General features: G+C 45.7%; 4 protein-coding genes, 2 long non-coding RNA genes and 2 pseudogenes across 11 annotated transcripts; 5 read left to right on the plus strand and 3 right to left on the minus strand.

Annotated features, from left to right (window-relative positions):
- Positions 1-20,689: 20,689 nt before the first annotated feature.
- Smim10l3 (small integral membrane protein 10 like 3) lies at positions 20,690-156,599 on the plus strand. 2 transcript variants are annotated; one of them, XM_076923614.1, is made up of 2 exons: positions 20,690-21,091; positions 32,787-33,699. In XM_076923614.1, exons 1-2 carry the CDS (start codon positions 20,906-20,908, stop codon positions 32,805-32,807), a joined length of 207 nt encoding a protein of 68 aa, XP_076779729.1. In that variant the 5' UTR covers positions 20,690-20,905; the 3' UTR covers positions 32,808-33,699. The 2 variants fall into 2 exon arrangements, with proteins under 2 accessions (XP_076779729.1, XP_076779728.1); XM_076923613.1 differs by lacking the exon at positions 32,787-33,699 and adding an exon at positions 156,517-156,599 and having other exon boundaries at positions 20,792-21,091.
- On the plus strand, positions 32,865-33,699 carry Fam220a (family with sequence similarity 220 member A). Its single transcript, XM_076923612.1, is given in 2 exon segments — positions 32,865-33,569; positions 33,572-33,699. Coding segments are annotated over 2 exon segments (789 nt in total). The 3' UTR covers positions 33,656-33,699.
- Positions 59,678-60,141, minus strand: LOC143437500 (large ribosomal subunit protein uL29 pseudogene; annotated as a pseudogene).
- On the plus strand, positions 91,471-184,896 carry Cyth3 (cytohesin 3). The gene is made up of 13 exons (XM_076923611.1): positions 91,471-91,682; positions 156,517-156,599; positions 158,448-158,512; positions 158,977-159,043; positions 166,136-166,254; positions 172,021-172,101; positions 175,792-175,904; positions 176,108-176,256; positions 177,305-177,416; positions 181,615-181,691; positions 181,768-181,839; positions 181,942-182,096; positions 182,438-184,896. Exons 1-13 carry the CDS (start codon positions 91,649-91,651, stop codon positions 182,508-182,510), a joined length of 1,200 nt encoding a protein of 399 aa, XP_076779726.1. The 5' UTR covers positions 91,471-91,648; the 3' UTR covers positions 182,511-184,896.
- Positions 184,897-184,953: 57 nt separating this feature from the next.
- Usp42 (ubiquitin specific peptidase 42) lies at positions 184,954-224,305 on the minus strand. 5 transcript variants are annotated; one of them, XM_076923607.1, is made up of 23 exons: positions 224,148-224,305; positions 222,875-223,033; positions 221,467-221,625; positions 214,843-214,980; positions 213,199-213,329; positions 211,683-211,839; positions 203,322-203,568; positions 202,016-202,216; positions 199,216-199,326; positions 198,377-198,479; positions 197,581-197,648; positions 196,735-196,805; positions 196,228-196,310; positions 195,337-195,448; positions 194,774-194,914; positions 194,516-194,616; positions 192,888-193,041; positions 191,714-192,445; positions 191,515-191,609; positions 189,082-190,551; positions 187,973-188,274; positions 186,597-186,634; positions 184,954-185,984 (listed from the first exon to the last, which is right to left on the minus strand). In XM_076923607.1, exons 7-22 carry the CDS (start codon positions 203,557-203,559, stop codon positions 186,627-186,629), a joined length of 3,990 nt encoding a protein of 1,329 aa, XP_076779722.1. In that variant the 5' UTR covers positions 203,560-203,568; positions 211,683-211,839; positions 213,199-213,329; positions 214,843-214,980; positions 221,467-221,625; positions 222,875-223,033; positions 224,148-224,305; the 3' UTR covers positions 184,954-185,984; positions 186,597-186,626. The 5 variants fall into 5 exon arrangements, with proteins under 5 accessions (XP_076779722.1, XP_076779721.1, XP_076779723.1 ...); XM_076923606.1 differs by lacking the exons at positions 211,683-211,839; positions 213,199-213,329; positions 214,843-214,980; ... (1 more) ...; positions 222,875-223,033; positions 224,148-224,305 and adding an exon at positions 207,557-207,705; XM_076923608.1 differs by lacking the exons at positions 211,683-211,839; positions 213,199-213,329; positions 214,843-214,980; ... (1 more) ...; positions 222,875-223,033; positions 224,148-224,305 and adding an exon at positions 206,334-206,354.
- Positions 224,306-227,068: 2,763 nt separating this feature from the next.
- On the plus strand, positions 227,069-237,899 carry LOC143438085 (uncharacterized). Its single transcript, XR_013107155.1, has 2 exons — positions 227,069-227,280; positions 232,477-237,899. It is a non-coding gene; the product is annotated as an uncharacterized LOC143438085 (long non-coding RNA).
- Positions 237,900-249,212: 11,313 nt separating this feature from the next.
- Positions 249,213-250,751, plus strand: LOC143437484 (fructose-bisphosphate aldolase A pseudogene; annotated as a pseudogene).
- Positions 250,752-254,235: 3,484 nt separating this feature from the next.
- On the minus strand, positions 254,236-262,548 carry LOC143437485 (uncharacterized). The gene is made up of 4 exons (XR_013106934.1): positions 261,824-262,548; positions 261,482-261,578; positions 259,907-260,103; positions 254,236-254,451 (listed from the first exon to the last, which is right to left on the minus strand). It is a non-coding gene; the product is annotated as an uncharacterized LOC143437485 (long non-coding RNA).
- Between the last annotated feature and the right edge of the window lie 6,565 nt (positions 262,549-269,113).

Here is a 269,113-nt window from a genome sequence, read left to right on the forward strand (position 1 = left end):
CAGCTCTGGACTGAAGGTAGCAGAAGTATCCGAAGTTTGTCCTCTGGCTATGTAGAGTCCAAGGTTAACCTGAACTACCATGAGACTTTCTCAATGGGGGGTGGGGGGAAACGGCACTAAATAAACAAAGCTATAAGGAGGAAATAAACATACATACCATTAAAATAATAAACGTAAGGATAAAGGACAGAAAGAATTCTTTTAAAGGTTGCTGATATGATAGGGTAAGGGAGTGGTCATACTTGTGTGCACGCGCGCGTGCATGCATGGGTATAGAAGACCAAGGTTGACATTGGGTGTATGCTTCATTTGCTGTCCACCTTATATATATTGAAGCAAGATCTCTCACTGAACACAAAATTGGTCAATCCCAGTTAGTCTAGCCAGGCAGCTTGCCCTGGAGATCCCATCTTCATCTCCTGGAATTCCGGGTGAGTCACCACAGCCTCCTGGTATACACATAGGTTCTGGATTGGAGCTTTGGTCCTCACATACCCTGTTCCTCACACTTGCCTGGCAAGCTCCTTCCTCATGGAGCTTAAGAGTCCAAACTGCTCTTGCAGTAGATGGAATTTGGTTCCCGGCGCCCAAATCACATGGCTTACAGCCGCCTGCAATTTCAGCTCCAGAGCGATCCAACACCTTTGGCCTCCTTAGACACCTGCATTCATTCACGTGTGTGCACGTGAGCACAGACACAAAATTTAAAATATTTTTTTAAAGAAAAGAAACCAGATCAGGAGTTCCCACCATCCTAATATCCTAACAGAAAAAAAACAAAAAACAAAAAACAAAACAGAAACAAAACAAACAAGGAAAGCATCTGTGGAACTATTCCTAGAGAATGTCCCAGACCTGTGCCCACAGGGAAGACCTGCCCCACTGCACTGCACTCACTTGTAAAACTTTAGAACCGCATGAGCAGATAAGACCCTTCTGGCTTCCAATGAAAAACCAGTCTTAAAGAAACAGGAAATTAGATGGCTTTGGGTTTCTGAGCAGTTTTATTTGAGGGACATGAAGATGCCTTCAGGAAAATGGCAGCAAGATGGCTCCATAAGTAAAGAAGCTTGCTGTCCAGTGAAGGTGCTTGCTGTCCAGTGAAGGAAGTTTGGTGGCCTGAGTGCCCTCCTTGCAACCCAGGTAAAGGTGGATGGAGAGAACTGACTGCACAAAGCTGTCCTCTGACCTTTGTACACACACAAACTGGGCCTGTGAGATGGCTCAGTAGACAAAGACATTTGCTGCCAAGCCTGAGGTACTGAGTTCAATCCCTAGGACCCATATAATAGAAAGACAGAATTGACACTCTTTTATATTTTTTTTAAAAAGATTTATTTATTCTATGTATATGAGTACACTGTAGCTGTCTTCACACACACCAGAAGAGGGCATCGGATCTCATTACAGGTGGTTGTGAGCCATATATCATGTTTAAGGAAACTTCTGGATCACATGCTCTTCTAGGAGAAGGAAATAAAGTTAAAAAAAAAAAAAAAAGAGTTATGAAAGACAGAAAGAAACCTGAGCTCCCACAGAGCGGAAGGGAGCCCACAGGACGACGGGAACTGTGCCACAACCCACATCCGGTCTGTGCCCATGGCCACTTACTTCAAATGAACAAACCAGTATTTTTTTTTTTTAACCACTAGGTTCTGCTGACAAGCTGTGACAATGATGACATTAAGAGGGAGACAGGAAGGAATGGTCTTCTCTGTACTGTCCCCTACCCCAGTGTTAGAGACTACAAATCTGGAAAGGCTGGTGAGATGGCTTGTCACGGGAAGGAGTACTTACTGCCGAGCCGGGCAGCCTGCGTTTGATCCCCAGGAGCCGTGTAGTGAAGGAAGAGAACGTATTCCTTTCTATTGTCCTCTAACTTCTGAGTGCCTGCTGCGTGCGCTGCTGCAGGTGTGCAAGTACACACACACACAAATATAACTTTTAAAAATTAGCCCTGTGTGGTGGCACACGCCTTTAGTCCCAGGACAATAGAGGCAGAGGCAGGTGGATCTCTGCGAATTAGAAACCAGCCTGGTCTACATGTAGAGTTCTAAGCCAACCAGGGCTACATAGTGAAACCCTTGCTGAAAAGGAGAAAAAAAAATGAGCTTTTTGGTTTTTGTTTATTTCTTGCGTTTAGACAGGGTTTCCACTGGCTGTTCTGGAGCTCAGACACATACGCTTCTTGTTTCTTGGTTTGGTTTGAGGATCTCACTGTGTAGCCTTGGGTAGTCTAGAACTTCGCCATATAGACCAGGCCTGGCATTGAACTCAGAGATCCGCTGGTTCTGCCTCCTGAGTGCTTCGATCATAGGTGTGTGTCACCACAACTAGCACGTTGCATTAGGTTTTGGTTTTTTTTGTTTTTTTTTTTTAAGAATAAAGATGATATTGTGTATTTTAAAAAAATAAGGGTTTATACAATGGGAAAGATGTCTTGTAGATTAAAAGTCATTAATCTTCTTACAGGGGACAGGAGTAAGAGTCCCCACACTCACTGCCGGTGGCTCACAACTACCTGCAACTGCAGGGGATTCAATGCCCTCTTCTGTACTCCATGGGTACCAGCAAGCACACGGGCATACACATAAAAAATGAAAAAAAATATTGTTTTTTAAATGAGAATTTGTAATAATTAATGGTGTGCCTGTCATTAACGTTAACAGTGATTTAACAGTTCTCACAAAACTCAATTTCAACTCAGGTCCCTCTGGGAGAGGTGTGTCTCTCTTATTTATTTATTTAGTGCAAAGTGCACATACATGTTCTGTGGTGTGTCCATGGAGCTTAAAGAACTTCCTGGAGTTATGGAGGTTTTAAATTTTTGGTTTGTTTTTGGTTTTGAGACAGTGCATAGCTCTGGCTGTCCTGGAACTCACTCTGTAGACCAGACTGGCCTCGAACTCAGAGGTCTTCTTCTGCTTCCTGAGTGCTGAATCAAAGGTGTACGTTATGACACCTGGCTTCTGCAGTTAGCTCTTACCCTCCACCTCGCTAAGGCACAGTGTTCTGCAGCTTCTCCATCCTGTGCCTATTCACCTGTGTCCACCTCCGATTTTGCTGTAGTTGATAATTGTAGATCTTTGCTACAGCATCTGGCTTTGTATTTGGGCTGTGGCAACCAATCTCTGGTTGCCAGGCTTGGGATACAAGCACTATATGTATCTCTCAGGCCCACAACTTTAATTTTAAAAATACCTATTTATTATGTATGTATGTATGTATGTATGCACATAACATGCATGTAGGAGACCACAGAGGTCAGAAGAGGGCAGAGCTAGAGAGATGGCTCAGCAGTTAAGAGCATTTGTTGTTCTTGCAGAGAACCTGGATTTGATTCCCAGATCTCACATGATCACTCACAACCACCCACAATTCCAGTTCCGGGGATTGATGCTTTCTTCTAACCTCCACATTACTGGGCGCACAGGTAGTGCAGGTACATAGCATATAGGAAAAGAAGCCATCAGAATACCTGGGAACTGGAATTATGGGTGGCTGGGTGGTTGTGAGCCAACCCCAGTCCTCTGCAAGAGCAGTAAGCACTCTTAACCACTCTTTTTGCTGCTGTAACAAGATACAACACTCTGGATTGTGCACTTTTTGGTTTCTTGTTTCTTCCTAGCACTTAGAAACACACACACACACACACACACACACACACACACACACACACAAATACATCGTGCACATAGTACAGCTAGCATAGTACTATTACCAAACAGTAGGGGCTAGAGAGATGGCTCAGGAAGAAAAGGGCTTAGCAGGGCAGAGGTGATGCACTCCTTTAATCCCAGCACTCAGGAGGCAGAGGCAGACAGAGCTCTGAGTTCGAGGCCAGCCTGGTCTACACAGTGAGTTCCAGGTCAGCCAGGGCTGCACATAGAAACCTTTCTGAAAGCCCAACACTCCCCTCCCCCTGCACAAAAGGAAGAAAGAAAGTAAAGAGCTTACCCAATGTCAACTCTGGTCTCTATATACATACAAACGTGTGCCCACACACATGCATACAGATACATCATATCATTGGAACTGGCTCACTCCTGTTTTTTTTTTTACAGATTGATTTTAAATTTTATGTATGTGTATACAGCAAGTACAGGTGACCTCAGAGAACAGAAAGTTCATTGGGTCCCTGGATTACCTGAGGTCAGTTCCCCCTCCCCCACCCCAGAACGTATATGTTCTGGAAACCTAACCTGGGTCCTTTACAAAAACAGTAGCCTTAATCACGTAGACATCCCCCCAGCTGCCCCCATATTTGTGGGAGTGGGGAGAGTCCCTCTATGTGGACTAGGCTGGCCTGGAGCTCACAATGATCCTCCTGCCTCTGCCTCTCCAGCCCTGGGATTAAAGGTGAGTACTACCTTGCCCAGTTCATTCCTCTCCCATCTTGATGGCCCTACTGAACCTGTCACTGAATTGAGAGCACAAGGTTCAGGCTCCTCATCTTGCATAGATGATCAAAAAGCCTTGGTGACTCAGGAATGTTCCAGAGATCACTGACATCAGCAGGAGCCAGGCTGGTGACAGCAGGGGATCCGACTTCAGGATTCCACCCCACTGTGCTGGGCCTCCCATATACAATGACAAGGACTCAGTAATTTTATTATGTTTTATTTTAAGGATTTATTTTTAATTATATGTATATGTGTGTTCTGCCTGCATATCTGTACGTGGGCAATGTATGTGCCTGGTGTATGTGTACTTGATGCCTACAGAGCCAGAAGGCTTTGGATTCCATGGAACTGGAGCTACACCCCGTTGTTTGCTACTACAGAAGTTCTGGGAACCGAACCTGTGTTCTCTGCAGAGAAGGAAGTGCTCCTAACCACTGAGCCACCTCTCCACCCCTAGTCTAAATCATTTTTAAAAGGACAAGATGGAGGGTTTCAAGTGGAGGTGTCTCACTGTAGATTTTTTTTCCCACTTTACTGTGCATTCAAAACTAATTTTTAACATGGTTGTACTGGCTCACATCTTTAATTGCAGCATTTGGGAGACAGAGGCCAGTAGATCTCTGTGCGTTCAAGGCCAGCCTGGTCTACATATCAAGTTCAAGACCACCCAAAGCTACATAGTGAGACTCTGTCTTAATAAACCAAAAATGTATATGTGTGTTCACAGACACACAAGTGTCATAATGCATATGTGTGTCTCTATCACTGAATTATTCCCTAGCTTCTCGCTAGGGAATAGTAAGCCCCTCTCACAGGTGCTCTACCACTGAGCCACACCCAGCCCCTCACTGGGGGATTCTAGGCAGGGGCTCTACCACTGAGCCATAGCCCATCCCCTCACTGGGGGATTCTAGGCAGGGGCTCTACCACTGAGCCATACCCCAGCCCCTCACTGGGGATTCTAGGCAGGGGCTCTACCACTGAGCCACACCCCAGCCCCTCACTGGGGGATTCTAGGCAAGGGCTCTACCACTGAGCCATACCCCAGCTCCTCACTGGGGGAGTCTAGGCAGGGGCTCTACCACTGAGCCACACCCCAGCCCCTCACTGGGGGATTCTAGACAGGGGCTCTACCACTGAGCCACACTCCAGCCCCTCACTGGGGGATTCTAGGCAGGTGCTCTACCACTGAGCCATAGCCCCAGCCCCTCACGAGTGTGTGTGTGGGGGGGGGGCTGGCATCTAGGCAGGTATTCTATTGTAGAGCCATCTCTTCAGCTTCTATAATTCAGTTCTTCAAATTTAGTTGCCATGTCACAAAAGTTCAGTCCTGATTAGTATAATGGCACATACCTTTTATTACAAAACTTGGGAGACAGAAGCAAATGGCTATTTGTGAGTTCAAGACCAGCTTGGTCTACATAGTGAGTTCCAGGACAGACAGGGGTACACTAGAAAGACTCTGTGTCAAGAAAAAATTGGGAAAGGGTTTCTCCCCTCCACCTCTCTTTCTCTGGATTTTTGAGACAGGATTTCTCTATGTAGCCCAGACTGTCCTGGAACTTGCTCTGCAGACCAGGCTGGTCTCAAACTCAGAGATCCATCTGCCTCCGCTTCCCAAGTGCTGGGATTAAAGATGTGCGCCACCACTGCCCATCAGGAAAGGTTTTCCTAAACAAAAATTTTAATCATATTTTGTGTGTATGTGTACATGTATGTGCACACATACATACATAAATAAATGTTAATGAAAATTTAAAAATAATGAAGACTCAAAAGCTAGACCTGGGACCTGAAGGATCTTATTGTGGTGGAGTTACCATCACAAATCTGGCCCTCTGCCTGAGGTTCCTGTGCCACTCCAGAGGAAATGGTGAGCTGTGTAAAGAGGAAGGAGAAGCTTGGTTGTCTGGTCCCCGGCTCACCCACTAGGGAAGAGAGGAACCAGGTGACCTGCACAATGGGGCAGAGGAAGTCCTATGGAAGAGCAGGAAGTTGTGGCTGGGCAGGAAAAAAACAAACACAAAACAAAAGGTATTAAGACTGGGAGATAGTTCAGCTGGTAAGGTGCTTACCGTACCGTACCAATGCCTGAGTTCAATCCCCAGCACCTGTAATCCCTGTGGTGGTGAGTCAGAGACAGGAGGATCCCTGGGGTGTGTTGGTCAGCCAGTCTAGTTAAGTCACCTAGGTGCAGGTAGACTGAGAGATCTTGTTTTAAAATATAAAGTGGGAGCTGGGTAGTGACATGCCTTTAATCCCAGCAAGGCAGAGGCAGGCAGAACTCTGTGAGTTTGAAACCAGTCTACAGCGTGAGTTCCAGGACAATCAAAGCTACAAAGAGAAACCCTGTCTTGAAAAAAAAATTTTTAAATGAGGAAGAAGAGGAGGAGGAAGAGGAGAAAGAAACCAGACATCAACCATCAACCTGTGGCCTTCAAGAACATTGCACAAACACACACATACACACACCACACATACACACACACAGCCACATTCATGTGTAAACCTATATACATGCATGAATACATACACATATTCACATGTAGTACATATACATGCATGTATTACACACACAAAAATGAAAAACAATATATAGATTTTAATTAAATAATTGGGAACAATGCAAATTGTAACTTTTTAAAGGAAATTATGTAATTCTGTATAGTCTTATGTCACATTTTTATTTACATATCTTTTTTCTTCTGGTCTTGACAAGATCTCAGGCCATGCAGACCAGCCGTAGACTCACGCTGTAGCTGAACTTGACCTAGATTTCTTGATCTTCCTGCCTCCACCTCTCAAGTGTAAGAATTGCAGGTATGTCCAGATTTATTAAAAATATTTATTGTTATTTTTGTTTTTATCTTGTTCTGGTTTTGAGACAGTGTCACGTACCCAAGATAGGCTTCAGAGTTATCTAGATAGCCAAGAACGGCTCTGAAGTCTTGATCCTCTTGCTTCTACCTGCCAAGTGCTGGTGGTAGAAGGCAGGACAAACGCCTGTCCATTGTTCTCTGACCTCCACATAGCCACATCTAACAAAGAAACTAAACTGAATGATCTCCACAGCAGTGGGCAGTTGTTACAAGTGTGTGTGTTTGTGCTCTGCCCCCTCCAAGAGCTCCACAATGATGGAGACCTACACTGAGCCACCTGGGTGGACAGTAGGTAGTCAGGGAAGTAGTTAGTCCCACTGTTCCCGTGGTGACACCCGCAGTTATACCCAGGAATACAAGAAGGGGTGGGACAGGAACCATCTGCTAGCCGAGTGGCGCTGCTATGTACTCTGTGATGGGAACTGGCAAGGGTTCTTCTCTGGGTACCACCCCTAATCTTGGGAAAAGAAAGACCAATGCACAAGTCCCTGGCCACCTATTGGGTAGGAAGTCGTAAACTTGAGTGCCACAGAGGATCATGTGGGCTGGGTGGTAGTGCTGTTCAGTTGCTGAAATGTAGAGGTTAATGTCTGAAACAAAAGATGGAGTGAGCATGAGGACATGGTGGGACTGGTGTCATCCAAGAGGGGGACGTTAGGAGCTAAGGGCCTTTGGCTAACGCTGGCTAACTTCTTCTATTGCTCTATACCTGGATGTTGGGAGAGTGGCATGTATACTTTGTATTTTGATTGTACCCACTGAATGACGGTGATGAATATTGTGGTAAAGCCTACCAGTGACTCTCCTCTCCTATCTCCCAAGTGCCTTGGATCCTTAATTCAGAGATAAAAATCTACCATTCCATATAAAAGTTAGAATCCCCTTCAGAATATGCTTTATGTATCCTACAAGACCAATAGGGGCAGCCATAAGCTGCTGGCCAATGTTGACAATAATCTCTAGTTCTAGAGAAAGCAAGCAAAGGGCGGGTGTGACAGAGACTGAATAGGTGTTGTAGGGATAGTATCTGTTGCTGACAGTCTGTTGGGGAGCAATCTCCAGAGCCCACCACCAGTGGTCTGGGGGAATGGTTGAGTGTAAGTTTCTTTAACCTCAAGTCTCTCGAGATATGTGGAGTCTGCTACTAACATGAGCAAGCAGAGGAGAAAAGAAAAGTAAAGCATAACCCAGAGGGCTTAGACTTGACCCAGATGTAGGAGGCTTTAACCAGAGGAAAGCTGATTGATCTTAGTGCCTTCTGAAGTCTAAAGGAGCAAGGTCCTGTTAGGGTTGAGATGTAAAAAGAAGGATTATTTTTGAGGCTTAGATTTTTCAAAACCTACATTAATAAGGATTCTTAGATGCTACAACCTCCCTTCTAGCCCACCACCCACCAGAGGTAGTGGAAAACAAAGGTTAATGGGAAACAGGGTTTGTGGACCTGTTTAGAAATAGTTCTTTGGGGCTATTCCAATCTTCACTGTTAGCAGTCCAGTCCTCTAGCAAAACACTGTTCATGAGTCAGCAATGGCAGTTCGATCCACAAGAAACCAAGAGGTTCAACCAACAGGCCTGAGTCTGCGCAAATGGTAAGAAGCTACTGGAGTGTCATGAGAAGTTCTTTGACAAATTACTCTCTATGAAGTCATGACAAGCAAAGATCAGCTATGCAAGGGGAACCAATGCCAGAGCCTCCTCTCTCTGTCTGTGGGGTCCTATTTATATTCTTCCTAAACATCATGCATCTTCTCATGTGTCTGCTTCAGCAAAACATCCTTTCACCTGTCTGCCCCAGCAAAACATCATATGCTATAACTGAGTTTCCAAAGAAGCCAGAAGTTTCTACTTTGCAATGTTGTAAAGGGCCTAAGATGGGAAAGGTGAATCTGGCAAGGAAAACCACTCAGCTTAATGGCAGTTGTGATGATAGTCATGACAACTCGAAAGGGGCCATCCATTTAGGAGAAAGAGGAGGGGGATTGTGACCAGGAGGAGAAAGAAGGACCAAGTCTCTGATGTTAATTGAGGAGAAAACTCGGTCAGAATGCAGTTGAGGCAAGTGGTAACTGGTGAAATTCCAAAGGAGGGATGAAGGTGGTGTAACGAGAGGATGAGAAGGTGGTCTTTGCTGGGCCAGGGGGCCAGGGGGAGGAGGCTAGTTGCAGGAAGAGCCAAAGGCAAAGAGTTTTATCTAATCTACATGGAGTTTTCAAGAGAGCTTGATGAAAATGTTTTTGAGAGTGATTGGTTCATTCAACCTTGCATGAGGACCAGGGATGGTAGGTGATAAGATAATGCCACAGGGTCATGAGCACTTTGATTAATTTTTGAGAGATTTGAGACTTAAACTCAGCACCGTTATCTGACTGAAGGGAGGTTGGAACTCTGAGACGGGGATGATCTCTGGGAAATCAGAGACTATCTGTGATGGAGAACAGTATATAGACTCTTGTGGTGGGGAAAGTCTCTACCCATCCCGAGAATCTGCCTACCAGAACCAAACGGTATTTAAAAACATCCACGGATGAGCATGTGGGTGAGGTGGACCTGCCAATCCCTCCCAGGGTGGGATTCTTTAGCTTGATGAATGGGGAAAAGAAGATCCCTAAGCTTGCCAAGTGTTATAAGAAGCAGTGACTGCCTTTAGAAAAGATAGATCCCAGAGGTGGGATGAAATTAGGTTTTAATGAAATGAGACAAAGCCTGCCTATTAGGGTGAAAGAGCTGGTTGGTGCACATGGATAGAAGCCGTCCAGTGTCTGGAAATGATAGTTCAGACGTGGGTGGTAATGTGGGGATACCTGATGGGCTGTGAAAGGAATCCAGGACTCTGGGAGCCACAGCTCCAGCTGCCTCATCCACTCATTGGCTCAGTTATTTTCCTTGAAGATAATGGAACTGCCTGCTTGGTGGGATTGGCAGTGGATAATTCCCATGGTTGTGGGACATTGAAAGGCCCTTAGCATGGCTGCAATTTAGTCTGAGCTGGCTATGGACATTCCCCTTGTTGTGAGTAGTCCACACTCCCTCCAGATGGCTGCATGTGACAGGAGAATATGGAAGGTATATTTAGAATCTGGATAAAGATTTAGGAATTGTGCCTTTGTTAATTGAAAGGCATAGGTAAGAGACTGGGGCTGGAGAGATGGCAGCCAGTGCTCTTCCAGAGGTCCTGAGTTCAATTTCCAACAACTTCGTGGTGGCTCACAACCATCTGTAATAGGATATGATGTCCTCTTCTGATAAGCAGGTATACATGCAGATAGAGTAGTCATGCATGAAATAAATACATAAATCTTAAAGGGAGAGAGAGACATTAGTTCAGCCTGTTGGTTTGTGACTCACGCTGGGATTCGTGTAATACATGAATCACCCACCTGGGTATCCGAAACACGTTTGGACTCTCTCGTGCAGGAAGGAGCGTGTACCAGGTGTGGGTAACCTGAGGCAGTGCTCCCTCTTGTATGTGTGAGAGATAAGGTGTCGTTCTGGGGTTTTAATGCACAAGTGAGATGGGGAGTGTCATGGGACTGGTTGGAATGTTAGAGGTGGGCATAGCTGAATGAGCGTGGCATCCTATATCAATGCTGCCTGAAGAGAGGTCTCAGGAGGGGAGAGTGTTTGGAGACCCTTGTGCGTTAGGACATGGGATGTGTGTTGAGAAGAGAAGACATCGGAAGGTGACCTGAAGGAAAGGCTAGAGCACACAGGCAAGGCGCCTCATTCTTGAATAGTATGATATAACTTGTTTAGCAAGTATGCAGTGGGAGCAAAGGAAGGTCTTATCCCTCCTTCGCTGTGACATTGAGAGAGAAAGGAGGAGTCAAATCTGGAAGGTGTAGGGTCAGGGCCGAGAGGAGGGACTGCTGAAGCTTACAGAAGGGCTTGGTAACAGGTGCAAAGAGGAACTCATGTAAAGGTCTAAGTGCTCCCTCATATAGGGGTGAGCAAGAACAGAGAAAGAGGGGAGCCAAGAGCATAAGAACCCAGGTATCCCCAGGGAGGATAGAATTTCATCCTTGGTGGTGAGGGAGTGTAAGAAACTGAATTTAAGCATTTTCTATCTAGGGTAATGGTTGGAATAAGAGCCAATCCCAGATAAGTAACCTGAGGGATGGATGGCTGGGCCTCAGATGGTGAGACCCTGAGGGATGGACAGCTGGGCCTCAGATGGTGAGACCCTATATCCCCAGCCAGACAGAAAGTTTAGTAGAGTAGACGTGTCAGCCTAGTTAATATGTTGGGACAGACCACAGAGGAGAAGATCATCTATGTATTGTATAAGCTTGGATTTGGAGGAGATGAAGACAGTAAGTCAGAGGCCAGAACCTGGCTGAATAGATGTGGGCTGTCCCAGAACCCTTGGGGTAGGGCAGTCTAGGCAAGTTGGGTAAAAAGTGGGTGTCCGGGTCAGTCCAAGTAAAGGCAAAGATATTGGGTTAAGAGGGATGGAAAAGGAGACATCCTGGAGATCCAGGACAGAGAAATGAGAGGTATCTGAGGGGACAGTGGAGACGAGAGTGTAGGGGTGGGGTATTATGGGGTGGAGAGGAACCACTGCAGAGTTAATAAGTTGGAGATCCTGAACCAAGTGGTAAAACCTACCACTTGAGCTTTTAAACTGTGTGTATGGGGTGTTAAAGGGAGAAGACATGGGACAGGGAAAGCCTTTCTCTAAGAGGTCAGAGATAAGAAGCTTTTATCCCCTGAGACATTGGAGAGATGGTGGGTGTTGAGCCTGGGTGATGTAATTGGTTGGGTTTTGTAATTGGGTGACAGGAGGGGAATGTTTGGCTACAGAAGTTTCAAGTGTCCCATACTCAGGGATCCACATGGGAGGCTGGAAAAGGGAAAAGCATGTCACATTGTGTGTTATGGAGGAGAAGGAAGGAGCAGCCGGTGAGCCCAGGGTGAAGAAGATCGGGGAAGCAAAAGAAATACATGGTTAATGAAAAGGGCCAGCCATAACTGCAAACACCATGGCTGGGGGTAAGTACCATTGCATAAATACCGCTGCTGCTTTTGCTATTGCTGGTTTGCTGATTGGACATATTCCGATGACTGCCCCAAGGAACCCAATGCCAAGACTACCAGAGGGGGGCCCGGATGCTCAAGAAAGTGTTTATACCGACTAAAGGGGGGAATTTACAGAGTTACTGCTGGAGATCAGGATTACTGCCGCAGGATTGTTGAGCTGGAAGCTGAGTGTTGTGAGTGGGCTGGAGATGACGGATGGGGTCCTGGTGTGGCTCAGACCCAAATGGGGAGCACAGGGACCAACCAGGAGGGCCTATCCAAACCAGGGCCCCAGTTAAAGGATGTTTCCGGAGTAAAGGGTATCTTGGCAATTGGGCACCAAGGAATAATGTAAAAGTCACACCACACAACGAACCTCACACAAGCTGTTTATTGGGGGAAGGGACAGAATGGCGGCTGCCTCTGAGCAGGACTAGAGACAGCAGAGGGTTGAGAGGAAGGGAGGGCTTATTGAACCTTATTGGGTTCAGATTGTCTGTGACTGCTAACTAGGATTTGTCTCATGCTCCAAGAGAGGCATGATTTTTGCCAGCTTATACCTACCACTCTTTCAACACTTATTCTGCCCTAATCCCTTCCAACCTCCAACACTCGGTAGGAGAGAAGGTTAGAGGGGAAAGGGGTATGGCTCTCTCTTGACTACTTCCTGCTAATTAGAGGCATGCAGTTCCTTGGAGCAGCTAGCTCAGTATCTCCAAGCTGCAAACAAGCAATCCAGCAATAGCAAAAGCAGCAAACACGCCTTTAATCCCAGCACTTGGGAGGCAGAGGCAGGTGGATTTCTGAGTTCGAGGCCAGCCTGGTCTACAGAGCGAGTTCCAGGACAGCCAGGGCTACACAGAGAAACCCTGTCTCGAAACCCCCCCCCCCCCAAAAAAAAAAGCAAGCAGCAAACACAACGGCAGGAACCAGCGACAGGGGTAGCAGCCACTGCCACAGTCCCTTAGGGCTCTTCTCAGGAGTCCCCAGAATGCTAAACACAAACTATCTGTAGCTGGCAAAAATCACGCCCCTCCTGGAGCATGAGACAAATCACAGTTAGTGGCTGTGGACAACCTGAAACAGCTCCACTTGATTATGTTTTAACATAATCAAGACAGTTTTTTTTTTTTTAAAGAAATCAAAATCCTCGTTATACAGAAGTATTGTTTGGCCATTAACACTGAGTCACAGGAGTGGGGATTTCCAAGTCTCAGGAGCCCCAGGTCAAGCCAGGGTCAGGGTGTTCTTTCCTTGGCCCTGGTCTCCTGCTTGGTGTCAAGTCAGGGACAGGATATTCTTTTTCTTCACCGTTTTCCCCTTCATGTACCGCATGTGAGCATGAGTACTTAGTGTCAGAAGAGGGCATCTGAGCACGTCAAGCTGGAGTTACCTGGTTGTGAGTCACCTGATGGGGTGATGAGAACCAAATCTTGGTCCTCTTCAGGGACTCAATAAGTCCTTTTAACTGCTGAGTCATTTCTCCAACCTCACTCGGTTTTCTTGTTGAGACAGGGTCTACGTAAGTATGCAATCCAGACAAGACGTATACTCCTGGACTCAAGTCATCTTGCCACCTTAGCCTCCCAAGTAACTTGTCCTACAACTTGTCCACACCCAGATTCTCTTTCTTTCTAAAGTACCATTAAATAAAATAGCATACTCTCAATTTTGCAGATTTCTTCATTGTAACTACTTTATTGGTTTAGCTCAGCATTGTGTGATTTTTTCCCCCCTCCTGGGAAGATGTGAACAGCTATCTATTCATCTCAGATGATCACAGACAACAGACCAAAGGAATGATCTTCCTTGTTCACTCTAGCTTAGTCAATCAGTGAGTTTATTGAGTTATTTACAGGAATGTAGGTGACTTACAATAACATGGGTGACTCAAAGGCTGCTATGTCATCTTAAAGTTTACCCTGACATGGGTGGTGACTCAGGAGAGTTGCATCCCTGAAGCTCACTGAACAATTATTGGGGAGCCTAGCCAATTGGGGAGCCTTCTCTACCCAGCAATTATTGGCTCCTTATGTAACCTTGGAGAGAAGCCTTGTGAATCCTATGACTTTCTACCTTTCTGAGTCTTGTTAAGTTGTATAAATTCCCTGAGCCTTCCCTGAGATTCTCTCCTCCAGGAAGGGATGTTTTAATTCAGATGAAGTAACAGCACTAAAGTTAGCCTGGAATTCCAGGCAATCCTCCTGCCTCAGCCTTCCCGAATTCTGTGATTAGAGGTGTGAACCACCACATCCAGCTTTAGAAAAAGTAGTTGACCCACTTTTTTGGATCACATGGGCCCATTCTCTCCTCCTGCATTGTTCTCTTTAGGCTGACTAAATGTGCATGTAAAAGAATGCTTTCATAGTACAGGAGCATGGCTCAGCAGTTAAGAATGCTTGCCACTCTTACAGAGGACCTTGGTTCAGTTCCCAGCACCCACTTGGTGACTTACAACTGTTTGTAACTACAGTTCCAGGGGGTCTATGTGAAGGCTTAAGAAACTCCATCTTATGCCAGGTACCCGTCTTGGTACAAGCTAGCTCTTTGTCTCTGATTCCAGTCCCTGGAAGATAAGTTCCCAGCAACCCTAACTCAGTGACCCTCCCCACTCCACCCCGCCCAAAATGTATAGCTGTGACTACATACTTGTTATGATATGACTAACTGCTTTTTTTTGGGCTTTATGTAGCTTGCTTATACAGATAACTAAAGGGTTGTTTTTTTTTTTTTTTTTTTGAGGGAGTCACTTAACTTGGCAGAACAGACCAGTTTTTGCTTGATATTGCAGATATTGAAGGTTTTCTTGTGATTTTCCCCTTTAAAAATCTTTCACCCCACTTCAGTGGTAGCGCACGCCTTTAGTCCCAGCACTTGGGAGGCAGAGGCAGGCAGATTTCTGAGTTCAAGGTCAGCCTGGTCTACAGAGTGAGTTCCAGGATAGCCAGGGCTACACAAAGAAACCCTGTCTCAAAAAAAAAAAAAAAAAAAAAAAAAAAAAAAAAAAAAAAAAAAAAAAAAAAAAAAAAAACTTTCACCCCACTTCTCAAGGAAATCTCAAATTTGGCTCAGATTGTTCATCCTGCTAACAGCTAATCAAAAAAATCTTTAATTATAATTAGATTGAGTCTACAGTATTTTCCCAGGTTCCGAAACTGCATAACATTGGATAATCTTTTCTAGACTCCTCAAGGACCAGGCATGAGTGTCATATATATACACATGGGGCAGACCACTCATACACATAAATACTACCTTTTAAATTAAGATTAAAATCTTTCTATACATGAGACTAAGGATTTGACTCAGTGGGTAAAAATGCTTGTCATGTTAGCACAAGGACCTGAGGCTGGATCCCAAGCACCCAAGTAAAAAGCTGGCCAAGACCTTAATTTAAGGCAAGGGATATGGAGCCAGAGACAGGCAGTGTGTTTGTGGCTACCATGGTTATCCAGTGAGTTTCAGACCAGCCAAAACTACAGAGTGGGACCCTGTTTAAAAAAGAAAAAGCCAGATATGGTCGCAGACATTTGTAACCCCAGCATTAGTTCGACAGAACATGGAAAGATTCCTGAAGCCCATTGGTCAGAGAGCCCAGCCAATTGTGAGCTTCAGGCTCAGTGAGCAACCTGTCTCAAAAACCAAGGTGGCAAGCCGCTGAGGAAGCTATCAGACAGCAGCCTCTGGCCTCCCTGACAGACACACATGTCCCTCCCTCCTCAGCACACACATATAACACGCACACACCACAAGGAGATAAAAGACAGTTTTATACAGGTATGAAACATAAGGAAAATAAGCAAATAGGGTTTTGTTTTGTTTTCCGCAGAATTTGAGATAGAATGCACTGCCCACTAGGCTGTCAAGGAAAACGACGCTAGTTTTAGTTCATTAGTGTGTTGTGTGTATGTGTGTGTCCCAGGAAGAGTAGTCTCATACACAACTAATCATTAACCATTATTATTTATACACTGAGTTCCCAAATCCGATGTACTTACAAAGGACTCAAGGGGTCTGGGTATAAACAACATTATTACTGTGTTCTGGGTGCCTTTTGTGTGCTTGGGACTTGGTTCAGTGATACAAACCTGCGCTCATTCATTTCCCACAAATCCCTGGAGGAGGGACAGGGCGGGGTGGGTTGGGCATCCACAGACTCTTTTTCTGGAAACAGGTCATGATAACATGAAGGAAGTGCTGAGAATGGAACCTGGGTTCTCTGGGCCGGCTCCCTTCCGAGGCGCTGCGCCTAGAGCTTTAAGGAACATAAGCGAAAATACGTGGGGGAAGGATTCTTTTTGATCAGTTTTTAATGACGCTTCCCTCCTAGCCCCTTCTTTGTGTGTGTCTCTCTCTCCCCGCCCCCTCCCCCCCCCACCCCCCCAGAGCAAGCTGGTGAGCTAGACTAGCAGTACCAGTGAGCCCGGGTATCACTGAAGATGATGCTTCAACGAATTGAAAGATTCGCTCCGCCCCCGCTCGTTTCGTGCCCTGCTCGCTCCAAGCCCTCCGGTACACAGTACACTGTAGCTGTCTTCAGACACCCATATGAGGGCATCAGATCTCATGACGAATGGTTGTGAGCCACCTTGTAGGTGCTGGGATTTGAACTCATGACTTCCTGAAGAGCAGTTGGTGCTCTTAACCGCTGAGCCATCTCACCAGCCCCCAGTAAGGGGGGAGGGGTGGCTCTTGATATCAACCTTCTGCTGCTAACACTGGCCTGAAAACCTGAGAACTGCCCACCCATCCACCCACAGATACACACAAAAGAAAACAATGTAAAAAAAAGATCCTCTCAAACAAATCAAGAAACAAAAATTTCCTCCTCTATTCCAGAATTATTAAAACTCTGTATATTTTACCTCAGGGGCTTTAATTGGCACCATAATTATGTTGTCTTTTGAGGCACGGCCTCACTGCCTCACTGTGTAGCTATGGGCATTCTGGAACCTGCTATGTGAACCAGGCTGCTCTTGAACTCACAGAGATGTGCTGGCCTCTGCTTCCTGAGTGCTGGGATTGAGGGCGTGTGCTACCCTGCCTGGAAGTGAGAGGCCAAAGCTTTTAAGTTCAGACTCCATTTTAGAGAACCTGACCTAAGTTTGAATTTGGGTAAACTAACAGGTTGGTACCTAGCACTAGTTTCCAAGTTGCCTCCCAACAAAACTCAGTCTCTAGACTAATCCCCAACAAGACCAGGATCTCCAGGTTATTCCTCCAACAAACCTGCACCCCCCAGGTTACAAGTCCACCCCTTGCCTAACAACCACCAATGCAGAGGGGAGCAGAAGTTAAGTTTATGATATGACTCCCAGCACCAGCCAATTATGTTAAAGGCCACAGTAGCTTTCTATTAGATGCTTGCATACTGCTTGCTGCTTGCTATACTCCCTGCTTAATGCTTCCTATAAAGCCTTGCCCTGATAGACATTCTGAGTCCCCTCCCCCCACCACCAAAATCATCCTGCATGAAGGTGGTTCATTGTAGGAGTCGAATCGAATTGTAGTAGCTCGAATCGAATAAAGACCCTGCTGTGAGTTACATCAGATTGGCTCCCGTCTGTTTTGAGGGACCACTAACATTTCCCTGGCACTACGGAAGTACTACATTTATAAAAGTATATATGGTTGAGGGCTGGAGAGATGGGCCAGAGCACTGGCTGCTCTTCCGAGCTGGAAATCTGGGTTGGATTCCCAGCACCCACTTGGAAGCTCAAGCGTCTGTAACTCCAGTTCCAGGGGATCTGATGCTCTCTTCTGGCCTCTACAGGTACCTGGCGCACATATGGTGCACAGACATACATACAAGTAAAATGCAGACAAAACATTTATATACATAAAGCCAATAATAAAAATGTAAAGTATATGTAATTGAACATTAAACAAGAATGACTGGCAGTGCAGGGAATTCGCATAAGAACACTGGGCATTAGCCCACAAATGCCATTCTTCTTTGAAAATTATGGTAAGGCAGGCAGATTTCTGAGTTCGAGGCCAGCCTGGTCTACAGAGTGAATTCCAGGACAGCCAGGGCTACACAGAGAAACCCTGTCTCGAAAAACAATATATATATATATATATATATATATATATATATATATATATATATATGGTAAATATATATAATAAAAAATTCACCACTGTAACAATTTAAAAATATTTTGTTGCATTTTTGTTTCTCTGTGTCTATATGCATGCATGTACATGTGGGTGCCCACGGAGGCCAGAAGTGGGCATCACATTCCATGGAGCTGGAGTTTTAGGTGTTTGTGAGCTGGTCTCTGGTTATCTGATAGAGCACTATACCACTGAGCCATCTCTAAAGCTCCCACTGTAGCCGTTAAAAACATTTCAAGTCACATTTTATTTAGTGCGTGTATTTGTGTCACATTTATTAGTGCGTACTATGTATATATGCATTAGCACAGCAGGCTGGCGGAGGTGGGAGGATGTCTAAGTTTGATTTCTACTACTGTGATAAATACCATTACCAAAAGCAACATGGGGAGGAAAGTTTATTTGCTTTATACAGCCAGAAAGCAGTCTATCACTAAGGGAAGCCGAGGCAGGCACACAGGCAGAGCCGAAACTGGAGGCAGGAACTGAATTTGAATCACTGGCTTGCTCTCCGTGGTTTACTCACCTTCACTTCTTTCTTTCAGAGACAGGGTTTCTCTGTGTAGCCCTGGCTGTCCTGGAACTCAGTCTGTAGACTAGGTTTACCTTGAACTAACAGAGATCCGCTTGCCTCAGCATATGCCTCTTCCTCTTCCTCTTCCTCCTCCCCTCCTCTAGTCCTCCCCCTCCCCTCCCCCTCCTCTCCTCCTCCTCCACCAGGTTTACCTTGTTTTCTTACACCTGTGTGTAGGAGAGTGGGGTTGCTGTGTTGCGTCCCGGCGCCCTCTAATGGTGAGTCTGAGAATGACAACAGGGAAAGTGGCGTGACTGCTCTAGCCTGTCGCTATATAGGAAGCTGCTACCGGGTTGATATCACCCTTAATGGCTGGACCCTCTCACATCCATCACTAAACAAGAAAAAGCCCTACAGAATTGTCTACAGATCAACCTGATGGAGACAGTTTTTTCAAGTGAGGTTCCCTCTTCCCGGATAACTCTAGCTGCCGTTCTCAAACTTCCTAATGCTGCGAGCCTCTTCATACTGTTCTTCATGTGATGACCACCAACCATAAATTTATTTCATCACTACAACTGTAACTTTGCTACTTTTCTGAATCGTAAGGTAAATATCTGATATACAGATGGTCTCAGACTAACCACTGTGAAAGGGTCGTTTGACCTCCAAAGAGGTCCGGACCCACTGGTTGAGAATCGCTAGTCTAGCTTGTGTCAAGTTAACAAAAAATAAACAAGCAGCGTAGAGGACAACATCCTGGAGTCAGTTGTGGTCTTCCACCATGAGGGTCCCAAGAATTGAACTCGGGTCCTCAGGAGTAATGGGAAGTGCCTTTTACCTGCTTCGTCATTTTACAGTCTACACTGTAACCTTTTTTTTGTTGTTGTTGTTGTTTTTGTTTTTTGTTTTTCGAGACAGGGTTTCTCTGTGTAGCCCTGGCTGTCCTGGAACTCACTCTGTAGACCAGGCTGGCCTCGAACTCAGAAATCTGCCTGCCTCTGCCTCCCAAGTGCTGGGATTAAAGGCGTGTGCCACCACCGCCCGGCTCACTGTAACCATTTTTTAAAAAGATTTATTTACTTATTTTATGTATATGAGTACACCATTGCTTTCTTCAGACACACCAGAAGCGGGCATCAGATCCCATTACAAATGGTTGTGAGCCACCATGTGGTTGCTGGAAATTGAACTCAGGACCTCTGGAAGAGCAGTCAATGCTCTTAACGGCTGAGCCATCTCTCCAGCCCCCACTGTAACCATTTTTAAGACTATGTGGTATAAAGTACATATGGCCATAACCATGCATCATCTCTTTTGTTTTTTTTTTTTTTTAAGATTTATTTTTATATGGATGTGGATGTGCGTGCAAGTGAGTGCAGATGCCCACAAAGGTCAGAAGGTATCGAATCTCCTGGAGCCAGATACCGGTAATTTTAAGCCACCAGATGTGGGTACGGGAAACTGAACTCAGGGTCATCTGGTGGAGCAGCCAGCCTTGAGTTCATGTTTTTCCTGCCTCAGCCTCTTAAAGTGCTGGAATAGTAACAGGCTAGCACCACCATGGCACTTTCCCTTTGTTGCTATCCTCAACTTTACCATTAGACGGCGCCAGACGCAACGCAGCCAACCCTATTCTCCAACGCACGCGCACTTCTCTTGCCAGGAAAGCCGCCTGAGGGGCGGGGCGGGAGGCGGAGTCTGCTGCCTGCGCAGGCGCGGGACGGCTTTGTGACGTCAGGCCGCGCGGCCGGGCCGGGGAATCTAGGTGGTAGCTCGCGGAGGCGCCTCCGGAGAGTGACGCGCAGACTCCGCTCCCCCGCGGCCCGCCCTCCTGCCGGCCTCGCCGCGGTCTCCCTCGCTCCCTGAGATCGCTGAGCGCTGAGCAGCGGCCCGGGGGAGGAGGCCCTGGGCGACGGGGCGCGGAGAGGGAGGGCGGGCGGGCGGGCAGTGGGAGCGCCGCGGATCTCTATATGGCGACGGCTCTGTCGGGTCTGGCTGTCCGGCTGTCGCGCTCGGCCGCCGCTCGCTCCTATGGGGTCTTCTGCAAGGGGCTGACCCGCACGCTGCTCATCTTCTTTGACTTGGCTTGGCGGCTGCGCATCAACTTTCCCTACCTCTACATCGTTGCTTCCATGATGCTCAACGTGCGCCTGCAGGTAAGTGAGCCGCGCCCTCGGCATCCCTGCCCACCTGGCTCGGCGGGTGCAGGTGCTTGGGGGCTCATGCTTATCAGCCTGAGGCCGAGTGTGTAGCAGACATCGCGTTTTCTCCCCCTGTATCCCCACTCTGCATAGAGGATGCTTCAGAGGGGAGGTCCCACATCTGGGAGTGGAGGGTCCAAGGAAAGATGACAGGAAGGTCCCTTAGGACGCTTTGTCCTTAGAAATGACAAATTGTTGGCGATCCTGTAGCTGCGAGTTCCTTTGTGAATTCTGGTTCCCCAAACTTTGTGACGGTGACGGTTTATTATATTATCCTTGTGTCTTAGGTTGAAAGTTAATGGTGTCTTGACCAATGTTTCCGCTTTATTCTGGCCAGGGGTTAGAAATGGCAATGGGGATAAAGATGAGAGAAAGAGGGAAAACAGATTCAGAGGCCTGAAACAATTTAGACGTGGACTAACAGCATGCCCGCATCAGCATTCTGGAGGCCGCATTTGCTGGAAATGACTGACGTTTCTCCATCTCTTGAATTACAAAATGCTTTTTTTCTAGTGGAGAGGTCTTACTGATCTGAGTGTTCTGTCTCAAAATGTAAGAAAGGCTGGATAGTAAACTTCCTTGGATTCTGTTTACACACCTTGGAGTGGCACAGGCTGTGTTGGAAGAAAGGACTCGGCTCCACCCCTGGGAAGCATGTAATCTGACAGTAATTTTTTTTTTTTTTTTTTTTTGTAGTTCTGGAAATGAACCTGGTGGGTGCTTTGCATTTGCTATTGTCAGGGAATCTCGCCAGCCCCAGACTTACTGTGCATATGTCGTTCCCTGGCATTCGGAGGAGCCAGTGGTACCTAGTTTTTCTGCAGTTGGGTCAAGTCAGAGCGCAATGGACTTGGTGTGTGTAAATGGTCCCTGACACAGGTGGTTACAGACCACGTGAAATCTGAGGTGAAGCATGTTGACCAAAAAAAACAAAAACAAAAAAAACAATTTTAAGGTCCAAATCAGAATATCTTTACTTTGGGGGTAGGTGTTATGCGTGTACCACCCTGGTTGTGAGGTGCTGCTGGCATCAACCCGGGACTTCCAGAATGCTAGGCAAGCATGAACAGGGCTTGTGGCATCTTAAGTGATACAGGGCCATGGGGGCAGAAACGGCAAACCTTTACAGCAGGTGCCACAAATGAGTAAACTGCTGGGTGTGGGAACTGAGATAAACCAGAAAGCCTGTGTTCTGCCAATTACCAACCTGTAGAAACATAGCTCCAGTGTTTCTGCCAGATCTGGTAACCTCCTCAGAGAGAAATCAGACATCCTGATTTTTAAATATCAGGTTAGTTCAGAGTTTTCAAAAAGAAAAAAAAAAATCTTTGGGGTTAAAACAAAAGTGTCTGCAGTCTATGTTTGACTCAGTCAGTCCCACTTTGGAATCCGGTGGCCCTAGTTATGATTCGTACTTGGAAAATTACATGAAAGACTACGAGAGCGTACTTACTACAAAGTGTTATGTCTCGAATTGCTGTATTTTGTGACATTAAAAACAAGCAAACAGACAAAAAAAAAAAAACAGGCTAGGGATGTAGCTCAGATGGTGGAATGTTTGTCTAGTATGCACAGAGTCCTGGGTTTAGTCTCCAGTATTGCAGAAACTAGGTGTGGTGATGGTGTGATGATCCATGTTTGTAATCCTAGCATTTGGAGGGTGGAGGGAAGAGAATCAGGCCCGGAGTCACCTTTGGCTATGTCTCGGGACCCTAGCTAAATAGACAAAACCCAGAAAATGCCCTCATGTAGTGATTTCTGTGTGTCCTTCTCCAGTCCAGGCTACTCTGATTGCTAGGCTGGAATTTTGTGGATTCTCTATCTGTTTTCCACTGGTCAATTAGAGGCGTTGCGTGTGTGTGTGTGTGTGATGTGTATGTATATATATTATGTGTATGCATGGATCTATGTGTGATTATCTGCAGGAGGAGGAGGAAGAGGATGAGGAGGAAGAAGAGAAGGAGGCAGCTAGAAGAGGTCATTGGACCCTCTGGAGCTGGAGTTGCAGGCAGTTGTGAGCTGCTTGAGTCCAGGTCTCTGCAACAACAGCAAGCACCCTTAACAGCTGAGCCATCTCTCTGGCTCCCTAGAGAAGTCTGAACATATATGCCATGTCCTGGCATCCTTAGACATGACCACAGCAGGGCCATATCTATCCTCACGTGTGGATATGACTTCCACCCACCCCTCACCCAGCTTGCACTTCAATGGCTGAGTAGGCTTTGTCAGGGACTCCTCCTCTGTACTAGGTTTGCGGTCTTTCCCTTCCTGCTCCTGGGAATGGTGAGTGTCTTCCTTGGCAGGGACTGTCTCACAGTTTAGTTCTTTCAGAGGGAACGTTGGTAATCCAGTACCGGCTTTCTTCACTGCAGGAGTGCGGAAGGCTTGTTGTTTTATAAGCAATAAACGGGCAGATTTCATTCCCGGTGTTTTCCTAATTGCACATCTGTTTGTAGGACAGTGAGATCATCTCTGGGAAGGTGATTCAAATCCATATTTCATAACGGGGAGTGTGCACTGTGTTGAAGGAAGGCAAATACATTTGGGAAGAGGGAAACAGATCTGTAAGAGCAGTGTGAGCATTGAGTGCAGGCCCGTCGATAGCGAGGGTAGCTGGGTGGGCTCCGGATCAAATCATGATTCAGGTGTAGCCAGTTTTAGAGAATTTGGGGAACCAGACATGGGCTCTCTTAATTCAGGATCAAGTGGGCCCAGGTAGAGGCCCTGCAAATAAGATAGTCTCACCAAGTGCTTTGGGAAAGTTTGCTTTTGTTTGGAGACAAGGTCTCACTATGCAACCCTGGCTAGCTTGGAACTCTGTAAAATTCCTTATGTAGTCTAGGCTGACCTTAAATTCAAAGAGACCTGCTTGCCTTTTTCTCATGCTGGAATTAAAGACACGAACCACTGTCTAGCCAGAGAAGGATTTTCTAAGACCTCTGTCTGTAAGGGTTTTAGGCTTGGTCTTGGACCTGGTCAAATGCAGCCTATTCATCCTGGGAGAGGGAGAGAGGGGTTTGGGGTTACAGTGCTGTACTTGAGATCTTTGTATCTGGTGCTTTACGTTCCCCTGAAGGCTTTAGGACTTTTCTTCATTTGTGAACAACCTCTGACTGAACTTGAACATTTAGTTGTTGTGATTCTGGGCAAAGGGAAGTGGAATAAGTAGCCTGACTAAAGGGGACAGTCCAGTGGCTCACAGCCTTTTTCCCTCCAGTATGTTGTTCCCTTCCTCTGTTACAGGGGAACTTGACTGAGTTGAAAGGTTTGGGCCCTGTGGGGCTTTATTGCCCGTGTGTTTAAATCTCTTGTTTATAGGGCACTGGGGTTCCCCTTACGCCGTTGGCAGTGCTGGGCATGGAATTGAAGGCCCTGTGCACACTAAAGATTAAGTCTACCTCAGAGCTACATCCCTAACCCAGCAGTGAGGCATTTTAACGATACTAACGAGTTCCTAATCCAAAAGATGATTGAACAAGAGAATAGATGCAGAAGGGATTTGTAGACTCAGAAGGGTTGTGATTTTAAAGTACTGAGACTGGAGAGTTGGCTTAGCAGTTAAGAGCACTTGCTGTTCTTGCAGAGGATCTGGGTTCCTTTCCCAACACCCACAAGATAGCTCACAACCATATGTAACTTCAGTGCAGCTCTCCAGGCCCCAGGCGGGCTGGTGGTGCACAGCCTGCAAAAAAGCCTGCTCAGAAACCAAAACAAATGTTTAACAAAACATCTTATTTTTAATTTTTGTGTATGAATGTATTGTCTGCATACATGTGCACCACACTTGTCTCTGGTACCTGTGGAGGCCGGAAGAGGACATCAGAACCCTTGGAACTGGAGTTACACATGCTTGTGAACTGCCATGTGGGTGCTGGGAATCGAACCCTGGTCCTCTAGAAGAGCAGCCAGTGCTCATACCTGCTGAGTCATCTCCCCAGCCCACAAATAAACACATCTTTAAAAATAAACAAAGCTGTCTGTGGCCATCGAGATGGTTAAAGGTGCTTGCCACCAACTTTGGCAACCTGAGTTGGAGCCCCAAGACCCACACAGTCAAAGGAAAGAACTGAACCTCTCTTGAGGATTGTGACTACTGGAGTGACCACATACATAAACCCCATACACAGATAAACACATGTAGCGAAAATGTTTCTAAAAGTATTGTTTGCAGACAACTCATGGGTGTGTACACACACACACACACACACACACACCCCTACCCCTCCAGCTACTTAGGCTGAGACAGGAGGATCACTTTTTGGGGTATGTGAGTGTGTGTGTGTGTGCACACGCGCGCGTGCCCGCACGCACAAGTGCATTCATGCAGGTGTGTGAGTGTGTGTGTGTAGGCCAGACAAAAAGTCAACCTTGGGTGTCTGTTCTCAGGTGCAAGCTTCTTGATTCCCCCCCTCCCCCCTTTGGAGACAGAGTCTCTCATTGGTTTTAGGCTCATTAATCTGTCTTGAAAAAAACCAAAACAAACCAACATACATAACCAGTATCATGAATACCTTCTGGACAAGTCCCACCTACAACCTTTACTTATATGGCCCATGAGAAACATGGAACAAGTGTTTTAGCCCCAGGTCACACAAAGAGAAGGCCTGTAAAAAAACAGAAAAAAGATACCACAAAGACTGATGGTGATCACCAGACCAAGAGACCTTGTTTCACCTGCAGCTGCTTTCTCCCTGCTGACCTGTTTTCAGCAAGGCGTTGAACCTGTCTTTGCCTTCTATGCTCTTTAACTGTCTCTCCTTTCCCTCCTCTTCCTCCTCCTCCTTTCCCCATCTCCCCCGTCCCCCACCCTCTCTAATGTTTTGAGACCAGATTTCTCCCCTGGCTGTCCAGGAACTGGCTCTGTAGACCAGGCTGGCCTTGAACTCTCGATCTGCCTGCCTCTGCCCCAGATTAAAAGCATGCACCAGCACCCACCCAGCTGGGGACTGAACCCACTCTTCCACTGAGCTACCTTCCTGGCTCCAGTTTCCACTTTCTCTTATACCTTTGTGTGTGAGCACATGTGTGTGCCATGTGCACATGGGATGTCATAATGTATGTGTGGCGGTCCTGGGGCTCAAACTCTAGTGATGGACATGGCAGCAATCGCATTTCCCCACTGAGCTGTCTCACAGGCCACAGCGGCTCTTTCCTCTCTGATCCTGTTTAAGTCTGTAGCTTTTGGGTTTTGGGTCTCGTCACTACTTGGACATCTTTTCCTCTGTTGTTCTTAGTAAGTTTTTGCTTTACCAGGCATTGTGCTACAGGTCTGGAATCCCAGCATGTAGAGATGCAAGGGAGGAAGAATTTATAAGGAAGCTTATCCTGCAAGCCAGGTGCAGTGGTATGAGCTTCTGACTCTAGCACTTAGGGGCTGGAGGCTGGGGAACTCGGAGTCATCCTCAGCTAGAATGAGTTTGAGGCCAGTCTGGGTCACCTGAAACCCCATCTCAAAAGACAAAAGTATCGTACCAGCTAAATGTAGAATTCAGGGGCATTAATACCTTTCCATATTGGGCAGTTGTCACCACCAATTCTCAGAACTTCTCCGTCACATGGAAATCGTTTTTGCTTTCTAAGGGGCGGGAGGAGTGCAGAATGTGGACAGGATGAGCTGTCACCAGGACCCACACCTGGGGCAAGCCTGGAACAGGAAGAAGCTAGAGGCTGGGACAGTGAGCCAGGAAGAAAATTGTAGATTTGTGCAAAGCACATTGGAACTGCCCCTTTTGGTTTACTTGGTATTTTGGTTCTGTGTGTAGATTAGAGGCTAGCTTGTGTGATTCGGTTCTCTCTGTAATGTTGGTCTTGGGGACCAGACATGGATGGGTGCCTTCATTCCCTTGGGGACCAGACTTGGTAGATGGTGCCTTCATTCCCTTGCTGAGCACCCTGCTGGGCCCAGCACCTACACTCTCTCTCTTTTTTAATGTGTTTGTGTGTTTATGCAAGTGCATCTGGAAGCCAGAAGAGGTGTCTGCTCCCCTGGACCTGGAGTTACAGGTGTTAGAGACCTACCCAGTGTGAGTGCTGGGAACGAAACTTGGGTCCTTTCCAGGAGCAGCATACACTCTTAACCCCCGAGCCATCTCTCCAGCCTCTTTCCTGTATTCTGGACTGACTGAGGTTGTTTTGAGACAGTCTCACCAGGCTGACCTAGAACTCATTTTGTAGCTTAGGCTACTGGAACTCCGAGTCCTTTCTGCCTCGTCTTTCTGAATGCTGGGATTATAGGTTTGTACCACCATGACAGGCTCCCTTGACTTGTTTCTGAAAGAGTTCTAGAAATAATTGTGTGTGGTTCGGGCAGATGTTACAGTGTATGAATCTGGGGCTGTGGACTAGGTGAGAGCGAACACTAGATATTGTTCTTTGACCTTGACACGTGTGTCATCATGTGTCCATCACACACATAACGACTGTTTTAAAGCATGTGAGCTTACTCTAGTTATCATACATACATAAGGCGAGAGGTACAAGTGAGCTTGAACGTGCTGCTTTTCCTTCTGGGACTGCCCCATGTGTCCTGGGCTCTGGGCTCCAGCCCCGGCATGTCTGTACCTGGGGAGAGAAGAACCAGTTTCTTCACCTGATAGCTTTGTAAGATGCAATAAATTTGAGTAAACGCAAACTCATTCTGCATGCAAAAAGAATGAACATAGAGACTCTAAAGCTACAGGTCAGTGGTCAGGTGTTAGCTGAGCATGGATGAGGTCCTAGGTCCATCTCTAACATGTTGACAGGGAGAGAGACCACCAGAGAGTGAAAGAAAGCATTCACTGGTAAATTAATTTGGTAAAGGATTAATACCCTGAATACAGAAAGATTTCTTACAATTAAGAATAAATAAATAAAATAAAAAGCCAAGCAGCCCAATCCCGTCACTGGCAAAGCTCTGGAGTAGAGATTTGTCTGAGAAGGTAAGCAGATGCCAGTGTGTCCTTAGAAGATCCTGGACCGTAGGAGAAAGCAGACCACTCAGGAGCAGTGGAGGCCATGTCCACTTGTTGGGATGGCTGTTGTCAGAGTGAGGGTGGGAGGGGGGGTTGCAGAAGCAGATATTGCTCTTGAGTGTCCTCAGTCTTTTGTGCTGCTGGGTGGGAGTCTGGTGGTTCTTTACAGTTCAACATGGACTTAACGCACAGTCTAGTAAGTCTACCTGAGAGGTTTGAAAACAGTTTGAAGTCCAGTGCTCCAGTCTTAATAAATAGTGGCCCAAAGACAGCAGCACCAAGTCTGTGGGCAGGTGAGTGATGGACGTGGGCACCAGGAGTGTGGCCTGGCTGGAAGAGACTTGGTCTAGCATGCCCTGAGCCCTAGGTTTCATCCCCAGGACATCATAGAACCAAGGCAAGGGGTCCTAGGCCTGTAGTCCCAGTAAACAAGAGGTGGCAGCAGGAAGATCAGGGGTTCAAGGTCATCTTCAGCTAGATAGCCATTTGAGGTCAGCCTGACTATTTGAGACCCTGTCTCAATAGATGATAGATAGATAGATAGATAGATAGATAGATAGATAGATAGATAGGGAAGGATGGATGGAAGGAAGGAAGGAAGGAAGGAAGGAAGGAAGGAAGGAAGGAATAGGAATGAATGAATAAGTGTTAAAAGGTCTGGAAAGCCCTGCAGACCTTTCCCCACCTCTCCTAGTGTAAGCATGCTGCTTGGACAGCCCCAGTTTCTTCCACCAATGTGCTTTTCCACTGCTGGATCCCACTTTGAATCTATTAATAGCTGCCATTTCTCCAGATAATCTCCAGTTGGCTGCTGGACCTTTGGGTTGTTGTCACTGTCTCACTGAGTAATGTCATTATGGGCATTTGTGTGCACATTGTGTGTGGGGGGGGTTTCATGCATGCGCACGAGTGTGGATGCTTGTACTCAAGTGCACATTGAGCTGTCGTCTCACTGAACTGGAAGCCTGCCATTTCAGCTGACCAGCTGCTGCTGGGAATTTTGTCTCCATCCTGCAGATGCTGGGGTTACAGGTGCTGGTGTGGTCACACCTATTTTTTTTGGAGTGTATGTCTGTTTTAAGTATGGTGGATTTAAATTCAGGCTCTCATGCTAGCACAAGAAGTGCTGTTACCCACCCAGCCATCTTCCAGCCTGACTGTGTTCACTGAGACGGGGTTTTTCAACTCCCACTCCCCCCCGACCCCCGACTTCATATCCACACTGTCCTAGAACTTCATGTATCTCCACAGAACTTGGACCCATAATAGTCCTCTTGCCTCCCGCCTTGAGGCACCAGCTACCCATACCTAGCTGCCTTAAGGCTATACAAGACCCTGCTTTAACTCTCCTCTCAAAAGAAATATGGAGGGGCATATGCACAGAGTTTTTAAAAAACTTCTGTAAGAGTAAGCAGTTTTTTAGCGTCTCGTATTTTAGATTTGCCTGTTGGTCATGCTTATGTTCATTTACTTCTGAGGGAAGGGTGTTTGAGACAGTTCATTGTGTAGTCCAGGCTGGCCTGTTTGAGACAGGAGCTCATTGTGTAGTCCAGGCTGGCCTGTCTGAGACAGTTCATTGTGTAGTCCAGGCTGGCCTGTCTGAGACAGGAGCTCATTGTGTAGTCCAGGCTGGCCTGTTTGAGACAGGAGCTCATTGTGTAGTCCAGGCTGGCCTGTCTGAGACAGTTCATTGTGTAGTTCAGGCTGGCCTGTTTGAGACAGGAGCTCATTGTGTAGTCCAGGCTGGCCTGTCTGAGACAGTTCATTGTGTAGTTCAGGCTGGCCTGTTTGAGACAGGAGCTCATTGTGTAGTCCAGGCTGGCCTGTTTGAGACAGGAGCTCATTGTGTAGTCCAGGCTGGCCTGTCTGAGACAGTTCATTGTGTAGTCCAGGCTGGCCTGTTTGGGACAGGAGCTCATTGTGTAGTCCAGGCTGGCCTGTCTAAGACAGTTCATTGTGTAGTCCAGGCTGGCCTGTTTAGGACAGGAGCTCATTGGATAGTCCAGGCTGGCCTTGAACTAGATTTTTTTTTTCTCTTCATCCTCTCAAGGGCTGGGATTCCAAGTCTGTACTACCATGCACACCCTGAAAATTGTTTGTTTTTAAAGATTTATCTCTATTCTTTGTGTAGGTGTGAGTGCCCAACCTATGTCTGCATCCCACAGTGCATGTCTGGTGCCCGCAGAGGCCAGAAGAGAGTGTCAGGTTCCCTAGAGCTGGAGTTACAGGTGCTTGTAATCAGCTGGGTGCTGTTGCTCCAACACCCGTCCTCTGCGAGAGCAGCCAGTGCTCTTAACTGGTCAATCCCCTGTCCACACCCCTGACCTTTTTTTTTTTTTTTTTGAGTCAAAGTTTAATAATCTTTTTTTTTAATGTTTGGTGTTTGCTGTCACTAGAAAGTCCTTCCCAACCCAAGGGCATGAAGGATTCACATATATTCTGGTGCCTACTTGGTATGTTTTTGAGTCTTACCATGTAGTCCATGCCGGTCTCAAACTGGAGAGCCTCTTTGCCTTGGCCTCCATACCTGGATCACAGTCGCGTAGCACCTCGCTTGGCTCAGTTCAGCCTGGGGTGTGTGTGTGTGGGTGTGTGTGTGTGCACGTGTGCGTATGTGTGTGTGCGTGCGAGTGTGTGTGTGTGTATGTGTGCACGCGCGTGTGTGTTGCTGCTGCTGCTGTTGAAATCCATCAGAAGCTTAACCAGGTGTGACGGTGCACACCAGCACTTGGGAAGCAGAGGCAGGCAGATTTCATTGAGTGCAAGGGTAGCCTTGTCTACAGAGTGAATTCTAGGTTGCCAGGGCAACATGGTGAGACCCTGGTCTCAAAAACAAAACAACCAAGTCAGCTAAGAGCTATTTGCATACCCGGGTACTTGCTCTCCCATCAGGCTGCTCTCCTGCGGCCCTAAGGTGGGCTACACACTGACTGGCTGAGCATGGCCATGAACTCAGGATCCCCCTTCCTCTGTTCTCTCCTGAGAGCACAGCCGTGCACGGCCACGCTAGGTGCACTTTAACTTTTGGAGGCAGTGCATGTGGAGGCCAAGGACAGCCTCCAGGGTCTCTCCTTAGGTGCTGCCCTCTTGGTTCTCTTTCACTGGCCTGAACTGCTCATAGGCTAGGCCGACTGGCCAGCAAGGCTCACAGATCTGCTTGTCTCTACCTAGTCCTGGTGCTGGGAATAAAAGCCACCATGTCCCCATGAATTATGAAACTGGAATCAAGGTCTTTCTAGCCCTTATTTTCCTCTTAATTTGAAATTTTTATTTGTGGGTATGTGTGCCCATAGAGGCCAGAAGAAGGTGTTGAATCCCTTGGTGCTTTTTGTGGGTGCTGGAAATTGAACTCGCTGCCCATGGAGATGCACTTGTCTGTTGAGGTTCCTTTTCTGCCCTTTTCCTTACCAAACATCCCAGCAGCCTTTCGTTTATCCTGAGATATTGCCAACACTGATATAAAGCTGCCGCCGCCGCTGGAGAGCATGCTCAGTGCTTTCTCTCACGGAGAACACAGCACGCACGACACAAGGAAGTGTGAACTTTCTTGAGGATGACCAGGAGCTGGGTGTAGCTTCTCTTTATTAAATGTGTTTTTGAGCAGATCTGTAACCAGGAGACAAGGCGTGGCCATAGAGCATAGCTGGCTGTGCCAGGTCAGGTGTGATGCAGAGATGCTTGCTTGCCTGGTCAGAAGGAGCTCGGTGCTGTGTTCCCTGTGGTCATGAGTCAGCTTCCTTCAGAAGGGTGGTGTTGGCGCCTCTCCTCATCCTCCCTAGTAATTTACCTCCAGCCCAAGTTTCTAGTCAGGGCCCACTTACCCATGCTGCTCCCCTGCAGGAGGGTTGTCTAGAGTATGCTCCAGCCGCCACTGAGGCCCACTGCCCTACTCACTGTGCCTCCTCCCTGTCCCCTAGGGCAGCCTTGCTAATTTGCTTTGGAAAGTATTGGGAACAGGATATTTTTAGGTTACAAAGCAGTGGTAGTCTGGACTGTCAGGTGCCTGAGGCCATTAATAGCCTGGGTTGGGGAAGGTGAGGAGACGGGCATCCAGCAGGGCAGCAGCTGCCTAACTGGGTCAGGCCTATTGTCATCCAGCAGGTTGGCCGCCTCACACAGGGAAGGGTTGGTGTGGAAGATGCCGCTCCCGATTGCCCTGGGGATCTTGGACATAGCTGGGAGCCTTTCTCCCACTCTTCGGTTATGTTTTGAGCTCTTAGCATCTTCAGCAGGGGTGGGGGAGTGGGTGTGTAGGAACTGACTCCCAGTACTTGGAAATCAACTCATCTCTCGCTCACATTCTGCTGGACAGGGTAGTTTGCCCTAAGTTAACAGTGTTGATTCTTTTGTAGACCTGATGTGGGGTTGGGGGCTTTATAAGGGGACTGATAATTTGTGTCTTTATGCATACTTTACTCATATATTTACCTGATTAAGTCAGGGTCTAAATGTAGCACAGGCTGACTCAGACTCACTATGTAACCATAGATGGCCTTGAACTTGTGCTGTAAGCCCGTGCTTGTCTGGAATTCAGGGCGCCCTATGACAGTGGACAGTGCTTCTCACTCTCTGACTCCCATTCAGCTCTGTGGCCCCACTCCGCAAGGACCTAGTGTTTGGTTATATTTTTGTGTGTGTGTGTGTGAATGTTTTAATAACCCTCTGTCACAGAATTTTCATTTGATTATCTTTTCCAGGTTCATATTGAGATCCACTGAAGGCCATCCTTGACTGATAGGCATCACCCTGACTCACTGCATCAGAGGGCACAAAGCATGAGGGCTGGGAGAGGGACCCTGGGTGTTTGCCTGGCCAGGGTAAAGCAGTCACAAGGAGGTGACCTGGACAAACTAGCATGTGGCCTTAAGAAAAGAAGTCAGAAGGGGAACCCCAGCCCATCAGCTGTGCCTTCTTGGACAGACCAGCCTATGGCAGATACCTATGGAAAGTCATGGGCCACAGCGGCAGCATCCTCAGAAATGAAGCGTGCTCAGAGCAAGGCCAGCCTCGTACTTCACAGAGGCTTCACAGTGCTTCACTATCTGAAGGGGTCAATGGGGAGAAGTTCAGCTCCTGCAGCCTCCGTAGGAAGGGCTGTGGTTCTGTCCTCTGCTCCTTCAGAAGAACATCTATCTGGGGTGTCCCGTGGCATCGGGGATACACTAGGAAGTGACTGGCTGGGAAGAGAGCCCAGAGCCACAGACAGCCGTGGACAGTACCTCAAAGGAGAGTCCTGGGTGTCAGGATGGCCACGCCATCCAAAACTGAGGGAAATGGGATTTCTAAGCGATGAACCCCTGAGTGCTGTCCCCAAGGGGCTAGGCACCAAGTCAGAACTGTCTTACCAATACACTGAGCTGTGCCAGCTGCCATATGCTTACACCCATTATGAAGTTTTCCCAGAAGACAAGACGAGATGTGTGTCCCTTGACCATTTAAATCCCGTGTTTTCAGAGGAAACAGTAGAAGATGAGAAAACTCTCTCAAGTACTTCAGATGGTCTGCAGATAGTCGTGGGGTCACTGGCTCTGCAATCATCCAGATTAGCAAGTCTCTGATGGCATAGTCAAGGTACAAGCAGAACAATAAAAATAGCAGATTAATTTTAAAGGTTGTCTGACAGTTTCTTTTGCATTAAGTCTGGCGTATGCTGCAGCCGTTCAATTCCTGCTGATTCCTGTGACCAGACACACCTTGCTGGTTGATGCAGAGACATGTTTTTGAGCATGCTTTCAGTCGTTTCGGAAGGATGCTCAGAACTGGGAAACCTCCTCCCCAGGGGAAATGATCTACCCAGTATAAGATGGGACAGGAACTATTTAGCACAGAGTTCTGTATCATGGAGACCCATTCTCAAGGGCTAGCATCCAGATGCCGCCTGCCTCAGCTCACCTCTGGCCATCTAATGGAAGTGGAGGTCTGTAGGCTGTGCCCTCCACTTCTTGTAAGCCTTGCTTTGGTCACGAAGAGTCTTACATTTCTGCATTGTACAGACTCTGTGACCTGCGACCTGATGTCCCTTCTCACATGCCCCTCTCCTTCTGCCTGAGTTGCAGTTTTTAATGGAGGCACTTTGGAGACGTTGCAATATTAAATTTAGGATAACTTTAAATTACAGGAGAGTTTAAGACTTTTCTGCCGACAGAACATAGATCGCAAATGAAGTATTTTCCTTTACCCCGATCCAGGACTTATAATCTCTTTTTTCCCCCCTGAAGTAACTCTCTCTTTGTGGTTTGTTGATAACTTTAATAAAGGTCATTTAAAGAGCGGACATTTTAAAGCCTCCTACCCAAGACAGAGTTAAAAACAGCCACGGGGGATGGGGGGAACCTGACTGTAGATGTCATTTATATTGTGTCCTAAATTACTATGCCACGGGCTATTTTAGGGTTTTGGGAAAATAATAAAATCTGTTCTTTAGCATAATAAATATGTTTTATTTTGTCTGTGTGTGCTTACATTCTTCTCATCTTTTTGTTAATGTCGTCATCCTAAGGTTTCAGCATCTTTAGTACTGAGTGAGAAAGGCTGCTGCTGAAGACTTAAGAACCAGCTTGAAGAAAAAAAAAAACTAACACATGGATTTGAAGTCTTCGTCCCCCTTCTCCTCCTCCTCCTCCTCCTCCTCCTCCTCCTCCTCCTCCTCCTCCTCCTCCTCCTCCTCCTCCTCTTCCTCCTTTTCCTCCTCCTCCTCCTCCTCCTCCTCCTCTTCCTCCTCCTCTTCCTCCTTTTCCTCCTCCTTCCTTCTTGAGCTCTTGTCCCCTTTTCTCTCTCCAGGTTCTGGAATAGTGCACTATGGCTGGTTATTGTAGCATACACCCAGCACTCGGGAGACCTGAGACGTGAATTTCAGGCTAGCCTCTGCTTCTGATTCATGAGTTCAAACACAGCCTGGTTTATGAATTGAGTGCTAGGCCAACTTGGATTACAAAGCAAGTCTGTCCCAGGAAACAAACTAAGGGGCTAGAGACACGGGAGCCTGTTCTCTGTGCAAGCTTAACCTGAGCTTGAGTCCTGGAACCCACTTAGGACAGCCCAGTGTAGCTGCAGTTGTTTACAATCCCAGCATAGGGGAGTGGGCTCTGTGTGTGTGTGTGTGTGTCTGTCTGTGTCTGTGTCTGTGCGTCTGTGTGTCTGTGTGTCTGTTTGTGTATGGTAGAGTCCCTGGAGCTTGTTGGCCAGTCGATCTAGCCTTAATGGTAAACTCCAGGCCAATGACAGAGCCTGTCAGAAAAGAGGTGAATGGCTGTGGAAGAGAGTGACATCCAAGGCTGACATGTCCTACACACATCTGTGCATAAGCATTCCCATGTGCATCTCTGGGTGCGCAGAGGCCCTGTCAAGCAATCATCTCTGGTTGTATACGGCAGCACACACTTGTGATCCCAGCACTTGGAAGGCAGAGACACAGAATCGTTTAGAGATTAGGGCTAGCCTGGGCTATATAGTGAGACTATCTCAAAATACCAAGAAATCTGGGCATGGTGGCTCACACCTGTAATCCCAGCATTCAGAAGCAGTACAAAACAAAAACAGACAGGTGACTTCAAAGAAGGCCTTTAATATAAATATTTGAGACAAATAGTACAGAAATACGGTGCTTCAGAACTGGCTGACTGGTGAACACCTGTAATCCTAGCACTTTTGAAGCAGAAGGTTTCATTTATGAGTTTGTTTCATTTATGAGGCCAACCTGAGCTATGTGACAAGGCTATCCTTTTTGTCCCTCAGGTGAGGTTTCCATGGAACATATAGCTTTGCCTGGCCTTAGACTTGGCTGTATGCAGCTGTGGATGACCTTCAGCTTACCCCTTACCTCCTGAGGGCTGGGACTGCGGCATGCACCGTCACACCTAGTTTATGTGATGCTGGGGATGAGTCACAAGGCGGCCCGCATGCATGCTAGGTTTCAGTGCAGCTCCCCACCCCCTACAGTTGCTGCTGTGAAGGACTGAACGATTAAGTTTAGCAACTATGCCAAGTAGAAAACGTTGGGCTTGCTATTCACACCTGGAAGCGTGATTTTCTTTCTTTAAAACAATTAGGGCGAATGATGAGGTCTTGAAGCCCTCGTGGTGGCTCACAGCTATGAGGAGTAAGTTAAACGCGCGTGTGAATTGGACTGGTAGGAGTGCTCAGTGGGCGAAGACACTCGCCAGCGAGCTTGACAGCCCGAGTTCACACGGTGGAAGGTGAGAACCAGTTCCTGCCAGTTGTCCTCCGACCTCCATGCACAAATAGTATGTGAATAAGTAATACAATGGATGTAGAGAGAATCTCGCAGTGCAATTCTGTTTTGTTGGGTCAGAGCAATCAGCCTATAAATTGGAGTATCCAGGGTTTCACACTTAAGTTGTATAATAACATGGCTTGTGCCAGTATATAAAACCAAATCACATTTATATGCAAGTATTTTAAAGATTTGTGTTATAGATTATAATATTTTATATATAATACTACATAGATGCATAATGTGTATGTATGAGTGCTCTGTCTCCATGCATACCACAAGAGGGCATCAGATCCCATTACAGATGGTTGTGAGCCACCATGTGGTTGCTGGGAATTGAACTCGGGACCTCTGGAAGAGCAGCCAGTGCTCTTAACCTCTGAGACATCTCTTCAACCCCACAAGTATTTAACATTTTTGTTGTTGTTAGACATTTACTTTGTGGATGTGTGTGGATGTGTTACAGTGCTAATGTGGAGATCACTCTGTGTTTGTGTGTGTGTGTGTGTGTGTGTGTGTGTGTGTGTGTGTGTTATCAAAACTCAAGAGGTCTTTAGTTTGTACTTCAGGTTTAACCTTTCATTAAAGAGCTGTATATTTGTGTAGTAAAAATTTGAGGAAGGAAGCCAGGCATGTGAGAGACAGGCAGGTGGATCTCTGAATTTGAGGCCAGTCTGGTCTGTATAGTTGAAGGCTAGCCAAGACCACGTAGTAACCGTGTCTCTAAATAAATAACGTTTTCATAAAAGTTTTTTCATTGCAGGTTGTGTGTGTGTGTGTGTATGTGTGCGTGTGTATGTACACACACATGTACATCCATTGCACAGAGTAGAACCCATCCTGTATGAACTCAGGCTTGGTGGCAAGCACCTGTTACTTGCTGAGTCATCACCAGTACACGTTATTTTCAAAGTTGTTTGTTTAGGAAAGATAAAGTTCATAGGCCAGAGAACTTTGTGAACTCTATAGTCTTGCTTTATGAAGCCCATAAAGACACCATGTTTTTGAGGCTGGGTCTCATACAGTACAGACTGGGTTCCAACTCCTTATGTCTCCAATAATGGTGCCTACAAAGGCCAGACAGGCATGAGACTCCTTGGGTCTGGAGTTACAGAGAGTTGTAAGCCTCCAGGTAGGTGCTGCGGACTGAACTCAGGTCCTCTGGAAGAGCAGCCAGTGCTCCTAACCACTGAGGCAGCTCCCTAAGACCTTAAAAGCAACAACAACAACAAAACCCCTCTGCTGGCTTGGAACTCACTATGTAGATGAGGTTGGCACATACTTCTCTCTCCCAAGGCCTGGGGTTGAAAGTGTGTGCCAGCACATTGAGCAGGCATAGTTGTTTTTAAAAATTGTTTTGGGGTCTTTGGGTAGCACGCAGGAGCCATTGCATTCAAGACACAGCAACTCACACGTTGTTTTGGAGGACAGGTGTTTGTCTTAGTGGTTTTGTTCTTCAGCGTCTCACAAAGATTTCGATGGAAAAGTCTAACACGAAGGGGAAATGCAGGAAGTCACAGTGCTTGTGATACCCGTGAAAGGCAGTGTGGATCAAGGAAGGTCCTTCATTTGGAGCTAGGAAGACAAACTTCCTGTGTCTCTGCATGTAAGGACTAGACCTGCCAGAAGAGGGAGCCACATGTCCACCCAGGCAAGTGAGCTGCTTTCCAAAGCCTTTCCTTTTTGTGGTGGTTAGTTTATTGAGGTCTCTTTGTCTCTGTTTCTGTCTTCTTCCCTTCCTCCCTCTTGTCTCCCCCCTCTTCTATTAAACACATTTTATTCATTCAAAATATATATAATGAAATTCTCTCTCTCTCTCTCTCTCTCTCTCTCTCTCTCTCTCTCTCTCACACACACACACACACACACACACTCTTTTTCTATACAAACTCGATATGTAGCTCTGACTGACCTGTACATTGAACCCACTGTATAGCCCAGGCTGGCCTAGAACTCTTGGCTACCCCGCTTCCCCCACCTGGGTGCTGGGATTACAAGCATACATCTTCATGTATGGCTTTTAAAAAAAAATTTTTTTTAAGAGTATTTTGAAGCTGTGTGATGGTGGTCCATGCCTTTAATCCCAGCACTTGAAAGGCGGAGGCAGGTGGATATCTATTAGTTCAAGGCCAGCCTGGTCTACATCGTGAGTTCCAGGGATCAGATGCAGGTCTTTAGGCTTGCAAGACAGTGTTTTTATCTGCTGAACCATCTCACCAGCCCCATGTCCAGGTTTTAATTGACATTTGATCAGTTTTCCATTTGTATTTTTTATACTTCAGGTTACAATCCATAAGGCTACATGGCCCGTGCTGTGCATCAAATTGTGTGTGCATGTATCCATTGCTGAAGGTTGAACCCAGGGCCCTGTGGATACTAGGCAGCCAGCCTCCTGGGACACATCTGCAGCCCCGGTGTACATAGATACTTGAGAAGGGAGATCATTAAGCACTAGATTTCTTTTTTTTTTTTTTTTTTTTTTTTTTTTTCTTTCTTTCTTTCTTTCTTTTTTTTTTTTTTTTTTTTTTTTTTGGTTTTTGAGACAGAGTTTTTCTATGTAGCCCTGCCTGTCCAGGAACTCACTCTGTAGACTAGGCTGGCCTTGAACTCAGAAATCCACCTGCCTCTGCCTCCCAAGTGCTGGGATTAAAGGCGTGCGCCACCACTGCCCGGCTAAGCACTAGATTTTTATATAGTTTTGATTATTTATTCAAATATAAGGAAGTGGATTACATATAGAACAATTTGCTATAAGTTAAAAACCTATTTTGTGTAAGAAATGAGACAATGAAATAGATTCATAATTCTCATAGATTATTCTGAATTGACTCTGCCATCTTGACTTACTGTATGACCTCTTTTGAGAAATACTTTTATTTTTGTGTGTGTGTGTGTGTGCATGTGAGCTGTGCAGATGCCACCGAGGCCAGAGGTGTCAGATCTGCTGCAGCTGGAGTTGGAGTCATTGTAAGCCACTTGATAAAAGCATTGGGACCACACTGCAGTCAATCCTCTGGAACTGCCACTATCACTCTCAACCACTGAGCCATCGCTATGGCCCTTAATGAAATATTCCTAAGCTCTGGGAATATGGCTCAGAGGGTAAACTGGTTTGCCACCAAGGCTGACAAACTAGGTTTGATCCTCAGAACCCCCATGGTGGAGAGAGAAGACTGTCTCCCCAAAGTTGTTCTCTTCCATATCCACATGGATGCTGGGGCACAGGTATGTGTGCACCCCAAAATAATAAACAGTTAAATAAGTGTAAAAGGTTGTGGCCTGCTATTTTCTTTTAATTCCAATGAATTGCCGTGATTCCTTGTGCATTTTGGTAGATCTGTCAAGAAGAAATGTTTAATGATAAATTGGGATAATCAAGTACATATAAATAGCTTGCAAGCTATTTAGTATCTTAGAGATGTTTTGAGCACCACTTAGGATTTGTTCAAATAAAGCAGTTTGCTGGGATAAACTCCAGGCTTTCTCTTTGTTAAATATTTCTGTTTTAGCCTGTTACAGAACAATTCCCAGGGTAGCTATTTCCTGTCCTATGCTTGGGTCTCGCATGCGATATTCAAAACTCTCCTGATATGTTCTGCAAGATCACAAAACTTGGAAGGAATTTATTCTAGAAATTGGTGTCTTTGCACTACACTGTTCATAGCTCTACGAAGAAGTTTACATTTTAATCACATTTAACGTGTGGATGTACGTGTGTGCATTCGTGCACACACTTGCATGCTGGCAAGGGAACACAGGTATAATATAGAATTAGAAAGCAAATTCCCAGGCTGTGGGTTGTGGTGCATATACCAGTATCAGGAGGTATAGACAGGTGGATCTCTTATGAGTTCAAGGCCAGCCTGGTCTACAGAGTGAGATCCAGGACAGCCAGGGCTACACAGTCAGACTAGGTATCAATAACAAAATAAAACAACAAAAAAAGCCAGGCACACTTCTTTAATGCCAGTACTTGAGAGGCAGAGGTAAATAGATCTCTGTGTGTTCGAGGCCAGCGTGGTCTACAGAGTAAGTTCCAGGACAGCCAGGAAGAAACCCTGTCTCAAAACAAAAACAAAAACAAACAAACAAACAAACAAAAAAAACAACAAGCAAACCAAACTCAAACAACAGCAAAGCAGGGTTGAAGTAGCTTCTCTTTTACCATATGGGTCCTGAGACTTGAACTTAGATCCTTAGTCTTAGTTAAAATTACCTTAACCCTCTGAGCTCCCCTCCCCCCATCCCAGTTTCTTTTCAGACAGGGTCTTGTGTAGCCCAAGCTGTCCCAGAACTGTGCTCCTCCTGCCTCAGCCTCCTGAGCACGGATTACAGGTGTATGCCGCCACATTCTTCATAAGGTAATTAACAATTATTTTCTCAGGGTCTCAGGTGACATAGGCTGACCTTGAACTCACTACGTGGCCGAGAATGACCTTAAACTTCTGTTCTTCTGTCCCCTGAGTGCTGGGGTTACAGCTGTGGAACTGCATGCTGTGTTTATGTTGTACTTGGGACAGGACCCAGGACTTTTGACAAATTAAGCAAGCACTCCAGCAACTGAGCCACACAGCACCCTTTGTGTATGATTTTCCTTGGGTCAAAGATGAAAAGGGTTGATTAACCCAGTCCTGGGTCCCTAGGACATACTGCGAGTAACATTCTCTCTGCCTTGATTTTATATTAGTTTGTGTATCTCAAAATATATAGTCTTAAATCCTAAGCAAATTTCTTGTGCAATGTCAGATGTTTCCAAAGCCTCTTTTTATCATATAGCTTTTGAAACATTTCCTTTTTCCCCTTTCCCTTTTTCCTTCTTTCTCATTTTATTATCTTAAAACGTGTGTGTGTGTGTGTGTGTGTTGGCTCTGTGCATGCGAGTGTAGGTGCTTGTGGTGGCCAGAAGAGGGCATTGGATCCCTGGAGCAGGAGTCACAGACAGTTGTGAGCCACCCAACATGGGTGCTGGGAACCAAACCTTCCCAGCCTCGTGGACTTCTTTAATGCCTACATTCCATCCTGTTCATGCTAGGCTAGGACTCTACTGCTGAGCCACGCCCACAGTGAATCACTGGGATATTCTGTGATATTCCAGGCCTGTGCTCCCAGCATCTGAAACACTGTTCTTCATTCTTCTGCAGCCCAAACGCACAACTTGCAGTGGCAGAGCTAGCTACCCTCAATGCACTCCAGATGAAATCCATATTCAGGTTTAAAACTTGACCTTGGCATTGGTTCTAGGACTGCTCATCAAATTTAGGATGATTCATGAGAACATCCTGTCCTGTCCCCCACAAGAGCCACTGGAGACTCAAAATATGAGAGCCGATGCCCAAGTCAGGGAGGCAGGCTGTCCCCCTGGAACCTCCAGGACGGCAAGGCTTCTCAAGGCACCCTTGGGCATCTTCCAGCTCCAGGCGGGGCTTGGCCTTCCTCTTTGCCTCCATCCAATATTACTTCTTTTCCCATAAATAGGATTTGGAGCATTCCCCATGTGACATAATGCATCTAATAGTCAGAGGCAGGAAGTGAGCGTTTTCCGCCCGGCCTGTGAGGTTCCCTGGAGATGGAATTGGGCAGGGATGGGCTTTCCTTTTCAGTCCCACTCTGCTGAAGAATATTAGGGCTGGGTTAGAAGGTGACTTTTTTCTTTTCCTTCTCTATCATTGTTTTTTTTTTCTACTGTGTGTGATATGTGAATGTGTATTTCTGTGTATGTTTGTGTGTGTGAATGTTTGTATATCTATATGTGTATGTGTGTTTATGTGTATATGCGTGTCTGTGTTTGGCATGTATGATGTATATATATGTGTGTGATGTATACGTGTGTATGTATGTTTATGTATGTGTGTATGTGTTTGTGTGTATATGTTTGTGTCTGTGTATTTGTGTATGTATGTTTGTGTATATGTATATTTTTGTGTTTGTATGTATATATTTGTGTGTGGTATATATATATATGTATGTGTGTGTATGATGTATATGTATGTGTGTATATGATGTATATGTATGTTTATGTATGTGTGTGTATATATGTTTGTGTGGGTATGATGTATATGTGTGTATAATGTACATGTATGTGTGTGATGTACACGTGTGTATATGTATATTTATATGTATATATTTTGTGTGTGTTTGTGTGTGTATGATGAGTATGTGTGTATCCTGTGTATGTGTATATTGGAGGACAAAGCACATTCTCTTTCTTAATCACTCTCCATTTTTGTTTTCTTTGTTTTGGCTTTCAAGACAGGGTTCCTCTGTGTAGCCCTGGCTGTCCTGGAACTTGCTCTGTGGACCAGGCTAGCCTTCAACTCAGAGATCCATCTACCTCTGCCTCCCAAAGGTGGCCACCACTGCTGAGCCTCTCTCTGCTTATTCAAGGCAGGTTTGTCACTGAACCTGGAGCTTACTGATTCTGATAGGCTGGCTGACCAGCAAGTCCCAGGTATCCTCCTGTCTCTGCCTCCCCAGAGCCAGGGTTGCAGGTGTGCAAGGTCATGCCCAGCTTTGATGTGAGTGCTTAGGATTCTAGCTTAAGTCCTCGTGCGTGCATAGCAAGGACTTATGGGATCATCTCCCAGCTCCTAGAAGGGCTTTTAAAAGATCAGTCTAAAAGCACAGTATATTCTTTTCTTTTTAAAGATTTACTTTCATAAAAAAAATTTAAAAAAAAAAGATTTACTTTCAAGTGTGTGTGTGTGTGTGTGTGTGTGTGTAATTAGGGTTCTAAAGGAACAGAACTAATGGAATGGTTGTACATGTGGATGTGTGTCTACTTTTTGTAAAGGGGATATTTTTAGAGTGGCTTTCAGGCTGAGATCTGAGTAGTCCCTCAAATGGCTGTCTCCTGATGGAAAGACCAAGAATCCAGTCGTTGTTCAGTTCATAAGACTGATATCTCAGCAGCTCTAATCTGTTGCTGGAGTCCCAGTGGATTCCTAGAGAACTCCTGGTCTTCAATCTATGCTGGAATCCCATAGAAGTCCATTCTAGTACCAGTGAAGGAGTGCCTCAGCAGCAGAGTAGATGAACTTGCCCACAAGAGTGAGGACAAGCAGGCAAAATGCAAAAGCTTCATTCTTACATGTTCTTTTCTGTGGAGATGCCACCAGAAGGTGAAGCCTCAAATGGTGCAATCAATAAAACCCCTATAGACATGCCCAGGTGCTTGGGCATTAGTTGATCACAGACATAGTCGACTGAGATTTATTCAGTGTGTGTCTGTGCATGGCTACATGCAGCTGAGTGCAGGTGCTCGTAGAAGCAAGGGGTTTTAAATCCTCTGGAACTGGAGTTACAGGCGGTTGTGAGCTGCCCAGTGTGGGTGCAGGAACTGAACTTGGGTCCTTGGCAAGAGCAGTATTCTCTCTTACCGGCTGAGCCATCTCTCCAGCCCCAGTCCAATCTCATTGTTCTGAGAGCTTATGTAGCTCCGGCAGGCCTCAGACTCTACACAGCCAAGACTGGCATTGTTCCCACTACTTGCAGCTTCCAAGTGCCGGAATCCTAGGATTATGCTCTCATGCTGTCCCTGGAACCAAATCTGCTCTCCTAAAGCATGTCAGGTTAGGGTAGGTCAGGATGCTGTCCACATCCAGCACAAAGATACACACTGGTCATCACAGTACTGGAGAGGACTGATGAAGCGGGAGATGTGAGTTCGAGGTCAGCTTGGGACACATAGTAGGACCCTACCCCCTACCCCCACAAAAAGGAAGAAGATGTTAACATTACTAGATTTGGATGCTTCAGGGTGTGTCCACTTTATAAACAAACTCAGCACAAATATTAGCAATGGTGCTTCCCATCTGCTTGGACCCTGTCCTGGGTTCTGCAAGGTTCCCATAAACAATGAGGTCACCCATCATTAGGAACACATTAATTTCCCTGTGATCAGAGCAGAAGTGGCACATGGTGGCTTACTTCTATAATCCCAAAATTTGGGAGTCTCAAGGAGTAAAAGCCAGCCTTGACTACACGGTGAGTTAGGAGTCAGCCTAGGTTATAGAGTGAGACCCATGTCTCAATCAAAAACAAAAAACTTCGAACAAGATTAGAGCCGGCAACAGCCTTTGGCTGGCTTGCCTCCTGTGTGAATGGGAATTGTACAGCCAAAGTGGAACAGACAGCTCAGGTCTTGGACTAGCCTACGGTAGTCGTCTTGGTTTTCTAGGGAATGTTTTGTTTTTGTGCCAGGCTCTAAAGATAAACAGATGAAGGAGACCGGAGACCATCTCCTGTCTCTGCACGCTCGGAAGGAAATCGGTTGTTAACATACAGCTGCGTGGAAAGCCTGAGACTGTTCTCCAGGCTGGGAGGCGTCCAGATGTTGCAAGAGGCTTACACACACTTGCTAACTCTGTGTCCGGCTTTTTGGGTGGAGGCTTCTATCACACCAGCCCCAACTACTCCACACGGGTTTTATTTGGTTTTGGTGCACAGTGTCTTAGCCCTTTTTTCTTTCTTTTTTTCTAAAGGTTTGTTTGTAATGTGTATGCATGCATGTATATATGTGTGTGTGTGTGTGTGTGTGTGTGTGTGTATGTATGTATGTATGTATGTATGTATGTATGTGTGTCATGTGTGTGTCTGAACTTCTTGGAGGTCAGAAAGGGTGTTAGATCTAGTAGCACTGGAGATATGACAGTCATGCCTGACAACAGGCAATGGGAACCCAACCTGAGTCCTCGGAAAAAGCCCGTGCTCTCAGCTGCTGATTTCCTTCTAGCCTGTTTCTTCTCTTTAATTTATTTTATATGTATGGATGTTTTGCGTTCATATATGTCTATGTACTGTATGCATGCATGGTATCCTTGGAGACTACAAAGGGCCACTGAATCCCCAATGTAACTGGATTAACAGGTAGGTTTGAGCCACCATGTGGTCGCTGGGAAATAAACATGGCCCTCTGGAAGAGCGGACAGTGCTCTTAACTGCTGAGCCATCTCTCTAGCTGTAGTTTCTTTTCTTGATGCTATAATAAAATACTCTGACAAAGGAAAGTTAGAAAAAGGGTTTTATTTTAGGTCCTGATTTGAGGTATAGTCTGTTATGGTGGGAAAGCAATAAGCAGCTGGCCACTTTAACATTCTTAGAAGAAGACTCAGTACATGTGTAGGAGACTCAGCCTGCTTTCTCCAGCTTATGCAGGATCCCCTGCCTAGGAAATGGTTTGGCCCACAATTAAGCTGGTTCTTCCCACACTTATCATTATCATTATATCTATCTATCTATCTATCTATCTATCTATCTATCTATCTATCTATCTATCTGTTTTTTTCAAGAGAAGGTTTTCCTGTGTAGCCCTGGTTGTCCTGGAACTCACTCTGTAGACCAGGTTGGTCTGGAATTCAGAGACCTACCTACCTGCCTCTGCCTCCCTAGTGCTGGGACTAAAGATATGCACTACCACTGCCCGGCATTAATTAGCGTTATTAAGCTCATCCCCCACCAGCATGCCCAGAGGTCCATCTTCCAGTGATGCTGGATTCTGTCAAGTTGATGTCAACCACAGCCACATTCAGTGTTCCCTCGATGTGGGATCTGGCACAAGTGCAGATTTATAACCTATGCTCTTTTTAAACATTAGGAGTGTATAGTCCAGATGTGGTGGCTCACTCCTTTGATCCCAGCACTCCAGAGGCAGAAACAGGCAGATCTCTGTGTGAGTTTAAGGCTAGCCTGGTCTACAATGTGAGTCTGGGACAGTCAGGGCTACACGGAGAAACCCTGTCTCAAAAACAAACAAAAAAGTTGTAAGCATGTGTGAGTGAGTGTGTGTGTGTGTGTTGTGTGTGTGCACGCATGTGTGCAGGTGCTCTTATGCCTTAGTCCATGTGTGGAGATCAGAGGATACCCTTGGGGATCAATCTTCATTGTCCATTGTCCACCTTGTCCACAGGGTCTCTTTGATTCACTGCCTGTGGTCCCATCACTCTGAAGCTCAGACAGGGAAACTGCTGTGAACTCAAGGCCAGCCTGGGCAGAAGTGCTTGGGATCTCTGTGTCAACACACACACAGGGGACTGGAGAGATGGCTCTCTGGCTAAGAGGATGAAGCTCTATCAGGAGAACTGGAATTACATTTCCAGCACCCACATCAGGTGGCTCACACTGCCTGTAAACTCCAATTCCTTCTTGTCCTCCAAGGCACCTATACATACACACACATACAGTCACGCAGATACACGCACACAGAATGAACAAAGGTCTGGGGTGTGGCTCAGTGGTAGAATGAATACCTAGCATAGGTGAGTATGGAAACACACACCTCACACCCCCCCACACATGCCTCACACCTCACACACACCTCACACACACACATGCCTCACACCTCACACACACCTCACACACACACATGCCTCACACCCCCACACGCATGCCTCACACCTCACTCACACACACACACACACTTCACACACACACACGCCTCACACCCCCCACGCCTCATACCTCACACACACACCTTACAACTCACATACACATATCTCACACACACACACACCTCACACATACATATAATGTGGAAAAATCATTGAGACTAATGAGAGTCTAGTTTTATTTTATTAACTTCCTCTTCCTTCTCTCTCCCTCTTTCTCTTTCTCTTTCTGAGATACTCTCACTGTGGCTGTCCTGGAGCTCTATATAGATCAGGCTGGCCAGAAATTCACAGAGATCTGCCTGTGCCTGCTTCCTGAGTGCTGGAATTAAAAATGTACAAGACCACCAGCGTTTTGGCAAGGCCAGGAACCCCACACAGCCACATCAAACCCTATATCCGTTCCAAGGGCTGGAAGTCGGAGTGTGCCAGAGGCCAAAGGGCCAATAAGGCTATAAAAACTAACCCTGGACCTTACTGTTAATAAAAAAGCTTTCGATATTGAAAAAAAAAAGTACACCACCAGAATAGTTCTTTCGTCTCCCCAGCACCTACCCACAGGCTCTCATGTAGCCCATGTTTGCCTAAAACTTACTATGTGGATGAGGATGAGCAGATCCATTTCATGTGGTATTGGGATTCGAACCCAGGACTTCATGCATACTTGGCAAACACCCTGGGACCTGAACCACACACTTGACCCTCATGCCACTTTCATGCATAGGTACCATTTTACTTGGGTCATGTTTCCCACCACCTCCTATTACCGTTACCCTTCCTGAGCCCTCCCACCCTGTTCAACTGGTCCCCCTCCTTTTCTCTAACCCCCTTAGAAGCCATTTTCTCTTTGATGCTTCAAGTGATGCATTATAAATTCTGTTTTTCCAGGCAGTGGTGGAGCATGCCTTTAATCCCAGCATTTAGGAAGCAGAGGCAGGCGGATTTCTGAGTTCGAGGCCAGCCTGGTCTACAAAGTGAGTTCCAGGACAGCCAGGGCTACACAGAGAAACCCTGTCTCGAAAAACCAAAATAAATAAATAAATAAATAAATACTGTTTTTTTGTTTTTTTTGTTTGTTTTATGTGTTCGGGTGTGGGAGGCACATGTGGAAATCACAGGACAATTGCTGGGTCAGTTCTCTTCAGGTGTGTGAGTCTGGGGCATCCGACTCAGGTCTTCAGGCTTGGTGGAAAGCACTTTTAACCAGCTGAGCCGTCTTGTTGGACCTCATTATAAATTCTAATATAAGCAATGCTCCACTTACTTATGATGACAAATGGAGAAACTATCCATTCATTGTTTTAGCTACTAAGTGGGGGTTTTCTACCAAATCAAACAGCGGATTACTGGGAAGATTTAGGGTGAAAAATGAAAGCTTGTTTGCTTCCTGTGCTCACCTTGATTCTTGCACTCATAGCACAGCTCAGGGCCTAGGGGATGCTGCCGCCTATACTGGACTAGGTCTTCCCACATCAATTAACTTAAGACAGTCCTTCACAGACATGGCCACAGATCAACCCAAGGTATACAATCCCTCCTTAAGATTCTTGTCTCAGCTGGGTGGAGACATTCAGAAGGCAGAGGCAGGTGGGTTTCTGTGAGTTCCAGGACAGCCAGGACTAGACAGTGAAACCTTGTTTTGAACAAAACTGAAACAAACAAAGACTCATCCCAGGTGTTTCTAGGTTGTGTTAGAGTGACAAAGGTGACCATGGCAATACCCCATGGATCTATAGATTCTATATGTCTACAGGTTGGGGTCTCCTATCTTTCAGTGTTTAGTTCCTCACAGGAAATGACACCTGAAGGGTCTGTTGTATGATCCAGGGACCTCTCACTAGACCCAGTGTAAAAGCATGTGCCACTTCCCACTGCTGCTATTCTGGAGACCAACTGTCCAATACATAAAGGTTATTAGCCTTTAGAGACTAATAACATCCAAATGACCACATGTGAGAATGTGTCACACAGACTCAAGACTGTCAACTCCTACGTTGTTACTGCAGGGATCCCTGGGGGCAAGATCACAAAGTAGCCAGACATTTACCCCTGGGGTCAGTCTCAGCTGACCACTCAGCAGCAGCTACTTCAGTGGTCTGACTGTGGTTTCCTCATTTGCAAAGTCCAGGCTGTACCAGGTACGGTGGCACATGTCTGTAATGATGTATGTCTCTAGGCAGGAGGATCACACATTTGAAGCCACTCTAGGCTGCGTAAGGAGACTTGTCTTAGATAGGGTTTCTACTGCTGTGATAAAACACAATGACCAAAAGCATTATGGGAAGGGAAGGGTTTACTTCAGCCAATAGTTGCACATCACAGTCCACCACTAAAGGAAGTCAGGGCAGGGACTCACACAGGGCAGTAACCAGGAGGCAAGAGCTGATGGAGAGGCCATGAAGGGATGTTACTTACTGGCTTTCTCAGCCTGTTTTCTTATAGAACCCAGGACCACCAACCCAGGACCACCAGCCCAGGGGTTATGCCACCACAATGAGCAAGACTCTCCCATATCAGTCATCAATCAAGAAAATGTACCACAGGCTTGCCCACAGGCCAGTCTAGTGTGGACATTTTCTCAATTGAGGTTCCCTCTTCTAAAATGACTCTAGCTTGTGTCAAGCTGACATAAAATTAGCCAGCACAGAGACCCTTATACTGGGAGTGTGGCTCAGTGGTAGAGCCCCTGCCTAGAATCCCCCAGTGAGAGGCTGGGGTGTGGCTCAGGCTCAGAGACTCTGCCTAGCATATGCAAAGGCCTGTGTTCCATTCACTGTAACACACACACACACACACACACACACACACACACACACCACATACATGCACCTACACACTCATACCTGCGTGCATGTGCACATACACAGATATTGTGTTATCATTCTCCCAGAGTCAATGCTAAGATTAAGTGAGAAGACCAAGGTCAAATCCACATAATAGACACATGCTGATTTGGTCTCTTCCCCTTCCGTAATCTTGAGGGTCAGGAAGACATCCTCAAGTTTGTAAAAACGTGGAGCCATCCAGGGAGGGGAGATCTGAACTGCCAAACTCACCCTTGCCCTTTCAGCATGAATGGGGAACAAGAGATGAGTCACATCTGCGACCAGCTCAATCGAAACAGCATTCAGCATCTGGCCCCTAGGGACGTGCAGATTGCATGTACTAGACTGGCAATCACCCGAGTCATGGGAAGCTTGGAGGAAGATGTAAAGAAATTGGAGCCCTGGGACGATGTTGGTGGGAATGTAGGGGTTGTTACTGCATGGGGAAACAGAGAGTTCCACACAAGACTCTGTGATCTGGAGTTACAGAACACTGTGAGCTGCCCAGTGTGGGTGCTGGGAGCCTAACCTGAGTCCTTTGGCAGGAAGTGCTCTCAACTGCAGAGCCGTCCCGTCGGCTCCTTGATCTTGGAGCTTTCTGCCCCCCAGAGCGGTGAGAAACAAACGGCTGTGTTCTGTGATCTTGTTCTATGTGCATGTGGATGTTTTGCCTGTAGGTATGCCTGTGCATCCGTGTGCATGCCTGGTACCTGTGGAGGCCAGAAGAGGCCATCAGATCACCTGGAATAGGAGTTACAATGGTTGGGAGCCGCCATGTAGGGTCTGGGACTCAAACTCAGTTCTTTTGTAAAAGTGGCCAGTGCTCTTGACTGCTGAGGCATCTCCCCAGCCCCAAATGCTTGTTAGTTAGTTAAGCCACCTACTCTGGCTAGAGGATGTCATTCTGTGGTAGAGAGCTTGGCCAACATGTGTGAGACCTGGGGTTGGGTCTTCAGAACCTGCAAAGGAAGAAGTGTATAAAGAAATGGCGGGGAGCTAGGGTAGGTCAGTCAAGCACTTGCCGCACAAGCCTGGGGACCTAAGCTTGAGCCCTAGAACCTGTATGCAAAAGCCAGGTGTGGTGGTGCACTAGAGAGGCAGACAGGAGGATCCCTGGGGCTAAGTGGCCAGCCAGCCTAGCCATCTTGACCACAAACAATGTAGATACAGCCCTGGGAACAACACCTGAGGCCAAGCTCTGGCCTGCATATGCAGATGTGTGTGAGTAAGACAGACAGACAGACAGACAGACAGTCAGACACACACACACACACACACACACACACACACACACACACTGAGGGAAGTGGGATTCAGGTTATGGATCAGTGGGTTGCCCAGCAGGATGAGTCCCCAAATTTGATACCTAGTAAGAATGAGGAATTCATACGTGCTACCACTCCCATGAATTTTGGAAGCATGTCAAGAGGCTAGACACAAAGGTCACTGATTGCATAATTGTGCTCATATGAAATGTCAGACAAAGTGACTACACAGACAGCAAATGGGACAGTGGTTGCCAGGGACTGGGGCAAGGTTCAGAGGACTATGGGGAAGATGAGTAAGATGTTCAGGGGATTTTTTTTGGGGGGGGGTGATGAAAGTATCCTAAAATCGAGGGTAGTGACAGTAATGATGTTTGCACAACTCTATGTGCATATGAAAAGGCATTGAGTTGTGTGGTTTTTGTTACTGAGAAGGGATCTTTTGTAGCCCAGGCTGGCCTGACATTTGCTATGTAGCTGAAGCTTGACTTGAACTCTTGATCTTCCCACCTCTACCTCCTAAGGGTTGGGGTCAGAGGCATGTACTGCCAGACCCTGACAGTACTATATCCACTGAGCCACACCCCAGCCCCTCCCTTGGGGATTCTAGGCAGGGGCTCTACCACTGAGCCATACCCCAGCCCCTCAATGGGGGATTCTAGGCAGGGGCTCTACCACTGAGCCACACCCCAGCCCCTCACTGGGGGATTCTAGGCAGGGGCTCTACCTCTGAGCCACACCCCAGCCCCTCACTGGGGGATTCTAGGCAGGGGCTCTACCACTGAGCCACACCCCAGCCCCTCACTGGGGGATTCTAGGCAGGGGCTCTACCACTGAGCCACACCCCAGCCCCTCACTGGGGGATTCTAGGCAGGGGCTCTACCACTGAGCCACACCCTAGCCCCTCACTGGGGGATTCTAGGCAGGGGCTCTACCACTGAGCCACACCCCAGCCCCTCACTGGGGGATTCTAGGCAGGCAGTGTACTTCTGAGCCACATCACCCAGCCTGTATTTCCTTTTGAGTGGCATGTTATAACTGAACATACTTTTAAGGGGCAGGGTAACATTTTGCTTCATATATACAATATATCAACATCAGCTTTAGTCTTTGTACTAGATCAAAGTAAGCTAAGAGCTGGTCAGTCTTTGGGCCTCAAGATTCCTCAACTCCAGAAGGGTCTGTTGGTCTCATTGTGCCTGGCCTATGCTTTGCTGTTTCTTAAGGGCTTATTTTTAGCCACTGGGACCCATTTTGAGGTAAGCCATTGGCTACTTACACAACTTTTTTTTTTTTTTTTTTTTTTTTTTTTTGGACTGATCACGCTTATTCCACCAGAGTAGAAGTTCTAAGGCAGAAACATTTCCTTTTTAAGGCGGTGATTCTCTAGCAGTTCAAAGACTAATCCAAAAGATTAGCAAAAATAGCCAGTTGCTAAATAGCTCCAACGTGGGAAATGCAGGCGATAGATTCACTGCTCTGAGCGGAGCAGAGACAGAAAAGTGAGCATGGCTGTGAGCCGCCGTGAGGATTGAGTTCCCCTGCTAGAACGCAATTTTCTGTTTTTAAGCAGAAAGTTAACCTTTTCAATGATAAACAGAACCCACCTGAGCCCAAACTGCCTGCCATTCCACACCCTTTTCCCAAGTCTGATTTAAGAGGTAGAGCCTCTGTGCTCTGGATAGAGTTGGCACAAGCTTTTGATCTGAGTGCTTGGGAGGCAGGAGCAGGAAGACGGCTGAGTTCACGGCCAGCACAGTGAGTTCCAGGACAGCCAGGGCTACACAGAGAACCCCTCTTTCGATAAACCAAAGGAAGTGGGGAGAGGCAGCAATGCTTGGTGTGGTACTGCAGGCCTGTAGCTGTAGCACCAAGGAGGCTGAGGGAGGAAGTTCTGGGCTTAGAGAGCGGTACAAGAAACATAGTAAACTCAAGGTAATCCTGTGCTCTGATTGAGACTCTGTCTCAAGCAAAAAGAAAAAAATGGAAGGTGTTTATAGGCATAATTCTGTGGTAGAGCATCTGCCTAGAATCCCCCAGTGAGGGGCTGGGGAGTGGCTCAGTGGTAGAGCCCCTGCCTAGAATCCCCCAGTGAGGGGCTGGGGTGTGGCTCAGTGGTAGAGCCCCTGCCTAGAATCCCCCAGTGAGGGGCAGGGGTGTGGCTCAGTGGTAGAGCATCTGCCTAGAATCCCCCAGTGAGGGGCTGGGGTGTGGCTCAGTGGTAGAGCCCCTGTCTAGAATCCCCCAGTGAGGGGCAGGGGTGTGGCTCAGTGGTAGAGCATCTGCCTACTCTCCCCTAGTGACATAGTTCAGTGATAGTACTTAGCTTAAAATGCCCCATTGAGTGTTCTAGGATTTAACTAGCATACACAAAGCATGGAGTTTCATCTTCAGAACTGAAAGAGATAAATAGCAAATTAACTAGCCTTCTGACTTCTTTGGGTTAACCTTATACAGAAGTTGGTTTAGGTCAAGGGATGGGTTTCATTTCTGTGTGCCTATAAAGCATGCATCCTGATTCCCCACGGTTTTAATCCCAGTTTCCATAGACTCTGAGTCTGGCTTTCTTTCCAAAAGCCATAAGTGAACATTGTTTCCCTTTGAAAATGTGTAAAATTGATTTTAAAAGATGCCAATGGGTTTCTTCTTAGATTTATTTTATTCTAAACCGTTTATGTACATTAGTGTCCAGGGGTATGTGAGTGTGTCATTGTAGGTGCAGAAGAGAGAGTCTGAGTCCCTGGAACTAGGGTTAAGGGTAGCGTTAAGGATTCTGAGCTGCCATGTAGGTGCTGGGAACCAAACCCAGATCTTCTGCCAGAGCAGTGCATGCTCTTAACCCCTAGGCCATCTCTCCAAATCCTGAAGTTGTTAAAGATTTTATTTATTTTCATGTTATGTGGATGGGTGTTCTGTCTAATTCCACATCTGTGTGCCACCCACGTGTCTGTGCTGGAAGAGGACATCTAATCCCTTGGAGCTAGCATCAAGGATCCTTGTGAGCCACCATGTGGATGAGGAACCAAACCCAGGTTCTCTGGCAGAGCAGCCAATGCTTTTTTTAAATCACTGAGTCATCGCTCCGGCTCCTTGATGGCAGGTTTATTAATTTTTTTAAAAAAAAATTTATTTTATTTATTGTGTGTGTGAACAAAGTACACACATGTCCTGATATGCGTGTGTATCATGGCCAGAGGTCAGAGGGCAACTCTGAAGAGTTGGTTCTCTCCTACTTTGTTGAGGCAGAGTTTAGCAGGTTGACCTGGGGACAGCGTACTGTAGGGTGGCTAGCCTTCATGATCCGATTGATTCTTCTGTCTTTGCCTCCCATCTTGCTGTGGGAATGCTGGGATTATAGATGCAGAACATCATACCTATCTATCATCTATCTATCTATCTATCTATCTATCTATCTATCATCTATCTATCTACCTACCTATCTATTATCTATCTATCTATCTATCTATCTATTATCTATCATCTATCTATCTATCTATCATCTATCTATCATCTACCTACCTATCTATCATCTCTCTATCTCTCTCTATCTATCTATCTATCATCTATCAACCTATCATCTATCTATCTATCTATCTATCTATCTATCTATCAATTATCTGTATCTTTATCGACTGCTGAATCAATTGATCAGTCTCCGGTAGTGACTTCAGCCTCTGCTCCTGGCTCAGTACTGTTGGAAGTGGTTTTCACAATCCCCAAAGAACTGTGTAAATCTGAGTCGCTTGTAGATTCTCATCCAGAAGCAAGCCCGGTGAAACTTTCACCACTGGGTGTTTCCTGTAGTGAGTAGGGATGAACACTGTGATCCTTTCGCAGTGGGATTCTTCTCCTTTCTGGCTCAGTATGTACCCCCCACGCCCACCCCCCCATGACATCACAGTGCCGCCAGAGAGTGTAAGTTGAATTCGGTGCATTGCCATAGTGGGTCCCATCTGCATTGTTTCATCTTTCTGATCTTTAAAAACCACAAAGCCAAGGCTTCCTCTAAGACTTGTTACTCGGCAGAAACCAACAGCTGCGGTGAGGACAGGAACACACTGAAAGGTCTGAGCTTTTTACTTTCTGAGCCGCCTCCCTGCTTCCACAGTAGGACTTGATGGAGACCTAGTTTCACTTGGAAAAGATGACGGCATTCTAGAGGTGGTCAGATAGCGCTACTCACTGCTGCTTATACTTGTGAAATACGAACGCCGGTGGACTGTTCACCGAAAAATGACTAAGGTGGACCTGGGATGTGTACCTAAAATCCCAACATTAGGGAAGTAGAGGCAGAAGGGCCAGGAGTTCAAGGTTAGCCCCAGCTACATAAGAAGTCAGACTCCATCCTGGGCTACATTAAACCCAATCTTAGAAACACGCACGTGCGCGCGCACACACACACACACACACACACACACACACACACACACACACACACACAGACACAGAGCTGTTGAGATGATTTAGCTAGTAAAAAACACTGGCCACCAAGTCTGCTGACCTGAGTTTAGTGCTGGGGACCCACAGAGAACTTAACTCCTGCAGGTTATCCTCTGGTCTCCACATGTGCTCTGGGACACATGTGCATGGGAAATAATTTTGTTTTTGTTTTTCTTTGGTTTTGTTTTTTTTTTTTTTTTGAGACAGTGTTTCTCTGTATAGCCTTGGCCGTCCTGGAACTCACTCTATAGACCAGGCTGGCCTTGAATTCCGAGATCTGCTTACCTCTGTCTCCTGAGTGCTGGAACTAAATGTGCCCACCACCACTGCCCGGCGGGAAATAATTGTAAATGTAATAAAAAGGGGCGACTGGAAGATGTTTGGTTGGTGAAAAGCCTGCTGTGCTAGCATGAAGATCAAAGTGTGGGTCCACGGCATCCATTCATGTAAAAGCCTGACCTGTTCGTGGGCCTTTTATCCCACTGTAGGGAGGTGGGGTCTGGAGGGTCCTTGGGAGAGCTCTAGATTCTATGAGAAATTTTGTCTCAAGAAATAAGGTGGAAAGGGGGCTGAAGAGATGGCTTGTTGGTTAAGAGCACTGGCTGCTCTTGGAAAGCACTGGGCTTCAGTTCCCCAACATCAACATGGAGTCTCCCTACCATGCAGTCCCAGGGGATCCGATGTCTTCTGACTTCTGTGGACACCAGATATGCATGGTGGTGCGCATACATATATACAGGAAAGTACCCATAAACATAAAATAAGAACAATTATAAATAAAAAGTTAACATTAAACGCCACACACACACACACACACAGTAGGTCCAGGATATGGTAGTATAAGCCTTTAATTCAAGCACTCAGTAAGCAGAGGCTGACAGGCCAGCCTGGTCTACACAGTGTCAGAAAACAGTAAAGGAAGACATAAATGCCCACGGTCTCCACCTGTGTGATGTGCTCACATGCGTGAATACCCCGCACAGGAACCCAAGCGTATGCAGGCTCACATCAGGAGAGTGACTCATGATGAGTAGTTATGAGAATCTGAAGTATGCAAAATATGCTGGGCTACAAATACTGTAAGGACTGGAATGAAAAGTCAATGGGATTGTTTAATAATCTCTGAGAGCCCTAGGAGGTCTACTTCCCTCCCAGACAGCTCGTCCAACCCTGCCCTTTTCCGGGAATGGACAATTAAGGCTGGAAGCATCGGGCAACTCCGCTGTGGGCTGGGAGGAGGTCGCTGACTTTCCTCCATCATAACTGGGAGATTTGCTGTGAGATTGAACACTGTTAAAATAACCTCATGTGCCGGGCAGTGGTGGTGGGCACATTTAGTCCCAGCACTTGGGAGACAGAGGCAGGCGGATCTCAGAGTTCAGGGCCAGCCTGGTCTACAGAGTGAGTTCCAGGACAGCCAGGGCTGCACAGAGAAACCCTGTCTTGAAATACCAAACAAATAAAGAAACAAACAAAAAACTTTATGAGTTGGGAGTATGGCTCAGTGGAAGAGTGCTCACTTTAACTGTTGTCCAACACTGAAATTAAAAAGTGGTACTCATAGCCAGGCCTGCTTTTACAGACTGGTAATTCTGGCAGCCAGGAGGCCCAGGCGAGAGATTACAAATCCAAGGCTTTTCCTGAGCCACAGAGGGAGTTCACAGCCGCTGGAGTTACCTTGGTGAGACATTAAATAAACATGAATAAATAAGTAACTAAAAGTAAATAAATAGTTGCAAAATAAAAGGCGAAAGGGGCTGGGGCTGGCTCCTCTGTAGAGCAGTATCTAGCATGCTTGAAGCTGTGGGTTTCATTTCCAGCATCTCGGTGGTTTCAGTGGTTAAGAGCACTGGCTGCTCCTCCAGAGCACCCAGCATCTACATGGCAGCTCACAACTACCTGTAACTCCAGTTCGAGAGGATTTGATGCCTTTTCCTGATCTTCATGGGTACCTGACATGCCAGGGGTACACATACATACATGTAGGCAAACATTACATAACTGGAATACCTTTATCTTTTTTGAAAACATTATATCTACTTATTATATGTGTGTATATGTGTGCGTGTTTAAGCACACATGTGTGGAGGTCAGAGGACAATTTGAGGGAGCTGGTTCTTGCCTTCCATCATGTGGGTCCTAGGACTTGAACTTAGGTCTTAAGTCTTCAGGTGTTCTCACAGGCCCACCCCTGCATCTCATTTTGTTTGCTTGCTTGCTTGTTTTGGGGGGACAGAGTTTCACCCTTTATTCTTGGCTGGCTTGGAACTCACTATGTAGACCACGCTGGTCTCAAACTCATGGGCAACCAATCCTCTTATCTCTCACTCCTGAGGGCTAGGATTATAGGTAGATGGACCACCCTTACATCCCCTTGCATTTTGTGACATTTTTTTCATGTGACAGAAACGTAGTGAAGAAAACATAAGGGCAGGCTGGATAGCTCAGTGGGTAAAGTGCTTGGCCTGGGAATCAGAGGACCTGATTTCCATCCCTGGAGCTCACATGAATGAGGAAGGAGATGGCTGACCCCACAGGGTCATCCTCTGAACTCCAATGTGCACAACACAAGGCAGATGTGCTCGTGGAATGTAACATACATCATACAGATGACTGTGCGCACAGAAACACACATGCTAAGTCAAATTTGAAGGGAAAAAAAAAAAAAAAAACAAACCCCATAAACCCCTGGAAAATAATTCAATTTTCTGGAGACCTTGTTTCAAAACAAAATAAAAGACAGGGGACATCTGTATATACCACCATTTCACAGAGTAGGCTTAATCTGTGAGCTCTTTGGGATGTCAGAAAGTCACAGACTGCTGAGGTTCACCCAGCTTTGCTGGTCAGATGACGGGAGTGGGGGTGGGGAGGTGGGAGGTGGGAGGTGGGAGGTGGGAGGTGGGAGGTGGGAGGTGGGAGGTGGCTGGGATTTGGCTGTCTGTGCTTTCCTTAAGTATTTCCAGTTATTATAATGACTGAGCTTTGAGCCACTGGTACAGTTTATACAATAAGAGTTAGAGAATGCGCCAAATAAAACAAACATCTTGCAGGGTTTGAAAGACAATTCTAGGGAGGTCCCCAAAGTGACAATGACCTTATGTAATTTTCTGATGTTAAAGAGAACACAATGTATTCCAAACACGGGCCACAAACATAAATCCTACAAGAATAAAAGTCCCTCAAAATACAGTAATTCAACAAACCCAGATCTAGGAAATTGCCCAAATCCCTTTTGATTCAAATTCTCCATTTTCAAAACAAATTGTGCTAGTGTGGTATTGCATGCCTCTTTTCCCAGGACAAAGGTAGGTAGTAGATCTCTGTGAGTCTAAAGTCAGCCTGGTCTACACATCAAATTCCAGACCAACCAGTGATACACAGAGAGACCCTGTCTTAAAAGCCCCCAAACCAAACCAAACAAAAACCCCACTAAAAAAAAAAAAAAAAAAAAAGAATTACTGGGTGCATGAATGTATGTGTACCCTGGCCACACACTTGGAAATCAGAGGACGACCCTGACACTTCTTCCCCTTCTACCTTTGTGTGGGTTCCAGGAGTTGAACTCTGGGCTGGAAGGCTTGTCAGCAAGCACCCTTTGTGGTTGAGCCCTTATCTCCTTTTATTTTTTTATTAAAAAAAATAAGTTTTATTTTTGGTTACCATATGAAGAAACTTTTATTTTTACTTTGTTTAAAGTACTTATTTGGGTGTATGTCTGTGCACCACGTGCATGCAGGAACCCATGGAGATGAGAAGAGGCATCATACCCCCTGGAACTGGAGTCACAGGTGTTTGTAAGATGTCATGAGGGTGCTGGAGACCAAGCCTGGCCTTTCTGCGGGAGCAGTGCTGCTCTGAGCCACAGACCCATAATTCTAGTCCCGCCCTATCTATCTATCTATCTATCTATCTATCTATCTATCTATCTATCTATCTGAGATACCTTCTCTCTGTGTAGCCCTGGCTGTCCTACAGCTTGCTGTGTAGACCAGGCTGGCCTTGAACTCACCCGCCTCCCCAGTGCTGGGATCAAAGGCGTGCACCACCATCAACTGGGGACCATGTGCTCATAAGCCTGAGACTATGGAGACATCTCTTGTTGAAACCATCACATCCCTTTCCCCCCACTTCACCCTCTCCCTCATCCTTGTACGTTTTCTCCCCTCTGTCTTCTCCCCGCCCCTTTTCTCCTCCTCTTCTTTACCTTAAAACTATATATATATATATATATTATTATTATTATTATTATTATTATTATTATTATTATAGGAGGTTTTTGTTTTTTTGTTTGTTTGGTTTTTTTGCCAGTCAGTTGGTTTTTTTGTTTTTTTTTTTTTTTTTGATTTTTTCGAGACAGGGTTTCTCTGTATAGCCTCCGCCTGCCTCTGCCTCCCAAGTGCTGGGATTAAAGGCGTGTGCCACCACCGCCCGGCTTGCCAGTCAGTCTTGCACTTTATTGTCATATGCCTTGCCTGCATACTTGTGCAGTGGGTACAGCCGTTCCTTCTGCTGCTGCTTCTTGGTCTTCAGCTTCTCTTCGTGCTTGGTGAGCCGGCGGCGCATGGGTCCAGGGGCTTGTACATCTTGCCCTTGTAGAATTTCCTGAGGTTTTCTTTTTGAGTCTGGTTAATGACAGTGAGGACACAGGCGATAGACGTACGACTCGTATCCTGGAGAGCTTGGCCCCGGGGACAGCGAAGCTGGGAGAGTTCCACCTTCAGATCATCCAGTTGTTTCAACAGCTCCTCCTTCTTCTTGCGGCGCAGGTCCGAGCCTTAATCTTGGTCATTGCTTGCTCACGGCTGAGGCCGCCTGGTTCAGGAGAAAGCTTATTTTAGGTTTTTGAGGCAGGGTTTCTCTGTGTAATCCTGACTGATACGGTACTTGCTCTGTAGAGCCCACATGACTACGCACTTTCTTTACCCATTCTTTTGTTGATATACATCTGCTACTTTTGCTACTTAGCTATTTTACTTATTATTACTGAGTGTGCATATGAAGTGTACGTCTATGAGTGTGGACACATGGGTGCCACGCCGTGTGTATGGAGGTCAGCAGACAGCTTTTGGGAGTGTGTGTACGGACATTTGCCACAGCACACATGTGGGGGGTCAGAGGAGAATGTTTCCAGAGTCCTTTCTCTTCTTTCACTGTGTGGGTTCTGAGGATCAAACTTAGGTTATCAGGTTTAGTGGCTAGCATCTGTACCCACCTATCATCCTATAAGCTGGTGTTTAGCCTTTTAACATGTGCCTCATTATTTGGCTATACATAGAAGACTTTAGAGGCACAGTGACCCAGCTCGCCATTCATCTTGCATAAGCAGGCATGCTCCCATTGTAGTTCCGGCTCTGGTTAGATCTGGCCTCAAATCCTCCTGAAGTGCAGGGTTGTTTGTTATCTTAGACGCTCCCAAGTTTAACAGAGCCTTTAGCTGAGAAATTAGTCACGTGAGCTAAATGCCCTATTCAGTTTTTATAAAGTTTCCTTAACACCGGTGACCCCTTCCCCAGCTCTCCTCCAGGAGGCTCTTGTTCCTGGTTTGACTCAACATCAAAGGAAAATAACTCTCGGGTTTCGAGCTCCCGTGGACCCTGGGAACAGAGCGCCGGGATCTTTCCTTTGCTACTTTGTAGAGAAAACGATCTGATGTTCTGCACAAAGCCGCCTGACTGCCCTTGTGACTCAGATTAAGAATCAAAGTCCTCACAATTGCTCCAGGCCCTTGGGTATCAGCGCTCCCTACCCCTGTCTCCCCGACTTGGATGGATTCCAGCTGCAGCAGAAGCCTGGTGTGGACCCATCTCATCCGGGTTTCTCTCTGAGACCTGCTGGCTGAGAGCTGTGCTGCGGGCTCCCTTTTCGGGCTGTTCATTCTCTGGAGCCTGTGGCTTCAGTTGGTAAAGTGCTTGCTAGGCAAGCTTGGGGCGAGTTCAGATCCTCAGCATCCATTTAAAAGATGGGCATGATTTAAAAGATGCCCTATGCCTGTAATCCCGGGGATGGGTGGGGCGGAGGCAGGATCCTTGGGGCTTGCTGCTCAGCCAGTCTACCTGAATTGGTGAGCTTCAGGATCAGTCTGGTGAGAGACTGTTTCAAGAGATAAAGTGAAGAGATTAAAAAAGATACCCAGCGTTGACCTCTAGTCTACGCGTGCGTGCACACACACACTTACACACACATACACTCACACACAGACATTCACACAGACACACTCACACATATACACATAGGAGCACACACACAAGCATGCACACACATATATGTATACAGGAGAGCACACATGCATACACTGATATCTGCAACATTGTAAAGAATATGTTGTAATTTAAGAATGGTAGTTGTGCCGGGCAGTGGTGGCGCATGCCCTTGATCCCAGCCAGCACTTGGGAGACAGAGGCAGGTGGATTTCTGAGTTCGAGGCCAGCCTGGTTTACAGAGTGAGTTCCAGGACAGCCAGGGCTACACACAGAAACCCTGTCTTGAAAAACAAACAAACAAACGAACGAACGAACCCTAGTTTTAATGGCTAGAAAGGAGGGGCTGGAGCGATGGCTCAGCAGTTTCGAGCGCTCGCTGCTTTTCCAGAGGACCTGGGTTCAGAACTGAGCACCAGTGCTTTCACTGCCTGTAATTCCATCTCCTGGGGGGTCCACCACCCTCTTCTGGCTTCCCCAGGTCTGCTCACTCGTGACGGAACACACATAGACACACACATGCGGTTTGGGGGGAATCATTTTAGAAATTAAAATGATCACATTGCTCGCTTGCATGCTCTCCCCCACCCCCAGCCAAAGTCCTCTTTAAAAAAAAAAAAAAAAGGTAAAATATATATGTTGTAAAAAGTGCCATCTAGGGACTGGGGATGGAGGCCAGAGACAGTGTTGTCCTCATGTGCAAGGCACTAGAGCTGACACCATAGGGTGGGGGGAGCCTGCCATTGAAGCCGTTTCCAAGTGACTAGTCCCCTGGCACAAACATATTCATTCTGTTGTGCATCCGTTGCTCTGTCATCCATAGAAAGCTCTTCATCTTTTGAAACAGAATTTCACTAAACACTGACTCCTACCTCCTATACCCTTCCCCTAGTTCAATTCTAGGGTCTGTCTGTCTGTCTGTCTTGGGGTGTGTGTGTGTGTGTGTGTGTGTGTGTGTGAGAGAGAGAGAGAGAGAGAGAGAGAGAGAGAGAGAGAGAGAGAGAGAACCTGACCTTGAACTTCCAAACCTTCTACCTCCGACACCTCCCAAGTGCCTGGATCACAGGCATACATCACCACACAAGGCATCTATTTCTTGTCTTCTGCCAGCCCCACTTAAATCTAGTAAAGCACCATGAGATAATTTACCATTCGTGATGTTTGGTTCTTCCAGAATTGTTGAGCAATGGTTGCTACCGTCTGCTTCCTGGACGTTTTCATCACCCCCAAAAGAGCCTGTATCCCATAAGCAGATACATACACCCTGCTCATTCTCCTCCAGCCCCCTGCTCTCTGTCCCTGTGGGCTCTCCAGTTCCAGTCATCTCCTCTAAATGGAATCATGTAACATGTAGTCCCTGTGTCTGGCTTCTTTCTCTTGGGGTGATATGTTCAGATAATAGGACTATTTGACCATGTTTGATGTTCTGCGATGACAACCTGCATTCTTGCCTGCTTCCTTCCCTCCAACCTCGCTTCTGACATTGCCTCAGTCCACACTGACCCAACCCTTTCTCCCAAGTACTCTCTCACTGCAGCCTAGGATCCCATTCTCTAGCCCACTGACAGTAAAGGCCTGGTATTCTCCGCCCCTCAGTGGTGTGCTGTGTTTCCTTCCTCTACCCTGAGTCAACCATTCTGGCTACCTGGGCATGTCTGGATGAGTTTCTAGTATTAGGGAGTACCTCATTGCCACCCCCCACCACCACCACCACAAAGCTTTCTTTTTTTCTCTATTCATCCTACACCTCTAATATCTATGTGGGGATGTGGCTCAGGTGGGACAGTGCTTGCCTAGCTTGCATGAGGCTCTGGGTTCTATCCCTAGCATACACCACACACCTAGTGTGTGCCTGTAATCTCAGCACTCAGGAGGTGGAAGCTGGGGGACTTAGCCACATAGTGAGTTCAAAGCCAGTCTCAAAAGACTTTTGGGACTCTGTCTCAAAAGAAAAAAAAAACTGTTTAGATCACATTAATAACATAGGAAAAATAGACAAATAACATAGGAACACGTATGGTTCTACAAGGGGGTTGCTGTATTTCATCTGACCCTACTCCCTCCCAACCCTCCCTGGAAAAAATAGAATCAAGAGTCTGGTCATGCTCAGGGCATTTGATATATTTGGAAACAGAAAGTAGATTCTTTATTGGGAAACATGTGAAGACGGAATCCACCCATCTTTGAAATGTCGTCTGTAAACTCTTTTCGGCCCTGAGAATTTCAGATGGCAAGTTCTAAGAATGGGGTCGGTGGATGCTACTCAAGGACAGAGTACATACATGCCCGTAATGCTCAAGACTCTGGGCTCCCCTCCCCCAACCTTCACCCCCAACCCCATTAAGAATATACACTAAGGGCCAGTGAGATGGTTTAGCCAGTAAAGGTGCTTGCTGGCAAGCCTGATAACCTGAGTTCGATTCCTGGGCCTCTCACAGTGGAAAGAGATGACAGACTCTCACAGGTTGTCCTCTGTCTGACATCCACATGTGTGCTTTGGCACAATCCCTCTCACATTGAGGGTGGCAAAATTAAAAAAAAAAAAAGTTGTTTTTAAAAGAATGAATAACTAACCAAGGTTTGGTGGGGTGACCACAGCTGGAAGGTAGAAGGGACAGGATGAAGATTTAGCTATTTAGTGAATTCTGGGACAGCAGACTCACTAAGTCTCTCTCTCTCTCTCTCTCTCTCTCTCTCTCTCTCTCTCTCACACACACACACACACACACACACACACACACACACACACACACACACACACACACTTCCTCCCCCTCAAAAGAGAATGTATACTAAATTGTATCACTTGTCATTTAAACTATTTTGCAAGTTCATGGGCATATTGAGAAAGGGAATACGACCTCCAGCTTCAAAGTCTCTGAGCTGTTCATAGATCCATAAACAACTCAGAACCAGACAGTGGCCCTGGTAGCCGGCCAAGGGTAGAGAAACCAGATAAGCAGACCCGGGTGCTCCTGTTGGTGTTTGATGAATTTCTGCCCCAAGAGGCTCATCAACAAAAATCCATCAGGGTAAGCCATGAATCAGGGGAAAAAAATTCCTTTTAAACAGAGTCCTATGCAGCCCAGACTGATACCTAATTTGATATGTAGCTGATAATGACCTTCAACTTCTGATCCTCCTGCCTCCACCTCCAGGGTTCTGGGATTTCAGGTGTTCAGCACCGTTCAGTTTTGTTCAGATGGAAGCCAGCGCTTTGTGTGTGCTAAGGAAATACACTACCAAACAAGCTATACCCCCGGGCTCAATAGCAGCAAAGTGTGTGTGTGTGTGTGTGTGTGTGTGTGTGTGTGTGTGTGTGTGTGATGAAAGCCAGAGCCTCACACATGTTAATCATGTGTTCTACCAATGAGATACACAAACAGCCCTTGTTTGTCTGTGACTGCTGGGTGGGTGTGGCCTGTAATTCCAGCCTCCTACGGTAGAGATAGGAGATCCTCACAGCAAACTAGTTAGCAAAACTAGCTGTGTATCAGCAAGCTCTGGGTTTGACTGAGAGGCCCTGTTTTGTCTACTAAGGTGGAAAACCTTATCAACTTCAGAGCTTGCGCTCACCCACCCACACACATTCATTTTAGGAAATGTAACAAACTTTCAACATCCATCACATTAAATCAAATGTGCCAACAACGAAACCTTTTTAGGTTGTAAAACTGGAAACTTTTTTCTTTTTACATTTTTACATTTTTGAAACAGTCTCTTGTAGCCCAGACTGGCCTGACACTGTGTAGTCGGGGATGACCTTGCACTTTTGATCTTCCGGCCTTCCCATCGTGAGTGCTAAGAATATAGGCTTGCACTATTGTGTGCATCACCGTGGACAGAACTTGGGATCATGTGCATTTAGGTCAAACACTCTTCCAACTGAGCTTGTCCCTAGCCCACCGGGTTTTTTTTTGTTTGTTTGTTTGTTTGTTTGTTTGACTTGTTTGAGACTGGGCCTTATTGCATGGGCCAGGCTGGCCTTGAGCCACAGATATTCACCTGTTGTCTCTGCCTCCCAAGGGCTTGAATTTAAAGGCCATTCTGTTTAGTCCCTTGGCACCTTTAAAAATGCCCTGTACTGTTTTTGTTGTTTTTAACTTTTTTCTCTTTCATTTGTATTTGGATGTGATATACATGTGTGGCGGTTTGAATAGGGATAGCTCCAATAGACTTATGTGTGTGAGTGCTCCACCCATAGGGAAAGACACGTTTAGGAGGTGTGGCCTTGTGTGTGGGAGGTCAGGGCTTTGAGATCTCTTATGCTCAAGCTATGTGCCCAGTGTGGTACACAGTCTCCTTCTGCTGCCTGTGGACCAAGATCCAGAGCTCTCAGCCCCTCCAGCACCATGTCTGCCTGCATACCGTCATGTTTCCTGCCATGATGATAAGGGACTAAGCCTCTAAATCTGAAAGCCAGCCCCAATTAAATGTTTTCCTTTATAAGAGTTGCCGTGGCGTGGTGTCTCGTCACAGCAATAGAACCCTAAGCCAGACGTTGGTGGGGCATTGCTGTGATAAACTGGACCATGTTTTTCTTTGGAGGAATGTGGACTTTGGGACTGTGGATTACAAATGCAGTTGACTGCTTTAAGTGGGGCTCAGTGGGCCATCCTAGTTGGAACACTGAAGACAGTGGTGTCAAATTGATTTGAAGTGTGGTGGCCCAGCTCAAGAGGTTTCACAAGAGACAAAAGTGTTAGTATGTGTGCGAGACTGTTCTTGTGATATTTTGGTAAAAAATGTGGCTGCTTTTTGCCCTTATCCAAAAAATTTGCCAGAGGCTAGACTGAAGAATTTGGGATTAATTGCATTGGCAGAGGAAATCTCAATCCAGCCTGGTGTGGATTGTATCATGTGATTTATTAGTGGCCACGCTTATAAAGATCCATGATAAAAAGGAGCACATGGGGCGAGGAAAGTCACAAAATGTACACTTTGAGGAGAAAAGGGGCACCAGGAAGAATGGAACTGAAGCCAGTGTTCAAGAAGACCGATTTTAAAATGGAATAAAGGGCGTAGTGACCTCAGGGCAAGATCCCACCCAGCTAGGCTTCCAACTGTGAAAAGGAATTAAAAAAAAAAAAAAAAAAGCTTAGGTTCAGCCGTGGTGGTACATGCCTTTAATACCTGCACTCAGGAGACAGAGGCATGCAGATCCCTGAGGTCAAGATCAGTCTGGTCTACGGAGCAAGTTCCAGGACAGCCAGTCTTAGACATTGAAGGAAACCATTTAAAGCAGAAAGCTGGTGAAGATGTTATTGACCAAGGAGGGCATGTTTTAGCCCCAGGAAGCAGCAGAACTTGGCAGATTTAGCCATGTGATTCTGGCTTTAGAATCAAGGATAGAAGAAAGGGGTTGTGGAGTTCCTTTCCATGACTAAGGAGAGCCACCAAGGGTGGCAGGGGTGTCTGTGCATGGAGGCCCAGAGAGGCCACTGTGTGAAGCTGTGAAGGTGAAGCCTGGGTTGCTTTGGAGACTCTAAGAGGTTAGAGATACCAGGGCCATGGGGTACCTGCCAAGGAGAGCAGCTGAGAGGGAGTGGAACCAGTTTAAGAAGAGTGTGTTGGCAGTCAACAGTGCTGAGAAGAGCTGGGGACATGGAGATGCAGAGCTTGGAGTTTGTCTGGCTGGTTTTGCTCTTTCTTTGGTCCAGTATTTCCTCACGTTCATGTCCCTCCTCCATTTTGGAATGGTAATGTATATCCTGTGCCATTGTATGTTGGAAGTATGTGATGGTATTGAATGAATCTCAGAAGAGACTTTGCATTTTGGACTTTTAGATATTGTTGAGACTGTGACACACCATGAGGACTTTTGAAATTGGACTAAATACATTTATGTTATGGCTACAAGAGTATAGGGGCCAGAGAATGGAATGTGGAGGTTTGAACAGGCTTAGTTCCCCACAGACTCATATGTTTGAATGCTTGACCCATGGGGAGTGGCACTCTTAGGGGGTGTGGCCTTGTTGGAGTAGGTATGGGCTTGTTGGAGGAAGTGTGTCACTGTGGGGGCAGGGCTTTGACGTCTCCTATGCTCAAGCTATGTGCCCAGTGTGGCACACAGTCTCCTTCTGTTGTCTGCAGATCAAGATGTAGAAACCTCAACTCATTGAGCAGGATGTCTGCTTGCATACCGTCATGTTCCCTGCCATGATAATAATGGACTGGACCTCTGAAACTGTAAGCCAGCCCCAGTTAAATGCTTTTCTTTATAAGGGTTGCCATGGTCATGGTATCTCTTCAGAGCAATAAAAACCATAACTAAGAGAATATGTTTGTTTGTATGTATGTGCATGTATGTACATATGTGTACATGTATGTATATGTGAATGTGTGTATACATGCATGTAGAGCCTCAAGGTTGATGTTAGATGTCTTCCTCAGTCATTTCAGTCATTCTTTACCTTAGTCATTGAAGCAGAGTCTCTTAATTGAACCTGGAGCTCATCCTATATGGCTAATCTCAAAAGCCAGCTTGTTCTTGAGGCTCCCCTGTCTCTGCCTCTTGAGCACTAGAATGACTATGCCCGCCTGGTATCTTTTGTTGTGATACAACACCCTGACAAAAAGCAACTTAGGAGACAAAGAACCTTATTGCAGCTGACAGTTCCAGGTTACAGTCCTTCATTCTGGGAAAGTCAAGGTTGGAATTTCAAACAGCTAGACGCATCACACCCACAGTCAAGAGTGGAGACAAGTGACTGCAGTCCTGCTTGCTTGTGCTCAGCTCTGTTTCTCCACTCTCATACAGTTTAGGACTCCCTCTGCCTAGGGAATGATGCCACCTAGAGTGGGCTGATTCTTCCCATGTCAATTAACTTCAGACCGTTCCCCACAGACATATCCACAGTCAAACCTGAGATACACAGCCCTTCACTGAGACTCTTCCCAGAAGATTCTAGGTTGTGCTGAGTTGACAAAGCTAGCTATCAAATGTGGGTTCTGGAGATTCCAGACTTTTAAAATGCTCACCATCTCCCAGATCTAACCAATAACTTTTGCCTTGAAATAGTTACTCAGCTCTCTCCTGTGGTAGAGTTCATGTCTCTTTAACCAAACTGGACATTCCTACGTTGAAGGGTGCTTCCTTTTGTTATTTGCTTGCCTTCCAGGTTTTGTCCAATTTCATCCAGATTGCAGTCATATTTCTTGGTCTTTTTAATGTGAGCATTAAAATATCAAGCCCAGAGCCTTTGTTCCGGGGTCCTGGATTTTTTGTGCATACTGAGACATATTTTGGGACTCTTGACAAAGAAGAATGCTTGCTTTCAATATTTTTTAGTATCTTGAAGCTTCCATGGTCATGTTCAAGTTCTAAAAATGTCATGCATTCTGATGAGGCGTTTTATTTACAGAGTATTTTGCCTTAATTAAGCCCATCTGAAGAGACATGCAGAGTCTAAAGGAATGTGCTCTCTCCTTTACAAGTCAATTATATTTATAACATTCATAAACTAAATCACTAGCAAAAGCATGGTTTTAGCTGCAGTGTTTCTGTGTCTTTTAAGTTCACGGGGATGGAAGAGAGTAGGGCCATGCTTAGCCAAAACATGGTAAGTTGAGACACTGGAAACACACAGGCAAACTATTTCAGTATTTTTTTAAAAAAACAGTGCTGGGTTTTTATTTTATTCCCTTAAAACTTTTTTTTATGTGTATGGGTGTTTTATCTGCACGTATGTCTGTGCACCATACATATGTCTGGTGCCCATGGAGACTAGAAAAAGGGTGTTGGATTCCCTGGAAGTAGAGTTATAGGTGGTTGTGAGCCATCATGTGGGTGCTGGGAATCAAACTCAAGTTCTCTGCAAGAGCAGCCAGTGTTCTTAACCTCTGAACATTCTTCCCAGCCTCTTGGTTTTTATGTTTATCTACTTATATGTATATAGGTGTGTGTGTGTGTGTGTGTGTGTGTGTGTGTGTGTCATGGCACTCACATGGAGGTCAGAGGTCGACTCGTGAGAGTCGGTTCTGTCCTTCCACCCTGTAGTTCCCAGAGACTGAATTCGGGTTCTAAGGTTTGGCAGCAAGTTCCTTTGCCACCTGGAACATATTACTAACCCTTTTATTTTTGTGTAAAATTTTGATTTTTTTTTTTTTTGGTGCATACAAGTGTATGTATATGGTATGTGTAAACGTATTTGTGTCTGTGCGCACCACATATTTATGTAAGAGGCCAGAGGAAGATAGTGAGTGGCCTGCTTTATTATTTCCTTGAGACAGGATGTCTCACTGAACCTAGAGCTAAGGCTGGTAGCCAGCAAACCCCACAGATCCTAATGTCCTGCATCCAGCTGCAGTGACAGGTGCCATGCCTGGCTTTTTACATGGGTCCTGGGGACTTGAACTTAGGTCTTCAGGTTTGTCCAGTAGCCACTCTATCCTACAGGGTTGTCTTCCCACCCTGATAGTAGGATTTTATTTGTTTCATTTTAAAAGACTGATTTATTTTTATTTTATGTATAAGGGTGTTGTGCCTACATGTATGTCTGCATACCACATGTGTTCCTGGTGCCCATGGAGGGCAGAGAAAGGGGTTGGGGCCCCTGGAACTGGAATTACATGGAAACTGCCATGGGGGTGCTGGGAATTGACCCCTGGTTAAGAGCAGCAAGTGCTGTTGGCCACCGAGCCGTCTCTCTCTAGCTCCTTACTTACTTAGTGTTTTGGAGAATCTTTTGTCATATTTAAAAAGAAGGCTTATGGAGGCTGTATCTGTGAGCACTGGCATGGCTTTTCATTTATTTTAATTTCTTTATTTAGATTTTTGGAGACAGAGCTTTAATATGTAGCCAAGGTTGGTTTCAAACTTTCAAAGATCTTTGTACTTTTAAAAATATATTTATTATTATTACTCTGTGTGGTATGTGTTTGAGTGTGTGTGTGTGTGTGTGTGTGTGTGTGTGTATGTGTGTAGGTACAGTGTGAGAATGGGGGTCAGAGGACAACTTTTGGGAGTCAGTTCTCTCCTACTATGTGGATTCTGGGGATCCAACTCAGGTCGTCAGACTTGGCCTGAGCTTCCCACTTGCTGGGATTACAGGCTATTGTTTGCTTCTTAAACTATCTGTCTGTCTATCTATCTATCTATCTATCTATCTATCTATCTATCTATCTATCTATTTTTGAGACAAGCTTTCTCTCTGTAGCCTTGGCTGTCCTAGACCTACCCCTGTAGACCAGGCTGGGCTTGAATTTAGAGATCCACCTGCTTCTACATCTACTGGGATTAAAGACCTGTGTTACCACTACCCAGCTATTTTTTTCTTTTATTAAGACCACATTAGGTTTGGTCAGATGGCTCAGTGGGTAAAAGAGCTTGCTGCCAAACATAATGACCTGAATTTAATCCCACGAATCCATGTAAAGGTGAGAGTGGGAGTGGGAGTGGAGAACCAGCTTCACAAGGTTGTCTTTGACCTTTGCAGGATCATGTTCACATACACAAATACCCAAAATAAGCGTATAAAAGGAAATAAAATAACAACTTTCTCTATTTTAAAAAAATACAACTAACTCATTTTGCAATGCAGAGATCCAGGTAGCTGAACTGTAATTGTATTTTTGAGAGATTTAAAAATTCATGGGTATTTCTGTAATTTTTTTTTTTAATTAAATTGTGAGAGGTGGAGTTTACTGGGTTGAGAGGGCACAAACATTTGTAAGGCTTTTAATTTTGTTTATATTTATTTATTTATTTATTTATTTACTTTTTGTCTCTGTGTGTATGTGCATACAGGTGTGCATAAACAATAGCATATGTGTAAACATCAGAGGACACCTCCTTGTTGTTGTTGTTTTGAAACAGGGTTTCTCTGCATACCTCTGGTTGTCCTGGAACTTGCTCTATAGACCAGGCTGACCTTGAACTCAGAGATCCACCTGCCTCTGCCTACTGAGTTCTGAGATTAAAGGCCTTTGCCACCTCTATCCAGCATCACAGGATAACTTTGGAGACTCAGTTCTCACCTTCTGGTAAGTGGGTCCTCAGGCTTGGTGGCTGATGTTATTTTGCCAGCCCCTCTCAGGTTTCCAAAAGACAGTGTCACCCAGGGATGGTGGCCCGAGCCTGGAATCCCAGCATTTGGGAGGCAAGAGAATCAGAATTCAAGGTCATTCTTCACTTTATATCAAGTCTGAGGCCAGACTGTTTCAAAACTCAATAATAACCACAGCACACACAGATAATGTCCATTGGCCCCTTCTCCAGGGTCTGTTCGCTTCACGCTGCACTGTTGCCTCACCTCGGGTGACTGACCCATTTGTTTCTGGCCCATTTCGTCAGTGCCAAACTTACACAGTGGCACATCTCCAGCTAAAAGCTAGATGAACCTTTGCTGCCTCATAGTCAAGCTTTAGCTGTGCACATGGCCAGCCTGTGTCGAGATCTCAAAGCTCCCAGAAGACTTAAAGTTTTGCCTCTTGCAAATTTCTTGTTCCCCTTTCTCCTTCCCTCTTCCTTTGTTTCTCCTCCTTTTAAATCTCCTGAGTATGTGTGCGTGTGTGTATGTGTCTGGATCTGCATGTGTGTGTGTGTGCTTGCATGTGTTTCTGTGTGTGTATGCTTGTGGGTGTGTATGGGTGTGGGGGTGTGTACACGAGTACAGGTGCTCCAAGAAGCAAGAGAGGGATCCTTTGGAGGTGGTATTAAGGTCATGGCAGGCCACCTGTCATAGCTGTTGGGAAGAGGACCTTGGTCCTCTCAAAGAGCAGCAAGGGCGCTTACAACTGGGTCATCTCTCCAGCCCCCCACTTTTTTATTTTCTCTTTTACATTTGTTTTGTGTGTGTCTGTGTGTTATATGGTGAGTGTGTGTATGTTGTATAGTGAGTGTGTGTGTGTTGTATGGCGAGTGTGTGTTATATGGTGAGTGTGTGTCTGTTATATGGTGAGTGTGTGTGTGTGATATGGTGAGTGTGTTGTATGGTGGGTGTACGTGTGTTGTATGGTGAGTGTGTGTGTATTACATGGTGAGTATGTGTGTTATATGGTGAGTGTGTGTTTTATGGTGAGTGTGTGTGTTATACGGTGAGTGCATTTGTGTGTGTGTGTTTGTGTGTGTGTTATATGATGAGTGTGTTTGTGTGAGTGTATATGTGTGTGATATGGTGAGTGTGTGTGTGATATGGTGAGTGTGTTGTATGGTGGGTGTACGTGTGTTGTATGGTGCGTGTGTATTATATGGTGAGTGTGTGTGTTATATGGTGAGTGTGTGTGTGTTGTATGGTGAGTGTGTTTGTGTGAGTGTGTTTGTGTGTGTGTGTGTTATATGATGAGTGTGTTTGTGTGAGTGTATGTGTGTGTTATATGGTGAGTGTGTTGGCATATATGTGCCGTGTCCCATGTGTGGGAGTCCCAGGACAACCTGAAGGAGTTAGTTCTCTTCATCCTCCATGTGGGCCCCAGGGATTGAACTCAGTTTGTCAGGCTTGACACCAAGTGCTTCCCCATTGAGCTACCTTGCCTTGCTGGAGCCGCACCTTATTTCTTTTTTGGTGGTGTGTGTGGGGGTATTCGGTTTACACTTCCCTTGCACTGTTCATCACTGAAGGAAACCACCTTATTTCTTAAGATGGGATTTCTAACTGAACCTGGAGCTCCCTGGTTCATCTAGCCTGTCTCTCTCCCTGTATCTGTGTCCCCAGTGATGGGATTACAAATGTGTGCCACCATCCCTGGCTTTTGCAGGGGTGCTGGAGATCCGAGTTTAGCAACAGGTACTTTACCCATCAAACTATTCCCGCAGCCCCTCACCACCACAACCTCTAAAGGTTGGGATATCGTCTGTGACACACACTATGAAATGGAAATTTAAGAGCAGCTTTCTGACTTTGCAATGGCTTTGAACTCTGAAATCTTGAATATTCAGAGTCATAAGAGAAAGAAGTGACTTTGGAAGAAGCATCGTTCAGCCATGGCTTCCCTGGACTCCACCCCACATGAATGCCTCCTGAGCTAGGATGCTCAAAACACTGAGTGGTGTACAATTTCCCTTACAGCCAATCCTTCCTTTCTCTCTCTCTCTCTCTCTCTCTCTCTCTCTCTCTCTCTCTCTCTCTCTCTCTCTCTCTCTCTCTCTCTCTGATACAGGGTTTCTTTGTGTAGCTCTGGTTGTCCTGAAACTAGCTCTGTAAAATAGGCTGCCCTTGAACTCAGAGAGATCCATGTGCCTCTGCTTCCTCTCTCCATTTCTTCATTTTTTTTTCCCCCGGGGGAAAGCAGACAGTACTGGGGATTTAACCCAAGGCTGTGGGCATGCTAGACAGATACCCTACCACTGAGCTATATACTATCACCCATCATTAGAGGATTCTAGGCAAAGATTCTACTTTTGAGCCATGTCTCAACCTCTCACTGGGATTCTAGGCAGGGCTCTACCACTCAGCTGCATCCCCAGCCCTCTCCATTCCTGCATGGTGGTGTCTAATATGCAATGGTGGGTGGCTACAGTTCCTGGTCCAACAGGCACAGCTTCTTCATTCTCTTTGTCTTGGGTTTCATCAGAGTCATTTTGTTTTCCAGCCTCCAGGACAGACAGGCAAAGTCAACATCTATAATTAAATGTGTCACTTATTAAATTTCACACCTAAATGAGTAGTTCTTGCTGAGATGTGAGGAGAGCAGTATGCCTCAGAATCAATAAACATGCAGCCTTGCCCCGTGGGGTGGAAATGCAGTCTCCTCCAGGGGCTGAACTCAGATCACATTCCCCAAGTGGGACTTCTCAGTTGTGTTCTAATAGGACACTCTTTCCTCTTAAGGAAGAATATTTGGGATTTAAATGGGTAAGTGTAAGTCAGGTTTTAGTTTTCAATCGTGACTAGGGAGGGGTTGCTAAGTAACCTCCTGCCTTCACCCTCCAAGTGCTGGGGTAATAGTTGTGTATACCTGGCTTGCCTCCCTCCTTTTCTTCCTCTCTTTACTCCCCTCTCCCCCTCGACAGGGTCTCATTGTAGTCTAGACTGCCTTGAGCTTGCTATGTAGCCCACGTTGCCATGTAAGGAATGGTCCTCCTGCCTGAGCCTCCTGAGCGGTAAGACTACAAGTGTGCTTTAGCACAGCAAGTTCTGATGTGGATGGTGCTGGGGATTTAACCCAGGGCTGAGGTTCATGCTTTACCATATCACAGGCCCTCTTTTTCTATTACTTTCTTCCGTGTTAAACTTGTGGGGGCGTGACTCAGTGGTAGAGCCCCTGCCTAGAATCCCCCAGTGAGGGGCTGGGGTGTGGCTCAGTGGTTGAGCACCTGCCTAGAATCCCCCAGTGAGGGGCTGGGGTGTGGCTCAGTGGTAGAGCATCTGCCTAGACTCCCCCAGTGAGGGGCTGGGGTGTGGTTCAGTGGTAGAGCCCCTGCCTAGAATCCCCCATTGAGGGGCTGGGGTGTGGCTCAGTGGTAGAGCATCTGCCTAGAATCCCCCCCCCCCTCCGTGAGAAGCTTGGGGGCGTGGCTCAATGACAGCGAGTGTTCTAGAATTTACAAAGCTCTGGGTTCAGCTCCTAGTTCTACCGTAAATAAACAATCTGTCACATGTGTGATATTCTGAAAAGTGGAAGCTTAGTTTATTTCGTGTACCTCTCCCCCTCCCCCGCCTTGCTTAGCTCTGGGATTTTCCAAGGGGAGGTTTATGCTATTGTGGTCTCAGGATCAACATCTAATCTGCTTTGCATCAGGCAGGTGACTTGTTGGCCAGCGCGACTCAGTTTCTGGTTGAAGGAGTTTGGGAAGGCTTTAGGGAAACAATGTTTCCCCTACTTTTCCCCAGATTTTGGTTATTAGCAATTGGGTTTTTTTTTCCTTTTTAAAAACTATATATTTTTTATTTTATGCATATATGTGTGTACATATGTGTATGTATGTGTGTTTCATGGGTGTAAGTGCCCATGGGGGGTCATGAGAAGGCATCAGATTCCCTGGTTGTGAGCGGCCTAGGAGCTGGAGCCAGGTTCGTTGCAAGAATGATAAGTGCTCTTAGTCACTGAACCATCCATCCCTCCAGCCTGCCTGACCCTAACTTTTCCCTTTAATTCTTAGTATGTTGGCTACTTTGAGGGTCAGACCAAAGCACATTTCATCTTTATTAACGTGTGTGTGTGTGTGTGTGTGTGTGTGTGTGTGTGTGTGTGTGTAAGAGGACAGAGGACAATTTCCAGGACTCAGTTTTCTTACATATGGGTGATTGGACTAAAGTCATCAGGCTTGGCAGCAAGATCCTTTACTCACTGAGCTCACGTGCTAGTCAACACCCTCTCCCCCACCCCTTCCCCCCACCCCTTCCCCCCTCCTTCCTTCCCCCTCCCCTCCCCCTCCCCTCTCCACTCCCCCCAGCAGAGTGTTTTATTTGACACAGAGCCTCATTATATAGCCCTGGCTGGCCCGAAACTAGCTATCCAGTTTGGCATAGAGATCCCCATGCCTATCCCGTGAATGCTAGAATTAAAGGTGTGTGCCACTGCTATCTCACTTCATTCACCTTTTGAAAAAAAAAAAAAATTCTTTGTGAGTTTCATATACATATTTTGTGTGCACCCTCTCTTAATTTCTCTCCTTAACTCTACAATAATAATGCATTATACAGACAAATCATCTTTCTACCTATTCCCCAGCTAGTGGGGTTCTCCATGCTATTAATACGATTGGGCATGGTGTCACAGGCCCTTAATCCTAGCACTTGGGAGGCAAAGGCAGGCGGATCTCTGAGTATGCGGTCAGCCTGGTCTACCGAGCAAACTGTAGGTCAGCTAGGACTTCACAGAGAAACCAACCCCTGTCTCAAAAAAAACCGCAAGAAAAACATAATGTTGGTGAGTGCTTGTTGTGGGAGAGCCCAGCCCACTGTGGGTGTGGCTACCACTAAAGTTGAGTTAGCCATGGGAGGCCAGTAAGCTCCACCCTCCACAGCCTCTGCTTCCTGCCTCCAGTTCCTGCTCCGGGCTCTTGCCCTGGCTGCCTTCTGATGAACTATGATGTGGAAATGAAAACTAAAATCGGCCCTTCTCTCACTTTACTTTTTGATTTTTTCCATTAATTAATTTATTTATTCATTTTAAATCCTGGTCACTGCCCCTCCCACCCTTTCCCCCTTTCATTCTAATCTTGGAGACCCGCTAGGCTAAGGCTCCTTCTGAGAAACCAGGCAAATTACAAGAAGGTTGTGTGTAGCTCTCGCTTCTCTTGTAGTTCTATCATAAATAATTAACCTGAAGTCACGCCCAGAAAACTAATGGACCGGGTGCTGTCAACTGTGTTGCTTGGGAGTTTTTTCTTTTCTTTTCTTTCTTTCTTTCTTTTTTTTTTTTTCTGTCTGTTTTCCTTAGGGGTCTCTACCTCATTCACAAAATCCAGGAAGTGGATATGGTGCTTTCCATTAGCGGGGTCGAGTTGTCTGCACTGAACACTTAGACTGGAAACCACAACACAGTCACTTTTCCTCTTGTGTGCTTTTACTTGAGATTAATCAGACCCCGGACCACATTTTTCTCCTGTGGATATCTCATAAGCCCCCTAAGGAAAGGGCCTGGCTGACTTCTGCTGCATGGTTGGTTTTCTGTACCTCGGGCCAAGGCTTTGAACATGTACACGTGTTACCATTTCATTGTACCTCCATCTCTTCTTTTACTTTTGGTGTGCATGCATGCCGCAGGACGCCTGTGGAGGTCAGAGGACAACCTTGGCTGCTGGTTTGTGCCGTTCACCTTGTTTGAGGAGGGGTCTCTTTGTCGTCCACCTCTTTATATCCAGACTAGCTGGCTCGTGGGCTTCTGGAGATTTCTATGTCTGTGACTCTTGATAGGCGTAGGTTACTGCCTCTGGCTTTAGGGTGGGATTTGAACTCAGATTTTTGCACTCTTATGGCAATCGAGTCTTTATCTGCTGAGCCATCTCCTCAACTCCATGCCTCCTTCTCGAGACCAAGTAGCCCAGGCTGACCTTTTACGGGATATGTAGTTAAGCATAACTTGAATTTCCTATCATTCTTCCCGAGTGCTGGGATTGCTGACATGTAGGCTACCATATTGGGTTTTATTTTGGGGAGGGGTATGTTGCTGAGCCTAAGTTGACAAGCAAACTATTAAGTGCTCTGCCACTGAGATATAGCCCACTGCCCCTTTTCCTTTTGATACAGAAGCTTGCTGCACCACCCAGGCCCTCCTTTGAATTTGCTATGTATTTTGGTCTTGCCTTGAGATCTTCCTACCTTAGTCCCCTTAAATGTTGGCAATTAGAGATGCCATGCTTTCACCTGGCTAAAATCTTACCTTTTACATTACATCCCATTCCCAATTATTTTTTAACAAAGAAAACCTCATACATACCCACTCCAAAGTAATTTCCTCCCTCTACCGCCCCAGTTCCTGGCAGCCTGATTCACTCCCTGTCTCTACGGATTTTCTTATCCCAGCTATTTCCTATAAATGGAATCACACAATCTGTGGTCTTTGTGTCTGGCACTGTCACTTGGCATGTTTTTGGAGTTTATCCATTCAGCATCATGTATCAAGCCTGCCTTTCTTTTGATTTCGGCAGCCATGTGCATGCATATTCACGTGTGTGCATGTACATGCGTGTCCCTGTGGGTGTGGAGGCTACAAGTTGACGTCAAGCATCTCCTAGGTCACCCTCCACCTAACTTATCCACTTTCTCTCACTTGAACACGGAGCTTTGATTAGGCTAATCCAGCTAGCCAGCTATCTCCAGAGATCCCTGATCTACCCATCCTGCATGCTAAAATTACAGGTGAGCTGCCACACCTACCTGGCATTTATATGGTTGATGGAGGAATCTGAATTCTGGTCCTTTTGGTTGTTTAGAAAGCGTTTTTACCTGCCGAGCCTTGGCTTGAGCCCCAGGTCTTCCTTTCTACAGTTAACATTCCACTGCATGGTTAGATTGCCTTGTTCATGCATGTGCACATCCGTGGACAGATGTCTGGGTAGTTTTCTCCTCTTGCAGCTTACGAACACTGCTGCTTTGAGCGTATTGTGCAGCAAGCATTTGCCTGCATGGCTCTCGCTACGTTGACCGACTGCTCTTTGTTCTCAGTTAGTTTTAGCTGAGAGGCTCGCTCCTGGCTATAGAAAAGATGTAATGGCACACATGCGTAAATATGGCAGCTCCGGATGCCCAGGTAAGAAGATCACACATTCAAAACGATGCTGGGAGCAGATAGGGGGTTCAAGGCAATCTCGGGCTTCATGCTAAGTACCGACCTCCCAAAACAGGGGCATGGCTAAGGTGCTACAGTGCTTGCGGGGTAAAAGAAAGCTTGTGGGCAGGTGGTGGTCATGGTGGTAGCTGCCGTGACAGCATACACCTTTAATACCAGCACTCAGGAACCAGAGGCCAGTCTGGTCTACAGAGCTAATTCCAGGACAGCCAAAGCTACAAAAGAAAAACTGTGTCAAAAAAAAAGAGAAGAAAGGAAAGAAAGGAAGGAAGGAAGGAAGGAAGGAGAAGAAGAAGAAGAAGAAGAAGAGGAGGAGGAGGAGGAGGAGGAGGAGGAGGAGGAGGAGGAGGAGGAGGAGAGAGAGAGAAAGAGAGAGAGAGAGAGAGAGAGAGAGAGAGAGAGAGAGAGAGAGATATCAGGGCATTTGCACAGGCTTATAATCTGGGTACTGGGAAGGTAGAGACAAGTAGATTCTTGGCGTTTGCTGGCCAGCCAGCCTAGTCTACTTAGTCAGTTCTAGGCCAGTGAAAGAAACTGTCAAGAAAGATAGTGCCTGGTAGAGAAATATCCCACATGAACATGCATTCATGCACATGTGAGTGCACACACACACACACACACACACACACACACACACACACCAAAAGAACAAAACAAAGGGCTGGTACCTGTCCTTCCTTACTGTTGTGACCTCCCTGAGGTAGTGTGACAAGCAGCCCTTCTTGGCAAACCTGATGGGTAACATGTCTCAGAGGGTTACAGCCCTCAGTGGCCACCCATTAATTAGTAAGCTGCCTTGTCATACGTCCTGGGAAGGGTGCCCTAGGATGTGGTTTACACTAATGATATTAGTTTTCCAGAAGTGCGCAGAAGGAATGCCAGATTCTGTAGGACAGGTGTAACAAGAATCCACCATCCTGAGTCACCTCTCAGAAGAGTCGTAATTTCAAGTCTCTGGTCAGTCTATCTCACCTGAGTTTGTGTGCTGACACAGTGTGGCAGGCGTGGAGATATGGAACTGGGAGGGGCCAAATATGACTGAAATTTTATTCCGGGTTGGCTTTTCACAGGGTCTTGGGATTTTGTTGTTGCGACTTTTCCTGAGGAGATGGACATGGACTCTCCACATCTAGTCTAGCCCGCCAGTGAGTTTATTTGGGTTCCTTACAGGAGTATGGGACAGGGGTTTCTTATAGCAACATGGATGTCTCAAAGGAGGCCGTGTCATTGAGAGGCCTGTCAAAAAGCATGGAAAATGCAGAAGCTGAGTCCCCAGAGATCTCCGTATGACTTGCAGGCAGCTTTGGTAATAGAAGGGCCTCTTCTCTCCCGAGCTACTTTGATGTGAGTGTGTGTTGGGTGAACATGCAGACAGGAAGGGAGGATGCCAACCTTGGGTGTAGTTGCTCAGGAGACAAGCACTTTGTAGTATTATTTATTTATTTTTATTTCCTTTGAGACAGGGTCTCTCCATGTAGTCCAGGCTATCCTGGAACGTACCATGCCAGCAGTTCTCAACCTGTGGGCCTCGCCCCCTGTGGAGGTCAAAGGACCCTTTCACAGGGGTCACATGTCCGATATTTACATTATACTCCATAATAGTGACAAAATTACAGTTATGAAGTAGCAATAAGAATAATGTTATGATTGGAGGTCACCATAACACAAGGAACTGTATTAAAGGGTCACAGCATCAGGAAGGGTGAGAACCCCCGCTTATTGAGTGTAGACTATCTGCCTGTGCCTCCCGAATGCTGGGATTGAAGGGTGTGCCACCACATCTATTTACTTTTTAATTAAGAGATTTATATTTTATTTTATTTATTTTGTGTGTATGCTTGTCTTTGTGTATATGTTTATGTGTGTCTCTGTGTATATATGCTTGTGTGTGTCTGTGTGTATGTTTGTGTATGTGTCTGTATGTATATATTTGTGTGTGTGTATGTATGTGTGTATATATATATATGTATATATATATACACACATACACACACACACACACACACACACACACACACATACACACACACATATATGTTTTATGTGTGTCTTAAAAGTTTCAGGAGCTTCCTGAGACTTAGGTGTTTGTTTCCTGTGTTTTATAAGTATCATTTGCATCCTTAGTCTCTGTCCACCTTCTAGGAGAAAGATGGAAACAGCCACAGAACATGAACAGACACTAACCAGGTGTGGTGGTGCATGCCTTTACTCCCCAGTGCTTGGAGTGCAGAAGCAGGCAGATCTCTGTGAGTTCTAGGCCAGCTTGGTCTACAGAATCAATTCCAGGACAGCCAGGACTATAGAGGGAAGCCCTGTCTCAAGAAACAAAAGAAGAAAAGGAAAAGAAAGACATGACAAAAGATAAGGAAAAAGCTGGGCCTGGTGGCATAGGCCTGGAATCCTAACTCCCTAGAGGCTGAAGTAGGAGGATCACAAATTCAAGTTCTGGGATACAGAGTGAAGTCAGGACCTGTTTAGGCAGTTCTGAGACTCTGTCTCAGAATAAGTTAATAAAAGGGGGAGGGGGTAGGGTGTGGCTCAGTGGCAGAGCCCTTGCCTAGAATCCCCCAGTGAGGGGCTGGGGTGTGGCTCAGTGGTAGAGCCCCTGCCTAGAATCCCCCAGTGAGGGGCAGGGGCGTGGCTCAGTGGTAGAGCCCCTGCCTAGAATCCCCCAGTGAGGGGCTGGGGTGTGGCTCAGTGGTAGAGCCCCTGCCTAGAATCCCCCAGTGAGAGGCTGGGGTGTGGCTCATTGGTAGAGCCCCTGCCTAGAATCCCCCAGTGAGGGGCTGGGGTGTGGCTCAGTGGTAGAGCCCCTGCCTAGAATCCCCCAGTGAGGGGCAGGGGCGTGGCTCAGTGGTAGAGCCCCTGCCTAGAATCCCCCAGTGAGGGGCTGGGGTGTGGTTCAGTGGTAGAGCCCCTGCCTAGAATCCCCCAGTGAGAGGCTGGGGTGTGGCTCATTGGTAGAGCCCCTGCCTAGAATCCCCCAGTGAGGGGCTGGGGTGTGGCTCAGTGGTAGAGCATCTGCCTAGAATCCCCCAGTGAGGGGCTGGGGTGTGGCTCAGTGGTAGAGCCTTTCATTGAAGGCCTAGGAGCAGGGCTCCTGTATAGAGTGTTTGTCTAGCATGCCCACACCCTAGGCTCCATCTCCAGCACTGGGAGTTAGAGAGGGAAGAATGAGGGGGAAAGAAAAAGCAAAAGCTATTCACCGAGACTGAACTAGATTCTAGAGGAACAGGGCCAGTAGAAGCAATATGTTTGCTGGCTCCTCTCCTGTCATCTTGTGTGGTCCTAGACAAGTTACTGTCTGGAAGTCTCACTTCCCAGGCTCTAACAGGGACAGTATCTGCCTTGTTTGGTGGATATGGGAGGATCCTGGGAGGGTTCCAGGGAAAGTGTGAACTGAGCTTAGTCTACAGAAGGTCCTGAAAAGTAAGGGAGCTGCAGTGATGTTGACGTTGGTGGTGTTGATGGACTTGCTGGGTATGGGCAGAATCGAGCCTCTAGTCGCTCATTTTGTATGCTAAAGCTCAGAGAGAAGAGAGACAGGTGGTAATGGCACCTAGAATCTAAGCATCTAAGAGGCAGACAGATGGCAAGTTCAAGACCAGGCTAGGCTACATTGGAAGACAAAAACAAAAAAGCCAAGGGAGGGGTTGAAGCAATGACTCATAAGCCTTATCCTTTGTCCCCAAATTAAGAAGCCAGGCATGAGCCGGGTGGTGGTGACACATGCTTTTAATCCCAGCACTCCGGAGGCAGAGGCAGGTGGATCTCTGTGAGTTGGAGGCCAGCCTGTTCTACAGAGTGAGTTCCAGGACAGCCAGGGCTACACAGTGAAGCCCTGTCTCAAAAAAAAAAGAAAAAGAAAAAGAAAAAAGAAAAATCGAGGCATGACTGTGTGTGTGTGTGTGTACATGTGTACCTGTAACCTCAGAGATATTGAGGAGGAGACAAGAACATAGGCTGGTTACCAGCCTAGCTTCAGGGTTAGCGAAACACCTATAAGGCCAATAAGACAGGCTATACTAAAGCAGGACATCCAGCATCCTCCCCTGGCCTCTGTGAGCACGAATGGCTGCACATCTCCACACACGTGTGTGCACACATCATACAAACATATCACACACCACATACCAAGACACAGAAACAATGGAAGCTTTTTTTTTTTTTTTTCTTTTTAAACAGCAAAGAGGAAGCAGAGTGTGGTGCCTGCCCTGTACCTTTAATCCTCGCAGAGGCGGAAGGTCCAGATCAGCTTGGTCTATAGAACAAGCTCCAGGATACAGCCCTTGCTACACAGAGAAACCCTGCCTTGAAAACCAAAACAAACCCAACCAACCAACCAACCAACCAACCAACCAACCAACCAATCAAAAGAAACAACCAACAAAACAACAACAAACAAATAAAAGGAAGGAGGGGAGGGGAGGGGAGGGTCGAAGGGGGCTTGACAGACATTTAGAGGAATGGAAAGTCTTTTTAGAAATTCCTACATCCTCTCACCCTCCCTCACCTGCTCCTGCAGGCTCCCTGAGACTCCTCTTTGCCTCCTTTGAACTTGGCCTTGTGGAGGAGATGTGAAAGTCCATGGCACTGCATTGACCTGGCATCTCCACTAGACAGTGATTTTATTTGCTTGTTATTCAACTCCTCCCTCAACGTAGAAAAATGCTGCCCCACTGAGGGAGTGCCCCTCTTTCTTTTTGTAGAAGACAGTTCTTCTGCTGTAGATCAAATCGGGGACTCATTTTCCCAGAGAAGCAGCTACAGTGACAGAGCTGACAGAGTCTCCACATAAAACTTTGCTTTCTCCCTGGGATGCTGTTTGGAAGATTCCCTTCAGCTGGGCATGGAGGCATATCCTGTCATGCCAGCACCCAGGAGGCTGAGGCAGGAGGATTTTGGGTTTGAGGTCAGCCTGGGGTATATAGTGAGAACAGCATTACAAGGTTAGAAAATAGCAGGCAATTGAGGGGCACACCTTTAATCCCAGCATTTGGGAGGCAGAGGCAGTCAGATCTCTGGAAGTTCTAGGACATCCAGAGCTATTTAGTGAGACCCTGTCTAAAAAAAGCGGATAGTGGTGTATGTGGGGGAATAGAAATAGAGGCTAGGCTTGTAGCTTCATCGGAAGAATGGTTAGCTCTGTTCCCGGAAGTTGAGTCAGGAAGACCAGAAGTTTAGAGTGTTAATCCTCAGCTATAGTGAGTTCAAAGCCAGCCTGGACTACATGAGATGCTGTCAAAAAAACAAAAGATAAAAAATACAGCGACTGCGTCAAAGGATATTAGTTCCCTATGACTCTAATCACAAATGAGGACAAATTAGGTGGATTAATAATGACTAAAAGGCAGCTGGAGAGAGATTACAGGTATATACAACCATGCGAAGGTCTCCATAAGTGATTTTTTCATAAATTATATGTTAGGAAACTCTAGGTCTTAGAATTATTCTGTCAACGTGGGGACATCTTCTCATTAGGAATAGTTGCAGGTGGAAGTTGAGTTTTTCCATCTGACCTCTGATGCCATATGGGGTTGTGGGGGTACTTTCCTGTGTCTGAGTGTGGGTGGGCTTTCTGGATACCCCTAGGCCTTGGCAGGTGAGGGGAAGTCCTGGTTTTCCCCTCGATCTTCCCTAACGTCACCTCAATGGGCAGGGAGGGGAACCTCACTTACTTTGCAGCTGGAATCAACCCCATTTCATTGGCCTTTCGAGGGAAGGAGGCATGGATTTGCCACATATTCTGGAAGCCCTGGGAGGGTGGGGGGCAGGGGACAGGCTCCCTACTCAGTCTTTTGTTTCTATGGTGGGAGCACAGTGGTTGGGGCTGAGCTGTATCGGCTAAACATGCTGTGTCCTGTCCGGCTACGCCTTTCCTGGTCTTGGCTCAAGAGAGCAGCGTTTTTTTTTTGTTTTGTTTTGTTTTTTTTGTTTTTTTTTTTTTAAATGTTGGCATTTTCCCCCATGCCCCACTCCAACCCCTAGATGCCAGTTAGTTTTTCTGAGCATTTGAAAGTCTGGCTTCACCAGCCTCCACTCTAGGCAGAAAGAAAAGGAGGGTGTTCCTTGGGTCTGTATGTCCGGGGTCCGTCTGGACTTCTGTCTACAGTTTCCATCTTGTTATGTTTGTTTCACATACAATGTTTGCCCGAGCATCACTTGTATTTGTGAGAGGATTAGAGATCATGTTTGCTGCATCTGGAATCAGAAATTTGTATAAATTACTTTTTTATTTTTTGTGGTACTGTAGAATAGAACCCAGGTCCTGACATGCTAGGCAAATATTCTATCAGTGGTGGCGCACGCTGTTAATTCCAGCGCTTGGGAGGCAGAGGCAGGCGGATTTCTGAGTTCGAGGCCAGCCTGGTCTACAGAGTGAGTTCCAGGACAGCCAGGGCTACACAGAGAAACCCTGTCTCGAAAAAACAAAAAAAAAAAAAAAAGAAGAATACTAATAAAAAATAAAAAAAAAGGAAAAAAAAAAGAAAAAAAAAGAAAGAAACTAAGGCACAGAGAAGTGAAATACTTTGCACAAGATTCCACAGCCAGGACACAGTGTCCTGTCCCTCTGATTGGAAAGTACAGGTTATCCAGGTACCAATGGTGGTGCTATGTGATGTTCCACAGCCACAACCCAGAGGCACACTGCGTGTGACATAGACAGATCTCATGATTGGCTTCTCCTCCTAGAGGCCAAATTATGGATTCTCCCTTGCTTGAGTATAGTTAAGCCCTCTTGAGTCACAGTCCTTACAGTGCCATTAGGCATTCCATCCTTTGCTGGCGAGGAGCACACTTTCTGTGTGGATGACCTTAATCACAGACAGATGCTCTATGTCTTTATATCTGCTGTTTCACCCTTCACTTTTTAAATCCCCTGACTGATTATACACTCTGAACTCCAGGACAGTATCTGATGATAGCTTTAAGCTGTGTACCACAGACTGTGACCTAACTTCTTGTGTGTGAAAATTAGTTTGTTTTTTTTTAAAGTAGGCCAAGAGCAAACTGTAAAAACAAAGAACTAGGTAATAACAATATTATCCAGGTTAGCATACTGGTGCCGATTTAGTGGGCGGAGGAAGCAGGAGAATCATGATTTGAAGGACTGCATAAGTTACTGTTGGGTGAGTATTCCCAGGAAGACATTAAAAAAAAAAAAAGCAACACAAAATATTATTCACTTCCCAATAAGGCAATGATGACAGAAAGGATTCTACCCAAAGTCTAGCCTAGTATGAACCAGTGAATTTATTGAGGATACTTACAGGAATTTCAGTGACTCAAAGGCAGCTGTGTTAGCAAAAACCCACTTTACCATGATCTATGAATCAGGAAAAACTGTCCCTGGAGCTCCTAGGGGAGTGTTCTTTCCCAGAATTTTTCACTGCTTACAAAACCTGGTTGGAGGAGGGTATCTTGGGAACACTGTTAAGTTTCAGGAACTTCCTGGAACTTGCAGGTTTTATTTCTTGAATGTTTCAGTTCAGAGGCAATAGCAACAGCAGACATTCTGTCTCAAAAAAGCTGGATTTGGGGTCTGGCCTAGAGAGATGACTTAGCAGTTAGGTCGTTTTCTGCGCAGTCATGATAACTTGAGTTTAGATGTCCCCAAAATCCACATAAATAAATTTCTGATGGGTGTGGTTGCCCACCTGTAATTGCAGTCATAAAGGATCAAGATAGGGGTGGTGTGGTATAGCTAGCTGCCTCTAGAGATCTTTTTTTCAAAAACAAACAAAAACAAGCAAAATAAGAAAGCACAGCATTTTAGTACCGTAGAAGACAATGTAAGTTATAAAAACAAGAATGGGTTAATGAAATAATTGCTTAAAAAAAAAAAAAAAAAAAAAAAAAAAAAAAGGCTGCCTAACATGCCTTGCTTTCAAGGACAAACAACTGGGAATAGCAGTTCATCCAGTTTCCAAGTTTCCTTCCAAGTTTACCATGAAAAAGAAATCTGGCCACCTTTGTTCCTGAAAAATAAAAAAAAATAAATAAAAAACAAGGAATCAATTTAAAGCCAATGAGGCTGCCCCCGGTAATGTGAGGCCAGGGAACTGATGTCAACGCTGGATTCCAGGGGGAGATGAAGCCAAGGTGGATGGCACTGAACACTGAAAGACAGAGCTTGAAGGACAGAGTGTCTGGGCCTTTGAAAATTTAATGAAGGCTGTGACTTGCCACATGAAATCCTCCTGTTTGCTTGGGCAGCGTGGAGCCTGGAACTTGCTAATCTGTTCAAGATCCTCTCTATTCCTAGGTGAAATTAGATTTTTTTTTTTTTTGAAACCATTACTTTTCCTTTCGTGACTGTGAGCCCACAGGGAGCTAGCTGGCTTCCTCTCTGTGCATTCCCCAGACTGGACCAGACCCCTGGCCACATGTAACCTATTAGTCCGGTCTCGGTCTGCTGGTTGTCACCACTGTGTCTGCGTTCTTTGACCGTTATCAAAGGAGCTGGGAATTGTTCTGTCCGGGATCTGGCATCAGCCAGAGCTCAGCAGTGTGGGCGGTCTTTTTCCTGATTATGCAAAGAGAAAAGGGCCAAAAGAAGAGGGCATCTGAGAGTAATAGTGCATGTCTGTTAATTCCTGCATCCAGAAGGTTGGAAGGAGGCCACCGAGGCCAGCCCAGGTTACACGGGAGATGTTGTTAGGACAGGAGGGGAGAAAGAAAAAATGAGAGAGGGAAGGAGGGAGGGAGAGAGGGAGACAGAGACAGAGGCAGAGACAGAGGCAGAGGCAGAGGCAGAGGAGCTAGACACTGATTAATCCCAGAAGGCAGTAGTAGTAGAGTTCAAGGTCATCCTCGGCTGTGTAGCAAGTTCAGGGCCACCCTGGGCCACTTGAAAGAAAGAAAAGGAGATAGGAGAGAGGGAGGAAGGAACGAAGGCAGGAAGAGAAAATTTTGGTTTAGGCGGGACTTGGCTGTCCTACCCTTAGTTCTGGAAGAGGCTTCTTTCTGCTTTCACAGATGTCCTTGGGCAAGTGATGAACATCTTAAAAAAAAAAAAAATCCCAACCTCGAAGGAATGCGCACAGTCTTGATTTCTTCAACTATTTCCTCCACGGTTACGAGACTGATTAATAGGTTTCAACATGTTTGCAGAGTATCTTCCACGTCTTACGATCTGTCCCTCCAGCAATTAACTGGTGTTTTCTCCCCTTTTTACATGGCCACGCCCTGCAGGAGGTTGTAGAGACAGATTACCATCTCTGCAAGGCTGAAAAGCCAGTAAGGCACGAACCAGCAAACTATAGATAGGAGAGAGAGCAAAATTATAATTCAGAGAGTGTGTACTTAACATCTGCCCTGGGCTCCCTTGAACCACAGTAGGGTGGGGGTGACCGGGATGGTAGATATTTATATAACTGCTTCCTTGATGATTTTCCTGCATCTAGTCCATCGATGGACCAGGAAGACAAAAGCTGCATCTTTTTCATCTTTGTATTCCGAGTACCTAGTCTGAAATTTAAGAGGTGCCTAAGGACCTGTAAGGTAGTTAGGTGGGTAACGATGCCTACTGTCAAAGTTCTATCCCCTGGACAAGGGCTTGAGTCTGATTCCCCAGGACCCACATGGTGGAAAGAGAGAATCAACTCTTGAAAGTGATCCCCTGCCTCCCAAACACAAGTCATGTGAGTGCCCCCACACAGACGCACTGAGGAAATGTAAAAAACTAAAGTGGTACTTATATCCATTTTCTGACCCAGCAATTAAACAATGTAATAATTGTGTCTAATACAATTATCTTGAAGCATGTCTTATTATATTTTTTTAAAAGAGTCTTTTTACTTAAAATTTTACTTAGAAAAATCTCAGTACCCCAGCTGGCTCCGTATTGAAGGCACCTGCTACCAAGCTTGACAACCTGAGTTGAATCCCAGAACGCACAAGGTGGAAGGACAGAGACAGTTCCTGTAACTGTCCCCTGACCTTCATGCCAGGGCCTCGACATGTATGCACTGCCCCTACAAATAAATAAATATAATAAAAAATTTAACATTTGAGAAAACCACTCAAAACCAGCTATAATCAAGTGTCTTAGTGGCTAATGAGAACATTAAATGTTTCAATATGAAGGCACAATAGATATCTTTGTCAGATTCATGAAATGTCAGAAAACATTACTTTTGGAAAATCCATTTTTTTCTTGATATTAGTACTTGTGAAATTTGAAGTTCTTCTGATTTCTTTAATAAACAGCAGAAATGACACCCACAGCCTTTATTATTCTCCCAATGTTCTTTTGTTTTTATTTGTTTGTTTTTTGGGACAGGGTTTCTCTGTGTGCCCTTGACTCTCCTAGAACTCACTCTTTAGGTCAGGCTGGCCTCGAATTCAGAGATCCAACTGTCTCTGCCTCCTGAGTGCTGGAATTAAAGGCATGCATGCCACCACCACCTGGCACACTGAGCCATCTTTTCTCTCAACATTCCTTCAGGCTTTGTCAAAATGGGGGCTCAGGCTAACCCATGGGGATAATACACACTGCTTACAAATAACTCATGTATCCATTATGCTAATGGGATTGGATCAGATGATCAGAAGCAGTTTTTTAGATTTGGACTCTGAGATGTACCAATAGACCACAATCTAAGAAAGAGAAGCATTAGGAATTAATATTAATATATCACATTAAATATTACATTATAATTACATTAAATATATATTTCATTATTACTCTGTGTTCATATATATGTGTGTGCGTGGGTGTGGAGAAGTCAGAGGACCATTCTCTCTTTTTACCATGTGGGGCGGGGCCTGGGAATTGAATTTATGTGGTCAGGCTTGGCGGCAAGCACCTCTGTTCTCTGAGCCATCTCACCAGCCCAGGGATTAATATTGAAGAGAATTTATAATTGATGAATCTGAGTTCAAAGCTCCACCCCAGGACATTATCATCTTCAAAGAGTGCTATCTTTTTTTTTTTTCCTCAGAAGCTGTTATCTTGAGATAACAGAACAGACAGGATCAGGAAGCCACAGTTTTGCTCATCAGGACTGGAACCTACATCTCTTGCCTCTCAGATCACTTCTCTATGAATTTATCATAAGCAGCTAAACCTCTCATCAACTCACAGAAGCATTTCTTACAGTCTAGGAAGCAACAGAATATCCGGGGTTATAATTCTTGAGGTTATCAGGAAATTGGACTCTTTGAAATCATCCTTTAACCTTGAGCAAAAAGGTGAAGGCTGTCTGCTTTGATAGATGGACGACAGAGGAAATATCCTTTGATTCAATGGGCAATTTGTAAATATAAAACAGTTGCTGGAAAATTTTATTACAGATGAACCATCTCCTCCCTTTTAATGTTTGCTTTTCTTTAATGCAATTTAATTCAAGCAGAGAGGCTTGGGAGTGCACACATTCACATGCAACACTAAGGAGAGGTTACTGGAAACGAGACATACGGACTGAGAAAAGCAAGCCATAGATTTGGAACAGGGGCGAGCTGAGGCCGTCTGCCCAGCTCTGGGCTGTGCCCACGGGAAATTGAATTCAGAGCTCCTACTGCATCATAAATCCAGGGCAGCTGGCAGCAATCCAAGAGAGACTAAAGCTCAACTCCAAGGGCATCTGACGCCAGACTGGCCAACCTCTATAATAACGCTTTTTGAGAGCTAGGCCCCAGCTGTGCTGGACTGGGATTAAGGCTCAACGTCATGACTACATTCATTTATAAACCTAATACTTTGTTAATTTTTAAAATGCATCCAATCCGCAGGAAAAATGAGACTCCATTATTATTATACACCCAAAGGATAAAAGGCTGGAATTACCCTAGCATCCTGAGGGTGAAGAAGGGAGGAGGTGCAGACGGGGAGAGGCTTCTCAGTGCGCTCGGTTTCAGATGATGAAGAAGATGATGATGATTAATTTCTGACAGGGACTCACTAGGTTGCTCTGGCTAACCTGGAACTCACTATGCAGACCAAGACCCACTAAGAATTCATAGAGATTTGCTTGCTGTGATCAAAGGTATTCACCATCACACCCAGTTTTTATTATTTTTAAAAATAAACACTTTAAACAAAGATTTATTTAGCTGGGCATGGTGGCTCATCCTTCTAATTCCAGCATTCGGGAGTCAGAGGCAGGAAGATCTCTGAGTTCAAGGCCAGCCTGGTCTACAGAGTTACATGACATCGAGGGCTATGCAGAGAAACCCTGTCTCAAAACAGTTTATTTTTATTTTATTTTGTGTGTATCGGTGCTTTGCCCGCATGTATATGTGCATCACAAGCACGCCTGGTGTCTACGGAGGCAAGAAGAGTGTACCAGATAACCCTCATATGAGTGCAGGTGCCCTTGGAGGCCTGAAGTATTGTATCCTTTTTTGGAGCCGGAGTTACAAGGGTTCTGTAGGTGCTGAGAACCAAACTCTGGTCCTCTTCAAGTGCAGCGAGTGCTCTTAACAACAGAACTATCTCCCCACATAATCATTACTGTGTATATGTCATGTGTGGACGCCTACCCATGCCGCGGTCACAGTAAAACTTTATAGTCAGTTCTTTCCTTCTGCCTTTAAGTGGGGGCCAGTTGAGCCCAATCATCAGCCTTCCCTTCCAGATCTTTTCCCACTCTGCACTTGCGAGTCGCAACCCTTAGCAATCTGGTTTTGTAGAGCGGGCCGTTCTCGTGGTCCTGATAGACGCGGCTCCCTCTCCAGGATGCTCTAGAGGGGCAGACACGAGGTTCGAGGGAAGGGTGCTGCGCTGCAGGATCCAAGTCTCTGGGCTAAGAAGCTACTGCAGCTACTACTGCAAGACCGGGCGGAGTCTGGAGGGCGGGACGGCTCGGCGTCTAGGCCCCGCCCATACCGAAAGAGGGGGCGTGGTTTGTGTCACGTGACGGCGCCGGAGCAGTGAGGCTCCGCCCGGTTCTCCGTGGAGGCCCGGCCGCGACCCGGGCCGCGCACGCTGAGGAGCTCTCCGGTTCTCCCCGCGACCACTTCTCCTAGTCCCGGCTTTCAGCCCAGTCACTCCCGCCGGCTCTGGGCTCGCCGGCTGGCGGGGAGTGGCCTCAAGATGGACGAAGGCGGTGGCGGTGAGGGCGGCAGCGGTGAGTGATGGAGGTGTGGCCGGTTCTCTAGGCGGCCCTGAGGCCGGGGGTCGCGCTGTTGAGAGCCCAGGCTTGAGACGTGGGGCCGGGTGTCGGCTGGGGTGGAGGCGACCGTGGGGAGGTGCGTGGGGTAAGGCCGGGACGCGGGCTTCGCAGCGCTAGTGAGAGGACATGTCGGAAACCGCGGGGTCGTCGCCCAGCGCGGTCGCGGGTCGCGGGTTCGAGGCCGGGGTCTCCGCAGCTCAGCTCCAGGTCGTCTTTCCGAGATGGGGGCACACTGCGGGGCGACCTTCCCAGCGTCTCGTTGCCAAGGGCGTCCACGCCCTCCCTAGCCCAGCTGTTTTGGACGGGCCCGTCTCTTTTTCAGCTCTCCTCAGGTGTCTGGAGCTTGGGAGCTCGTGGATGGGGAGGGGAAAGTTTTCACTGTGGACGCCTGGGGCCCAGAGGGTGGGATGGATCGGTCGTGGGAGAGGAGGAAGGTTGGAAGTCAAGACCACGTCTCTGGTTTTTAGATCCGAAACACTCGTTGGGAATGGCTTAAAGGACATGAGGGGCAGGCAGCTCCAGTCCAGGTCTGAGTATGCCTTTTTATCAAATAGTAAAAAAAGAAGGGGTGGGATGTAAAAATAAAGAGGGGGCCAGTAATTCAATGATAGAATCATTGTCTAGCATGCCCAGGGCCGTGAGTTTGATCCCCAACACCACCAAATAGAAAATATAATTAAGAAATTAAAGGGGTTAGGTGGGATCCCTTTAAAGCCGAGGGTGTGAAGCGGGAGCCACAGCCAGCAAGGCTGTAAGACTCCAGGACAGGTGCAGACACCCTTCCAGAGGTGGGCTGTCAGCTCTCAGTATTGCTCAGACTGTATTTGCCTGACTGAGTTCCACCCTGCTGCAAATGTGCCGGTTGCAAATTACTCAACGGAATACAAATTCCCGATGTGTCATTTCATGAATCTGGTTTCCCAAAACATCAAGAGTCACCGTTTGTGGAGTGGGTCTTTGATTGAAGAAAGCAAAGGGTTAATAATGTACCCATCATTTTTACCCAAACAGCCCAAGTTGAAGCTGTCTGGACTTTGAGGAATGATCTTCCTTTTTGCTGACAGAATGATCAGAAGCCCATGTAATAAGGGAGTGTTTAGGGGGAAAAAAGTCTTAATTACAGGCTGCTGGAGCAGCTGCCTGTAAGAATCAGCAGTATTGAAGACTTCCTCGTGAAGTGGTTAATCAAGGTGCCTTCTAGAATTCCAGAGCTTCTCAGATTTTTTTTCTTCCTTGTGAAAGAGGCAAAGTGGCTAGGCTGTAGGAAGTTGGCACTCCTCGTGGCATTTGCCAAGTTCAGTTCTCATAGTAAAAGCCAGGGGTAGCACAGTGGCACCGAGTGGGTGTTTTGTTTATGAAAAGAAAGAGCCCAGTTGCAAATCCTCCTACATACCAGCTGCCGGTCTGGAGGCACTGGGTCCCTGTGGATGCCTTGCCTTTTGCCTATATCTCAGTTTGACATAGTAGTTTAGAGAAGACAAGACAGTGGCAATTTGACATTGGAATCCAGGAAGCTAGCTGAGCTAGCGATTGCTCTGCAGAGTGCTGCAGGGTCTATTGAGTCAACATGTGAAAGATTTGACGGTAAAAGCAGATACAGTGGAGAAAACTTAGAAGCCAGTGTGTTTCAACAGTTCATAAAATTTGAGAAGTATAATAAAGGTCAATATTAAAGTATCAAAAAAACTTAAAGCTATCTCTGGACTATTAGTATCTCTGGGTATATTAATATACCAGAGAGACACTCTTAAAATTAAAAAAGATGTTAAATTCAATGATACTGCATTCCATGGTCAAAAGTTAAAAAATGAGAAACAGGAACGGCCGTCAGGTAAGATTACTTCAGGGAGACATTATGAATAAGTAATCAAGACAATCTGACAGCTGGAGTTCACTCTTCGGGAGCCCTGTGGTGGAGGGAGAGAAGTGCGCTCACAAGCTGTCTTCTGACCTCCTTAGGCAAGCAGCAACAAGCTTGCACACACACACACACACACAATTTTAAAAAGTAACCAGGAACAAGCAGTCATTTTATACATTCTGGTCTAAACAATGTAAATACTGCTATCCTTATGGATTTTTCTCTTATAATTCCCAGGTTTACTGGAATAAGAACACATGCTTTCAAATTTGAAAAAAAAAAAAAAAACCCTCAGCTTATAAAAGATATGGATATTTTAAACATACAGTGTGATTTAATTCACCTTCCTGGAACATTTGACAACAAAGAGATTTATTGATTTTTCTCCTGGAATGCCAGACAGTGTGCTATGTGATAGAAAACAGCTTTTTAACTTTTATTGATTCAGCTTATCAAAAAAAAAAAAAAATCTTTCCTCCCCACGTTGTGGAAAGATACTTATGGCTGCTTTTGGCAGTCTTAGAGAATTTAACTTCTAACCCAGTGAAAAATCTCTTACAATTTTGAAATGTGAGTTATTGTATACTTATTGTGTGACCTTGATGGCTTCTGTGTGACTCTTGATCTGTGGAGACTTGAAGTTAATATATAGTTTCTTGTAGTAAGCCCATCTCCATTTTCAAAACAACTGCTTTGCTTTTTGCTAGTTTGATAAAACTATTTCAGTTGCCAGGCAGTTACAAAGCATTGCCTTATTTGGCATATCATTAGAGTATAGGAGAGCCTGTAATCTACATCTGGGACTCCTGCTTCAGCTTTCTTAGAAGATTAAAAAAAAAAAGCTAAATTTATTCAAATAGTGGTTACAGCAAAGGCCAAAGGTGATTTAAAAGATTTTCTTTATTGTTAGTGTGTTGGTCAGGCAAGAAGGACTTCAGAAATTGTAGTTTTTATAACTGAACTTTTGTCCAGGCTTTAATTATTTGTTCTTTGCAGTGTGTGATAAGGAAAGGATGGTGCATGAATGGCTGGAAGGCGGTTACAAGGAGGAGCGAGTGGGGGCTCCAGATTACAGGAACACATTGTTCCCTGTAATGTGTGCAGAGTATAGTTAAGGTGTTTTTCCTTCCTTCGGTGCTTGGTACCTTTCAGATTTTCTGGAACAGTTCTTGAACTAGGCCTCTACTTAGAATCGAACTGGCTAGTTTGGCTCTGTGCCATCACCAGATCTGTGTTTTTGAATGTACCACTGGGACAGATGAGGTGATGTCACTGACTTGTACCCACTGCATCTCCCATCTGTGCGGATGCAAGTACAGTTTGTGCTCAGGTGCTCTGAAGTTCAGGGCGCTCAATACATACAAAGTAAAGCTAGGTTGAGAGCCCAACTTTCACCTGTCAGACAAGTGCTAAGTTTGAAAACAGAGTGATGGTAAGGCCTTTTTAGCTTTTGCTGGCGGCAGTGCAAATTAGTCACAGCTCTCCAGAAGGGTTAATGTACTCTGGGTTCTGTCGGCTCAGATCTGCTTCTTGCCCTTGCCCTGGGGAGGGACCCTGTCCTGCAGGTGTATCTCCCAGACTCTCTTGAGTGGTCTTGCCTGGCTGGGTTTGGCCAGTGGGGGCTGTTGGGTAGTTTGGAAGCTGAAAGAAAGGAGAAACAAGGTTCTCTTGTAAACGTTCTTGCCCTAGACCATGTTCTGCAGCTGCTCTTCCTTTATTTAGGCCCCTGCTCCTGCCACAGGCTCTCTCTGCTTTTCTAGCTCCTGTCCTTCCTAACCTGGAGCTCTGGAAATGCCTTCTGCCTTCAGCCTCCCAACAGAAGGGAGAGCTTGTGACTCCTCCTGGTCTCTTGGTTGTCTTACTGTTTTCTGTTTTTCTGTCACATGTGTAACCAATTCCCTAGGCCATTTTTCCTCTACTTAGCCTTAAAGAGATGGCTGTTTCCCCTGGTTAGACCCTGATATCTACGGGAAACACTGGGCAATATCTTTTAAAATCACACTGTAAGTCGTCAGACCCAGCAGTGCAGTTCTAGGAATTTAACGTGGGAATTTGTATTTGCATGCGGCAATAAAAGCAAACAATTATTCATTGCCTTGAATGTCTATCAGCAGAAGACTTGGGAGAATAAACTCTTAATGAAGGGGATGGTGACTGACGCTCCGGAGTTGAGGAAAGAGGCAACTGAGTTGATACAGACACACCTCAATATTGTTTTGCTAAATTACAGAAGCAAAGTAGGAAAATACGCATCGTGTGCTAGTTTCTGTTTTGTTTTGTTTTTTTTTCTTTTAATGAAATGCTTGTAGTTGAATGAACATTTTCTGGAAGGTTAAACAAGGAACTAGAAACAATGATCACCTGTTCAGACAGGTTGATGAATTTAAACAGGGAGGAAATGTTTCATTCTCTGCCTTTTTATTTCTTGAAATTGGATAAAGTTGAAATAAATCTGTCCTCACCTTGCTAAAATTAGAAAACAAATTCCTGGGAAAACACTATTCTGTGTTAGTCAGGACCCCCCTTACTATTCTGTGTTAGTCAGGACCCCCTTACTATTCCGTGTTAGTCAGAACCCCCTTATTCTTCCGTGTTAGTCAGGACCCCCTTACTATTCTCTGTTAGTCAGGACCCCCCTTACTATTCTGTGTTAGTCAGGACCCCCCTTACTATTCCGTGTTAGTCAGGACCTCCTTACTATTCCGTGTTAGTCAGAACCCCCTTACTCTTCCGTGTTAGTCAGGACCCCCTTACTATTCTGTGTTAGTCAGGACCCCCTTACTATTCTGTGTTAGTCAGGACCCCCCTTACTATTCTGTGTTAGTCAGGACCCCCTTACTATTCCGTGTTAGTCAGGACCCCCCCTTACTATTCCATGTTAGTCAGGACCCCCCCTTACTATTCCATGTTAGTCAGGACCCCCCCCCTTACTATTCCATGTTAGTCAGGACCCCTTCCCCCAGAGGCCTGTGCTTGAAGGCTGAGGCAGGGGGCTTGCAAAGAGTTTAAGTCCAGCCTGAGCTACAGAGTGGGTCCTAAGGACAGTGTGGGCTACAGAATAAATCCTTCTCAAAACAAAACAAACCATCTCTACAAAGTTAGGACTGGTCAGGCACACCTTTAATCCCAGTACAGAAGGCAGAGGCTGGTGGATTTCTATGAGTTTGAGGTCAGTCTTATGTACATAGTGAGTTCCAGGTTAGTCAGGACTATGTAGAGAGACCTTGTCTCAAAAACAAAACAAAACAAAACACCCCCAAGACAAAACTCTCAAAACAAACAAAATTAAAATACACACCTATCCCCTACAAGAGAAAGGAAGACATCCCCTTTTACAAAAATATTTACATCTCAAAACTTCCTTTTTGAGGTAATTTACGTAAGATAAAATATTATGTATAATAGAGTGTGTTCCCTACATGCATTCATTGTATTTACAGACACTAGTAACCACTGTACTCTTAGAGTTTACAGTGGGACAGGTGCTTTTAGATTATGCATTGAGCGTGCTCTCACAGTAATCCAGATTTCAATGTGGTCTGTATCAAGTGATAGTTCCTATGCTTGCCACAAGGGTAGTCTTCATGAGGAAGGCAGTGAATTTCCTGTGTTCATGGAACTTGTGTTTGTATCTAGGGAGACAGATTTAAAAGGTAACTAGATTTTTAAAATAACGAAAAATTATTCTAAATGTCTTGCAAGAGATGAAGAGGTGACCAGAAGGGTGTTGGAGGTGGGCATGGAAGGTGGGTAGGTAGGAGAAAGCCATTGGCCTAGACAGCCTCTTGGAGGAAGAACTCCTTCAGGGTCAGCCTATAGGGCTGGTGAGCCAGGCAAAGACCAGTGTGTGGATTACTCACAGTGCAGGAAGCCCATTTCAAACAGGACAACAACATTAGCCTTAAGTTTCAATCATTTTATCTAATGTTTATATAACGCTCTTTGTCAGGTCTTGTCTTCTGTGCTTTACATATCTTGATTTACTACAGGCCAAGTATTTACTAGCTACAGACAGACAAATGGAGGGAAAGGGGAAGCTAAGTAGTTTGTTTCAAATGTCACTGCTGGTAAGTGGTGGAGCCATGACTGACTTTTATCTGTATTCTTGTTTGAGTCTGGTGTTTTGTTTTTTTTCCTTTCTTAAGACAAGATTTCTCTGTGCATCCCTGGCTGTCCTGCAACTCACTCTGTAGACCAGGCTGGCCTTGAAGTTACAGAGATCCACCTGCCTCTGCCTCCCAAGCACTGGAACTAAAAGCAGGTGCTGTCAAGGCCCAGCCTGAGGATATCTTTAACCATTGCCCACCTTGCCTTTTAGGAAAGCTGTTCCTGGGTCCTAGTGAAGAGTGGGTTGGAGGAAGAGCACAGGGTGTGGGCACAATGAGGAGGTTGTTGTGGTTCAGGTGACAGTTAACACCAGCTTCAGGATCAGGGAAGCAGTGGTAAAGGGGGTGAAAGACCATGTGACTTGTCTTCATAAAAAGCTGTGTATTCTGGAGGCAGAGACAGGCAGGTCAGCCTGGTCCATAGAATGAGACTCTGATTCAGAACAGACAAACAAACCACCGTGCACTATACATAATGTCTCCATTGCTCAGAATTAGTATGCTAGCTGTTGACAGTGTGTGGTATGACTTTAGGTGTTATTGCAGATAAGTCCTTTCATTTCAGTATATAGCAGCGTCATCCTTCTGGTTACTCCAGCCAAACATGGGGTGCTATCTTTCACTTCTTTGCCGTAGCCTTCAAACACCCTCTCCCACCCAGCTCCTCATCCTTGTTTATGCTACAGCCAGAGTATGTTCCACCACCACAGCATCTATTAAAGTATAAAAATTAGTATAGATGACATATGTAAAATATATAATATATAAAAATTAGTATATATACTAATTTATGTGTTTTAATATATGCTAAATAAAACATTTTTTGTCCTCCTTGACCTTTGGAAACCCTCTTTGTAGGTTTTTTTGTTTGTTTTGTTTTGTTTTTGAACCTAGTTCTTATTGTATATCCCTGGTGTTTTGGAACTCAGAGACCCACTTGTCTCTGCCTCCCAATTGCTAATATTAAAGGCATTTGCCACTATATCTGGCTCCTGTATAGCCCGTCTTCTTTTAAGAGTTTTGTTGTTTGTTTGTTTAATCTGTGGTGTGTACATGCCTGCCCACCTGGCTGCCCGCCTGCCCGTGCATCTGTAGAGGTCAGAAGAGAGTGTTAGATCCCTTGGAAGTGGAGTTCATAAGGTGGCTGAGCCTTCTGACATGGGTGCTGGGACCTGACTGTGGGTCTACTGCAAGAGCGGCAAGTGCTCTTGGCTGCTGTCCATCTGTTTCCTCAGCCCCAGGTCTTGCTAGCTCAACATTTCCCAACTACTTTCTCACTTCACTCCAGCTACACCTCCTGGTCTCTTTGCCAGGTAACCCCTGCCTCAGGACCTTTGCTCGGCTGCCCCCAGGCTTTTCTTGCTGGCTGCACCTGGTGCCTTCCTGACTTCATTCAGAACATTGTGACTGTAGTGTCTCCTTACTGTGGAGCCCTCCCTCAGGCAGCCCGTGCCGCAAAGCGGTTCTCAAGTTTCCTCCTCTTGTTCTACTTCTCAGTACTCAGCTCCCCTTGCCCATTGTGTATTTGTTTATAGTTGACTTCTCTCATAAAATGTAAATTCTAGCCAGGCATTTTGGCATATGTCTAACTTGGCAGTTAGAGGCAGGAGAGTCCCTGCGAAAAGAGTCAGGGCTACATATTGAGATCCTATCTCAATAAAATAAAATAAGATAAATTAACTTAAAAGAATGTAGGTTGTATGGATGAAGAAACATTATCTGCTGCTATGCCTTTAAGGTCTAAAATGCAGCCCTGTGCATCTGTGTACATCAGGCCTCAGTAAAATTATTTACTTATTTTGATATGGTCTGTATGCGTATATGCATGTCTATGTATGTAGAGGTCAGAGGTTGATGACTGTTGTTTCTCATACCATATATATAGGCACACTTTTTTTTTTAAAGTAACTATTCAAGGACTCTCTGCCTTTAAGAATTTTTATTTTTATTTTGTTTGTGTTTACTTGAATGTGTATACATGCAGTACCCACAGAGGCCAGTAGAGGGTGCTACTTCATTTAAAACGGGAGTTATAGATGGTTGTGAGCCACCACGTGAGTGCTGGGAATTGAACCTTTTGGAAGAGTAGCCAACGCTTTTAACTGCTGAGCTACCTCTCCAGCCACTCCGGATTGTCTTTTGAGAAAGTTGCTCACTGAACCCAGGGCTCACCAGTTGGCTTTTGAGCTCCTGGGATTTACCTGTCTCTGACTCCCCAGCACTAGGCCTGCAGATACGCAGGGTCTTGCCTGACTTTTCTAGGATCTCAGATGTAGGTCCTTCATTTGTGCAGCAGGCCCTTCACCACTGAACTGTCTCCCAGTTCTCAGTAAATACTTTCAGGTCAGCGTGCTCACAGTTGTGTAGCAAGCTCTGATCCTGTTCCCTGTCCTCTGCTATCAGTAGAGGCAGCCATTAAGATGTTCTGTGAGGCCCTGTGGTTTCTCTTGCTTTGACAGAGGTGTGCATTTATGTAAGTCTCCTGTTTAATGATGAAACTAGTATCAACTGTATGGATGCTTGGCAGCTTGCATGTAAGTGTAAGACGACCCCTGTAATGGTACAGAGACGTGTTTGCTTCTTTTAACTTCCCTCACATTCTGTCTTTGTCCTGTGTTGAACTCTGACTTGCTGATTTTCTATTGATGTGGTTATAGACAACACCAAGATGAGCTTGGTAGGCTTGAGTCTCTTCATAAATGTGTGAGGCTTTTTGAATCTGTTGTTGTTTTTGGGTCTGTGTTGGCATCACAGTCAGCGGTTATGGTTTTCTTGCTTTCGGGTTTCCTAGCTTTTCAGCAGATTGCCTTCTCGTTAGGATCTGGTGAATACTACTCTTATTTCCCAGCAGCCCCTCGCATTTTAATCCACTTTCGGGCTCCGGCATGTATCTTAAATGTCTACCTGTCTCAGGAGTAAGATACATTAATGTACCCTTTTTTCTAAGTATATGGGTGTTTTATCTGGACCTATGTCTGCATACCGGAAGATGTAGTGGTGTTGGGTCATATTATAGACATTGTGACCTACTGTAGTACTGGGAAATAAACTCAGGACCTCTGGAAGAACAGGTAGTGCTCCCAGCCTCGGAGCTGTTGCCGAAGCCTCACAGCTGGAAGTAGCTCTTGTTGCTTTTCTAGCAGTGAAGTGTGTCTTGAAGGCTCAAATGACAGTTTGGAGGGGTTAGCAGTGCTGGAACCTCAGAGTTGGAAGATGATTTGGGGTTTTTAGCTTCTATGAGTAGGCTTAGAGAGCAGAAGAGAGGGCTCGTGTTTGTTTTGTCAGAAATGTCTTTGCCTTCTCTACCTTCAAAGGCTGTTTTTACTGCATACCAAGTTTATCCCAAGGTGCTGGGAAGGGCCGGCTTTATCCGTTGCCATGCGTGGCTGCCAGTGTCTCTGGAGGAGTCAGCTCACTCTTGCTGCTCCTTTGAAGCTAGCATGCCTCTCTGCAGCTCACCTGCACTTGTCTTCTTGTTTGCCTGTTGCTGTGTTGGGCCCAGGGTGGCTTCCTCTACTCTGTCCTGCCTGGGATGAGTTGCTGCTGCTGTTTTTCTTTGTGTAGGGCCATGCCAAGGCTTGATTTTTTTTTTTTTTTTTTTTTTTTTGGTTTTGTTTTGTTTTTTCAAGACAGGGTTTCTCTGTATAGCCCTGGCTGTCCTGGAACTCACTCTGTAGACCAGGCTGGCCTCAAACTCAGAAATCTGCCTGCCTTTGCCTCCCAAGTGCTGGGATTAAAGGTGTGCACCACCACTGCCAGGCTGACAAGGCTTGATCTTAAATAAGATGTGCAGAATTCTTGGTTGATCCTTCTCCTGGAGCTCTTATTACATATAATTAGGTGTGTCTTCTGTGTTGTCATGTGTGTATATATGAGACTAGTTTCTGTGCTTTTCATTATTTAAAATTCTCTCTGTGTGTGACATATTTCTGGAGCAATCAGTTTGTATGGGGAGCAAAAGTGGTTGCTTATGCTGAGAGCATAGGTGAGCACACTGTGGACTGCTTCAGCAGGGCTGGGAGGAGTCAGCCCTGGGAAAGAGGTCAATGAGCTTAGAGAAACTGATGGAAAGTTTTGGAGGAAGTGGGTTTGTCAGTGTGTAATACAGGTATGTATTACACAGGACAATTCTTAAGTGAAAAACTTTGAGTTTTTCCTCCCTGCTTTTTTTGGGACAGTTCTCAACTATGTCATCTTGTTTTGCATGGAACTTGCTATGTAGCTCAGGCTGGCCTCAAAGTCAGAGAGCCTGTTTCTGCCTCTGGAGTGCTGGGAATACATCATCACATCTAGTAGGGAGTCTTTTAAATTAAAATGTGTGTGTGTGTGTGTGTGTGTGTGTGTGTGTGTGTGTGTGTTTTGGCATAGGCCAGGAGAGGGTTTTGGCTTCCAGAAGCTAGATATACAAGGCATTTATGAGCTACCAGTAAATATTGGGAACTGAACTTTGGTCCTTTGCAAAAGCAGTAAGAGTACTTAACTACTGAGCTATCTCTCCAGCTCTTTAAACGTTTTTAAAAGTAGATTTTATCAACCTAGCCTAAAATCTGCTGAAGATATATAAAATATTTTGACTTTTTGAGAAAACAGTAAATGATTTAAGTAAGGGTAGAAGATACTTCTTGTCTCCATCAGACTTTTGAAATTAACTGTGCTCATAAACTTTACAGTTGATGTCTGGCTCTCAAATGGCATGATAAGAGAGACTCGGGGGATTCAGAAATGTTGCGTACTCTGCCTAGAGACAGTCCAGTAAGCTTTTTATTTCAGATAAATGTCTTTCAGCCCTGAGTAAATATTAGGAGAGACCCACTCGAGTCAACTTAGTTGGTCAAGATGATTCTGTAATTTACTTTCGCAGAGCAAATTGACTTTCTGGGCTGTCTCAGTTCTAGTAAGTCACCAGGAGCACTGTTCAAATAGGGGATGATGAAGCTCCTGTCTAAGCTCTCAGCAGGTTGTAGTCAGTGCACGATCCTTTTTTTTTTTTTTTTCCTTTTGACAAACATACTTCTGTAATTGATAAATAAACTCAGAAATGTACTATAACACTAAGCATTTTGATGAGGACTGAAAGGTAATTACTAATTACCCTCCCCCTGTTTTCATCCAGATGTTTGGCAACTTGGAGAAAACAGCCTTACTGCAGTCTTAAATTCACTTTCGTGGGAACATATAATATTCCCCGTTTACTTTGGACAGCGGCATTTCCTATTTCTGCGGACAGATGCATATGAAACACATGCTCTTGGAGTGGCCTTGCGGTCCCCTGAGGATTCTCGGAAGGAGGAAATGGGCTGACCTATTTGGTTGCTATGAAGTAAAAACAGTCTTGTTTTCTTTCTTTCTTTTTTTTCTTTTAGTGAACATCTGGGTTGCATTTATTGTTTTACATTCTGGAGGTTCTTTAAAAACCACAATTTGATAATATGAGGGTTCATTAAAGCAGCACTGCTTAGCCATTTCTAGAGTTGATTTAAAGAGTAGGGTAGCTGATGGAATTCAGTGATGTTTTTCTTTTCTATAAAGCAGTGCCTAAGGAATGCTCTGAGATTTGAAATCATAAACCTGGGGCCTAGGTATTGGTCGGAGGGGTGCAGGAGAGAAGGAGTGAGCAGCCTGTTCATTCCTCAGTTCCTGCTTCTGAGGAGTTTGTCCTCCCTCATTGCTGTGTTTGGTCTCCTTCACAAGTCCACCCTGTTTTCTTCCTTGTGTGCAGAACCAGGAGTTGTACAGAAGATATCTCCCCATCAGGACACCACAGAGTCTGATAGTCTAGCCACTCTGCTTATCACCAGTCCCGGTAGGCCTGCCAGCATGAAGGGCCGGTAGTAGAGGGATTTCTTGGGGGAGTTTCCCATAAATAACTACGTGGGGGTATGGTTCTGTTTATTACACGGGACTTCATCAGCCAGTTTACAGGCATTGTGTCCTGTCCTTTATGCCCGAGTTCTAAGCCCACACTCTTACAGATGATGATTTTGCTGGGTTAATCTCCCTTGTAGCCTTGTTGTCTCTACACTTCCTGTCACACAGGGCAATAAATTCCTGATTAGAATGGCCAGGAAGAGGCGTCTCTTAGAGTCAGAGGCACTGGCCCTAGGCAGTGGGGCAGCAGGGACGCTTCCTTCTCTCTCACTCAGCAGAGATCACATTGCTGTAGAGCACAGAGAGAGGCATTTTCCTTTTCTGTAAGTATATTAATCATATATATTTTTCTTTCTAAAAACTGAGGTAGGTTATATTTTCTTTTTGAGATTAACACTTTGTTCTTCTGCATAAAATATGTAAACAAAATTATGTTTTCATATGCGTAGGATATATTTATAGTTGCATTTGGCAGACATTTATGATTACGGTTCTTTCAAGTATATATATTTTTTTAATGCAGTGAGGAATAGTGGTGCGGGCATTGGCAACATAACACTCTGTTAGAAGACAGAACTCTCTTTTAGTTCTTAGCAGAGAGGAAATAAAGGAAAATGATCAAGAATGCCCTTTGCCAAATTTCACTAATTAGATTAAAATTTTTTTGAGTTGAGAAGAGATCAGACAAATGCATTCATTTTTGTTTGTGTTAGAGTATGGGAAAGTAGAGGGTTGCAGCGTCTTTTAGATGTCTGGCCTGCTCACATGACAGGGCTGTATATCCACATGTGGGAGCTGAGTGATTGCAGACTCTGATTCCATACAGACTGCATTGTTGAGAGAGCATGAATGATATGAGAAGAAAAGGGTGCCTTTCACCACCATAGAGAGAGGTCTTCATGTAGGACAAGCCTCTAAACCTCTGCACGTTCTCAGGGATCATAGGCTACCTGTGATTCCCAGAACAGCAGGGCTCCAAAGCTCTGCAGTCTTCTTTTGTGAAGACTGGCTCTTGGCATAGTTTCTTTCATCTGAAATAGGGCTGAACTCTATACTAGTCACGTGGGTAACTACGTGGGCTCCCTTCCCTTCCCTTCCCTTCCCTTCCCTTCCCTTCCCTTCCCTTCCCTTCCCTTCCCTTCCCTTCCCTTCCCTTCCCTTCCCTTCAGACTGCTCTGTCTCCCCTGTCTCTTGGTCCCCAGACCTTGTCCCATGGCCTTCACTCTGATGACAACTGTTAGCGGAGCCGAGTCAAAGTAGTACATGTGTGTCCCGCCCTCATTTGGATGCCGGGGCAGAAGTTCTGTTTCATAAAATGCCTAGTAATGTGGCTGGACATGCAGAACATGACTACGTTTTCTTTTTAAATCTGGAAAGAAGATAAGCTTTTTCCCCTGGGGTCCTGCCACTATTAATGCTTTGACATTTAGTTTTTAGATTCTAAGACTGTTAACCCTCACATCACCTCTACCTTTCTCCTTCACAGTAGAGGGTAATTGGGCTTGCTCGTCTTCCTGTCAATTTTTATGGATTATTTTGGTCTTGCATCTGAAGAGGGGCGGAGACCATCTATTTTAGAAGAGTTTCACCAGTTCCACGTCAAAAACTTTTATTTATTTGACTTTCCCAATTTACTTATAAAAGGTTTTGATAGGGCAGAAAAGAATTCAGTCTGGGTGGGAAGACTCAGTAGCTCAGCAATGTGAGGCTCTGGGCTCCATCCTCAGCACAGGGAAGCACAGTGCAGCAGCCCAGAAGCTGAGACCTCGGAAGTGTGCTCACAGGGCTGTGCGTTAGAGGAACAAGAGCGTCCTCCAGAGCGCTCGGTTTCAGGAGTTTGGGGTGGCTGGTTTTGTCTTGCTTTTAGTGGGTTAGTAGGGGGAGATGTCAGGAACAGGATTTTACAGGTGTGCTCTGGGTTGTTGCACCTGCCACTGATTAGAAGGAAGAAGGCCAGCAAACTCGGGCTGCAACTGTGACCTGAACACTCTGTCACACACAAGCTGGGGGTGGGGTGGGGGGGGGCTCCTATTCTGCGTGCACTGAACTTGATGTTCTAAGTTCTTAATGTTTTGAACATGCCTTTACTTCCATGCAGAGATCATTCCTTCCATAAGTTAACTGGCCTCTGGAACTGGAGGAGTGCCACGGCACTTGAGCCTTTTCTGGTCTCAGCCCTCATCTTCGTGGCTGACTTGATTGGAATCGTGCCACTGGAGATAGCCAAGCAGCCATTTCTTCCTAAGACACCTCCTGTTGTCTGCCACTTAACAGTTTTATCCATTTCCTATATTCTAGGTCAGGCACTGAAAATAAATCCTCTCCTCAGTGGCAGAAGTGTCAGCTATAAACTGAGACTTCTGAATCCTCATCTGTACTTTGTATGCTTACATACATACACATGTATGTGGACATGTTGAACCTAGTAGTTCCATGTGGCATCGACATATATATTATTTCTTCCTTCCTGATTTGTGTAAGTTACTTTCCTTGAGCTTCAGATTTCTCAGCTGTGAAGTGAATGTTTAGAACTCTAAGTAAAACCTTTTGAGTGGACACATCACTGGCTCTCATCGTATGAAGCCCTTGCCTGTCCCAGTTCACGGGGTAGACAGAGTGAGCTGGAGTAGCTTCTGTTTTGGGGGTGCAGGAAAGACTTGTGATTGGCAATATAATTAGTTTTTCTCTTCAAGCTTTGTATTTTGCATGTCTTTAAGCTTACATGTTTTGAAAGAAGGCTATGAACATTTACCATTGAGCCGTTAAGGTTAGAGTCAGCAGTTCAGTCAAATTCCATTTGTATGTTTTCTGCAGCTGAATTGCTGACATTCTGTTCATTTTCTTCCTCTATGTAATTTAAACGGTATATATGTGGTGTGTGTGTGTGTGGTGTGTAGAGAAGCTGTGTGAAAGTAACTTCTAGGTATCATTACATTTTCTCTGTAAATACTTGAGTGTCTGGCTTGCTGTGGACACTCCGGTAGAATCACAACCATAGTTCCACGTAAAGAGTAACAGCAATTCCTGATGGACCTGGGCCTCATGCTTGTGTTCTCAGCACTTGGGAGGCTGAAGTGGGATGCTGCCCATGTATCTACTAAGTTTTAGGCCGGCCTGGGAAGGTAGACAGTCAGATCTTATGTCAAGTGTGTGTGTATTTCATAGTATTTTACATATCCAAATTCAGTTATCTTTGATCGTTGAAACTGTTTTTCTTTCTAAGCCTTATTTGTTTACTTTTTGTATATGTGTGTTGTGCCTGAATATTCATCTGTATGCTGTGTGTGTACCTGGTACCCGTGGAGGCCTGAGAAGGATGGTAGATCTGCTGGGACTGGAATTACAGAAAGTTGTGAGCTGCCATGTGGATGCTGGGACTTGAACCTGGGTCCTCTGGAAGAGCAGCCAGTGCTCCTTAACTGCTGAGCCGGCTTTCAGCCTCACTGCTTATCTTTCTTACATAGTTAGGTCTCATTAAGATTTAAATCATAGATAGAGTCTTTCAGTTTTCTCTCTTTTAACGAGTATAGTCCTACTGCCTAATATTCTTTACGGACTGTAGACTAGATTATCCATGTGAGATAGAGAGATATTCTGAGGACTTAGTTTTTTCTTTAACGCCACGTTTATTACAAATATGTTAAAATCATCGTATAAATCCAAGGTCAAAGTTGTATTTCTTGTGTCTTTTGGCAAATGGCCTAAATTGGTCACCAGAAGAAGTGACCACACGTTCAGATGCCAGTGGTCTGTGTGTGTGGGTGAGCTTGGAACCGGCCAGCACGATGGCTTGTTGACTCACACCCACGTGAAGGTGATTACTCGGCTGCCTTGACATAGTAAAGATAGTATTTGAATATTTGGCCAGGGTTTTTTAATGAAATGAACTATAGGATGGAGAACGTGGACAAACTGCAGTTATATAATGTAAAAGAGACGCCTTGCCGTCCTACCCTTGGATCTGTAGCACACTTGAACTCTCTTGGGAAGTGGTCTCTCCTCTTCCCTCTTTCAGTGCTTTTCCCCAGGCTTTAAAAAAGAAACGGACTTTAGCTGCAGCTGCAGCCAATACAGGATCCAGCTGTAACTTTTTGTTGTTGTTCTTACATCCGGTGATGGTCATAGCAAACTCATTGTATGAAAATTCAATAAAGGAAGAGGGCAGGGTGGGAAAACAATGACACCCCATAAAAGCATTCAAGAAATAGCAACAGGATCTAGGAGTCTCCGTTCAGAAGGCTGATTTAAATTCCATTCTGAAGGATTAATTCTGTTTGTGACTAGTCTGGTAGGCGTTTTAGTTTTTTTCCCTTTTAATATTATGCACACACCATGTAACCAGAGAGTGTACGTGAGGCTGACACATTTTCAGTGGGAGGCAGAAAATAGTAACATGTGAGAAACCAGAGGACCCAACTGCGCCTCATGGAAAAGAGAGAGAAATCTTCAGAACATGGTCTGTGCTGAGAGTGGGATAGAGCCAGCTCCGCCCAGTTAAAGAAAGCCAGGTTCTCTTAATTTTTTTTTTTTCTGGAATACTCCTGTGTGAGCATTTACCATCAAGACATTAGAACAGCAGTTCAAGGAAAATTTTAATCTGCATCTGTTTAAGTCTGTCTATAAAAAGCCATTGGATCTTGGCGTCTTTTAAGAACCAACTATATATTATCACCCTGTAGCTAAAGGGAAATAGTTTTGTGATTAGCAGACTGATTGTAAGGCTAGTGGCTTTCACACACTTGTGCATCTTGGAAATTTTGTTTTTCTTTTGTGTGTGTGTGGGAGTCACATTTCTCATGTTTCTTCTAATTGTAGCCAGACATCCTGTTTGGGGGCTATTTGAGACCAGTGCTGCCTGTGAAGAAATCATGTGGTCTGTGGAAGCCTTCTTAGTCTTTTTGCATTTGATATTATAGGCAGGTTTCCTTGAAACCCCCCGTCCTATTTTTAGATGTGTGTTTCTGTGGTTCAGGGCATTAGCAATACATACATATCAGCACAGAAATGTTCACTGTCTAAAGGCTATTTAGACTTTACAGAAAACCACACTTGCGGCGCTTTTGTGGATATAACAGACTAACTAGCACTGCTGGACAAATCTGAGGGACAAGAATCTACTTCCTAGAGTGTTGCTGGGTCTGTGCCAGCACCTGCAAGACTTCTAAGTCCTCTTTCCTATTTTACAGGAGGAAGGGTCCTGTCTCCGTGGTCCTCCTCCCTCTGAGAGGAGCACCTTCATAACTGAGGCTCCTCCTGCATGTCCTCCCACCTCTTGGCTCAGCAGTGCTCCTTGCCTTTTGTTTGTTTGAATTAGAATAGTCTGATAGCTTGCTTGCTTGCTTATAAATGATTGACTTGCTAGGTTTTTGTTTTTATATCATCAAAGATCTGTTAGAAGTTTTAGATTTTACAAACTAACAGGAATCGTAACCCTTTAGACTTTTTGACAATAAAGTGCCTATTTTTTTTAAAGCACTAAAATTCATGTCCTAACAGTAACATTTGATGGGGGACACAGTATTAGGATTAACCCAGGGCCTAGCTTTGCATGTATTAGGCACACACTCCACCACTGAACTATGTCCCCAGCCCATATATGTCAGTCTTTTAAAGTATGCAGTTAAGGGCTGGGATGTAGCTCAGTAGGTGCAGAATGCTTGCATAGCATGAGTGAACTAGTGTATTCCATCCCTAGTGCTACATAAACTGGATGTGGTGGTGCAGACCTGTCATCCCAGTATGGGGAGGGTTTGGGGTGGGGCTTGGGGTTGGAGATAGGAAGGTTAGGAGTTTAAGGTCATCCCCTGTTATACAGAGAGGTCAAGACTAGCCTGGGTTCCATGAGACACTTGTCTCAGTTTTTACAGACGTTGAACTGTCCCACTGTCCCACTCTTTGAACATGTTTATCACCTCACAAGCCGGTCCTTATCTCCAGTCTTTCCACCTGGCAACCGATTATCTACTCCACAGGGCCTTTGTGCTGACTCCTTTCCCCTGGCAGGTTCATTCATGCTGTGACAAGGTTCAGTGTCCCAGGCTCATGCAAGCTGTAGACCCAGCAGCCAGCACTGTGCATCTCTTGTGAGGGGAACTGATTGGTTTGAGTTTTGGGGGTGGTGGGAGAGTTTGCTTACCTCGTCTTCTCATGCGTGTGTTGTGGTTGAATTTGTGGCTGGTGTATTATCCTGAAGGCTTTAGATTTGCTTGAATTTTTGTCACATTGAGAAATGTTGAAGTGTGGTGCTGGAGAGACAGCTCAATTGTTAAAGTGCTTGCCGTGCAAACGTGGGGTTCTGAATTTGATCCCTAGAACCTAAATTAAAGCTGAGCAGGCATCTGTAATTGGGGCTGAAGACAGGCAGAGTCCTTGGGGACTTGTTTAGCCAATCCAGTGAAAACTCAGGCTCTAGGTTTATCAGAGTTTGTGCCAAAGAGTAAGGCAAAGGGCTGATGCATGACTTAGTGGGTAAAAGTGCCTGCTTTGTCAACCTGAGAATCAGAGTTCAGCTTCTGGAACTCATGTAAGGAAGCTGGCATGGTACAAGCAAGCACTCCTAATCCCAGCTCTGCCCTGGGAGATGGGAGGCACAGTCAGAAGACTTGTGCAGAAGTTCTGCATCCAGCTGACCTGCAAAACAAGTGAGAGCCTACCTCAGCAAGTGGGAGGTGAGAACCAGCTCCTGAAAGTTGTCCTCTGACTTTCACAGACAGGCCATGGTGCCCCTCCCCCACCCCAATAATGTAATCAATAAGGTGAAGCGTGACAGGGGAATTCCAGTGCACATGAGAGCCCACATGGGCAGGAGAGAGAGAGAGAGAGAGAGAGAGAGAGAGAGAGAGAGAGAGAGAGAGAGAGAAGAGAGAGAGAAGAGAGAGAGAGAGAGAGAGAGAGAGAGAGAGAGAACATCTCCTGCCCCCACACAAGGGGAAAAGTTGCATTTTAGGTTGCACCATGACCCGTGGAGCAGCCTCCTGGTGTATATGGGCAGTGGTGTGTTGTCTGGAAGGTGCTTACTCTGAAGGCCAATGCATAGATACAAGGAGCTGAGTTAAGTTGTTAACAGAGCTGTGGAGGGTCTGCCTCTGAGGGACGCCAGCATGACCACAGTAGAGGACATCGACACCAGACCTTCATCTCCTCTTTGCTCTGAAGTCCTGACAGATAGCAAAGTTAAAAACAGCTCACAGCAAGCAAGACTAGGAAAAGGGGATGGGGCAGGTAGGGAGATGGTGGCATTATAAGTAAATTCTAGATAGCTACTGTGTAGCAGCATGGTGACTGTGGTTAATACTGTATCGTATACCTGAAATTCATCATTTTAGTTTTTATCACATTTGGTAACTGAAGTGGTGACCATGTTAATTGGCTTGAATGATAATCATCTCATAATATATATGTATATCAAACAGCTCTTTGAAACAGGGTATTGTTTTATAGATGAGGCCGGACTTGACCTCCAGGGATTAAAGGTGCATGGCACTATACCCCTCTGGTACACATGAATTCATCGTCAGTTATGGCACTATACCCCTCTGGTACACATGAATTCATCGTCAGTTATGGCACTATACTCCTCTGATACACATGAATTCATCGTCAGGTGTGTTGTAATTTAAGTGGAGACAAATTCAAGGAAAGACCCTTTTATAGAAGAGGGGAGAGTTAAGCTGTTAGAAGGAACAAGAAATTGGAAACTTACCAACAGATCAAACAGAGTGAGTGTTATTTTTTGAGATAGTTCTTTTGTAGCTAAGATGGGTTTTGGATTGATACTTCTGCCTCTACCTCCAGAGTGTTGGGATGACAAGCTGTGCCACCATGGTGTGGTGTGTGATGGGGATTTAGAAGAAGCAGGAAAGGTTCTTGGCAGCCCTTGTAAGGCTGTGCTTGTGCAAAGGCAGCCAGTGTGGGAATTGTTTCACACACAAACTGGATTCAAAAGGCCATCTGGAAGCTATTGTGCCAGAATGTTCCCCACACTCTTCCCTCTGTTTGTTTCCTCTTTTTTTTTTTTTTTTTTTTTTTTTTTTGGTTTTTCGAGACAGGGTTTCTCTATATAGCCTTGACTGTCCTGGAACTCACTCAGTAGACCAGGCTGGCCTCGAACTCAGAAATCCGCCTGCCTCTGCCTCCCAAGTGCTGGGATTAAAGACGTGCGCCACCACCGCCTGGCTTGTTTCCTCTTTAGTAAGGGCATAGTTGATAGCTATTTATTCTTAGGCAAACATTTCTCTGTAAAAATTGAGTTCTCTGTCTAGAGGGAAATTGGGGCTCTCTGGACATATCCTGAGAACCCAAATAAAGTTGTTGATTTTTTATTTTTGCTTTCTGAGGGTTTCTGAGCCTGTCAGCTTTTATCTGATCTTTCACTATGATGGAAGGTAGTGTCTAGGCTTTGCTTATGAACCATACTTTTTCACTCAAAGTGCAAACCTTAAGAGGGAATCTGCTGAGGGAAGACACTTGCCTACAACACTTAAGGATGCCACATAGCTAACTGTATCTAACTTTTAAATGTGTGCAGACAGCAAGAATAACCAGATGGGTGGAAAAACCCAGCAGCATGAGAGAGATTTAATTCAAAATATTTTTCAAAAGAATAGCTGATGCTGAAAGAAAGAGAATTGAGAGGATGGAAGAACACTTTTTTTTTTTTTTTTTGGTTTTTCATGACAGGGTTTCTCAGTGTAGCCCTGGCTGTCCTGGAGCTCACTCTGTAGACCAGGCTGGGGAGGAGCACTTTAAAACATGATCATTGGCAGCCTGAGGGGTAAGTAGATAGGTACTAGCGTTCCCTGACTTCCAGTCGTCCTTCCTCTTGAATCAGCAGCTTCTGATAGAAGTGACTGAGAGGAAAGAGAGTGAAACACTGAATCATAAGAGGTGGGATCAGGTGAAGAAATATCAGGGCCTGACTCATTTACTGTTTCCTAAGCCTTCAGTGCTACAAGAAGCAGTGTAAACTGTGACATGGGCTCTGCTAATTTGGGAAGTCGGAAAGGCTGGATGACGGATCCCAGGGGACTCCAGACAGCCAGGGGTGGATTTGCTCCTGCACAGTGGTTAGCGTCAGGAGCTGCTGGACTTCGAGGCCACTGGACACGTGTGTGCTCCACATGCTCAGATGTACCAAGGCTGCTGCCTCTACGCTGCAGTCTCTCCCCTGGAGCAGTGGGCTGCATTCCAGCCACCTGGAGTGGAAACCGGGTCAGAGTTAGGTACAGACATCAGGATCCAGAATCAACAGGATGGGTTTATCCTAGGAGACTCTGACAAAGTGTCTGAGGGATGAAGCTGGACTACCCCAGGAGTGCTCGCGTGGTTGAGGTGTACACAGCCCCTGCTCACACATAAGAAGTAGAAAAGTCAAACAAAACAAACCCAGCCAAACTTGGTGGTGTTCCAGGCAGGGCCAGCCGCTCTCTTTGGGGGTGGGTGGGGGAAGCTTGGGCTTGGAAACCATTGTTCAATAATAATAGAAACAGCTTGCTGCCAAAATAAAGTGAAAGGGGATACAGATTTTGAAATGTGATTCTGGAAAAAAAAATGAACTATAGAAACTTGAAGAAAATTTGAGGTAAAAAGTACTTTTTGTTGATTTTAATAAAATAGGGAAATAAAAGGATTAAAGTTAAAGGGGGCGGGGATAGGGAGATGGCTCAGTAGGTGAGAGTGCTGGCCGCTCTTGCAAGGCTCCTAGCACCCTCTTTCCATGGCTCCAGGGGATCCACTGCCCTCTTCTGGCCTCATAGACACTGCATACATATGACACAGGCATGCTTGTGTGCACGTACATACATACATACACACACACACACACACACAAAATATTTTTAAGATGAAAAAGGCCATAAGCCAAGTTGAAAACTAGTTGATTGAGAGACAGAATTATGAAGTGAAATGAATAAGCCAAAAGAAAGAAAATCTGATTACTAAATGCATTTGCAGAATTTTAAACTCTACTAGGATCCGTGAGGAAGAAAATCGGCCATGTGGGAAGTTAAATTAGTGCTGTGATCTAAATAAGTATTGTTCCTGAGAAGATACCAAAACAAAGCAGAAACAGTAATCAGAGGTACAATGGAAAAAGTATTTTTGACTTGAAAGAAAAACACCAGATGCTTTTGTATATTCAATGGACTTATTCTGTATTACTTGAAATTAGTAGAAAGAAAGACATATCAGAATAAAGGACCCAAAAAGAGCCCAACTAAATCAAGTGTGTGTGTGTGTGTGTGTGTGTGTGTGTGTGTGTAGGTTACTTAGGATGGGGGATGTCAGGATGGTTTTAGAGTTTTCTACAATATTGTTGACTAGAGTAAGTCAGAGTTTTTAGGAGCAAAGATTGTATCCAAGAATCAATCACCCTAATTGTTAATTTGTAAAGACAATAGAAAGGAGCTCTCTGAAACTACAAAGAAGTTGGAGCTAGGAGTGTGAGGAGACGGTGCCGTCCATGAAGTGCTTGCTTTGTAAACCCAAGGAGCTGGGTTTTTTCCCTAACACTAATGCAGAAAGCCCGGTGTGGAGGCATACATCAGTAGTCCAGTGCTGCGGAAGAGATAAGCCCTGGAGCTCATTGGTTAGCCAGTCTAGTCTGTGAGAGAACCTGTCTCAGAAGTAAGATGGAAGAGCGAAAAGAATGCAGCCTACATCGACCTCTGGCTCCCTGCGCACGTGCACAGGAAAGGGGTAGAGCTAGCATGTGGGCTTCAGTGGGAGCTCCCCTGCCCTTGGACTTCTAGGCACCAGCGTGTCCTTTCTGTTCAAGGACCTGGGTCTTCCCTGGAATCTTCCCGATGCCATTCGGGAGTCATTCGGGAGTACTTCTGTAAAAAGAGACAGCGCTTTTATAGCAGACCCTTAACTACTACATACTATCACTACAATTGGTGTGCCTGAAATCCAGCTTCCACAAAGCCTGAAACGGGAGCATTCAAGGTCAGCTTGGCAACACAGTAAGAGCCTGCCTTATTAATGGCAAAAAAAGTTGAAATAACTTAAATGAGAAAGCTGTGATATCGAAACTAAAGCACTGTCATTGAAATTTAACCGCAAATTTGTCCAATTATAAATGTAACCATTCAAGTGAATCCAATGAGAAGATAAAACAGTGTAGAGGAGAAGGGCAGCTGGTTACTCAGGAACCAGTCTAGTAAAAGTGAGTCTGGGAACTAGAGACGCCGGCAAGCTGATGGTGGGGTCAGCTCAGGAAGTATTAGGAGAAGGTAAGGACCCAGACTTGGTTTTACTTTTGACATTGATAATTACAGAAAGTTAATAATATGGTGGTTTAAAAAGACAATATAAACGTAACCTAACTACTAGAAGATTTAAATTAAAATAAAGGCATCTCACATCAGAGGAAGAAAAGAAAACAAAATAGAACGGATAATGGGACCAGGTTCTCCAGTCAAACATGCCGTGGTCAGTTTTTCCCTTTATTTGTTCAGAGTGTAACTAAATCCTTTTGCTCTAGTGTAGAGATTTTGCATGTTCATATGCATGTTGTGAGTTCATGTTTTTACTTGTGAAACCCAGTGGATGGCCTCAGATACCTTCCTTTGCTGCTTTCCATCTTTCTGAGACAGGGTCTTGCTGACCCTGGGGCTCATTGGCTAGAATGATTGGCTAGCTAATACTGGAATGCCCCTGTTTGTAATTGCCCCCACCCACTGTACTGGGGTAATGGAGGAGCGTGGGTGTTGGAGGGCTGGACTTGGGTCATGCTATGACGTTCTCTCACTAGCCCTGCTTCAGGAAGTGTTGAAGCAGGTGGCATTTGTACAGGTTACTGGTGGGAGATGAGGGCCATGCTTATTTAGAATTTTGATAATCTATGATTTACCCCAAAATTCTTGTGAGGTCTTTTTAAATAGATCGTTATGAACTTCTTAGAGGTTGGAGATGAGTTAGGGTCTGAGCACATCTCTCCAAGGCATGCTTTCTCCAAGGTCTTGGTTCTGTGGTAAACAGCAGTGAAGGAAGAGAGGTGAGAGGCCCCACAGCAGCAGCTGAGGTCAGCAGTGATGGAGCGAGGATTTATGGGGCCTTTAATCCCAGTACTCTGGAGGCAGAGGTAGGGGAGTCTCTGAGTGTGAGGCTAGCCTGATCTACACAGGGCTACACAGGGAGATCATGTCTGGGGGAAAAAGAATAAACGTGTGTTTCAGGTGTTGAGTTGTAATGGAACAGAAGTCACAATAATTTAACACATTAAAGAAGTGTATAAAAGCCGGGCAGTGGTGGCACACGCCTTTAATCCCAGCACTTGGGAGGCAGAGGCAGGTGGATTTCTGAGTTCGAGGCCAGCCTGGTCTACTGAGTGAGTTCCAGGACAGCCAGGGCTATACAGAGAAACCCTGTCTCGAAAAACCGGGAAAAAAAAGTGTATAAAAGTAATAACGACCCAAAACTTGGAAAAAACAGTTATTTTATATTCTTGGTACTTTCTCATACTTTCTGTAGCTTTTGTTGCCCACTCTAGTTAATTGACAATCTCCAGACATGAAAGTCTTCTGGTATTTTACTACAAAGAGATGAAAGAGATAACCCAGTATTTTCTGTCAGGTGTTGGTTTCAGTGGCCATTGTACTCTAGTTCAGAGCAAGTGGTTACACTTAGCTGTGTTAGTTACTTTTCTCATTATGGTGGTCAAATAACCCACAAAAGCAACCTACGGGAGGAAGAATTGGGCTCACAGTGTGAGGGTACAGTCTGTCATTGCAGGGAAGGCATGGCCGCAGGACTGTCGGGCAGATGTTCACCTTGTGTATAGTCAGAGATGGATACTGGCACTCAGCTGCCTTTCTCTTTTTTATGCAGTTCACAGGACAGTATCATCCATATTTAGGGTGTCTTTCCGATTCAGCTAACCTACTCACAGACATGCCCAGAGGTTCACTTCCATTGATAACTTTAGATAGTCCCAAGTTGACAGTATCAGCTCTCCCATCAACTTTGGAGGTCATTAACTCGCAGGTGGTGAATTGAAACATTGGAAACTTGTGTTTGTTAAAGGGAAAGAGGACAGAGTTGAGGGCCAGTGACCCTAGGCATTGTGGGTGTGATGTGTAGAGACCAGAAAGGATGGGAAAGAAGCCCCTCTTTTTTTTTTTAAAGACAAGGTCTTGAGTAGCTTAAAGTAGCTTCAAACTTGGTCTTGCCTTAGCCTCCTGATTCTAGAGATGTAGTCTTTTTAACAGACTTCTTTTAGAACAATTTAGGTAACAACAAAACTGAGCAGACTGTAGAGAGTTCCCTTATTCAGTAATCACCTCCATCCTCACTTCCATCCTCTGCCCTTGGTTGTATGTGGGTTTATTTTCTGTAGTCTCATTTTCTTATGGTTCACCTTGGTCTCAAAATACCAAATGGAAATTTCTAGAAATATTCATTACTTTTTAAGCAACTTTTTTTACAGTATTTTACAACAGTCAATTAACTGTTTTTAATCTTCTACAGTACCTAAATAATAAGTCAGACCTTATTTAGATATCTGGAGTAAGAATTTACAATCCAAATAAGCCCATGTAAAAGGTACAGAGTCCAGATAGTTTATCTATAAGCCATATGCCTAGATTGGGCAGATCTAGGCTATATTAACTTATTCCCCAGCAAAAATGCCCCTTGTTACTTGCTGTTCCTCCTGGCCACACAGTTCTGGTCCATGGCATTTCCCTCTCCTCCGTCTTTCTCCTCTCTTCTTTCTACCTACAGCCCTATCTCTCAAACCTCCAGTCCCACCTTTCTCCCTCCCCTGCCCAATCACAGGCCTTTTATTGACCAGTTAAACTGGGGAGAAGGTTCACATGGCATCACTTGAGAATGTGGTGATTTGCTTGTCCTCAGGGGCAACCACATCTTGAGAAACAAGTATTTAACATTAAAATGCAAGCAGCATTAGACCAACCCACTACAGATGTCTATGTAGGAAAAAAAATATGTATATATGTATACACACACACACACACACACACACACACACACACACTGGTACTATGTGTAGTTTTAGGTGTCTCCTATAGGTCACAGAATATGTTCTTGAAGATAAGCAGGGACTCTGTACCCTCTGCCCCGCCTGCTCTTTCCCCCACTGTTAACACCTGTGCTATAGCAATATATGTGATGAAGTCCATCTGTTAGTCACCTGCTTTGACACTTTGTCACACTTTGACAAAAGTAAGGAAGAAAGGATTTACTTTGCTGTGCAGCTTGAGAAGCTTCAGTTTGTGGCCACTTGGCCTGGCATTTTGGGGGCCCATGGTAAGAGGTAGGAACATCATGGCAGAAAAGCATTGGTGGAGGACAGTTGCTCACCTCATAGGAGCCACGTCTTTCAGCATCCTCCTTCTTCCAAGCAGTCTTACCATGAATTATTAGTTTATTGATAAAGTCAGAACCCTCATGATTCAGTCACCTCTCAAAAGACTGTCAACTGATAGCCAAGCCCTTAACATCTGAGGACACATTGTCCATTGAAATTAAACTGTAGCCATGTGGAAATCCACTGGGGTGCATCTCTACTTCCCAAGATCCGTGGTGTAGATTGGATTTCACCTTACTGGTATCTGTTTTACAAATCTGCATGTGACAGCATGCAGGTTTTCATTGTAGTGTCACAGAGCAGTTGCACTGAAGGTCTCCCATTTCCCAATCTTTCTTCTCTTCCTCCCGACTCCTCTCTTTGGTGTGAGAAGAACTCAAAGTCTACACTACCCTGAGAGATCTCCCCAGCCCACATGGCTTTAACACGTTTTTACTCTTTCAGAGTACACTTCTCCATAGGTATAGGTTATTTACGTTCCAGTGTATTTTGCATTTCCTACCAGGCATCCTTCCCAGTGAGCTGAATCTTGGGAATTAGCAGTCACTTCTTAATCTGACCAGTTTTTCCTCCGCCTTTTTCTTTTTTTAAGAGTATGGAGTCTCCTTTAATGGAAACTGCTAAGCAGTTACCTTTGGGGGAGGGCTGAGCTTGATTGCGAGCCCCAGGGTTATTTCTTTTGACTATAAATGAAGCAGTTATATAGACACCAGGTTTCATGATGCTTAACATTTTTATGAACATGTACTTAAAAGCAATTAATTTAAAAAAGAACACATCTGACTTAAAATATTAATAGTTAATCTGTGTCCTGGTAGCAATAGTCTGTTTCCTGGGTTTGAATGACAGCCATTTTAAGGGTGCTTGATAAAATATAACAGTTGCAGATAGTTACAGTGTTTTTTTTTTTTAATTACAATGTTTGCACAGAACCAATTCCACTAATTGTACATCCCAGGCAAATTGCTGTGCAGGCCCTGTTCTAACAACAGAGGGCAAATGTTCCCCCGTCATGAAATTCTTTTTTGTGTTTTGCCTCACTTGTCTTCTCTGGAAGTTAGATGAAATTGAGACTTCAGTTCCCATGAGTTGAGACCCAGGTAATTAGCAGTGATTTCTTATGCGAGTAAGCACTTCATGCTTATGTGTGTGTGTGAAGGCCAGAGGCTGTGTCCCATGGTTTCCTCCCGTCAGTCTCTAGCCAGTGAATTCCAGGGATCCTCTTGTCTCTGCCTTATCAGTGCTGGGATTTTATATGTGTGTGTGACTTTTGGGACACTGGTTTTTTTATGTAGGTGCTGGGGATCCACACTTGGGTCCCTACTGTGTCTACTGAGTTGTCTCTCTAGCCCCTGAACATATCTTAAAGTAAGAATCAGAACAGAATGGATGAAGAGCTAGTGTTTTGTTTCGGTTCATGATGTCATGTATTCCTGAAGTTTATTATCAGTGGGACTCAAGCTGTCCTTTGAAGACTACTGAGCCTAGGTTGTCCTCCAGACCCCCATGCCTTGAGCTCTCTGCATTCCCCTTGTGCTTTGAGTGCCCGATCCCATCAGTTCTACTCTACACTACTTGACTTAAAGTAAGGTGGTTTGTGTGTAGCTTTCTGAGAGGACTTGAGTCAGATAAGTTTCTGCACTGGATGTGGTGTCCTTTATTATGTGTATGGGTATTTGCCTCAGTGTATGTGTATGTGTACCATGTGGCTGCCTAGTGCCCATGGAGACCAGAGGAAGGCATTGGATCCCCTGGAACTGTAATTACATGTGGCCATGAACCAGCGCGTGGGGCTAGGAATTGAACCTGGGTCCTTTTCTAGAGGCACAAGTACTAACCTCTCATCCATTTCTCTAGCCCCTTCACCTTTTAAAACATTTTTACTTTTTAAATTGAATTTTTACTTTTATTTTATGTGTATGGGTGTCTTGCTTGTGGGTATGTATGTGCGTGGGATGCATGCCTGGTACCTATGGAGACCAGAAGAAGTCAGGGGATCTCCTGAGACTAGAGTTAAGGAGAGTTGTAAGCTCCCATGTGGGTGCTAGGGGCAGAATCCAGGTCCTCTGAACCAGCAGTAAGTTCTCTTAGCCAGCGAGCCATCTCTCTAGCCACTAAAGTTTTATGTATATGTTTGTCTTTGTACACGTGTGTGTGGATGCCTAGGGAGGCCAGAAGAGAAGGGCACATTGGATCTTCTGAAGCTAGGGTTAAGTGGTTGTGAGCCACTCAGTATGGATGCTGGGAACTGACCTCAGGTCTTCTGTAGGAACAGCTGCTCTTAACCACGGAGCCAGCTTTTCAGTGGTTGTTCTTGAGACAGTCTCTCTGTAAATGTGCAACTCTGTGATTGAGCTAAGCCTGTTAGCCATCAAGATTCAGGGAGTCCTTGTCTCATCTCCACAGCACTACAGTGACAGATGTGTGTTGCTGTGCTGGGCTTCTTACAAGGATGCTAGGGTTCTGAACTCAAGTCCTCATGTTTGTGTGGCAGGCAGTTTATGGATGGAGCTATCTCTGTAGCCTCCAGCACTTGGGGCTCTTGAGAACACTATTCCCCAAAAGGTAGTTAGTTGTGTTGCAGATCATTGGGGAGAGAAGGGGACTCTGCTCACACTGGAATGGGGTTTCTGTCCTCCAGGGTTGTGTAAAGTCGTTGACTTTAAGATGTCAGGAGACTGAATGAGAGTTGGAAGGGACTGCCTGCTTTTGACTGTTCATCTTGGTGTTTAGTCACCTCGTCTAGGTAAGTGACTTCCCTGTGTTAGAAAGAGCCCATGGCAGCTTTCTGAAAAGTCAAGTGAAACCATCAAGGTGCTTCATGATTCAGAATGGCCCTCATTAGCTGGCATGTGGTTCTGGACTCGGCCAGAAACAAGCACACTCTGTTTTGAACTCTTAGCTCAAGTGATCCTCTCACCGCAGCCTTCTGAGTAACTGGGCCTATGGGTGTGTACCACCTTGTCCAGCTCCAGAATGCATCTGTTGAAATCCTAGCACCATCTCCCCTACCCTCACCCCTAGCTGAATAAATGGCTTGGTGGTTAAGGGCACTTGCTGCTTTAGCCCAAAGTCCAGGCTTGGTTCCCAGCACCTACATGGAATCTCACAACCATCTGTAACCTCAGTTCCAGGGGATTAGATGCCCTCTTCTGGCCTCCATGGGCACCAGGCATGCACATACATACACGCAGGCAAAACACATAAAACAAATCTTGAAAAAAATCCCAGCTCCAAGGTGATGATCAGGAGTTGGGGGTCTTTGATGGTGATTAGGTCATGAATGGGGATTAGTGCCCTCATAAAAGAGACCCCTGAGAGTTGCTTGCATCTTCTACCCCGTGAGGCCACAGCGCAAAGATGGCCACCTTGAGAGCAGCCCTCACCAGACACTGAAGTTCCTCTGGACACCAGTCCTTGAATCCAACCTCCAGACCTGGGAGACAGACATTTCTGTACTTTGTAAGCGGCTTGATCAAGAACGTCTTCTCACGGCAGTCCAGACAGACAGAGGTATAAGGCTGGAGAAAGGGTAAGGGCGTGAAGCAGGTAGAAACTGCAGCTGCATCAATGGTGCTTGAAGGTGCAGTCCACAGGATTTGTTGGTCTTCACTCTGGGCGGAAGCTAGGGCTGGGCTGACATCGTGGAAAGCAGAGACTTGAGTTGAGTCCAGGGTAGAAACAGACTGTAGAGGACAAGGCAACAGGTGACTCTGCCAGCATCTCGCTGTCTGTATGGCATTTCCTAGTGAAGACATGTACTTTGTAGTTGAAGGCTGTTGGTGCTCAGGAGATACATAAAGTTCCAGCAGCACTGAGCATAATGAGAACCAGGAGAAGGTTTACAATGAGGAATATGGCGACTGAAAAACAAGGTCTTGCTAGTACTAGTTAAGGTACTTGGGGGAAGAGATCTCGGGGTGACCTGAGCTAGAAAGAACGAGAAGTCAGTGGAAGGATGGGAGAGCAGTTGTGGCTGAGCAAAGCAGAAGACTGCAGGGAGGTGGGATGTCAGGGGTGTCCTGTACCAAGCCTAGACTTGGAAACTCATATCTGTGCCCACCATAGTTTTTGGTTGCAAATCACAGAAGATGATGTTAGCTAACTTAAGTATGTAAGAAAGTCTCTGGAAGGATGAGGGGGAAGTCCCAGAACCTACAGGCAGTCTGGAAAGCCATACCCAGAATACTGTCCAGAGGCAAGGGAAGTGGTGGTTAGAGGCAGAGCCGAGCTACAGCCATAGCCAAGTTACAGCCATAGCCAGACCACGTGAGCAGTCTGGCCTACGTAGCCCTGTGGCTGCTGCAGCTGCCACCACAGGCTCCTGGTTGTTCCTGGTGCTGGCAAAGGTTTTCTGAGTTGCTTGGTTTGGTTTGTGTTTGTTTGTTTGTGTTTGTTTGTTGTTGTATTTTAATTGATTTATGTGTATGGGTACACATATTGGTCAATCTCACAACAGGAGGGCTCAGAAGCTGTGACACAGATCTTTTCTTTCTGTGATGGCAGCCTGCCCATCACAACAGCCCATGTGATCTATCTGTCACTGTGCTCTTGCTAGTTTCCACAGGAGCAGAGGAATAGCAGCTGGGGAGAAGACCAGTTAGAGGTGAGACATGGGAGCACCTGCTAGAGACTCTGATGAGCTTGTACACCTAACCAGAGCTAGAAATAGGCTTGGAACCTAGTCAGTCAGTATGGACAAAGTGTGTGAGCATGTGTGGATCGGGGTACTCATTCCTGTTGAGGGATTTGGAGGTCAGAGGACAACCTGTGTTACTCTTTTTGTCTACCTTGGGTTTGTTTTGTTTTTGTTAGTTTTTGACTAGGACTCTTTTATCAAGACTTAGCCTGCTAATTAGGCTAGATTTGCTCATTAGCAAGCCCAGGGATTGGCCTGTTTCTACTTCCCTAGAACTGGATTTACAAGCACACACCATCAGGGTGCCCCCACCGCGCCCCCTTTGCATGGTGCTGGGTGTCAGCCTTCTGTCTCCCTCCTGTGGTACAAGCACCTTACTGACTGAGCTGACTCCTCAGTCCTCATAGGTACTTCTTGTAAGTGTATACAAGGCCACAGGCCCACTTGTCTCCTGGCCTGTTTCAATAATAACCTGATTGAGGGATTGCCTGGAATGCCATTAAGTGTAGTGTTTATCAAGAACTCTACACATCTCCCCAGGGTGAGGATCTGGTGCTGGGAGGTGTTTGGGAAGTGTCTGTGGTGTCCTAGGCCAGTATTAAGCCCCTCCCCAGTTTGAGCAGTTTTCTGATTCTTAGCGGGTCTTACTCTGGGAGATAACTTCTTGATCATGTTAATTTCTAGAATTCTCTTGCCTGTGACAGGCTTATCTTTATGAATTGATTAGTTAGCGTTGAGAAAATGCTCATGTTCCCCAAACCTTTTTTTGTTCAGCAGTTGCTACCAAAAAAAAAAAAAAAAAAAAAAAAAAAAAAAAAGTGTAAGAATGCATTGCCTGCATGAGTTTATCTGCACCGTGTACATGCAGGAGCCTTCAGAGGTCAGAAGGGGGCGTCAGATTCCTTGGAACTGAAGTTACAGATGGTTGTGAACTTCTGTGTGGAAATGCGGCTTTTTCATTTAAATAGATATTCTTTCAGCCATCTTGTCAGTTCCCCAAGACACAGAGTTCTCTGAGTCTGATTGTTAGTAAGGTAGATTGTACATTGGAATCCTGGTTTTGTTTGTTTGTTTGAGACAGGGTCTTAAATAGACCAGACTGGCCTTGAACCCCTTATCCCCTTGCCTCCAGCTTCTGAGGGTTGGGATTTCAGACATTCGTTATCATACTTGGCTTCATTTTTAAATTTTTGACTAGTTCTGGCATTTGCATTAGTCATCTGGCATTCTTCATCCACCTCAAGTTTTCTTTTCTTCTGTAATAGGAACTTTAGTGTTAGGGACTTGTGGCTCCTTATGAGTGTTTAATGTGGTTATAAGTACTTGCAGTAAACTGGCAGAGGTATCACTTTCCATTTGAACTGTGAGCTCACTTGTAATCCTTACTACAGTTTTTGAGTTAGTTGCTCCTGTTCAGTATGATTTTTCTTGGGGAGATGTTTCTCTTCTTCCAGATACGACTCCACTTTAGTGAAACAGTGAGATTTTGGGGTTTCTACAGGAATATGAATGACACATAGCCAGCTGCATCCCCTAAAAGTCCACCATAGTATGAATGAGCATGCAGGTACTTTGGCAGGCCACAGAATCTCTCTTTAGAAGTTGTTGTAGTTTATATAATAATCTTGGGGAGGGACCTTGTAAATCTTGTAGGATTCAGGAGCTTCCTGAGAGTTGTGAGTTTTGTTTGCTTCTTAAATAAGCTTTGTAAATTTCCTGAGTTTTAATGTGCAGTCATTATAAATCCCAATCACTAGACCAGAAAACAGGGACTTAACCAAATGAAATATCCTGTACAAATAATCTTCATGGCACACCTAAGGTGGAGTTGAGCTGCGGGCTCATGATTGCTGGTTCCCAAGCCTTGCCTGGACAAGCAAGCCTGCTTTCTGAGCTAGTGCACAGCTGGTAGTAGTAAAATCTTACATCTTTAGAAGGCTAAAGAGGCACCAGATTTTTAAAACTAGAGGCAGATTTTACCACCTTTTGGGCACTTAAGAGCAGCAGAGCTGCCTTCTTTTCTCCAGCTGTAGCTGAGCAGCCAGTGGGAGAAACAAGTCAGTAGGGCACTGGGGCTCCCCAGCCAACTGGGATATTACTGTTTCCTCCTTGGATTTCCCCCTACATTTCATTTGGCTAGCTCAAGTTTTACCTTCTGTTCCACTATTTCAGACTGTCACTGGACAGCTGTTCAACATCTGTTGCTCTCTTCAGAGAACTTGCAGTTGTTTGCATCTCTACAGTGGCTCCTTGTATCCTGTCTGTGTGCACTCAGTGCCTTCAGAATGAAGCAGTTGCAAAGGGCTTTATGCTCCTCCTTGTCACTGTAGCCTCTAACTCAGGAGCACCGATAAAAATGTCTAACAAGAGTAGACTCTGTCCCCTTAGATAAATGAAGGGAAGGACGATAAGGCCAACGGGAGGAGGGAGTCCCCATGAGAAGGGGCACTTTTTACATTTTTAAAAATGAGGCAGAGTGCCTGAGTTGAGGGAACCCTTTTGTGGAGGAGAGTGTGGGAGGGCTCAGCTGCGGGGAGGTGGGGGGGGTGGGGGGGGGCTGGGTTTCCAGAAGCTAAATGTTAAAGTTGAGCATTGGCTTGGCTGTAGATAGATTGGGTGGGGTTTTTTTTTGTTTTTTGTTTTTTTTTTTTGATAAGTTCTTTTGCCTCCACTTTTTGGTTTAAAACAGTTGTTCTTCTTCTTCTTTTTCTTCTTCTTCTCCTCTTCCTCCTCCTCCTCCTCCTCTTCCTCTTCCTTCTCCTTCTCCCTCTTCCTCCTTCCTCTTCCTCCTCTTCCTCTTCTTCTAAATAAGGCCATTTTGGGGCGAGTTTCTTTGCTTCCAGCCTAGCTCTCTCAATGTGGCCTGACCCCTGAATCCTACCCTCCCACACAAATTGAGAACTTGATCCTTAGCTCACAAAGACCTTTCTTTCTAGACCCTGTCCTCCCCCTAACCTCCATAGTTTGAGCTGAGTATTTAGGGCAGAGGCCTGGCCAGAGGGCATGCTGAGTGTGTTCTTCTGTCCCACAGTCGTGGAAGAGCTTGCACTCTGAAATTAGCAAACAGTCTCGTCTTGTCTTCGTGAATGTGCTGTACGTGTGTGATCTGCTTTCTAATGTGCCTCTGACACTGGAACATAGCAGAGGTTTCAGATGGTTGGATAGAATAGAGTCAAGAGGGTAACTTCCGGGCTGGGGTGGAGTTGGGTGCTGGAGTGCTGGCTTAGTATGTATATTCCTCTGGTTCTTAGACCGTTCTTATATGAGCCTCGACTTAGCAGTAAAAAGTGATCATTTTAGAATGTAAAATAAGGGAAAAGTTCATATTTTCACATTCATTCCTAATTTCATGGTGTGTGTGTGTGTGCGTGTGACACAGGATCTCATTATTGTAGTGGTGACTGGCCTAGAACTCCCCATGTAGATTAAACTGACTTCAAAATTCAGATCTCCCTCTAATTGTCTGGCCTCCCAAGTGCTGGGATCACAGCCACCACACTAGACATAGCTAATTAAAAAAAAAAATTCTGTGTCAGGGTATGTGTGTGCGTGCGTGCGTGCGTGCGTGCGTGCGTGCGTGTGTGTGTGTGTGTGTGTGTGTGTGTGTTATGTTGGGGGTTGGGTTCCCACATGTAACAGTGCAAGTGTGGAGGTCAGAGGACACCTTTAGGTTGTTTGAGGCAGGGTTGGCCCCTGATCTGCCAGGCATTCACCAGCCTCTGCCTCCCATCTAAGGCAGGGCTATTGGGGTTACAGATATGCATCTCTATGTCAGGTTTTCTGTGAGTTCTGGGGATCCAAACTCAGGTTGTTAGGGTTGTGTGGCAAGCCCCTTTAACCTGCTAAGGCACTTCTCAGGCCCTAATTATTGAAACATTAGTTGGGGGATGTTTCTCTCTGTGTTGCTAAACTGATGCCCTAACCAAAGGCTTCTCATCTCTGGAAAACCTGATGCAATCCTCTGTGTGCAGCAGCAGGACATAGAGCCTCCTCTTTCTGGTTCTGACTCGAGTGGGAGCAACACATTTCTACTGACTGCAGGCTTCAAACTCTAAAATATGAACTTCTCAGTCTGCCACCTGTGTCTTCTGAAATCTTTTCTTCAGTATGTTCCCTTTTTTAAAAAGTAGCATTTCTGAGCTGTGAGTGATTTTTCTGTAAAAAGCCCCTTGTACTACTTTGTGTTTAGAAGAGAGAGAGAGTCCACCCATGTGCCAGCCCTTCTCTCTCCAGCCTGTCCCTGTAATTCAAACTGCAACCTTTCTGGCTCACACTCTGCTCCATAGGAACCTTGGTGTTCTGAGCACCTGTGAGAGGTTACAGTACTGGCTTTCCTTTGAGGCCCTGATGGAGAGGGAAGGCTTGGCCTAGTGTGGAGATGTGACCACAGGCTCCTGGAGGACTTTGCCCTGGAGTGGCTGATGAATTCTTACAGCCTTTTCAGCCTCCACTGCTTGCTTTACCTTCATGCCTGGGCTGTGAGATGAAAACCAGATGGGCTACACCCCTCTTTGCCCACTGTGTCCTAAAATAGCACTCCCCTACCCCCACCCCAACATGAAATTCCTCAAGTGTTCTACCTTCTAAATGTTTGTGAGTGGGAAATGGAATGCCAGATGTTCTGCAGCTGTATCCAGTTTGCCTCGGAGGGAGTTGTGATTCAGGCTTTCCCAGCAAGAAGGGAGGAAGCACCCCCAAGACTCCTTAAGCTAACTGACTGGGAAACATCATTTGTGCTTGTGTGAGGATGTGCTTGTGTGTGACTGGTGCAGGGAGACACCTCAGTCTATATGGAAACTGTTCAGATTCTTCATGGAAGAAAGAAGCTGGAGACAGCTCAGTGGTTAAGAACACATACTGCTCTTGCAGAGGACCTGGGCTTTGATTCTCAACACCCACATGGTGGCCTCCAACTATCTGTAACTCCAGTTCTAAAGGACTCAACACTCTTTCTGACCTCCTCGGGCAAAGCACCCATGCGCATGAAAACAATTAAAAATAAATAGAAAGAATGAAAAAGAGAGGGGGAGAGAAGGAAGGAAGGGAGGAAGGGAGGAAGGGAGGGGAGGGCTGAAAGACAGCTCACTGGGTAAAGGCACTTACTGTTAAGCCTTGACCTTGAGCTTAAAACCCACATTGGGAAGGAGAGTATTGATTCCCATTAGTTGTCCTCTGACCTCTGTACATGCACACACATACGTTCACTGGGCAGGGTAGGGAGCCAGCCACATGTACATGATGCACGCGTGCGTGCTCTTGCGTACACCCTGTCTCGCTTTCTTTAACATTTCCTTCTCCCCCACTATATACTGCCTAAGATACATTTTACTAGACTTAGTGACTGACTTTGTTAGGCATATGTCAAAAGACACTGATTAACAAACACTTAAGACTGATTTCTTCTTTGTTTAAAGACGAAAGCTGTTTTTTGTTGTAATAATCTGCACATTATTTTTTGTGTGAGCTTCATTGGTGTTTATCCCGTAGTTTGGTCTTTGTGTGCAAAGCATGTCTGCTACAGTTTGTTGGATACGTGGTAGAGATGTGTAAACATCTTACTGAACATTACAGCATCATACTGGCTTGATTTGTTTTATTTATAGACTTTAATGATGGACTACTTGTTAGCCTAGACTTAAAGGAGTGCCTTTGGGCACTTCTGTGTGTTCCTAGGTGTGTGTGTGTGTGTGTGTGTGTGTGTGTGTGTGTACAGGCGTACACGCCTAGACCACACAGAGTTCCTCAGGCTGGCTTTTGACCTTAAACATCAGTGATCCTCCTGCATTAGACTCCCACATGGCCAGCTTTACAGGTGCTCAGTTCCCTGTGTCTCGTGCTGCAGCATCCTGTTTTCCTGGCATTTAAAATGCACAGAATGTGACAATGAAACAGGCACAAGAGAGAGTGGAAGCTAGGGGTTTTAGATTCTAGGATTGTAAAGCAAAACAACCAATCCCACAGCCTGTATGTCTTTACTTATTTTGTTTTATGTCTATGGATGTTCTGCCTGCATGTATGAATAAAACAATGCTTATGTTCTTCATGTGTTTGGCTTGTGTACCACGAGTTGCATGACTGTGCTGTGTGCATGCCCGATGTCTGCAGAGGCCAGAAGAGGGTGCTTGGACCCTCTAGAGCTGGAGTTACAGACAGCCATGGGCCTGCATGTGCTAGAATTGAACTCAAGGTCTCTGGAAGAGTAGATATGTATCCAGCCCCCAACAGCAAAACATTACATTAACAAAATGTAATCATTTTGAGTGCACAATTCAATGACAGTTGCTACCTAATTTAGCTTTAGAAAAATTTTATATCCTCAAAAGAGTCCTTATTCCTGTTTGCGGTTCATTCTCAGCCAGTCCTCTTTCCTGTAGCATAATCTTTTTGTGCTTTATTTATATTGTGGCGTGTATTAGTGATTTCTCTTTTTACTTGAATAGGATTCCAGTATAAGTAAGGATATACAACAACTTTTCAAAAAAGATTTATTATTTTTAAATGTGTGTGTGTGTGTGTGTGTGTGTGTGTGTGTGTGTTGGGCAGTGTATATGTGAGTATAAGTGTCTGAGATGTTGAGAAGAGGACATCAGGTTGCCAGGAGCTGGAGTTATGGAATAGGGGGCGTTGAGGGAATGGGAAAGGGTGGTGAGATGCCTGACGTGGGTGCTGGGAAGCAAATCTGGGTCATCTGGGAGAGCTGCACCCATTCTTAACTGTTGAGCCTTCCGTCCAGCCCCTACCACAATTGTTTTCTGTCCACTTATGGCTTGGTGGATGTTTCTGCCACTTCCACTGTTGGCTATCATGAATGGTGTGTCTGTGAACATTGCTTAAAGTATTTGTTGTCAGGTATATAGTGAAAAGCCACATTGTTGGGTTATCTAGTGTTCAACTTTCTGAAGAGGCCAATGCTTTCCTACACTGACCAGTCCATTTTATATCGCCACTAGCACTGTAGGACAGTTTATTTCTTTACATGCTTGCCAACACTATTTTTTATGTTTTAAAAACATTAAAGCCATTCTCATGCCCATGAAATGGAATGTCGTGGTTTTGATTTGCATTTCTCTATGACTAACAGTACTCAGTCTCTGTGTTTGTTGGCATTTGTACATAACAATTTTTTAAAACTTAATTTTATTTTATGTGTATGAGTGTTTTGACTGACTGCCTGTATGTGTACCATGTGCATGTCTAAATGCATTTCAAAGGCAGAAGAGGGTGTCGGATGCTCTGGAACTTGGGTTCCAGATGATTGTGAGCCCCTGGAATTGAACCCAGGTCCTCTGCAGTAGCAGTAATGCACTTAAGAACATAGCTCTTACTCCAGACACCACTTGGTCTTCCTCCAGCTGTCTTCATATGGTCTTACTGTAGCTCAGGTTGGCCCAGAGCTTGTCATCTTTCTATCTTAACATCTTGAGAGCTGGAGTTCTAGGAGTGCCTGAGGCCCAGCTGCACCTCTTCCTGCCCCTGCCTTTACCGTCACTGCTAATGCTCTGACGACCCTAGGCTGTGTGTGCGGTGTGTGCTTGCTGTGTGTGTGGTGTGTGCGGCTGTACCCTGCTTCTCCTCCAGCAGGTGTCCTCTTACCCTGAGCTTACATAGCCTGTCTTGAGTGGAGTTGTGAACATCATATGAGGGGTAGAAGTATGACTTGATCTTTTTCCTGTTGGTACTCCGTTATCCCAGTATACTTTATTGAAGGACTACTGAGTTCATTCTTTTTATTGAAAATAGATGTTTCCCCTCACATAAGACAACCCGGTTACTATTTCCTCTCCCTTCACTCCTTTCAGTTCCTCCCCACTTCCTCTTATCCAGATCCACTCCCTTTCTGTCTTTCATTAGAAAACAAAAGGTTTCTAAGAGATAATAATAATAATAATAATAATAATAATAATAAAAAGACAAAACCCAACAGGTTGGAGTTGGACAAGACAAACAAGCAGAAAGAAAAGAGCTCAAGAGGACAAGAATGAGAGACTACTTGTTTGTACATTCATAAAACAGAATCTCATAAAACAGAATCTCATAAAAATGCTAAATCAGAAGCCATAATGTATATCCAGAGGACTTGGTGCAGGCCTGGGCTTTGTTTTCTTGGTGTCTTCCACCCCTCTGGCTCTTACAGGCTTCCTGCCTCCTCTTCTGTGGGTTCTCTGAGCCCTGAGTGAGGGACAGAGACATCCCAGTTAGGGCTGAGTGTTCCCAGGTCTCTCACTTTCTGCATAATGTCTGGCTGTGGTCTCTGTGTTTGTTCCCATCTGCTGCAGGAGGAAGCTTCTCTGATGATGGCTGAGCAAAGCTCTGACCTATGAGTCTAGCAGAATGTCATTAGGTCATTAGGGGTCATTTTATATTTTTTGTTGTTGGTTGTTTGTTTTTAGAACAGGAATTTTTTTTTTTTATCCTAGGTCCCTGGCTAGCTAGTCTCTGTTTTTGGGTCACCCAAATAGTGTCTGGTATGGGTTCCATCTCATGGTGTGGGCCTTAAGTCAAACCAGATATTGGTTGGTTACTCCCGCAATTTCTGTGCCACAAGCTTTATTGCCCTAACGTATCTTGCAGGCTACATACCATTTAGATCAGAGGGTCTGTGGCTGGCTTCGTAGCTTTGGCAGTGTGCAGAGTGCCTTCCTGTAGCAAAGACACACAGGGGTGAGGGCTCTGTGTCGGCCGGCACCAGCTCGACTTCTCCATGTCCATAAGGTGTGTAGCAATGGGGCCCAGCTGCCAGCTGTGGAAAGCGACCTGTAGTCTTGGTAACAGCTTGGGTTGTTTGGGATTCCCACAGGACCCCTTTGGCCAACAACTCAATTACATGTAATCCAAGTCCAGTATGGGAAGCTTCATTTGATGACAAAAGATGGCCAATTGGGACTCTGTCTTCTGTTATTTGATGATTTCATTTAGAGTGTATACATGTGCGCATACACACACACACACACACACACACACACACACACACACACACAGAGAGAGAGAGAGAGAGAGAGAGAGAGAGAGAGAGAGAGAGAGAGGGGCTTCTGAGTTAAATACTTTTAATATGTGATTATCTGCTTTTAGTCTGTTGCTCTCTTTACCTATTTTTCGGACTGTACTCTTTTGTCGGAGTATCATTGGATGTTTACCTGCTCCAGCATTTATCTACCAACCTGACGTTGTTGATAATACTCAAATCATCCATGGTTTTGAGAAGCAGAGTTCAAGTTCAGCATGCCTTCATGTAGTTTATACAAGGAGAAAGGAATGTGTATTTTCAAAGGGTGGGGGCGTGAGGGCTTGGGACGTGTTTATTATCAATGGACTAGCGCTAGTAGGAAAGAGAAAGGTTACAGGGGACAGAGTGATGGTTCAGGGGGAGTAGAGTTGACATCTAGGATGTGAGCCTCTAACAAGTGCAGCATCATGTGGACCTCAGAGTGACTAAAGAGGCCTGCTTTTACTACCTCAGCCTGACCTGACTATTTTCATTCTAGGAAAGCTAAAGTTACTTTAGAACAGCATTAACACATTTTGATTTTTGTAGACTAACTATGGAAGTTGATGGGGTGGTGGTGGTGCCATGCCCAGCACTCATGAAGCAGAGGCAGCCGGATCTCTGTGAGTTTGAGGCCAGCCTGGTCTAGCGAGGCTGTTGCATTCCACAACAGACGGCTACATAGAGAAATTCTGTCTTGAAAAACAAAAACAATAAAGTAAACCATTCTTTGAGGTAGAGTCTTCTGCAGCCCAGACTGGACTCAAGCTTCACAGGTAATTGAGGATGACCTTGAACTTATGACCCCTGGCTTCCACCTGCAGAGTGCTGGTTCACAGGCTGTCAGCACACCCTGTGCTATGTAGTGCTTCAGATCACACCCAGAACCACCTGGTCCATGCTTTTTCTTGGAGGGGGGGTTGTTTTAAGACAGGGTTTCTCTGTGTAGCCCTGGCTGTCCTGGAACTCGCTCTGTAGATCAGGCTGGCCTCGAACTCAGAGATTCATGTGCCTCTGCCTTCTGAATGCTGGGATTAAAGATATGCATCACCACCACCTGGAAGATTTTTTTTTAAACTACCATGTCTTGTGGTTTGGGTTCTAATTTAATTTTTAAAAATTTGAAACTGGAACTCATTATGGAGCTGACATTGGCCGTAAACATGTAACCCTCCAGTCTCTACATCTCAAGTGCTCTGTTAATAGATATGTGCTTGGCTGAATTATTCATTTCTTTGCACAAAATTTTTAAAAAAGCACATGCCTTAGTTTTCTTTTTGCTGTGATGAAATAGACAAAAACAACTTGAGGGAGAAGGTGCCCACTTTGGCTCTTAGTTTCAGGTTAGTTCATCATGATGGGGAGGTCAGGGCATCTGGAGCTTGAAGCGGCTGGTCATGGGGTAGCCACAGGTAAGAGGCAGAGATCGGTGCATGCATGTAGGTGCGCAGCTTTTCCCTATTACCCCCTGCCCAGGAATGAATTGTCTTGCCCCAAATTAATATATTATTTAATGTAATCAAGACAAACCTGCATAGACTTGCCAAGAGGCTACCCTAAACTAGGCTGATCCTCATAGCTGTTCAGACAGGCTCAGCTCTTAAGTGATTCCAGATGCTGGTAGGCCTGGAGCTGGGGTTACGGGTTGTTGTGAGCCACTGAATATGGGTGCTAGGAATCAAACTTAAGTTCTCTGGAAAGCAGCAAGGGCTCTTGACTTCTGAGCCATCTCTCCAGCCCCTTGCATAGTTTTTATCGTCTTCCTCCTCTTCGTTCTTCTTTCCTTGTTTTGTAGGAGCTTGCTGTGTAGCCCATACTGGCCTCATACTCAGCTTTCAAGTTCTGGGATTATAGTCATGAACTCTCACACCTGCTTTAAAAACAATGTTCTTTAGAACTAGTTTTTAAAATGTTCCTTTGTCATAGTTGTCAAACAAAATAAACTGTTACCAAACATTTTAGAATGTGTGTGTTTCTTCTTTTTGAGAATTTAAAGATGTCAGTGACTCTTCTAGTTCAGTATCATCACTGTGACAGCTTCAAGGTACAGAAAGCTGGGTCCACGCCTTGAAACAGGCAGCATTGTGTGTTACCAACATGTCTTACTGAAATTATGTATCTAATCAGCAAGTTTTGGTATCCACTCAGAGATGGACCTTGATGTTTCTGCTTTGGAAATTCTTGTTGGTGTTTCATGAGCATGTCGAGTCAGAGGCAGAGCATGTCGAGTCAGATGGGCAGAGTGGCCACAGTTATTTTCCTTTGAGCCTCATGTGCTTCTGTCCCCTCTGTTAGTTTTCTGTGGAGTTCACCTTTTCTGTGGAGTTCACCACCTCTAGAATCTGTGGCTGTAGAGACCAGGGAGGCCAGGTCCTACTGTCAGCTCATTAGGATATAGAAAGCACCTGTTTTCCAGTTAGACAATGTGAAGGGTTCATTTCATTGGTTGGCTGAACTTTATGTGGATGTAATTGTAGGTTTGTTGAAAGTTGCAGAGATTCTATACAGAGGTATTAATAACCCCTAGCCCATTTGTGGTCATTGTTGCATCTTACATAATTGTAACACGTTAGTGCAACCTTACAACCTTACATAACCATAATAAATACCCAAATCAGGAAATTGTTCTTGATAAGGTGTGTCTAGTTGGTTTGCTTTTCCTTTGCTGTCTTGTGTAGACCAGGTTGATTGGTCCTCCTGCCTCAGCCTCCTGAGTGCTGACATTACAGCTATGCACTATTGCACCTGGCTTTACAAAAAGAAAATGGTGCTGGAGGTTTGGTTGAAGTGACATTATATCCGTGTACCAAGAGAATGGACATCTTCATTCTGGTGAGTTTTCCAATCTATGAAGCTGTGCTGTCCTTTGATTCAGACTTTTGTTTCTTTCTTCAGTATGGTTCTCAGCATGCAGGTCTTGTACATGCTTTGTGTTAGGGTTGTGTGTATTGTCTTTTGCATTTTAGAAGGGCCCAGAATTTCCTAGTCCCTCTGTGCATAAAATTTTCCAATTCATCCCTTTTTCTGCTAGTGCTTTTCTTTCATCAACAGTAAGACACTAGGTTGTACCTTTATCACTGTGCTTCAGAACTGCATCTTAAATTCTGCTTTCCACATGGTCAGGCAGAGGGAACTGTCCAGCCAGCCTGTCAGCAAGTCTTTCTGACAGGGTAGAAAGTACATAATACTACCCAAAAAGAAGAACCTGATTTTTTTTTTTTTACCATTATCAGTAGTACTTAAGTAGTGAAATTGTGTGTGAGTGTGTGTGTGTGTGCGCGTGCACATGTGTGTGCCCATGTACTTGCTTGTCCCATGGCAAATGGAGATCAGAAGACAACTTGAGGGAGTCATTTGTCATCTTCTACCATGTACCAGGAGTGGAATTCAGGCCATCAGGCTTGGTTAGCACATGCTTTTATTTGCTAAGCCATCTCTCTGGGCTGCAGGGGCACTTTTCATACCATCTAATGACATGAGTGTGATTCCTGCACTCTGTGCTGTAGAGAGAACTGTCTCCTACAGGTTACCCTTTCACACTGTAACACATGCATACCCTCCCATACTTACAAGATAAAATACAGCAAGGTCCTGGACTCACTTTGTAGACCAGGCTGGCCTCGAACTCACAGAGATCTCCTGCCTCTGCTCTACAGAGTGCTGAGATTAAAGGTGTGCACTGTACTTGAGAAAAGCTCAGGTGGAGTGTCATCACAGTTAATATCCCACCTGTTCTCTCTAAGGCTCTCAGATTCCTTCCTGCACTGTGGCCTTTCACTGGCCTTCAAGGAGAGCTCTGCCCTGGCAGGTGCAGCTGGCTTTTCCTTTGTTCTAGAATGTTTCAGTTTCCTCTTAGTTCCCAAAGGATAATTTTGTCAGATGTACAGTTCAGCGTTGACAGCTCTTTCTTTCTTCACGTGGAAAATGTTGTGCTATTTCCTTAGGCGGGGAAGGCTTTGGTGAGAACACACTGTTGAGTGGTTGTCTGTCTCCTCTAGGTAAGGCATTCTTCTCTCTGGCTGGAAACTTTTATCCTTTTCCCTCTCTTTTAGGGATATATTTATGACGTGTTTTGGCATAGATCTCGAGGTTTATCCTGTTTGGATAAATTTCTTGAATTTATAGGTTTGTGCGGGAGTTTGCTTCAAATTTGAGAAGTTTCTTAGCCATAAAAGATGTTTTTCCAGCTTGTAGTCTTTGTCTGTGTTTGTATTGGGGAGGTTCCCCACAGCTCTTTGGATTGCCTTTTCTTTTTAGCTGTGGAGTAGCTCTTTCTTTTTTGGCTCCTTGAAGCGAAGAGACCTTCATATTCACTGGGCCTTTCTTTATTGACTTGGGTGCTCCTATTGGAAATGGCATCTCTGTCTGCAGCACTCCTGCATGTGTGGAGAGGCACAGATAATATGCTCAAAGGTACAGCTAGGGATGGCTCGGCAGGTAAAGTGCTTACCACATAAGCTTCTCAACATCCATGTACAAATCTCTGTGTGGCACTACATATTTACATATTTACACTCAGGATGACGAGCTTGGAGTTGGAGCCAGACGTCCTGGAGGCTTGCTGGTCAGCAGGTCTAGCTGAGCAGTTGAAAGCCAGGCTCCACTGAGTGCCTCTGTGTCCACTAGTAAGGTGGGGGATGTGGACAAAGATAGCTGGTATTGACTGTTGGCCATGTCCCACCCCTACCCCAGCATGCCTACACACGCAACTGCAGGAGGCCTTCCCTCCAAGTCTGTTCTCTTCACACATGAAATAACCCTACCTTGTGATAGGTACATTTGGTTGAAAATTTGTTTCTTACCAAAAGAACTTTAATCTTTTGTCTAAAGCTGATTGAAATGAGGATACTGTCATTTCTACCCTGACCTTGTGAGCTCAGTGGGGAAGAGGCTCAGCCTTCTGCAGGGGTGTTCCCTGGTGTTAGCCCTGACCCTGTGGACAGGGAAGAGGCTCAGCCTTCTGCAGGGATGTTTCACTGGTGGCAACCCATGTCTTAAGTCTGCTTAATAGTATCACAGTGCAGATTCTACATTGCTGTGAGAAGTCCTGGCAATTCTGTGTCCCTCAGGGTAGAAGAGAAAAGCGTAGTGGCTCTTAGAGATCCTTCATTTTTTTTCTTTTTCTCCCTCAATCCTCCTTTTTTTGGAGACAGGGTCTCTATGTAGCCCTGGCTAGCCTGAAACTTACCTAAATGTTCTTCCGTGTTTTATTATGAAACCTTTCATATCCCAGAGTTGAAAATTTTCATAGTAACTAGGCTGAGGGCTTGGGATGTGGCTCAGTTGTTACAGCGGCTTGCCTAGTATATCTGAAGCCCTGGGTTCAGCTCATAGTACTGAATAAACTAAGCATGGTGGTGCTTGCTTGTAATCCCTGTACTCAGAAGATGAAAACAGGATCAGAAGTTTAAGGTCATCATCTTTGGATATATATTAAGTTCAAGGTCAGTCTGGGCTGCCTGAGACCCTGATATAAACAAATGCAACTACCGTCTGGACTCTGTAACTAGCTTTTACCAAGTGTTCTTTATCATGTATCTGTCTGTCTATCCACCCCTTATCTGTCTGTTAGTTCACCTTTAGGGCCGTTTCATGTTTGCGGTTATCAATATACTTTATCAGCTTGTTTTTGTCTTACACATCCCATGGCAGGTCCATCAAGGCCATGCTTTCTAAGAAGCTGTGGCAACCATTAAAGGTACAGGGAATGTCTTACTCCCTGTCCTTCATGCTACATCCATGAGCCTTCCTACAAGACCGTAAGACGAGTGTCCTTGCCCAGATGGACACTTAGTGTTGGATCTTGGAACCATATGGAGCAGAGCTCTGTCAGGTGGTCCAGGAGAGCATCTTCGGAGTGATATACATGCTCTTGCTCTGCCCCTCCCCCTCTAGGATGCAGTACTTATCTTGTTTTGGGATATGCTCTTGTATTAGATAAGGAATCTGGAACAGATGGATTTTGTTCTTAGGGACACACAGGCAGTGAGAGTCACACTGAGGCACTGTACCTAACTAGACTGTTGGTTCTCAAGGGCCCTGGGGGTTGCAGGCCAAGAGGATTATGACTTTCACTGGTTATTTAAAGACCAGGAGGAAAAGGAAGAGGGATGCTTTGCCAAGATTGAGGTTGTATTTCACAAACCAGGATCACATTGCCTCATTGTGTTGTAGATCTTAAAATGCTGGGCTCTGTGTCATTAAAGGCATCCCAACTTTAAAATTATTTGACACAAAAATAGTTAAAATATTACTGACATATCATTAGAGATATTTTTTTTCCTCCCCAAATTTTGCTTTGTAGAAAATTTGATACAGCAGTTAGTACTGGGACCAATTTTCAGAAACCCACTAGGACCATAACATAATACTGAAACAACTCTTTTTTAAAAAAGAAAATATTTATTTTTATTACATTTAAATTATATATGTGTGTGTATATGTGTATGTGCATACAGGTATTCACAGAGGTCAGAAGGAGGCATCAGATTACCTAGAGCTGGAGTTACAGGCAGACCAACATGGGTGCTGGGAATGAAGTCAGATCCTCTGAAAGTCAGAGCAGCATGTGCTCTAACTCCTGGGCCGCCTCTCCAGCCCCATGAAACGGCTCACATTAATAGGCAAATGCTTCCAGTCCCTTGAGCAAATTTCTGAAAAGGAAAAACCGGTGTTGTAAGTATTCTGAGAAGCCGTCATTTAAATATGCTGCAAGGGTGTACTGCTTGCATCCAATCCAGGAAATAATCTCTGAGTACCCACTGTATGTTATTGTAGACATAACTAAGCAATAATTTAGAATGATGCTACTGGTGATAGATACACAGCAAAGCTGTTCTCCCTGTGTTTGCAATTAAAAGATGGTAGAATGGGGAAACTGGGGCTCTTGTGTATTGTGGGTGGAAATGTAAAAGGCCTAATTGTTACGGAGAGTAGTAGGAGCGTTCCTTGACAAAGTAAGCATAGAACTCCACAGGACCCTTGATTGTAGATAAGAAGTGGAAACTGTGGGCTGCAGAGATGGTGCAATCATAAGAACACTTGTTCATTTCGCAGAGGACCCAGGTTTGATTCCTAGCATGTACAAGGTAGCTCAAAACGATCTTGTAACTCCAGTCTCAAGGGATCCAGTACCCTCTTGATCTCTGCAGGCACCACATACACATGTATATACATACATGCAGGCAAAATACATACAAAGTAAAATCTAATAATTTGACAAATGAATAAAAATGTGTGGTAGGTCCTTACAGTGGAATATTATTCAGCTGTTAGAAGGAAGAACTTGCTTTTTTATAGACTTGTACATGTTATAATTCCAGTACTGTGGGCAAGTGGAGACAGAAGGATCACCTTGAATTCATGACTAGCCACAGCTTACAAAGTGAGGCATTTATTTTTTTTCCCAAAGGAGGGAAATCATATACTAGAACCTAGATAAACCCTGAGGGTGCCATTGGGCTGAGTGTAGTAAGCCTCTCCCAGAACCCCTACATGAAGTGTCTACAAGTGGTCAGATTCTTACTGACAGATGGTTGGATGGTGACTCAAGGGTGAAGAACAATGGGGTTAGCTTAATATTTAATGTGGACATATATCTGTAAGATGAGGATAGAAAGATGTGTGAGTTAATACTACAGAATCTATCTATCTATCTATCTATCTATCTATCTATCTATCTATCTATCTACCTACCATCATACATATCCATCCATCATCTATCATCTGTCTGTCTGTCTATGTGTATATATGTGTCTGCTGTGCATTCACACATGTCACAATGTGTGGAAGTCAGATGACAATCTGAGGGAGTGAGTTCTCTCCTTCCACCCTGTGGGTTCCAGGGTTGGAACTAGCTTGGTGGCAAGCACCTTTACCATGTATCTTTATTTGCTAAGCCATCTTGCCAGCCCCCAAACTGCACTCTTAAAAATGGTTGGGAAGGGAGCTGGAGAGATATGGCTGGGTGGTTGGGAGCACTTACAGAGTAGCTGCTCTTAGAGAGGACTCAGGTTCAGTTCCCTGTATTCACAAGGCAGCTTACCACTCTCTGTGACTCCAAGCTCTTGGGGATCTGACAGTTCACACAGACATGCATGCAGGCAAAACACCAATGCACATAAGATAAAAAATAAAATTATTTTAAAACAGTCACGAAGGATCTGGGAATGTAGCTCAATCAAGAAAGTGCTTCATTAGTATCAATCAGTCAATCAATCAATCAATCAATCAGTCAGGTCCTGGGTTCCATCCCTGGGTACAGGCATGCTCACCTCTGCACTCCGTCTCTACAAATGGTTATAATGGTTGATTTGGTGTCTCAAAAAGATGCTCTCAGTATGTAGTCCTGACTGGTCTCAGATACGCTGGATCCCTCCTGCCTCTTCCCTTCAAACACTGGAATTGCGGGAGTATTACAATACTGGCTATGATGGTGAATTGTGTTTTGTGTAATCCCAGTGTTTGGGAGGCAGATCTCTGTGAGTTCAAGGCCAGCCTGGTCTATAGAATGAGTTCCAGGACAGCAAGGGCCACACAGAGAAACCCTGTCTTAGAAACAAGCAAGCAAGCAAGCATGCAAGCAAACATTCAGTGTTCTTAAATGAGTAAAGGGAAACACAGGAATTTAGTCTCAGGCAGCTTAGCCAGTGGACAGAGAGCTAGGAGGTTGACTCTGGGCTTGACCCTGGACCACTGAGTCTCCAGTCAGGCACTTGCTTCTAGATTATTTGCTAACGATGGCTGCTCCAGAGTGATGTCTTCTAGGCAGTGGTTGTGGGTCTTTAATTTACTAGTTTAATGGGGCAGGGCAGGCTACAGCTCAAATCTGAAGGGGAGGGTGTGTGAGTGGAGCTGATGCTCAGGAGAAGGGCTTGCCAGCAAGGAGGGGACAGAGCCCAGGTGAGTGAGGTCTGAGAGTGACCTGGAGGCTAAGATGAGGAGGTTGATCATTCCAGCTTTTCTGGGAAGGAATCTCATCCTTAGACTGTCTCTTAAGTATTTGTCATAGCAATGAAAACCTTGCAGCACAGCTTTATGCTTTTATTTCTGCATACTATCCCATAGTAGGACTACAGCAGTTTCTTTATTCACCTACCGAAGGGCATCACGGTTGCTTCTAGATTTAGGCAGTAATGAAATACTGCTATAAATATTCATGGGCAGGTCCTCCTGTGCACATAGTTTTCGGCTCTGCTGGGTAAGTCTCTAGGAATGTGGCACTGGCTTTTATTGCTTGCCTGGTTAGCTCTGTGAGAGGCTGGCACACTGTCTTCCAGACTGTCGCCACACAGATCCTATTCGTATATTTGTGAAACGTTCTCTTTTCTCCACAATATCAACTTCTGAATGTGTAAAGAATCACCCTATCAGGTTTGATATAAAAAATTTATTTCCTCGATTGTTGTTGAGGAAAGTCTAATTGTCCACTGTTAGTTTTTCAAGTGTTCTTCAAATTTTTAAATTATTTCTTGTTTTTGTTAAACATAGAGTACTTATTTTAAAATTTCAAGATTAAGAAGAGATATGACTAACTTTTAAAAGTAGTGGTTTTGCCTCTTTTACAGGTAAGAAAATTGAGTCACATGAAGTTTAATCAGTAATTCAGGGTCGCCCAGCTAGCTAGTATGTGGTAGATATAAGATTTGAGACATAGACTCAGTCTTCCTCTATTTGGTTTTCTTGAGCCAAAGTTTCTGTGGTGGCTTGAGTAGGAGTGGCCATCACAGCTCATGTATTCAATGCTTAGTCATCAGAGAGTGTCACTGCTTGGGAAGGGATTAGTCCTTGTTGTTGGAGTAGGTGAGGTTTCAAAAGCCCAAGTCAGGCCTAGTGTCTCTTTCCACGTCTGCCTGTGTGCTACTGTGCTTTACGTCATGACAATAATGGACTAAATCTCCGATACTGTAAGCCAGCCCCCCAAGTAAATGCTTTTTTTTTTTTTTTTTTGGTAAGAGTTACCTTGGTCATGCAGACTCTTCACAGCAGTAAAACAGTGCTTGGACTGTAAGTGTGCATTACCAAATCTGGCTTACAGTTTTCTGGTTATTGTCTGCTTCAAGTACCTGAGACAAACAACATAGAGAAAGAACATTTTGTTCTGGCTCTCAGTTTCAGAGGTTTCAGTCCATGAAATTCTAGAAGTTTCCATTCATGCTGTAGACCTGTGGTGGGGCAGATGCAGGGGCAGAAGGATGTAGAGGTTGAAAACTGGTCACCTCATGGCGGCAGGAAGCAGAGGGGTGAAAAAGGCTGGACCCCTTTTGGGGTATACTCGCACTACTTACTCTAGTCAGCCCCCACCCCCAAAAGGGTTCCCCACTTCATGATATGGCCTGTGAATGAGATCAGAGTCTCCCTGATCTAGCTCCCTTTCAAAAGTTGTGAATAGTGCTGCACTGGAAATCAGGATCTCAACCAGGAGCCCATGAAAGAAGCCAATCCAGATCTGAGCCACAGAGCTGCTCACATTCTTAGCCCATGGTGTCCAAGCATTGCATTTCCGTGGTCCCCAGTCCATCTTAGCAGTGGTTTTCAAGTTTTTGTGCTTAATAGAATCATTCCAAAATCTCTTTACAATTCAGAATCTTTGAATCATGTCTAGAGGTTCTGATTTGAAAGGCCTGAGAAAAGGTCTGGGACTGTATTTCAAACATGCACTGTGTGTGTGCATGAGAATGTGTATGTGCAGGTGTGTGTGTTCTGAGGGGAGGGGGAGGATGCAGGGAGACCCGATGTCAGTGTCAGGTGTCTTTGACTTATTTTGGGGATAGGTCTTTCACTGAACCTAGAGTTCACTCAGTAGGCCAGGCTAGCTGGCTAGCAATTTTTGAGGGATCCTCCTGTCTGCCTCCCCTTCATGGGATTACAGATTCATATGGCTGTACTTGGCTTTGTATGTAGTGTTGGGAGCCCAGACCTCAGACATCATACTTGTGAAGTCAGCCAGTTATGTACTGAGCATCTCTCAGCCCCAGATATGTGCTTCTGAGTGGTTCTGGTGGTGAAGGTTTACAGGCCACATGTAGAAAACTGCTGTGGAAAGTCAGTTAGAATCAGAGACTTAGTCTAAAGGAACATGTTGGTTGTGTGTTTTAGAGAGCTGGCTGCGTCCTTGGTCCTTGTGTTTAGTTTGGTTGGATGGAGCCAGGGAGTAGACTGCCCTCTACCACTGCCAGGGACACAGGACTACAGTGGTTCTTCTGTTCCTTGGTGGCGGCTGACTGCATCATCAAACAGGAAGAGGACCAGTTGTGGGTTGGCATGCTAGTTGTCAAGAGGATGTTTATATGGACTCTGAAAGGCTAATTCGAGGACTTTTTTATTTTAATATGCAACATTGTATAAAGACAAGGCAGTCATTTAAAAATTACACCCACTGCTCTGATTCTCAATTTTTGCTGTTTTTAATCTATACAATGTGCTAATTTTAAAACAATTTGTCTACTGTGAGATAAAGGTAGTAACATTAGATTAAAAAAATAGGCTGTTCTCTGCAAAGCTAGTGTTCTTGGTAGTGGAGTCATGATAAATGCTAGTTCTTACTGTCTGTTCTCAGAAACTTAGTGCTTTTGTTTTTTAGGAAACACTTTTTTTTTTTTTTTTTGGTCAAGGGTTGAAAGGAGTCAACTATTCAGGTGTAGTCTTTAAAAATTTTAAGGTGCGTGTGTGTTTATGAAGCAATCATCCTTGTGTACACATGTGCAGACCAGAGCAGATTCTCCACCTTTCCACATTGCAATAGAACTTCTCTCTGAACCAAAAAACTCACTGGTTTGTCTAGGCTGCCTGGTTAGTGGGTTCTTGGTATCACCTGTCTCCACTTCTCTGATGCTGGGGTTCCAGGCTTGCATAGCCATGCCTGGATTCTGACATGGGTGCTAGAGATTTGAACTCAGTTCCTCATGTTTGCAGAACAATCACTCTAACCCACTAAACTATTCCCCAGCCCCTAGATAGACCTTTCAGGGAGATAGAGTGTGTGCTGAAATTTGGGTTAGTGTGCTATAGTTTGGATTTCAAATACTTGCCAAAGTCTTGTATATTAAAGGCTTTGTTTCCAGTATGGCACTTTTGAGAGATGGTGGACCTTGAAGAGATGGGGCCTAGAATGAGGAAATGAAAAAAAATAGAAAAAAATTCATCAAATGTGTGTTCCTGAAGGGGATTTTTAGATTCTTAGGATTTTTTTTTGTTTGTTTTTTGTTTGTTTGTTGTCATTCACTTGTCCAATCCTGGCCATGAAATGGTTTCTTTTTTGACCATTTGTCCCTTGCTCCAAACCCAGAAGGAACAGGGCCAAACAACTATGGACTAAAAACCTCAGAAACTCCAAGCCAGAATAAACGTTTTCCCTTGTAGCTGATTATCTTAGATGTTTGTCACGGGGACAGGAATATGACTAACAGATGCTCAGATGCTCAGTGTTCCCTCAAGCGCAAGCTGTCTATGTCTGCATAAGCTGGATACATGCACTGGGGAGTGACCACCCACGGCAGAGTAGAGCACTTGGCACCACTCCAGAAGCTCTGCCATGCCCTTTCTCAGGCAGCACCTTCCACCCTCAGATTAACCACTGCTCAGATTTCTATCACCAGGAGTTGGTTTTGTCTGTTCTTGGCCTACTCTCAACCTTCCCTATTAAAAATGTGGTCTTGAGGGCTGGAGAGATGGCTCAGCAGTTAAGACTACTTGCTTCTCTTACAGAGGACCCAAGTTTGGTTTCTAGCACCCATGTGGTAGGTTATAACTATATGTAGCACCAGTTCCAGGGGATCTGATGCCTCTTCTTACCTATCTAGGCACACAAAGGCACATGCTCCCTCTCTCCCTCTCCCTCTCCCGCTCCCACTCCACCTTTGACTGTTGTCAGCAATGCTGCTCTGAAGATTGACATACATGTCTTTGTGTTGACAGATGTCTTTACTTCTCTGTCATACATACCTAGGAGTTGAACTGCAGCATTAAGCCGGCTGAGTCTTTGAAGAACTGCCAAGCTCTGTTCCAAAATGGCTACAATGTATCACATTTTTTAAAATTAAGTGTTTTATTTTCTTCTTTGGGTTCAAGTAATTTATTTTGCTTATTTTAAAAAGTAAGTGCCTCGCTTACACTTTCAGTTTGTTTTCTAAAATTGTCATGTTAGCCTGTAATTTTCTAAGTGTTAGAACTATAGCCCATGAACGTTGGTATATGACATTTTTACACACTGGTTCTATTTTGGGTCTTTAAAACATTTTTACTATAAGAAACATTTTTTACTATGTCTTCTTGACCAGTAACTTATTTGCAATTAGGATTCTTAGCTTTTTTTGATTAACATGATAGTGGCACATATGATTTGGAGTATAGTGTACAGTTTAATTCCTGGATAGAATGTACACTAATCAAATCAGGTCATTCACATTTCTACTGACTGTTCTGCACCTCAGACTCTGCTCTTCCAGGTCTCCTCTCTCAGGGTCTATGTAGCCCAACATGACCTGAAACTCCTGCCTTCTGCTGCAGCCTCTTATGTGGCAGATGCCAGCATCTGGCCACCCTGCTGTGATGGAGACCAGCAGACCACCTTCCTCCTTAGCTACTCGCTCTCTGTTCCCTTATCCCCTTCTTACTGTTGTAAGGACTGTTTTTCTCATCTACTTCATATCCATATTGTTAGCTTCCACATATGAGACAGAACATGTGGTGTTCGTCTTATTTCATTTAACATAATGTCCTTTTAGGATTGTTTCTTAATTTCTAAACAAATGGTGTTTCTAGTGACTGTGTTGTTGCTGAATTCTTACGTAATGGTTTTGTGGTCAGAGCATGTGGTCTTTCCATGAAAGCCAAGAAATAAAGCACTATGAGTGACTTAGGCAGGAATGGATGCTATGCTATGAGGAATAATGGGGTGCTCGCTGTGTGTGGGATGGCTAGAAGAGAGAGCTCACCTCTGTGGCCATGCCTGGAATCATTCAGTTCCATACTCACTTATCGGTGACAGGCTGAGTCTGAATTAGGAGACCGCCATTGCTGCAGTGGGCTCACAAGTGCTAGAAGTGTAGAGACTACACTCCATAGGTGACTAGAGAGACGCTGAACTAGAAAACCCTCCGTTCCCAGTCTTTTACTCTCTGAGAAGCAGCCCATAGAAAAGCCCAGGTGGACTCTGTCCACTTCTCTGTGTCTGGCCTGTGTGCTGTCTCCAGTCAGTGGATCCACTCACCCATACAAGCCTGTCTATGTGGGAATGTAATGTTAAGGTGGAATTTTCTTCTTTCTAGTTTAAGGCAGAGGTAACAAAATTTGTGTTTATTGACAGTGTGCTGTGTAGTTCTTTTATTTATTTTTGATAATTACTTTAGTTATGTTGGGGATGGCACAAATGTACATGACACATGTGAATGTCAAGACGGCCTGAAGAGTTGCCTCTGTTCTGACACCGTTTAGGTTCCTGGTTTCAAACTCAGGTGGCCAAACTTGGCAGGATTGTACCTTTATCCATTAGCTGAGTGTAGTGTTTTGTTGTATGTATACACTATGGGATGGTTAAATCAAGCTATTAAACACACCCATTACCTCATGTGTGTAGTAGTACTGCTTTTAAAGATCCACATTGTCAGCAGTAGGCATGTATGCAGTTGTATCATCTCCACATAGGCCCTGAGCCTGTTCTTCCTGTCTTCACAGAGTGAGGCTGAAGCCCCATAGGTCAAGACACTTTAGGTGTCCCTTGGAAAGTGCATGCATGTGTGCATGTGCGTGTGCGTGTGTATGATGCCAAATCTAATCTAGGCCCCCACACTATATCCATTGTACATCCAGCAAAAGTTACAAAGATTTTAAACATGTATGTAGTGTTTGAGTTGTACATGTGTGTGTACAGGTGTATGCACTTATGCATGAGTATGACTTTCCCCTTATTTCCATGAAACAAGCTTTCTCATTGAGCCCGAGGCTTGCTGTTTTTGTTAGGCTACCTGGCCGATGAGCTCCTGGGATTTTCCTGTCTCTGCTTCCCCAGCTCTGGGGCATATGCCTGTGTGGTCATTTGTAGCTTTATATGTGGGTGGTTGGAATTCCAACCTGGGTTCTTATGCTTGCAGGTTCTTGTCCACACTGCACTTTCCGCCAAGCCCCCGAGACATTAAAAAGTGCTTACTTTATTTTATGTTTTGCCTGCGTGTGTGTTGCTCTTACCACATGTGTGCAGTGTCTTTGGAGGCCAGAAGACAGTGTTGGTTCCTTTGGAACTAGAGCTATCTGTTAGCTGTCATCTGGGTGCTCTCAACTGACCCTGGGTGCTCTGCAAAAGCAACTCCTCTTACACCTCTGCATCAGTCTCCTAGATTTTTTAAAAACTTTTTATTGGTTCTTTGTGACTTTCACACCATGTACCCCAATCCCTGTCCTCTTGACCTCCCTTGTACCTGCCCTCCACCCTGGCAACCTCCCCCCAACACAGAAACAAAGTCTCATTGTGGAAGCTGTAGTGTGTCACAGTGTGTCCCACAGTGCACACTTTTCCCACACTTCTTTGCTTGCAAGATTCCCCTTCCTGATAGGAGGAACTGTAATTCCTGTGGACTTATTTTCTCTCTCTAGTAGTAGGAACCAATACACTACTTTTTCTGCTTTAATGTTTTATATTTTGAATTTCTAATGGTGGTATGTTGTCTCTTTTCTTGTCTTTGGTTGTTTTATTTTGTGGTTCTGGGATGGAACCTAGGGCCAGCCCGGTAGTGAGCCACCTTCAGTCCTGTATTAATCCTCCCATCTTTGGAATTTGAAACTCGGTTTCTTTCCTGCGTAGCCTGGACTTTTTTGTGTAAAATGTCCACTTGAGATGGTTCATAACTCTCAGGAGCCTGCGGGAAGCTTGTTTGCTTTGCTGTTCATTGGCTGCTGTCGCCAGCTCCTAATTCATTATGCTCTGAGATAGTTTCTGTCCGTGTCATGGCTTTCCTTCAGAGTGGACTGAGGAGGTCTATGCTTCCTCTCTGGCTTCTCTCTCACTGCTCAGATCTTTTTTCTCAGTGGTCCCTTTTCAGGGTTTCCTCTAACAGTAGTATCCTGGTGGTAAATTATTCACTTTTTGCTTGTCTGCAATTGTTTAACTTAATTCAAAGAAGACCAGGCAAAAGAGTCCTGGGACAATAAAGAGGAACAGTGGCAGTTGAGGGGACCCAAGAGGGTAACCATGTACTAGTAATTCATCTATGATCTTAAGGCTCCCAGTTCTACCTGGTCCTGTGGCTCCGCCCATCCCCCCCCCCCCCCCCCCCCCCGCGCCAGCTGGAGCACTCCCCTCTGTTCCTTCCTGCTGTAGTCAGCATGTGGCTGGCCTGGTGACCCACTTGGATGTGAGTGTGTTGACTGACCTTATCACCTGCAGAGGTCAAAGGCTCTTGGTGAGACCCACGGCTCAGCGCTGCTCCTATGCCTGGCCACCCTTCTGTTGCTGTCAGCTCTCCCTGCTCTGGATTGTCTTTCTGACCCATGCTTACTAATGTGGGAATCACTCATGTTTGGAATGCAGGAAAGGTATTGTTTCTGTCTACAGGGCTCTCATTTAATGGGTCAGTGGGGACCAGTGCCTAGGCTCATGCTTGTAGGACTGGCATGTCCCTGACCAAGAAAATGTAAAAGCTGGCAGATGGCAACAGGAAAGTTAGTCTTGGTGCATTAGTGTTGATTACTTGCAGTGACAGTAAACTTGAAAGTGGCAGGTACCATTTCCAGTCTGCTGTTGAGTGCCAGAACACATGGTTGAGTAACCAATCGGTCAAATTTCTGTTCATTGGATAATTTGTTATCATAGTTGACTTATAGTCCTTAAAACATGATGTTCCTGGTCATAGTTCATAACTTGGGAATCTTATCTTTTCTCAGGAGAGTTGTAGAACAGAATGTTAACCTTATGGACAGTGTATGAGAGAGACCCAGGGAGACAATGCCTGCATGTGTGGGGGTGAGTTCCAAGGGTAGCCTTAGGGACAGCAACAATCCAGAGCTGAGAAGTCACAGCTTCTTGGCACCCGTGATTTGTCACACAGTGAGTTATTCACATAACTTCTGTTACAAAGCACTTGCTTATCCTTGAGGTAACTGTTGGTTCTTTAGTATCAGCATACAGTTTAAATACCAGCATGCTTTCTAAGCTATATACAAAATGCCCTATTTTTACTCGATTCTGAGATGGAAATAGTTGTATTCGTCGGTGTCTGTAAACAGGCAGTGTGTAATGGGCGCATGCTTGGATGTCATTGAGTGTGGTGAACAGAGCAGTGTGTCACTTTCTCCATACAGCATCTCCAACCTTGTTAGCTGCTCAGGGTTTATACTGGTTGGGGGAGAAGGGGAAAGAGGAGGATGTTCAGTGTCCTGCTATGCTTATTCCCTTGAGCAGGGTCTAGAGTCATGTAGGTGGCTCGGAAGCCCTGCTGCCTACTGTCCCCTGCCTCTGTTCCCACAATGCTGGGGTTGCAGTTGTGCACAGCCATGACAGCTTATGAGGCTGCTAGGGATTTACCCTCAGGTCTAATAATTGTTTAGCAAGTGTCCTTCCCCCTAAGCCATCTTCCCAGCCACTGCACTGTATCCTGTTTATATAGACAGTGGTGAGACCAGAAGAAGGTGTCAGGTCTCCTGGATTTCCAGATACTGTGAGCTGCCAATCGGGCTCTGGGACTTGAACCCACGGCAGAACTGCTGGTGCTCTTAACCTCTGAGCCATTTCTCCAGCTCTGTAATATGTATTTCAGCTTATTATAGTCTATCATCATACATATTATACCATTTCTCATATAGGAAAATAATATTTTTTCTTCTGTTTTTGTTGTCCATTTTGTTTTAGTTTTTTTGAGACAAAGTCTCATTCTGTAGCTCTGACTGACCTTGAACTTAGGATGTTTCCCTTGACTCCACCTTCTGAACACTGTGTATAGGTGTTTGACTAGGTTAAGAATTTCATAACAATATGCCTTTATTTTCTCTTCCCAGTCTTGTGTTCTTTTACAAGCCTACTAAACCAGTGCACCTTTTGCTTTTGGTTCCAGCAGCAGCAGTAAATCTTTTCGAGAGGTTTGCATCAGGACTGGAGAACCTGTGCTCACTGGACACTGTTTTATATAGAGCTTTTCACGTGGCAGCCCACTCCTGTCTGCCTGCAGATCTGCTACCAGTGAATTATTTTAAAGTTTTATTGTCTGAAAAGTAGCTGGTTTCACCTTTTCCGAAAGATATTTTGCAAGGTTTGGAATTTTGTCCACTTTCTCCTTTATTTTGGACAAAAATAAAGTCCAAATTTTAGTTACTCATTTCAGCAGACTCCACCAACCTATGGTGCTTTGATTTGCAAATCTTTGTTTGAAGGAGGCAGGTATCTGAGAAAGCAAGGCCTAATCCAGGTCATAAATTTGTTGTGAATCTTCTCTGAAGCTGTGACAGCAGCAGAAACACAGGATTTCCTTCCCTCCCTCCTTTTTTTTTTTTTTTTTTTTTTTTTTTGAAAGCATTTGTTTGTTTTCCAGAATTTGGACCAAACTGAAGCTATACCTGCTGTCCCACAGCTAACATGCAGTATACTGGTGTCTTGAAAGTTATGTGCTATACACTCCTAGTTATGTGAGCACAGAACTCAGGCCTGCCTCCATGTGGTCAGAAGGCTATGACGGTGCCAGCCGGCTTCAGGGGCTTCACTGATTGTACTTAATTGGCCTTTGTTATTTTTTTACAAGCATATATTTTTTTTCTTTTCTTTTTTGAAACAGGGCTTCTTTGTGATCCCTGGCTGGCCTAGATTTGCTTTGTAGACCAGGCTGCCCTTGAACTCAACAGAGACCCAGCTGTATCTGAGTGCTGGGATTACAGGAATGTACCATCATGTCTGGCCCTAAGCATAAAATATTGTAATGATTTATAGTAAATAAGAGTGAAGTTTAAAATCCATTAAGGAAAAATGAAAATTACAAGCATTTCTATAGAAAATAAAACCACAAATGTTAAAAGCTCAACATAAACCAACTAGTTGCCTAAAACCCAGCATTTAGAACACTTGCAATGGTAATATTAGTAGGGAAAGGGGGGTAGGATACGAGAAGGGGGCTAAGGCAAGACACATGAGCAGGAACTCTCCGAGGCATTTTTAGAAACAGAATTCACAGCAAGGAATAGACAGAGACCTGACTAGGAAGGAGACCCTGGATACAGCAGAAAGCAACTCCAAACTGGAATAAGACGAGAAACAGCAAACACTACACCCTAAATTCTAGGATCTTAAATAGCTGAATTCAGATGTTACCACCTCTCCCCACTCAGAATGAAGTATGAGTCACATCCAGGTCAGAGCTGTTCACTTTTGGAACCGTTCACCCTGGAAGTCAGGAAAGCATTTGTTCTCATGCGGTGCCTATTGACATGAGAATGCTGGATGGCAAATGGTTTATGTGAGCTACACATTCAGATGAGCAGCAGAGTTTAGACTTGCTAAGTGGGTCTTGAACTGACAGGGTTTTGCAGCTCCTGGTGCTCAGAGCTGGGCCATTCTATGTAGTGGTTGTCGAGCTGCCCTGCTCTGTTCCTGACAACCAAGCCAGTAGCTTCCTCAGCACCTCCTGCAAACCATAGCACCATAAACACTTCAATTTCTGGGAAGAGTCACCAAAGGATCCTCTCCTTTTAAGCCATCTTAAAAGTATACGGATCCTGTCCATGCCCACTGAGAAGACACAGGACATGCTCAGGGTGGGCATGCTCAGGTGGTGCCTCCCTTCCCTGCTTCTCTGCCCTGGCTGCTTGGGATCATGAGAGAGTGTCTCTCAGTCTGTATTCACTGCTTCAGCCTTTGTGTAGGATACGGAGAAAAGTTAGGAATTGAGGAATTGCCAACTTTTGCGTAGCCACCAACCTAAAAACTTTATAAAGAAATTAAGACTGTATAAGTTCAAAGCCAACTTGGCTAATTTAGCAAGACTGTCTCAAAATAAAGGGTTTAGAGTGTAACTCAGTGACCTTGCATGTTCACAGCCCCCAGGTCCCCACAAAAAGGATCAAAGTTCTATGCTAGGTAACAGCCTCGCATGCACAGGTCCCTAACTTTCATACCCAGCATCATAAATAAAGGGGAGAAAAGGAGAGAAAGAGAGAGAGAGAAAGGAATGGTGAGGGGATTAAATCACCAGAGACTTATTTAGTGATGCCCAGAAAGCTTTATCACAATGGAGTAGTTCTCCTCTAATGAACTGACATTTGACAGTTTTCTGGTAAGACATTCCAAGGGATGGTAACAGTAAAGTAAGCCACAGGAAGCAGAGGGATGCACAACAGAAGCATGTACCGGGAGCCTGACGCCAGCTGAGCAAGAGTGCAGAGACTCCTGAGAAACTCCATGTAAACTGTCCCCGTTCCATAGGGTGTAAAGGAAATTGTGAAGTTGCAGCAGTCCTCCAGATCCACCTTCTAAGGATGGAGCGACATTCTGAGCTCCCAGCAGAGATCCCCGTAAGCCAGTAGTGCTTGCAGGAACTGTGTATTGATTGTTCTTCACTGCACTGCCTTGAGTCTGACTTCAAGCTGATGTCACACTTAGGAGAAGCAGTGACATATCAGATGACCACCCTGACCTGTGCTGAAATTCAACTCACAGACAAATGGTTTCAAGCCCCTCCTTCTGTTGAATACCTTTTGCAAAATGAAAGGCCCACATGTTAAAGACCACGCTGGATGGACACCTTTGCCTTTTTTTTTTTTCTTACTTTGAAGTTGGAGGAAATATTTTTCATTATGACTCCTTTACTTCTCTTAAGCCAAGAGACTCAAGTGACAAGACAGAGCCCAGGGTGTCAGAAGTGAGTCCAAGCTTTGTATTGACTTCCCTGGGCAAGGACTGACGTGCTGCCAGGTAAGGTCTGCAGTGTTAGCAAGTCTTCCCTCAGCATCTCCTGCCATTCCACTCACCATGTGGCAGCTAAGCGTATGAAATGGCCTGCAGAGACATGCTGGGGTGGTACCAAAGAGTGGTTGCCATGGTCATGGTACATCCTGGCACCTGACAACATGATAGTATGCAAGGTGTAAGAGTGACAGAGGAAGTGCAGAGATTGTCCAGGGACAATAGGCCATGTTCTTTTATCCTTTGCTCTGACACATACACTGGGTTACACAACCCAGCACTGTTAGTCTTTCTAGTGTGTGGAAGAGTGTCCTTGTTTCCTATGCCTGTTCCTGCCAAATACCTCAGAAGATGTTACGAGAAGAGATGCTACTCGCTGTTTAAGTCAAAAGAGGTTTTTTTTTTTTGGTGGGGGGGAGATCACTTTATGTTATGATAAATTTTAATTTTTTTCTTTTCCTTTCTTCTCTTCTTCTTCCACCTTACTCCCAGAGACAGTCATAACGTAGCCCTTGGCTAGCTTGGAACTTGATATGAAAACAGGCTGCTATTATTGAGTTTACAGAGATCCACCTGCTGTTTGTCCTGAGTGCTGGGATTAAAGGCATGCCTCACATACCCCACCTAGAACTCTCAAACTTGGAATGTAGAACTGATAACCAATCAAATAGATTCAGTAATTTTTAGCTTGCTCATTTTTTTTCTGAAGTGTTTGAGAGTAAAATTTAAATATAATAGTCTTGTGCCACAAAATACTTGGGTATAACTCTCTAGAAAATAGGGATATTTCCCTTAGAACTGCAACACCATTATCCTACCTGACAAAAGTTATCTTTAAATATTACATTGTGTGTGAGTGTGTCTGTGCGTGTGCGTGTGTGTGTGCGTGTGTGTGTGTGTGTGTGTGTGTGTGTGTGTGCCATGCTACACATACGGGAGTCAGTCCTCTCCTTCTATCACGTGGGTCCTGGGGATCACACTCAGGCTTGGTTTGGTGGGAAGCATTCTGTCTGTGGCCACCTCTCCAGCTCCTCTGTTTTTTGAGACAAGCAGGTTTTGGTTGGAACTCTTGGTAACGTGAATGAGCAGCACTTTATTGTTTAGTGCCTCGTTGCCGTTAAAGGATATGACAGGCATTGTAGGAGGAGAGAAATCCAGGCAGTCTGTGGAAAGGTTCCGATGGCCGAGCGTTGGCATCTTTAGGATGAAAACATCCAGGTGTTTCCGTTCTTTGCCCGTGCTTAGCAGCCTTCTCGTCTTCGGGGCAGGAGGAGGCAGACTGTTCGCTTACCATCTGCAGAAGATTGAAATCTGCAGCTCTTTCCCTCTAGACTCTTGTGCTGTGTATGTTGCAGAGATCAACAGAAGAAAAGCTTTAGGGGTTTCTTAGGGTTGCTCTAGGCAGCTGATCTCTGTGGCTGACTAATATCGGGCTAATACCACTAAAGCCTGACTAATATGAGAAATATTCTCTTTGTTAGATGGTTGTGGTAATAGCTTTGAAGAGAAAAAGTGTGTGCTTGTCTATATGCTTCATCTTTCTGAGTATTGGGTGTTTCTGGCTTCTTATATGTCTTCTCTTTGACATAAAAGGCATAAGATGCCTTCTCTCTGTGTGTTGGACAATCTCCTACTTGTGCTGATTGGTATGAACTGAGACCTGTAACCTGAGACAGGTCAGGCCAGTGAGAATTAAGGGGAGGTTCTACTGGACCTTCTGAGGAGAAGCTGGAGGAGCCCTGGGGTGAGGAGGCACATAGCTTTAGCTATCAGGGAGTATCTAGCAGGGTAGAAGGCAGGTCCACAGTGAAGCTGTCACTTTGCAAGGCAGAAGGAAGACACTGGTTCCAAGAACCTTGTGGAAATCTAAGTTTGTCATGATTGGCATGTGTTGAACATCTTGGATTGTGCTGTTTTTGTCGTTTACCAGATACATTGAATTGTAGACCTTTATTTCTCTTTAAAAGATTCTGTCTCTATCTCTCTCTCTCTCTCTCTCTCTCTCTCTCTCTCTCTCTCTCTCTCTCTCTCTCTCTCTCTCTCTGTGTGTCCATCCATCCAGTGACTCCAGAAGGGCCATCTAGCCCCTTGGAATCACAGTCATGGACACTTGTAAACTGCCTGATGGGGTCAAACTCTGAGCCTCTGATAGAGCAGCAAGGGCTATTAATTGCTGAGCCATCTTTCCAGCCCCATTCTGTCTTCAATATCTCTTCTCTAGGGGAAATTATTCAGTCTCTCTTGGCCTCAGTTATACAATAGGGATAATGATGGCTGTCCTCAGGTGTTTTGAGGGGCCCAGGTATTTTATAGCCCTCTCTTTTTGGAGAACAGTAACTTTTTCCTTAGTAGTATCTTGGCATTGAAGGTTACCTAAGGACACTGCCAAGGTACTGTTCATGTTTCAGTGTGGAGCACGTACAGGAGGAAGGAAGTAGTAATGTGACAGGTGTTCTCTCCCCATCTTTCTCAGTGATTCCTTTCCTTCCCTCCCTTAGAGGACGCGCTTATTATAAATTCTGTATTCATTGTCCTAATTATTTTATGACACGTATTTATTTATATGCCTGTGACAGTTTTTTTTCTTTTTTAAAAAACGATTTGTTTATTTTATGTGCTTTTTTCTGTATGTATGTCTGTGTGAGGGTGTTGGGTCCCCTTGAGCTGGAGTTAAAATTGTTATCTACCACGTGGGTGCTGTGTCTTGAACCTAGGTCCTCTGGAAGAATAGCCAGTGTTCTTAATCTCAGGGTTTTCTCTTCAGCCTATTGGTGGTTAGTTTTAATTGTAAATTTGGCATAATACAGAATCACCTGGAAAAGAAGTCTCAGTGAAGAATTCTCTAGATTAGATTGGCTTGTGGTCATGGCTGTGAGGGAATGTCTTGGTTGGGTTGAGGTGGGAAGACCTCCTGTGAGCGTGAGTGGCACCAATTCAAGAACAGCCTGGGTCCTAGTGAGTGGCTGTGCAGGCTGTGCACTAGCATGGCCACACGTGCTCACTCTCTCTGCTCTTGACTATGTATGTTCAAACTCCCATGGTGTCCCTCAGCAACGGGCTGGGATTGTGAGCCACATACACCCGTTCTCCCTTAATATGGTTTTGTCAGGGTATTTTATCATGGCAGTGGGGAACAAAACTAAGAAAATAACCGAACAATATATTATTTAATTTTTTGTTCTTGAAATTCATAAAAGAATGTATGTGATATCCACACACATGTTCTAAAATCACCTGATAGTTGCTTGTAGCCACTGGACTTCTGCGAGGGTCTAACACGTTTACCCAGCCTACTGTGGATGGGCATTTAACTTCTTGGCTAGTTTTTAATCCATAAAATGTGCCTTTTCGACATTACTGTGCTTCCTGCTGGACTGCTGGAGCATGCTCTTCTGCATGTGTTTAAAGGAGAGCAGCTGGGCACGGCATCTGCGTCCTCGATGCTGTCTGACGTACCTGAGTGTTGTCTAAAGTTCCTGCTCATTTGTGCTCCTCGGGCTCTGCTGTCACCCCCACCACAGGCAGTCTAGTGAGATTGGCCTGTATTTTTATAGTTATGCCTAAGGAAACCCTAGTTCTGCAAGGCTTGCGGTGGGGCCGAGTGTGGGCGGCCAGCACTGTGCTGCCTTCCACTGCATTCTCAGTCCCCAGAGTCTAACCACTTTGACCTTTCTTATGGTTGTGTGTCCGGCTCAGTGCATGGTTTGTGTGTTACACACGTTGAGCTTCAGTGAGAGGCTAAGAAGCATCTGAGTGCTGAGTACAGCAGGAGGGCCTTGCTCACTGTTTCCTGCTGGGTGCCAGGGGCATACTGGTTGGCATCTGTGTCTATCTAAGCACTACAACCTGTAAGAGGGTACAGAGAAGTTTCCCACTACAGTAACCTCTCATCAGGGCTCTTTGTGGAGAAGGTCTGTGATAAAGCTTGGGGTGGGGTAGTCAGCATTGTGGTGGGGTACAGGGTGCACAGAGGTGGTTGGTGCCCTTTAGCTTCTGTTTTCCTCCAGGCAGCCTCTGTGGGGCGGGTCAGAGGAGGGTAAGGGATGTCCCAACTCGACCTGCCGCCTCAAGTCTCCAGCCTTACCAGGTTCCACAAAGTTGTTGACCTTTCTTTCTTTTTCTTTTCAGTGCCTGAAGACCTGTCATTAGAAGAACGAGAAGAACTTTTGGACATTCGTAGAAGAAAAAAGGAACTTATTGATGACATTGAGGTAAAACAGTGACAGCAGAGTGTCTTAGCCTTTGAAAATTTGTGTGCAATACTGGATAGGGCAGCTTCAGAAGCATGTGAAATTGAGTCTTCAGTGTTTGTGTGTTAGAAGCACAGAGACAGAAGAGATGGCTTCTCCAGGCTGGTGTGGCACAGACTGTCCATTCCAGACAGCACAAGCTCTGGTAGAGACCTCGATGGGACTACCATTCCCAGTAGTTGACCTGTGGCCTCAGAGTTACAAGTGTTAGCGTGAATAGAGGCAACAGCCCAATACATGGTACCCTTCTCTGTGTATGTTGTTCCAGGCACTTAGAGAGGTGCCTGCTGGATCTTTGGCAGTCTGTGTCCTTTGGACAGATGACAGAATATGTTGGATTCTAACTATATACCATGTGCCTACTTGGTAAGGGCAGAATAACAAATTTAAACAAGGACGAATATAAACCGATGGATAAACACTGTCTTCCCACAGTTGTGTACTTGATTCAGAGGCCAGGGTGGAGGGGATCCCACAGGACAGGAGCTGAGTGAAGCCACCGTTTCAGAGCTGGGGATGTGTGATGCTTCAGACACTACTCAGAGGCTGCTTTGGGACACTACTCGGGTCCTTTGGTGTGGAGCTTCCTCAGGAAAGACAGTCATGTGGCTCTGTTGGAGAGGCTTCCTAGTCGTTGTCATTGCCAAAGTAAATGTTGCCTCACGGGCAGACCAGGTCTTGTCCTAGACAATAACTCCTTTCTAGGAACTTGTTTAAGTCTGAACTTGTTGGCACACATACAATAGGGTTCTGAATAAAATGTCTTTGTACTTGAGAGGTAATTGGTGGCTGTTTGGCTGTAAGGTTAGCCCGCATTCTTGGAAAACTCTGCAAACTAGAGATGTCCTTTATCTAAAGAGTAAGAATCGATATCATGTGGACAGTAGTGATTATACTGTTCTATAACATGGACCCTTCCCTGAACTCTGACCGCAGAGAAGTGGGGAAGCCAGCTAGTGGAGATTGAACCATTTCTGTACCCCCTGTTTCTGACGTCTCTGAATTGGGCCTTGTTCTTAGGGCTGCGTGTCACTCTTTTTAAAAAGAATCACACTAATCACCACTTTAAAATTTTATTGTTTTAAATGATGTCTCTGTGTGTGGATGCATGCAAATGAGGGCAGGTGCCCACAGAGGCCCGAGGAATGGGGTCCCCTGGAATGACCTATGTGGTTGAGAGAGTAGCACAGGCTCTTAACTTCTGAGCCATTTCTCTAGCCCTGGGTGGTTTCATCTTTTATGAAGTGACAATCAAGAGACTGGATGGCAAACCTGATGTCAATCTAGACATATCTAGGTTTCTGATCCCCTCAGAATGCAGGCTCCCCATGCCTCTGGTCATGCGATGAGTACATGGTTTAGCTAAGGACCCCGCTTGCCTTTATATGCTTCTGTATTTTTTAGTTCCTTCTTGATTTTTCACACAGTTACTTATACTTAAGAGCCTGCCTAGTTGGACCCCTGTGATATGTGTGATTAGAGGTGGAGATTGTGTGTGGGCATGCATGTGAGTGTTCATATGTGTGCATGAGTTTGTGTGTGCATGAGTGTGCATGTATGTTTGTGTGTATGACTGTGCCTGTGCGTGAGTGTGTGTGCCTGAGTGTGTGCTTGCATGCTTCTGTTCTCTGTGCTGTGCTGCCTCTGATATTGAGTCTACCTCACTGGTACAGACGTTGGGTTTTGGTCTTGTGATGCTCCTATGAATCTTGGGGAAAGCTTGTGCCTGGAGAAGATCAGGATGTCTCTGAGCCTATGAATATAAGATAGTTAAGATACCCTCTGACCCAGTTTCTTCTTTTCTGACAGAGACTGAAATATGAAATTGCAGAAGTGATGACGGAGATTGACAACCTGACTTCAGTGGAGGAGAGGTAAAGCGCTTGTGACTGTACTCAGGCGGCTCCCCACTTTATTCCTGCCACTCCCTCCAGCTGCAGTCCCTACCTGGAGACTAGAGTAGGAGCAGGGGCTGGGCTGGGAAGTCAGGGCCTTTGGCCATCCTTCCTCCTGCCTCTTGTGTCCTCACCAACCTTGTAGATTTGGGAATAAGCAGAGGGACTCTGAATTAGCCTTCTGTGTCATGACAAACAGTACTCTAAAATCTTTTTTTAGAAAGGCCCCGCTTTTCACCTTTAGCCTTTCTGAAGAAGTTTTACTGTTGGTGAAAAACACCAAACACCACAGCAGCAGTGTCATCTGTGGAGGGTGGTGGGTTCTGCGGGACACCGCTGCTTTATGTCCCAGGTTGACCTGAGGTAGAAAAGGAACCGAGGGTGTGATTCTGCTGTACTCCGTGGAATACTAATGGTTTTTCAAAAATGTTTAAAACCAATAGCAAAACTACTCAGAGGAACAAGCAAATAGCCATGGGAAGGAAGAAATTCAACATGGACCCCAAAAAGGTGAGGAATTGTTTCGGCCTTCAGTGTGCAAATGGCTGACTGACTCCCATGGCCTTGTGAAAAGACAGAGTTGATGTTTTCAGTTTGTCACAAGCACCTGGACCTAAAGGCCTTTCTCTCAGTCTGGGGCTCTGAGTGCAGGCTGGTCACCGAAAGCTCCAGGCCCAGACACTCTGCATCCAAGGGAATCAGGGCTTAGTCAGGCTGTGCTGAATGGCTTAATAGGTTTCACTTTTCGTCCCTTTTGACCTGAAAGTATTAGTATACATTTTATGTTAATTATTGGTTCTATTCAACTATTTATAATTAAGTTGTTCTATAAAAGCAAAAGCTCATTTAGTCTGCACATGCATTTTTTGCTGGGTTAAAAAAAAATCATTTGGAGCCGGGCGGTGGTGGTGCATGCCTTTAATCCCAGCACTCAGGAGGCAGAGGCAGGCAGATTTCTGAGTTCGAGGCCAGCCTGGTCTACAGAGTGAGTTCCAGGACAGCCAGGGCTACACAGAGAAACCCTATCTTGAAAAACCAGGAAAAAAAATCATCTGGTATCATAGACTTGGTTGTGATACTTCCTTTAGTCAGATTGAGCTGTTGTAACAAAATACCACACACTGAAAACCAGGCTTCTGGAGGAGGCTGTAAGCCCAGTGCTGGAAGGTAGAAACAGGAGGGCCAGAGGAGCAGAAGCTCACTGCTGCCTTGACCTACAAAGCCAGCTGGAGGCCAGCCTGGGATGCATACAACTGGCATGCATGTAATGAACACAGCACCCAGGCTGGGAATGTAAACCACAGATGGTTTCTTCTCGCAATTCTCCTGGCTGCAGGTCTAAGGTCATGGGTGCTCACATGTTTGTGTTCCCTGAGGTCTCTTTTCTCAGTGCCGATAGCAGCCTTCTTTCTGAATCTTCATGTGACAAGGCTGTGGGAGAAGCTGAGTTTAGAGCTTCCATTCTCAGAGGCTGTATGCCCTGACCCCAGCACTTCGCCCACATGAACTTGTCTCACTCTGATTGCCCCACGGTCTCTGCCTGCACAGGCTGTTGCAAGTTTGGGCCTCAGTGTGTGAATCTTGAGGGACACACACATTTAGTCTATAGACACAACAGATGATCTTTTTGTAGCTGAGAGCACTATTTATGCCTGTGTCTTAGGGCGGCGCCATGTCACCTCGTGAAAGCAGGAAATGCCAGAGTGACTAGTCTCAGGTAGGAGGGACTGTCAGCCTCTGAGTGATGACACTTTAAGCAAGGAGCTTTGGTTTTGTTCAGTGAGCTGGAGTCTAGAAGTAGCACTGGGGTTTATAAATAAATCAGGAAAGGTTTGATTAGATCAAGGAAGTCTGGAGCTGAATTACCAGAGAATGCTGTGTCCGGCACAGAAGTGAAACAGTATCTTCTAAGGTTTAAGGGGAGAAATGATTTAAAACTGAGAACTCTGTCCAGACTGTCCCTAATGGTAAAAAAAAAAAAAAAAAAAAAGCAGTGACACTTTTAGATATGCAGGGACTCAAAAAGTCACTAAGACCTTGTCTGGTTATTCATTGAGAAACTGAGTAAATACACTTAAAGCCAAGAAGCACACCCAGAATACAGAAGGTGCACTGAGCCAGGGGTGCTAGCTCATGTTTGTAACCCTGGCACTGGGGAGGCTGAGACAGGAGGATCATAAAGTTCAGGATCAGCCTGGACCACAGAGTGTGACAGTGTTTCCTAAAACAGCCACAAAAGAGATAAGAAACCAACAAAACCCAAGAAAAGGGTTGTGTGGAAACAGTGTATTTAGGAGTCCCAGATTCGCTTGGTGTATTGTATAAGGAAGGAGAAAAGGAGGGGAGTGAAGATGGCTGAGGTTTTCTAGGTACATACAGGTTTCAATGTCAAGATTTTGGGTTGCCATTAAAAATAGAGATGAAATAAGGTTTATAAGTTACCAGAGAAGGTAAAATGAAGAAGGCGTGATCATGACAGGTGTGGTGGCCTGGGCTACACAGTGGGATCCTCTCACAAACTCTTCCTTCTGAAAGACCCAAAAAAATCTACCAGCTAAGAGATGAGAGGAGTATGTTCTAACAGACCGTTGCTCACCAGAAACGTGACTTGGCTAAATTACCTAGGCTGGAAGTAAATGCCAGCAGGGACCGGAGAGACGGCTTGGTGGGGTCAGCGCTTGCAGGTTGGAGACCCAGCGCTCACGTGGTGGCTTGCATCCTCTATGACTCCAGTTCCAGAGAACTTGAAGCCCTTTCTGGCCTTTGTGTGCATATGGTGCACAGACATACATGGAGGCAAAGCACACATGCACATAAGGACACACACCAGCACCTTAGTTGAGACACCCTTAGAGGAAGGCTGAAATGAAGAGACAAGAAGAGGCGCTGGGCTAAAGGCTGAGCATGCTCTGTCATTTCTGCTGCTGTTGACTTTTTTTTTTTTAATATTAATTTTTCTGCTGGGTATGTTAGCACAGGCCTTTATCCCAGTACTCAGGAGGCAGAGGCAAGAGGCAGATGCAGACAGATCACTCACTCCAAGGCCATCCTGGTCCACAAAGTGAGTTCCAGACCAGCCAGGGCTATACAGTGAAACCCTGTCTCAAAAATTTTTTTTAATAATGAGACATTTGATTTCTTTTATAAGTAATTGTTTAAAGTCTAGTACCCTATACCTTCTGTAACAAATTACCACAAACTAGATGACTTAAGACACAGAAATATATGTGTCCTCATCCAGGAGACGAGGAGCCCAAACTGAAGGTCCAAGCAGAATACCTTTCAAACTTGGATGGAGAGTCTGTCCAGGCCTGTCTCCTAGCTGCAGGTGATTGACAGCGGGTGCGCCTTAGCTGTGAACATAGCCTCCAGCCTCTGTGCCTTCTCTTCTGTGCACCTTCCCTTTTGCCGTGTAGTCCAAGCTGGCCTAGAACTCATGATCCTCCTGTCGTAGCCTCTGAAGTGCTGAGATTGCAGACATGTGCCACCACACGTGGCTTAGCTGCTTTTTTAAGGACATTCATCACTGAGCTCAAAGCAGGCCTGCTCCGTGTCCTCTGCCTCTGTGTCTCCTCACAGTGGGGCCTTTCTCACACCCACTTGCTTGCTCTCTGGCTTTTGACTCCACTTGTGCTTAATCTTTATCAGATATTTTATCACTGCGCAGAGTTTAAAGGAAAGAGATTAGATTGGGCTTGTGGTTTTAGAGTTTCAGCCACGGTCATCGGGATGCTTTGAGCCTGAGGGGAGGCAGAGCATTACATGCTGGCAGGTGGGGCAGAGGCCCTTTGCTCGTGTAGACAGGAAGCAGAGAAAAGCAGCAGGAAAGGGCCAGATAGACCCTTCAAAGACACGCCTCCATCAGCCCACTTCCTGTAACCAGACCCTGACTTCCACAGCTCTGCTGCCTTCAACTTGTCAGCCTTGAAGAATCTGAACTGATGAGGTCAGAACCCTCAAAATCTAGTCTAGTCTAGTCCATCTAATCATGTGTGAAAGCACACAGACACCCAGAGGTGTCCTCCACTGACCTAGGCATCTCTCAGTCCAGTCAGATTGACAAGATTAACCATCTTAGGTCTCTGCCCCAAACTCCCCAGCAGCTCCCTGTTTCCCATGATTAGGGTTTGTGTCTCTTGCAGGGAGAATCCTTTGCTTGGCTCCTCCTTATGTCCCTTCTGTGATGTAAGCCAGAAATGACCTTGTTCTGACCATTTGGCTTTCTCACGTCTCCCTGAACAGTTGTATTGATTCCTTTTCTTGCTGCTGTGACAAAGTGCCTGACAGAATAGACTTCAGCAATGGAGAGTCACGTGGGCTCACAGGTCAAGGGTCAGTCCACCGTGGGTAGGCATGGTGGCCGAAGCTCATACTGCATCCACAATCATGAAACATGGATGCTGGTTCTCAGCTAGCCTTCTCATTTTTAATTCAATCCAGGGCCCAGCCCGTGGAAGGGGTGCCATCCACATTCAAGGTGGGGCCTTCCTCTCTCAGTTCAAAGTCTCTCAACACTCCCTCACAGACAAGCTTTTCTCCTAGGAGAGTCTAAGTGCTGTCAGGTTGATAGTCAAAATCAGCTCTTACAGTGACCTAGTTCCTTGGGAGGATGGCGACTCAGGGCAGGTCCTGAACATCTATCTATACAGTGTGTTCCACAAAGTCACGGTGACCTGGAGGCCTGGGGTTCCAGGGTCTGGCACTCAGCCTTGAGACCACAGACCCTGGAGCCCCAGCACAGGTAGGAGGGGAGAAAAAGCCAGAGGGCAAAGATACAAGAACCTCTTAAGGATCCTGGGACTATCTGTCTGCCTAGTGGTCATCGGGCTCTTTGAGGGGGGTGACTACAAACTCAATCTCTGCTGTCATAGTGAAAGGAGTCTCCAGGAACCAGGCCTGCACCAGACCCACTTTAGACTCTACTTCCATGAGCCTTTTGTTCCAGATTCCTGGGTGCTTTCAAATAGATGCCTTCCTCCCTGCGCTTGGCAGATTTCAGAATAGCAAGACTTACTGGTTTACACTTACTGTTTAGTCTTACGAATCCTGATATTCTTAGTGAGGTATTGACCTTTGACCCTGAGATATTAGACAGTAAACTCCTACCTAACTTCCTGTGGTTATTGCCCCTCTGCCCTGTTGGCTCCTGGCTCACCATCTCTAAGTACTCCTAAGTCTCACCTGGATGGTTGGAGAACAAGCCACGCAAAGCAGCAGTCAGGTTGGTTTTTAGCCCATACTCTAGCACAGGTGTGTTCCCGTGGCCACGACGGAGTGTGTAGAGTCGGAGTGGCTTTCACAGTGGCACCCAGGTGACATGCTCATTCCCATTCCTACCAGGAACACACACGAGTTGACTTGGGATTTTCAGATTTAAATGGCACATTATATGGCCCACAAATTTTAAATGTAAGTCTTGAAGCTTCCTGACAAATTAAGAAACAAAACCTTCAACCCAGAACCAGTTGTACTTGCAGAACATTGTAGGCCACCTGTCTGGGGCCGATGTCTCTGAAATCCATTCCCCCAGGTATCCCACACTATTACCAAAATTAGGATTTCTTTTTTTAAACCTTGCGTAAGCAGAATGAAGATACACCGTCCTGGGGATGGGAGGTGGGCTCAGTGGATGTGGAGTTTGCTGTGCAAGCCTGAGGACTGGAGACTGGTTCTCCGAATGGACAGAAGACTGGAGCAGGCATAGCGGCCCCACACTTGAGAGGCAGACAGGAAAGGCCTGGTCATGGTAGCTAAAGAGACTGACTAGAATTGCTAGCTCTAGTTTCAGTGGGAGGCCCTGCCTCAGTCAGTTAAAAATGGAGCACACGCAAGGAAGACATGACAGCAGCCTAGGCCTCCCTGCATGAGAATCTACATGTGTACATCCACAGGTCTGCACCTTGCACACAGTCATCGGGTGTATTTACATACGTGTGCTCTTGTGCTGTGTCCCAGGTCTGTGAGCTCTTGTTCAGCTGTTCTCTCCACCTAGGTGCAGTCGTCACCTTCTGTCTTTATCCGTTCTCTTACTGGCTGTCTGCTGCTGCCTGAAGTTTTTGGAAATGCTAAATATGGCTGCCAGATGGACTGTGGGTGTATGAGGAAGCCACAGCAGGCTGAGGCCTGGGAGTTTCAGCTGGAAAAGCCTCTGAGTTCATAGAAACGCCCCTGGCACATGGAGAACAGAATGCCATGTGCTTTCCCCAGCCTGTATAAGGCAGCTTAGTATAAACCAACTCTCAGATTGTGTGAAAGGCGACGGTTTGCTCTTGTGGTGGGTTCCCGACGGCCCGTGAGCTGGTGGAGTGTAGCTGATTTAGGCCCGGGACCACCCATTCTCAAAACTGCCAGCTGTGCTTTGTAGGTTCTTCAAGTGGGCATGCGTCGTTGGGCTGGTGTCAGCTCAATGGTAGTGTGCCAGTTAACATGCTTTGGGCTTCAGGTAACAAATACCCTCCCTCAATTGGTTACACAATGGAGTTTATTTTCTCATATAGTTGCTATGGCAATAAGTGTCTTCCAAGTGACAGGAGCAAGATGCTCATCTCAGTCTTTCCCTCACATGAGGGATGCTGTGGTGCTGGTCATGGCATGGACTTCAAAGTAGAAGAGAAAAGAGGAGAGGCAGTAGAAGACATCCTTACAGGCGTCCGTTTATGTCAGCTTCCTTGGGCTAGGGCAGAGTGGAAGACAGCAAACAAGCCTGAAGCTTGTGTACAGCCACACAAGTCTGAAGACCTGAGCTCCACCCCCAGGGCCCGACTCTGAAGGCTGTCCTCTGACCTCCACACGTGCACTGTAGCACATGTGTGTCATGTGCATGCTACACACACAGTCACAGTGAGTAAGGAGGGATGACCAAATGGCTCAGCAGGTGAAGGCACCACCAAGCCCGAGGACCTGAGTTCCATCCCCAGGACACCATGGTAGCAGGACAGATTCAGTCCATGGCAAGTTGTCCTCTGATTCTGGCCAGTGCTTAGCTCACACACATAAATAAATATAAGTTAAAATTTTAATAACTTAAAAATTATTTTTTAAAAGGTGGGGAAGGACTGCTGGAGAGATGGCTCAGCTGTTCTTCCCGAGGACTGAGGTCAATTCCCGGCACCCACATGGTAGCTCAGACCCTCAGTATCTCCGGTCTCAGAGGATCTGACTTCTCCTTCTGGCCTTTACAGTTGCTAGGCATGCGTGTGCTATGCAGACATACATGCAGGCAAAGCAGTCACACACAGAAAACAGAAATATAAAGTTTTCAAGAGATTGGTGGCTAGGGGTGGGGATTGGGTTGCACAACTGACAGCATCTCTCGGCACAGTGAGGTCTGTGTGGCAGGAGCAAGATGTTTTCCCTGAGCTTTACAAATCCGATGATGCCTTTTAACTGCATGTGTAATGCCTGACAAACACGGCGGCTCTTTCTTGAATGGATGAGACACACTATGGTACTCTGGAAACCAGACCCTGTGGGCCGGCTCCATAGGTCGCTGGCGTCTTCACTGAATCTGTCAGGTTACTGCACAAAACATGTTTCCAACTTTGAGAATGGATCGGGAGCAGCCCTTCTGACCTGTGTGTTCCATTCCACATTGTTCCTCAGGGCATTCAGTTTCTAATTGAGAACGACCTGCTGCAGAGCTCCCCAGAGGATGTTGCCCAGTTTCTGTACAAAGGAGAGGGCCTGAACAAGACCGTCATCGGAGACTACCTGGGTGAGAGGTAAGCTAGGGGGGCCCTCAAGCCCCTGAGCTGCAGGCTGTAAGACAGAGGTGCTGACCCCGGGTTGCTGGTGCCGAGTGAGTACAGGTATCGGGACACCTGAGCATTTGAGATCTTATGGCACCAAATGTTAAAGTGGACCAAAGACCTACTTAGGAGGAAGCCTAGGGGTGAACTTGATCTGGTCCTCACAGGGCGTCGTAGATACACAGTAGCACACACAGCAGAAAGAGTGGGTGACTGAGGTAGGTCTGTGTCCCATTGGAACCCTTCTCTGTCACCAGTGTTATTACCTCCAGGCCCATGAAAGCACACGCACCTTCTGCAGGTTAGCCACAGATATCCCAGTCTTGTCAGGGGTCTCCCTTTCACTTGAGGAGACTTTCTCACCTCGGCTAAAGGTTCATCTGCTGTTGGTTTTAGTTTGCTTGTCTTTGTTGGTTTTTGAGATCAGGTCTTGCTGTGTATGTAGCCTAGTCTGGCCTCTCACTTAGATCCACCTTCTTCCCTCTGCCTCTAAGGATTGGAATTACCGGGGGTCACCATTCCCTGAAGGGCCATCTGCTGTACTTAGCTGAGGCTACATGGGAAGACGGTGGCAGCAGGTGTCAAGAGGGAACATTTAAAGTCCAACATTGCCTAGTCAGGGCAGGTCTGCTTCTAGAATATTACTAAAAACACTTGCTCTAAAGTGGAAGCTCATTCTGGGAGGCCAACTATCACCCAAACCAGACGTCGGTGAGCCAAAAGCCACAATCAAGTATCTTGTGTTTATAGAAATGAACTTTTAAAAACAAATTAGCAAATCAGACTTATCAGTAAATGAAGATTATGTACCAAATGGGCTCACGCGTTCCCCACAGTCTCTCATGACCGTTTATGTGTGTTCAGTCTCTCGGTTACTTGCTGACCCCTGGCATCCCTAGCCCTGGGCATTTGGTTCAGTCAAGTCGGTTACAGAGCTTCTGTGCTGCTCAGTGGTACAATGCTTCTTCCTCAGCATGCATTTGTCCTGAGCAACACACACACACACACACACACACACACACACACACACACACACCCTGATTCATTCAGGGCCAGCCATGTAGATCACTTGTTAGAGTGCTTGTATAACATACAAGTCCTGGGCAGCACTGTACAAGCTGGTCATGGTGGCACAGCAAACCCATAGGGACACCTCATAAATGTGGCAAAGGCAGCGCTGTCTCATGATAAACCACTGTTGTCCCTCAACACAACACGTATCAGGCCTGAGGTGAGGGCTGAACAGGAAGTCATCCCTGCTCTTTAGTGTGGCTCTACAGTGCTCTGTCTGCCAGGCCACGTAGGCCACAAAGAAAAGAGTGCATATTGGAGAGGTAGGAGTAGAACTGTGTGCAGATGACGTGATCCATGTGTATAGAGAATCCTACTAAAAGCCGAGCAGTGGTGGCATCCGCCTGTGGTCCCAGCACTCAAGAGGCGGGGGTGGGAAGGCACCCAGGGCAAGCCGGGTCGCTAGTGTAGCAGAGTCAGTGAGGGACCCTGCCTTAGAAGGTAAAGCAGAAGGTGCTTGAGGCATTAGCCTCTGGCGTTAGCCACACATATGTAGCTAAACACACCTGTGCACCAGCATACTTTCAAGCAGGCACATACACACACCATACATACATATGCATGATGTCCTGATATTATCTGTTGCTGTGATCAAATACACAGACCAAAAGCCACTTGGGCAGGAAAGACTGTATTTGGTATATACATCTCTGCCTCAGCCTATTGCTGGGGGAGCCGGAGCAGGGACTTAAGCAGAACACAGCATTCTTTGCTCTGGCATGCTCACTGCCCAGGTTCAGCTGGCTGGCCGGTTTTTTTTTTTTTTTTTTTTTTTTTTTAAAGTTTTTATTGACTCTTTGAGATTTCCGCATCATGCACCCCAGTCCCACTGATCTCCCGTCCCCTCATATGCACCATCTGCCTTTGCAACCTCCCCCTGCCTAAATGAGAAAAACATACAAACAAACAAAGCAAAGCATAGAAAACATCTCATCCTGGAAGTTCTGTTGTGTCACATTGTGTCCCACAGTATTTCCCTCTGTCCACACATCTTCACTTGTGAATGTTCAATACAAGGAGTCATTGGTCTGGGTTCGAGGTCTCTGGCTTCTGTGACACCATCGATATTGGCTTCTCACTGGGACTCCTGGTTATCCTGTTGTGGTCCTGCAGCTCTGGATCAGCAGGTCTGGCTCGTCTACATCTCCCAACAGTTCACAGATAATACAGGTTTGGGGTGAGCCAACTCAAAAGCTCTAGAACTGGGCCTGGGTGGAGGCTGGACTAGCCGGCCTGCTAGCTCTCCCTTATCCACACCACCAGGGCAAGCTCTCGAGCGCTGCTCTGGCTAAGTCACCCAGTGCTGCCATCAGCAGGAGGCAGGGGCTGCTTTCCAGTCCTCATGCCCTCAGACCAGCTCACCTACACCCACCCCTCCAAACTAGCTCCACTGGTTCTTTCTGTAGCCTAGGTCCACTTGCCTAGGGACAGTACTACCTACAGTGGACAACCATTAGTCAAGACAATCTCACAGACATGGCTACAGACTAGCCTGGTTGATACAGTTCTTAGATTGAGGTTCCCCTTACCCAGTAACTCCAGGTTTTGTGAAGCTGACAATAAAACTAGCCAGGATGCACACCAGACCAACAGTGAGCAGGCAAGCTCAGCGGGGTTGCAGAAGTCAAGTTCCGTATACCATAGCCAGTCGCGTTTCTGTACAGTCTCACCTCAGCAAATGGGAAGGAGGTCTGTTTCTGGTAGTGTTGAAAAGACCAGGAGTGAACTTAACAGAGATGTACAGGCAGCCTGCAACCTGAAAGGACTCAGTCAGTTCAGAGGTCTGCATGATGGAAATCCTGCCCGCGTTGACGGGTTGTGAAGGAGCCTTGCTGCAGTCTGCACTCCCCACCGTGATGGGCACATCCCATTTTCTTATCCAAATCCCATTTGGTTTCTTCCCATAAGTCCACAAGCTAACCATGAAATTCCACGTGGAAGGTTCTAGGGATCAAAGTAGCCACAGTCTTGGAAAAAAAAAAAATAAAAGAATAAAGTTCAAAAAACCGCTTTGTGGTTACAGAATAAAATTAAAATTATGCCAGGCAGTGGTGGCACATGCCTTTAATCCTGGCACTTGGGAGGCAGAGGCAGGCGGATTTCTGAGTTCCAGGCCAGCCTGGTCTACAGAGTAAGTTCTAGGACAGCCAGGGCTACACAAAGAAACCCTGTCTTGAAAAAAAAAAACAAAAAAAAATAAAATAAAATAAAATTATACTAATCAATAAAGTGCAATACTGATGTAAAGACAAACATGTAGAAGATTGTGGGGCTGGAAAGCTGGCTCAGCAGGCAAGAGCACGCGCTCCGCTGAGGCTCTGAGTTGTATTTGTGACGCCCACATCTAGTGGCTCCCGGGGCCTGGTGTCCTCTTCTGACCTCTGCTGTTCCAGAACTCATCTGTATTGTCCCCCTCCCCTGTCTGTCAGTCATACACAGTTAACATAGTAGAAAAGTGGTCCAGAAGGGGGGAGGATGGGACTGAGAGGCGAGAGATCAACACCTGCAGGAGTGCGGGAAGAACGACCCCAGCAGGTGACGTCATTGTGACATCAGCTCCTCACTAAACAGGAAGGTAAGAGGGGTCCAAGACACAGATGGAAGCTTTAAATGCTTAGAAAGAACCAGGGGTAAATCATCACGACCCTGTTCTTGTAAGAGCTAAAATAGGTCTGATGCCCAAAGCTTAAGCAGATGAGGTAAACTGAACATCAGAAACATGTTTTAAAATTTTAAATGTTTATTTGTTTGTCGTGAGAGTAGCCTGCTATGGCACTTTGGCAGATCAGAGGATAACCCGTGGGAGTTGATTCTGTTTCCCCAAATGGGTTCTGGGGTCACACTCCAGTTGTCAAGCTTTGTACCAAGTGCCTTTGCTTGCTGAGTCAGTTCACCAGCCCAAAATAATAATTTTTTATTATTATTATTATTATTATTATTATTATTATTATTATTATTATTATTTTGCTTCAGACAATACTATTAAGAAAGAGGGAGAAAAAAGAAAAGAAAAAAAATCTGGAAGTGGTGGCTCACACCTTTAATCCCAGCACTTGGGAAGCAGAGGCACGCCTGGTCTACAGAGTAAGTTCCAGGATGCCAAGGCTACACAGAGAAACCCTGTCTTGAAGAACCAGGAAGAGAGAGAGGTGGGAGCAGCTTCCCCAAAGAGCAGCATTTAAATCTTACTTGACTGCTAGGACACAGCTGGAGATATAAAGAAGCCTTGCCATCTGACCTGCCCCAGTCCCAAACCCTCATGCTGTAGGGATGGGAGTCTGTCCTTAACACTGCCTCTGGCACCACTCCCTGGGGTTCTGGAGGCTGCTGTGGTTACAGGCTTTGTCCTTAGCTGTGGCCCTAGCCTGGCTGCCACCGTGCTTCTTGCACACTGAGCAGCAGTGGGGCCTGAGTGTGTGGACACACCTGGCCCAAGTGTGCCTGGCACCAAGCTGCTTTGCCAGTTCAGTGGCTCATCTGACAAGTGTGTTGCAAAGGTGAGGACTCAAGCCAGCCTCTGTGATCTGCAGGGACAGGCCCTGCATGCCTCCTGGGAAGGTCTCATGATGCCCCCTCCTGGGGACAAAGGCTAAGGGGCTCTGGAGATAACCATACTGTGCTTCCCCACCATGCTTTGTTTCCATGGTCCCTTCATTTAATGTGCAACCTCCACCTGGGCAGAGGTGTCCTATGGGCCGACAGCACTAAACTATGACCACTGCTTAAGACATGTCTAGTGTTTGTGTGGTACAGACGGGATTTTCTGCCAGGTCTGGTCTAATCCCTGTGTCCCCTTGAAGCTGTAGGTATTTGACCCTCATGGTGAGTACCAGTCCTGAGACAGGGCAGGTGAACTCTGGTGTTCGTGCTGCTAGGGGTGTCCTCAGAACACATGGTGATCATGCCTGCGGCAGGATTTGAGCTAAAGGCCTGTGGAATACAGATACTTCATTTTTTCTTTCTATTGTTATTTAAATGTTAAAATCTTTTTATTGTATTTTCATGTTTAACTTTTAAAAACTAGTATGATTGTACTTACGGTTTGTGCTGGTAATCCCAGAACTCATAAGGCTGAGGCAGGAGGATTCCAGTGCGTTCTCTAGTCCCTAGGTTATAGAGTTTCATGCCAGTCCAGGATACAGAACCCCCTAATATGATGTGTTTCCCCTAGACTTTCCTGGACTAGTGCATTTGATGGTTTATGGTTATGGTGTTGCTTCATTTTCTTCATGATCAAAAACCCTGTTTATGAAGCAGAGGTTATAATAGGGCCTTGCTCGGGGACGTTTTGAAGGTTCCAGGCTGTACACAGATTCCGGGGCTTCACAACTTGTATTAGAGCTGGCCTGTTGACGAATTGAGGGTTTATGGTGGACCCTTTTCCAATTCCTGTCTATTAGAAAATGCTCTCCAGAGAGCCTGGGAATGGGGAGTGTGGTTCATGGGAGTCCCATAGTCTCAGCACTTGGGAGGTGGAGGCAGGAGGATCCTGAGTTCCAGGACTTCTCCAGTCTAATGAGACTCTGTCTCAAAAGAACAGAACAAGTTTACAGTGAAGAATGTGGGTGCCTGTTGTCAGCTGTTGTTACCCGTGTGACCTGCCATGATGCGCTTTTTCGCCAAGGACCTCGGGTGTAATGTGTTTGCCCTGTTTATGTTTTTTCCTAGGGATGATTTTAATATCAGAGTTCTTCAGGCTTTTGTCGAGCTGCATGAGTTTGCTGATCTCAACCTTGTTCAGGCCTTAAGGTGAGTGCTTGCCTCAGAGCATGAGTAGACAGACGGGGAGACGGGAGGCTGCAGTGCAGGAGCCGTTGAATGGACCCCCCCCCCTCCCGGCCCCCATCGTCCCTTACTTTTGACAGCTCAGCCTCTGTGCCCTCTCCTGTGTGACACTCAGCAGCCCTAGGCAGAAACCAGACTCACTGAGAAATAGATTGCACGCTTGCCTCGCCCTCGCTGTGGCCGCTGCTTCGGTACCTTCCTAGTCTCTTTGCTGTCCCTCGTTCTGAGGACCCCCGCACTTGCTGTCACTGTGCCTGTTGCTCTAACATAATGCCCTGATTAAGAAGTGCCTTAGGGAAGGGTTTGTTTGGGCTCACATTTGAGGGTGCAGTCTGGCGTGATGGGGAAGGGATGGCAGCTGGCTAAGGTATAGACAAGAAAAGATGTTGACGGGTTTGCAGAAAGGAAGCTGAGGTAAGATACTCTCCCTGTAGCTTTATTAGGAGAATTTACAGGCTCTTGGCTACGGAATGGCTGTGAAGCAGCAGAGCCACCATGTGTAGATAGCGTGGTAGGGTCCAGAAAGCAAAGAGGCAGATCCTTCTGCTCTAAGGATAGTGAGCAGTTTCTTGCCCTTGCAGTTTTTGTGGAGGTGGGAGGTGGGAGGGACCAGTCCATGCATGATGCCATCCACATTCACAATGTGTTTTCCTCACCTAAACCTTGCTGGAAACACTGTCATCAATAGACCCACAGGTGTGTCTCCATGGTGATTCTGTATCCAATCAAGTTGACAGTGGAGGTCAACCATCACAGCGTACATGTGCTTCCTGTGCCATGCATAGTACAATCTCAGTGTCTCCTTGGCCTGTTGTCACTACAGTTGGCCTCAGGCACCAAGCATGCCAAGGAGGCTGCAGATCGAACCATCAGATGTCATCCTGTGGCTTTTGACTTGTAAGTGAAGGAGGATGGTCCTTGGCATTCAGTGTTGTTCTGGTGTCTGTAGCATGTTCTTCAGATGCCCAGCCAAGCTGCTGGGCCTTCAGTCTTGCACAGTTGGTGTCTTGTTCTGTGGAGACATGACATTTGGACTGTGACTTCAACCTGGTGTACTGGCTGGTATAGGAAAAGGCAACAGGACTGTCCTGGTGGGGTCACTGCCTGCTCCAAGCTAAGCACACATAGCTGGTCTTGTCTGCTGTATCTTCATACCTCTCCTCTGGGGTTGTTTACACTGCCTTACTTCAGCTGTAGACTGCAATGTTGGCAGCCTTTGTTTGGAGCCCTTGGGACCTTGCTCAGAAACTCAGTCTGGGCTGAAAGCATCCTGTCAGAAACCCATACAGGAGACAAAGACCTAGGTCACTGATTTTAGGTCCTGTTCGCTTAGACCTTGTCTTAGTTAGGGTTTTACTGCTGTGAACAGAAACCATGACCAAGGCAAGTCTTATAAAGGACAACATTTAATTGGGGCCAGCTTACAGGTTCAGAAGTTCTGTCCATTATCACCAAGGTGGAAACATGGCAGCATTCAGGCAGGCATGGTGCAGGAGGAGCTGAGAGTTCTACATCTTCATCTGGAGGCTGCTAGAAGACTGTCTTCCAGGCAGCTAGGGTGAGAGTCTTAAAGCCCACACCCACAGTGATACCACCTACTCCAACAAGGCTACACCTCCTAATAGTGCCACTTCCTAGGGGAGAATGGCAGGCATTGCTAATGCCTGTTGCATTGCTGAGAGAAACTACTTCCTGTGGGAATAAAGTGTGAAACTGGATAAGAGGTCATCAGACAAGTGGGATGAGGGGGACTATCCTCAGCGCTGAGGCTGGAGCCAGCACCAGGGACCAGGGAGACAGGCCTACGCTGGTGGATGCTGCTGCCCTGTAGTATGAAGAACTGTTGTGAATTTTGACCTTTGCTGTAGGGGCAGAGATGTGCCACTGGCCTCCAGGGGTGAGAGACAGGGAGAGCATGTCGGTGGCACTTTGCTGACTGTATAGAGCATAGTGAGGAAGTGTCAGAGATGGGCTGGCTCCACTGGCTGTCTTGAAAGTGTGACCAGGACATCAGAATGTCATGCTTGTAGCGGTTCTTTGGTACCTTACGGGTTTTTCTCCTCCATCCTTCTCTATTCCTCTTCCCACCCTTTCTACCCCCTACACAGATAGGAGAGAGAAAGCCAGGGGCCAGAAAGTGGGTAACATTATTGTGGATTACTTCCTGCTGATAGGGCCATCAAGTTCCTTGGGGCAAGTTTGATCTTCAATGTCAGGATATCATCTAGTTTCAGTTTCTTCTTTTTCTCCTCCTCCTCCTCCTCCTCCTCCTCCTCCTCCTCCTCCTCCTCCTCCTCCTCCTCCTCCTCCTCCTCCTCCTCTTCTTCTTCTTCTTCTTCCTCTTTCTTCCCCTTTCCTTTCCCCTTCCCCTTCTTTCTTCTTCTCTTCTTCTTCCTCTTCTTCCTCTTCCTCCTCCTCCTCCTCCTTCTCCTCCAGTTCTTCTTTGTGCACGACTACTTAACAAACCTTGACTAACACCAACCAACAACCCACCATGCTTCCTGGGGCCCTAGCATTTATATACACTCTTAAAAGTCCCCAGGACTTCAAATGTCACACGATCACAGAAACTATCTGCAGTTGGCAGAATCATGCCCCTGCCAGAGTATGAGGCAAGTCACAATCAGCTGCTGGGGCCAGTCTGTAGCAGCCCCACACCCCACCCCTGGGATTAAAATGGAAGACCGTTCCTGTGTTTTATAAAGAAACCAAAATTCTCACTACAGATGTTTTGAGCTGGGCTCTGGCTGAGTGAGGGGCTGACTGTGGCAGGAATCCCTCTGCAATGGGGGAAGTGGCAAGAAGCAGGGAGGAGGATCCCGGAGGGAGATGGGTCCTTCTCCCTGGCATCACTGTGATAGCCATATCTTGAGACCCAAAGCTGTCCAGAAGTTTCTCTTCAGCCTGTAGGACTGAGCTGAGTTCTCATCTTCGTTCTGAGCCATTGCTGAATGGCTATCCCTGAACAGCTGGGGACGAGCCTCACTGGCCAGGGAGACCCTAAAGGGCAGGACAGCCATATAACCTTGTCCCCAGTACTTAAGGCAGACGGGGAAATGCTGCAAGAAAGTGAAGTGGGGAGTTGGAGACATCAAGCAGGAATTACAATGTCCCGTGGGGCATCTGACTTCTGAGGACAGCAGTGTCTCTGTGCTTGGGCCTGGTTTTTAGGGTCAGGAGTGACACCACACATCATGACTGGCCTAGAAGGTGTAGGCAGGCACTGGTTGTTTTCTGACTTTGCCTTGTGGTGAGAGGTCCTAAGAGAATAGGACCTTTATCCTGTCACAACTGTGACAGCTGTGGGATAAAGCAGGCCCTGGTGATCACCTGGTACATGTAGGATGGTGACATGAGGGCAGTGTGTTCATGTAGGGATGGTGACTGAGGGCAACGTGTTCATGTAGTGTGTTGAGAGCGTGGACAAGTTTCAGGTGCTCGCAGCAGGTCTGGAAGAATTGATTGTAGTTACACAAAAGGGAGCAGTCATCAGTCTTCAGTTGTTGAGCAGGAGGAAACCAGTTGCCCTCATGGGAGTTCTGACGGACTGAGCCGGCTATGCTCTTGTTGTGATGTGTGTGGGGAAGGAACTGCTCGGGACCTGGCCAGCTCTGTGCTCCCAGGGTCACTTAGTAAAGAGTCCTGTCTTTGCAGGCAGTTCCTGTGGAGCTTCAGACTTCCCGGAGAGGCACAGAAGATCGACCGCATGATGGAGGCCTTCGCATCCCGATACTGTCTGTGCAACCCTGGGGTCTTCCAGTCCACAGGTCAGCAGCCTGCCGCGCCCAGGTGGACGTGCTCCCGCCCGCCCGTAGCTCCCATCACCCCACTGCCTCTGTAGGAGCCAGCCCTCAAAGCGGGCAGGCCGTCCTGCCAGGGAGGCAGCGTGGCAGCACTTCCGGGGCCCCTCCCGTGTGGGACAGCAGTGAGCCCCAGCCTCCCCTCCCCCACCCCATCTGTGGTGTTGCAGATACGTGCTACGTACTCTCCTTTGCCATCATCATGCTCAACACCAGCCTGCACAACCACAATGTGCGTGACAAGCCCACGGCCGAGCGCTTCATCACCATGAACCGAGGCATCAACGAGGGTGGGGACCTCCCTGAGGAGCTGCTGAGGGTGAGTCCTCAGGCGGCTTCCCTGCCACCTGTCCACCCTCATTGCATTTCTGCTGCTGTGATAAACTACCCCAGCAAATGCAGCGTTAAGGGAGGAAGACTTTGTTCAGCTTACAAAATCTAGGTTACCATACAGGCCATTGTGGGGGAGTCAGGGCAGGCACCCGAAGCACCTAATGGGTCCCATATAGAGCTGAGAGGAGAGGACTATGCCATGTGGGGCACGCTCACCTCACAATCGCTCTCCACACTGTGGGACCCAGACCTGGGGAAGAGCACTGAGGCTGGCTCTTCCCTCCTCACCAGCGTGATGTAGGCGGTCCCTCACTTTCTCAGCTGATTCCAGATTGTGTCATGCTGACAACTAAGATGAGCCGGCATGGTCTCTGTCCTTGCCGTCTCTCGTGGGGTTTCCCTACTCGTGTACACGTACGTGGGAGGGGCGGGGCTCAGTGTTGGAGTTCTCCTTCAGTCTTTCCTCCGCTGGGTTTTGACTGTTAGTGCTACGTGAGTAGTGGATGTGTGCGCTGCTGTGTGCGCAGTGGGGGCATGTGGAGGTCAGAGAACTACGCTGTGAGTGAGCTGTGCAGATGGAACTCGGGTTGCCAGGCTGTGTGCCCAGTGCCTGACCTGCTGAGCCTGTGCCAACCGCCACGTGTTTTGTTGTTATTGTTTTTGGAGACGGGGTCTCTCATAGGCCGGTAAGTCCCAGGATTCTTCTGTGTCTGCCTCTGAGATGACAGACACAGATACTACTAAACCTAGGTTTTCACATGTACATAGGCACTGGTGATCCAGAATAAGGTCCTCTTGCTTGCCCGCAAGCATTTCACCAACCAAGCCATCTCCCGGCCTCTCAAGTTATTTTTAATTTTCAAATACTCTCAATCCAATGAAAATCAGTAATGCTTGTTTATTGATTTCAAAGGTGTCTTTCAAGTGTCTCCTTAACCACCTGGTCTCTCAGGCCACATGGTGATTCTGTGCAGGAGGGAGAAAGGATGGTTGCTTCTCACACAGTCCTGAGTGGTTGCTTCCCTCCCTTACAGAACTTGTATGAAAGTATCAAGAACGAGCCGTTTAAGATCCCAGAAGATGATGGCAATGACCTGACGCACACCTTCTTCAATCCAGACCGAGAAGGCTGGCTGCTAAAGCTGGGTGAGCCTGGCGGAGGCCGCACTGCACCCCTGCCCACAGCTCCTTGTCCGGCTCCTTTGGAGCCATAGCCCCAGCTACAAGGCAGAAAGATTAGAAAGAAAAGTACAGTCAACCAGAGCCCACTCTGGGCAGCCACACCCCCCAGCACTGGTGGCTCTGTCCCTGAGCTGTGGCCTTCCAGAGTGGGTCATGCTTGCAGCCATCACTGCACAGCCCATCCCAGGGAGCCACTGAGTTAGTGTCCACGGATCCGGGGAATCCTCTGCCTGAGAAGCAAGTGCCTTTCTCTCCAGAACCTGTGTGCTTTCCCGTGCTTTGGCGTGGCTGTGATTCTGACGAGTGGTTTAAATGTGCCTTCTTGTTGTTTTCCTTCTGCCTGTGGCTCCCACCTTTCTGTTCTGTGACGGGCTGTCCCTGCTTGTCTGCGTTAGGAGGTAGGTACCCAGTGGCTTCCTCCCTCCCCAGCAGCTCATTCTCCCCCCACGTTGGTCTGTGTGACGCTCTGGTCTGTGGTTGCCATCCATCTGATCCATTTGGCTTTGGACTTGGCTGGGGCAGCATCATGCAGGCATAGTGTGTGTGACACCCACCCACCAGGAGCAGGACTCAGAGCACCTGGCCAGAAGCGCATGGGGAGGCGGTGTGGGAATAAGCTTGCCCTGTCTTCAGGGCCCTGCAGCAGGGAGGAAGCTGATAACCTGCCTGTCTTACAGTGCCACCCCCACCCCCACCACCCACCACCTCCACCCCCACTTACCAATAGCGCTTGCACCTGGACAGAGGCTTCCCTATGGAAACTTAATCATTTCCTGCATTTGGGACAGTTGAGACTTTTAGGGTTCATGTGACTCTGGAGGGATGAAGTGTCACTACAGATTGACAGTAAAGTCTGTGACATGTGACCCTGTTCAGGCAGTGTCATTGCTGTGTAGTAAGAAAGACATGAGGGATATAGAAATCTGATTGTATTTTTTAAAAGGTGGATCAAAGGAGGATGGGTGTGACATGGGAACATTAAGGTACAGCTGCCTTAGGGACCGGGTTGTCCCTGAGGCCTGCTCTCCTTGTGAAACTCTTCTCTTTTTCTTTGCCTCCCCCTGGTCAACATTTAGAGATGGTCTCGACGTTGGCCTTAAAACCTACGACAGTAACCTTGAACTTGGCCATCTGAGACTTTGATGCACAAACTAAAGCCCTCAGGTTGCACTGTGCTTGTGGACCAACAGCAGAGAAAAGAGGCCCTAGATCAGACTGGGAGCCCTTGAGGGGCGATGGCACGAGCAGCTTCCCTGCAGTCTGTGTGGCTTCTGTGCTAGGAAGAGTCCAGTCCCTAAGATATAAGCAAGTGAATGACAGACATCAAGCTGTAGGACGGCTCAGGGTTTGCAGCCCAGTTTCTAGTTGAGTACTTGAGGGGCTGCTGGGCTGGGCCTCCACACAGTACAGCCAGATGCAGGGCCCATGCTCCACCACACCAGCAGCTGCTGTGTGTGCTGTGTGTGCGCTGCTCTAGGAGTGAAGTCGGAAGCCAGAGCCATGGTTACATGAGGCACTCACTCCCTGTAGATGGCGCCACAGCATGGGGCACGGAGGATAGCTTGCACTGGTCTCTCCCCAGTGCCTGCTGCTATGGACACTTGTGTTTACCAGTTTCCGTCAGCCGTGTGGGGTATATAACTAGCATTGCTTGTCAGGAGACTAGGAGATACGCTGGAAGCTTCTGCACTTGGTGGGGCTATGTACAATGTTGGATTTGAGCATTCAAGTAAAACACATAGGATGAAGGTAGAGTTGAATTATCACGGAGGAAAAGTGGTGGGAAGACACATACATGTCAGTGTGTTATGTGTGTGTACAGCCATGTGTATCCACTTACACATGCTTGGTAACACCAGTAAGTAAAAATGTACAAACATGGAAGTGTTGGGAACACAGTTCCCCTGCACAGGGCTGACTGCTGGATTACTGAGCAGAGAATGCCCCGACCCTTTGTAGCAGAATCTCCTGTGACTTCAAGTTTGAAGCATTGCCCTACCTCTGCTAGACCTGCATCTGAGTTTAATGGTGCCCCTGCTGGGCAGCCCAGAACCCAGCTGCTGCTCAGTATGGGTACCTACTGGCCAGGCTCCACAGAAGGGCCTGACAGCCAGGTGCTTTCAGACATCTTGTCAGAAGCAGCAGCTGTAGGAGAAAGAACTGTGACTGGCAGTACTGAGGATGGCAGGGCAAGGGTTCTTTTCCACAGTACAGATTAGTTACAGATAGCATGGCAGAGGAACAGGTGTGTGCCAGAGGCTGCTGCCACAGAGACTGGAGCAGCTCTGCTGAGGAGGAGTCCATGGTTGGAGGGAGGGAAGCAGGAAGTCAGGCAGTTCATTTCCAACTGCTTTTGGCTGTTGCTGGGAAGGCGGCTGCCCAGGACTGCAGGCACCAGTGTAGTTGGAGTCCCCGAGGGGAGAAGAGGCAGCAGACTGCTATCTGAGTTGTGAGCTTGCTGTCACCTGATTTTGTCACAGCCTTGGCCTGGGAGAGCAGCTGAGAAGAACGAGCTTGGCTAGATCTTGGCATGCCTCTCTCTGCTTCTCCTCACTGGAGGAGTTAGGGACATGACGGACAAAACTGAGCCTTTTCTGGGGCCCTGCATGGGATGGGACTTCCCATAAGTCCCTAGTCTCCTGTGTGCAATGGAGTGAGACAGGCCCTGACTGGGGGCAGGACTCTAGTGGGGAAGCTGTGACGTGGAGCAGCAGTTCGGGCCAGGCACCAGGAAGGGTGCTGGGAGACAGGGATGACTCCAGGCTGGGGAAGAGGCAGGAGGGTGTTTGGTGTGGTGGCACCGTGGGGGAGACGGGTTGGGGCTGGCCTGACATCCCTCTGTGCTCTGGAGACCCCTCCCTACCTTGCAGACTCTTCACTCTGTCAGGGTAAAGTTCCCACCACTGTTCCTACTGTCTGCTGTGTCTCTAACCAGAAGCTCCTGCCTCCTGCTGGACGCCCTCTGTGCCTCCCGCAGCCTGCGGCACTTGCAGCTTTACAGTTGCCTGCAGAGCTGTGGAGGCCTCTACTGCAGCCCAGGCGCCTCAGCATGTAGAGAAAGCCAAGCCAGGGCCTTTGTTGGCACTGTCACTTCCATGAGCCTCTGGGGCAAGGAGGGCCCATGGCCTGCTCCCTGCTCCCCTGGAGCCCCTCGGAACCCCTGACTTTGTCAACACAAGCAGCTTTCCCCTTTTGTGTTTCCAAACTTCTTGTCAAAAGCGGAAGCTGTCAGTAGAAATAATTTTGACTGAGAGTAACAAATATGTCAGGGCACAAGGCAGAAAGAAAGAAGGGTTCCTTTCTATAGTAAAGAGCGGGTACAGATAGCTGTGTGTGTGTGTTTGTGTGTGTGTGTGTTAGTTACAGATAACCCTGTGTGTGTGTTAGTTACAGATAACCCTGTGTGTATGTGTGTATTAGTTACAGATAACCCTGTGTGTGTTACAGATAACCCTCTGTGTGTGTGTGTGTGTGTGTGTGAGAGAGTTACAGATAACCCTCTCTGTGTGTGTGTGTTACAGATAACCCTCTGTGTGTATGTGTTACAGATAACCCTCTGTGTGTGTGTGTGAGAGAGTTACAGATAACCCTCTGTGTGTGTGTGTGTGTGTGTGTGTGTAGCTCCAGATCTTGTTAAAAGATTAATTCAGTTTAATTCCCTGGGCCAAGAGTAATTGACTTTGATGGATCCCAGGGCTGCTCAAAGTCCCAGTAATGCGATAACAGCCCTGACGTAACAGGATTAAGCCTGGACCGACCTGTGTGAGCCGGCACTGACTTCATCGTGTTCATTTCATGGGGGAAATATTACACCCATCCATTACAACTAACTTTTCCAGGAAGCAGATTTGAAAGCAGTGTGTGACCTAGGGTGACCCTGGGTGGCCATGGAGAGAGAGCTCCTTCGAGGGTCCTGGGTGGGGGGTGCATGGGGGCCCAGCCCTGCACCCAGCCATCCTGGATGGTCAGGCCTCATGGCTTGCTCTTGACTTATAACTGGTCCGAATGGGATGGTTTGAGAGGAAGGAAGCCCAGTTATGAGCTTGGCTCCTGTGGCCTTTGACCGAGGCAGTGGTGTGGTGGTGGGGGTTCTGGGACCCACTCTGGGCCCTGGGGCTCCAGCTGCCAGGGCACCTGTCTCACAGGGCTCTTCTGCTCCTAGGGGGTCGTGTGAAGACCTGGAAACGGCGCTGGTTCATCCTCACAGATAACTGCCTCTACTACTTTGAGTACACCACGGTGAGTGAGGCCACACACCTCCCAAGTCCTGCAAGGCTCACTCTGTCAGGCCTTGCCTCACGCCTCTCTCTCCTAGGACAAGGAGCCCAGGGGCATCATCCCCCTGGAGAATCTCAGCATCAGGGAGGTGGAGGACCCTCGGAAGCCGGTACGCGGTTCTCTGCGCTTGGGTTCTTCCTTCCACCCCAGATCTTTGCAGCATCCCTCCCATGCCCCAGACACCCCGTGACAGCTCCCTTCTCTTTGTCAGAACTGCTTTGAGCTGTACAACCCCAGTCACAAAGGGCAAGTCATCAAAGCCTGCAAGACAGAGGCAGATGGCCGTGTGGTGGAGGGGAACCATGTTGTATACCGGATCTCTGCCCCCAGCCCTGAGGAGAAGGAGGAGTGGATGAAGTCCATCAAGTGAGTGAGCACAGCCAGGCTGCTCAGTCATGTGGGAGCAGGGGTGTGTTGACACGTGTGTGCATGTCAGTCATGTGGGAGCAGGGGTGTGTTGACACATGTGTGCATGTTAGTCATGTGGGAGCAGGGGTGTGTTGACACATGTGTGCATGTTAGTCATGTGGGAGCAGGGGTGTGTTGACACGTGTGTGCATATCGAATGCCTTTACTCAGTGTGTCAGAAACTTAGCAGGCCAGTCTGGCTACCTCACACTTGAAGCTGCTGCTTGGGAACCTGTGGGGTGCAGTGGGCATCCAGGCCTTCTTGCAGCTACAGCCACCTAACTTCCTTTCTTCCCCAGAGCAAGCATCAGTAGGGACCCATTCTATGACATGTTGGCCACAAGGAAAAGGAGGATTGCCAATAAGAAATAGGTAAATGTCAAGACCCAGACTCCAGCGGATACACTGGCCTCACAGGCGGTAGGACTGGGGGCAGTGTGCTGCCCACGGGTCCTCCAGAACAGCCAGCCAAGGCCCAAGACTCAAGCCTGTGCTTTGGGACATTGGTCAGCTGTGAGCATCTCCTTCCTGCCACCATCCTGGCGTTGACCTTTGGGGACCCTTGTCCACAACAGCACCTGGTGATACAGCCTCCAGATCTGCACAGCCCGAATGGACTCCTTTTCTGGAGCCAGAGCCTCATCCATACCATGCCACACCTGCTCTTTGGGGCAGCACTAGATGTTCTAGAAGTCGCTGTTTTATATCAAAATGGGAAAGGAAAACCTACCACTTTTTTATTCAGAATTTTTCTCAGATATATAGGATTATAGCTTTTATATGCCTTTTTATATTCTGAAAATTATAATGAAAGATACTTAATTTCTAACAGTAGTATTTTTAGAATGGCAGCTATAAACTTAACTCCTGGACACAAGTATATACTGTGCACTGAAAACAGTCTATATATGCAGCCCTAAGCACTTGGGACGGGAGCAGCTGGGGCACAGGCAGCCACTCTGGGTGAAGAGGCAATGGGGTGAGCATGAGGACCCATGTGTGCTTGGGAGACTCAGGTGTGACTGCTACTTCCCCTCACATGCTTCTCTAAGATGAGTCAGTAAGATACGGCTATGGGTCGGGGTGTTTATCTTGTCAGTGCCAAGGCCTGAAGATGGAGTTCTCTCTCTGGAAACAGGCCACTGATGTTTAGAACCACATTAGCCACTTCATATCGGACAGTTCCATGTGGTCCAGCTGCACATGGCTCTTGACTTTGGTACTTTTGTTGCTTGCTGTTTCAAACTTTGGTTAAGTGCTGACATATATTTTGATGTAGTGAGTAGGCAGAAGCAGCCAGAAATAATCCACCTGTCCTCTGGTAGTGCCAAGTTTTCCAACATTTGACATCCTTTTGAGGAGGGGAAAAACTGAAGATGGCACTGAGGGACACCTGTGGCATCTAGACCCCTACATATACCAGCATATGACTTCAGGGCACATGTGCTTGGGCCAAGACTGTTTAAGGCAATAGGGCCCATTCATTGTAGAGAACCTGCTGGAGGCTGCACGTGGCTTATTTGGAAAATGGCTTTCCCCTGCAGACCCTCACCACTCCGTCTGCGCACACACCTGGAGCTTGTGTTCGAAGGGCCCTTGAAAGCCTCCAACCAAACGCCCTTACACAAGGCTTTCAGTTGAGCGGTCTTGAGAAGCCTCTGAGCTTGGTGTAGCTGTTGTCTAAGATGGCACAGGGCATGTGAAGGCAAAGCTCCCTCACGAACCAGACTGAACACTTTTTTGGTTTATTCCCAAGCTTCTTGGCTTTTTTACGTTTACTAATACCTCAAACCTGAAACCCTTGCACTTGGGCTGCCTAGCTAGTGTGTATGCAGCCTGGCTTCCAGTCTTCCATGATCCTTAACCCCTCTTCCCCACTCCCTGCCTTCACCACCTCAGACCCGAACTTACTGCTGGTGGGGCACCTGTTGGGAGGTGGGAACTGGCATGCCTTCAGTCAGCACCACGGTGAGCCAGTCTGATGTTCGACCCAGGTGTGGCCCTGGGCAACAGAGCTCTCTGTTGGATAATGAGGACGGGGACATTAAGCATGAGGCTACTTAATGTTGTCTTTAATGCCGTAGTCATCTTTGAGGGGACCTTACCTTATGGCTGTTGGTGCTAAGAATCCTAAGTTACTGGCTCCTGGAGTATCCCCATGGAGTCACTTAACTCAGGTTATGTTGTGACAGTGTTAACCCCAAGGGCATCTGCCATTCCCAGAGCTTATAAAGGCTCAGGCACTCATGCCCTTCACCCTTTATCTGCACTTGGCAGTGAAGCATTAAGCCCTAACTCTGGCCAAAGACAGTTTCCTGTCCTGCTGGGCCCTGGTCTTCATTTTTGGGTTTCAGAACACTTGATGTGGTACTGCAGTGTAACTAGGAACCGTCTGGAGATGCAGCAGCTTCCTGTGCTTCGTGTCATGATGACTTCAGGGCTACAGGTGTGTTTTGCTGACAAGTTAGGTCGTTACAGACCAGAAACCATAAGTTGTGATTTCTTTTTATCTTAGAAAACATTTCTATTTACAATAAAGTTACTATGTAAATAATGTACATATGTATTAATTCCTTCAGTGTTATACAATGTACATATGCTACATCCTGCATGAAGAAATATCCTATCAATGTTGATATCAGAATTTCTGGCTATTTTATTGCAAAGCAAACAGCTAGTAAAATGGAGGGCCTTACAGCTGTCGGAACTATTGCAAATACTGTGTTCCCTAAATAAAAACATATTGCTAAGACCAAAACTGCCTAAGACTCAATTCTTCAAAACAGACGTGGCTGTGAGCTTGCAGAGGACAGAGTAAAGCTGAGACAGTTGTTTAATTTGCTGCCATTTATATCCTATATAAATCTTACATGCCGTATATATACAGTGGGGCAAGTGCTTTTTTTTTAATCTTAAAAAAACAAAGATCAACTTTAGACATCTCTGAACAACACAAACTGTATAAACCATACAGATTATTCAGATACACACTGTATTAAATACAGTCTTCTCCCCACTCCCGTCTCCTGATGCAGGACCAGTGAATTATAAGTGTCACAGTTTTATAGCATATCCATATTAAAAATAAAATCACAGTATGATTTTTGTCTGTAACTAGAAACTTGAAGGGATCAAGCTGACGACTCAGACTTCAATATCATATTGTCGAAGACGAGACACAGTATAAAAAGTGTTAGGTAAAAAAAACATACTGTAGGCTTTACAAATAATGTCTGGATTATACATTCATAATGCAAATACTCATCATAACTGGTAAATTGATTGGAATAGTTCCACAAAGTTCAAAAACAGAACTTGTCTATAAAATACATCTTCAAATCTTGAATACAACTAAAATGTGAAGCAAATTAGTTTCTAGTATCAGACATTGCAGAGGAAGCCCTCGAAGGTCTCGCTGAGAGCTTGGGTCTTTAAATAAGTCTTTAAATTAAATAGACGCACTGTCGCTTGTCCTTTTGAAGTCCATGGTTCCCAGCTGGCCGTGCACCAGGTGTCTAGCGTGGAGGAACATTACATGAGATACAAGTAGTCAACCTGAGTCTGTGGGAAGCAGCATTTGAGATGGTCTATTCCAGGGCATTATTGTCAGTGTGATTTTATGTACACGGTAATTTACAACGTTCAGCAGTGTAGAAAGTATCCTTTTGGAATAAGGGCAATTAAGAAAAGGTAAAAACTGAAAAAAAAAATGAAAAAAAAAAAAGTTGTCCATGGTAAAATCTGTACAGTATTTACTAAAGAAGCACCACGCAGTTTGGACAGAGTTATTTTCTATGTTTATAATTTAAGCTGGGTTGGGGATGGCTTCTGTTGAAAATGTTGAATCTGAAAGATAAGAGGTGCAGGCATTAGCTGAACAGAGGCCGGGCTCACTCTCTCTGGATGTGTCCCCAAGGCTTTTGAGAAGTTCCTGAAATGGACTCTTTACCTTCCTGGATTGCAGCAGGGAACCCTGGGATGCCAGGGCAGCGCCATCTGCTGGGCCCCACAGCTCAAATCGCCTCAGACCTCAGATACCACTTGGACTGGGCAGAGAGGAGGAGAGACTTACAGTCTTTGTCTCCATGACACAGACAAGTCTGTTAATTAGCTGCAAGCTGAGCTGTTGTAGCCGCTCATTCTACAGCCTCTTCTGACTGTCCTCCTTCACAAAATACAGGCTCTGAGTTCCTGTGTCTCAGGGCCACACAGTAAAACACCAGCATCAGGAACCAGAAGATAGCCCTGACCCTTGCGTGGTCTCTCTGCTCTCAGATACCTAAACCCATTTCTTAGCACAACTTCCACATCTGGATGCTAACTAGTGACTGAGTGGGTGCTAGAGGCACAGACATGCCAGGACCCTTCCCTTCCCCACCCCCAGTCTTCTTCACAAGGAAACCCACCCATCTCCACCCAGCACTTCCACAAATGACCAAACACAGGATAACTGCTTACCGTAATTTTGTTGTTTTGAGGCCAAAGCTTTTAGTCACCTAGAAGGCAAAGCGGGGAAACAATTTTCTTATGGCTGTGTACCTGCAGACTAACCATAATCAATCCTACAGCTCGTTACCAGCCACTGAAAACTGACTCCTATAGCAGGATGAGCTGGCAGTACCACAATCACAGGCACAGGAAGGTCAAGAGCCACACAGGACCAGGTCTCGCCCCCAGCACAGTGGATGAACATTCTTTCAAGCTGAAGAAATGGGCTGAGAGTCATACAAAGAACTGGAGGAAGGGCTGGTGTCTTTCAAGAAAGGGTCAATGGTCAGGCCCCAGAGTGTGCAGAGGCGTTTAGCTGCAGACCCAGCTGCAGTGTGCAGATGGACTACCAGGGAACAAAAGATTCCTCTTGGAGCCACCAAAATGCCTGCGTCTCTGTAGCAACACACGTCCTTTATTTGTCATCATGATCTTTGGGTGAATCTTTGAGACAGAATTGTCAAGCTTTTTATATCAAGGGCTAGGTGATGAAAAACATTTCAGTACAGAGGCCCGGTCTCAGCGCTACTGAGTGGCACCAAAGCTAACACAAAGCACATGGGCATCCACGGTCGACCAACACTGACACTCCAAATCCAAACAGTGCTTCACGGGAACAAATACCAGCCGTCCACTTTTAACTGTTAAGAGCCATTCAAACTTCAGGTTAGACTGGCTGCAGGTGGCTAGCCTCTGCTCTAGCCCCACTGACATCCACAGCCCACGCAGCTCTTACAAGCCCAATGCTCCTCTCTAGAAAAAATGTTCACAGAGGAGCAGCCACGCACACTGTAATCCCAGCATTCAGGATGCTGACATACAACTGTGAGTCCTAGGCTAGCCTGGACTACATAGGAAGAGCAAGGCATAGGGGCTGCTGTGTACTGACCTACTCATTTAGGGAGAAGTCATCAGCAAGAAGCACCCCAGAAACCAGCAGCCTGAAGGATAGCAGAGCCCCACACTGTACCTACACCTCTAGAGAGCACCCTATTCACTTAGGACTTAGAAGCATTTAGGGGTTCAGAGATGAGTACCACACAGAGATGTACACGTGTGCATGTACATTAAGACATACACGGGCACAGATTGCTTTAAAAGCCAAAGTTCTACTGTGTGACACTCAGACGATTGAAGTTCCGGGGGTCTGAGTACACAAGTTGTGCTGGGCCTAGCTCTATGCAACCTTAGGCTTTCCAAAGAGCTGGTCACTCCCAGCCAGAGATCAAAGCACAGCTCTGCTCATGGGCTGGGCTTGTTCTGGGGAGTCTTGTCCACTCTCATATCCTTGTGTTTATCACCTTTCCCAAACCCTTCACCGAGAGCTGTGTCCTAACTTCCCTTACCCTGGCCATACTCTGACAGATGGCATCTGTCAGGCCGGCTTTCCATCCTTAAATGCTTCGTTTTCTCTCGGAAAGGGCCACTGTCTTCCACAGGCCGACCATCAGCCAGTAGAAAGGTATCCTCTGTTCTCCGGAAATGGCCAACGGCCTCATAGCTTGAGAGCTTCGGTAAATGCATCTCAACATCTTTTATAAAGTCCTCCGACTTCCTTGAATGCCTTTTCTTTTTCTTCTTTTTCTTCCGGTGTCTATGGAGATCAGCATCAGAGTATGCTCCTGAAAAGTCGGATTCTTGCTGGTGCCTGCAGAAGAAGCAGGCAAGTTCAGCACCAAGGAAAACTGCCGTCCAGGCTCCCTGTCCCCAGGATGGGGGTAAGGACATGTGGGCAAATACCTCCTGCGAACCAGCGTGTGCTTTCTTTTCATGGAAACAAGTGTTAGGCACAGTCTTCAAGTACAATGCCACACACCCCAGCACGGCTCTGCCCTACTCTGCCGTGTGTTCAGGCACAGGACAGAAGGCAGGCAGCTGGAATTTGCAGCTGGTTACACAAGACTGCGGCAGTCTTCTCCCAGTTTATCATTAAGTGATATTAGCTAACAACAACCCAGGAGCACACTCATGCTTACCAATCAGACATCCCTTAAGACAATCGCCAACAGTTAAGCTCCCAAGTTATGCAAAACCAATCAATCAGGTGTTGCGCCACAGCCCGTAAGCCCAGCACTGGGGACACTGAGGCAAGAGGATCTAAGTTTGAGGCCAGCTCAGGCCTCAAAAAGATACAAAAAACATTTAGACTTCAAAATGAGAACTGGTGGTCTAAGAAGGAGACAAAAGCCAAAGAGATAAATGGTGTGTCTCAAGCTCACGCTAAGCAGGCAAACGGCAGGAAGAAAATACAACAGTGACAAGAATACAATAAATGACATGGGAAGGCCTGGAAGAGCTGTTAGGGGGAGTAACAACTTCCAAGCTGTGTGAACTTTTAGAGATGTAAACTAATAGAACCCCTAAACTCAGGAGAGTGACACATAGACTGCTGGAGCAGTGCCCAGCACGGACTCGGTGCCAGGACAGAGCGGGCATCCCCATGGCCGACCCTCACCTGCTGTCTCTATCCCGATGTTTATCTTTGGACTTCTTTTTCTTTTTAGACTTTTTGTGCTTCTTCACGCGGGGCTCTTCTAGCGCGTCCTTCTCCAGGCTTTTGTGGACTTTCTTTTCTAGACGGCCATTATTACTTTCTAGAGTCTCATACCTCCGTTTCCGCGACTTGACACTTTGGTGTTCATGAAAGCGCTCCGGGAGACTGTGGCTGCTCTTCTGCACACTGACGGCAGCCTTCTCTTGGAGATGCCTCTCGAGGGGCAGAGCAAGGCTAGGGGCCTCTCGGGGGCTGTGGAAGTGAGGCCGTTCCTTGCTCCGGGATTGCAACTCCCAGCCCTTGCGGCCCCAGTAGCTGTCCTTGTGTGGCCGTCCAGACTGGACAAGGCGTTCATGCTCACGACCATGCAGAGGCCGCCACTCACGGGCCTCGTACAGGCCCGTGTACCTGTCATAGTAATACCTGCACTTGTCCCACCGCATCTTGTCTGGGTAGAATCTCTCCCTGACCCAGGCATGCTCGTTTTCTAAATGGTGGCACCGGCTCCAGTCCTGCTCCAGGCCACTCCTAATCCGTGAATGATGGTGGCTGTACCTGCTCAGGGAGCGGCGCTCAGGGCTGGCTCTGTCACCGTGGCCCAGGTGCTGGGCCCCATTGCAGTTTGTATTAGCAGGGTGGCGTTCCTGCTTGGGCCGCTCTCGGCTGGAACAGCGCCTCTTCTTATGGTGATGGTCCTCTGGCCGGGGCCTGCTGTCCCTCACGTGCTCCCCACTAGAGGACCGGTCTCTCCGGCTTCGATAATGTCCTCGGTCCACTTTCCGAAGGATGCTCATCTTCTCCTTGGCTGGGGAAGGCTCCTGAGCTTTAGGTCCCACACTGCCTCCATCCCCTCGGTCCCCAACAGCCTGCTCGGCAGCCCCTTCACAGGAACTGGTGGTGGTCCTGTCAGGCTGAGGAGGCATTGTGTCAGCAGAGACCGCCGAGCTTCTGGAAGAGTCTTCTGCCTCCTCTGACCCCTCTGTGCTGAGGTAAAGGAAGAGTTTCTGCTCACACCCATCACCTGTGAGTCCTGAGGGAGCAGGGCTCAGCCTCTCCACCACTTCAGCCGAGGCAGAGTCCTGAGAGGTCTCAGCTGTATCGTCTTTCACCGCTTGGGTTGGCTGGCTCGAGTTGGCAGTCAAGTCTCCAGGGTCACACGATTCGGGCACTGGGGCATCCCCCAAGGTAGTACCGGTGCTGTTACAAAGAGCAGGGATGGAAGGCAAATCCTCCACAGGTTCGGCTGAGACAACAACAGATGAGTCTTCTTTGGTACAGCTGATGGTAGGCTCCAGGGGTGACGGGGTGGAAGCGGTCGTTACGCTCCCATTGGTGACTGCCTCCGGTATCTCAAGGGGACTGGTCTCATCACTGATGGGCTCTGGTTGTGAAACAGGGTCCTTTGGAGAGCTTCCCCCTGTCGTAGTCCAACTACAGGAAGACAAAGAAACCAAGTCATAGTCGGCCTGACTGCCACACGGGACTGCACGACAGTTCTACTCAACACCCTGCAACTTAACTATCTGACAAACCCAGTATCAAGCTAATCATTCCTGGAAACCAAGTTTTTCTTTTCTCTCATTCAGAAGAAAAAAAAAAAAAAAGTATTTAGGACTATCTTCTGTTTTCACAACTCTGCAGTTCTAGACACCTCATACTTTCAGCTAAGTATCTTCATCATCTAAAAGGCCAAGTGTACACAGGAATGGAAGCTACACATACTTGTAACCCCAGCATTTGTGAAACTGGGCAAGAATTTGAAACAAGACTGATCTACATAGTGAGTTCCAGGCCAGCCTGTGCACTACATAGTGAGTTCCAGGCCAGCCTGCACTACACAGTGAGATCCAGGCCAGCCTGCACTACACAGTGAGATCCAGGCCAGCCTGTGCACTACATAGTGAGTTCCAGGCCAGCCTGTGCACTACATAGTGAGTTCCAGGCCAGCCTGCACTACACAGTGAGATCCAGACCAGCCTGCACTACACAGTGAGATCCAGACCAGCCTGCACTACACAGTGAGATCCAGGCCAGCCTGCACTACACAGTGAGATCCAGGCCAGCCTGCACTACACAGTGAGATCCAGACCAGCCTGCACTACACAGTGAGATCCAGGCCAGCCTGCACTACACAGTGAGATCCAGGCCAGCCTGCACTACACAGTGAGATCCAGGCCAGCCTGCACTACACAGTGAGATCCAGACCAGCCTGCACTACACAGTGAGATCCAGGCCAGCCTGCACTACACAGCGAGATCCTGTGTGAACAAATCCGGGGCTGGTGCTTGTGGCTCAGTTGGCAGTGCTCACCCGGCACAAACAAAGGCCCAAGTTGTGTCCCCAGTACTAATACACCAGGTGTGGTGGTCACACCCAGTGGCATGGGTCTCCTACCTCTCTTCCCCCGCTGGACCCTTTGTCTGGTTGGTAAGCTTGAAGGTCTCAAGGATTCTGTCTTCAGGAACAGACTGCAAAGGAGCAGGCATCACCTACAATGAAACAAAGGTATGTCAGCACCCGCAGCCAGTTCTGTGCCTGCTGAAATCCAGCTAAGTGAGCTAGGAGGGCTGAAACCTCCCTCCCTGACACTCACCTTTCCAGGAAGACCATTAAGTTTGGAAAAGAGGTTTTCTGTGTGTAGATCGGGCTGGCCCTGGCAGCTGGCACTGTCCGATGCCAGGCTTCTCTCTGGCGAGTCACTGTCTGCACTATTAGCACCGTTTAGCAGGACTGACTCTTGAAGCTCGTGAGGGGAAGCCTGAGCATCCTCATCTGCAGCAGCTTCCGGCCTGTCCGAGTGAGCGCTGGCCATCATGTCCACACCGTTCTCCTTGGCCAGCCCCTTCGACTCCTCATCAGACTCTTCTGAGGACTCGGCCCCATAGGGGACGAGCACACTGGAGCCCACCTTAGCCTTGCCGTTCACCATGGGCTTGGGACAGGACTCACTGGGGGAAACTGATTTTGCTACTTTATTAGAAACTGGTGTGGTGGGTACGTTCGAGGTAGACTGTATTGCAGAAGGGTTAGTGATGGTGGAAGAGGGTGCTGCCTTGCTAGGGGCCTCCAGACAAGTGCCATGGAGGTTGTTATTTAGCTGTGCCTGACCTTGGCGAACAGGCAACTTGTTGTGAATACTGATGGTAATTTTTTGTTTCTTGGGGTGTTCTGGAATAACTGAGGGCCTGTTAACAGACCAGTTCTGCACAGAAGTTGAAGCAGTAGCAGGACTGGCCCTATTGACGCTGGTGTTTCCATTAGGGCTTGACACAGAACTACTTGGTGTGTCTTTCACCGGCGTGGTGCCATTCAAGTGTGGTGTGTTCTAGAAGAAGGAAGAGAACAGTTGGGTCAGCACTCTGGACACAGGGTGTACAGTGGTTAGGTAACTGACAAGCTTCACCTCGGTAAAACACCCACTATTCTCTCATCTGTTCATGAGGCCAAACCCTTTTACACTGCCACACTCCTAAGATGACCCCACAGACATGAACAAAATATTTCTCAAAGAGCTTCACTTCCCGTGTCCGACTTTAATAAAGAAGCCAACTATTTAGCCCGTAAGAAGTGTGGAAGTGCATAGTAAGTGGGGCCTGTGACAGAGTCCTTAAGAGGCCATGGGATTAGGCACCCATCCCTAGGCCTCTGTGACAGAGGGCTGCAGTGCCCTCAAGCAGGAAGCTCAGCTGTAGACGAGGCTCTAACTGCAGTGATACCAGGTTTGGATTCAAGCAGAAAGGCAATGAACCCTAATTCTCAAGTGTTACCTTCATCACATGGGAAGGCAGCTGGGGCCCAATGAACCCCGGTGCCGCCTGCTTGTTGTTGACTACCCGCTGACTGATTCCTGGGCGGGGAGAAGACTGGCCGGGGCTATGGGTAGGATGAGTGGGTTCCCCTCCATTTTTCACATCATGGGACCTGGGGACATAGAATAAAATGGCTTGTGTGAGGAAGGACATGTCCTTAGAAGACTAATTTGCAAATTCAACACTACTCAGCCTGTGAGACACAGAAACTGGAGCTTCCACACCACCTCAGAGCTATGCACATCACCTCCATTAGGGGCTGCATGATGAAGGCAGGACACAGGGACCTGACTCAGTGACACACCCCCTTCCCACCTAAGACACATTATATGGCCCTGGCTATTTTGGAACTGGGTGTATAGGCTAGGCTGGCTTCGAATACACAGAGATCCACCTGCCTCTGCCCCTCTGCCCCTCTGCCCCTCTGCCCCTCTGCCTCTGAGTGGTGCTATGTGCCACCACACCTAGCACCAAATGAGTCAGCAAAATGTTTCAGTCTGGGATTTTCTGTTGTTAAGTTACTGTCTTTTTGTTACTGTTTTGGAGGTCTCATTCTGAAGCTCTGGATGGCTTGGAACTCACTCATGTAGTTTTCACTGGCCTCAAACCTGAGGCAGTCCGCCTGTCTGAGGATGAGACTGCATGCTTGACTCCCAACTGATGTTTTGAACTATATATCCTGATAGTTCTGCTACCTGAAAAACTATTTTTCTGTTTATGTTTTCAATTATAAACACATACCATTATAGAAAACCTGTAATATCCAAAACAGGTACTCAGAGAACTGTCACTGGGCCCACACCTCCCTTCTGGTTTACATTATCCCACAGGCTCTTTGCCCACTGTTTTGTTCAATACCTACATTTAATATCTCAACTTGTTTCCCTTCCATATATATCATGCACTTTCCCAGAACATTTTTTAAAAGGTTTTATTATGCAAACCATGCAAACCATTCTTAGCAGAAAGATCAAGAAATCAAGGTCAGCCTGCATAACAGTCAGACCCTCATCTCCTTCAACTTCCTAAAGAAACAAACAAACAAACACACACACACTGCTCTTAACACTGCTGCAGTAGTTCAACATGTGGACATGATCATTCTGTGGTGGGTGACTATCTGTGAATAGCCTTAATTTTCAGTCATGTGGGATACCTCTGGGGCTATGGCAGTGACTGACAGAAGGCTTGGCCCTGGTTCTAACCCAAGTACCTTACAAAGAGAAAAGCCAGCCTGGGGCAGGCATCACATTTCTCTAGAGAGAGAGCTTGGATCTATAGCAGCCAGACACTGGTGCTGGCAGGGTCTGACTAGAGGCTTGTGCTCAAGCTGGTGAGGTACTGGGCTGAGAGCAACAGGGGCTAAGAGCCCATTCCTATGGCTTCCACTGTCCCTAGACCACTCCTCAGGGCTTTTCCTGCCTTCTACACTGACAAACACATCACTCAGAATGCTCAGGTGCATGGCAACTCGTGTTTAACTTGCTGTTTGTAGAAAATAGCTCAAAATTAAACTTAAATCTACAGACGAGGGGGAAAGAAATCAATACAACAGCAAAGCTGATGACTTGTTTCTAAAGCAGTACCTGATGTAAAAGAGCACGTAAGCTTGCTGGTTAAGCACCGATCTGATATCACTGGTGGACACGATGGAGTCATTCATCTGATACCAGAGGCCATTGCTAGCCTGCAGAGAGACAGAGGATGGGGGTAGTAGTTGGATTTAGTCTGATGTCAAAAAACAGCTAAGAAAAATAGGCCTTCGCACCTCACTGTGAAGCTTCACTGTTTACCCCATGAATACAGTGCTGTCCCATAGCAGACTTACCCACCCAACAGCTTACCTTGATGTAGCAGAAGTAGTGGCCAGCATGACAGTTAAAACCAGTGTGCACCAGCACAGCATACAAAACATAAATAATTGGTTCTCCATTGGGCTGAGACATATAGGGCCGAATATCAAGGTACTCCGGATATTTCACATCCTAAAAAATAAATGGAAAAAAGAGAAAGTTCTGCCATTTTTGAAGACACAGGTACTCCATGTTTTCAGTTACAGACATAACTCCTAAGGAGGGTGTTTGAGGAAGGGACTTGCAATACCTACAACTGTTGACCTCAGAAACCTAATGCATGGAATAGAAGGGACCTGAGGAAAACCCCACTGTTTTTATCTGCCATCAATGAGGAAGGATTCTCACTGTCAATGTTCAACAAATGTAACAACAGGTTACGGTAACAGCTCTAGACATTATTCATAACTTTTTTATCTTAAGTGACTTGAGCATGTGTTCTATCTCTTGTACATTACTGTGTATCTTAGCCATTTCACCCTTCATTAATTGGGAAGAAAAGAGGGGAAAACTCAATATACAGAGATGAGATCAATCATGAATCATGTACATACCTTAGCAATTTTTCCACCGGTAAAGTTGGCAAAACGCTTCAGTGAAATGGTAAGAACATTAGAGGACCTATGGATGGTGAATCTCTTTGAAGCTGGAACCATTTTTTTGCACCTTGAAGCACAGGAAGGAAGGGTTAGGATACTCAGGGTAGGAAGGTCTCAAGTGTTTTGGTTTTTACTTTCTAAAACACCTTACATTAAGACTTTAAAACAAGGGCTGGAGAGATGGTTCAGCAGTGAAGAGCGCTGACAGAGTTCAATTCCTGAGTTCAATTCCTAGCAACCACATGGCAGCTCACAACTGTCTGTAACTCCTGTTCCAGGATATTAGATACCCTCACAAACACACACACAAAGAGTCAAATCACCAATGTACAAATAATAACAATTTTTTAAAAATTAAAACAAGGAAACTAAACAAAACCAACAATAAACCATCCCCTTGGACCAACAGTCAGAATTGTAAAATTAAAAATTCCATGAGGCCTACAGGTCAGTAGTGGAACATTCGCTTAGTATGCACAAGGGCCCAGGTTCAGTTCTAACACCCACATACAGAGTAGTAATAATAATTACAGGGGTAACTGACCAATAACATGGAAGAGATGTAAGCTGGCAGTTCAGAATAATCAAAGATCAAAAGCCAGGCTGGGCCTGACAGAAGACCCTGCCTTTAAAAATACAAGCACTCAATAAACAATGACATTAAATGGCTAACAGCATTTGCCTATCACATGTTGAGACTCTGGACTCAACACCCATTACCCAAACCAAAAGAACAAAGAAAAAAAAAAAAAACCACTAAAAAAGCACAGAAAACTGAGCCAATTTCTAAACTGGAATCATGTTGGGAAGCAGGAAGCAGCCCGTCCAGCACCCAGGCATACATACTTGCTACATTTGTAGGAGTTTTCTCCATCCAGTTGTTCCGGCTTCACAAACTGCTCTAACGCCTTGGTAACACTCTGTGCAGCCTAGGAAAGGGGTATAAACATCACTTCAGCATGCATCCTGCCACAGGCTGAGATGGACAGACAGATGAAATGTGCATGCACGCACGCATGCAGATGCACACTTACACAGACATTGAAGATTGTAAACATTTTTTTTTTTTAAAGCAAGCAATCTACTTTAGAGCAGTACATAGGTCACAGTACTAAAGAATGAGTTCTGAGAGGCAGGTTTTGCATTTCTCTAAAATAGTTCTTCTTTATTTAGGAAGCACAAAACAATCTATAATCAGAAAAACAAAAGCTCCAAGCAACAACAAAAAATGTGTGTGAAACAAATTCAATGAGCTAGTTTCTAAGAGTAACAACTGTCTGACTGCTCTGAGAATATAAAGTCCAAGGTGACAGAGGAGGCTTTAACCTTACTACTGTTAACTTCTGAGCTCACCTTAATCTCCAATGTTATGTCCAGGTATGGATCGAAGGTATCCGAAACACCTTTGCAATTTAAACATTTAACTGAAATAAAAGAAAATATGAACAGTGAGAAAGGTCTACTTATTGCCTTACCAACTACTGAAAGAACAGAAAACACTTCAAAATAAAGAACTGCAGAATACAACTTTTATTACAGTGAAAAAGCAATTGTTAATAAATACTCTGTACTGTGGGCAAAAGTGCACTGAGACTAGCCCCTGTGAGCTCCTGGCTGGCGTATAAATTGCTATACCCTCTGGATACTGTATGACTCAGAAATACCCTCAACACACAGCTGCACACATGAAGGAACATGCATTTGGGTAAATAGAAACTGACTTATCCTCAATAGGAAAGAATATGGAACTGACTTCTTACATCCCTGTGTTCATACATAAGATTTCTTTTCTTTTTTTCTTTCTTTTTTTTTTTTTTTTTTTTTTTTTTTTTTTTTTTTTGGTTTTTTCAAGACAGCGTTTCTCTGTGTAGCCCTGGCTGTCCTGGAACGCACTCCGTAGACCAGGCTGGCCTCGAACTCAGAAATCCACTTGTCTCTGCCTCCCAAGTGCTGGGATTAAAGGCAAGCGCCACCACTGCCCGGCTCACACATAAGATTTCTAACAGTAAGAGAAATATGAAAATTGTATGCACAGTATGCTCCCAACTTGCGCATGCATAAAGAAGCACCAGAAGGCTACACTGTAAACAGAAGTCTGAGCAGACCTGGGATCTACTTTTCAATATTATCCTGCCCCTATTGTTAACATTTAAAACTGTAATCATGTATGTTATGATGAACCTTCAAACAAAATTTTACCTCGGGATCTTAGGTAGCCTCCAAATATCTGGCAGACCAGGGTGGTGGCCTGGGTGTGTCTGTCTAATCTGAAAAACAGGTAGACATGACATGAGAAGAGAGCCTGGCACACACTGCTGTGGATACTGTTCTAAATTTTAAATCTATGCTTATACAGCAACAAGAATTCAGAGGAGAATCACAAATGACAATGTCAGAATGGGTTGCAGCTAGAGACATGAAGAGGACACAGGCACTCTGTCATGAGGGGACTTGAGGCAGAGAATGGCGAAGACACCCTCTGTTTATGAAACCTGGCCTTCATTTCTTTCCCAAGGCTTGACAAGAGGAGCCGAAGGCAGAACCTTCCTCTGCTCAGCCCTAGCGTTCAACCAATCCTTCCATCCGAGAAAGACAGTGAGGAGCCAGGTGTAGCCGTGCGTGGCTGTCTGCAGCACAGCAGGTGCCTCGGCACCTCCATCTTCAGTCCTCAGGCTGCATTTGGGTTTTAAGAAACTACACAACTGCTGAGGCAGAGTTAGGGGCAGATTGTTGAGTCTGAAGGTGAACAAGGAAACCATTAAGCATGACTACTACCTTCAGATCTGGGAACTAAACAGCAACAAGACTGAAGCCTATGGCCCCAGCATCTAAGAGCAACAAAGTCAACGGGTTCTAGTACACATATTGTTTGAAGATTATGCAAATCTTGGGAAAAGTCGATGAGACACAAGGCAGAGTGGACTGCTCTGTGCACCCTCGTGGGGACGGGCTGGGTGACGACCTGACGAGGCAGCCTACACTCTGCTCCACTTACTTATTGCTGCCATTTAAACACGCTTTCTGCATGGCATCAACCGTGTACTGAAGAAATTCATGGGCATCTTCTTGGTTTCCAAAACGGAAGTGTCTAGCTATACCTGTAAGATTTGGAGAAAGACAAGGCTTTGTTATAACATACCTTATGCTACAGCAATACCCCTAAAGGCAACACCTTGAAGTATATGCCTGGAAAAGTCCCAGAATGATTTGTTTGTCTTGAGGCTGAGTCTTATGTCTTATGTATCTCCATCAGGCCTCAAACTCTCCAAGTAATTGAAGATGACCTTGAACTTCTGATCCTCCTGCCTTCAGTTTCCAAGTGTGCATCACTGCACTCAGGTAATCTCTGACTTTCAGCAGCTTTTTAAGCAAAAGGATTATAGTTTGTCACAGTGTAATTACCTCATCACCTAACTACTCAGCTAGAAGCCTGAACGAGTTTTGTGTTCATTTTTATTACAACTTGGCTAATTAGAGTGACAAAAGGTTGCAGTACAAAACGCATATCAATACAGTGGGCATGATAACACACACCTATACTCTAGCGCTTGGGATGTGGACATCAGAGGATAAGGAGTTAGGCCAGGAGGCAAAGGAGACCCTGTCTCAGAAAGCAAAAAGTGTGTTAAGAAAAAAGAAAAGTGCATACAAGCCCCACACGTGTTACACACGTGACCCTGTTAGCATTTGAGAGGATGAATCGGGAGGTGTGCCATGAATCTGGGGCCAGCCTACCCTACAGAGTGAGTCTCTAACCCAGAATACAACAAGGAAAAGGTATGGAGGACAACAACTAGACATGGGATACTGCCGAGCTACTGCACTGAGACTTACGCCGCATTTCATTGATGACAAACATCGGCTTGATAACGTCCCCAGGGTTGCTAAGTGCCTGGGTAATGTGTGTCTGCATCGTGCACATCATACAAAATCCTTCGGCGTGGCCTGCAACATAATGAGAATCCAGGTGAGCAAATGTGACGGCATGTGACGGAGACCATCGAGGAGGGCAGGTGCTCAGGACGCAGCAACAGTGTCAGCTCCCATGTGTGTGCACTGAGCCTGCTACTGTCATCAGTGTTCACTTAATCCATCTAGGAAGCCTAGGGGATAAGTAGATCCGGACTACTTTAAAATCAAGAGAAGAAATGTACCCAAAGTCTGGTATGTATTAAGCAGCAGATAAAGGTGCCAGGTGTCTCCGTGGAGGAAGGCTGCTCTCTGAGCACACACAGTAGGAACACAGCACTTAGCACACGTGAGGCCCTGCATTCAATTCCTCAGCACTGAAAGGAAAAAAACCACATTCTTCGCACCACAAACAAAAATTAACTAAAGTGGTATTACAGGCTCTTTGTGTAATGTATAAAAGAAAACATAGTAAAAGTATCTCTGACCTCAGACTAGGGAAGGATTTTTTTTATATGTTTGGACACACATGCCAAGAGTAGAGGTCAGAGGGCCACTTGGAGGAGTCAACTTTTTTTTTTTTTTTTTTTTTTTTTTTTGGTTTTTCGAAACAGGGTCTCTCTGTGTAGTCCTGGCTGTCCTGGAACTCACTCTGTAGACCAGGCTGGCCTCGAACTCAGAAATCCACCTGCCTCTGCCTCCCAAGTGCTGGGATTAAAGGAGTGTGCCACCACCGCCCGGCTGAGGAGTCAACTCTTTCCTTTGACAACAGGGGTCCCAGGTACTGAGGTCAGGTTGTCAGGCCTGGAGCAAGCAACCTGACTTTCTGAGTCATCTTGCCAGCTCAAAATTTCTTAATAGAATATTTAAGATATAACTGATTTAAAAAATGAACTACAAATTCTGACAAGAAAAAACACATTTTCCAAAAGACGCTGAGATGAATGAAGATACCTGTGAGACAGGAAAAAACATTTATAAATCTCAATCTATCATTTCCAAAAACTTTATATAAAACCCTCAAAATTCAACATATTGAAAAACTAGTTTTCAGACAGACAAAACTATCTCCACAGGGAACTGCAGCTCAGCTGGCAGACCGCTTGCCTAGGGCGCTGTGACTCCAACTGGCTACACAGCCCTCGGGAAGCCTGGTCACAAGCACCTGTAAGCCCAGGACTCAAGAGTAAAAGCAGGAAGATCAGAAGTGGCTGAGCCTGTCTGGGGCTATATGAGAGTCTATCTCAGGAAAACAACTGAATAGACATTTCATTTCAGCCTAGTAAACATTTAGAGTTCAAATCCCCACAAGAGGTTTCCATCATTACTAACCAGAGACGTGCAGAGAAAAGTCACAACGGTCAGAAGACACTACTAAACATTCCTGAAGGATCTCAGTGGTACAACTGAGGATGGACCATTTGCCTAGCCTCACAGGCATGACATCCTAGTCTCAAGTCCCAGAACCAAAAAAGCCCTGAGCACACTCTTGTGCTGGAAAATGGTGTGAACAGAACTTTTATTCCCTCCTTGCTGGTTCTGAAATGTTTAAAAATTATGTGCCCTGCACAGGATGAAGCCATTTCATTCTTATACATATACCCAAGAGAAAAAAAATATTTGTTTTATGAAGACTTGGTCTTTTGGTCACTTATTGGAGATAGGCTCCCAGGGAATGCAGACTGGCCTGGAGCCCCCTCTGTAGATCTTATCTTGCCTTCAGTTCCCACATGTATAGCTGTGTAACTTGTGACAGCTCCAAACAGGCGTGTACAGGCAACCAACACAATAACGTGGGGTTCATTATGTCAAATCGAGCAAAATGAAACACTATAGATGTTCTAACTCCATATATGCAACATACACAAAAGCAAAAACAATCAAGCTAATCTCTAGTGAAGGGGCAGAGCAGCCAGCTGCCTGGGGCAGAGGAAGGGGGACTGCAAAGAGGCACCAGGAAAATTTTAGATTTGATGAACGTAACAGTGGTCATAGTCTCAAAGATGTATACAAAGTCAACAGCATCAACTTGTGAGCCTAAAAGTACAGGTTTTCTATCAATCACACCTCAGAAGAACTGTGGTGAGGGGTAGAAACGGCAGACAACCTTCACACTAAATGATTTAATTCCAAATTTCATTAGCCAACACTGAGCTGGGCTTCTACTTTGTTAAAAGAAATGTAAAGAAACAGGAATGCCAGGTCACACCTGTGAGGCTGAGGAGAATATTGGACTTGATTTTAAGGCTGGCAGATTACATAGCGAGATAGACAGACAGACAGACAGACACACAGAGAGAGAGACAGAGAGAGACAGAGAGAGAGAGGTAGATAGATAGATCAAGGAATCCCAAATGTCAAAAATTAACAAAATAAGCTTCTTTTAAAAATATTTTACAGATCAAATTAGGTGTGAAACGTTCCTTATGCAACCCAAAACCAATCCTAACGTCCCTCTCACCCTATCCCCCAGGTTCTAAACCAGCAAACCAACTTCTCGATGATCATTTAACTTGGTTTTTTTGTTGATTTTTTTTTTTTTTAATGCAAGCTGAGGATTAAACCTAGGGCCTTATACATGGTAGGTGAGCACACTCCCACTGAGGGAAACACCAAGCCCACGGTCATGTAACGTCAATAACACTGCATGTTCATTTCAGAAGACAGCATTAGGGAAGCAAATCACAGCACTAAAACCATGCACTCAAGAGCACGAGGCACTCACATGTCTTGGAGTGTTCATGGGATAACATGTAATTGGCGAGGGGTGGTGTATAAGTCAGACACTGCAATGCAGCATTGGCAAAACAGGTATTGCCCAAATTCTGGAGCCCAGCGCCAACCCGATGACTTTGTTGCCACTTAAGACAAATCTTTTCAGATGGAAATAGGACCTTTTGAGGAGGAGCAATGCCATCACCTAGGACTTAAAAAAAAGAGAGAGCAAAAAATTAAAAACAAATAAGCGAAAATACACAGCAATGTCTGAGTGTGATCGAGACTCTCCACCTTGTTACTAGCCTGTCACAGGCACTGAGGAGAAGCCCAGAGCCTGGGATGAGATTCATTCCACGTTTACTTGGATTTTTCAACAGATAATTTTCAAGGACATGGGGGTGGGGTGAGTACAAATTAAAGAATCTTCAGACACATAAATCCACCCAAAGCAAAGTGTAGACTTCATTCACACTAGTGAAAAAAATTTTTCTGAGGGCCTGTAAGAGGGCTCAGCAGGTAAGGAACTTGCCACACAAGTGTGATACCTAAGTTTAATCACGGAACCTGCAGCAGAAGCAGAGTCTAATGCTGGGAACTCATCTTCTGACCTCTACATACACACCATCATAACATGGGCATACTCACACATAATAATACAATTTTTAAAAACTAAAGAGAAATCTAAATATTGACTGGATTTATTTGTATTTCTGTGTGTGTGCCACGCCTGTGCACATACAAGCACCATTGCTTGTAAAGGCCAGAAGAGAGTTTAAGACACACACAGACACACACGAGAAGGTTGTCTGTGGGTGGAGGTTCAACTAAGAGGCCATGAATTGTTGGCAGCTGGCTGATGAATGTATGAGTGTATTAGACCTACAACTTTTTCTCACACTTTTTCCTAACAATGGTCTGGAAATGTAGCTCAATTAACAGAATGCTTCCTTAGAATGCAGAGAAGTCCTGGGTTTGATCCCCAGCATCCCCTGTAATCCCAGCATTCAGCAGGTAGAATCAAGAGAATCAAGAAGACAAAACAATCAGGCCAGCTTTGGCTACATAATGAGTTTGAACCAAGATAAAAGTTTATCCTTCAAGAAACTGGGAATTAAAAAAAAAAAAAAATCATATCTGACAACTAAAAATCAATCCATCCTATTTGTGACACATGGTAATAATGATCTGTGGGTAGGTGGGTTGATAAATTAATAAATGCTCATTAGAGGAAAATGAACTAGTGTCAATCTTGAAAACCAATGCCTTCTGAATCATCTGTACAGGAGTTCTTGGCAGGAACTCTGCAGTCATACCTTGATCCTTTGGTGGTGATGGTTTTGATTTTTCAGGTACAGACGAATTAGAATAAACTACAGCACCAGGCACCGGCCCTAATGAAAGTGTATGATTTGAGACATCACTTATTGAAGACACGGCACCCCAGCTGGCAGAGCCTGTGTCCATGTCTTCAGGTGAGACGGCCTCAGAACTGCCAGGCTGGTTCTGACAGGTGGATGGGTCTGAAGGTTCAGTTTTGTCAACTATGGTCATTTTTCAACCCTGCAAAAAACAAAAGGTATATTTGTTTCAAAGGGTAAGAAGAGCAGTCTACTTACTAGTCACTGTATCCTCAAAACTTGTGTCTAGCCAAGTAAAACTATCTTTAAACAAATCACCCAACAAATCTCCAAACATTAGTGGGGTAGGAATGTGGCTCAGTTGGTAGAGGTCTTGCCTGTAACCCCAGCAATGCAAGAGGAAGCAGGAAGATCAAGAGTTCAGTATGAGACTCTGTCTTGGAAGCAGCAGCATCAACACCACCGAAAACCCCTTTCCATACCATATCCCCAAACCATCCGTTTATATTTAGGCACCTCAATTCAGAATTATGTACAGTAAAAACACTTTTTTTAAAAAATCTCTACTGCTTAAAGCTAGGAACAGTCTACACTTTAATATATTTGACTACGTTTTCAATTCATATACCATTTTTCAGGTGGAAAAATCAATTCAATTGCATAAAGAGAATATTTAGCTTTAATTTTTAACTCAAAGTCTAAAATACCATTGTATGAAATTTAGAGTTTTTTTAAAAAAAAATTAGCTAGAGAAAAGTCTTACCAGTGGAAACAAATGCATTTTTCTAAAGAAGTTCAATATATAGTATTTTAACATTTAAAATTAAACCCGTGATTTTACTAACATCAAACTTTGAACACAAATGTGTATTTAAATCTCTGAATCTTATTTTTAAATCTACTAATTGAGCTTTTTTGATGGGCTAGGTATCATATTAATTGCTGAATATTTATTTACTTGCTAAATTTTCATGATAGATCACTGAAAGATCAGCCAAAATTTGCAAGGTCAGTGATTGTGCCAAAACACCCAGCAGGACTGTTGTCTAGCCATTATACAACCTAAGTCAGCAAAGTGCTTTTAGGAATAGTTAGTCCTCAAAATGTCCAGGCAGCCAAATCTCCATGTCACACCTTGAAGAAAACCTTTTAGGAGTTCTCCACTGCCCTCCCTATGTTCTTCACAGCATCTGAACTTAGCCTGCTTCAGTCTCTACAACACTCCTCACATTATGATCCCACCAAAGACTGGGTCCATGTTTAGTCCCTGCTCCCTCTGAGCTCCTGCAGGCTATTCTTTACATATTCTTCTCCATTGTTCTACCTCTGACTAGTTAACACTGCACTTGTCAGGGTTAGAACTCACTCCTCTGGAATGCTTTCTCTGACAATTCCTTTCATTCCAAGACTGGATTAGAAACCCATCCTAAAGGGTTTCCTTGACAATTGCCTTTCACCCCAAGATTGGGTCAGAAACCAATCCTAAAATCTCCGTGCTGATTTCTACAGTAGCATGCTGTAAGAACCTACTCCACCCTACCTAGCATAAGGACAGCTTTCCAAACGTGTTCAACAAATGAATGAAATCACACAAAAAGGAAGGAACTAGTGTTTGCTTTTAGCACCAGCTTGTGCTGAATGATTTATATATGGTACCTCATTTGATTCTTTAAAACCTCTGAATTAAGGAAGTACCTCTAAAATTTTGCCTTTAAAAAAATTCACCACTTTTAAAGTACAAAGCGTAATGGAATACTCATGTACTTGACACTTCACTGAACAGATGTCACCATGTGCTTGGTACTTACAATAAAGTTGTTTCTTGAAAGTTTCAATCTTCTTGTTTACGATTTTTAATTCAAGTGAAGTACAATCTTAACAATGTAGGGACAGTTACATAAAATCAGAAAGTCAAATATCTAACTTGAATAATTAATCAATTGAAGATAAAGCACCTTCACTCACAAGAAAACTTGGGCCAATTATCCAATAAAGTCTATACATATCTCATGCTACAGGCAAAAGAAATTTTATATATATATATATATATATATATATATATATATACATATATATATGTGTATATATATATATATACATATATATATATGTATATATATATATATATAGTGCTGATGAAAGAAAAGGAACAGGAGGGAGAGTTAAAGGAAGAAAGACAAAATTCGTAATAAGGGAAGGCTAGTCTATCCTTATTTAAAACAACATTAATAATAAAATCCCTTGATTTTCCTGGGACAAGCAACCTTTCCATACAATGATTAACAAACAACCAAACAAAACACTGTACTTATTCTAGCAAAGGCACAGGTGATAGGCTTAGGAGATAAATATTAAGAAAAATACAACTCAAGTCATCAATAAGTATGTTATTGTTTTGATTCTGACAAGAATAACAAAATCCATTAATCTTCTTCACTTAGATATTCAGCCAATGAAATCTCGCCCTAAAGATATCAGTGATCAAACTAAACCCCACCTATAATAGAGACCTTTCAACTATATGGTGTAAGTCAGGCTTCATGTGGCTCCTGTTTTCATTCAAGTAAAGCTTCTGAAAGTTAGTGTTCAAACTATGAAAGTTTTCTTTAATCAAAGCTGAGCACCTTTTCATGATATACAAAGTTACAACAGTCCATCTGAATCCTGAATAGGGACCAAAATTGGATGAATGTACAAAACTAAGAACCTTTACTTGCTTATGTCTCTTTTATGATAAGTAAATGCCAGGCTACATGTATCTTTTTCATTTTAAAAAAGAGTATCACTATTTAAACATTGTGTCACTCCACATACACTGAAGAAACTGTTATATTAGAGTTCTTCATAAACAATATTATACAAGTTCTTGTAACATTTCAGTTAAGAAACTTTAAAAAGATACTACTTGGTTTTTAATTGTATTTAGGTAAACAGAAAACCGTAAAACTTTGCAAACTAAATACTTACTGTAGTCTTGAGGCAATGATTACAGAAAAGAAAGTGAAACTGTCCCTGAGTAAAAACAAATAAGTGTAACTCATTATTCACAGACCTAAGCATCTGAATGAGTGACACGGTAAAAGCAGAATGTTTAAACCGCACGCTTTGAAGAAAAGTTATCCTCCATAAACAGCTGTGCGAACCTGGATCCGGTTGTTACTTTGTAAAAGGGGCGTTAACTAGTTTCCCAACACTTTTGTTACTTGAGTGTATTTACTTGAAAGAACCACAAACAAGCAAGTCCTAAGGCCTTCAAATATAAAAGAGCTATTCAACAAAAGTAATCTCAACTGTATTCATTCTAGGGAGGTTAAAGTCCTAGATTGTAAAACTTTGGTCCCGTCAAATTTTCATTTCAAACATCTGAATCAGATCCCTCCCACCCGCCTTTTCCTCCAGGTAAGTTGGTTCTTCGTGCCCCAAAGATAAAGAACCTGAGGGAGGGAAGGTACACTCGGGGTTTTTTTGTTTTGTTTTGGTTTTTTGGAGGGGAAAGAGCTATGGGGCTCCTCCCCCACCCAACAACCCCCCCACCCCCCGCTGTCCGCCTCTCCTTTCGGGTGTCCGCTCCGGCGTGGGCAACTCGGGTGTTCTGCTGAGAAGCCGAGTGGACCGCGCCCGGGTGGGAAAGTTTGTCGGGGTGGGGTGGGGGCAGGGAGGCCAGCCCCGAGCTCCGAGAGGCGCCCTGGAGCCGAAGGTGGCAGCCACGCGGGGGGCGGCGGGCGGGCCCCGGACGCCGGCTACACTGTCCCGGCGTGCACACGCCCACCCCGGCAGCTCCAAACGCGCCGAGCGGCCCGGGAGCTGCCGGCTGCAGCCCGGCCAGAGCAGCGGACCGAGGGGGCGGGCTGGGGCCGGTGGGGGGTGGGAGCGCGGTGGCCATGGCAACCAGGGGGGTCCGGCCCTGCCGGTGCAACCCCAGCACTGCCTTCGCTGCGAGCCCGGCCGCCCTGGCCACCGCCTCCTGCTCTGCGGGCCTGGCCCGGCCGGGCGGCAGCAGCGCCGGTCCCGCAGCCGTGGGGTCCCCGGGCCGCCCGGCGGCTGTAGAGGGGGCGGCGGGCGAGGGGCCGCGCTAGTCCCGGCGGGCCGCAGCCAGCTGAAGGTGGCGGGGCGGCTGAGGCCGCGAAACAGGGACACGCGGCCCAGCCCCACGCCGGGCTGCAGCGGGCGGGAAGGAGGCGGGAGCTTACCTGACCCGGCTCGGCACTCGCTCCATCCCCCTCGGCCGCCGCCGCCGCCGCCGCCGCCGCCGCACACAGCCCAGCCGCCCGGCGGGGGACAATGACGTGCCTCCATCCGGGCACCGCCGCCGCCGCCTCCGGGTCAGCGCCGCACCCGCAGCTCGCCGGCCGGGCCGCCAGGGGGCGCGCCAGGGCCGCACCCGCACGCGCCGCCGCCACGGCCTCTGCCGCCCAGGGGCCGTCGCGCAAGAGGCGCGGCGCGCAGCTAACGGGCCCGGCAAGCGCGGGAGGGGCCGTCGCCCAAGGGCGGCGGGGCGCAGGCTGGCCTCACGCGTGAACTAAGCGCCGCCGGAGAAAGCACACTGATTGGTCCGACGCCCTGATTGGCGGGACGCGTTGATTGGCTGGGTGTCCCGGCATCAGGACGGGGAGGGGCCGCTTCCGTCCAGAGTTCCCGGAGCGGCCCCACCTGGGTCCCTAAAGCTACAGTACACCTGAGTTTTGCATCTCTGGAGACTGATACCTCTCCTGCGCTTGGCCCTGTGGACTACGGCGGCAGGGCCACTGGGCTCCGCGATCTCTGGCTTTTAGACACACGGGCCCTCACGGCGACGGGGGCTCCGCTGTATCTACCTTACGTAGCCCCTCTGGCAAAAGGACAGACCATGCACCCCCATCGACATCTCACTTCAAGCCTTAGCTCTACAGAGGCAACTGGGTGGGTGGGCTCTTGCGCCCCAGACCTACAGTCAAACTTCGTGTCACTTCCTGGATCCAGAGACTGGACTAAGTAGTTGATCCTTGCATTCTTTCCGCCTGTGATACCCATTTAGAACACACCCCTGAAGTGCTTTCACTACTGAGCAGAATCTTTCACCCCTTATACCACTAGTTCACTCCATCCTACTGACGCAAAGAGCTGTGGTCCTGACCACCACCCACTTGCCTTCTCTCTTACTAAGCCTACTCTGCCTCCTCCAGCACTCCACTATGGTTTCACTTTACTGTTGTGGACACCGGTTTTTGTTTTATTTTAAAAGACAGATCAGAGCACATCATTTCCCCTCTTCAGAGTCTTCCTCCGGCCAGAGAAGTAGCTTGGGCATTAAAAGTCCCATTTTAATAATTCCCAGTACAGGTGAGTCTGGGGCAGGAGGATCACAAATTTGAAGGCACCCTGTGCTACATAGGAATTCTCAGTCTCAAAACAACAAAACTCCAACTCCACATTACCTTTTTTCCTTCAGTTGTTCCAGCCACAGCCTGTTACACTAAGATTTTAACATTAGAAAGAGGTCAGGAGCCTAGACCTCCTCATGCTACCCCTGGTAGGTTGGCTATAACATTTCCACTGTGTATTTGGAGAAAACAAACAAAGCCCTCAAGTACTTCGAGGAATTAAAAGGGAGACAGAGAATCCTAGTTGCTCACATTTCTGCATCTGTTAAGATTAACACCACAACTTTCTTTACAAATAAACAGTTAAGAAATTTGCAAAAGGTAAGGTAACCCATGTCTGTGATCCTAGAATTCAGGGAGCTGAGGCAGAAGGATTGTCATGAGTTCAAGCCAGCCTGGACTACAGGGTGAGATCCTGTCTGAAAAATTAGTATATATATATATATATATATATATATATATATATATATATATATATATATATATATATATTAAAATCTAAGTGTGATGGTGTATGTCTGCAATCCAGGTCAACCAAGACTACAGAGTGAGTCCCTGTCTCCAAGAAAATGACAGATTTGTGAGACTAGAACTGACTGGTTCAGTTCTTTGCCTTTTCCAGGTGACTAAGTCCAAATGCTAAGGAACTGAAGAATTACATTTTTATTCAACTAAGCTTTATGGTATTTCAAAACACTTCCCTTTGAAACCACAGAAGTCTCTCCCGCTCCCAGTTGGGATTTATTAAGGGGTTTTGGTGTTTGTTTTTAGAGGCAGGTCTTATTCTATAAACTGGGTTTAAACTCAACAACCTCCACCTCAATCTGCAAGTGCTGGGCTTAGGGGTTTAAATGAGGAAAGAAAGAGAAAATTTGGCCCCAGTGGATGGACATTCTCAAATGGCCCTCAGTTCTAATTTCATTTTACACAAAGGTTGATGTTCCTTGATTCAGGTCACCTTAGCAATCTGACTATGAAAACATTTGTGTGTGTGTGTGTGTGTGTGTCTGATGTCTGAGTGTGTATACTCATATACGTCAAGAGCAGAGGTCAACATCAAGTGGGTTGTTTTTCAACTGCTACCATATTTGCAGATGTGCATGCTCATTGGAAAGCCAACTGTTAACAGCTCCTGTATTGTGTGTGTGCGTGTGTTCGAGTACGTGCATGCTCTTGTATGTATGCAGGTAGATTCACCTGTGTTTGTGTGTGTGGAGAACAGAGGTCATCTGGCATCTTCATACATCACACTGAACTGAGAGCTTGGTTAGATGGTGTCCACCAAGCTCCTGAGATGCACATGATGTCCTACGCTGTGCCCCCTCTCTCCTCCCCAGCAGCGTAAGGACACTGCAGCATCTACAGAAGACCGCTGCAACTGTGCCTGAAGCCCTGTTCCTGCTGTGAGCACTTCAGGTTGTCTGCCACGGCCTTGGAAAGCAGCTCTCCTGAAGTGAAGAGTGCATTCTAGAAGGTCATGCAGGCATCTCAGAGCTAAGAGAATTGCCTACTTGCAATTCTTGCCATATCCACCACTCTGGAAAATAGAAATAGGCTATGGCTGGATCACTCCCTTTCTGAGGGCAGACTTTTTTGAGAAAGGGTATCTTATAGTCCTGACTGGCCAAGAACTGGCTATGTAGCTGACTTTGAGCTGATCTTCCTGCACCAATCTCAGGAGAACTGGGATAACTGGAGTACACAATCATGCCCAGCATCCATGGTGTGTGTGTGTGTGTGTGTGTGTGTGTGTGTGTGTGTGTGTGTGTATGTGTGTGTGTGTGTTGCCAGAGGAGAACTTCAGGCATCATTAGATGCTATTGCCTTTTTTTTTTTTTGAGTCACTGGCCTGGAACATGCTAAGAAGGCTGGACTGGTTAGCCAGAAAAAGAACTTTACTGAAGAATCAATGGACAGACCATTGAAATGACTAAGCAGTTTGAAAAGGTGCTTGCTAAAAGCCTGAGTTAAGGTCTGAGTTAGATTTCTGGGACCAACGTAGTGGAAGGAGAGAAATAATCTCAGTTTTTCTGTGATCTCTACCACAAGCATGCTACAGTATACGTGCAACCCCCAACACTAAATACATGTAAAAAATTTCAATAAAGGACCCATCTCCTTCATCCAATGTTATATTTATTGGGACAGGGTCTCACTTTGTGGCCCAGGCTAGCCTAGATCTCAAAGCAATCCTCCTGCCTCAGCCCCCTGAATGATGGGTATGCAAATATGAAGCACTAGATGTAACTTACACTGGGGGAGGGCACATTACACCTTGTATCCTATGACATTTGACATCATCTAAACCAACTTTGAAGATTTTGGAAGGCTTCTCCCTCCTAAAAAAGCTGACTCTGCTGAAAGACAGTTTCTATACCAGGAGAATATCTTCCATCCACAAAGCAAACTAGCTGAGGCTCTATTCACAGAAGTATCCTTACCCCACTCACCGTCAAACATATATGCTGCTACCACTAAGTCATGAAAAGCAAGTGGCAGGCAGCTATGTCTCCACTAACATTATCACAACTTGCCAGTGCTAACTTGCCTAACTACCTAGGTTGCTTTTAATCAAAAACACCAGTAAAGATTATTCCTAAGACTCTCCCCAAATCCCACTATTATTATTGTTGTTGCTGACAGTGCAGGCTAGTCCTGGAATACCCTGAGCATCTTGAGTTTGGGGATTATAAGCCCATACCACACACTGAGTTTTGTCTTCATTCTAATGCTTATTCCAACCTGGGAGCCACCTGGCCCTACTGGCATACATCAAGACCCTGTGGAGTAGAGAGAGCTGCCGTTACTTCCTTCCAGATCTCCGTCAGATTGCTACCTGGAGCTATAATGTCTTTATCACCCCACTTCTAACCTCTGCATCCTTAATAAGTGACAAGTGTCTGGAAAGGGGGCAGTGGAGGCACAGGGCAGCAGACACACTGAGTGTTCAACCTACCTCAACAACTGAAGGAGGTAATGTACGAGACTTGAGAAGTTTTCCTCAACTGGGGAGATCCAATCAGTTGGAAGCCAGCAATAGACTTAACCCTGAGGGTCAGAGGTCTTGGGACCTGATGGTGTTGGTCCTGAGGGCTGCCTTCACCACTGAGTCTCTAGAAGCAGAGAGGTGGGCTTGTCATTAAGAAGGATGACTCAGCAGGTAAAGGGCGTTGCCTCTAAGCTTGATGACCTGAATTCCATCCCTACGATAGTGGGAGATAAGTGCTGTAAGCTGTCCTCCAACCTCCCAGCACACTATAAATGTAATATGGTTGTGTTGTTGTTGTTAATGTAATAAGTTTTTGTTTTTTTTAAGGAAGATACTAGGACTATGGAACCTCTTAGTTTAGAGGGTAGAGTGATTCCCTAGAATGCAGAGACCCATTGGCTCCCTCTCTATAAACAAATCAAGGGCAAACAGTAGCTTGGACCTGTAATGCTAGCACTCCTGAAGGAAGGAAGTGACACTTCAGTTCAGAATTCAGCCTCATTGTGAGCAGCGCAGTGAGTCCATGGACATCCTACATGCTCACATGAGAAGATGAAACATTCAAGGCTCTGCCCCAGAATCTCTGCTCATTCACTTTTAGGTATTATAAGTATCTTGAGGAAGGTCGGGGAGGGAGAGAGGTGCCAGTGGACAGCCTCTGGTGTTATCCCTGACCTTTCATCTTAAAAAAAAAAGTGTGTTTTTATGTGGATGATTATTTTGCCTGCATGTGTTTATGTATACTGCGAGCACTCCTGGTGCCTGCAGGGGCCAGAAGGAAGCACCAGGTCAGGAGTTGCAGGTAACGTACTGCCTTATGGATGATGGGAGCTGAACCAAGGTCCTCTAGTAGAGCAGTGAGTGTTCTTTTCCACTGAGCCATCTCTCTGGCCCCACCTTTCACCCTTTTTAAGGCAGTCTCTTGCTATCTACTGTATGTGCTAAGCTAACTGCCCACCAGCTTCCAGACTGTTTCTGGTCTCTGCCTGCCTTCTACAGTAATGAACCTAAAGTACTGGCAATCACCTCAGCTTTGGCAAGCTTAAAATGAAATATAAAACTCAGGTCCTCATGCTTGTTGAGCAAAGTTTTTACCCATAAGTTCATCTTCCCAGCTCTTCCTAATCCCCACTTTTGATGGCCTATGCTAATCTGGAACATCCAATGTTGCCTGAAGCTGCTGAGTCTTGGAGTTCCATGCCTATTGTGTTGTGTTGAGACCTCAGTCTGATATATGCCACTTCAGCCATCCTGGGACCTCACCTTGACCCTGTTCCTGGTGTGATGCAATGTCCTCTCTTGCTAGGATTTGTGACTGTATGACCATATCCTAACAAGTCTCCTTCCAGTGCCCTCCTGAGGCTTCTAAAGAGTGAACTGAGATCCTGCTTTGACATCTATCTACACCCTTTGAACTCAGCAGACATCTAGGAAAAGGGAGATGGAAGCATGCTACAGCAGACACACCAAGTGTCCAGCTTACCTCAAGAATTACAGGGAGTAATGTGGGAGATGAAGAATTCCCCTCAACTGGGGAGGAGATTTCCCTTCAGGTCAGAGGTCTTGGGACCTGGTGGCCTTGGTCCCTATGGGGTGACCTCACCAATAAGTCTCCTAGGAGCAAAAATACAAGATTATTATCAAGAGTTGGTAAGATGGCTCAGGAATAAAGGTGTTTGCTGCAATACCAGACTACTCAGGTTTGATGTGTAAGACCCAAGTGGGTCTCCCAGAGTGAAAGGGGGACAGTGAGCACTCCCTGACATTGCAAACTGTATAGAGCACACAAAGTAATAAAACATTTTAACAAAAGATATTAGACTATCAAATAAATTCAGTAGTCATTAGAATATCAAATAAAGGGGGCTAAAGGGAGAAACACTGGACACAAGAGAAGCCAAGAGTCTAACCTCAAAAAGTAGGGAATGTAACTTGGGAGGCTTAGAGAGGAGAACTCCAATTGGTGGGGGCTGGCAGCAAACTTGACCCCAAGGGTCCTGAAACCTGCTGATATAGGGCCCTACTGCCTATGACAAAAGAGAAATGATTGTCATTAGGATAGTTCTTAGGAACAAGGCAGATGGTTTAACTGATAAAGGCACCTGCCACCAGTCGGGATCTGCATAGTGGAAAGAGAAAACAGAACCCTAGAAGTTGTCTTCCGCCTTCCCATATACTCATAGAGTGATAACACATAATAAAGAATTAAAAGGAGTTAGATATTCTAACAAAAGATATTAGGAGTGAGCAGCATTGGCAGAGTGGTATCCTAGCATTCAGGAAGCCACAGGTCCTTTCTCCAGCACCAAACTAGCACTCTGAACATGGACACAGCTGAATCAGGGGTTCCAAGTCACCAGTGATGGCCATGCCTCATGGTTAGTGAGACCATGAGATGTTGCTCTCAGAATCTCTGCTCATACTTTTGAACCTTCTTCTGTGTTGGTTGGAGGGTGGTGACTTGTGTGCTGTGTAGTAGTGGATGTGTGGAGAGGACAGGCATCTTCCAGTGCTGGTCCTCACTCTCTACTCTTTAGAGTCAGGCTTTCCCCTCTACTATATGCACCCGGATCCTTGTCCCGTGAGTTTACAGACAATCTCCTGTGTCTGCCTGCTTTCTTGTAAGAAGAGAATGTGAGTACTGATGTCCCCCCTGGCTGCCTACCAGGCCTTGGCATGTGTACTTGGGACTCATATCAGATCTTAGGCTGCATGTAACCACTTAGTGCACTTATCAAACTACCCCGATGCTCCCATTTCTGATAGCCCAGCTAGCCTGAAAAAACAGGTTTTCCTTGTTTTTCCTACTTGAGCCTCAGAAGTGTTAGGATTACCTGCCCACACCCTAAAATGCTACCTTGAGCCTCCCCTCCTCTGAGATCTTGTCTTACACCACTTGATCCAACTTACAGATTCCCTGATATCAGGCCTGGCAGGGGGACGCCTTCTCTCTTGGCGGGTCAGTGACTGTATAATCACCCTCCTTCCAGGTCTCCTCTAGGTCACTGAGGCTGTAAGGTTATCATCACCCCAGCTCTACCATCTCCATCTACTAATATACACTGCAGGTGTCTAAGAAAGGTGTTGAGGGCATAGAAGACAGAAGATAAGACAAGTTCTAACTCACCCAGGAGATAAGAGATGTAACATGGAGATCCGCAGGGGAGCTCCAAACGGTGAGGATGGGCAATGGACTTGACCCAAAGGGTCAGAGGTCCTTGGATCTGATGACCCTGGTCCCTGCTGGCCGAGCACGCTGAGCCTCCTGGAGCAGAGAGGAAGTTTCCTCATTAAAAGGGCTCTTAGAGGTGCTGTGAGATGGTTTAGCAGATGAAGGTGCTTTCCAGCAGCCCAACTGTTCAATCTCCAGGTTCCACATGGTAAAAGGAGAGGAAAGACCCACACATTGTCCTCTACCTTCTCCTACACAGTCCCAGGCACTCAAGAGCCTGTACACACAGAGTAAACAATACATACAAACACTTTTGACTTGGGAATAAATTAAGTTGGCAAAGTACTAGGCAAGCCAACAAGAAGCCACGGGTCCTCTGAGAGTGGAAGCATCTGCATCAGTTCAGTGTCCTCTTTTGCAATATAAGTACTTGGCCAAGACCATGAGATGTCATCGAGGGGTCCTCTCAGATACTCTGCTCGCCTCCCTGTTAATGTTGAGAGTTCACTGGAGAGATTGTAACTTGTGTAGTGTGTGGTGTGGGAGGACATAGGCATCCTCAGAGATCATCACCATCAGTTTTTGATGGTTGCTTGTTCTCTGCTGCATATACAAGGCTAGCTTCCTACTGGGCTCTCAGGTACTCTCTGATGTCTGCATGCATTCTGGTCAGAGGACAGCTGGGGGTACTGACATCCACTACCTGCCAGGCTGTTGCATGTATTATTGGGACTCAGGTCAAGTCTTCACATTTGTTCAACAACAATTCTATGAATTAATCCATTTCCCTTGCTCTCCTATTTGTGATTGTCCAGCCTAGATTGGAATACACTTGTTTCTCTGACTGACTTCAACTGGTAAATCACTTGCCTGGGCCTTATGTTGGAATTATAGGCTCGAGCCACCTCCTTTGGCTTTTAGTCCTGCCTTCCGCTATTTGATCCTCTGGGGCATGTAGACATCTTCTTTCTGAGTGGAACTATGAGTTTATGACCACATTTCCTCAGGGTCACCTTCATGTCACAGTACATTTTTCAACAAAAGACAAGACACATAGACTTAGAAATAAGGTCAGCTGGCAGAGAGCTGGCCAAGAGTGGAGAGATCCAGGAATTCCTTCTCTGCACAAAATAAATGGCGCATGGTGGATCAGCCTGCCATCCTAGTTTCCTGAAGGTGTAGACAGCGGGAACAAAAGTGTCATCTTTCATGACCTGCTGAAGCCTTGCTACCATATATTGTTTCATGAAAAACGAGGAACTCCATGACAAACTCTCCTGCAGAATCCACTCATTTTTTTTTTAAACTTGTGTTTGGGGCAATAGTTGCGATTGTGCTATTGGGCATGTGGGGGTGCACATAACATCCACAGGTATTGGTCCTCACTGTGCATCTTTCTAGTTTTGGGACCTCTTGATCTCTGTTGCAGAGGCTACCTGTCCCATGGGATTCTAGATACTCTCTTACATCTGCCAGCCATCTGGTCACAGAGAGCTGGAGAACTGGTGTCCACGATCCGCTCATTCTCCTTTTTAATCTTTTGTATGGTTTTGAGGGATGGCTGTGACATGTTCCACAGTGGTTCCTTGGCATGTTGGTCCTGTCAGCCATAATATATACATACATACATACATACATACATACATACATACTGTTAGATGTTTTAACAAAGACGACATCTGGACTTGAAACTAAAGTCAGCTGGTAGAGAGCTGGGGAAGCATGGAGGGAACCATGAGCTCTCTCTCCTAGCACCAAGGAAATGGTATATGCTAGCGCAGCCTGTAATAGTATCTTCCTGAAGGTGGAGGCCCCTAGAATATGAGTTCATCTTTGCTGAGTTCCTGACTATCATGTATGGCTACATGAAACAAAGAAATGCCATTAAGGATCTGCCTGAGACTCTTAGATAATCTCCATGTTTTAAAGGCAGATGAGGCATGACGCACTTGTATAGACACAGACCATCTTTACTGTTACCACTTTTAGGTAGCGGCTCCTGAGAGCTGCTCTACAAGCTAGTTTACTTGCCCCACCAACTTCAAGACAGTTTCTTATATCTGCCTTCCATCTTCCCATAGGGAGCCGAGAGTACAGAAACTTCTACCCATTGGGCTTTTACATGTTTTCTGGGAACTCAACCCCTGGTTAGTGCTTATTGTCAAGCAATTTGCCCATTAAGACTCTTCCCAAGTGATTTCCTTACCCATCGACATCCCCACCCTCTTTTTGAAAGTCCAGGCTAGCCTGGAACACTGTACATTGACTTGATTGACTTCAGCCTAGTCAGTCTCCTGTGTGAGCACCTGAGTGACAGGATTAGATGCCCATATCACTACATGTTCTTGTGGCCCTCAGTCTTGTCTATGTCACTTGATCCAATCTGGGAATTCCCCCTGGCCCTGCCTGGCATGTAGCTGCTCCGCTTCCAGGTGGTACTGACTGGAGTGTTCAAGGTCCTTTAAGATTGTTCCTCCCAAGGTTGTTTGTTCTTTATGAACTAGGTGGTAACCTTAGACATCTGTAATACACTACTGGTGTCTAAGAAAGGTGCTGGGCATGTATAAGATAGAATATAATCCAAGAGCATCTGACTCACCTCAAGAAATAGGGAAAGTAGTGTGGAGAATTTTACTGCAGGGAAGCTCCAAGGATTCAGGGGTTGAAGTAAACTTGACCTCAAGGATCAGAGGTCCTGGGACCTGCTGACCTAGGTCTCTATAGGCCAAGCACTCCAGTGAGCCTTCTGGGAACAAAGGGGGATGTTTCTTTTCTATGGGCCTGCAAAAGATATTTTAGGAGATAAAAGCTCTCACCACCACCACCCAGCTTGACTATCTGAGTTTGATGCTCAAGTTCAAGTAGGAGAGAAGAGATTTCTGAAAGTTGTCCTCTACCTTGTGGTGTAGATATAGCTGTGCATGCACAGAATAATAAATGCAATAAAATGTTTTTAATAAATGATATTAAGTGGGGAATAAACTCAATGAATACAGTATTAGCTTATAATACAGGAAGTCATGAGTCCTCTCCCCAACATTAAATATAAAGGGAACAAATTAGATCAAGACTATCATCTTAGCATTCCTGAAACTGGGTGAGCCTGAATCTGGGTTCAATGTCACCCTAGTGATAGACTGAGATCCTGACCACCCTATATGGCTATATGATGCTATGAAATTCCATTAAACACTCTCCATAAGAATCTGAGGGAGGGAGGTGTGTGTGTGTCTCATGTCAACCTCAGGTGTTGGTTCTGTTTCCCTTTTTTGACATAAAATCTCTTGATCTCAGCTGCATCGAGCAGGATACCTGATTCTACATAGTCTCCTTGATTCCTGTTGGCCCCTTACCATGGGGCAGCTGGAGTGAAAGTATGTGCTGTGCACTGGGCTTTTCCCTGTTTTCTTGAAACTTGAACCATACACTTGTTACCAAGCACTTTGCCCATTAAGCCATCTCTGATGTGCTTTCTTCCCTCCTTTTGAAACTCCAGGCTAGCACTTCCTGTTTCTCCCGAGTGTCCAGACTATGCAGGTAGAGGTTCACACACTGCTGTTGGCCCTCAGTCTTCTCTTCCACCACTTTGTGCAGTTTGAGTGACATCTGTCATTGTGTAACCATCTTCCTTACAGGCCTCCTTCATGTCCATACCTGTGGCTGCAAAGTCCTTATCATCTCACCTCTGAGATCTGCGGTCTTAATACCCTCCAGGCTTCTAAGAAAGGCTTTGGGAGGGTATGAGATAAAAGATAAGCAGTATGTCTAATTTACATAAAGAGATAAGGAAGTTGGGAGACTTGGAGAATCCTCTTCCTGCAGGGGAGCTCCTCCTGGTGGGATACCAGTGAGGCCAGTAATAGACCTGACCCCAAGGGTCAGAGGTCCTGTGACCTGCTGACCTAGGTCACTACTAGCCAGGCATACCAATGAGCCTCCTTGGAACAAAAATGTGAGACTGTTATTGAAAAACTATATTTGTATTTGGGGACAGTGAGATGGCTCAGAAGATAAAGTCTTTTGCCAGCAGTATAACTACTTAAATGGATCACCCAGACCCCTGAGCCCTCATGGTAGCAGGAAAGAACTGACAACTACGAGTTGTTCTCAGATCTACCTAGGTAAGTCACAGTGTGTACCTGGGTGCACACAATCAATGTAATACAAAACTGTTTTCAAGAGAAGCTGTTAGATAAACTCTGTGCAGTGCTAGCCTAGCCCAACACTGCATGGAGGGCACACAGTTGGCCTGTAATCATAGCTTCCAGAAGGGAAGGTAGCTGCATCTAGAGTTCAAGAGACATCTATGGCCACACACTGGGTTCTTGACCACCCCACACAGCTATGTGAGGCTCTAAAGTATCATTTAAAGGCTCCCCTTGGACTGTGTTCATCTTTTAATCTTTGTGTCTGTGCTAAGTTGGGGTTCTCTTATGCCATGAGTGTGGAGGCCACAACTTCCTGGTGCTGGTCCTCACCTTCCACCATTCCTCATGCTAGGTCTCTGTTTCTCTGCCGTGTTTACCAGTTTAGATGTGTTGAAAGCTTCCAGATAGCCTGTTTCTGCCTGACATCCTGCCCTGGGGAGCTGGGAGTGTGCTGCCTCCTCAGCTTTTACATACCTTCTTGGGACTCAAACTCAGGTCCTCATGCTTGTTTTGTGAGCACTTTACCCATGGAATCATGTCCTCGCCCCTCCTGTTTCCCTTCTGAGAGGCTTGGACAGCTTGGGATGCTCTAGTCCCTAAGCTGACTTCTACCTGACACTTCTCTGCGCCCCCGAAGGTGGAGATTGCAGCCCCACAACAAGATGTGCTACTTTTGGCTTTCATTCCTGTCTCCTGCTAGTTTTTGCAATCTGGGACTTCTATGTGACCCCGCCTGCCATGGAGCAACCCCCTCATGGGTAGGATCTGTGACACTATAAGCATCTTCCAAGTTTCCTTCAGGTGTTCTGCAGTAAGAACTTTATCATACCACCTGCAACATCTTTGTACACTTCAAGGTTTCTAGAAAAGGGGGCTGCAAGGAAAAAAAATAAGTCAAGGGTCTAGCTGACCTCAAGAAATAGGGAGAGTAACTTAGGAAGCTTGGAGAAGTAAGTCTCTTGCTGCAGAGGAATGCCAGTAGGTGCAATAGGGCTGGATAAGGGACTGAACCTAGAGGGTCAGGGGAGTTGGGACCAGAACACTGAGGTCCTTGTATGCCTCCTAAGAGAATAGTGAAGGATTGACATTAAGAAAGGATATTGGGGAGAGCTGGTGAGATGGCTCAGCAGTTAAGACCAATGGCTACTGTTGCAGAGGACCCAGGTTTCATTCCGAGCACCCATACAGTGGCTCACACCTGCCTGTAATTCTTTTTCAGGGGATCTGATGCCCTGTTCTAAACTCCACAGGGACCAGGCAGGTGATGAGCAGATAGGTGCATACAGAACACTCATATATATAAATAAAGATGTTTGTAAACAGGATATTAGGAGTTGGCCAGATCCTCAGCATCTAAACCTTTCTGCCCATGTTCCTGACCACTCAGGCTTCATCCGTGGATGCACACAATGCAAAGAAATAACTGATACATCGAGGTCGACTTTCATACCCAGGTGTGCTAAGCACACAGGACATAAAAACAATCAATCCATAAAGAATTTGGGGATAAAAGGGGGTATTGGCTCTAGGGAATAAACTCAGCTATCAGTGCTAGCTGCCATGCATGAAGTGATGAGGTCCAACTCAGCATGGCATCAAGGGCACACAGTAGTTCAGGCATAAAGCCTTGGCATTCCTGAAGGTAGGGGAGCAGGATGGGGAGTTTAGTGTCCTCCTTGGGGACATGGTGACTCAGTAGGCATCCTATATGGCTACATGAAATTAGGAAAAGGCATTAAAGGCTCTCCCTTGGAATATTATCTCATCTTTGCAGTTTGTAAGTTTGTACCCTTTTGTGTGTGTCACTGTGGGTCCATTGGGCCCACAGATATGTGTGTGTGTATATGTGTGTTCTATGTGTATGTCTGAGATAGAAAGCAAGAGTGGTCATCCTCTGCCCAGGGCTGGCTAGCTAGTCCAGTAACTTAAAGATTCCCACCTCATTCTTTCTACCATCTCATCAAAAGCGTGATAGGAGTCTCGATTAGTTATACTTCAGGCTTTACTTGTGTTCTTGGATGCAAACACAGGTCCTTATGCTCACTGGGAAATCCTCAAGCCATCTCACCAGAGTACTCTAGACCTCTGTTTTGAGTGTACAGGGTCCCCTGGACCATCCTATATTTCCCAGGATGAACAGGGGCTTCATGTCCCTCTTGAGCCTGCTGTGTACTGAGGATTACACACTCACACCACTGCATGCTCATCCTTGTGTTTCCCACATGATGTCACCAGAGACTCCCCATTGAAGGGCAACATGTGGGACATGTGGCATATGTGCATCCTCCATCCAAGGCTGCTTCAAGCCCCACTCAGGCTGTAGGGCCTTTACCTTTCCACATACCACATCCTCACCCTCAGCACCCTGCAGGCATCTCAGAAAGGGGCTAGAGGACCACAGGACAAAAGATAAGCCAAGTGTCTAACTCACCTCAAGAAATAGGGGAGAAACTTGGGAGGCTTGGAGAAGTCTCCAGCAGGGGAGATCCAATGGGTGTGGGGAGGCCAGTACTGGACTTGACCCAGAGCGTCAGTGGTCTTCAGACCTGATGTCCTGGGTCTCTACCGAACAGGCACACCAATGGGCCTCCTAGGAGCAAAGATTAAGGACTGTCATTAAGAAAGGACATTAGGAGTGAGTGAGTAGTTCAGTTGATAAAGGCTTTTGCTCCCAGCCCAAGTTCTGGTGTGAACTGTGCCTCTTCTCAAGACCCACAAGGGAGCAGACACCTAACACCCACAAGTTGTCCTCAGACAAGTTGTCCCCACCCGTGTATGTGCAGTTATGAAGATGCTGGGTTCACACCTTGAACAATCCATGGAATACAAATAACTTTAATAATAAAACCAGCCATAGTGTTAATAGGGAATGCCTTTAGTTGGCAGATTGCTAGTCTGTTATGCAGGAAGTCACTGGTTCCCTGCTCAGTACTGAGAAGCACATGGTGGCGCAGGCCTGTGATCCTGGCACTCTCAAAGGTGGCAGCGGAGGACACAGCAGTTTAAACTCCTCCACTGACATACAGCGAGGCCCTGGCAGCCCCACGTTTTCAGGAAGCCTAGAGGAGCCATTAACAGCTCTTCCTCAGAATCTCCACTCATTCTGCCTCACGTCATTAGTTGTACTTGTGTGTGTCTCCACACGCATAGACACACACAAATTCAACCGTGAGTAGGCACATCATGTCTCATGACAATATCTGGAGGACACTGGGCATCATAGGATGGGATTCTACCCTTGCTCCCTTTGATCCAGTCCCTGTGCTCTGTGGAGTTTTCCCAGTTAGCTGTCCTGTGAGCTCCTAGACTTTCATTTCTGCCTCCCAGGTGGACACAGAGAAAGAGAAGAGTACCATTTTGCCTGTTTTCCTAGAACTCAAATTTGGGTCCTCATGCTGGCTGGAAATTGTCTTACTCATTAAAGCCATCTCCACAGCACCCTCTCTCCTTCATTGCTGAGGGTCCAGGCAAGCCCCAGATTTTGTGGTTTCTAGGCAAATATATAAATAGTAAGGTAATATCTAAATAGTAAATCTCTGTTGGGCTATCATATTCACCGCCTTCAACACATGTTCTCTTGGCCATCATTCTTGTCTTTTACAACTCTTGGCCCATCCAAATCTTTTCCCTCCTGCCACCACAAGAGCCCCTCCTTCTACATGTGGGATCTGTGAGTGTGGAACCATCTTCCTTCCAAGGCTTCTCCAGACCCTCCTGGGGCTGAAAGGTCTTTACCATCCTACCGTCAACATCTGCAACTGCAAGACTCTTCAGACGTCTTAGAAAGGAGCTGGGGGTGGGGGGCAGGAGACAGATGTTAATCCAAGTATCCCACTCACCTCAAGAAATAGGGGAGTAACTTGGGAGGCCTGTAGAAGTCTCCTCCTATAGGGGAGCTCCAGTGAGTGGTAGGGTGGAAATGGACTTGACCCAGAGGGCCAGAGGTCCTAAGACCTGACGGCCTTGGTCCTTACTGCCCGGGCAAACCAATGAGCCTCCTAGGAGAAAGATGCAGGCTTGTCACCAACATAATATATTGGGCTAGTAAGATGGTCATTAAATTAGGGCTTTTACTGCCACACTTTACCAGTCTTTTGACCCTCAAGAACCTTATGGTGCAATGTGCAATTCCCACGCAGTAGGTGTGACCCACATAGCTGCTTCATTTCACACTAGCACACCCTTCCTGCCCCCAATATACACATATTGTAAAATGTTTTTATGAAAGGAAAAGTCACCATGATAACATTAAGGTCAGTTGATACAGAGCTGCTTAGCATGCTGTGGGTCATTTACTCCTTCCCAGACTTGCATATAGGGCACATAGAGCTTACTTGTGAGAGTCTAGCTCTCCCAGAGACAGAGGCAATTAATCACTAGTTTAATGTTAACACAGTGAATTTAACAATCCTGCTACATGGGACTATGAAATGTCATTAGAAGCTCTCCATCAGAATCTCATCTCATTTCCATACTCTTCTGTGTGCTGACAAACACACGGCCTGGCTCGTCTTAATGGATGCCATAGGAATTTAGCTGGGGTGGTCCCCAGTGACTAACTTTTCTGAAACAAAGTCTCTTCTTCAATATGTAATTCAGAATAGATGCACACATGATTCCACACAGGCTTCCTTCTCTACTATTGCACCATAGAACTGCTGGCCTATGGTGATCCCTCGGTTTTTAATGTGCCGTGCGCACTCAGACTGCATCCTCAAGCTTGCTGTGAAGGGACTTTCTGTGCTTTAAAGCATCTCACCAGTGTTCTCCATCACCTTGTGTTTGCGACATGGGACATCTTCTGTCCCCGCAACTGGCCTGGATTTCGTACATCGTTTGCCTGCAGATGCTTACCGCTAACATTCTTCATCTTTGCATTGCTTTTGGACCCCTTTTTGACTCAACCTGAGATTCCCTGTCTGCCAGGGGACCCCCTCCTTATATAGATATGACTATCTAACCATACCCCCAGTCTCCTTTACCTCCTCTCCTGCTGCTGTAAGGTCTTTGCCTCCCACTTCTTGGCATTTACATGTTTAGTATGCTTGTAGAATATCTATGTGAGGTAGTGCAGGAACCTAGTATGTGTGTCAGGCCAAGCGTGTAACTCACCTCAAGCTATGGATGAAGGTAACTTGGAAGCTCTGGAGAAATCTACTGCAGGGGAGATCTTCCTGGTGTGGGTCCAGTAATGGACTTAACAACAAGGGTCAGAGGTCCTGGGACCTGATGATATTGGTCCCTACTGTCCACACACACCAACAAGTCTACTAGGAACAAATATTTGAAAGTGCATTAAGTATCTTAAATCAGTCATATCACCCATTTTATTTTTAAAGTCATTTTATAATTTTGTCGTCATGCATGTCTGTGTGCACACATGCCACAGTACACATGGAGGCCAGAAGACAGGTTACAAAGGTTGTTTCTGTCCTTTTACCACGTGGGTCCTGGGACTCAAAATCAGGTCATCAGGCTTGTCAGCCAACATCACTGCTCACTACCATCTCTCTGGTCCTCTTGCCCCATTTTTATAGTGTTCACTTACTGGGTATGAAACCTTGGTGTGTCCGTTTCTTGGTCCTGTAGTGTGCACATATGTCCCATGCATACACTCATTTTCACGCATGTATTGTAACCAACGTAAGACACTTCATCCTTTATTACTCTCCACCTTGCTTTTTTAAGAGGCCCTCTCACTAAATCTGAAGCTCACTATTTTGGCTATGCCTGTCTTTGTCCCTCTTTATTTCTGAGCATGTGTACCCGTACCTGGCTTTTACATGAGCGTTGGGGATTTGATCTCATGTCCTCTTGCTTGTGCTCTGATTACTCTTATTGAGTGAACCATCTCCCCAGCCCCCAAACCTTGGTTTTACAAGCATCACAGAAATTTTCTGCAGGACCCCATTTCTTCCCAGCACGCTTGAAGGTGCTAGCTGGTGTGTCTGATTTGCAAGGCTATCTTCTGTTCCTGTGTTGTCAGCCCCGCTCACCCTTAGGTTATGTAATTCTCAGGTCATACAGTCCCTATGAGACTATGTTTTAGTTGTCCTTTGACTTTTCATGTTTTAGCTTCTAGGTTTAGCTGATCACAATCAAATAATGAGTGTGAGTCAGTGTGCCTGGGGATGAAGGGGTTTCCTTGGTTGATGGACTTGCCTATGTAAAAGTCGATGTAAGAAGGTAGGAGGCCTCTCTTGGTGCTTTGTTTGGATGTCACTGGACAAAAATTACATATGAAAAATATATGTATAATTCCTCATGGTTTTGCAAGTGTGTAAACCCAGTACTTGGGAGATGCACACCAAAGGATGAAGAGTTCAAGTTTTTTGTCCACTACAGCCTAGGTTACATGACACCCTATTTCTAAAGCATCAACAGAGAAAGGCATTTCTGAGTGGGACTGCCAGTCAAGTGCACACTCACTGCTGAGGAGATGCACTGCTTCACGGCAGCTCTGAGGTTGTCAACACTACAGTCACAGTCAGGACTCCAGCAGCATGCACAAGCATGGCTGAAGACCTGCCAGAGTTACCACCAGTCTAGACCGCCTGCTATGGCCTTAGAAAGCAGCATTCCTAAACAAGACAGATGGAGGAAACTCTAGATGACCCTGAAGCCATTTCACAGAGGCTAGAGGAGGATGCTACTTCCTGCCCAGCTTTCCCAGAAGGCCTTTGGTACAAACTTGATCCTTCATTTGCATTATGGACAATGTCATCATTGCTGTAATATACTCTTGCAACACATATCCTTTTAGATACTAACTGTTTAGGTCAGCTTTTTCAGACACGGCTTCACGTAGCCCTAACCTAACTGTGTAGTTACTGACCCCCTCCCCAGCCTGTCTGTACCTCACTAGGTTTGACTAATGTTTAGAAGCAGTAAGCTATTGCCATCTTTTTACATTAGTCCCATAAATCTTTTACTCTATTTAGTTTTTGAAATAAGTATGGCAGGCCAGAGGTGCTAATATGAAAAACAGACTACGGGTTAAAGTCAGGGCCTAAAACCATGAGCTTGTGAATCTCAGGACTTAGATAGTCCAGTCTAGCTCATATTTCGAATTTGGAGGCTCAGGTCAACTAGCCAACAGCCTACCAGCAACTTACCTGCTCAGCATTTCCTCTCTCCTCTATCCCTTTTCTCCTTTACGCCCTCCCTCTTTCTGAAACTGCATCAAATCAAGTGGTCTATATACCTCAGAATGATATATAACTCTAGACACACTTGCTTCCACTTCTAAGTGCAGGGATTAATGACATGGGCTATCACACCGGACTTCCTATTCATGATGTCTTGAGTAAGACAAAAGAATCAAACCCAAGCGGCTCTAACTATATATCACATAGATGTATAGTGTTCAGGAATATAAGCTAGGAGGGCGGGCATTCTGGACACAGCGCTTACTTTTGGTTACAGCACAATGACTGAAATTAGATGTCATGGGCAAAGGGAGTTAGGTTCTCTGAAAGACAGTTTGCAAAGGCAGCAGGAGGTAAGGCCTGAGACCAGGGACACACGGACTAATGCGACCCTTGACTGCCGCCCCCCAAAAACGTCGCCACTAAAATCTTCCAGCCTGTTTTCGCCCATGTGGGACCAACCGGCTCTTCCCTACCGGAAGTGGAAGGGGCGGTGCCAGCGGAAGTTCTATCTCCACCAGGCGCAAGAGACAAATGTGTAACTTCCTCTCGGGGAGGGGACACTTCCAGTTACTGCGCCCAGCCTAACCCTACGGGTGCCGAGTGAGGCCAGCGCCTTGCGCCTGCGGGCTGTCCCTGCATCCCGCGCGCAGTGGGCGTTACTAACGGACAGCACCCGCCTCTGGTAGCTCAGTTTCAGTGATGCTTCAGGAACTGTGGACCCTCGGATCCAGCCCCTGTTAATGTTGAAGAACTAAGGAATATCAGTCTAGGTAGCTGCAGCTGTGGCTCTAGTTAGGGACCATGTGAAGCGTGTTGGAGAATGTGTTTCCAGCTCACCACAGTAAAAAAAGACTACCCGACTTCACAGATTCGCAGTCGAATTGACATCAATCTGAAAAAAAGAATTGGTGCACATTAATTTGAACCAAATCTCCCAAGAGCCAAGGACTAAAGGATCAGAGCTCACCAAAGGAGATCACATCACCACGGGGTATGAATTCCTGCTGTAAATACGCCAGCTATTTAATATCATTTGGAACCTGCAAGTTAGGTAACATCCAGATCTCCTTCCCAAATGAAGGACCGTGGCACAGGTTAAGTAAAACTTCATCCTTATTCACCAGTGTGTGCGTGTGTGTATGTGTGAATATAATAAACTTTTCTAAACCCTAGCCAAAAATGACATTATTTAAGGACCTACTGTTATAATGGTACTAAAAGTATCAGGGTATTTTTTTTCATTTATTTTTGAGATGAGGTCTTGCTGTGAACAGACCATACACTTGTACTATTCCTCCCGTCTTTGCCTTACAATGCTGCAAGTACAGGGCCTGACACCATGCCCAGCCTCCTTTGTTGTATTTTTAGACTGGGTGTGCTATAGCTCAGCTGTCTGTAAACTTGGGATGTAGTTGGGGTTTGCCTTGGAATCCCTAACCTCTCATCCTATGTAAATGCTGGGAACACAGCACTGTGCTACTATGCCTGGCTGGGTGTTCATGTTAAAGCTTTGCCAGAAGCTTTGTGTAGTTTCATAAAAAGATTATGGTTTTGTTTTTAAAAACAATGTTTATAATAATATATCCTTTGATTCTTGTACTGATTATTGAGTCCTCAAAGCTGAAAGGATTGAAATTGGAACAATCCTCTCACATTGGCAGTTAACTGTGGAAATCACCATATAAGATGTCTTAGTTGACCCAAGGAATAGCAAGACTTGGTTTCAGAAGGATCCCTTAGCTATTCACCTTTGGAGAAGTGAAGAAAGCAAGCCAGATGTGGTATACCCTCCTGTAATCCCAGCACTTGGGAGACTGAGGCAGAAGGATCACTGACTGAGAGGCTAGGCTGGATGACACTGTGTGTTCTAGACCTGCCTGGGCTATAGAGTGATACCTTGTTCCAGAAAACTGAAAAGAGGACTATTTTAAGAAGAACCAAGCAGATGTGGCTGGGGTGTAGCTCAGTATGACATTGCTTGTCTAGGTCAGGCAAGGCTCTGCGTTGAACCCCCAGCACCACCAAATGGAAAGGAGGAGGAGGAGAGAACAAAAGTAGGTGTGCTCACCTGCCAAGTCAGCTGAGTCTGAGCTAACTGTCACCGTGTAGGTGGGGACCTACCAAGTGAGGGTTCTAATCTCGATGACATCACAAGTGTTGCCTAGTATCGAGTAAACAAAAATGCCACTGGCCAGTTCTCACCCCAGCATGATGCTTGAGATATAGTTTAACTTGTTTATTTATCCTTCCTATGTCACAGAATATTCCTTAACAAACACTTTACAGTCTCTGAAAGTCCAAATACCAGTGCGATTTTTTTTGTCTTCCCTTAAAAAAAACAGATGAGAGGGACAAGATATCTACTCTGATGTTTTAAACTTATCTTAAAGTTATATAGTGTTCATTCTGTGGTCTTGATCACACAGACCAATCTCAACAGTGGGAGGAAACTTGGCAAGGGTGTGACAGCCAGAAGTAACTATTGGCAGGCACCATCTTGAAGGCTAGCAACTGCCATTTTTCAAAGTCTGATTTAAAGTATACCTGTCCTCCTCTTCCCTCAGACCAGGCAGGACTCACAAATCTGCCTTTTTAATACTGGGATTATAGTTATGTCCCAACATGCCCACCATACCTGACCCTCTTAATTTGGGGAGGCCAGTTATCATGTAGCCCTGCTTGCCTCACTGTTTGACTGTGTAGTCCTTGGTGATACCAAACTTGAGGTAGTGCCCCTGCCTTTACCACCCAAGTGTGTATGTATTAGAGGGATGAGCCACTCTGTATGACTAGGTACTTTTTAGCCAGGCTTTGACGAAAAGTCTGGCAACTGACAGTTTTGTGACCCTATATTAAGACAAAAAATAAATCCTTATAACAGTGTGTTTGCCTCTTGACATTGAGACCTCAAGGCTAAAAGGATTGGCAGTTAACTGTGGAAATCACTGTGTAAGATGTCTTCGTTGACCCAAGGAATAGCAAGAGCTTCAGTTTCAGTGAGGGTCCCTTAGCCTTCACCTTTAGGGAAGTGAAGAAGGCAAGCCAGATGTGGTAGCAGAGACCTATAATCAGTGTAATTCAGCACTTGGAAGACTAAGGCAGAAGAATCACGGACTTAGAGGCTAGCCTGGACTACACTGTGTGTTCTAGACCAGCCGGAGCTGCCACAGCATAGGCAATAACCTATAAGCAAGTCTTGATGGCATCACAAGCATTGCTTGGTGGCCAGTCAAATCAACAAAAGTTTTATTGGCCAGTCTTCCCCCTAATATGACATTTTAGTTTAATCCATCTATTCTTTCTTCCTATGACACAAGTTACCCCCTAAACAAATATGTAAGAGTTTTTAAGCCGGGCAGTGGTGGCACACGCCTTTAATCCCAGCACTTGGGAGGCAGAGGCAGGTGGATTTCTGAGTTCGAGGCCAGCCTGATTTACAGAGTGAGTTCCAGGGCAGCCAGGGCTACACAGAGAAACCCTGTCTCAAAAAACAAAACAAACAAACAAAAAGGAGTTTTTAAAAGTTCAAGATGTGTGTGCATTGGTGGGTTCCATCCCCAACCTCCAAACAGAGATGAGAGGTGAAAGGTAATTACCATCTTAAATTGGTGTGATACTCTCTGTGACAGGGATCGCACAGACCATTCTCACTAGGGTGAAAGGAAACTTCACAAGAGTATGGAAGCCAAAAGAAGAGATGGCTAAGAGTCGCCCTGAAGGCTAGCTACCTCCATTTCTCAAACTCTCTCACTGATAATTACTAAATATCTACAAAGTACCCAGAACTGTTTAAAGAAATGAGGGAGTGTAAAGAAGGAGTGTAAATGAGCAAAGTCAGTATACGATACCTTATATAACACACCTACATAAGTTTATCGGTCTGAACTTCCCACTTCCCAATAAATACTGCTTTATGAGTGGTACTATCCATGCATAGCAGTTGGTTAGTAACTTTATTTAAATATCCAGGCAATCATGACAGTAGTTGCTACTTGAGTTTTCCTTTGGCACTGCTGACTTTTTATAGAGCTGAGCTTTTGATGCTAGTGCTAGTTGCAAAGCCTCATGTATGCTAGGCAAGTCCTGTACCACTGAGCCATGTCTCTAGCCTGAGAGGGCTGGTGTTACGACTACAAGGATGTAGACGGAAGGACCCAAGTTAGAGTATGTATTGTTGAAGATGTTAGAGGAGACTGTAGACAATTGATAAACACAAATGTAGAGATAGAGATAGATGACAGATCAGCATTGCATTACAGTTTGTCCTGTGTCACGAAGGAAACCTACATTTTACATATGATCTGGATGCAGAAGGTGGGCATTAGCCAGTCCCAGTGGCCATTTTATTTGTTCACCTGGATTTCTGTGGCGCTCAGAGACTCATGGATTAGTTAATCACTGTACTGAGCTGGACCCACAGCCATCCAGTATGGTTTTCATTCTAATTTCTCAGATGGTCAATGATGTTAACACTTTTCATGTATATTGGTTATCTGTATCTTTTCAGAACTGGCTGGTGAGTTCATTAGCACACTCATCAATGGGTTGTTTGAATTAACTATATATATTGTAGATCTAAATCCTAGCTGAGGTTCCCAGCAGAGATTCTCCCCATTGGCAAGCTCCATCTTCATTCAGATGTGGCTTTTAGAACATCTGTGTATAGAAGCCTTTAGTTTTATGCAGTCCTATTAGTTGCTCGCAGTATTTAAGTGATTGAAGTTCTCTTCAGAAAGTCCTTGTCTGTCTTAAGAGTCTGTGTTGTACTTCCTGACAGCTGCAGAGCTGATTAGGCTCTCTGATCACCAGGGAGAGACGATAGAGGCCTAGTTTCACTTGTCTACAACTTTTTCTAACACTGTTGAAAGAGACTGTCTTTTCTCCAGTGCATATTTAGGCGCCTTTGCCAAAAATTAGGTGACTAATTATGCAGGCTATATCTGGTCTCTATCCCAGTCTGAGTTATGTCAGTTATTTCTGGGTCTTTATTCCAGTCTGTTATTTAAGTGTCTGTCTGATGCAGCTGCCACGCTGTTTGTTACTGTGGCTTAGTAAGATACCTTGAAATATGGCCAGAGCGCCAGCATTGTTCTCTTTGCTCAGTATTGTCTTGGTATATAGGGTGATTTTATTTGTTTTGATTATTATTGACGGTCCCAGACAGCCTGAAACTTGCTGGCAAGGTTGGCTTTGAGCTCCAGATCCCCTGCTTCTATCTCCTGAGTGCTGTGATTTCAGGAGTACATCACCTTGCTTGGTTTATATAGTGCTGGGAAGTGAACCCAGGGTATCCTGCACAGAAGTCAAAGCACACTACCAAGTAAGCCACACTGTAGATGCACTCTTCAGTTTGTGAGACAGGGTGTCATAGTGTAGACGAGGCTAGACTAGAGTTTAGCCACAGCTGGACTTGCCCTCAGCAGGCCTCTTGCTCCGGCCTCCTAAGTATACCACATACCACACTTGACTTTTTTTTTTTTTTTTTTTTTTTTTTGGTTTTTTGAGACAGGGTTTCTCTGAGTAGTCCTGGCTGTCCTGGAACTCACTCTGTAGACCAGGCTGGCCTCGAACTCAGAAATCCGCCTGCCTCTGCCTCCCAAGTGCTGGGATTAAAGGCATGAGCCACCACCGCCCGGCCCACACTTGACTTTTTTAAAGTAATTTAAAAAAATAGAGAGAGAGAGAGAGAGAGAGAGAGAGAGAGAGAGAGAGAGAGAGAGAGAGAGAGAGAGAGAGAAAGCATCTCATTTTGTTGCTCGGGCTAATTTCAAATCTCTGAGCTCAAATGATCCTCCTGCCTTAGCCTCCTGAGTACCTGGGACTACAGGACAATGGTACCTCACCCAGCTTTTTAATAACTGAAGTAACAGCTGAAAGGAAGCCTTCGAGGTTTTGGGTTGTCCACTGTACCCGCCCCTCTACTTCCTTGTGGTTTTTGCAGGCAGAGTGGGTGGTGCTGCTATTGTTTGAATCAGAGTCTCAATCCATAACTCAGGGTGGCCTCGAACTTGAAATCCTAGCTTAATGTGGCATCTCAAGTCTGAAATGCCAGCACTTAGAATGCCAAGACAAGAAGATTGTATCATATTTGAGGCCACAGCCTATGGCTTACATAGTGACTTCTACCCAGTCACTAAGACTAAGACTATGAAACATTACCTCAAAGTAACAACTAATGATCTCATGATGTTCTAGACTGAGCCTTCCACACACCAGTATTATAGGAAAACACTAAATTGCACACTCAGCTAACTTTTATTAACAAATTTCTCCCCCCGCCCCCTTTTTAGGTGTTCTTGGATGACCTGAAACTCACATCAATCAGCCTGGCTTTGGACTCATGGGCAGGCATACTGCCTCAGCCTCCAGAGTGCTGGGATTATAGGCATGTGCCACCATGCAGGGCTCTGTTTTGTATTTTGAGACAGGGTCTCATTTTCTAACCCAGCTGAGTTACAGCAAGCTTGCAGCCCTGACCTCTAGAGTGCTGGGTTTTCAGGTGTATATAACCACACCCAATTTACTTTCTTTATCTTAGGATGTTTTGGCATTTCCCAAAGCTTGAAGGCTTGGAAGAGGTTTATGGTGTTAGGGCAGGTCATTGTTTGGGGACACACACACACAAAACAAAACAAAAACAAAAAACAACCCCCCTCTACCAGAGGTGTGGCTGTCTTGAACCACACCCTGAGTCTGTATTCGTGACAACCTCCTGATTTAAGTCTCACACTCAAACCAGTTTTTTCTTTTCCTAACTCACCCAGAGCCAGGTATCAGGTGACAAGCCACTACTTCTGTACCCAAACCCACTGAACTATTCTAGTATGCCAGTGCCAAGCACCTTGCTGTGCCCAGGTCTGCTTTTCCCTTAGAAATGCCAGCTGAGTCCCTGCCTCAGACTTCCCTCCACCTTCTACTCGTTTGTTTTAAGAGCTCGGGCTACGCTGCAACTTCCCAGGTAGCCTGCTGACCAGGTAGCCTGCTGACCTCAAATGTGTGATTGCCATGAGCCACTCCTGAGAGCTGAGACTGCGTGTGTACATCTGCACACTGAGCATCCTCCTATCAACCTGTGTTCTACTACAGCAGACAGACTCAGTGCTCACGCTGGCCCTGCCTAGCCATGGAGCGCCCTCTTCTCTGGGTAGGATCTGTGATCATCTTCCTTCCAAGTTTCCTTCTGGTCCCCTCCCAGGCTGTAAGAGCTTTACCACCCCACCTCTAATGTCTGCATCCTTAATAAGTACAGGTATCTAGGAAGGTGGCTGTGGAGACACAGGACAGATGATAAGCCAAAGTCTTAACTCACCTCAAGAAATAGATGAAAGAAACTCAGAGACTATTGGAGACTCTCCTCTTGAGTTATGATCCTCTTAATGTGGGGCTGGCAATAGACTTGACCACAGGAGTCAGAGGTCCTAGGACCTGATGACTTGGTCACTATCTGTCACACCAATAAGCCTTCTGGAAAAAAAAAAAAAAAAAAAAAAGATGAGGGGTTGTTATTTTAAAAAGATACTAGGGGCCAGAAGGATGGCTCAGTAGGTAAACCGTAATGACCCAAGTTCTATCCCCAAGACCCATATAGTAAAACAAGTTGACTCCTCCAAGTGTCTGCTGATCTCCACATGTGCACTGAGGCCTGCATGCCCACTGCCGACACACATAAAATAATGTGATAAAACAGTTATAGAAAGGGCATTAGGACTGAGGAACAAATGCAATTAGCAGAGTACTACCCTAGTATGCAGGAAGCTGTGTGTTCCTTCTGCCCAACTGCATAAAGGACAGCTCAGAGCTCGGTCCTGTACTCCTGCACTTCTGAGGGCAGGGGTACCAGGATCAGGAGTTGTCTTCTCTGGGGATACAGTGAGTCCTTTGTTCTCCTACATGGTTACATGAGACCATGAAACGCTATTAAAGGCTCTCCCTCAGAAGCTCTGCCCATTCTCATTCTATTTACACTTTCTCACTGTGTGAGTGTGTGTGTGTGACCAATACATGCTATGGTGGATGGATGTAGGCCACAAGACCTCCCTGAGCATGGGATCTTGACTTTAACCTTTCTTGATGTAGGTTTCTTGTTCTCCTTTGCATATGCCAGGCTAGCTGTCCCATGAGCACCCAGATAGCCTCCTCTCTCTCCAGGCAGTCTCCTTGCTCTGCCTGCCCTTTCACCATAGGAAAGCTGGGAGTACTAACATGCCCAGCCCCACTTGTTGGGATTAGAGGCCCACATCACCACATGCTTGGTTTGGCCCTCATTCTTATCTTCCACCACTGGATCCAATCCAGGACCTCCCTCCACTCTGCCTGCCATGAATGAACCCCTCTCTGGGTGGGATCTGTGACTGTATAACTATCTTCTAAGTCTGCTTCAAGTCCTCTTTTGGGATTATAAAGTCTTTACCAACACACCTCCCACTTCTGCACCATTAGTATACATTGCAGGTGTTAGGGAACGGGGCTGGGTGGCTCATGGGATAAATGCCAAGCGAGGTATATAATTTACCTCAAGAAACAGAGGAGAAGAGACTTGGGCCTTCTCTCTGAAGGGAGATCCTAAGGGTGAAAGGTAATGAAGGAAAATGACCACTAAGGTCACAGGTCCTCTGGCAGGATGACGTCAGTCAGCACGGGCAGCACAGCTCAGATTCCTGAAAGCAAAGATGCATAATTGTCCTTAGAGAAGATATGGAGGTGGGGTTGTAGCTCAGTAGCAGAGTGCTTGCTTAACTTGCCTGAAGCCCTGGGTTTGATTCCCCAGCACCAAATGTAAATGTGGCTGCCCATGCCTGTAATCCCAGCTCTTGGGGGGTAGGTGGGTAGAGGCAGGAGGAGCAGGTCATCCTGTGCTATACTGTTAAGGACAAGGCCAGCCAGGGTTACCTGAGTCCCAGTCTCAGACAAGTTTAAAGAAAAATCAACAGAACAAAGTGGGTCACAAAGCATCCTCAGAGGACAGTGTCAGAAGCCAGCCAGGTCTTCTAACTGCTGGTTCTTCTCCCCAGAATGAGACCAAACCCCTCAGTTTCTCAAGGCCAGCTCCAGAGAGCTGCTGTGACCTCACAGCTCTTAAGAGTTATGATCTCTCTAACCCCCTTACAGCGCCAAGCCCAGATACACTGATGCCCAGACAACCCTGACTTCTAACTTTTATCTAGTAACTTCCAGTCTTGTGACTCATACCACATAGGCTAGGTCACGTGATGTGGAACTTATCACCCCCCTCCCCCCCGAAAAAAAAAACCTTGTCAGATACTTCCCTCCATTGTTCTCTGGAGCTATCTGTCTCTTTTTCTTCAGGGCCCCCATCATGCTATACATGGTGGCTCTCTTTCCTCACGCTCTCCCACCTCAGGCCCCATCATGTCTGCTTCCGTCCATGAGCCTGTAGCTCTGCTTTCCAGCTTGGTTCCTATGACCCTGTCTTTGTTACTGTTTACAACAGGTAGCTTGTCTCTAAGAGTTACTGGAGGAAATTCAAGGCTCTCTGAGAAATAGCTATAGAGCCAGCCAGGGTGGCTGTGGCTGTCGTGTTAGCACTTAAGAGATGGAGCCAGGAGGATCATCAGGACTTCATGGGGATCCTCAGCTACAAGCCAGCCTGGGCCCCATAAATCCCTGCTTCAAAGAACCAACCTGGAAACTGTCAAGGACGAGAATTTTATGCAAAGGACCATCAGCCATACAACCCTTTCACTGGCAAGTGGCTGCACTGTCAGCGTCACAGCCCCCTCACTGAATTCTTCATCGCCACTCTGGAGGCAGGAGCTGCAGAGGATCACCAGTACAGACAACCCAGGACATCAGCTCTCAGCCAGAGAGGGCTGAGGACACTCTCCATGACCCTGGCTACAACAGCCAGCCTAGGATTGATGGCACCTTGACCCTGAGTGACAGGCTATGTCTCTGATGTAATACCCTTGTCATACTTTATACCCTAGGTAAGCAGTTAGGCTGTATAAGCTTTAAAATTGTAAGTTTTGAGACAAGGCCTGGACTTAAAGCTGGTATGTAGCCAGGGTTATGATTGTTTTTTTAATGATTTATTTTCATGTGCATTGTTTTGTCTGCATGTTATGTCTGGGTGAGGGTGTCAGATCCCCTGGAATGAACTTATTGACAGTTGCAAGGTGCCATGTGGGTGCTGGGAATTGAACCCAGGTCCTCTGGAAGAGTAGTCAGTGCTCTCAACCTTGGAGCTATCCCTCCAGCCCCTAGATCTATAGTTTGAACTCCTTCTCTTGTGTTAACCTCTAGACTGGGACTGTGGGCAAATGTCACCCTGCTTCCTTTTGGATGACTTATTTGAAACAGCGGTTCACTTTGTATCCTATGCTGCCCTGGAACTCGCAGAAATACTCTGCCTCTTCTTCCGGAGTGCTGGGCTTAGATGTGTGTCTGTTGTCATCCTTGACTTACTTTCTGTATCTTAGGATGTTTTTACAAATTCCCAAGCTTTCAGGCTTGAGTAGTGTCTCTTCCCCCTGCCAGGGTCACTGGTTCTTGGAGTAAAATTGATGTTGACCAGAAGCATGTCTTTGAAATACAATACAACCCAGAGTCTACAACAGAATTAATTTATTGTGTAATCTACAATGGGTTCACAACTTGTGTTCAAAACCAGTAAAACCTAGCCAGCATAGGGGTGAGATCTAAGAAATGTGATACTAGTCTTTTCTATTTAAAACTGATGTTTATGACAAAAAACTCAATCTTTTTTATATCCCTCCGCCTTGTAAGATTTTTTATGTAAATGTTTTAATCCCTTCCCAACCTGGTAAAACCTTTGTTACACAAAGTAACAGTAACTTAAGTGGTGGCCCTCTTCCTGCTTTGCCTCCTTTCATTTGCTCTGATTCTTTTCAGCTGTTAGCCAACAACTCCTGTGAGCTCAGACCCAGCCAATGGGGAAAAGACAGTCACCACTTTCGTAAATAAACACCACCGTCCTCCTCAGGCTGTGTGCTTGCATTTGAGTGCTCCTCATGGTGTGTGCTGTGTGCCTGCATTTCTGAGTGCTCCTCAGCCCGTGTGCCTGCATTTCTGAGTGCTCCTCAGCCCGTGTGCCTGCATTTCTGAGTGCTCCTCAGCCCGTGTGCCTGCATTTCTGAGTGCTCCTCAGCCCGTGTGCCTGCATTTCTGAGTGCTCCCCTTAGATCAAGAGTAAAGTTTTGCTTTGCCTTTGTTTGAGTGTTCCTCCGTGTGACCCTGAGAAATTCTTTTTTTAATAATTTGGGCCTTGTCCAGGATTTCAAATCCATCTGGGAGAGTGTTCAGATCCTCTCTCTTGGAAGAGACGTGTCCCCTGCCTTGTTGCAGCGACAGCTGAGCATGTTGACTGTAGATGGCCCTTCATAGAAAAAGAGTAAGGACAGTCACTAGACCCTCACGTGAGTACCCAGCCTCTCCTACCAGCTAGATGTAATTCTGCCCTAACCTTACATGGTCCCATGGTTGGTTTTTTTTTTTTTTAAAGGGGGGCAGAGTAGAGTATATACTCTAAGAAAAACTAGGTAGTGGGGCTCCACTCATGCATCTGTAGGTAATCTATAATGTATGTTGGGTGAAGAATCCAGTGGGAATAGACATTGTTTAGTGGTCCCTGTTCCTACAAGGAAAATTCTCACAACAAATGACAAATTTGTTAATGTGATTGTCTTGTGGTAGTAAGGAAACAAAAATATATTAAAAGAATATTGAAATGAAATTATTTTGGTAAAAAATGATTTGTGTATGAATATTAAGATGGTTGATGTTTCCAAAATGTAAAAAGAAAGTTAGAAAGTTCATCCAAGTTGTGAAGGGCTGATTAAATTATTTAAGGCACATAAAGGACAAGATGTAGACATGATACAGATAGTATTCAGATTTTAAGCTTGAAGCCCAATATACCGATGTCAACCCTCTGCTTAAATCAATGGAGCTATTGATCTGCTCTTGATAACAATTACAAGTGCTTAAAATGTTTGTCTAATTAAAGGGTTTTTTTTTTTAAAAAAAGATTTATTTTATGTAAATGAGTACAATTATAGCTGTCTTCAGACACTCCAGAAGAGGGCATTGGATCCCATTACAGATGGTTGTGAGCCACCATGTAGTTGCTGAGAACTGAACTCAGGACCTCTGGAAGAGCAGTCAGTGCTCTTAATCACTGAGCCATCTCTCCAGCCCATCTAATCAAAGTTTATTTTGAAATGTATGGTCTGCCCACATTTTATCTAAATATAATATGGTAGTTAAAAGTACCAAACTGATATAGCTGACCTTCTGGGTGCTTGTGGTGGTTTGAATGAAAATAGCCCCTATAGGCTCATGGGAGTGGGTAGCACTGTCAGGCGGTGTGGCCTTGTTGGAGGACTTTGTACAACTGAGGGTGTCACTGAAGGTGGGCTTTAAGGTCCCAGAAGCTTAAGCCAGACCCAGTGGCTCACTCACTCTTCCTGCTGGTGCCTGCTGATCCAGATGGAGAACTCTCAGCTACCTCTCCAGCACCATGCCTGCCTGCATGTCATTGTGCTTCCTGCCATGATGATAATGGACTAAACCTCTGAACTGTAAGCCAGCCCACTTAAATGCTTTCCTTTGTAAGAGTTGCTGTGGTTGTGGTGTCTCTTCACAGCAATGGAAACCCTAAGTGTCCAGTAATTATACTTAGAGACCTATGCTGATATGGTAAGAGGGATGTGTTCTGTTTTGTTTTTGAGACAGGACTTCTCTGTGACAGCCTTGGCTGTCCTGGGACTTGCTTTGTAGACCAGGCTGGCCTTGAACTTAAAGAGATCTGCCTGCCTCTGCCTCATGATTGCAGGGATTGAAGGTGTGCACCACTACCACCTTGTAAAAGGTGGTAAATAAAGGGGGAATATTCTTCCCCCTTGCTCTACAAGGTTAGCTGGGTCCCAGACGCCTGCTCCAATGTTCTGAAATATGGGAAGTCACATGTCCTTTTGTTCAGGGAGGCCATGGAACCCCTACTGAGTGAGCTCTAATCAGTCTACAAAAAGGAGGACATTTTCCCCTCCATGCTTCCAAGCAAAGCCATGGTTAAGCAAGGCCTTTGACTAGTCCTCACAGCCAGAGTTCCTCTCAAACCCAGGTGATCCCTGAGGACCAGATCTCAAATGGCCTTGATGATAAAATCAAGTGATTAATTTTGGTCATCTATATATCTTAAAACACCCAGCAAGAAAATACACTCCCAAACTAAGATGATCAGTGTGTGGTGTGTGTTTGTTTTGTTTTTGACAGTCCAAGGGGTCACATTCCCTAGATGCTGGATTTAAATCCATGAGTCATCATAGATAACTACGGCTCACTAAGAATTGTCTTCCTGGTAAGAAGATATAACCCAGGCGTAAGACTTCAGATCTTGCCTCAGTTCAAAACTGCAGTGCCTATCATCAGCTGAGAGAGAGAGAGAGAGAGAGAGAGAGAGAGAGAGAGAGAGAGAGAGAGACTATTGTTTTAACCTAGAAATCAAACAATGGCTAAGTTTCTCTTCTCTCTTAAGAAGCCAAATGGAGTGGCTTCATGCTGACCTTTGCCACACCAAAGGCTGTCTATCAGATGGTCTCAAACAGTCAGACGCTGGGCTCACTACTGGAGAACAGTTTTTGTTTGTTTGTTTGTTTGTTTGTTTTTTGAGAACAGTCTTAAAGGAAAAAAAAAAAAAAAAAAAAGAGTAGCCCAATAGGGGGAGGTTCTTGTGAGCCGAGCAAGAGATTCCAGTGAACTTTGATCTGGATATTTAAAATACATTTAATATTTATGTTTTGGCTTCCCTTGGTTCTGCAAATAACTTGCTGTAACTTCTCCTTCATACCTCTTTTCAGGTACCAAGCAAGACTTCTTTTCTTCCCTCCCCACACCTGGCTGTTGTACAATCCTAGGTTCTCTCTTAGAGGAACAGGGTATTGTAAAAGCAGGTGAGGTTTGGCTAGGCAGTTTAAGGGCAAAAACAAACAATTTATCTCTTTGCTAAAAGCCAGAAAGTTTCTTGGACCTCTTGGCAGTCTCTTCCCTTGCCAGAAACCAAAGAGCCAAAAATCTAATTTGATTCCTAAATGATTCTATGATTGCCTGTTTGTGATGGGTGTGTGTGTGCTGCAGATGGGGGTGTTAAAATTGGCAGTGAAGGCCTGTTAAGAGAAAACTAGCCAGATATAGTGTGCTTTTTATCCCAGCACTTTCAAGGCAGAAGCAGGCAGACCTTTGAATTCGAGTCCAGCCTAGTCTATGTAGTGAATTCTAGAACAGTTAGGACTACATAGAGAGACCCTGCCTCAAAAAAAAAAAAAAAAAAAAAAAAACAAAACAAAAATAAAAATAAGAAAAAGGAAGAAGAAAGCAAGAGCACTTCTTCTGGTCAGGAGACTAGTTGGTCCAGATCAACCTTCTGGGCAAGGAACCACCCCTTACGATGTGCATCCACCTAAATGATCCACCTAAACCATGCTAAATGATTAATTTCGTGTATTAGGGAGCTCAGAGTGTTGTTGAATCAGCTTTTACTAAACAACCATGTCCTCCTAAATAATAAGAGTTTCTTACTCCAAGATATGACAGCAAAAGAAAGCTACTACCTTAATGAGTTTGAAGAAAGAGGGATTTGTAAGGAACATTAAATATTAGTCTTTTCTATTAACCACTGTAAAACTTGAGTTGTGGGAATGAATTCAAATCATTTTATCTCCCCCACCTTGTAAGACTTTTATGCAAATATTTATCCCTTCCTCCTCCTGACACACAACCTGGTAAACCTTTGTATTTGAACACAAAGCCCAGGCTACAGTCTCAGAACTTTGGTGACTAAAGCTGCAGACCCCTTCCCAGTTTGGCCATTTCCTTTGCCCTGAGTCTTTTAAAAATAGCCAATTCAAAAGTCTGTGAGGTCAGCCCCAGCCAATGGGCAAGAACAGTGTCACTACATTAGAATAAAAACCAAGCGCCCATAGCCCCTCCGGCTGCTGCCTGCTCTTTGGCTTGCACCCTCTTGATCAACACCCAAGGTGGGCTTCCCCATCTCCGAGAAGAGAGGTGTAATGGCGGAAGAGGTTTGTGGGGTAAGACTGGGAGGAGGAGGGATGTAATGTAGTTTTTTTTAAAAAAAGTAAAGTTTTGCCTTACAGAGTCCTTTGTGTGACACTGGGAATATTTTTAACAAAGGAAAATTTTTCTGTTTTGTTTCTTAAAGAAAAAAAAAAGCACATTTTTCTAGGTGGGTGGCGGCAGATCAGGGAACTTGCCTGCCAGGACCCCTGGCTATATATCTTTTCTACCAGCTTCAAGAAACTAAATACTGAACCAAGAGAACTAAAATTCTCAAGAGTCGAGAGAGCCATCTGACTATTGACTTGAGTGCCAGGAAGACGCCCTCTGGACAACCTTGGTTGAGGTTGAACAGGTCTGCCTTAGTCAGGAGAAGTAGTTCATGAAGACATGATTTAAAACAAACAAACAAACAAAAACAAAAAACAAGTCAAATCAGTGTTGGATATTTGTTTCTGGAATTCTAGAGACCTGGTATAAGGCCCAAAATCAGAGGTTGCCCATAGTTAGATCTGGTCTATTTAATTAGCAGTCAAGTTGTAGCAACTGCCTTAAAACATGGCAGTCCCCAAACTTCCCAGACATAAGGCTCCAGTGTATGCATCGGTGCCCCTGTTGCAAGCTCTGGCCTTCCATGAACTTAATTCGGAGATGCTCACCGGTGGCTTTGTTTTAGTATTTTTAGTGGCTTAATTACAGTGTTCATGTCACTCAAGTAAGTTAGTATCCTGTCCTTACAGCTGTAATATAAGAGCTTTGCAATTAACTAAAAGAAACTGGAACCAAGATAGCAGAAACCTTCCATGCCTGAGAATTTCCATGGCTGCTTCTAGGTTCTTGGAGGTATTAGCTGGCAAATGGCCAGTTTCCTTTGGGGGAAGGCAAAGCTGTCCTTGGGAGATTATAGGGGACAGCTGCTGTGCTGTCTTTAGACACACCTATTGTGCCTTTTCTTTGAAAATTTTATAACCCTTTTCAGTCAAGATATTAAAGACCTGGCCTGGAGAGATGCTCAGTGGTTAATAGTCCTGCTCTTCTTGGGAAAAAAAAAAAGGAAAAATCTTAAAAACAATTGGGCCTAGAGAGATGGCTCAGTGGTCAAGAGCACTGGCTGCTTTTCCATAGGACCTAGGTTCAATTACCAGCACCCACATGGCAGCTTCTAACTGTAACTCCAGTTCCAGAGGATCTAGTACCCAAACATGGACATACATGCAGGCAAAACATCAATGCACATAAAAATAAATCTTAAAAAAAAGATAATGTATTTTTTTCTTTTCTTTTTTCTTCTTTTTTGTTTTTTTTGAAACAGTATTTCTCTGTATAGCCCTAGCTGTCCTGGAACATATTCTGTAGACCAGACCAATCTCCAACTCAGAGATTTGCCTGCCTCTGCCTCCTGAGTGCTGAGATTAAAGTGCACCATGACCTCTCTGGGATTGAATGACCTTTTCATAGGGGTTGCACATCAGATATCCTGCATATCAGGTATTTACATTATGATTCATAAGAGTAGCAAAATTACAGTTATGAAGTAGCAATAAAAATAATTTTATGGTTGGGGTCACCACAGCATGAGGAACTGTAATAAAGGGTCACAGCATTAGGAAGGCTGAGACCCATTGCCTTAAGTCTACTGCAGAGGCTCAAGAAACTGCTTGGCTTCTCCTTTCCCCAATACCCTTTAATTTACATTCTTTCTTGAACAGAATCCTCCTCTTTGGGAAAACACAACATATTTGGCACCAGTGTAAAGAATTCAGATTCCTCTCCAGGTCTATCTAAGACAAATCTGAGACTCCTCAGAGAAAATCTGGCTAGTGCTAAGGAGAGCCAGATCAGGAAGCCCTTGCCCCGTAGTTGTTAGTTGTTAATCTTCTACAAGAAGGAACTAGAGTCAGGTTGGTCTTTACCTTCCTTGTCTAAGAACAGCTGGGACAATGCTCTTCCAATGGCCTCCTGCTGATGCTCACTGGCTCTCAGTTTTGTGGGCTCCACATAGAGTCCGGAGGCATCTGCCTGAGATGTCTTCTTTCCAGATTACTTAGAGACTGGGAGGCAGGTGCCAACAAGGACACTTGCTTTTTATGTTTCTTTTCCTTGGGGCTGGAGCGATGGCCCAGTGGTTAAGAGTGATGGCTCATCTTGCAGAGAGAGAGGACTTGGGTTCATTTCCCAGTACTCATATGGCAGATCACACTCACCTGTAACTGTGGTTCCAGGGCATCTGATGAATTAGAGTCCTAGAATCCACATGGTGGAAGGAGAGAACTGACTTCTACAAGTTGTCTTCTGACCTTCACATGTGCTTCTGTGAAGTCTGAGTACACACACATACACACACACTTGTATGTGATATATATACAATAAATCTCACATATGGATTACAGGATGTAGTCCGGGTAATTTAGCAATGGCTGTCTCACAATTGGAGTGGCTGAGAATGCAGCCCTTCTCAACCCATGAAGCTGCATGATCCCTGCAGAGCTTCTAGTCTTCATTATACGCTGGAAGTCTAGAGGAGTCAGTTCTACTATCAGCAGGGAAGCAGCAGGAACAGGACAGATGAACACGCCAGCAAGAGTGAGGGCAAGAAGGCAAAAAGTAGTTTCCTTCTTCCTTGCCCTTTCTTCTGAGCTGTCACCAGAAGCTGCTGCCCCATTTAGAATGGGTCATACCACTTCAAATGGAAAACAATCCATAATCCATGACATGCCACTCAGCAGCCAGTTCCTCCTCCTCGGCAGTGACCCAGAGCCCTTGACTACTCTGATTCAAAGAGCCCACTGCTCTCTTACAGTGTGTCTGACCTGTAGGGTTGAAGTTCCCTTGCCACTGCAATGCCAGTGTGCATGCATGCATGATGTATGTTCAATTCTTTAAGATGCCAAGGATTTGGAATCACCCCGTCCAGATAAGGACCTCTGCTCTGTATGGCAAGTCAGCCAGGAGGCAGCAGTTCAAGCCCTCTCCCGTCTCACTGCTTCAGGTTTCAGCATGTCCTAGTTGTTCCCCACCTGAGGTCTGAAGTGAGTGATTGAATTAACTAGTTTAATCTGCAAGTCATTAGGCTGCAACCTGCCCGCCTTGACGCATAGGGTTTAGCTGCACCTGGACACCCCATGCTAGCTGCCTCACCTGGGAGGGAGGTAAGAATGAGGACGAGGGAGCAGTGGTGATAGGTGCCTCCAACTCCCGAGCTGCGGCTTGGAAGAGACTTAAGCAAGTCGGATGAGGTCAGCGGTTTAAACAAGAAGTCCCGTCCCTGAGCAGGTCCAGCATCTCTCTGGAAGTGTTGATTCTCCCCAGAATGGAACCAAACTTTGCTGACTTTCTAGAGTATTCTCTGCTCTCCTTTTTGGTCTAGCTTTTTCTTGGTTTCACATGCATCTAAATTATCCTCTGGTGGTTATTTCTGCAAGGGCTGACCAAAATACTGAACATCCCTGAACTTATCTAGAGGGATAATCCTACTAGAGTCCAGGCACTAAGAACAGGATTGCTTGATTCTGGGCTTTAACTTAGTTGGAGTAATTAGTGTGCTTGCTTGCAAAGGTAAGTAGGCAACTCAAGGGAGGAAGGAAAGAAACAGACCTTTACCCAACCAAGTAAGCCTTCCTGAATAGGTACCTTCTCTCTACGACATTTGCTTGGCTAGCCCTTTTATCTTTAAAACTGTTTCTGCTATCAGCAGCCATAAGTTGGATAGCTAAAAGCCACTAGGAGGTCTGGCACTCAAAAGTTCCCATGACAGGATAACCAGCTCAAGGAACTAAAAGAATTAGGATCTTCCTGGAGCAAGACAAATTCATACATCAAGTTACTGTTCGGCCTCTGTGTAAGCGGGCTGAGGCTCTGAAGGTATGTGGAGAGCTCAGTAGGAGTCCCAGGCCTCTGAGGAGCAGTGGGGGGTACTTCCCTCTCCTGACCCAAGAGAGAGGAGAGCGCTCATCCTCCTCTGGAGGAATTTCAAACAGTGGAATGGTGTTTTCCATTTTGTCAAAAGTTTAACTTCATTCCATTTAACTTACTTTTCTGTTGGAGGTCCTCATTCTGATATGAGGCTATAAAATACTTCACATAGGGAATTTCATCCATGTGCTTTCCTCATGCAAAATTTCTCCAAGTACAGAATTACAAGAGTTGTAATTCTGAGACCTATTTTCAGGACACTTATGGTATCCCAGATTGTACTGTGACCATGATGGGTTACACAAAAGGACCATCTGTTTTCTAGTCCTTGGCCAGTAGCCAAATATCTCAATGGTGAATGTGAGAAACAGTGGATCTCCGCTGGCACACATGCCTTATCTCCCATACTAGTTATCTGATGATTGAAAGAGTTGAGAAGGAAGGAGGTGGGCAAAGACATCAGGGCTAACGCACATACGAGAGCCATAATTCTTTACATGGATGAACACTGGAATTCAGAATCACACACCTAGATTTTCTGGAAGACACAACAAAAAGTGTATACACACACCAAACAGACCTCTGCCACATGGACACACACTCATCTAACTATAGATTTGCCAGGTGGGAACGATCTGCCAGCAGTAACTTATTGGCAGCTAAGACAGAGGCTCTCGAGGTGTAGGCATTCCTGACCAGCCTGCAGCCAGAACTGAGATTCCCTCGGCATCCCAGACCTTAGGTCTCCCAAACTCTCAGACTTCAGGGCAGAGATGCAACCTTACACCTGTGGCTGTCTCTTTATGCATCTCCAATCCACCAGACCTTCTCCACCATGTTATTTAATCGGCAGACTCAAGATCCAGCACCACTCACCAGTCTAGGAAAACTTCTGAAGGAAGACTTGGAATGTCTGCTGTATTTCTCCTGGCCCACTGTGACTACTATACAGTGGCCACAAGTCAAGTCCTCCATAAGATGCTCCTTTTACCAGTGCTGATCTAGTCTCTGTCGCTCTAAGTAGGGTGGTATCGGACTTAGGCAGGTGTCCCAAATTAGTGCAAAGGGCCACAGATGGTGAGTTGTCAAGTGGGAGGATCGGGTGAGAAATAAAGATGAGAAATAAGACAAAAGTCATGGCTGGGACTAGGAGAGCTTGCATAAACTGATGACTTACATCAAGCAAGTTTATTAACAAGTACAGCATCACCTATCTGTAGGGGCGTAGCCTTTAATCCTACCACTTAGGGGCAGAGGCAGGTGGAGCTCTGCGCTCATGGCCAGTCTGGTCTATAGAGTGAGTTCTAGGATAGCCAGGGTTACACAGAGAAACCTTGTCTTGAAAAACCAAATAAAGAAGTAAAAATACATCATATATACTATTTGTAGGGGGGGAAATGACCCAGATCAAAAGAGAGTAAAGTCAGACAATGTTGGTAAAGAGAACACAGGATACCTCAGACACAGCTGCTTAAGGGCAGATAACCACAGCCTATGGGGAAGAGTTGGGTCTGTAGAAGTCACAACATTGACTCTTTTGAGGCACTGGTGCCAGCCCTAGACCAACCTTGCCAAGTCAGCTCCTGGACAAGAATCCAGAATTAATGCTCCCTTTGTCCTTTCTTAAGAGTCCCTGAGAAGTCTTGGTTGGTCTGGCTCCCCACCAGCAAGCCCCTTTGGTTCACTGAATCTCTTACTGGACATTGAGAAACAACAGCTGCCAAGGGGAAGGTCCCATCTGGGGCGTCAGTTTGTAACCAAATACAGTGGGTCCATGACTTGGTGTGTGCAGGGCTGACAAAGCACAGCCAACACACAGAAGAGCAAGGAAGGGTTTTCATTGTCTGTAGGAGGACACTAGAGGAAGGCACAGTTTCCAAGAACCGCACAGTCTTGAAAAAGAAAGGTGAGGACTTTATCTGGGGTGCTTACATGTATGGATTCATGTGGGGAAGGCACTTAGGAATGGGCACACTCCTGAGTATGTCCAGTGTTCATTCGAAAACAGTTCAAGAAGAAAAGATCACAGAATGCCCCCAAACACTAGAACGCAGTAGGAAGGGCAAACTTGTGGGTACATTCATCCTGCAAAGTCCCCAACTTAACAGGAACAGGAACTTGCTGGTCACTCCTGGCTTACATCATCAGTTGGCAACAACTGTGTTGCTGGGAGAGAAAAAGCAAAGGTGGATCCACCCAGACTCTAAGAAGAGGTCAATAGAGGCTCCTGAAGAAAAACTCCTTATCCTCAAGTCCTCACTCACCCCCAGCACTATGGTTTCTTAGCAACTCAAGCCACCTCTAGGGTGAATGCCAGATTTGTTTAATTTTCAAGGCTGTCCTGTTTATTTCTAACCTGGTCAGATTCCAGGATTCAAAAACAAAACAAAACAAACCCCCCAAAACAAAGCACTGACCAACAGCCCACAGGTATTTCTATGAGGACCTGGAGCAGATCTGATTGCAGACCCCTCCCTGTGCTTTAGCAGCTACTAACAAAGTTCTCAGTCAGGGCAGGATTCTGTTCCTCTAAATCACCACAGCCAAGTAAGCAAATCGACCAAATCATTCCCATTGGCTAGTGCTAATCAGCTTGTTCTGCCTTAGTCTCCCCCACATTTGACTTTGCTTTTCCTGAGAACTGAGGCTAGCCTAGAACTTTTTACTATGTGACCCAGAATGACCTTAGGCGTATGATCATCTGACCTCCACCTCTGATGTTGTCATTAAGCTAGCCACCCTCTCAGCCAAATTTCTACCCTCATTCTTGGTTCTGTCACTTGATCCAAACCTAGTGCTTCCCCTTGGCCCCATGTTTTGTATGCAGGGATCCTACTCTGGCTGAGACCTGTGACTGCTAAACTGTTTTCTTTCCTGTCCTGTGTCTGCCAGGGTGTTGCCATGCCACATCCCACATCTGAATCCCCAGTGCGTTGCAGCTATCAAGGGAAGAGGTAGAGACTAGGACAGAATATGAGCCAAGTATCTATCTGTCCCCTGCAAAGCTTTGATGAGGAGAGAGGAAATTAAGACTGGGAGGAAATCATACAGATATCTATGGATAGCCTCTGGAGAAGGCCCAGGGATGAAAATGGCATCTGAGTAGGAAGACTCCTGACAGCAGTGACCTAAGTCACAACTGGCAGTCTAAGTGAGCCTCCTAAGAGCGAAGGGGAGGAATGTTACTATGAAAGGGTATTAGGGCTTGAGAGGTAACTCGGCTGATAGAACATTGATATGTCATGCATGAAGCCCTGGGCTTCCTAAAATGTATCAGTCCTCAAAACATATTTTAAAAAATAAATGAATAAAACAGTAAGAATGAGGGTAAGGTGCTTGGTTGGTGGCTCATCTCTAACAGTTCTGAGAACAGTCACAGCTCTCAGAACATCTATTGACAGTCACAGTGTGTGTGCACCTGTCATCTCAGTGCATGCTTATTAGAGGCCAAAGGATCAGACTGTCAAGGTAACCCTCTAGTATAGGCCAGCCTGAGCTATTTGAAACCAGTATTTCAGACATGAAAGTAGGGACTGTCACCCAGGTTGACTTTCACTTGCTACAGATTCAGATGCCACGTTGGTGTGGACTCCATTTTAATATGTGAGGACCGAGCTCTCTTTCCTTGTAATTGTCTCCAGTCAGTTCACCTAAACCTGCTGCTCACTCTCCCTGTCTGTGCTGCATTCAGTCCATCTCCCTGTCATAGCTCTGTGAATGCAACCCTCTCCAAGTGTCCTTCTGGTCCTTTCCATTGATTGCAGTCCTTCCATCCCACCTCCAACATCTGCATCCTTAGTATACTGCAGGTATCTAGCAAAGAGATTCAAAGAGAACAGCCAAATGCCAAACTCACCTTGATGAAGTCTTGGTGAGGACAGAAAGTTAGCCACACAGAAGAACTCTCCTTGGTTGTGGAGACCCTTTCAGTGAAAGCCAGAGTTACTGGGTTTTTTGCCACGAATAAACTATGAGCACAGTCATCCCCCTGGGGTCAGCACCGGGGATGCGAGTGAAATGGTCAGCAGGGTGGACATGGAGCTCGGTTGGCGGACTACTTGCTGCGGTAGATCCCAACACCACGTATATTAAGTGAGGTGTCCACATCTGCAGATGCACCCCTTGCAAAGGTAGAGAAGAGAAGGTCAAGGCCATCAAAGGGTACACGAGACTCAGCCTCAAAACACCAAATAATCAACTTGAAGAGGGGAGGTGGGGAATGAGGTCCTGGTGACCCTGGCCATGCTTGCTCTTCAGTCCTTTCCCTACACACTGGCGTACCCGGCACATTCACTCCCTCCTGTGCCGCGAGCATGCTACCACTGGTGCCATGTTCTACCCATACCCAGCATTGACCCCAGAGCAAGAGAAGCAGCTGGCTGATACCTCTCACTGAGCTGTGCTCCAGGTAAGGGCATCCTGGCTGCAGATGAGTCCACTGGAAACACTGCCAAGCACCTGCAGTCCATTGGTGCTGAGGAGAACAGGCACTTCTATCATCAGCTGCTGCTGACTGCCGATGATCCTGAGGATCCCTCCATGGGAGGAGGTGTCCTCTTCCATAAGACACTGTGCCAGAAGGTAGATGGATGTCCCTACCCCTAAGTTATCAAGTCCAAGGGTGGTGGTGTGAGCATTCAGGTAGATAAGGGCGTGGTGCCGACAGGAGATACCAATGGTGAGTCTACTAACCAAGTGCTGGATGGGCTGTCTGAGCACTGTGCCTGCCATAAGAAGGATGGAGCCAACTTTGCCAAGTGGTATTGTATGCTAAAGATTGGGGAACATACTCCCTCGACCCTTACTATCAGGGAAAATGCCAATGTTCTGGCCTGTTATGCCAGAATCTGCCAGCAGAATGGCACTGTACCTGTTGTGAAGCCTGAAATCCTCCCTGACAGGGACCATGACTTGAAGCACTGCCAATATGTAACTGAGAAGGTGTTGTCTGCTGTCTACAAGGCTCTGAGTGACCACCATGTCTATTTGGAAGGCACATTGCTGAAGCCCAATATGGTCACCCCAAGCCATGCTTGCACCCAGAAATTTTCCAATGAGGAGATTGCCATGGCAACTGTCATAGCACTTCATCACACAGTGTCTCCTGCTGTCTCTGGGATTACTTTCCTGTCTGGAGGGCAGAGTGAGGAAGATGATTCATCAACTTCAATGCTATCAACAAGTGTCTCTCTGCTGAAGCCCAGGGCCCTTGACTTTTTCCTATGGCTGAGCCCTGCACGCCTCTGATCTAAACGCCTGGGGTAGAAAGAAGGAGAAGCTGAAGGATGCTCAGGAGGAGTACATCACAAGCCCTGGCCAACATCCTGACCTGTGAAGGAAAGTATACCCCAAGTGGACAGTCTGGAGCTGCAGCCCATGAATCTCTCTTCATCTCTAACCGTGCCTACTAACCAGAGGTGATCTGAGGCTGTTCCATGAACACTCCAGGCTGCTGCCTACCGCTTGCTATTGAAGAGGGGCCTTCAGGCTCTTTCCCCTCACTCTTGTTGCCCTGTGACTGGTGTGCAATGTTGTCTGTGAATGCTAATTCTGCCATCCCTTCCAGCCCACTGCCAATAAACAACTATTTAAGGGGGAAGGTAAATAAACAGGAAGGTAGAGAGAATCGAACAGTAACCAGTGTCTAAGTTCTTAGTGACAGCTCTGTAGGATTCTCCAAAATGTCTCTTTAGAGCCAGTCATGGTGCCACATGCCTGGCATCCCAGAAACTGGTAGGTGCCCCAAAAATCAGCACTTTAAGGTGATCCTTTGGGCCAGCCAAGCCTACATGACACCCAGTCTCAAAATACCACCCTCAAAACAACTATTAACATAACAATGTTAACTGTGTTGAGCCAGGAGCTGTCAGACAAGCAGCTCCTTTATGAGCAACAGGCTGCACCACCCTCACAGGAGCTCTGCTAACTGTACACATTTTACAATCACTGTGCGGTAAGTCCAGAAGCTGCAGAGAACCAGGATTGCCATGGCCACTGTTCACTCCAGACAGCCTGCACTGGCCTTGTAAGGCCAGTAAAAACAGGACTCTAGATGACTGTGTACTCATTTTTATCCTCTGGTATCCCACCAGAAGGGTTGTGATGGGTACAAATAATAGCCTTTGTTTGCATAAAGGGCTATATATGCTTGGTGCAATATTCTTGGGAAACACCTTTGCAGGGTGAAAGAGGGCTGTTGGCTTGCTGGCTAACATACCTGGTCTTAGTTATTGTATAACCCAGTCTGACCCGAGACTGGTGAAGTAGCCAAAAATGATCTTGAATTCCTGATCCTCTTGCTTGAGCCTGCTGAGTCTGAGATATTACAGGCATGTTTGAGACAGGGTTATCACTTTATAATCTTGCTGTCCTAGAACTAACAGTGATCCTGTGCCTCTGGCACCTGCATGTTGGGTGTATAGGCTAAGGTCACCACCATGCCTGCCTCAGATCCTATATCTTTGGATATTTTGACATCATCCAAAGCTTGCTGCTTACAACAGACTTCCTCCTTCCAGAGTAATGGAGTCTCATGGACAACAAGGAACTCTCTACAAGACTCATGGCTCATTCTCAGACCAATTCATCCTGAGCACACAAACCATCCCTCCTTACTTTCACTCAGTCCATTACTTCTCCCCTAATCATGCAGGCCAGGGACCAGGCAGTGAGACACCATTCCCACACACAAGACCTTCCAGAAACAGTCCAGTCTACACAAGGCAGTCTTCTCTGCCTTGGCTTGCCTTCCCTCAAATATACCTATAAAGGCTCCACCCCAGGCTTCTCTCACTGGAAGTCACTGTAATGCCCAGAATGACCTCAAACTCATGGCTCTCCTACTTCTGCTCCTGAGTAGTGGGATGCTATACAGCATTTCCTCCACACTGAAACACTGATCCTGGAGGAAGGCTCCTTAGGACTCAGGAAGATCTAACTTGTAATAGTTCATCATAGGGACAGGTTTGTTAAGATACATGAGTAAGCAACTCAAGTCTCAGGGAGAGTTCTTAAAAGCTTACAAGATTCCCAAGGCCACTCCAAAGTGAAAGTGAGCAGGGAGGGCTTCTGGGAAAGGGAGACTCCTGGGAAATCCTGCAGAGAGCCATAGGCATACAGCTTTCACAGGACATCACTCAAGCCAGGGTAGGCTCTGTGGTGATGCAGCTAACTTAATCCTCCATGCTCCTGCAAGTGACCCTCACTTGAGATTCTGTAAGACACCACAACTCCTTTGTTCACTAAGCTGGACTTGAGTGACATCATTCCTTTGGTATATCATTGGTGCTCTATCCTGGTAAATAATCCTTTGTTCCCATCTCCCCAGGAAGAGCTGAGTACCAGACATCTAGGCATATACCGCCACACCACCCTTTGTCCTCACTGCTGCCTTCTGTGTCTGAGCCAAGCCTGATGCTGGCCCTGCCTCACATATGGCATCATCCCTCTCAAGGAGGATCCATGTCCAAATACCTGCCTTGTATCCAGCCTTGCATGCTGCCTTGTGACTGTAAAGCCTTTATCATCCCAATCCCAACAAAGCATCCTTAGAAAACTGTAGATGTGAAGGAAGGATGGGGGAGATAATACGACAGACACAAACTCCATCTCTAACTCTTCTCAGCAAAGACTTCATAAAGGCAGAAAAATGACTGCACAGAGGAATATTCTTGGGCAGGAGAGCAATGGTGAAAGGCCAATTAAGAGAAAAGACCACTAGGGTTGGAGGCCCTACGACCTGAGTGACTAATGGGTAGCACAGATCAGCCCCAGAGCTACAGAGACAAGAGACTTTTGTGACACCAAGATTTTACGACTAGGGATGTAACTCATCAAAGAAAAGAGTACTGGTCTATTATGCCAAAGCCATGGGTTCAATACCCAGCCCCAAATACATTAAATGTGGTTGTCTGTCCCTTGGCCAGGCAGAGGCAGGAGGATCAGGAGTTTAGAGTCACTCTATACCACTTAGAAAGTAAACTAAAGATTTATTGAAATAAAAATGCAAGAAGGGAGGAAAGTACAGTGGGTGGCTCGGCTCTATGAAATATGAGAGAAAATGTAAAGGTTTATGAAAAATATCTTTTAGAGCAATCATGGTATCCATGCATTGCTCCTGAGAAATTGAGAATGAGACACGGGAGGATCAGGACTTCAAGATGAACCTCAGCTTCAGGCCGGCCTGGGCTGCATGAAACTGTATTTTGGAAAGAAAAAAAAAAAAAGGAAAGAAAGAAAAAAGAAAAAACAAAACAAAACAAAAACAAAAAAAAAAAAAAACCCACGTTCACCAGGGCTGAAGAAATGGATGATGGCTCAGCAGTTAAGAGCACTGGCTGCTCTTTCAGAGGACCTCTGTTTGATTTCCAGCATCTACATGGCAGCTAAAAATCACCTGTAAGTTCAGTTCCAGGGGATTCCTACCCCTAACCCCATGACCTCTTTCAACCTCTACAAGCATCAGGCATGCACGTGGTAAATAGATATTCATGCAGGTAAAACACTTCTACACACACACAGACACATAGACACAAACACATACATACATACACACACACACACATACACACACACACACACACACACACACACACACACACACATGTCAATTGCCAAACAAACCGGAACTCAAAATAGTTCTGTTGAGTGAGGCAGTGCTGATTCACAGTCCATCACAGAATCCATGCTGTGCCCTCACAGTCCATTACAGAATCCATGCTCTGCCCTCACAGTCCCCATCATTTTTCATTGTTAACCAACAATCTAGAGTCATCTGGGAAGAGGACACACCTACTGAAGAATGATTTGCATCCTACCTGAGACTCTCTTGACTCCTGATTGATGTGGGAAGGCCCAGCCCGTGTGGGCAGCACTAACCCTGGCAGGTGGGCCTGGGCCCTGTATAAAGAAACCTAGCTTGGCACTTGGCATGAGCAAGCCAGGAAGTAGCATTCTGCTTCAGCTCCTGCTGAGTTCCTGCCCCAGCATCTCTCAATGACAGACTGTAATCTGCAAGTGTAAGCTAAGTTAGCCCCCTTTCCCCTGAGTTGCTTTGGTCAGAGTTTTATAACAACAGCAGAAAGCAGACTAGAATGGATGTTTCTGTTACTATGAGGACACTTTCACAGATACAGAAGACTGACCAGTGCTCACCTTGGAGAAGCCTAGATGATCAGAGAAAATTTAAAATGCAGAAAACAACTACCTGGTTAGGGAACCATGAAAGGGTTTGGAGGGAAATGACCACTGTGGTTGGAGGTCTTCTGACCTGCAGGATCTTCATGAGCACTGGCAGCCTCCTAGGAGAAAAGAGAAAGGATTGGCACTAAGAAATGATGACATGAAGCTGAGAGACTGCTCAGTAGTTAAGATCACTGGTTGTTCTCCCTGAAGACCAAGGATCAATTCCCAGCACCCAAATGGCAGTTTATAACTGCCTGTAACTCCAGTTCCAGGGGATCCAACACCCTCTTCTGGCCTTCATGGACAGCAGGCATGCTTGTGATGCATAAACATACATGTAGGCAAAACACCCATACACATAAAATAAAACATAAAAAGTATAAAACCATAGGTCTGTGTGTGTATACATAAACTATATGTATGTGTGTATATACCATACATATACTATAAAACAACCCCCCCCCACATTAATTCCATTGAGTGGGGAATTGCCTGTCAAGCAGCCCCTCATTTGCTGGCTGTACTGCTCTCACATCAGCCCTGCTGCTGTGGTGGACACTTTTTAGTTACAGTGAAGCCACCCCAGCAGCTACAGAGGACCATACAATCATGTCTGAAGACCTGTTTCACCTATAGCTGCTCTACGACAGACTTCAGCGGTCTTGGAAAGTATCACTCCTAAGTAAGACAGAGCTAGTAAAGTCTAGATGACACTGCAGACATCTCCCATCTTGTGATAGCCACAACCAAAAGCTTTCCTTCATATGAAGGACTTTGTCAGCACAGGTGTCCTGAGCAATCCTAGGGCACCAGCTCTGCACCCAATCCCCCAAAACCCAGAGAAGGCTGGAATAGAAGCTCTAACACACCCAGGAACATAGGATAATAGGATCACAGGATCTCAGGAACTTGGTCACGACAGTATTTCAGGATCTCAGAAGCAGCCTGACTCCCAGGAGCTATCACACCCAGGATCTCAGGATCACAGAAACAGTTAGACTCTGAGGAGTTCTGACACAACCAAGATAACAGGACAGAGAGGCTCCAGTCAGAGACAGTGAGTGAAGGTAGCACTAGAGATAACCAGATGCCAAAAAGACAAGCACAAGAACATAAGCAACAGAAACCAAGGTTACTTGGCATCATCAGAACCCAGTACTCCTACCATAGCAAGTCCTGGACACCCCATCATACTGGAAAAGCAGGATTCAGGTTTAAAATCACTTATTATATTGATGATAGAGGACTTTAAGAAGGACATAACTCCCTCAAAGAAATACAGGAGAACACAGGTAAACAGGTAGAAGCCCTTAAGGAGGAAACACAAAAATCCCTTAAAGAATTGCAAGAAAATGCAACCAAAACAGGTGAAGGGATTGAACAAAATAATGAAAATAGAAACAATAAAGAAATCACAAAGGGAAACTACCCAGAAGATAGAATAGGATACCTAGGAAAGAGATCAGAAGTCATGGATGCAAGCATCACCAACAAAATAGAGGCAAAAGAGAGAATCTCGGGTGAAGAAGATACCATAGAAAACACTATCACAACTGTCATAGAAAATACAAAATGCAAACAGCTCCTAGCCCAAAACATCCAGGAAATCCAGGACACAATGAGAAGACCAAACCTAAGGATAATAGATATAGAAGAGAGTGAAGATTCCCAACTTAAAGGGCCAGTAAATATCTTCCACAAAATTATAGAAGAAAATTTCCCCAACCTAAAGAAAGAGATGCCCATAAACATACAAAAAGTTTACAGAACTCCAAATAGATTAGATCAGAAAAGAAATTCCTCCCGTCGCATAATAATCAAAATACCAAATGCACAAAACAAAGAAAGAATATTAAAAGCAGTAAGGGAAAAAGGCAAAGTAACATATAAAGGCAGACCTATCAGAATTATACCAGACTTCTCACCAGATACTATAAAAGCCAGAAGATCCTGGACAGATGTCATACAAACCCTAAGAGAACACAAATGCTAGCCCAGGCTACTATTCCCAGCAAAACTCTCAATTACCATAGATAGAGAAACCAAGATATTCCATGACAAAACCAAATTTACACTGTATCTTACCACAAATCTAGCCCTACAAAGGATAATAGAGGGATAACTCCAACACAAGGAAGGAAATTATACCCTAGAAAAAGCAAGAAAGTAATCTTCCAACAAACCAAAAAGAAGATAGACACACAAACATAACTCCAACTCTAATAACAAAAATAAAAGGAAGTAACAATCACTTTTCCTTAATATCTCTTAACATCAATGAACTCAATTCCCCAATAAAAAGACACAGACTATCATGTAAACAGGACCCAACATTTTGCTGCATACAGGAAACTTACCTCAGCGACAAAGACAAACACTACCTCAGAGTAAAAGGCTAGAAAACAGTTTTCCAAGCAAATGGTCCCAAGAAACAAGCTGGAATAGCCATTCTAATATCGAATAAAATCGACTTTCAACCAAAAGTTATCAAGAAAGATAAGGAAGGACACTTCATACTCGTCAAAGGAAAAAAATCAACCAAGATGAAATCTAAATTCTGAACATCAATGCTCCAAATGCAAGGGCACCCACATTCATAAAAGAAACTTTACTAAAGCTCAAAGCACACATTGCACCTCACACAATAATAGTGGGAGACTTCAACACCCCACTCTCAGCAATGGACAGATCATAGAAACAGAAACTAAACAGAGACACAGTGAAACTAAGAGAAGTTATAAACCAAATGGATTTAGCAGATATCTATAGAACATTTCATCCAAAAACAAAAGAATATACCTTCTTCTCAGCACCTCATGGTACCTTCTCCAAAATAGACCATATAATTGGTCACAAAACAGGCCTCAACAGATACAAAAAAATTGAAATAATCCCATGCATCCTATCAGATCACCACAGACTAAGGCTGGTCTTCTATAATGATAAAATCAATGGAAAGCCCACATACATATGGAAACCAAACAATGCTCTACTCAATGATAACTTGGTCAGGGGAAAAAAATAAAGAAATTAAAGACTTTTTAGACTTTAATGAAAATGAAGACACATTATACCAAACTTGTGAGACACAATGAAAGCAGTGCTAAGAGGAAAACTCATAACTCTAAGTGCCTAAAAAAAGAAATTGGAGAAAGCATCCACTAGCAGCTTGACAGAACACCTGAAAGCTCTAGAACAAAAAGAAGCAAATACACCCAAGAGGAGTAGACAGCAGGAAATAATCAAACTCAGGGCTGAAATCAACCGAGTAGAAACAAAAAGAACTATACAAAATATCAACAAAATCAGGAGGTGGTTCTTTGAGAAAATCAACAAGATAGATAAACCCTTAGCCAGACTAACCAGAGGGGACAGAGACAGTATCCAAATTAATAAAATCATAACTGAAAAGGGAGGCATAACAAGAGAAATTGAGGAAACTAAAAAAATCATCAGATCATACTACAAAAGCCTATACTCAACTAAACTAGAAAATCTGGATGAAATGGACAATTTCCTAGACAGATACCAGGTACCAAAGTTAAATCAGAATCAGGTAAACCATCTAAATTGTCCTATAGCTCCTAAAGAAATAGCAGCAGTCATTAAGTCTCCCCACCAAAAAAAGCCCAGGACCAGATGGTTTTAGTGCAGAATTCTATCAGACCTTCCAACATGATCTAATACCAATTCTCTATAAATGATTCCACAAAATAGAAACAGAAGGAACAAAGTACATGGCTTGAAACTGAAAATGGACCCCCCCCCCCCAGAGTTATTAAATTAATAGGCTGGCAAGCCAAGGACAGGTAAGATTCTGCACAGAGCTTTGCCAACCTAAGACAGAAATACATTGCTTTGGATAATGTATATTCCATGACAGATAAGGAAGGCATTCTTGTCAGAACGACCTAAGACAGGCTCAGTCTTGTTTATGAAATAAAAAAAGGGGGGGGGCGAGGCAGAGAGCCTTTGGAGCTGCTTGGCAAGAATCTGACATGGGCCATGGACAAGGAAGTGGGCTGCTTGGCAGGAATGACATTGGCCAAGGACAAGGAAGTAGGCTTCAGGCAGGAATCTGACACTAGGCTAGAACAAAGAAGTAATTTCAGACAGGAATCTAAATCTTAGGCTAGAACAAGGAAGTAGGCTTCAGACATGAAAATGACTTTGGGCTAGGACAGGGAAGTTGGCTCAGATATTTTGGTCATCCTGATAAGCCCTTAGAAACAGTGATCATGGGAGTGTTCACAGAATTTTGTTCATTGCCTTGCTTGTTCTTTGACAATTTGTGTTTATTGTCTTGCTTGTTCCTTGACTATTTGCATCTATTGTATTGCTAGACCCTCAACCTAGAACTGATCTTAATACTTGCATGTAATTAAAATGGTATAAAAGCCAAAAGAAGGAGGGTGGATGGATAGGGGTTTTTTAGGGAGGGGAAATGGGGAAAGGGGATGGCATCTGAAATGTAAATAAATAAAATAATATCCAATAAAAAATTTCAAAAAAGAAGGACTTTGTCATTACTAATGGCACACTCATGGTTCTCCTTCTTCTGCTCCTGAGTGATGGGATGTTATGTAGCATTTTCCTCCTGGGTATATGAGCAGACTACTAGATAACTGTGTGTTTTTGTTTGGTTTCAGCTTTTTGAGACAATGTCTTATGTAGAACAGGATGACCCCAAGTTGGATAACCAAAATGCACATTGAATCCTGGTCTTCTTGGTGCTGGGATTAATGTCATGTGACATCATGCAGACTTTGTTTTATTTGAGATAGGGTCTCTCATTGCAGCCAGGCTCATCTGAAACCCACAACAATTTTCAAGCTCTAATACCTGTAAAGGGCTTTGTAGTACCACACCTGACTTAATCTCTGTCTTAGGTTGTTTTGGCATTATCTAAAAATTGAAGGTATGGGACAGATCTCCCATTTTCACAGTAGAAGATTCATTAAGACAGCAAAGCTCTCCACCAGAGACATGACTTTCATGCACTAGAGGCACACTGGAGACAGAAGCAGGTAGATCTCTATGAATTTGAGGCCACCCCAGTCTACATAGTGAGTTCCAGGCCAGCCAGAGCTATATAGTGAGACCCTGTCTTAAACACACACACACACGACAAACACACACACACACACACACACACAAACACATAAATCTCAAACCATTCAAGGCTGAGTCTATTCTCTCAACCACTTCTTTATTTAACTGTCATACTCAAGGTGGTATTTATCATTCCGTAAGTTACCCATTGCATTTACCAGGCAAATAGATACTACTCCTACAGCCAAATTCCATCAAATTCTTCCAAATGACTGAGGCTAAACTTATATCCTTGCCTGGCTGGCTCTCCCCTCAGAAATGTCCATTAAAACCTTGTTCCAGCTCTTCTCTCATTTACATTTGCATTCTTTGAGAGCCCAGCACTAGCCTGAAACACACCATGTACCCCAGAAGTAAATTGTAAATTAAAAAAAAAATTAAATTGTGACCTCACACTCACAATTCTCCTGCCTCAGCCTCCTGGGTACTAGGATTACACATCCACAGCAGGTTCTCTACCTCATCTTCTGTGTCTTGATGTCCCTCATGTTTATTCATGATCCTACTTGGCATGCAGCATCCTCTCTGGGTGAGATCTGTGACTGTAGAACCATCTTCCTTGCAAGCCTCACTCTGCTCGCCTGTGTCTGGAAGTTCTCCTCCTCCCACTTCCATCATCCACAACCTCAGTGCACTGCCGGGGTCTGTGGAAAAGGCTGGGAGGGAACAGGGCTGAGATGAGCTTGGTCTAGCACACCTTGATGAAGAGTAGAAAGAATATTAAACATGAGAAAGTTTTCCTGATAGGGGAGACTCTAACTGTGAAAAGGTAGTAAAGAGGAATGTCTGCTGATGTGGAAGGTCCTCTGACCTGAATGATCTCTCTATCAGCATTGGCAGGACAGAATCCACTCCCTAGCAGCAAAGATCAGGGATTGCCATTAGGAAGGACGCTATGGCTGACAATGTACTACAGTCGGTTGTGTGCTTGCTTAGTATGCTCAACACCCAGAATATTAATCCTTGGAACCAAGCATGGAGACATAGGTCTGCAATCTCAGCCCTCTTGTAGTACTTGGTACTTTCCTTTTATCTGGTGGGTTCCAGGGATCAGACCCAGGCAAGTGTGTTTTATGACAAGCACCTTAAACTGAGCCATCTTACCAATCCATATATCTGCTCTAAACATCTTACAATCCATATGTCTGCTCTAAACAATGGAAACTATTCCTAGTAGCAGCCTTCCTGATAACACTTCATTTCTATGCAAACTTGTTCAAACAGAGATGTATCTGCAAAGGAGAAACTTGGGTTGATCTGGCCTGGGCTGGTTTAGGGTTTATATGCAATAAAGAAAATTGTCTTCTGGGTGAACTTTCAGGAAAAACTCTACTTACCATTTTATGCCCGTGTATAATTAAGTGTGCATATGATTAAAGAGATACATCATGAGGAGGCCTAGGAGTAGAGGAAGCCCCGAGTGAGTGATGTTCTGAGTACCGGGTACAGGTGACATGTACACGGCCCCATGGAAGCAGCAAAGCCTGTTCCAGGTGAGGCTCAGAAGAATGGCAAAGCCTTCCTCCAGGGTTCAAGTGCACATGTTGACAGTGTGCGCAGAAAATGTCTACCATAGCTTCTGACCCAAATATGTATGGCATGAAGACTTCTCATCTAAAGATTACCCCATCCAGCTGTATATAATAAGTTGGCTTCTTTGCTTATCTGTATGTAACAAACCGACCTCACTGTTAAACTGTATACAATAATCCTTCCTATTCAACTGTTTATAATAAACACACTGAATTTCTGGGATGCTGTGGTTTATCAGAGAGCTCAGCCACCCAGGTCCAGCTTTTTTGTGTATCTCTGCATTTGCCTCTTCTTTTTTTCACTGTGGCCCCAGTCAGACCATCCCTGGAACTGTGCTGGCAAGAAGAGCATACCCAGTAGATGAAAGATTATATAACCCCAAACTGTCAGTCAAGATAAGAGACCCAAAGCCAGGCACAACTCTTGCTTTAGCAGTCCATTGTCTTAACCACTCGGCCACCTCATCCCACACCAACTCATGCTTTTAATCCCAGAACTTACGAGGCAGAGATAGGCTGATCTCTGAGTTCCATTTTGTCCATAGCACAGCCTGGTCACCTAGCAAGCTCTAGGCCAGTGAGGGCTGTGTAGTAAGACACTGTAAAAAAAAAAAAAAAGGAAGAAGAAGGAGTTAGAAGAGGGAAGGAGGAAGGAAGGAAGGAAGGAAGGAAGGAAGGAAGGAAGGAAGGAAGGAAGGAGAAGAACAGAACCCCCTACTAACCAGCTCTTCTTTTTCCTAAAGCCCATAAAAGGAAGCACCCAGTGGCCCTGAGTACTCTAACTCAAGAAGCTTGGCTTCAGTGGACTGATCTGTAAGACCTCCATGTTTCTGAATAAAGTTACCTTGTCATCTTGCAGTCAGGATGCACTTTTGTAATCCTTTGAATAAGACACCAACACCAAGAACTAGACAGTATCTGGTCCAGACAATGACTCTGAGGCATGTGGCACCCTCTCTGGTTGAGACTTGTGACTGTATAACAACTTCCTTGCAAGCCTCACTCTGCTCGCCTGTGTCTGGAAGGTCTCCTCCTCCCACTTCCACAATCCACAACCTCAGTGCACTGCCGGGGTCTGTAAAAGAGACTAGGAGGGAAGAGGACAGAAGCCTTGGGCAATGCCCTGTTTCTATACAAACGTGTTTGGAGATGCATCCAGCCACCAGAAACAGGGACTAGACCAGCTAGGACTGGTTTTAGGTACACACACAGTAACACAAACTGAGTCCACTGGATGAACTTTAAAGAAAAATGACTTACCACCTTAAAACCATGCATAATTAAGTGCACAAGATTAGAATCGGTTGCATTATGGAAAAGGGCATGCACAATAGATTAAAAGTTTACATAACCGAAAAATCTGTCAATTAAAAAAGGAAGTCCCAGAGACACACCGAGGCCTTTGAGCACTCTAGTACAAGGCACCACTGCTCTCATAGCTGCTCGCATGCAGCACGTCGGATCTGTGCCGTGACTTTGCTTCTCAATGGTTTCTCAGCCGCTTGCAAACTACACTTTTTCATTTCTTTGAATAAGATGTCAAGAACCTAGATGTACCCAGTTCCAAGACAACCTCCTTATGGTAACAGGAGGATGAGGAGTGTAAGGTCATACTGGGATAAGTCAAGGTCACCCAGGACAAATGAGACCCAAGGTCAAAAACCTGTAGAAATAGAATAAAGTACAGGAATGAGTACAGAAGTAGGCATTGGGTGGTTTGTCTCTTTTATCAGTGAAAACTCAAGTTCTCTCAGAAGCCTCTGTTTAGAACCTGTCACAATGTAGCACAACTGTCACGCCAGCATTTGGGAAGTAGAGTATCAGAACTTCATGGTGACCTCAGCTCCAGGCCAGCCAGACCTCCATAATACCCTATCTCAAGAAACCAACCATTAGCTGGGCAGTGGTGGCACACGCCTTTAATCCCAGCACTCAGGAGGCAGAGGCAGGCGGATTTCTGAGTTCGAGGCCAGCCTGGTATACAGAGTGAGTTCCAGGACAGCCAGGACTACACAGATAAACCCTGTCTCGAAAAAAACCAAAGGAAAAAAAAAAAAGAAAAAAGAAACCAACCATCAAAAGGACCAGCACCAGTGAAGGATAGTTCTGTTGGATGGGGAACTGTACACACCCTCCCTGCTATGTGGACAACTGTGTATCTTTTTTTTTTCTTTTAAGCTTTTTGAGGTCCTGTCTCATTCAACCCAGGCTGTTACCCTGCTGGTAGTGTAGCTAAGGGGGACCCTGACCTTCTGATCTTCTCCCTTCAGCTTCCCAGATGCAGGATGTTCTTGTATGTGCCACGCCAGGCTTTGCTTTGTGTTTTGTTTTGTTTTTACAAGAAGATCTTGATTTGTAGCACAGGCTAGCCTTGGCCTCACAAGTCTTCTGCCTCAGTTTTCTAATTGCTGCAATTACGGAGATGTATCATCCCTGTCTTAGCTAGGGTTTTTATTGCTGTGAACAGACACCTTGACCAAGGCAACTCTTTTAAAAGAAAACATCCAATTAGAGCTGGCTTACAGTTCCAGAGGTTTTTAGTCCATTATCATCACGGTGGGAAGCATGAGAGCATGCAGGCAGACATGGTGCTGGAGAAGGAGCTGAGAGTTCTACATCTTGACCCACAAGCAGCAAAAGGGGACTGTGAACAACACTGGGAGAAGCTTGAGCATGTAAGACCTCAAAGCTCAACCCCACAGTGTTATGCTTCCTCTAACAAGACCATACCTACTCCAACAAGTCCACACCTCCTAATAGTGCCACTCCCTATGGCCAAGCATTCAAACACATGAATGTATGGGGGCCATTCCTATTCAAACCACCACAATCCCATACAACTTAGTATGTCTTAGGATATTATTGACACATTCTAAAGTTTCCTAGGTTGGAAAAGACTCTTAATTCCTAGACTAGCTAATTTAGAGGAATACACAGAGTTTTCTAGCAAGAATATAGATTTCATCTACAAGCAAACCAAGCCTGTCTAAACTCCCAACAACTTCCTTATTTAACTTTAACACACAAGGTAGCACTTCTCTTCACCCAAGCTACAGAGCCAAGACTTTACCTACACTCAAACCCAGCAGAACCATTCCAGTGTCCTAATGCTAAGCAGTGCACTGTTGGGGTTGGTCTTGTACACTGTGTATTCAGATACTGTATTCTGTACCCCAAGATCAGGTTGCAATGTGGACATGGGCACTGTATTGTCCAATGTGCTATAAAGCATAATCTCTGATTGGATAACAAAAGGCTAGAGCCTGTGACTGGACAGGGGAGATGGGAAGACAGAACCTTGGATTGAGTGAGGAGATCTCAGGTGGGAATCATGAGAAGAAAAAGGAAAAGGGAAGGAGGACGTTGCCATGGGGCATGATGGACAGGCCATGAGCATGTGGCCAAAAGGAGCTCACCCTGAGGACACACCTGGGATAGAGCAAGACTCAGATGGCAAGTAACAGGGCATTATCTGATTATCAACAGCCTAGGTAGGTAAAGATACTTCAGAACGCCGGGCGGTGGTGGCGCACGCCTTTAATCCCAGCACTTGGGAGGCAGAGGCAGGTGGATTTCTGAGTTCGAGGCCAGCCTGGTCTACAGAGTGAGTTCCAGGACAGCCAGGACTACACAGAGAAACCCTGTCTCGAAAAACCAAAAAAAAAAAAAAAAAAAAAAAAAAAAAAAAGATACTTCAGAACTTGCCCAGAATAGTGCCAGCAGCTTGTTAATAAAATCCAATGTCTCTGTGATGATTACTTGGAAGTTAAACGGGATAGCATGGAGCAGAAACCACCATAAAATTACTTCTGTAGTGTACTTCCAACATGGGCATTCTTCGTATACTAAGGATTAAGCTTAGCATACTTTGCTTTGGGTATCTAGAAAAAGATCTGGCTCTTGGATATGCGACAGATCAAATATCTAACTTACCTTGATGAAGAGTTTCCCCTAAGAAACATGACAGAAACGTAAAGGCCGTGGAGGCCTTCTCTCTGAAGGGAGATCCTAAGGGTGAAAGGTAATGAAGGGAAATGACCACTAAGGTCACAGGTCCTCTGGCAGGATGACGTCAGTCAGCACGGGCAGCACAGCTCAGACTCCTGAAAACAAAGATGCATAATTGTCCTTAGAGAAGATATGGAGGTGGGGTTGTAGCTCAGTAGCAGAGTGCTTGCTTAACTTGCCTGAAGCCCTGGGTTTGATTCCCCAGCCAGCTCTTGGGGGGGGGGGGTAGAGGCAGGAGGAGCAGGTCATCCTGTGCTACACTGTAAGGACAAGGCCAGCCAGGGTTACCTGAGTCCCAATCTCAAACAAGTTTAAAGGAAAATCAGCAGAACAAAGGGGGTCACAAAGCATCCTCAGAGGGCAGTGTTAGAAGCCAGGTCTTCTAACTGCTGCTTCCTCTCCCCAGAATGAGGCCACACCCCAGTGTCTCAAGGCCAGCTCCAGAGAGCTGCTGTGACCTCACAGCTCTTAGAGTTCCGATCTCTCTAATCCCCTTACAGCGCCAAGCCCAGATACACTGATGCCCAGACAACCCTGACTTCTAACTTTTATCTAGTACCTTCCTGTCTTGTGACTCATACCACATAGGCTAGGTCACGTGATGTGGAGCTCATCAACCCCCCCCCAAAAATCTTGTAAGACACCGCACCCCTCTTTCTTTCCCTTCAAGGTCTCTGATATGCTATACATGGTGGCTCTCTTTCCTCATGCTCTCCCACTTCAGGCCCCATCATGGTCACCTCTGCTCATGAGCCCGTAGCTCTCCCTAAAGCTCTATGAAGGGTGAGTCACTTCAGCATATGTTTCCTAGGACCTTGCCTCTGTTATTATTTACAGCAGAAAGCTTGTCTCGAAGAGTTACTAGAGGAAATTCACAGCTCCCTGAAAAATATCCTTAAAGCCAGACATGGTAGCCATGCACTTGGGAGGAGAAGACTTCAAGGTGGTCCTTTGCTTCCCAGGGCCACATAAGAACTTGCTGGAAAAAAAAAAAAAAAAAAAAAAAAAAAAAAAAAAAAAACACCTCTGGAAACAGGCACTAAGGAAACACTGAGTTGAGTGGGAAAGTTTTGGCTAATCCGGTCCTTGACTGGCTATAAGCTGGACTAACCTCATGACTTCAAGAATCTGCTGTTTGTGGCCTTTTAATCACTATGGGGACACCCCAGCAGCTGCAGAAGACCTTCCTGTTCTGTGACCACTCCACACAGCCTGCACTGGCCTTGGGAAGTAGCACTCCTAAGCGAGACAGGGCTGAATAAAGTCTCAATGATCCTGCAGCCATTTTTGATCTGGGTAGAGAGGGAAAGTACATCCCCCAGGTGGTCCAGTTGAAGGGTAGTGATTGATATAGACAAAAACCTTTCATTTGCAGGAAGGACTCCATTATAATAGTGTTGTTTCCTTCCCCCACACCCAGGCCTATCTATTTACACTGGTTTCTTTGGTCATATTTATTTATCTGCGTATTCAATTTTGATTTTTGAGATAGAGTAGCTCATCTCAGGCTGGCCCAAACCTGATTCTCCTGCATCAGCCTCCTCAGTCTTGGGACCACAGGTGTGTGCCACACTGCCCAGTTTTGTTTAGTTTTGTTTGTTTGTTTGTTTGTTTGGGTTTTTGTTTTGTTTTGTTCAGAGATAGGTGTCTCACTTTGTACCTCAGGCTGGCCTACAACTCACACCTAGCCTTCTCAGAGTCAGGATTACAGGGATGTGCCAACACCCCTGACACACTGTATCTTAGGATATTTTGACACCTTAGGAGAGACTCCCCTTTCCAAGCTACTTGCCTTCTGGACTTCCAGAGCTCCTTGGGAGGCATGTCTTTCATCTACATACCAGTCAATCCCATGTCTGCATTCTCAACACCTTCCTTATCTAATTCTGGCACATAAGCCTCTCTTTCCTTCCTAAATCACGAGGCAACCAGACTCCATCAACATGCCTCCAAACCACTGAACTATTCCTATTTGGCAATGCCTTATGCATTCAGCCCTGGTTTACTTTCCCTTCAGAAATGCCAAATAAAAGTTCTAACTCAGGCACATCTCCCTTGTAGTCTTTTCTTTCCTTTCATTTCTTTAAGAGTCTCGATTAGCTTGAAATCTATGGAATTCTCCAGGCTGAGAGACTGTTGAGATTACAGGCCCTCACTGCCACAAACAGGTTTTTTCATCTTTTTTTACCCTGATTCCTATTCACTGCTGCTGGATCCAAACCCTGTGTGTCCCCTTGGCCCTGCATGACAAATAGCAACCCCATCTCTGGTCCTGTGACCATATAACCATCTTCTTTACAAGATGCAGTCTGATCCCCAGTTGGGCCTATTAGGTCCTTATCAACATCTATATAACACCCAGGGATCAAGGAGAGGGAAAGGGAGATAAGAGAACAGAAGAAAACCCTCATGTCTAACTCACCTTGCTAAAAGCTTAACGAGCAGAGAAAAGTAAACACTCTGAAGAAATCTCCTTAGTAGGGGAGATCCTAAAGATGTGGGCTTCAGTTGGCTGATGCTGATGAAGGGATGTGACCACTAGATTGCAGTTTCTTTTATCCAAATGACCTAGTTCGGTACTACCAACAAAGCATACACCTAGGAGCAAAGATGAAGGGTTGTCATTACGAAGAAGGGTTGTCATTACGAAAGGTTATTAGTGACCGATAACTCAAGCCATCTCCTGATATGATTAAGACATTTTAAATTAAGTATTTATAAGATTGCAGAGTGGATACAGGATTTCTGATTTACTCAATACAGGTCACATACATTGCTCGAAATGAATGTAGGAGCACACATTCATCAGAGGTCTGTGGCTGGTGGGATTTTTTAAAGTAGACTGAACAGGATTGAGAAAGGCTGATAAAAAATGAAAGAAGTGGGTTAGGGATGTAGTTGAGTTGGGTTGGTAGAGTGGTTGTCTAGAATGCACGAATCCCTGGATTCAATCCCTAACACCATGTAAATTAGGCATAGTACTGAAGTCTTCACTGGGGAGGTAGACAAGAGGATCAAAAGTTATCCTTGGCACAGAGAAAGCTGATGTTCAGCTACTGGGAACTCTGAGAAAAACCTAAATGAAGATGCTCAAGGGGCATCTTATTGTTGTTGCTGGAGAAAACTCACGGCTGTGTGAAAAATACTTTTCAAGAATCGTTCATGCTGCCAAATGCCTGTAATCCCAGAGTTTAGGAGACAGAATGAAGAGAAGCAGGAATTCAATGACTTCCTCAGTTATGGGCCAGCCTGCTACAAAAGACCCAATAACAAAAGATGAACCAAACAAAACCAACTAGAAACAATAACAACAAAACCTTAGTGTTTTTGAGTGATGGCTGGCCTCGTGGCAGTCATGGTGTACCCAATAGTTTACAAATCCTGCGTGGACTCTACAGCATCTTTGGAGGACCACTATGACCTTGCTGAAGGCATATCCAGACAGCCTGCATTGGCCTGTGAAAGAAGCACTTCTAAGCAAGACAAAGTAGATGACCTATAGCCTTTTTCATTCAGGCCAGAGGGGGAATAGTTCTTGTGATTGATAGTTACAATACTTCATTTGCATGAAGAATCTTGTGCAATTGGTACAATGCTCTTGGCCCACCTTGACCTATCCCATAAGCCCTCCTGGGGTTTTTGTTTTGGACAAGATGACCTATGGCACAGTCTAGCCCCAAATTGGCTTTGTAGTCATGCATCACCATAAACTCCTAACTAGTCCGCCTGTCTTTACCCCTAAGTGACATGACTACAGGTATGGCCCAGCACACCAAGCTTGGCTCGATTTTTGTGGCCCTGGACTTGGTGTTGCAAAATTGCGCCCAGATAAAAGTCCTTCCAAATCATTTTGTGTCTGCCTGCTTTTTGATTTTATAAGTAGAGCGGGCTGAGCTTTACTTATAAGATTCCTTTACTTATTAAGTCAAAGAGTAGGCGACACGGTTATATCCTAGAGCAGCAGGGCCTTAGTTCTCTACATTTTGAGGTTCAACTCTTTGACACTTGGCCATTTTTCAGCCAACAATAGAAGAGCCATTTCTCACTTGCTCACTGTTCTTATTTTTTCTCTTCCCCTTGCTGACTCTTCCTCCTCTTCTTCCTTTTCTCTTTCTAATAAAATAAA

Source organism: Arvicanthis niloticus, chromosome 24 (genome assembly GCF_011762505.2).
Source record: "Arvicanthis niloticus isolate mArvNil1 chromosome 24, mArvNil1.pat.X, whole genome shotgun sequence".
NCBI lineage: Eukaryota > Metazoa > Chordata > Mammalia > Rodentia > Muridae > Arvicanthis > Arvicanthis niloticus.

Excerpts from the sequence above, each read along its gene's own strand:
- Smim10l3 (XM_076923614.1), top strand. The coding sequence starts at position 20,906 with ATGGCGACGGCTCTGTCGGGTCTGGCTGTCCGGCTGTCGCGCTCGGCC. Across the intron at positions 21,092-32,786 it reads TGCTCAACGTGCGCCTGCAG|GTTCATATTGAGATCCACTG; the intron begins GTAAGTGAGCCG and ends TATCTTTTCCAG.
- Usp42 (XM_076923607.1), bottom strand. The coding sequence starts at position 203,559 with ATGACCATAGTTGACAAAACTGAACCTTCAGACCCATCCACCTGTCAG. Across the intron at positions 199,327-202,015 it reads CCATGAACACTCCAAGACAT|GCCACGCCGAAGGATTTTGT; the intron begins GTGAGTGCCTCG and ends ATTATGTTGCAG. Across the intron at positions 188,275-189,081 it reads CATCGGGATAGAGACAGCAG|GCACCAGCAAGAATCCGACT; the intron begins GTGAGGGTCGGC and ends CTTCTTCTGCAG.
- Cyth3 (XM_076923611.1), top strand. The coding sequence starts at position 91,649 with ATGGACGAAGGCGGTGGCGGTGAGGGCGGCAGCG. Across the intron at positions 176,257-177,304 it reads TCCCTGAGGAGCTGCTGAGG|AACTTGTATGAAAGTATCAA; the intron begins GTGAGTCCTCAG and ends CCTCCCTTACAG. Across the intron at positions 182,097-182,437 it reads GAGTGGATGAAGTCCATCAA|AGCAAGCATCAGTAGGGACC; the intron begins GTGAGTGAGCAC and ends TTTCTTCCCCAG.